The 286,345-nt window shown below is 45.7% G+C and overlaps 6 protein-coding genes and 1 long non-coding RNA gene across 14 annotated transcripts; 3 read left to right on the forward strand and 4 right to left on the reverse strand.

Moving 5' to 3' along the window:
• Positions 1-5,323: 5,323 nt before the first annotated feature.
• On the reverse strand, positions 5,324-70,409 carry MACO1 (macoilin 1). The gene is made up of 11 exons (XM_047872696.1): positions 70,151-70,409; positions 54,724-54,865; positions 52,849-52,975; positions 48,060-48,183; positions 46,524-46,702; positions 44,636-45,137; positions 20,865-21,023; positions 19,421-19,603; positions 17,127-17,247; positions 13,008-13,182; positions 5,324-7,325 (listed from the first exon to the last, which is right to left on the reverse strand). Exons 1-11 carry the CDS (start codon positions 70,228-70,230, stop codon positions 7,123-7,125), a joined length of 1,995 nt encoding a protein of 664 aa, XP_047728652.1. The 5' UTR covers positions 70,231-70,409; the 3' UTR covers positions 5,324-7,122.
• An 8,904-nt stretch (positions 70,410-79,313) lies between these two features.
• LOC125173940 (RH-like protein) lies at positions 79,314-136,068 on the forward strand. 6 transcript variants are annotated; one of them, XM_047873601.1, is made up of 10 exons: positions 79,324-79,613; positions 89,530-89,716; positions 93,397-93,547; positions 97,611-97,758; positions 98,523-98,692; positions 100,382-100,519; positions 102,690-102,823; positions 107,881-107,960; positions 111,894-111,967; positions 135,724-136,068. In XM_047873601.1, exons 1-10 carry the CDS (start codon positions 79,427-79,429, stop codon positions 135,754-135,756), a joined length of 1,302 nt encoding a protein of 433 aa, XP_047729557.1. In that variant the 5' UTR covers positions 79,324-79,426; the 3' UTR covers positions 135,757-136,068. The 6 variants fall into 6 exon arrangements, with proteins under 6 accessions (XP_047729560.1, XP_047729555.1, XP_047729556.1 ...); XM_047873603.1 differs by lacking the exon at positions 135,724-136,068 and adding an exon at positions 134,590-134,756 and having other exon boundaries at positions 79,325-79,613; XM_047873602.1 differs by lacking the exon at positions 135,724-136,068 and adding an exon at positions 116,468-116,698 and having other exon boundaries at positions 79,327-79,613.
• TMEM50A (transmembrane protein 50A) lies at positions 118,443-136,798 on the reverse strand. 2 transcript variants are annotated; one of them, XM_047873609.1, is made up of 7 exons: positions 136,640-136,798; positions 134,988-135,092; positions 132,913-133,025; positions 130,192-130,259; positions 128,323-128,415; positions 124,612-124,672; positions 118,443-118,911 (listed from the first exon to the last, which is right to left on the reverse strand). In XM_047873609.1, exons 2-7 carry the CDS (start codon positions 135,078-135,080, stop codon positions 118,866-118,868), a joined length of 474 nt encoding a protein of 157 aa, XP_047729565.1. In that variant the 5' UTR covers positions 135,081-135,092; positions 136,640-136,798; the 3' UTR covers positions 118,443-118,865. The 2 variants fall into 2 exon arrangements, with proteins under 2 accessions (XP_047729565.1, XP_047729566.1); XM_047873610.1 differs by lacking the exon at positions 136,640-136,798 and adding an exon at positions 136,137-136,247.
• A 21,627-nt stretch (positions 136,799-158,425) lies between these two features.
• On the reverse strand, positions 158,426-159,079 carry LOC125173945 (uncharacterized). The gene is made up of 2 exons (XR_007155200.1): positions 158,933-159,079; positions 158,426-158,647 (listed from the first exon to the last, which is right to left on the reverse strand). It is a non-coding gene; the product is annotated as an uncharacterized LOC125173945 (long non-coding RNA).
• A 99-nt stretch (positions 159,080-159,178) lies between these two features.
• RSRP1 (arginine and serine rich protein 1) lies at positions 159,179-164,115 on the forward strand. 2 transcript variants are annotated; one of them, XM_047873606.1, is made up of 5 exons: positions 159,179-159,318; positions 159,539-160,138; positions 161,443-161,594; positions 162,847-162,930; positions 163,672-164,115. In XM_047873606.1, the coding sequence occupies exons 2-5, from the start codon at positions 159,610-159,612 to the stop codon at positions 163,786-163,788; spliced, it is 882 nt and encodes a 293-aa protein (XP_047729562.1). In that variant the 5' UTR covers positions 159,179-159,318; positions 159,539-159,609; the 3' UTR covers positions 163,789-164,115. The 2 variants fall into 2 exon arrangements, with proteins under 2 accessions (XP_047729562.1, XP_047729561.1); XM_047873605.1 differs by having other exon boundaries at positions 159,183-159,342.
• Positions 164,116-168,396: 4,281 nt separating this feature from the next.
• Positions 168,397-174,840, reverse strand: LOC125173943 (pre-mRNA-splicing factor SYF2). Its single transcript, XM_047873607.1, has 7 exons — positions 174,736-174,840; positions 174,458-174,571; positions 171,471-171,596; positions 170,644-170,761; positions 170,465-170,555; positions 169,249-169,347; positions 168,397-168,735 (listed from the first exon to the last, which is right to left on the reverse strand). Exons 1-7 carry the CDS (start codon positions 174,757-174,759, stop codon positions 168,570-168,572), a joined length of 738 nt encoding a protein of 245 aa, XP_047729563.1. The 5' UTR covers positions 174,760-174,840; the 3' UTR covers positions 168,397-168,569.
• A 7,867-nt stretch (positions 174,841-182,707) lies between these two features.
• On the forward strand, positions 182,708-189,773 carry LOC125173907 (pre-mRNA-splicing factor SYF2-like). The gene is made up of 7 exons (XM_047873565.1): positions 182,708-182,787; positions 183,017-183,130; positions 185,294-185,419; positions 186,086-186,203; positions 186,548-186,638; positions 187,419-187,517; positions 188,528-189,773. Exons 1-7 carry the CDS (start codon positions 182,761-182,763, stop codon positions 188,691-188,693), a joined length of 741 nt encoding a protein of 246 aa, XP_047729521.1. The 5' UTR covers positions 182,708-182,760; the 3' UTR covers positions 188,694-189,773.
• The last annotated feature ends 96,572 nt before the right edge of the window (positions 189,774-286,345 follow it).

Below are 286,345 nucleotides of genomic sequence, written 5' to 3' on the forward strand. Positions count from 1 at the left end.
AAAATAACAACAAATTCCAGATGAGGCTAGCAGGGTTTCTTTTTGGAAACCGGAGGGCCAACACTTTAAATTGGTGACGATCGGTGGGATAAATGTGGTTGGCAAGGGGACTCAGGACACGATCTGGGAGGGAAGCCCAGGGGTCACGAGGAAGGAGGGAGCTGACAAGGGTCTGCACAGGGAAGGCAGGAAGACAGACCCCCTTCCCTCACATCTCAACTTGGCCAGCTAAACACTCAAAGACCTGGCCCCAGCTCCTGGCCCCCAGATGCCCAGAACATATCCGCTGAGGCCCTGGCCAGGACAGAGGCTTCCTCTTATACTCAAGTTCATTTCTCAACCTTGGCTGCATAGGAGACATCTCTGGGGAATTAACAACAACAACAACAACAACAACAACAACAGCAACAACAACAACAACGTTGCTCCTCCCCAGATTCCTCCACAGCCTATTAAATCAGGTTTTTTGGGGACCCTGGAGACCAGGGTGTGCAAAGAGCTCCCCGGGTGACTCTAATGAGCAACCAGGGTGGGGACCCGAGGCCCCCTCCAAGCTCCATTGTGCCTGGAGAGGGATGTCAGCCCCTGCGATTTCAGATCTATGGGTATTTCCGCAGAAAAGAAAAAAAAATCTGGATAGTGTGAAACCTTGCCATTTTTATTTTTTTATATAATTTGTTTTAATGTTTATTTATTTTTGAGACAGAGAGAGAGCATGAACGAAGGAGGGTCAGAGAGAGAGGGAGACACAGAATCGGAAGCAGACTCCAGGCTCTGAGCTGTCAGCACAGAGCCCGACGCAGGGCTTGAACTCACGAACCGTGAGATCATGACCTGAGCCGAAGTCGGCCGCTTAACCGACTGAGCCGCCCAGGCGCCCCTCGCCATTTTTAAATGTTAGCTCCAAGTTACTCAACTCTATGCAGGTCAGACAAAATGCGTCTGCAGGCCACTAATTCGGAACCTCTGGGCCATAAACCAAGTGTTAACAGCTCTGGGCTGCTCCCATCTGCTTGGCCGGCAGGAAGCGCTGATGCGTGAGATCAGCAGCACTGGACGTGACCTAGGGCTGTGCTGAGATTGGGCATCAGGCCATGAGCTCTAGCGACAGGTGAATTACAGAGGTGACCGAGCCCTCACACGTCATCATCTACCCCTCGGTCCCCGCTGGGCCTTCCTGAGCATGCGGCCTGCTGTGTTTCCCCCTCAGGTAGCTACCTGGGCAGAACCAACAAGCCGCAGAGTGGGGGGCAAGTTCTGGCTGGGAGTTCTCTTTACCCCAACCCTGTGTTCCCCCTTGGGTTGTTGTTGGCTTTTTTTTTTTTGGTCCTGTTTTTGTTTTTTGAGTTGATGTTTTTTTAGCTTTTAATTACACTTAAACTGTGTTTTTAAAACAATTACTGTTTTTTACCATAAAAGTATTATTACGTTTATTGTAGAACGTTTGGAATATGAAGTAGACAGAAGAAAATGAAAATCATCTATAATCTTAACTGCCCCTTGGGTTCTGAATATGGAATGACTTCAGGACGTTCTGCAAGAAAGTTCTGCAAGAAAGTCCTTCGGGGTGTGGAGGAGGGGGGGGCCAGGAAGTCGTCTTCTTTCCTGGGAACACACTTCCGTTTCCCGAAACCTGGGATATTCAATACCTTCAAAAGGCTTGTCCATCCGAAATCTTCAGGGAAAACTATCTGCTGTCCCGCCGAGCGGCCGGGGGAGGTGAAAAGACTCCCATGTGCCCTCTGGTGGCAGCTGGAGGGGATGGCGTCAGGCCGGGCCGGGGCCCCAGGGCCAGCCCTTGCTCTCAAGTCCGTGGTTCTCAGAGTGGGGTTCCAGGACCCAGCCTCGCTTGGGACCTTGTTAGAAACACACCGTTCCAGGTCCGTTTCCCCGGACCTCCGGAATCAGAACCGCTGGGGGTGGGACCCTGCAATTTGGGTTTTAACAAGCCATTTGGGGGGTTCTGATGAACCCTGAAGTGTGAGAACCACTGTTCTAGGTAAGTACAGGCCTGGGACCGGAGGGCGTGTCAAACAGCGTCGGCCTGTGAGGACAAGCGGGAGGGCAATGCTGACGACGTGCTGGTGCTGCAGGGGCGGGCGCCAGGCCAAACCAGCTCCTAAAGGTCCCTGGCCGCAGGCCGCGTGGCCTCCCTCTCCATCCTAAGGTGCCTGGGGGCAGGCGGGGCTCCCAGAGTGAACAAACCCGTCCAGGCTTCCCCAGTGGGGCTTAAAAGGCCACAACGCACTGTGTGGAACTAGGCCCGGGATTCTTAGGCCAGAGCTCAGAGGTACACTGGCAGGGGTCATTCCAGAAGCTGAGGGAACGTAAGTGCTCCCTCAGGTAAAGGCGGAGGAATGAAAAGCAAGCATTGAGACAGGAACAGAGCAGGGACAAAGGAGCCCGAGAGGAAAGGAGGCCAGCAGCGAAGTGTGGCCTCCTTAGACAGATCGAAGAAGCCCCTCAAAAGTCCTTTTAACCTTCCTGGAGGAAACGCTTTATAGTCCGATCACTGCCAAAATGAAAAACCCACACTGACTCAAGACGCAGCTGTGCCAGAACTGGGGGAAATCGGTCTAAGGCTCCAACTGGGTGACGGATGGATGGGTGGCTGGACGGATGGATGGGCCCAGCAGGTTCCCTGCGGCAAGGTTTCCCTGACGGAGAAGTGAGCGTCCTCTGCGCACTCGGCTGTTTAGGAAATCCCTGCCCCTGGCGAAGTCAAGCAGGCGTTTGTCGAGAAAATCTGACAAGAAAACAAGGATTCGGCAGAAACGAGACACGGGCAGATGTAAGATGTCATGGTAAATTGTCCCATCTTCTAGAAACCGTTCCGTGCACGCTGACATTCTCACGGTACTGTTACAGGGACGCTGTTAAGAGGCGGTCTTTCAGGTTAACACGTCTAACCCATTGATTAGCCTTATTCATTCAACACGCATTTACTGAGCACCTACTATGTAGCAGTCATTGTTCTCGGTCACAGCAGTAAATAAACGGATGAAAACCCTTGCCCGCACAGAGCTTACATCCCGATGGGGGAGGGGAATAATAAACAAAATAAGCAAAATGTATAAAGCTCAGGGCCCATCATCTCCAGCTTACTCATCGACTAGGCTCTTTTCTTTTATATATGTTTATTTTTGATAGCGCGAGAGGGGGAGGGACAGAGAGACAGAGGGACAGAGGATCTGAAGCAGGCGCTGACGGCAGCGAGCCCCATGTGGGGCTCGAACTCACGAACCGCGAGATCATGACTTGAGCCACCCAGGCGCCCCCCCCCCCCATTCCCCGCGCATCTACTAAGCCCTTGACTGAATTTTCAAAGCCTGAGAGTTGGCTTTTTCTGAACTAGAAGAGACAGTGCTTTGGTCTTCAGGTTAGGCTTCTAAACAATTAACACTGCAAAGCGACCAAATCACCTGGAGATTTGTTAAAATGCAGATTCGGCTGGGTGGGGTGGGGTGGGGTGGGGGCTGGGGAGAGCTCCCAGGGTGCTGTGGGGGACGCAGCTGGCCCCAGGAACAGGAATTCTGCCAGCTCCCTGCCCCACCACGACTCCTTGCTGCAGTTCTGGACTTGCAGGGGGAGGCCCTGGGTAGTTCGCAGTTCCCATAGCAACTCCTTCCAGCCAGCAGGGCCAGCAGGGCGACCAGGAACAATACTCCTTCTTAAAGGTGAGGACACCGCACCCACCCCAGAGAGGTTGCGGGAGGTCACGGAACTGGATCCCAGTCTAGAGGGCTTGCCTAAGCCACCGGGCTTTGCGTGGCCTGGGGCAGACGGGGGCCTTTAGAGGGCTTTGCGTGGCCTGGGGCAGACGGGGGCCTTTAGAGAGCGGTGCCCTCGGGCAGGTGCAGCAAGCCTGGGAGGAGGCCAGCTCAGCGGCAAAGAGAGCAACTAGACCAGGCACTTACCGGCTCAGAGGTCCTTGTAGCTGCCACGGGCCGCCTGGAAAACAGTTTACTATGCCCTTCACTGGACTGGCTCCCGGGGGGCTTCCGGTTTACCTCTTCGGCTCCCTCTAGCGTGCTGTGAATTTCGCAAGCAGCAGCCGGATAGCAGCTGTTAGACATGTTCGGCCCTCCCAGGTGGCTTTCGCCACGGCCCCATGAGTACAGCCAGGTGAGGCTGGCGAGCTGGGATGGGAGGAGGAAGGACGATTCCCTCCCCTCAGGCCCCGAGCCCCGAGGAACTGTTCCTTCTCACTTTATAGGATCCCCTGGAAAGACTGTCACAGAGAATGGACGCACGGTGGCTATTTCCTGGTCAGGTTGGAGGATGGCAATAAAGAGAGGTTATTCGGCCAGTCAAAACACACTCAGCCCTGCCCCTTCTGTAAATATTTAACCATCCAGAATGGCAAACACGGCTTTATGGCACGTAACGAATGTTTAGTGTATTCAGAAGCGGAACCCCTTTGTCATGGGCCTAAAACAACAAAGACAACAACTGGAGACTTTCTTGGTGTAAAAGAACGTGCCGGTGAGAATGCCGTGGGCAGACACGTTCCTGCGGGAAGGCGAAGGCCAAGGCCAGGCCAAGGTGCTTCCCCCGAGGAGCTCTGCTCACGGTATGAAGTGTGGTGTATCGGCAAGAGCCTAAGTGGCTGAGACTCAGGAAGGCCATGCAGCAACGGGGACAGAGGGTGAGGTGCCAAGAGCAGAATTTTCCAAAACTGGAGCCAAGATCAGTTGTAACAATGGCCAAGAGAGGAAAGCAGGGACCAAGAGAGGAGGCTGGCTTGTCAGAAGATGAAAACAAAGCTTCTAGAAACAAGGGAGGGTTTAGAAGTGGCTACCTTGGAGGTCAGCGCAGGATCTAGAGCAGATAGGAAACCCAACAGGCTGTCGGTCACAAAGCGGCCCCAAAGATTCTGGAAAACGGGAAGGAAATTTGCTCTCGGTATTTCCTTGCCAACTCCCTTCCAACCCCACCCCTGACTTGCCTTTTCAGGAGAGGAGGGTTGTACCAGAAAACAGGTCAGCCTTGGTTCTCATAGGAAGCCAGGGAGAAAGAAAGTGGGCAGGGATGGACCAGGAAGGAGGGAGGGAGGGAAGGAGGGAGGGAGGGAGGAGGGTGGGAGGGAGAATGAGTATGGATACGTCTTAAATTGGACTAGAACTAAAACCAACTTGAGACCCTGGATGGATTCATCCCAAATCCTGTTTCTGCCCCACCACACGGGGGGCGGGGGGGGGGGGGGGCACTGCCCCCTGACAGGGCCCGGGATGGGGAGAGAGCAAGGGCGACCATCGAAGGCCCATTCAGAACAATCTACCTTGTGGTCCCTCCTGCAAAGTTTACAAAGGCAGAAAACTAGTTTTATCTGTAAGAAAATGTTTTTATTCTTTTGAACCCCACAGGAAAGAAAAAAAAAAAAAAAAGAATGCAGCCAAGACCAAGTGTTTAACGAAAATAGTGTCCCAAAAGGCAGCAAAGTGGGGGAAACCTCAACACAAAGTCAGTGACAATTTTCCATGTTTTTGCACAAGGACGAAAAAAACCTATGACAGTTCTGAGTTAACACTTCCATGGTGACAATTACACAAGATGATTCAAAAATGCAAAGTGGCAGCAACATGCACACCTGGCTAAAGCTAGAAGTTTTTTTTATTTTTTCTTACCCCCAAATAAGATCTGTGATTAAAAGGATGATTCTTTTTAATACTTCGATTTTGCTGACTTGCGCGTCCCACTTAATCTGCTTTAAATATGACGTACATGCCAATTGACAGGAAATTTGAGAAGAACGGTGTCCTTCCAGAATCCATGGCAAGGAAGCAAAACCAATCTATTTGGTTCCTTAATTTTCCTAGTTTCCCAATACAATTTTGCCTCGGCCCTCCCTCTCCCCGGCCCTCCCCCCTCCCCCCTCCCCGGATTCTTAAACACTTCCAAAAGTGGCCAGTGCAAACACTTTTCTACCAGTGTCTAATATACACTTGAAACCGAAATCTTTGTGCAGAGTTTTGAGTTTAAAACTCTTAAAAACAAAAACAAAAACAACAAACCCTCCTTGGCACAAGAGCTGAGGAATAGTCAAGTTTCTTTTAAATCATCCAACACAAGATGATGAAGAGAGGAAAAGCACAGTTAAACGAAAGGAGATTAAAAAACGAAACCCAACAAACCCGAACCCGGAACTGCAGCTTTCCTTGGCTGTCTTTGCAGGTCTGTGGCACACACACACACACGGCCCGGCTCCCCGCCCCCAGGTGCTTGCCTCGAGAAGTCCAGAACACCCGGGTGCTTTCTCTGAGAGGACACGGGATGCAGCCGGGGTGGCGTCCAAGAGCCCAGCTACACGCCAGTTGTACGGCAGGATCCGCAGTGAGCTCGACACAGAGAGAAGACAGATGGCGGGGAAGGGGGAAGATAGTTTACTAAGTCATCAAGTTTCCTCTTGAAATGTCTTTTCCCAAGGCACTGCTAGCGATTTTCTAGGACTGCACACCCGAGGGGGATAGGAGCATTTCAGACTCAACCCCAGGGACGCTCGAGAGCTAAGTCCCATCACCTGGCTCCCCTGGGCTTACGGGACACTCCTGGGGTCGGTCTGCTCCTCGGAGGGGTAATCACCTTTTGTTTTCTGTCATGTCAATAATCATCTTGGGTAATGCAGCTATGAGAGCAAAGCTGTGTGAGGTTATTAACCCTTCCACTCTAAAAAAGAAACGTTTCTGTTAGCATCCCACGTGAATCCAACGTGCAGGTTTTGTTGCTTATTTAAGAACAAAACCGAACAAAAATAAAGGATTGGGAAGCAAAAACCCTGCTTTTGTTTGTTTGTCTGTTTTCTTCAAGAGGAAACTGTAAGAATACATAAAAGGCAAAACGGGCTACTTGAAATCCAAGAATGGTTTTAATGTGTTGGCCGAGAAAAATAAACTGCAAAGTTCTGTGAGGTCTTCTAAAAATTTACAAGAAAAACTGATGGGCAGTTCTAATCAGACTTGGATGTTATCTTTCCCCCCTTTTTAAAAACGACAACATATACAGTCCCACAAAATACAATATAAACTTTTTTTTTTTTTTTTTTTTTTTATCTTGACTGCCAGAGACGCTCCTTTGTGATGCCTTCTGGTAACCAAATGGCTGGGCAAAAGCCACAGCTGGCCTTCATTTCTTCAGGGGCTGGTAAACAGAGGCATTGGGATCAAGTCCAGAGGGGCTGGTCTCCACAAATTTGGAAGAGTAGTGGGGGGAAACGGGGCTCAGGGGGCTGGTCGTGGCGCTGTACGTTATGCTGGGCATGACGGCCATGACTTCGGCTATCTTCTGTTTAAGGTCCTTGATTTCCTGGTCTTTCTGAAGAATTTGTCCTGAAAGAGCAAAGACCCACCGTGAGTGAGAAGGGAGGGTCCCTCTAACACAATGCCCTCGAGGAGGCCCAATCCCAAGTGAGTTCGCCTCCAGCTCTGATGGCTTCTAAGGGTAGGAACTTTTCCTGTTAAGGGCCAAACAGTAAATATTTTAGGCATTGCGAGCCACACACTTTGTTTTGTGTTTTTTTTTTAAGTTGATTTATTTTGAGAGAGAGACAGGGAGCACAGTGGGGGAGGGACAGAGACAGGGAGAGAGAGAATCCGAAGCAGGCTCCGTGCTGTCAGTGTGGAGCCCGACTCGGGACTCGATCTCATGACCTGAGCCGAGTCAAGAGTCAGATGCTCAACTGAGTCACCCAGGCGCTCCCCCCGCCTTTTTCTAACATGCAAAAACCATTCTCAGCCCATGGGGAATACAAGAACAGGTGGCAGGCCAGTCTGGCCTGTGGGCCGTGGTTTTACAGGTGTTTAAAAAGGGATTCTGTTTATGGAGGGGTGACAAGTGACACGTTGAGCCACGTGTGGAGCACGGCAGTCACCCACGGCAGCCGAGAGGGTGCACCACGGCTGCACCTCTTGAGCGGGAATATTTTTCTGGGAGGCTGGACATCTGAGTGTCAGACCGAGGGATACAGAACACCTGAGGCCTGAGAATCCATCACCGCACGCTGGGCCTCCGGGTTCCCCTACAGAAGGCACACGAAGCCCGGCAGCGGCTGCACTGGGGGGGGGTCTAGAGTGACACAGTGTGCTCGTCCCCACCTCTTGGCACTGTGCCGCTCGGCCTGTCGGCCCACTTTGCACCTGCTGGACACTTTCACGTTACCTGACTCGGCCGCCCAGCATCCCCCCTCCCCCCGCTATGCTTAGCTTCTTGACCCAACCAACTCCTGCCTTGGGCCGCTTCCTCTTCTGTGCTTCTCCTGCTCTGTGTTCACTCCTGAGGTTTCACTTCCTCACCAGACTTTCCCTGACCCTCCCCTTAAAATCAGACCCGACCCTGCACGCACCCCCCCAATCCCTGGCTTCTCAACACATCCCATGCTTTCCCTTTTGTCCTTTTCTTCTAATAAGGATAATAATTACAACAGCTAACACACAAGCGCCAGGCACTGTTCTAAGTGCTTACATAGACAAACTCACTTATCACAATGACTCTAGGATGTGGGAATTACCATCATCATCATCATCATCATCCATTTTATAGATGAGGAAACTGAGGCAGAGAGAGGCCGAATGACAGAGCCAGGATTCAACTCTGTGCGGTCTGGCTCCAGTCTGCACTCCCACGTACCACATTCTTTTACCTCCTGTAACTACTCATTTGGGTGATGCTCTGTGCCCGTCATCTCCAGTGGCCTCTGCTCCATGAGGGCAGAAGCTGGGTTTGTCCCTTTGTTCGCTGCCACATCCCTAGTGCCCAGCCCCCCAGAAAGCTCAGGCTCTGCAAGTTATGTCTCCTGCCCAAAGTCATTCCGTGATTAAGAGGTAGAGCGGGATTTTGGGGTGCCTGGGTGGCGCAGTCGGTTAAGCGTCCGACTTCAGCCAGGTCACGATCTCGCGGTGAGTTCGAGCCCCGCATCGGGCTCTGGGCTGATGGCTCGGAGCCTGGAGCCTGTTTCCGATTCTGTGTCTCCCTCTCTCTCTGCCCCTCCCCCGTTCATGCTCTGTCTCTCTCTGTCCCCAAAATAAATAAACGTTGAAAAAAAAAAATTAAAAAAAAAAAAAAAAAGAGGTAGAGCAGGATTTAAACCTGGCACCACTGTTCCAGAGCCCACGCAATTTGCATCACGCTTTGAAGCTCCCTGGTCTACTGCGGGAAGAACGCTCAGGAGTAGCCCTTCAGAACTTCAGAAATTTAAATGCTTTCAAAAAAAAAAAAAGAGGTTGCATTTGAGTTGCACTCATTTTGAGTCCTGCAGAAGGTGGTAATGTATTTGAAATGCAAGAGGGCGCAGTGACATATCTTTAAAAAGCATGTAGTAGAGATGAAAGTCATTTTGGAACTGGGATGAATCAAATGATACAGAAAGTAGGAAGCAGGAAAGCAACAAGGGGTTTGATTTGAATTACAAAGTTGGATCTTATTAGAATATTCTCAGCTTGACAAGGGAGGGAAGTAGTGGGAAGGCCCAGCAAAGAGCAGTAGAAAGGAACTGCTCTGACTTCCTTCGTGGCCCCTCAGCTTCAAGTTCGCATCAAATATCCTCCTTCCCTTTGAACAAAATAAGCCTCAGATGAATAAAATACCTAACGGCATCTGTGAGCTGCTGTATCCTTTTTTTTTCCCCACGCAGATGCAAGTTTGATTTTTTTAATCAGTAACATGCAAACATTCCCAGAGCTTTGAAAAAGGCAGTTCTCTTTGCTTTTTTGTCTCCTTGCAAGAATTCCTGGGCTGACACCGAAGCCCAGTCTGTGCTGGGAAGCCAAACTCCCCTTGGCCATTCAGAGACCAGGTGCTCCCGCACTCCAGGGGGCTGTCCTCCCACAGTGCAAATCAGAGCAACTGAAATGAGGTGGCCCCTTTCGCAGCCAGCTGAGCCAGGAGGGCAAAGGAACCGGTGCGTGGCCAGAAGTTCAGCTTTATTTATTTAAACCAAAAAAAATTTTTTAAGTTTAAGTAATCTCTACAACCCAACGTGGGGCTTGAACACATGACCCGAGATGAAAAGCGGTGTGCTCTTCCAACTGAGCCAGCCAGGCGCCCCAGAAGGTCAGCTTTAGAACAGAATTCCCAGGAACCTTCTTCCTAAATGCTTTTCTCTGAGTCCACAGATTAATAAGCCCGACTCCCAACCTGCCATTCTTCTTGCTCTATCATCTGGGCCATCCCAAGCCCCTCCTACGGCTCCATTAACTTTTCACAACTTGTATATTCCCCCCTGCTCCCGGGGTTTGGGCCCTCTCGCTGGAGATGAGACCCCAAATGCCCCGACTGACGACGATCTCTCACCTGGGTGTCCAGGAAACGACTCCAACTCAGAGCATCTCCAACCAAAGTCACTCTCTCTTCTCGTTCCCTGATTCTGTTCAGTTCTTCTTCTCTGCTCCCAGCAACTTTATCCTCCCACATCCCCCCAGGTGCCTCCACTTTCCTTCCCTCCCTGTCTGGACCACCCTCCCTCCCCCACACTCCCCACCTCTGAGACAAAAGACAGTCACAGCCTCCTAGGGAGTCTACCTGCCTCTCCTCAATCTCACCTTCCAGATCCATCTTTCACATTGCTATTGGAAAGACGTTTCCAAAATAATGGCCAGAACACGTCACCCCGTCCCTCCTGAAGAATCTAGGGAAGACACAGTCTGGTTTGGCTTCATTCACGGTCCCCCTCATCTCCCAAGTCCTCCAGCCTGAGGCCACCGCTCATCTGGACGTTTCTTTCCTTTGCTTGCACGAGCCCCCCAGGTAACAATGTCTTTCCCCTGCCATTCTCTGCCCTCAGAATCCATCCTTCAAAGCCCACTCAATGTCCTCTCCCTCGTGAAGCCACCCCTGATCACTGCTCTGGCCCTTCAAGTCCCCCACCTCTACCCACTGGCAACAGGCCTTTCTGCTGTACACAGGGCCCACAGGGTCCAACCATCTTTGTGATCATACTAATACATCGTTGGCCTTCTGCACATTCATTCCCTCCTGGGGGTAAGTGGAGTCTTCTAGAAACCACATGCAAGTAAAATTACAACAGACTGAAGGTAGAAACAGGGATGAGAACCGAACTATCTTCTACTGAACCAGAAACTAAAGAGATTGGCTCAGAGTAAAACAATGCCATTTTTCCTCATTAAATTTTCTCTGGGGTTTTGGGCAAATATAGTTCTTTCTCATACAAATAAGTTATATGGGGCGCCTGGGTGGCGCCGTCGGTTAAGCGTCTGACTTCAGCCAAGTCACGATCTCGCGGTCCGGGAGTTCGAGCCCTGCGTCAGGCTCTGGGCTGATGGCTCAGAGCCTGGAGCCTGTTTCCGATTCTGTGTCTCCCTCTCTCTCTGCCCCTCCCCCGTTCATGCTCTGTCTCTCTCTGTCCCCAAAATAAATAAACGTTGAAAAAAAAAATTAAAAAAAAACAAATAAGTTATATGTTTATTATGCTATTTGAAAATGAATTAATACATGTTTTAAGTTTTAATTTCTTTTAAACAAATTTTTTTTTAATGTTTATTTATTTTTGAGAGACAGAGACAGAGCACGAGCCGGGAAGGGCAGAGAAAGAGGGAGACACAGAATCCGAAGCAGCCTCCAGGCTCTGAGCTATCGGCACAGGGCCCGAGATGGGGCTTGAGCTCACAGACTGCGAGATCATGACCTGAGCCAAAGTCGGATGCTTCACCGACTGAGCCACCCAGGTGCCCCCAAGTTTCAGTTTCTAATAAGTAAATACTGATTGACATAACCCACTTGAGAAAAATCTCCTTGGGTTACTCAATAATTTTAAGAGTGTCAAGGGGTCCCCAAGACCAAAAAGTTTGAACACCCTAGTAGATCCCCCACCACACCGTGTCTTATCTGTACTCTCTCTCCTTCAGCGTCTCGTACGCATGCTTTGAATGTTCTTTAAGTGCCTGTTGAAATAACCTTCTTCTACTAAGTCAGCTGTTTGATTTTTTTTTTTTTTTCAGTAATCTATGCTGGCTAATTAGTTTCTTGGACAAAATCTAAATTTCTTTTCATCAGGTTGTATCAGGCCTCTGTTCAGAAGCCTTCCAAAGCTCCCCGTGTTACTCAGAGCAAAGTCCCAAGTTCTTTCCAAGGGCTACAAATGTGGCCCGGCCACTCTGACGCCAGCAACCATACCCGCCCCTCAGGCTGTGGCCTATGCTCCTGAGGCCTGAAGTGCTTTTTCCCCGGAGATTTTAGACTTACGTGGTTCCCTCACTCTCTTACTTTCAGCCTCTGCCCAAATGCTACCTCTTCAAAGGATTTTCCACGACCACCGTGTCAAACTAGTGGCCCCACACAGACACACACACTTCTTGCCTGGATACCGCCTCATTTTTATCCCTGCATCCATCAGCACCTGATACGCTCTATGCCTGCTTGTTATTGCCTGTCCCCTTGGGGCGTCTTGCAGTGCCCAGCACACAGTAGGGCCTCAGGAAGTAGCTGTGGAGTGCACGGCCTACTCTCCAGAAGCCGCTCCCAGTGCTCCCTCGTTCGTAACCATGTACAGCCGGCTGCGGCCTGGAACGCGTCAGGCCTTCCTAGCTTCCCTGGCCTCCCTCAAGCTGTTTCTTCTGTTCAGATGCCTCTCTGCCCCTCGCCCTCCTACACTGCTTCGTCACTGAGCTAACCCCTGCTCATCATTCAAAACCCAACTCAGACATCAGCTCCCCTGAGAAACAGCCCTCTAACTCCCAGACTGGCTCAGTCCCTGCCCCTCGGTATGTTCCTACACCACCACCTTTGGGTGACTCCGCAGTTGTCTCTTTCTTCAACAACACCGTGAACTCCTTGAGCACAGAAACTCATCCTCTTCTCTGTGTGCCCTGCACTTGACATACTCTCACCTCAAAATACGTCTGCGGAATGAATTAGTGTGATAATTCCTAGATGTCAAGGTCGGGCACTTACAAACCAAGAAAACTGAATGTCTTTGGTTCTGAGCTCTAAGGGACGTGTGCTGTGTTCCTGTGCATTGTTCGTCACACCACCTCCTCTGGGGCCCGCTGCTCTCCTACCTTGGGCGATCTCGAGCTGTCGCTTGGCGTCCCCCAGTGCAGAGAACAGGTCCAGCTTGATTCTCGTCTCTGCGCTCAGACTGTTCTCCAGGTGCTGTGTTTTGTCTTGCATGGCCGAGAGGGCTGACATTAACACCTCAGTGTCCTTCTCATTTTCCTTATACTTCCGAAGCTCCTATCAACATCATCAAAGCAGCAAGATGTTACAAGATAGTTTTGGCATCGATGTCTACAAATTAGCCTGAAATCACAAATAAAATCCCACTATTACTGACCTGGCCCCTAGAATACAGAATCCGGGTGTTTCATGGGTTAAGAATCTTACCACTTAGAGGGAGTGAAAAGTGTATTTATATGACGATATGACATACAAAACTATCTTAGTAGATGAATTTGATGGCGTTGGGCTGTTTCTAGTAACAGTGGACTCTGTTTCCAAATAAAACACTTTCTTACAAGCCTAACTCAGAACGTACAAAGAACTTTTTCCTTGCCGCCAGTTGCAAATGCTGCTGTAATGCTGTCATCAATTTGCCAAAGTCTACTCTCAATCTGCACTAAAAAGTTATAAAAAATGTTCATTATTTTGATAGGACATACTGCAGAGTAAGCCCACTTAAAACAACTGGTAACGTAGCCAATAAATACATATATTTAAATATAAGTATAAATATACACACATACAGATATTTTAATTTTTTCATTTTAAGAGAAATCCAAACTTCTTACGGAGAATTAGAAATATGTTAAAGTTCAAAGGAGAAAATGAAAATTACTCAAACTCCTGACAGCATAAGAAACTTTATATATTTTTAGTCTTTTAGAAGCATATGTATATCTTTTAGCATAAATGAGATCACACCATATGTAGTTTTGTATAGTTTTTTAAATCAACTGGTTTTTGAAAATGTAATTTTTAACGGCTATATAATACTCTTGTATATGTACCATAATTTATTAAATGAATCTCCCTTTGTTAAGATTTTGTTTTCATTTATATACCACTATGATGAACATCTTTGTTTATCAATCAATGATGAGATTTTAAAATGTTTATCTTAGGCAAGGGTTCTGAAGAGGGAAATACTTAAAAAGTATATGAACTTTTCCAGAAAGTTACACTTCTGCCAGCAATTATGAGGCCTGTTTCTATTACCCTCACCCAGGCTGATATTATCATTTAAAAATTCTTTGCTAATTTCACAAGGGATAAAGAAAATAAAAGCAAAAATGAGCTATTGAGACTACACCAAAATACTTTTGCGAAATGAAAAGGCAACCTACTACATGGAGAAGATATGTGCAAAAGAGATATTAAGGGGTTAATATCCAAAATATATAAAGAACTTCCAGAACTCAAAACCAAAAAAAACCCAATCTGATTAAAAATGGGCAGAGGATCTGAGTAGACATTTTTCCACAGAAGACATAACTACGAAAAGATGTTCAACATCACTAATCGTCAGAAAAAGGCAAAATAACAAAATCACCTTATACCTGTCAGAGAGGCTAGTATCAAAAAGACCAGAAATAACAAATGTCGGTGAGGATGTGGAGAAAAAGGAACCCTTGTGCACTGCTGGTGGGAATGTAAACTGGTTCAGCCAGTATGGAGGTTCCGCAAAATATTAAAAGTAGAAATACCATATGATCCAGTAATTCTACTCCTGGGTGTTTACCCACAGAAAACAAAAACACCAAACATGCACCCCTATGTGTTTTTGTAGCATTATTTACAAGAGCAAAGACATGGAAGCAACCCAAGGGTCCATCAAGAGCTGAGTGGATAAATAAAATGTGATATGTATTTGTACACACACACACAGAGAAGAATATTACTCAGCCATAAAAAAGAACAAGATCTTGCCATTTGGGACAACATGGATGGACCTAGAAGACACTATGCTAAGTGAAATAAGGCAGAGACATACAAGTATCACGTGACGGCACTGATGCAAGGAATCTGAAAAACAAAACAAATGAACAAAGAAACAAACGAAAGCAGAAACAGACCCAAAGATACAGAGAGCTGGTGGTTGCCAGAGTGTAAGGGGATTGTGAGGTGGGCAAAATGGGTGAGGGGTGAAGTGAGAGGTATAGGCTTCTAGTTCAGAATAAATAAGTCACAAGGATAAAAAGGTACAGAATAGGGAATACAGTCGAGGTACTGCAACTACACCCTAGTGTTGTATGGGGACACTTGCATTGAACACAGCATGATGTACAGAGTTGTGTGCAATCACTACGTTGTACACCTGCAACTAAAGTCACATTGTATGCCAAATATAATGCCATTAAAAAAAAAAAAAAAAAAAGAAAGAAACGGGGGCACCCGGGTGGCTCTGTCGGTTCAGCGTCCGACTTTGGCTCAGGTCATGATCTCGCGGTTCGTGAGTTCGAGCCCCGTGTCGGGCTCTGTGCTGACGGCTCGGAGCCTGGAGCCTGTTTCAGATTCTGTGTCTCCCTCTCTCTCTCCCCCTCTCCTGCTCATGCTGTCTCTCTCGCTCTCTCTCAAAAGTAAATAAACATAAAAAAATTAAAAAAATAAAAAGAAATTTCTACAGGAAAGAAATGATATCTAATTTTAATCTATAGGTCTTTGGTGATTGATGAGGCTATATCCTTATGTTCTTTTCAGCCATTTCTTTTTCTTCTGTAAATTATTTGTTCACATCTTTCGCCTATTTTTCCAACTGAGCTTCACTTAACCAATTTTATGAGCTACTTACATATCAAGAGTATTAATTCCTTATATTTGTTGCAATACCTGTACCCCCCTCAATGGATTTTTTTGATTTGTTTTTTTTTGTTTTGTGATTTTTTCCCCATTATTTTCGTTTAGAACATTTTTCCCGGTTTCAAGATCAAATAAATTCTAGTATATTTTCACTCAGTTTAAAACAAAATGCTTCTTTTCACCCCGAATTCAACCCTTCATCTGGAATTTCTTTTTGTGTAGTAGGAGATGAGCTTCTAATTTTTTTTCCTGGTCACTTAACTGTCCCAAAGCCTTTTTCTGACTGATCCTCACTGTCCCATCCATTTGTGCTGCCACTTTTATTACACACTTTGGGCTTGGTCTCCAAGTTGTGTCACCTACTCTAGCGACTTCCCTTTTTTTTTTTTAATTTAAGTTTATTTATTTGAGAGAGAGAGAGAGAGTGTATGCATGTGCAAGTAGGGGAGGGGCAGAGAGAGAGAGAGAGAGAGAGAGAGAGAGAGAATCTCGAGCAGGCTCCTCGCTGTCAGCGCAGAGCTCGATGTGGGGCTCGATCTCACAAACTGTGAAATCACAACCTGAGCTGAAATCAAGAATCGGATGCTTAACCGACTGAGCCACCCAGGGACCCTAACGTTACTTTTTTTTTCTTTAATGTACATTCATTTTTGACAGAGAGAGAGAGAGAGAGAGAGAGAGAGAGAGAGAGAGAGAGACAGCATGAGCGGGGGAGGGGCAGAGAGAGAGGGAGACACAGAATGGGAAGCAGGCTCCAGGCTCTGAGCAGTCAGCACAGAGCCCGACGTGGGGCTCGAACCCACAGACCGCGAGATCGTGACCTGAGCCGAAGTCGGACGCTCCACCGACTGAGCCACCTAGGCGCCCCCAACACTACTTTTAAATGTCCCTTTGCAGAACCGATGCCAAATACTTGGCTAAAGTCCACATGGGTCAGAAAACTGGTTGTGTCCATAGCACTGGCAGCTTTTCCTCTCATGCACTGCTCAGAACTGCAATCTGCAAGGTGCAGAGCCATCCAGTACGGTGAATTCCCTGGTGATGGACAGAGGTTTAGGGCTAAGAAGAGGCAGACACGTTCCAAAGATCACTAGTCTGGCCTATAACCTGAAAGAATGAGATGAATCTACAGGAAGTCAAATTCTGGTATAAACCGTGTCAAAGGACCATCAGCATTCCTGGTTGTGTTAGAATCCAGCTAATTAAATATGACTTGAACGAGCTGCATGAGGCTAGAGCTTCTTTTTGGCCTTCAGAGATTTTCCGAGGTGGTGGGATTTGGCCTTTTATCAAAAGGCACCATCTCCACACTGCAGCAGTGAGCACACAGCTAACGCAGAAGAGGAACCCAAGTACGAGAAAGTCCTCTGTGCCCCCCGTACCTGAACTTTCAGTTCTAGTTCTCTGATCTGGTCTTCTTTCACCTTCATGTCCATCGTGAGCTTCTTGCCCTCTGCTTCTAATTCTCTGATCCGATTCCGTAAGGTTTCGGTGCACTCCCCCCTTTTGAAAAAAAAGAGAAGGAAAGAAAGGGATTTAAAAGACTATCTGGTTTACTTACACTGCAGGACTGATACTTCTCTTCTACTCCGGAGTTTGTCAGGTTTTAGTTTTTGGCTCAGTCTGCTCATTCTCTGTTCCTTGATTGTTTCAACAATGATCTAAAATAATTATCATTAATTGGGTATCTAATATAAGCCAGGCATAAAGTGAGGTACTTTACCCATTCTGCCTTCTTTGCAAGGGCAGGACATATTGTCCCATTTTCCAGATAAGAAAACTGAGACCACACAGATATAATACTAGTCCAACACCACCTCGCTGGTAGCTCTCAGAACTGGGATGAGAAGTGAGGTTTTCCAGCTTCCTAACGCAGCCAGCTTCCACCAGACCACGTGACCTGAGGCGGTGCCCAGGAGCTGAGTAAGAGAGCCCCGGGCAAGTGCTGTCTCCAGCAGGGGGCAGTGAGCTAAAAAGTTTTCACTTTTGAGGGTCTATGCATTGGCAAGTTCACCTTCCTGGAATCATGAAGTTGCCACAGCATCAGGCTGCTTCTCAGGGCCGTAATAAGGACAAACTAAAAAAGGTGATGGCAATGGCCACTCTGAAGCTGATTAAGCATTTACATCACAGACACAGCCAGATGGAGAAAGCAGGTGTCCTGTGCCTACCAAAAAGGAAGGTCCAGCGAGAGACTTACACCTGGAGATTTACTCGGGAATACAGACGGCCTCTACGGAAGGGATGGCAGACAAGGGCCATCTAAGGGGAAGACCAAAGCAAACAGGCTTGACTGGAAGCGAAAGGGAGTCAGGGAAGAGACTGAAACCAAGGTCCTGAGTCTCAGGCATCAGGCACTGAGCAACTTGGTTAAGGGACTGTCATATCCTCCTCAGTGGACTTTTTTTTCAGGGTAGGTGCTGGACGAATTAAGGACAGCACAAGCCACACCAGGTGACTGTTCAGAAAAATCTCCTGCCAGTGTCAGTGCTTCAGAAACTTGGGCTTTTTTCAGAAGTCTGTGCTTACAAATCTTTAAACAAATGAATAAACAAAACCCCCACGTGCTAGGCAGGCTCGTAAAGTGTCTTGTGAGTCTGTATAGACGCTGATGGGCCAAGTGAGCTCAGCTACGTGCACTAGAGAGTCTACTGGGGGTGGCGGGCTCACACAGGAGGAAAGAGTTCTCTCTGGCTATTATTTCCTTAAATGCGAAACGATGGTCCATCAGTTATTCTACAGAGCCCAAGAGAAGGCTTTTAACATGTGTAAGGCAAAGAGCAAAACTTAAGGAAGAACGACAGTAGAGATGTATCACGTAGACACAAATTAGGGTCAAGACTTAAAATGAAATAAATAATAGTTTACCCTCGCTCTGCAACTGTAAACCCATAACTGACCCCTACACACAGATGGAATTCACTAGTCAAAACAGACACAGAAGGGAAAAAGTGATAAAGTGAAGCAGAGCACCCCCTCCCCTCCGCTGCCAGCGCTCTACCCCCGCCCAAGAGTTCTCTAAACGATCTTCTCTCCTTGCTGGAATTCAGGTGGCAATTACATATCAGTTTCTGGAATCCTTACGTCCTTTTCAATGGTGTAGAAGTAGTCCCCAGTTCTCCTCACTCCACAAATTCAATGATATCTAATAGTGACCTAAGTTTCCTTTCATCTTTTCCAGTTCATTTGACAGTTTGCTGATATCCAACAAAGACAGGAGCGATCAGTACAAAGTACTTGGGCAAGCAACATTTTCCCTATCTTCTATTTTAAGATAAAAACTCCAGAAACACACACACCTGAGAGTAGAGAGTAGCGACAGCTCTATAAAGGGAATAAAATCCCAGACTGGAATCTCTCCAAGCGTTTAGTAGTTACTGGCCACACACAAAGTGACTGGAAACCCATTTACAAGCAGCACTTTGCTCCCGGGTGCGGGAACCATGGTGAGTCCCTCCTCCCACTCCATCGATGAGGTCGCCAAAGGACGAAGCTGTTACAAGCCAGTGCGAGTTGCACAGACGGGGCTTGGCCAGTTCATGCAACAGTGCTCGGTGGCCACCTATCCCTGCACGATCGCTCTATTCCAGTCCTGCCCAAGGCCTCAAATCCCCATGCCTGTCTTGCTGCAAGGCAGGCCAACCTCGGAGGAAGCGCTCGGGTGACACAGACATACCTCGACGCAGCAGCAAATGCAACGGCCCGGGCAGCAGTGGCTTCTTCTAACTTCTTCCTTTTTTTCTCCTCCATTAACTGCTTTTCTACAAAACTCCGGGCTTCCTGCTCAGCTTTTAGCTTTTTCTCCAGCTGGCTGATATTCTGCTTGTCTTTTTGCTTCATTTGCACAGCATTATGTAATCTATATGGAAATGATTATCATAGAGTTTTGTAATTAGAAATGCCCACTCGGAACCCTGGAGAAACATGGCTCCTCTTTTGAACAGCAAATCATAAGAGTCAGCTCCCAGAGATCCCAGGAAAAACATAATGTTGTTATTATTTAACAATTCCAAAACATCAACAGAGAGGTTGCCTACCAAGATACAGAGTAAGACCTAGCCTGTTAAGGTAAGTGATCTACAGAAGGTAATCCAGAAAAGAAGCATAAAACAAGTTTCCATCAGAGGGAAAGATAGTTGTAGAACTAAGTCTAGTGCCCCAAAGCACCTTGAAGAAACTTTATCCAGCCCCACTGAAACTGAGGTCAAGGGTGGAAAGGGGAGGTTTTTCTTTGCCTGAATACAGCCTTTCCTTTCCAGCTGTGAGATGTTTTCTGAGGATCCCAAAATAGATCCTGGAGTTAGAGTCACACGGTGCTTCATTTCAGACAGAAATTTTAGCCATAGTCCCTTCCCTGCCTCCCACCACCCCCAGCTTTACCTATCAATATAAGGTGAGTTTATCTCAGTATATCAGTGTAAGGTGAGATGTTCTCCATCCCACATGTGAGCCAGAAGCAATGGAGAAGTTATTTGCTTATAACAAGCTGTAACGCTTGAGTTATGCTGTTCAAAAATGCCGAAGGACTTCTCTTTCAATGGGGAAAGCCCACAGCCTAGAATAGTAATCACTACCCCAGGCACACACTGCAGAGACTGAAGAAAATAAAAAAAAATGACATATTCATATTGAGTCAAGAAGAAGTTCCAGGATGAATCAATGGGAAGCATAAACAAATTCACACAGAAGAGCTGGCTTTTTGCTTGCCTCTTCAAATAAAATCAAGGTTCCATGTCATTTTTGAGTTCCAGAGATGAAGGTAAATAGAGTGCATTATTCCCCTGGAAACTTTCATTCAAAGGAGCAAGATTTTCACATTGTAGCAGAACTACTTCTCGTCACTTTTACTGATATTATCACAAAGGCGCAATAACTATTTTAAACTAAGCGAAGAAGTTATTAAATGAGCAAAAAATAGTAATATTAATAAACTGGTTGCAATGTAGTAAGTTTTTATAGATTTTATACTATGTTGGCTACCTAATACTAAATCGAGCATTTTAAACATTTCATCGAAAACCCCCCTTGCCAGGTCCCTCCGTCATCACAAATCCTGTGCTCCAAGCCACAGACGGTGCGGCCGCCTGGCTCCCGACCGAAGGCCCGCGCGGCGCACGTACTTGTTCTGCAGCAGCTCGTTCTCCTGCCGGAGCTGGCCCATCTCTGAGCGGATCCCTCGCTCGGTGCTGGAGAGGGAGCTGATCTGGCTGCGGAGCTCCTGTTCCACTTGTCTGCTGGCCTGCAGATCAGCCTTTAACTTTTTAATATCTTGTTCCAGCCTAGGAGAGGGAGAAATGTGGCATTTTCATCGCGGAAAGGACACACACGGGCCTCTGCGGGAGAGCCTGGCTCAAGTCCCAGACCGCCGGGCACAGGGCAGAAGACCCCTCCCTTCGGTGGCTCCTGCCAGCACCGGGATGCCTGCCTGCGACAGGCTTTCTATGGAGTGCTTCTTTCTGCCTGGGCCCCCGCCTCTTCCCACCACCAGAGAGTAACTGTGGGTTTCCTCCAAACGTTTGTGAACACGGACAGGTGAGGTGCTTGTGAGTTCCTGAGCTGCTAACGAAGGAGGAAGGAAAGACAGAGGGAGGGTGGCTGAAGGCTTGGGTTCCCCCGCAACCCTTCCCCCTGCAACACCCACACACCCTGGTGAATTTCCTTTGCCCCTCAGCAAGGGGGATGTATTAGTAACAACCAGCTTATGACCCACCTGCCCTGGTATATTCTGATAGAGCAGAATTTACCGTCTGAGACTCCCTCCCACCACGGGCCTAGAGGAGTGTCTAAGACAACCTCTGAAATTACTCGCGTCTTTGCTAAATGATGTTCACACTTCCGGTGACTATGACAGCAGGACTCACAAGACTCAACAACAACGAAAAAAAGAACAAATGACATGCTCTGAGAATCATAAGCAAACTCCATCAGTGAACTGAAGCCTATCTTCTCTCTTCAGTTTCTTACGTTGGCTCCATCTGTTTTCTTTAATACAGTAATAGCTTCGCTTTAAGCGATACGTCTTGGGGAACTCTTATATGCACACGTAGGACTGAAAAGCGTCAACAGAAAGTATAAAATCAGGATTCTTTCTTCATGAGAGGGCTTTATAATTTCACTAGGGGCCAATAAGCAGCTACTTAAAGTGATTAAACACTTAACGCAAGGAAGGCCGTGATTAAATATATGCGAGAAGGAATGATAACTAAAATTTAATGAGAACTTACGCGCCAGGCATTGTTCTACAGGCTTTAATGCTACGAACTCATTTAGTACACACAACTGTGGGCTAAGGGTAGATTATGACTCCCATTTTTACGGATGAAGAAGTCTAGATTCAGGAAAGGTTCCAGCCCACGGTTATGCAGGCTCCAGAGCCCATTCTCTCCTTCAGCAGGCTGAGCTGTGGCTCTGTCATCTCCCCGTGGTATGGGTGCAAGTGCCACAGGAGCGCTGACAAGAGAAGATGAGAACCAGGTTGGGCCTCGAAGGCTGGGCAGGATCTAGAGAAGTAGAAGAGGGGAAGGGGGCATTCTAAACAAGGGGAAAACATACTCAAAAGTAAGGACGGTCACAGATGCTTGGGGACGGAACGAGCCTGACCTCTGAGGAAAGCCTGGACTCTGGGAAGAAGTGAGAAAGGGCAGAAAGGGTCTGGTGGATGGGACTGTGGAGGGTGGCACTGAAGGTCAGGCCGAGGTTGGCCGCCATGTGGGACTGAGAGGGTATCCTTTCTGACAAACAGGCGGGCAAAAGTCAGTCTGCTACGATGAGACCCTTGTGCATTTCACTGATCTGATATTCCAACAGAACCGAGATTTCCGGATGGCAGTGGTGATCTCTCCCCGGAACGGCTGGCCCCACAGACGAAGTCCTTACAGCCATGTTTTGTTAAGCACTAAGTCCCCAGGGCCCGCCACAGTGATCAGCACGTACTAAACATATGTTGCCTGGCCTCCCTTAGAAAACCAAAGAGCAGCTTTATTTACCGATCTACCTTTCGTCACCTGAAACAAAATCTCAAAAGCAAAAAAGTCGTAAGCCATCGATGGCCACTGCCCAGGAACAGTAGCCTGTCCCCCTGCCCTGTGTCCCGGAAGAGACTTGAGACCCAGTATTCCAGAACACTGCTGGATCTCCTGACACAGCTCACTCCCCAGGGAAGGGGTCACAAGTCGACATCACGCCATACTTTCCCTACTGCCAGGGTTATTCCAGATGAATGTCCTCCCAGAACTGCTCTAAACAATTACAGACTGGCATTTGTATCAACCCGACACCATCCTTCATTCACCCGAAGCAACCCAAAGCAGGTCAATGCTGTCAGGTTATCCCCATTAAGAAGTTTGGCTGAAAAACATGCTAGGTTATTCATCTTTCCGGAGAAGTCCATTTCAAAGTCTGAGGACTGCATTTTTAGTAGAAAGGGTGAGTTTTAAGAGAAGCATAGAGGCTTAGCGTGGTTTACTAATGGGGTTGAGGATCAGGATTCTAGATTCAGCGCTGGTACCAACTCCGCAACCCTGGGCAAGGCATGTAACCTTCCAGGACTCAGTTTCCCTATCTTGGGCTAATGACCTCTAAAGTCCCTCCCAGCTTGGTCTAGGATTTCTAGGCCTGACACACTTACCGCTGGCTGCTGATCTGCTTCTTCAGATTAGCAACCTGAGCTGTATCATATGCAGAGGCACAGGAATCAAGTTCCACACAACCAGCCGCAGTTGGGAATGAAAGAAAAATTAAATCTGCTGAGCCTAGCTGTCAATAATTTTGCAGTTTTCACTTTTTTGCATCTTTAATCTCTGAAGGCCAATTTCCCTATCCTGAACTAAGAATAACGACAATATTCTGAATGGAAATTTAGAGTTCCTTGAAATATGTAAAAACTCGGAGAGTTAATGTAATCACGAGAACAAAAAAGCAAAATATCTTAAGCGTAACTTCCGGAGACCATAGAACCCTGAACAACAATATATTTTCTTATGTATAATTATGAAATTTTGTCAAAGACAATGCAATAAAAATAGAACAGTGTGGCTACGAGGGTTACGAAAATTCATAAATAGTATACTTGGGATTTGTGCACGTTTGCAGATGTGTGTTGTACTTCAATAAAGTTTATTTATTTTTAAAATAAAATCACCTAATATTACAAGACAGAGAAGTGAAATTAAAATGCTTCAGGATTTTCAGGGCGCCTAGGTGGCTCAGTCAGTTAAGTGTCCGACTCTGGATTTCAGCTCAGGTCATGATCTTACAGTTTGTGAATTCAAGCCCCACATTGGACTCCACGCTGACAGCACAGAGCCTGCTTGGGATTCTCTCTCCCCCTCTCTTTCTGCCCCTCCTCTGCTTCTGCTCTCTCAAAATAAATAAATAAACTTAAAAAAATGCTTCAGGGGGCTCCTGGGTGGCTCAGTCGGTTAAGCGGCCGACTTTGGCTCAGGTCATGATCTCGCGGTCCGTGAGTTCGAGCCCCGCGTCGGGCTCTGTGCTGACAGCTCAGAGCCTGGAGCCTGCTTCAGATTCTGTGTCTCCCTCTCTCTCTGCCCCTCCCCCACTCATGCTCTGTCTCCCTCTGTCTCAAAAATCAATAAACATTAAAAAAAAATTCTTTTAATAAAAAAAAATGCCTCAGGATTTTCATAACTGCCCTTAATTTTGTAAAATTCTGAACTGCTATTCTCCAAACAGCTACAGCAAACCTGTGAGCTGACACCAGCATTCCCAGTTTAAGAAACGCCGATCTGTATGAACACCGCGTGATGCGCAAGATACCTTAAAGTGCTAAATGGAAAACTCTCAGGAATTTTTAAAACTTACGAGGGGAAATTTTTCATTGTCTCTCAGAGAAAGCGTTAATCTAACCTTGAATGTTATACATATATAGTGAACATTCAAGGTTAAATTAACGCTTTCTTGGGGTGCCTTGGTGGCTCAGTCGGTTAAGTGACCGGCTCTTGGTTTCGGCTCAAGTCATGATCTTGGGGTTTCGTGGGTTCGAGCCCCATGTTGGGCTGTGCACTGGCAGCACAGAGACCTCTTGGGATTCTCTCCCCCTCCCTCTCTCTGCATGTCCCCCACTCATGCAATCTCTCTCTCAAACTAAATAAATAAACTTAAAAAAAAAAACCGATGCTTTTCCTGAGAGACAATTACATATATGTGTATATATAAAAATATATATAAATATAAAAATATATATATACATATGTGTGTATATATATATGTGTATATATGTGTGTGTGTATATATATGTATATATGTATATATACACATATACGTATATATATGTATATATGTATATATACACATATACGTATATATATGTATATATGTATATATACACATATACGTATATATATGTATATATGTATGTGTGTGTGTATATATATATATATATATATATATATATATATATATGTATGTATTTTCTTAAGTAGGCTTTACACCCAGTGCAGAGTCCAATGCAGGGCTTGAACTCATGACTCAGAGATCAAGACTTGAGCTGTGATCAAGAGTCAGATGCTTAACCTACTGAGCCACCCAGGTGCCCCAAATGTTCACTGTATTTTATTTCATTTTTAAATATTCACTATATTTCATTTATTTATTTAAATGTTAATTTATTTTTGAGAGACAGAGAGCATGCACACGCGCACAAGCAGGGGAGGGAGGGGCAGAAAGAGGCGGGGACAGAGGGTCAAAAGCGGGTTCCATGCTGTCAGCACAGAGCCCAACACCGGGCTCAAACTCACGAACTGCAAGATCATGACCTGAGCTAAAGTCAGATGTTTAACCGACTGAGCCACCCAGGTGCCCCTAAATGTTCACTATATTTTAAATCTTTACTGAGGTAGGTGGTAATTTACAATCCCTTATTAGGTTTATTTTTTATTGCAAAAGTGACACCCAGGCAATAGTAAGAACCGCATATAAGAGAAAAGCACAAATCTAGAATAAAAAGGTAAATAATCTTAGTTCTCTCGTCCAGACGGAACCATTCACTGTTCACATTTGGTTTACTTCCGTTCTGTGTGTTTCTCTTTTCTCTTTCTTCATGCACGTTGATATTGTTTCATGCTGGTGAGAGAGTACCACACACATATCTTAAGTGCCTTCCCACACCATTAGGAATTTTGCATAAACAATTTACCTGCTGCATAATGTACCATTGTATGGATGCACTAAACGTTCCTATTTTCTAAGATATATCTCAATTTTTGAGAACTAGTAAACTGTGAACTAGAACTAGTTTCTGTGAACTGGTAAACTGAACTGAATCAAGCCAGTCAAAGCGCCAGGGACATTCAGCAGACAAATACCTGCTACTTGCCTTAATGGTATGCTTAACCCTTTGGTGCTGAAGGCCAAAAGTTCCTGGGTAAAATGCAGATATGTAATTTATTGGTGTGAAGTCCAAGAGGTACTGATTAAATGGGGTTAGAGGTTAATGCTAAATCTTCAAATGCATTCATGGGATTTTACGAAAATGTCAATAGCTGCCACCTGAATTAGAAGCAAGTGGTCAGGAGGAAAATGAGGCAGAAGTAACAGTTTGTAACCCTTAAAACGGATTTCTGTAAATAGGGATCGAAAGAAAGCTGGAAAAAGAAACAATGCATCCAAAAACTCAGGCCGTTTTATCAGAGCTAAATTCTACTCTCTTCCCTATACGACAAGACGATTAAGATATAAAAGGGAACTTTACTCTAGACCTGCAATCTCACCCCCCCACCCCAAAAAAAAACCAAAAAGAAAAAAAAAATTGGGCCAGACAGATCTTAACAAAACTTTGGTAAATGCTCAGGCAGGAAATAAACGCACTTCCTGCTTGCCCAACTCCTGTGGCCCCACTTGCCACCCTTGCGAGGTCTGCCCAGTGAGGTCCCCACGTGGGAGACAGACTGCAGCATGGCAAAGGTCTAGAGTCTATGCGTCTAGAGTCTAGAGCCTAACTATGTCCACTTGTGCCCAATTAGCCAAGCCAGGGTTCGAATCAACTCAAAATGTTACCTATCAGGTCCAGACACCTTTCCAGGCCACTTTTACCGATGATTTAAAAAAAAAAAATTTTTTTTAACGTTTATTTATTTTTGAGAAGAGAGAGACAGAGCATGAGCGGGGGAGGAGAGAGAAAGAGGGAGACAACAGAATCTGAAACAGGCTCCAGGCTCTGAGCGGTCAGCACAGAGCCCGACGCGGGGCTCGAACTCCCGGACCGCGAGATCATGGCCTGAGCCGAGGTCGGCCGCTTAACCGACTGAGCCACCCAGGCGTCCCACGGATGATTCTAAAAGATGGCACCCAACCTGTAACCTGTGAAGCCACCTCTGACCTCCGGCAGCTACCTCCCTCCCAGCCACAGCGGGGGTTGTTCAGAGCAGCGCCCCTTCAGGACGTCACTCCGATGGGCAGGCCGCCTTCAAAGCACAGCTGCCGGGTAAGGATCCCTCTTACCCACTCCAGACCCTAACTCGATCGATTTTCTCTCTCGTCCCACTCAACTAAGGTAAGCCGTAATATAAATGGCTGGTAGTTATTAAGAGGAAAGATTTACATTTTAATAAGGGGTAATCTTCTAGCCGACCAAAAGAATGAGGCTCAAACATGAGTCTGTCAGGCAGGCTAAGTAGGAAAAATATCTCTGAGGATCTTGAAGTACATCTGGTAGTAAAACAAAGTATGGGATTCAAGTGTCAGCTTTTAGTTGAAAGCGGTTTTGTGTTTAAGTATGTGAAAAGGTAGGGAGATATTTGTGTCTAAATGTGTATAATCCTTAGCTTCTGTGAACTACTTGAATTACCGCCCACAGTACTATGACTTCATTGAAGGTTTAAAAGTCTCCAGTGGGCACTGACAAGAACTTCAGGGTTTTTATAAACCCAGAGGCGTTATGAGACCTAACGGAGAGCTCAGAGAAACTTAAGGCTTTGGGGCGGTAAATTTCCCTAGGAAGTAAGTCCTGCAAAAAAAGGAGATCTTTTCTCAGCCAGGATTTCACCCAGGGATGAGTAGCTATATCCACTATGAGTCACAGTCTATACCCACTCCAGAAAACTACCTGAGTGTATACTTCTAGGGCTGCTGGTTTGACCCCATGAGCCCATCAGGAAGGTGAGAGGCTCTCTCAGCTCTGTTGGTTAGCCCTGAACGCTAAAGAGCTGGTGACAGAGAGGCTACAGGCTCTGCAACACAACACAGAACTAGAAATAACAAGTGTCAACAGGGATGTGGAGAGAAGGGAGTCCTCCTGCACTGGTGCTGGGAATGTAAATTGGGGCAGCCACTCTGGAAAGTAGTATGGAGCCTCCTCAAAAAGCTAATAATAGAAGTGCCATACAATCAGGGTGCCTGGGTGGCTCAGTCGGTTAAGCGTCCGACTTCGGCTCAGGTCACGATCTCACAGTTCGTGCGTTCGAGCCCCGCGTCGGGCTCTGTGCTGACAGCTCAGAGCCGGGAACCTGCTTCGGATTCTATCTCCCTCTCTCGCTGCCCCTTCCCTGCTCACGCTCTGTGTCTTTCTCTCTCAAAAAAAAATAAATAAAAGATCGAAAAAAAATTTTTTAAGGAAAAAAAAAAGTACCAGTAATTCCACTTCTGGGTATTCACCCAAAGAAAACGAAAATCTAATCTGAAAAATATATGCACCCTATGTTTCCTGCAGTGTTATTTACAATAGCCAAGACATGAAAGCAACCTAAATGTCCATCCGTAGATGAATGGATAAAGATGTGGTATATACACACAATGGAATATTACTCAGCCATAAAAAAGAATGAGATGGGATCTTGCCATTCATGGCAACATGGATGGACCTAGTTACGTTAAGTGGAATAAGCCAGAAAAAGACAACTACCGTATGATTTCACTTATACGTGGGATCTAAAAAAACAAATGAACAACAACAAAAAAGAGAGAAACGGACTCATAATCCAGAGAACAAACTGGTGGTTGCCAAAGGGAAGAGGGAGAGGTGAAATGGGTGAAGGGGATGAAGAGGTTCACTCTTCCAGTTACGAAATAAGTAAGTCATGGGGATAAAAAGTACAGCATAGGGAATACAGTCAATAATATAATACACTTATCATGGTGAGCATTTCATAATGTATATAATTGTTGAATCACTTACATTGTATGCCTGAGACTCTAATTCAATATTATGTCAACCACACTTCAAAAAAAACCCCACTTACAACATGGCTTGCTCTGTAAGAAAAGGGGCTTCAGAAGATTGTCTCCAAATCATGCAGCCGAGTGGCTGAGAGATAGGTGCTTCTAACAACCTCATGGCACCAGCCAAAATTACCCACTCCTGGTTTCCAGACATCTTCTGCCTTTAATTATACCAGCCCTTGGGGAGGAATGGCCTCCAATTTTCAAATCTCACTCTTCAAGGCCCAGTTAAAAAATAAAGACAAAACAAAGCAAGCTCTCCAGCACAAGGTGCAGATCTCCAGGGCCCAAAGTCCTCTCTCTCCCCCCGATATGTGAAAGCCTTTACTGTGGGTGATCCTTGTTGGGCACTAAGCTGTTGCCCTGTGCTGTTTTTTAATTTGTTCTGGTGTTTAATATTTTCCTGTGTATGTATCTTTTTCTCCAAAGACTATATATTCTTTGAAGCCAGGGGCTGAACGTGCTATAAAATTAGAAGCCGGAACTGTAGTTCTTTTTTTTATTAACTTTTTTTTAATCCTTATTTATTTTTGAGGGAGAGAGACAGTGTAAGCAGGGGAGGGGCAGAGAGAGGAGACACAGAATCCACAAAGCAGGCTCCAGGCTCTGAGCTGTCAGCATGGAGCCCAACACGGGGCTCGAACCCACAAGCTGTGAGATCATGACCTGAACCGAAATCGGACGCTTAACTGACCGAGCCACCCAGGCACCCGTGGAACTGTATTTCTATTTTTTAACAATTAAAAAAATATTTCTTATTTTTGAGAGGGAGAGAGAGAGACGGCGAGAGCAGGGGAGGGGCAGAGAGAGGGAGACACAGAATTCAAAGCAGGCTCCAGGCTCTGAGCTGACAGCAGCGTGCCCGATGTGGGGCTTGAACTCACGAACTGTGAGATCATGACCTGAGCCAAAGTCAGATGGATGCTCAACCGACTGAGCCACCCAGGCACCCCTGGAACTGTATTTCTAAAGTTTCTTCCAGTCCTTATAGGCCACTGTCTCTAACCCTCACAGTGCTTAGAACAGGGTCAGCCCTGGCAACATTCTACCTACAGCAGGCCGTCAGAGTTTTCGGTTAATAGTGGCTGAAGGAGACAGGGGTAAATGGGCGTTTGCTTATGAAGAAGGCAGGTGTACATGAAAAGAATAAATGAAGGCCAACTGCTTCATCTTGTTAAGGACCTAATTCCATTAGGAGATCCCCTGTTACACATTAATCATACAAGACAAGACTTGTTTAGGACCATACAGCTGTCTATGAGGAACACTGAGCTCATACGTTAAAGCTCTGTCTCCAGAAGAACCAGTACTCACCCTCTCCACCATCTCCTTCCCTTCCCCCTTTCCAGGTCATTCTCGCTGACAGGACGGGCAGCACGGGACAGGCACACACAAGCCTGAATGCACTTCATCTTCAGTAAGGCCTACGATGCTGACTTGAAGTTGCTCCCACATGTCCTGTAGATCACAGCTTTGGATACAGTGACCTGAAGCTGCCTCGGGTCTCACGGTGGTTACTACCATTGCTTACCAGGCACAGATATCCCAAAACACGCAACAGACTGATGATTACTAAGTAAAACCGTTATTACAAAGTACTTAACGTCTCTGCTCCCTAATCTGTCAAATGCAAAAGGTAAACACATTCATTGTCCTCAAGAATGCAAAGAGAGAAAAGGAATCCTAGAGGCATTCACGGAACTGGTCCTATAGGGAAACAGGGGAACTGACTTCTTGAAACACTTCAAGAATAAAGCTGTGAGTGCTACAACTAGTATTTTGAATAAGGTCCTTCAAGGATGTGGTCAGATTTGATAGTTTGTATCAAAAGCCTTTAAAATGTTCATCTCATTCTCTGACATTTATCCGGAGGAGAACCGGAGATCCACACGAAGACTTCCATAAAAGTGTGTTTGTTGCAGCATTACTTCGAACAAGAAAAAAAAAACAAAAAACAGAAACACTTAAATATTCAACAGAAGACTGACTAAATAAATTGTATATTCATGTGTCTGACTGACATGCAGCCAGTAAGAAACCGTTAAGGAAGAATATTTGAGGACGCAGTAGAATGCTCACGATGTAGTCAGTGAAAAAGACAAGTTACAAAATATTTTACATAGGGGCACCTGGGCGGCTCAGTCGGTTAAGCGTCCAACTTTGGCTCAGGTCATGATCTCACGGTTCGTGGGTTCGAGCCCCGCATCGGGCTCTGTGCTGACAGCTCGGAGCCTGGAGCCTGCTTCGGATTCTATGTCTCCCTCTCTCTCTGCCCCTCCCCTGCTCATACTTTGTCTCTCTCTCTGAAGAATAAACAAATATTAAAAAAAAATTAAACAGAACAAAATATTACACATAGTATGAGCTCTGTTTGTAAAAATAATATGTATGCACTAACATATATGCATGCAAGAGAAAAAAGACTGACAGGATATTATATGAAGATAGTGGCTATCTCTTCTTGATCTTCAAAGTTAGATACAATCAACATACAGAACTTATTTTTATTTTAAGTTTATTTATTTTTGAGAGAGAGAGAGAGAGAGGGAGTGAGCGGGGGAGGGGCAGAGAGAGAGGGAGACCCAGAATCCAAAGCAGGCCCCAGACTCCGAGCTGTCAGCACAGAGCCCGACGCGGGCCGGAACCCACGAACCGTGGAGAGCATGACCTGAGCCGAAGTTGGACACTCATCTGACTGAGCCACCCAGGAGGCCCCGGAACTTACTTTTAACATTTTAATTATTATTTTATGATTGGGCGAAACTTATTTTAAAAGAGGAGGCTACGATGAGATTGTCACCTCACACCTTTTAGAATGGCTAAAATCCACACAGGAGACAACAGGTGGCGGCGAGGATGTGGAGAAACCCTCTTGCACTGTTGGTGTAGTGCAGCCGCTCTGGAAATCAGTACGGATTCCTCACAAAGTTAAAAACAGAACTCCCCTACGTTCCAGCAATTGTATTACTAGGTATTTACCCAAAGGATACAAAAATACTAATTCAAAGGGATACGCGCGCCCTGATGCTTCCAGCAGCATTATCTACAATAGCCACACTATGGAAACAGTCCACGTGTCCGTCAATTGATGAATCGGTAAAGAAGATGAGGTGTGTATGTGGCAGACCACTCAGCCATAAAAAAGACTGACATCTTGCCACGTGCAACGCCATGGATGGAGCGAGAGAGTATTCTGCTAAGTAAAACCAGTCAGAGAAAGACAAATACCATGTGACTTCACTCACGTGGAATTTAAAAAATGAAACAAATGGGGGCGCCTGGGTGGCGCAGTCGGTTAAGCGTCCGACTTCAGCCAGGTCACGATCTCGCGGTCCGTGAGTTCGAGCCCCGCGTCGGGCTCTGGGCTGATGGCTCAGAGCCTGGAGCCTGTTTCCGATTCTGTGTCTCCTTCTCTCTCTGCCCTTCCCCCGTTCATGCTCTGTCTCTCTCTGTCTCAAAAATAAATAAACGTTGAAAAAAAAAAAAATTAAAAAAAAAAAAAATTAAAAAAAAAAATGAAACAAATGGGCAAAGGACGGGGGAAAGAGAGGTAAACCAGGAAAGAGACTCTTGACTATAACAGAACAAACTGATGGTTACAAGAAGGAAGGGGGACAGGGGACAGGTTGAACAGGCGATGGGGATTAAGGAGTCTACTGGTCATGGTGAGCACTGGGTCTTGTACGGGAGTGTTGAGTCTATACAGTATACCTAAAACTAACATTATGGTGTATGTTAACTAAATGGAATTTAAATGAAAACTTAAAAAAAAAAAAAAGAGGAGGCTATTAATCTGCTTTCCACGGCTTTTCAATGTTCACTGTTACTCTTAGATTTGTCCATGTCACAGGCCAGTTTCAGAATAATCTGAAAGCCTTAGGGAAAGTCCAACTCTTCTACTTTATAAACTTTTTAGGTCACTCCCAAAAAAGGGGAATTTAAGCTTCTGGAGTAGAGAATGCCTCACTTCCTGAATCGACATCAACTACTTCCCATTCATCAATTGCTATCAAAACAATAGTTTTTCTAAATCTAGACTCTGGAACTGCAGTTTATTGCCCTGGTCTGGCTCCCTCTAGAAAGGCAAGAGCAGACATCGTTCTGACATCAGGCTTCAAAGTATACACACATCATAAGGGATGGTGCTGGGAGGCCAGATTCTAAACCAGCTGGCCCGTGAAGTCTGAATAACCAGCATCCCCGTCCCAAATTTTGATGTATTTTATGCTCTAAGGACATGGGAGAGAAACATGTTGGCGTGGGAGAAGTCACCAGTTCTAGGCCCAGGAGGGCTAAGCAGCTCTCTGTACCGTATGGTTGGAGGAACACCGGACACCCAAACCACCCTCATCACAAGGCCGGCTGTCCCTTCTCCTTCTAAGTGCTCCGAAAGCCTCACAGTCAGCTGTGGGCATTTGACTGTGAAGGGGATGGTCTCTGGGGTGGAGGGAGACACTGTCAACAGGTGCATGTTTTCCAAGAATGCCAAGAACTGAAGGAGAGGATAAAGCAAAAAGTTCCCATTCATACGTGGCAAATGAGTTCATGGGATTTACCAGATACTCCGTAACAGAAAAATCCTTCCTATAGGAGTCAAGTTTTGATTGGTAGGGCCAGAGGGGTGGGAGGGAACAAAATACAAGAATAACAGGAAGGGTCAGGTGCAGAGGCTGCAAACTGGTAAGCCAATCTGGCCCATAAACATGTTTTGTTTGACCCTCCCTGACTTCAAAACTGGGAGATTTGACATAGATATCTATCTTTGGCATCTCTTCAAAATCTCAGAAGATTTAGCAACACCCGCCCTGCAATCCCCCACAGCAACAATCGGCTGTCCCGCAGGAAGGGAACGTGCAGTCCCCCATGGTGACAATCAGCTGTCCCGCAGGAAGGGTACGTGCATCCTGACTCCCAGGGGCCAGGCGCAGTAGTGAATGCAAATGGTGCCAACCCCAGCCTGTGCTGTGCCCTGTCCTGCTCCCAGCTCTAGGGCCAGGGGGAGAGTAAGGGCAACGGTCTTTTCCAATTCATTACTCTGTTTCTTTTGCAAGCCTGGAACAACACTGGGCCAAGGGAGTTGTGAAATGCACCTTATGAGAGAGAAGAGCTGTCATTCTTCCCATAAAAGAGAAACCAAAACTTATTCTAACCCCGAGAGCCCCAGCTGGCTGGAAAAAAGGTCTCAGACATTTGCAAAGATTGAAGTATGCCCACACTGGCTGTCAAAGGACTCAAATAGCTAGTTTCTAAATGATGGCGTGAGTAACATTTAAAGAATATAGTTCCTTTTCCTTGGAGTACGTCCCCTTCAGGGAATCCACCACTAATCCCCTTAGCTGGAAATCTCAATTCATTATGTGCCAGCAGGGGTACTGACTCAGAATTTAACACAAAGTTTAATAGTAGTTCCTTCTGAATTCTAGGGAGGGAAACTTTCCAATTGTCTAACTAGAAATCCCTGTTTTGTTAGAATAAACTCTTAGTACTCAACAGAAAAATATTTCCAGTGTGGACTCCCTACAGCAAATAATTTGTGTCATTTCGTAATTTATTTATCTGTACAACATAATTATCTTCTTTGGTTACCTGGATGTGAAGGCAGTAGGCAAATTGGTGGCGTAAAGTCACTGATGCCTAGTTTCTCCCGAGCTACATGGTTTTCAAGTCATACGCTAGCCCTGTTTAAGTATAAAATTATCATGCTCCTATTACTACATTCGTATCTCAGAATATGATAGTTTTAAATAACTGCAGTGGTTAAAATCAACTCAAACTATACTGTGGATTAATGCAAACAGAGCCAACCAAATAAAACCTGTAGGTACCGTAAATATTATGAGCATGGCAGAAAGTGGAAATCAGTCACGTCTGCTCAGAGGCAATGCTACAGAAACATGAATCAAAAACATTTTCCCACAGAGACAGAAAACACACACACCAAATTTACTAAATAGAACTATGGCTCTACTACTTATTTTTTCCACTTAATCATTTCCAAATAATTCGGCAGCCGCTGAATTCGACATATTTAATCTAGTTGGAACCTCTAACTGCCCAGTTTGCATCATCTTTATTCTAAAATTTCACACAGTTTTACCAAATTCTACCTCTGGGCTAGAAATAATACTGTTACAAATAAATTACTCTGTGTACCTATAGAAGCAGAAAGGTCTGCTTTGGTAGCCAGCACTCCCTGGGGAGGGTAGCAAGCAAGTCATTTTGCAGCCACGGTTTGTTAGCTCTGCGGTGTGCAGGGGCCACCCGTAGGGGATGCAGCCGGGGTAAAGTCCCAGGGCCCAAGCCCCAGATTTTCTTCCGCAAACTGTTTCTGGCACCCAGCAAAATGTATTCAGATGCAAAAGAGAACAAATGTTATCATTCTCCCTCTAGCACCAGAGATGATATATAAACAGTCAACACATTTTCTTTTTTAATGTTTATTTATTTTGTGGGTGGGGGAAAGAGAGAGAGAGAGAAGGAGAGACAGAGAGAGACAGAGAGAGAGAGAGAATACTCCAAGCAGGTTCCAAGCTGTCAGGGCAAAGCCCAACACGGGGCTCAAATGCACAAACCGTGAGATCATGACCTGAGCTGAAATCGAGAGTCAAACGCTTAACCGACTGAGCCACCCAGGTGCCTCGAGTCAACACATTTTCTAACCTGGGGGATTTCCTTGGAGCAGAAACGTGGGATCTGAGCTCCCTATCCAGCTACCACACAGACAAAGAGCATGGCCAGGGCTGGCAGGGGAGAGGGCAAGACTCACCAGGAGAGATGAATAAGCAGCAAACTGAGATCTCCTCCAAGTTCTTGGCCGAGGCGTGGCTTGTGCCTAGATTCCCTGGCCCTGAAGCACAACCGACCCGCTGCCAGAGCAAATGGCTTTTTCGAGAGGAGTCCCTTGGATGAGTTTTCTCCCCTTGTCCCTGGTAACTTCCAGAAATTCTTGAACCTCCTGAATATCCTTAGAAAATAGTACTGACAGAGTACTAAATTGCAAAACTTCCTAGGAAATACCAAGGAAAGGGGCTTAGAGTGGAAAGTATTTCTATTTTTTAGAAATAAGCTTGTTAACAACCTACTCACGAGCAACAAATAGTGGGACACTGAATGTTCGGTGCTTGGCCTGTCTAATGTAATATGTAACTTTTCTTACTTCAAAAGCCTCTCTGAGCCACACTGCCACTCAACTTTGAACTGCACTGCACTGCGATGACTGAGGCTCATCTTCCTCCCCGCCTCTTTCTAGCATTTTCTCTGCACGAAGGGAACGCTCATTCAACAGGTATTTGTTGAGTATCTACTCTGTGTACCATGGCAGGTAAGAGAAAAGGAGGTCCCCGGCCTCACTGAGCTTAGGTTCTATCCTGGGTATTAACAAGCCCGTGTAAAAATTCAAACTCCACAGAAATAGACAATGTAAATAGAAAGTAAATATCCCCTACAATCAACTACAATTGACCATCTGGTATGTGTTATTTCAAGTAATTTTCTGTGTATCTGAGAACCATATCCACCCATATTTTATAATGGCCTCATAAATGCAATGTTTTGCTACTTCCTCCCCTTTAACAATCAATCTTGGAGGCTTTCCATTACTCGCTTTGAAGATGGGTTTCCACCTTTCAAGAGAACCCTCTGTAACCTATCTCACCCAAACCCCTGTGATTCCCCACTGAGGACTCTTCAGGCCTTGGGGGGAGGGCTAGATTAGTCCATACAAGTGCCATCCCCCCCTGGGGCACCTGTCCAAGGGGATGCTCATAGGCTCTACCTCCTGAATCCACTGCTCTTAGTCCTTCCCCACGGTCAGGTCTCAGCTTTGGACTGTATTATGGCTTTGTGCCTACAATCTTGGCTTCAATGCACTGAATCTTCTTCCTCACTTTCTGTTACAACTTGGAACCATCCACCAAGTTCCTTGTCTTTCCTGGCCTCTGGAGCTAGGAGCCAGCCCCACCCACTTCTAACCCTGAGATGGGCAAACACCCGGACAGCTTCCTACAAGGGATGGGAAAGACGGACAGTTGTAAGAAGAACTGGCGTCTCTCTGTTCTTCTGGGACATGGCATCTGCCCTTGTCCCTAACTTTCCTTGTTGCTTTGAAAAGCTTCTCTGAGACGACAAAATACGAGTTTCTTGGAGTCTCTCTTCGCTTAGCTCTTTTTCAGTTATTCACACCAGGTCATACTGAACCCACTGATGATTAAAAACCAGAATCTAAAAACATGGCCCTTTCTTTTCAAAGGATATGTAATTTTTAGTTGTGCACGGACATCTCAAAATGTGGGGTAATGCAAAATGGGAAGTCCTGTAAACCGGTCTCCTGTCGTTTTTCCCCACAGAGCAAGACCACACTAAGAAGGCTTATGTAAGTCAGAGGTTCTACAACAATCTCAAATGCTGGTATTTGGAAGACAAGATTAAATTCAGAAGTACAGAGGCACGTGGGTGGCTCTGTCAGTTGAGCGTCTGACTCTTGATTTCAGCTCAGGTCATGATTCCAGGGTCACGGGATCAAGCCCCACGTCAGGCTCCACACTGAGCATGGAACCTGCTTATTATTCTCTTTCTCTCTCCCTCTGCCCCCACCCCCCGGCCCCACACACTCTCTCTCTGAAATAAAAAGAAAAAAAATGTTTTAAAGTACAACAGATTGTAAACTGCTAGTCACAAGTCACATCTGGGCAATCTGTGCCACCAGCAAGTCCGGTCAAGGGGGAAAGCTGGCTGTTTTAGCTTTGGCCACCTTCGTCCCCCTTTCTAAGAGAAACCTAAAATCATAAATACAAATACAAGGCTTATAGGGGCTAGAAAGTGGAATGAAGAACAATGACATTCTGCCCCCCCCCCCTCGCCCCCCGCTTAAACCAGAAAGAGAGGAGTCACAAACACATCACAGCCTGCTAAAACATAATACTAATCGATACACTCATTGACAGACTAGAACATTATATAGCCTATTTAATAAAACATGTTGTCATCAATCTATATGTTCCAAAAATATTTCTCTAAGGTCCAGATCTGGTAATATAAGTCAGTCCTTGGGCTGAGTGTTAAATACTCCTCAGTGTAAGTCAATGAGTTAAAATTTCTTTTTTTTTTTTTTAATTTTTTTTAAGATTTATTTTTGAGACAGCACAAGCAGGGAAGGGGTGGAGAGAGAAGGAGACACAGAAGCCAAAGAAGGCTCCAGGCTCCAAACTGTCAGCACAGAGCCGGATGCGGGGCTTGAACCCACAAATTGTGAGATCATGATCTGAGCTGAAGTCGGACACTTAACCAATGGAGCTACCCAGGCGCCCCAGTGAACAAGTTAAAGTTTCTTAAAGGGGGCGCCTGGGTGGCTCCGTCGGTTGAGCGTCTGACTTCAGCTCAGGTCATGATCTCTCGGTTTGTGGATTCAAGCCCCACGCTGGGCTCTCTGCTATCAGTGCAGAGCCCGCTTCAGATCCTCAGGTCCTCTCTTTCAGCCGTTCACACCCTCTTAAAACTAAGTAAACATTAAAAAAAATTTTTTTTTTAATTTCTTAAAGTACTTCTCTATCCATCCCCTTCCCTACTTTCCCTCTGAGGCGGGGTCCTGACAAAGTTTTCCCCTCCCCACCACTACCCCCAGGATCTCAAGCCTCCTAACAAGCAGAATTATGTGAACAAATTAAGTTATAAGTAACTACGTTTTGGTGTGCCTAAAGTAACCAAATAAATTTAGAGAGGAATAAAAGAGTGAGAATTGAATAGAGTATAACTTTCCCCAGATTCCATTTTTCCCTAAAGAGAAGGCTCTCCCCGGCTCCCTGGCTTCAAACTTTCTCCAGAACGTACTATCATGGCAGTGTCCCAACCCCAGGATCCCAGGCCTTCCAGGAAGTCACTCGCTAGTGGCCTCTCCTCAGGGTAAGTTGATGGTTCCATCCCTGGGCTTAAGTCTTCCAGTTCAGGGCTCTTGGCTGTCCAGGTGACCAGTTAAGCCTACTCCAGAATTCTCCCTCCCAAAAGGGCAAATTCCATGCTGGGTGGTTCTGGGCTGTCTGAACCAAGCTAGCCCTAAGCAGAGTTGAATTCTCAGAGACCTCGTAAGCTTTCAAGGGTATGAGTGGCTGGCCCTGCTACACTCAGAGATTAAGTACACCCTTGTGTCTTTGGCAAGAGTAAGAATTTGAAAAACACTTCGAACAGCGTCTCTCTACAAAAAAGGAAATGAATGAATTCTGAGTAACTCATGAATTAATAAAAAATGAATTCTGAAGTTCTAAGCATTTCTTCCATGGATTTTAGCCACGAGAGCCTAAAATCTAGGTCTGGTGCCAGTCACCGAGCCAGCTTTACTTGTGTGTATACTTAAAATGAATGACAGCACAGAAAGAAAAATATAAAGCAGAAAAATAAAGCAGGTTGACAAACCTTTTTTTTTTTAATTTTTTTTTTAACGTTTATTCATTTTTGAGACAGAGAGAGACAGAGCATGAACGGGGGAAGGTCAGAGAGAGAGGGAGACACAGAATCCGAAACAGGCTCCAGGCTCTGAGCTGTCAGCACAGAGCCCGACACAGGGCTGGAACTCTCGGACCTCGAAATCATGACCTGAGCCGAAGTTGGCCGCTTAACCGACTGAGCCACCCAGGCGCCCCTGATAAACCTTTTTAAAGCAGCATGGTTAGAACCAAAAAGGCAGAAGTCAAGAAGCATGGGTTCCAGCCCTGGCACCACCACTCTAGCTTGGTCACTCAGACTAGCCGTCTACTCTCCCAGGGCTCATCTACTTCACAGACGAAAAGACAGGGTTGGGGAGGCTGGTCTAGACGCCCGAGAACGCTTCCAGCTCCAACAGATAAACACCATCCTAAATCCGACTTGGTTTTGTTAAATGCAGCTCTGAGAGGCAAACCCCGGAGACTTTTCCTTCATGACTCTTTGTACCAGATACGACTCAACTACATTAGAGACAAAGTTGATATCTTATTAAGAACAAGCACTAAAAAATAGAAGGGATGAATCTTCTGTCTTGGGTACCAAAGGAAAAAAAAATAGACTGGAAGTGAACCGAGGAGCCTTTTTTTTGTTTCAGCATTTCAACAGAATAGCGATCACTTTACATTTTGTAGTCAGAGTTTTACATTCTCTCCCTTGACCTGGGAACAAGGGAGAGTGGCGAAGAAGAACCCTCCAGTCTGGGGCTGTATCTGAGCGGGAGCTTCGTGTCGAGCGCACACACGGCTGCCGGCTCTCCCGCTCCCAGGCCCTGAAACTGCAGGAGAGCCACTCCACTGTCACCCTGACCTGCCCCATCTTAGAGCAGCTGCCGAGTGATCTCACAGACTGCCATGGAATATTCCACATCAAGGGAAAAAGAGGGTTCGGCTGCACTGGCAAAATGATTTAGATATAATTTAAGAGAAAGAAGCCGGACACGAAAACTACACAAACACTATGGCCACAACTAGGTAAGTTTAGTTGATGAAAAGAATATACGACAAAATTTTAACAGTGATTTGTGTCACATGGCGCGACTATTTCTCCCTTTTCTCTAAATCTTCTGTAATTTTTTCACATTTAAAATGTTTTAAAATTGACCAGATTTTAGAAGAAATGTAGCAGATCTCATTCTAATTTCCATCATTCCTTTTAACCCAGCTCTTAGTTAAAATAACCCATCTTCGGGGCACCTGGGTGGCTCAGTTGGTTAAGTGTCTGACTTAGGCTCAGGTCATGATCTCATGGTTTGTGGGTTCAAGCACTGCGTCGGGCTCTGTACCAACAGCTCAGAGCCTAGAGCTTGCTTGGGATTCTGGGTCTCTGTCTTTCCCTGTCCTCCCCCCCACCCCCACCCCCCCACGCTTTGTCTCTCTCTCTCTCTCTCTCTCTCTCTCTCTCTCTCTCAAAAATAAACATTTTTAAAAATTAGAAAAACAAATAACTGATCTTCCTTCTTGTATTTTCTGTTTTTATCTAGAATTTTTCTCAGGTCAGAATTTAAATATTTTGGCTACCAACAATATAAGACTGTTTCTAAATATCCTGGGTAAAGGATTCAGAAATCAAGCTGGCAGAAGTCAGGTCATTTTGTAAGATGTATTTTTCAAATGAGAAGAGAAACTTTGGGCTGGCTTTCGCACGTTCCCAAACTTTTCCTGGGAAGGATCCTACAGGCAACGCTTCTTCCCAAGTCCCCACCTTCCCGCACATTCTTTAACCGTAGCCATCTATCAGCATATTTTTTCTGCAAAGGGCCGGACCGTTAATATCTTTGTCTTTGTAGGCCACACGGTCTCTGTCTCTCTGTCGCAGCTACTCAACTGCCACTGTGGCACAAAAGCAGCCACAGACGCTACGTAAATGAATGAGCAGGCATGGCTGTGTTCCAATAAAACTATTTTTTACAAAAACAGGCAGTGGGCCAGATTTGGCCTGGGCGCAGTCATTTGCCAACCTGTGGAATACAGCGCACGGCGGGGGGAGCGTGCGTGGGGCTGAGAGGGACAGAGAAAAGACCCGAAGGACTACTTGCTCCTTCCAACAAGGAGTGGCCGTCAACCCTTTTCACAGCCACAAGGACCTACAAGAATTCTCTTTGAAAGTGGTGTCCTAATGAATTTTTCCCCCAAGTCACAGTACCGATTCCTCAAATAGAACAGCTCTCAATCATGATGCTGAGACAGACGAGCTGTGGAATGTTTTGCAATTAACTTACCATTATATTACAGTACTGGTTTTTCAAATGATTTAAAAAAAATTTTTTTTTTTAAACAGGAAGCGGGAGATCAGTCTTCTCCCTCCAGCCAGCCTGGCTTGTGCACAACCAGAAGCCTGTCTGCTGTAGCCCAGGGCTCCCATATAGGCTGTCAGCCCAGTACGTTTGCATCAGAAGGAGCCTTACGGGCCCCTGAATCCAATCCCTCTCCATCTTAAGACACAACCCCACTCTCTAGCTAACAACTCGAGCACGTCAGGTTTGGGTCAGTTATAGTCTTACTAATATTCACCAAAGCATACATGAAGTCAAACAAGAGGAAATGGGAGATGGCCAAGAAGGACGAGAGGAAATGTGATAAGGCCTCCTACAACCAAGCTGAGTAATGTGCTCAGATAGCTTCTGTTTATAAACTTCTATTGTTGTTCGTCTTGGAAAATTTGAAAATCCATGAAAGTAAAAAGAAAAACTAAAGCCCCAATACGATCATGAGGCAGTAATTATTGCTATCATTTTAGTTCCTTCCCCTTCGAATCATTTTTGTGTATATTAGAAAAAAAGATGTTTTTCATAAAACTGTTTTCCACTTTCTTCATTAAATATTGTGTCACGAGCACTTCCCTATATTGTTTAATATGGCTCAAAAATATGATTTTGTAATGTCTATATTAAAAATTCATCAGAAAGGGTGACTCGGTCTGACTCTTGGTTTCAGCTCGGGTCACGATCTCATGGTCCATGAGTTCGAGCCCCGTGTCAGGCTCTGCCCTGGCAGTGTAGAGTCGGCTTGGGATTCTCTCTCCCCTCTCTCTCTGCTCTCTTTCTCAAAGACAAATAAACATTAAAAAAAGAAAGTCCATCAAATGGATGGACCATAATTTATTTAGGTTTCTCCCCTGTTGATATTTACAAAGTGTCCTTATTCTTTGTAATACATTAGACGTTGAAAATAATCCTACAGAAGCTTATAAAACATTTTAAATATAGTATTTCCTATTTATGTATTTGACAGCAGGTATTCCCTAAAACAGGGTAATAATATTCTGGGGCCCTTCAGATCAAGGCACATCAGAGTACACATTAGTGACCACAGGAAGAGCCATACCACCCAGGACGAGGCATGGGGGCACTGGACCCACAGAAGGAAGACTGGCCATCTGAGTCCTTGAACTTCTTTACTAGAGGCAGATTAGGTGGCAGAGTCAATCAACATTACAGCTGGGGCCCAAGTGAGATGGTATCACAAGACTGAGTCTTATCTGCTGTTTCTGTAATACCCAACAGCGGAAAACTGTTTTGACTTGACTGCTATTCTTTAAAGTGAATAGGAGGGGCGCCTGGGTGGCTCAGTCGGTAAGAGTCTGACTTCAGCTTGCGTCATGATCTCATTGTTCGTGAGTTTGGGCCCCGTGTCGGGCTCTGTGCTGACAGCTCAGAGCCTGGAGCCTGCTTTGGATTCTGTGTCTCCCTCTCTCTCTGCCCCTCTCCTGCCTATGCTCTCTCTAGCTCTCAAAAATAAACAAACATTAAAACACACAAAAAAACTTAAGTGGATAGGAGAAAGGATGTTAAAAAGCTTGTGGCACATATTTCATTTACAGCATATAATAAATTTGTGGGACATTTGGTTTGAAATAGAAGGTTAACTAATTGGTCTTTCTCCCATGGGCCCCTGGAAGAGGGTTCTCTGCTGAGTGTTTTCTCTGCAGGGCATCATGGGCAGAACGTTGCAACAAACAGATGTGGATGCTGGCCTGACATCATCAACAGCATGGTACGCTTCTAAAGGTGGCTGGGGGCTAGGAAACCTCTAGAGCCTTTAGCAGCAGAACCCACATATATTTCTCTTAACCTAACTGCCAGTCAGAAAAGTAAGACAAATTAATAATCTATTTTATATAATTTATAACACTGGAAACCTTCCCCCGTAGAAGACATTGTCTGCTCTTAATGAAGCCAAAGGAAGAGGAATGGAAGATGACTTAGTGGAGGCAGGGAGTTATAACCGTCCTCTTGAGTTACACGTGAAAAAAGCTCCAGTTCAGGAGCGCCTGGGTGGCTCAGTCAGTTGAGCGACCGGCTTCGGCTCAGGTCATGATCTCACGGTTTGTGGGTTCGAGCTCTGCGTCAGGCTCTGTGCTGACAGCTCGGAGCCTGGAGCCTGCTTCGGATTCTGTGTCTCCCTCTCTCTCTGCCCCCCCTCTGCTTGCAGTCTGTCTGTCTGTCTCTCTCAAATATAAATGATAAACATTTTTTTAAAATCTTAAAAAAAAGGTCCCGTTCAGATCCCAGTTTCCAAATCAAAAAGATACGAGGTAAAAAGAACATATGTGTATTTTAGAAAATATATAAAACACAGCAGACTTAAGGCTGAGCCAGTCAAGGTAAATACAACGATGTTATTCTCTTACTTAAAGATGGGAAAAGGAACATTTGTGATTAAAATTGAAGTTTAACATTGTATTTACCTGTGGGATGTTTAGAGATTACCTTTCAAACTTGATTTCCCCAGAGTTATCTGGGGACATAATCCACGTTTTAAGTGGAATTAACCAAAACAAGCAAAAACAAGCACAAGGGGGTAAGGTCAACTTTCTCCGCACCCACCCCACCCCGCCTTTTGGATCCAGTCTGACGGAGGGACATGTGCGAACAGGACACAAACTCTTCGTCTTGTATCTATGCCACAAGAACTTTGGATATGCAAACAGAGCAAGACCAGGACCACAGATCTGTCTCTCAAAACCACTGCAAGAATCGAGTTACGTGTAAATTTGGTCACATGTGCAAAGAGAACACTGTCACCTCTTACTCAGAACACTCAAAAGGGCCCGAATCAATGCTTCAGGACAACGGCACTAGGTGACCAGCAAACTCATGTGAAATAAACACTTCAAATACCGCCGGCTTAAAAGCCACAGTACCTGGTCACCAATTCCCACAGGCCCGTATGGAAAGGGTCTGTTTTTCCAGACTTAAGTTGGGTTTCCTGGAAAAGTGGTCGAAGGACACAGCCCGCACACTTACCTCACCAGTGCGTCTGGCTTGCTTAGCTGGTTATTAGGAATACAGTTTTCCATTAAGTCCTTGTGAGCACTTGGGCTCTTGCTAGTGCATTTTTGCTTCTTCTCGTTTTTACTAGATGAGGAAGGAATGCTCCCATTTGTGGCGCTATGACTGCGAGGTGAGGAGTTCGCAACTCCACTGGCATTTTTGTAATTTTTTGAGGAAGCAGTGCATGAGTCCTCTTTCAAGAGATTTTCTGTACTTCCCACAAGATCGTTATTTAACCTTTTACTATTGATATGGTTTTCCATATACTCAATTTCTTGTATTTTCGAGTCTACAGGCTGTAGAATATTGTTGTTATTTATTCCGAGGTTGTGTTTTTTGGCATCCTTGTCCTTTTCTTTCCCTTTTTCTCGGTATTCTATCTCTGGCAAAGTTGTGGAGAGTTTTTTGTTGGCTGGAATACCTCCGTTGTGGTGTATAAGGATCGAGGAATCCATATCAGGCAATCCTTTGGCTGCTACAATACCAAAAACAAACCAACAAACAAAAAAACCCACACCGGAACATTCAGTTGTATAAAGACACAGCACAGACGGAGTCAACAAACTGCATTATCTATGCTTAGAAACTTACTCCATCAGTTTACAAACTCATTTAGAAGCAATAATAACCACACCACATCATGCTAACTTGCGCAAGCAAATCCATGGGGTGCCTAGGGTTAAGGTTAAGCATCCAACTCTTGATTTCAGCTTGGGCCATGATCTCATGGTTCATGGGTTTGAGCCCCACGTCGGGCTCTGTGCTGACAGCATGGAGTCTGCTTGGGATTCTCTCCCTCTCTCGCTCTAAATAAATAAATAAACTTAAAAACCTATCGTTTATGGAAAATCACTATCATTTATAAACACCAAGCCGTTCTAGTTTGGGCCTTGAAAAGAAGATGAGGATTTTACAGTTAAGTCATACTTAATTTATCAGTCAAATCAAACTTGTCTGTCACTGGGATGAGAGGACACAGGCAGGTCAGACTCTTAAAAGACCATCTTTTAAAACAGGCTAAGCAAACTGTTAATAGCTTTACTGAAAAGAAAGTGATTAAATGAAACAAAAGGAGAGGTATGAGGTCAGGATGTGGGGCATCTATGTTTTCCTTGACTCTAGCAATGAGGTAATAAGTCTATGACATTTAGTAGGGCACTCGAAAAGCATTTTCCGTATGAGGTCTACACATTCCAGTCTGTCCAAGTCTACTTGAAGAGATCCTTCTGCACTGTAGCAGAGAGTAAGATTGGTATATTTCAACTAAAAACATGACTCCAAACTTCCAGCCTTCAAAGAAAACTAGTATTGTTGTCAATTCATCTACTGAATTAGATATGTGCTCATTAGAGTGGTCTTACTAGAAACCGCTCACTTTCAGAGCCGCACTGCATTATAGGAACCATTTAGAATGGGGCCGAACCACTTTTGCTCTATTCAGAAGAATTTTAACTTAAAAAACAACTATTTATGTCCACATCACGATCTTGCTTATACTTTGGTTCTTGGCTTGCTTCAATTATAAACTCCCATAGTTATATATGCTATGTTGCTACTGAGAATAAACATTTTCAAATATTTGTAACAAAAGGTTGAAATGGAAAATACGCTATAAAAATAATAAAATAAAATAAACATATTTGAAGCACATGGTCTTCAGCTACCAGCTAGAAAACATCCACGCCCTGTATTTCATGATCAAACAAAGCAATGGCCCTGAAGGGGAACACCAGAAAACAGGAAAATCCTTGGTAATCTTCCAAAGTCCTACCAACTTTTCCAGGGCCAAAAAAGAAATCTACTGATAGACAAAATAATGACTAATCTACTGAGCCAACACAGCTTTAGGGTAAAGACCTACCTTCCTCGGCTTCTTTTTCTTGCTTCTGGAGCATCTGTTGCTCCGGGGGGAGGGCTTGTTGAAGAAGCTGCATGTAAAATTCGTTCTCTTTCTGCACTTCCTTTTGCTTCCTTAACCGCATTTTGTAGCTTACGTAACTTTTGAAGCCAAAGCCCAAAGTCACCACGGGGTACCCAATGCTAGAAAGAAGAAAACCTAGCCAGTAATTGCCAGTTAAAAACAAACCACACATGCATCAAGCACACGAGGACACCTACGACTGAAATTAAGAAATACATTCTAGATGATGATGGCAGTGGAGCATTTAGTACACATAAATATACGTCATGTCTGCTGTGGAAGTGACAGGCAGCGGGCACGTGGAGCAAACCCCCAGGGAACAGAGGGACTGCTAGACCATAAGAGGCTGCTCACCAGACTCTGACATTCTTCAAACCAACTCAAGAACTTTACCCCAGTGACTGCTGGATACAGTTGCTAATGTCTTTGATTAACACTGAACTCCCTTGTGCATTTTTAGAACTTAGGCATCTGGGGGCGCCTGAGTGAGGGGCTCAGTCAGTTAAGCGCTGACTCTTGATTTCGGCTCAGGTCATGATCCCACGGTTCGTGGGATCGAGCCCCGCGCTGGGCTGCGTGCTGACAGCGTGGAGCCTGCTTGAGATTCTCTCTCTCCCTCTCTCTCTCTGCCCCTCCCCCTCTTGCACTCTCTCCCTCTCAAAATAAATAAATAAACATTTAAAAAATAAATACATAAACAAGTATTGATATTATCAGGGCCAACATTTGGTTTGTACCACCAAATTAAACCAGCTGTACTTACAACCTCTGGGATAAAAAGTTGAAATATTTTCATTTGACTCATCAGTCTGTCTAATATCATTTCAAAGCTTCTGCAAACACTGTCAAAACTCATATTAAGTCTCATTAACATTCAAACTTATAAATTATAATTAGTCTAAATGTGCTCTCACTACAAATTTAAAGTGACAAGTTTTATTGACCAAGTTTGTTTAATGCACTTGCTTGTGAAAAGACTTTAAAATATTGGGAACGGTATCTTCTTAGTTGATTCCTGTCTATTTTGGTTTGTCATAAATACTAGCAAAAATTAAGTCAGTTCATTTAAATTTCATGAGAGAGCCATCTATTTCATCAAGACATTTTGGAATCACTATCTGATTAAGATAAAAATAGGTGACATTTATCGGACACCTATGTGCTTGAAATTCAATTAGATACATATATCCCCTCATTTCATCTTTCCCATGACCCCACAAGATAGGTCGCCAATATACAGGTGAGAGGGCTAAGGCTTAGAGCCGGTGACATGTCCAAGGGGACGATGCTATCAGGGGAAAGAAGTGGGGCTCGAATACTCATCTGCCTGAAAGGAGGGCCCACGCTCTGTACTGCCATATTACGTTGTCTTCGGGTTCGTGTAAAATCTCTAAGAAAAAATTTACAACGGCACTTACCATTCTCCACTGAAAACACTGAACTGAATTAGAGACTAAGAATACACATAATACTCACCAGTGAGCAGCAAAGGGACGACAAAGGTCTACATGAAAATTTTTGAGATCTTTAAATCTAATCGCTGCTTCAATGTAAACAAAGAGTATCCAGAGGGACACCGTGGGCAAACACACTCCCCTTTCTGTGGGAAACAGCAGAGAGGCAAGCATCAGCGATACATTAAACTAACATAACAGATGGGTTGTTTGGGACACGAGTTCAATTACAGTAACTTTCTTTTTCTTTTTCTTTTTCCTTTTTTGAGCTTAGCTGACATACAACGTTACATTGGTTTCATGGGTACGACATAGCGATTCGATTTCTCTATATGTAATGTTATGCTTACCACAAGTGTAGCTACCATTTGTCACCACACAACGTTATTATGATGTCATTGGCTGTATTCCCTAAGCTGTGCCTTTTATGCCCATGACTTAGTCACTCCAAAACTGTAACCCTGTGCCTTCCACTTCCCTTCATCCATTTCGCCCATCCCCCTATGCTCCTTTCCTCCGGCAACCATCACTTTGCTCTCTTAACTACAGTAACTTTCATTAAAACTTTCAAACTAATTAGGGGTGTCTGGGTGGCTCAGTCAGTGGAGCGCCCGACTTACACTCAGATGATGATCTCGTGGTTCCTGGGTTCAGGCCCTGAGTCAGGCTCTGTGCTGACAGCTCAGAGCCTGGAGCCTGCTTTGGATTCTGTGTCTCCCTCTATCTCTGCCCCTCCCCTGCTCACACTTTGTCTCTCTCTCTCTCTTTTTCAAAAATAAACAAACATTAAAAACTTTTTAAAAAGACTTTCAAACTAATTAAAAAGAAGTCTGACCCAAACTGAAAGCTTTTATATGACAAAAGACGCAATGGAATCATAGACAAAAATAAAAGACAAACATTCTGGCAAAAAATATTTACGATACGTAAAAGAAAAGAGTCACAACCCTACTTTACAAAGAGCTCCTACAAATCAATAGAAAGGCAACTGAAGAAAAGAATTTGCAACTTATAAAAGAAAAATATAGATGGCTAAAAAACATATGAAAAGATGCTCAACTTCACTACTACTGATTAGGGAGATACAAATGTTTTAAAAATTAGATTCCATTTTTCACTCTACTAGACAAGCAAAAATTTTAAAGACAAGTAATAATATAGGGAGGGTAAGCCAAAGGGTTCATTCTCATACTTGACAAAAATATAAATTGGGGCAACAAGTTTTAGAAAGCCGTTTGGTTAGTATAATTAAACTTAAAATATTATACCTTTGACCCAGAAATTCCAATTCTGGGAATCTACCCTACAGAAATATTTTAAAACTCCCCGGAATAAATATATAAGAATATAAACTATCTTATTCACAATACCAAAAATGTAGAATTTAAATGCCTATCAACAGAGAATTGTTTATAATAAATGTGTACAATGTATATGATATAGCTTTTCAAAAGAATGAAGATCTGTACTAACATGAAATGATACGTAAAAAATAAATTCTTAAGAATGAGTTATAACATAAAGAAATGTTTCTGACATTTAAGGGGCACCTGGGAGGCTCAGTTGGTTAAGCCTCTGACTCTTGATTTCAGCTCGGGTCATGATCTCACGGTTTGTGGGTTTGAGCCCCGCATCTGGCTCTGTGCTGACAGTATGGAGCCTGCTTGGGATTCTGTCTCCCTCTCTCTCTGCCCCTCCCTCGCTTGCTCTGTCTCTCTCTCAAAAATAAATAAATAAACTTAAAAAAAAAAAAAAAAACTAAAAGAAATGTTTCTGACATTTAAGTTCTGTTCTACAAATTGTTTTTCTTGACTATAAGCTTATATTCCTTTTGTAACTAAAAACAAGTTTCAAGGGAGGAAAAAGCAGCTTGCAGTAGAATAAGTAAGATACAAATAATGGGGTAATTTTCACTGATTTTTACAATCAAAATGTGCAAGCTGGGACTATCTAATGTGAAGACATGATTAATAATGGGATTTTTTAAATGAAGATGGACTACACAGGCATGAGGTCCAATAACTCTGGAAAAGAGCTCCTTTGAGACTGTATAAGACAAGTGAGTGACAGAAGACGGAATGGGTGGGGGGAGGGAAATCAGTAACCTAAGGTCTTCTTACTAAGGATCTTGGGATGAAATAAAAGAAAAATCATAGCATCTTGAAACTACACAGAAGATCATTTAGTCCAAGCTCTTTATTATACTGAAGAAGAAAGTAAGGCCCAGAGTTTATAGAAATTGGGTCCAAGATCACCGAGATGATGCGGAGTCTGTTCCTAAGGAGAACCTAAATCCCCTGAGACCTAGTGTGTGAGGCAAGAGACACTCAAGGTCCTGTCAAGGCAGCTAATGGCCTCAACCATTCTTATAGATTTAACCTATAAAAAATGGGGCATTTTCACAAGTTCTTTTCAAAATACATTTTCAAAAATTTATATTCCTGGGGCGCCTGGGTGGCTCAGTTGGTTGAGCGTCAGACTTCGGCGCAGGTCGTGATCTCACGGTTGGTGAGTTTGAGCCACGGTTGGTGTTGTGCTTGCTGCTGTCAGCACAGAGCCCCCTTCTGACCCTCTGTCCCCCCTCTCTCTGCCCCTCCCCCACTGCACTCTCTCAAAAATAAATAAGCTTTTTAAAAAATTTATATTTCTTAATTTCTTATATTAATTTCTAAAGTTATCATACACATAATATGCACATTATAGAAAAAAATGGAACCTTTTGGACAAAATATCTGTATTTCTATACTTGTCAAATAATAAAATCATGAAAATATTTTTGAGCAAGTGAAAGAGTCATATTGTACACACAGTTTTGTATCGTGTTTTTTCCCTCTTAATAGCAAGGAAAAGAAGTTCATGATCTAATATTATCATTCTTTTGTGGCAATATATAATTTCATCAACTATTCCTAATAAAGTTAAGAAAGAATTTTAAATTTTAACAAGTGGCAAGAGAAATGTATCCTGTGTTATAAAAACTGTACTCGTATTTGTCTGGCCCAATAAGAATACAAAGTTTGCTTTTTTGTTTATTTGAGCACTAATCATTCCAAATTAAAACCTACTTCACAACTTAGCTATTCCAACATGCATTTCTGAGCCTAAGGCTAAAGGGAGCCACCTTATGATCCTAGCTTCACTGCTGCCCTGTGGTCCCCCACCAAACGCGTTCCCAATAGGTTCTATTAACTGTTACAGGGGTAGTTTTCTCCCCGACTACTAAGACATTATTAAAGTAATTTAGAAAATCACTATAGTTCATCACAGTCACAGATTACTGAGCTGGAAGGCCCCCCTAGATATTATCCAGATTACTTCACCTTCATATGACAAAGAAAAAACTGCAACCCAGACACAATGACGAGTGTAAATGGCAACTCACTTGAACCAAGACCCGGGACCAGGAAATACAAGCAAAAACTAAAGTATGAAGAAAATCACTTTAATTAGAGGAAAGCAGACTAAGGAACTGTCATGTGAGCTTATAAATCAAGTCAGTTATGAGAGAGTGCTAAAAGATGGAGAAAACCGTGCTCACGGCGGATACTTCAAATATCAGAGCTGACCCATGCCTTCTACACGGGCCAACATCATCCCCTTGGCACCTCTGAGAAGAGGATGAACAATGCTCCAGGGAGCTTTTAGGAGCTGGCACTCCCTCCAGGATCAAAATCCTAACAGGTTCCGCAGCTGGGCCTAAGAATCAAGCTTCGTGCAGCTTTGCTGAAAGCGTAGCACGCTGAGAGCCAGTCCTCACGTCCCCATGCCCCCAACTCAGGCTGCCACGGTGGCCTGGAAGAATGTGAGAATGTCTGGTCTCATCTTAGTTTGAGACAGCAGAAGTACAGCTGTAAGGACGGAGGTGACTGTGTGGCTCCACTCCAGTCAGAACACACCTGAAACAGCACGTTTCGGTTAAGAGAACCGCTAAGAGCTAAGAAGGTCAGGATGGTGAAAGTGGTTCAGATGACATACAAGGAAAGCTGATGAAACTAGAGACGTTCTGCCTACACAAAAGAAGACTTGAGAGAGAAGACGTTAAATCTCTGAAGAAATGTTAACTGTGGATGGGAGACCACACTCTCATTCGGTGTGGCTCTCATGTAGGGATGCAATGCTTGGGCTCAAGGGGATGGTCTGTAGACCCCTCGAATCTGAAGAAAAAGTTCTGTGCACTTCCCTTTATTTGTGGGGGAAAGCCTCTTTATTCCTCTGTGAGATAAGCAAGCCCCCAAACAGTCAAGATGTGCTGGGTCAAAAATATCAGGAGGAAAATTCTGGGCCAGTATCAGGAAGAACTTTCTATTACAGCTGCCCCAAAAGCTGAGTTCCTTGTCACTGTAGGCTTTCAATCAGCGATTAAACCACCAACTGTCAGTGATGCTGTGGGGATTCTTAGACCGAACAAGGGTTCAACTAAATGACCTCAGACATTCCTTTCAAAGCTGAAACTCTGGGAACATTTTTCCTATGTGGAACATGGCTGTCTTCGAGTCTACCTAAAGAGAAATCATTTCAACACACACACACACACACACACACACACACACACACACACACACAAAGAATATCTTCATAATGAGGATTGGTCGTTGAAATGCCTACAACTGAGATGTCAAATCATAAAGGCTTAAACTTTTCATTCAATAATGAAAAAACAGACGAAATAAACTTTAAAGATGTAATCTATTAGGAAAAGGCCACTTAAAAATGTCCACATTAAATCCAACCCTAAGTAATGTATTCAAAGAAATCATTTAAAAAGTTGAATCTAAGATTTCTATCCATGTTAAGAAGCCATTAAGACTTACCTGTGTGCCATACGTACTGAACCCACACATAGGTGCTAGCAGCAAAAAAAAGCCATTGTATGGGGATGAACAGCAGACATATTATATTTGACGTGAATGCTACACAAACAAAAAATACTGAGAAGGCCTAAAGGAAACAAAACAAAGCAAAATTAAAAACACGTCTTAGAACTTCTTTTTTAAACAGAGGTTATTAAAAGCATGTTGGACAAAGATCTCTGAAACTGCCATGCTATAGAGCAAGTGACAACAGGACATTTTAAACACTGAAAACCCACCATATAAAAGGAGAGGTTAATTGAACATTAAAGAGTAATCTTATTTATGGCCTCAAATCATGAAGAACAACCGGACCAGACCACACTGAGGCTGGATCACAGTGAGTTCATTTGGACTCCACAGGTGGGTCACCTAAAAGAGTCAGAATTTTAACACAGAAAAGGCTCCTCTCCTCATCAAACATTCCTAAAGAGCCTCATTCTTAAAGAAGAGGCTGTTGGAGCACAAATGAACCACAGTAGTAAGAATTATGCTGATGTTCAGGGTTTTAATAATGCAACCTTTCTCTGGATACACCACTATTATGTATTACCAACAGGACATGAGCTCAAAGCCATCTCTTCTAGGCTCTGGATTTTGAAGTCGAAGAGTTACAGGTTTAAGGTGTGGTCATGGAACACAAGAGAACTGCAGGTCAACCAAGGGAACAAGCCCAGGTCTTTGCCCTCGTTCTAAACCTGTAGTCTTCAAACCACAGCCTGGGGCTGTGTGGGGAGGATGCCTCGGCGACCCAATCAGTTAAGCGTCTGACACTTGGTAAGGGCTCAGGTTATGATCTCATGGTTCCTGAAATAGAGCCCATATCAAGCCCCGAATCAGGCTCCACGGAGCTTGGGATATTCTCTCTCTCTCTCTCTCTCTCTCTCTCTCTCTCTGCCTCTCCCTCCTTCTCAGCCTCTATCCAGCTCAAGGGTGTGCGCACGCGTGCGCACACTCTCCAAAAATAAATAAACGTAAAAAAACAAAGCAAAACAAAACAAACCTAGTTTGGGGATTCCTGGATCCTTTCAGTGGGTCTCGCAAGTCAGTATCATTTTCATAACAATACCAAGATGTCATCTGCCTGTTACACGCTCATTCACTCAGGCCTAAGGTTTTTTTCTAGAAGCTACGTGATATGTAATATTGCAATCGAGTGAGTTCAGAAACAGATATGAAAATGCAGCTGTCTTCCATTAAGCCAGACATTAAAGAGATTTGCAAAAATGTAGTCAATCTTCGCGTTTTTTTGTTTTGGAAAATATAGTTATTTTTCATTTAAAAAATGTAATTTGCATTAACATGTGATGGGCTTGTTACTATTTTCAAGTGAATTACCAAATATCTAAATTTGCTTTCAAAGTTTTAATTTCTAATATAGTAAATATGGACAGATCTAGCCCACATAAATAAAAGTTGCTTGGAATCCTCAGCAATTTAAGAGTGTAATGGGGCCCTGAGACCCCCAGAAAGTTTGAGAACCGCTGTTCTAACTCTAACCCAATCACTAACACAGTGATTGGGGCCCCAGAAATACTTCGGAGTAGGACTAGGTAATTATTGTTTCCTTCACTACTTTGTTTCCCTCCCCAGGTCTTCCCTTCTCTTCTTGTCTCTAGAATGGTAGAGGAGGCAGGGAATGTGACGATTTGATCTGTGGGTTTAGACAAAATTGCCTTAAGAGGCCAGTTTCAGTCCATAGGTCCTATTAGCTCAGTACAGTCACCTAAGGACTGCTAATAAGATGTACTTTAGACAGTTTTATCATCAGTTACTGAAGATTTTCTTAGAAAATTACATCGCTTATACTTGAAATACACGTATTAATAAACATACCAGCCCCTGGTATCTGAAGGAATCATAGACGCTCCTGATGAAAAGCCAAAATGGCCACAGGTATTCAAATCTGAACTCCAGGACAAAATCGGCCAGGAGGACAAGTGCCCACACTACCAGGAATTTCAGGTACAAAAATGTACTGCAAAGTAATAAAAGTAAAGAATTAATTCAAGGTCATCTGGGAAGCACAGAAAAAGAAAACACACTTTTTTTTAAGAGACAAAAAAAAAAAATATCTTCACATACCATGAAAACAATGGAGAAAAAGGACAAAAAAGAGTTGTCGCTGGAACCCATTTAATTTTTAACAGCTCTGGCGTTCACTCTGATACCCACAACCCTCAAAGAAAGGTGATGACCAAAAATGCTTAATTCCATTTAAGATAAAAAAATTTTTTTAATCTCACCACTATTTAAAAATGTGCTAACAAAATACTGCAACACTCTCAAAATTACAGCTTTCAGGCTATTCTTCATTAGAAGAAAATGTCACGGTTGAAAGGCTTCAAATTTGCTGTTTCCCCACCCCTCTACAGCTGCTTGAAGAGTCTTTGAAATTCGTGATGTACATCCCTACATGCTTGAAGGGTTCTGTCTTTTTCCCTCTTTTCTCCTCTTGCCTCTCTATGTATTATTCACCTGCATTAACCAAACAAAACTCAAATGACTTCCCTAAACAGAAAGAAATGAACTTCAGGAGCAGATGCCAATCACTGCTAAGGATGTAAAATGTACTTTAAAGAGAGGTGCCTGGATGGCTCAGTCGGTGATGTGGCCGACGTGGGCTCAGGTCATCATCTCATGGTTCGTGGGTTCGAGCCCCATGTCAGGCTCTGCACCGATGGTGCTGAGCCTGCTTGGGATTCTCTTCTCTTCCCCTGCCCCTCCCCCACTTGCTTGGGCTCGCTCTCTCTCTCTCTCAAAATTAATAACTAAACTTAAAAAAATCCTGAAGCATCTTAGCCTTGCTCTAGTTAAGATACAAATATGCGCTTCCATTTCCCTCTGGATATAGGTTAAATAGAAACACACTTTGATAAACTGGGCAGAACACATATTTAACCACTCCAATAGCTCAAAACACGGAAATGGATTAAAATCTCAAAGTCCATTCTTCCAGTTCATGAGTTGTATAGTAGATAAGAGTAGCCTTCAGATTAATAAGCCCCTTATTATTTAATAAGCGCCTAATTCTATGTCCCTAACCTAGTCAATTCTGGAGCAGGTTAAGGCTAGGCATTAAAAAAAAAAAAAAAAAAAAAAATGGGGCGCCTGGGTGGCTTGGTCGGTTAAGCATCCGACTTCGGCTCAGGTCATGATGTCACAGCCCGTGAGTTCGAGCCCCACATCGGGCTTTGTGCTGACAGCTCAGAGCCTGGAGCCTGTTTCAGATTCTGTGTCTCCCTCTCTCTCTGACCCTCCCCTGTTCATGCTCTCTCTCTGTCTCAAAAATAAATAAAAACATTTAAAAAATTAAAAAAAAAAAAGGTTTTGTAAGATAGATTGAAAATACCTAACACTCACTTTGACTTGGGCTAGAACTTGAGTGCTGCTTTGTGATACAAATATTCCAATATTGATATGATTACATTAGCTGTTTGAATATATACCACCAACACCAAAATCAAGACTTCAATAAATCATTTTGAAATATATTAAAATAAGCTGCAAAAAAACTTAGAAACTTGGGGGCGGGGGACAACAAAAACAGGATCCAGCACTGAGGATTGTTTCTGTGCCCTCTCAAGTCACAAGGGTAAAAAGATGTCAAGAACAGACATGTATGACCCTCAATGATACAGGAGCAAAATGATGCATAATTTGCAACTAGGGGCAATTTCTAATACTAACTCTTGATAGAACCTCTTAGGGCTCTGATAATAGGTTTCGATCAAGAGGTCTGCAATAGAATCAAGGAACCCAAGGCAAACCAGAAAACAGGCTTGTATTCTAAGTCCCACCTTTTAGTTTCATCTCCCTAGACTCAGTATTAGCCGGGTGACGATGGGGGCCCCATTCCCACTCAACAAATCTATCACTGATCCAGTGGAGAGCAAGACATATTTTATTAGAAGAGACAACTGAGTCCTGAATAGGCAATCGGGAACACAAATCTAGTTTCAAACCAGCTTTCCAAGCTGCTTGGCTTTCAAACGGAACGGTTTTTTCCTTGTGTCTAGAATTGTTTCTAGATTTTAAAGAAGTATGATAATAGCCTCTCGGCCATGTTTCTGAGGCATTTAAGAAATGGCATGCATGGAGATGTTTTTTACTTCTCCTGTGAACACTTTTTCCCATGGGGCTGCCTCCAGACTGCAGCTGAAGGAGACGTGGCGAGTAGGTCAACTTGTGGAGTTGACACCGCTCCCAGGTAAAGGTGGAGTACCACTCTCTGCCCCAAATGCTCCCCAGGTGTGGCACCCCCCTGTCCGGCCAGCAACATCCTACTGCACTAGTTAGACAGCCATTATCCAAAGACTGACAGCCTGTTGAATACTTTTTCATGACCTAATCATCTAAACCTAAGGCAATACAGAAGTTATCATCTTTGTAACAGTGACTACTCGTTTTCAAGTCTGACTTCACAAGAGTTCCTTTTCATATATTCCGTCTTTTCAAAAAACTGCTTTCATGCTTTTCGTGTTCCTTGGCACCCAGTTCTTAGTCACAGTTTAGAAGTGTAGATATCTAAGGAAACTTGATCTTTCACTAACATATGCTGTACCCTCAACTTTCGTCAGGCTCCCCTTTTAGGAGCACCTGCCTCTAAAAATCAAGAGGCGATCTAATTAACAAAGTAGATTTTATGAGTTTTACAAGAAGAGTTCTAGAGTTTAGTTGCACAATCGTGTGAATACACGTGTGGTTACTGACCTGGACATTAAAAATGGTTAAGATGCTAAATTTTACATTATGTATTTGGCCACACTTTTCAATATATGGAAATAAATAATTTACTCATCTTAAAAAGAAGTGGATTTTACTTTAGGACTAGTACTGAATTGATTCATTTCCGTCTTCAGGGTTTTAGAAAGTTTAAGACAATTGCCTGATTCAGTATTCACTTAGTTCTTTCTATCAGTAAATTATGCTTATTATCCTTCTATAGGTACCTGTAAAAAAAAAAAAAAAAAAAAAAAAAGCCAAAAGACGAGCAATCTAAAATGACTACTCTCCGTGTAGACACCCTAACTAATTCCTTTCCTTCCATGTTTTGAAGGTCGTAAGATTTTGCCAAATCCAAAGAGATGGCATTCTAAAGGGACAGAAAATAAGGTTTCAAGCCATTATAGCATTCCACAATATTTCTTTTAAACCATGAAGAAAATATGATTAAATACAAAAGATTTTTACGCATACAGTCCATAACATGGTTCATAGCTTGATGTTACTTTCTCTGATCCAAATACATTTACGAATAACTATAAAATGTCTTGAACGAAAATATAAAGCGTAACTGCAACAAAAAGATAGTTTTCATAATAATATAATGAAACAAAGGCAGACCAATAATGTCTTTTGATGGCCTTACGTGCTTCTGTTCTAGATGCCAGTGAAATAAAGAAGTGACGTGTGTAATTATTAGGCCTAATGGCGGTGACTCTTTCAAAGGGGTTGTTAGCTCTAAGTCCCCCCCCACCCCCCCCCACACACATTCTATTCCTGCCCTTGCCATTTACAACCATTTTTTACCTGAACCTGATATTCAGCAATACTCTCCACCTATGGATTAATCATTTATGATTAATGAGAAGTAGTATTGAACATTTTTCTTTTTCCAAGTAAAGTGCACCTTCTCTCTGCTACCACTAGCTGCTTGTCACTCAGATCATTTTCTGGAGCCCACATAATTACCATAGTGTGGCCATCAATCCTCAGTACCTGACCTTTTCCCTCGGCAGACTAATGGCCATTTAGTTCACTTGGTCCTCACCACAGAAATGACTCTCTAGAACACTTCACTGGCTGTGCTAGTGGCCATCTATCTCAATTCCTAGCTTTCCCGTCCTCTCAGACAGCAACTGTGAACTGCTTTTAGCTTTCAGTACGTAGCACGATACTTCTTACACCAGACTGCTGTCTCGTCTGTTATCAAATACCTCTCCCTACTCGACATCACCTCTAGAGTATTCCTCCAGTCTTGTCCAGCTGATATTCCTGCTGAAATCTTATCATGTATGATTTTAGTCCTGCTACTCCAAGTGTGGTCCACGGACCAGCACCATCAGCATTAAGGACGAGGTTTTCAGAAGAGCGGTATTTCAGGGCCCGCCTCAGACCTATTTAATCGAAGCGTGCGTGCTCACCAGATCCCTAGACCGTGTGTGTGTACATTAAAACTTGAGAAGTACTGTCCCGTCATATAAACTTCTCGCTGTTATGGTACCGGTACCGAACTCCACAATGTCTCAGAAAGAAAACAACCATCTCCTCGGATTATCAGTTCTTCTCTCCAAACTATGAGCTCTCCTTCCCTCAACTAGGAACACTGTTTAAGGTTAATTCGTCCATTTTCTTACCTTTCTTTCTGAGTTACAGACAAGATCCCTACCAAAGTACAACGTAACCACATGACGCACTTCTAATTACTTCTCGCCCTTCAGCGCACAGCATGAGCGTCACTTCCTTAAAAAAGGTCTCTGTGATCCCAAACTGAAGACTGGTACCCCGTGATATGCTCACACAGCATCCTGGACCCTAAGAACGTTTACTCGCAATTATAAATAAATAGTATTTTATTTCATTCACTGTTTAAAAGTAAAGTCCACCAGAACAAAAGAGCTGCCTATTTTGTTCCCTGCTTTAGCCTCAGTGCCCAGCAGAGCGCCCGCACACTGCAGAAGCTTAACAAATATTTGTCGAATGAATGACCTACAATGCACAAGAGTGTTCAGAATCGACAGTAAGGCCTTTACCAAAGCACACACTTAAAATGAAGGTAGATGGAGAGATCGTGCACAGATGACTGGGAAGGGTATTTAAACAAAGCAACATCAACCAACAAAACAAACACAGCTTCTGCTCCAAAGATTACCATGCACATGCTCCCAATCTGTTTTCTCCTCCACTAGGAACAAACGAATCTAATCACTAATCAGTCTTGCTCTGGGTGCCGGACTATCATTCCATTTGGCCTACCTGCCACTGGCTCTGCCTACAGCGGGAGTTCTCAAAGTGTCTTCTGTTAAGCCTAACATTACAGAAATCTGCAAAAATGTAGAGCCACACCCCCCTTCTCATGGGTTTATTACTATTTTCATATGAACTAGTAATTCTTAAAATGTGTCTGTCTGGGGAGCCTGGGTGGCTTAGTCAGTTAAGCTTCCGACTCTTGGTTTCGGCTCCGGTCATGATCTCACGGTTTCAGGAGTTCAAGCCCCGCATCAGGCTCTGTGCTGGCAGCACGGAGCCTGCTTGGGATCCTCCCTCTCCTCTCTCTCTGCCCCTCCCCAACTTGCACCGTCCCTCTCGCAAAATAAATAAATAAACTTAAAAAAAAGTTTCTGTCTTAATTTCTAACATAGCAAATACTGATAGCTATAACCCATACAAACCAAGAGCGGAAAGAGGTCCTGAGACAAAAACAACTGAGAAATGGTGGACTATAGAAAGTTGTGCGCAAGCATCAAGATCAAATGGTCTAGACCCACTGCTATGTTCTGCACCTGCATCCCGGTGTGCAATCCAGAGAGGAGGGACAGTCTGAGAAGACCTAAGCTGTTCCTTACTTGTCTTTTCTATTCTAGTCCTCCTGCAGACCGCAAAGAGAACTTTTCCAGAGTCAATTACACACACACACACGCACACACACACTCATACATATATATACATACACAGGCACCGCAGTGACAAATCTACTGTAAAATACAACCAGTTTAAAAAGAAAAAAGAAAAACTAGGATAGAAATCACTTAAAAAAGCTTTTAAGAATTTTTTAAGAATTGTGTGGTGTAGTATTTTACGAAGGACTCTATCGACTACACAGATATCAAGGACAGGTACTGGAACCTAAAGCTGCTGGAGAATTTAGAGTTTTAGAAATTCTGTTTCAAAAACACTTTCATCTACAACACACACACACACACACACCTCTGACAGTGTGGACTCTATGAGGTTTGGGATGGGGAGGGGGCACAGGCACATGAGGAGAAAGAGAACAAGCCACAGTATCTTGTGTCGAAGACACTTCGTATCTTCAACGGTAGTAATCACGCACCTAATCACACCTTACACTTACACCACACGTGTAATTTTTCCAAATGCTTTCATGTTAATTATCTCATTTTAGCCTTACAACTGTGAAATAGGCAGGGTAGTTATTACCATTTCACAAGAAAGAGACCTGAGGAACCAGGAACCTAGAGGCTGCAGGGCACTGTTGAAAGAGCACAGGAATAGGGGTTTGGAGACCACAGAGAACAGAGTGAGTTCTATGTGGAATGCTGTACGGCTGCTAAAAAAAAGAAATAAAGACATTTCTTTTTTTCTTTTTTTTTTTTAGTTTTTAATGTTTATTTTTGACAGAGAGGGAGAGAGAGAGAGAGAGAGAGAGAGAGAGAGGCAGAGCATGAGTGGGGGAGGAGCAGAGGGAGAGGAAGACACAGAATCTGAAGGAGGCTCCAGGCTCTGAGCTGTCAGCACAGAGCCCAACGCGGGGCTCGAACGCATGGGCTGTGAGATCATGACCTGAGCCGAGGTCGGACGCTCAACCTACTGAGCCACCCAGGCGTCCCTAAATACATTTCTTTTTTTTTTTTTTTTTTTAATTTTTTTTTCAACGTTTATTTATTTTTGGGACAGAGAGAGACAGAGCATGAACGGGGGAGGGGCAGAGAGAGAGGGAGACACAGAATCGGAAACAGGCTCCAGGCTCCGAGCCGTCAGCCCAGAGCCTGACGCGGGGCTCGAACTCACAGACCGCGAGATCGTGACCTGGCTGAAGTCGGACGCTTAACCGACTGCGCCACCCAGGCGCCCCTAAATACATTTCTATGGTAAGAAATGGAGAAGAGATTAAGTGAGGAGAAAAGCCAAGAAACTTTGAGGTAAAATGGAATCCTACTTCTGTTAAGGAAGAAATATACCCATTTGCTTATATAGAAAGAAGAACAATAATTAAAAACTAGGTAATGGCGATTATCCCAGAGCAGGAGCACTAAGGTCTGTTGCATTGTGCTAATACATTGTCATATTAAGTTTTACTTTTATTTATTTTATTTTTCAGTAGACTTCATGCCCAGTGCAGAGCCCAACACGGGCTTGAACTCACAGCCCTGAGATCAAGACCTGAGCTGAGATAAAGAGTCAGATGCTTAACCAGCTGAGCCACCCAGGTACCCCCTCACTACTGTTATTTTTTTAACTCTTCATTTTGAAATGACTTTAGACTTACAGAAAAGGTGCATGAATTGTATAAAGAATTCCCTCCTATCTTTCGCCTAGATTCCATAAATGATAAAATAAGTTATCAAGTTTCTGTTACCATGCTCCCCCTGTTACCATGCCCACATATTGGTTATTTTTTTTTAATCAGTCAGGAAATTAACATTGATATGTTACTATTACCTGATCTAGAGACCTTGTTCAAATTTCAGTAATTATCTCACTAATGTCCTTTGAAGCAACAGATGAATAAATAGAGATCGAGCCATCGACATATCCTGGTCCAGAATCACATTTTGCATTGTTGTCATACCTATACTGATTTTTTTTTTTTTAATTTAACAGATATTCTCATTTTGAGAAGAAAAAAGGCTCCTGGTAACTGTTGCTTCACCTGAAGAATGAGGACAATGACACTTGCCCTACGTGTAGTAGAGAGTTGAGAGCTCCGTATGAATTATTACACATGCATGACACTCAGAAGTGAGGAAGCAGCACCATACTGTGCGACAAAAAAGAGAACAGACTTTGGGGTTACACAGATATGGGCCTCTATCAAAGGAACTAAACTTGGGGCAAAACTTGGTTTCCTCACATATGAAACTAAAGCTAATACCCTTACTGGAACAAAATAAAAGAATGAAGAGAAAAAAATATATAGTAACAGCAAATAACTTTCCGAGCAACTCTCTGTGTCAGGCATTATGCTAAGTTCTTTATGTGACTTATCTCAATTGTCCTTATGTCAGTCCTGTAAAGTAGGTGGTCTTATTTACTATTCTCATTTTATAGATGAGAAAACAGAGAGAGAAAGCAAGTAAATGACTTGTTCAAGATCACACAACTAGGGTCGGGGACATTCCTTGAACTCAAGTTCATATGACTTAAAGCCCATACGATTATCCCTCATACTGGACTTTCTCATCTCACATTAGATATTCAGTAAATATCATTTTCCTTCTTTATATCCTTTCCTATGTGTATATTCAAATTATATAATTCTTTAATTTTTCCAACAGTACCAAGTTTTTAAAAAATGAGCAGATGTACTTTAGGAAAGAATACATCCTCAGTGTCTCATTCATCAACTATGAATTTATAAACTTAATTTGTAAACACACTATGAAGCTCTGCAGAAAAAACAAATTAAGTCAAATGTTCTTTACAGAAATAACTATGGCACAAAAGATGGGACAACTCAAGACTGCTTTCCAGCAAAATTCACACTCTTAGAACAGTCATTGTAATAAGGAAACATGTAATTCAAAAATAAAAAGACAACTCATTTAAAAAAAAAATCATAAATACAATGAACCATGACGTATACGGCTTGTCAAGCCTAGAGCAAGACAAGAAAATAATGCTTATTACCCCTGAGAAAGAAGACTCCAACCTTAGTATTTCTCTCATCTGAGACAGGAGTTTTTGTTTGACCATGAACGTGGCACTCACCTCTCTAGAACTCAAGTGTCCTCACTACAAGATAGGCAAAATACTGAATTTAGTACTGAGTAGCTTATTTGGCTTTTAGAAGTGTTTTGAAGATGAAAAAAGTAATAATATAATTTGAAAACAGAGCTAAACTGTTTCCAGCCACCTCCGCCGTACTAGGTAAGGAAACAGATCTCAAGCAGCGCAAATCAATCAGTGATGTCTACAGGTACACCTAAAGTGGACTCGCTGCACTGTTTCAATCCACTAAATGCAAAGCCTCTAAAAAAGAAAAGGCAACAGAAGACATGGACGAGGGATAAATTATTTCTGACGTCACAATCCCATGACTCAATGTGAGTCCATCACCCTTAAAAGAAGCAGGCAGAAACAAAGGAATGAAGGTCAGAGTTATGAAGGGGCTTCAAAGTCTTGGGATGATAAGCATTTTTGGAAGGCTGATGAGCAGAGGCCAACTTGACATCAGTTAAATGTCAGAGTAAAGATATAAAGCCTCAAAGAATACATTCAAACAGTTGATTGCGTTTGTTTTTTTTTTAAAGTCTCCATTACTGGGATCCATGTGCCTAAAGGTGAGAGACCTTGAGGCAACAGTCACTCCTTAGGTACTTGAAGAAATTCATGATGGGAAAAAAAATGTGTAGCAAAGGAGATGTGTTTCTACTGTTGGTATGTGCCACTATGCTTAAGTAGCTTGTTGATTGAGTACACAACTTTTTTCTTCTGGACCTATTTCTTGAAAATGGTCCAAGTAAGATAATTACACCCAAATCTATAAGCCTAGAAAATAAAAGTAATATATTGAAGAGCATACTAAATTTCATCAAGAAAAGTAACCCAGGGGCACCTGGCTGGCTTAGTTGGTAGAGCCTGCAATTCTTGATCTCAGGGTTGTGAGTTTGAGCCCCACATTGGGTGTAGAGACAGAAATAAATAAAGGAAGAGAGGAGAGGAGAGGAGGAGAGGAGAAGAGAGGAGAAGAGGAAAGGAAGAAAGAAAAGTAAGCCAATTATAGTATTTCACGTTGAGGTCTTAACCATGTTTATTAAGTTTCTATCTGACTCTCCAGGCTCCATGAGGTATGTTATATCTTGTTATATCTCCTGAAGTATCACCTGGATCACGGCCTAGAAAATGACAAAACAAACAAAACACATACACATACACACACACACACACACACACACACACACAAAACCCCAAAGGGTTAATATCAATGGGCAGATCTGGGAGAAACGGCCAAAGAAAAAGCCTCTGGAAATATAAGTGCTTATAGAACAAGGATTGGCTCCATGATATTTGGCAAACAACTAACAAGAAAGTGAAAATAATAGGTTATTAAGTCTCCCATTAAAATCAATCTCCAAATCTAGTGAGGTTCAAGAAAGGCCATGAGAAATCAAAGAAAAAGGAAAATATCACTAATAAAACAGGAAGCTTTAAAGCAAATAATATGAGGGGCGCCTGGGTGGCTCAGTCGGTTGAGCATCCAACTTCGGCTGAGGTCATGATCTCGCGTTCATGAGTTCGAGCCCAGCGTTGGGCTCTGTGCTGACAGCTCAGAGCCTGAAGCCTGCTTCAGATTCTGTGTCTCCATCTCTCTCTGCCCCTCCCCTGCTTGCGCTCTCTGTCTCTCAAAAATTAAAATAAAAAAAGTTAAAAAAATTTTAAAGCGAATAATCTGAAATAGATCACATTCCCTCCTTCCCCTGCTTCAACTTGTAGCAGGAATTTAAAGGGATTTTCAAAGCATCTAATGAAACTAAACTGCCAAGAGCACTCAGGCAAGAAAAATCATAAATGAAACTTAGAGGAAAGTACCTTTTTTTTTTTTTTTAAAGGTAGTACACTACTAGCAAAAACGAAGTACAAAACTCCAGTATGGCAGATTTGTTTAAACGTATTTCATGAAAACTGCAAACATAAGGATTAGGTAAACACGTCACTGGAAAGGTTAGAACGTTTCCATTTCTACATTGTCCTCACCCCCTCCCCCAACACCGCTCTAAAACCATACCGAATTTATCACTTTCACGTCAGGTCCTGCGTTGCTGCCGTTAAAGCCTACCAAGATTACCAAAATGCTTTTAGGCTGTGAGGTTGCAACATTGGTATCTGGGGTTTCGGTTGCAGAACACATGTACAATCAAGGCAGCCAAGGGTCATACCAGCCTCTAGTGGCTTTAATAAGCATAGCCCAGAGGAGGCTAAAACTAGACTTAGGAAACATCATTAATTAAAGAGGCAGGAAAAGCAGGAAAGTGAAATCTCTGGAGATCAGATTATTCAGACTGGGATCCAAAAAAGGAAATTAGGAAGCTGAGAAGGATGCAAATGTTGATCATTTGAAAAAGTCAAAGGTCAGGCAACTCTGGTCTGAAATAAAGATGGGACAAGGTATTGTATCTGCCAGGGAAGTCCTGAGTCCTTGGTTCTGGTTTTAAGGCACTAAGATATCCAAATCTAAGAGCCGGCTACGGTCCTGCACTGCCCACGCTTCAGGCAGCGTGCTACGCAGAGCCCGGCACACGATGACAGGAAGTATTCATAAATTCACAAGTGATGGGGCACTTCCTTCAACCAACAGTAACGAAGATCTAAAATAGCTTCCCGAAGCTTAACACAGGTGCCTTACTTAAAATTCTTATTACACTTACTTGGGTCAGTAACAATTTTGACTGCAGAGACTTCAAACCTCAGCGTTTCTGCCTCTGGCTTCCACATAGCACACCTCGTCTCGCCCTCCTATTATAAAGTCAGTAATTCTCAGGGGGAAGGAAGTGGGGAGTGTGGCGGAGTGACAGGTGGGTAAACCACACAGAATCCCCTTAAGGCTTTTCAAAACTACATAGCACTCCAACCCCACCCGGCCTGGAGAAATCACTGCATGTAATTAGATGTTACCGTGGGGAGCGTCTGGTGCATGTGTGAAGGCAGACGCGGGCAGAGGACCACGGCCGTAAAACCCGAGGACCTCTGAAATGTCGCAGTTAAGTGGACTCATTTACTTTACTTTCTCTTATGAATGACCTTTCTTTACAATTTCCAAAGCACTTTCACATCTATCTCATCTGTGTTAGAAAATACTCCCTCACTAAGTGGCGACCGTCTACTTCATCATAAAATAGCACCGGGCAAAATTAAGCTGTTAGTGCATCCGGTGAACAACTAAAATAGCAAGTTAAAATGTAATGCAACAAAAATATTTTCACATAAAGTTCTTTGGAACCCCCACACCACCGGGCACACTTAAGAGGGCATTGTGATGGTCTGCTGTAAACTCCCTGAAGACAAGAAACTATGCCTTATCCTACATCCTTCACAATTCCCTGAACAACGCAGGTCCTTAACCAAGTAGGATAAATTCGTTTATATTCATTTGTTTATTAATGCACACGCGCAACATTTATCGAGCACTAAATTCCTACTCTGGCTCTGTGCTGGCTTGGATTGTTTATAAGTGACATTGGATTTTAGTCCTTAGTAATATAAAAGAAATCCATCACCATTTCTGTTTCTTTTCTCCTCTTCTTGATTGTTAATATGACCAGAATAACATATTTCTATACATTTCAATTTTCAAACAAAGGGCACATGTATAAATGGAGATCATGTTGATAGGTCTACAATCCATTTTCCTTGCCCCTGAAACAAACCTTGCCCCTGAAACAATTCTACCACAGCCATTATACAGACAATAATCCTATCATTTGACAATCACCTCAGTCACAGTTGCTGGATTGGAGCCCATGATTAAAAGCGTCTCAGCAACAGGATTTTTTTCAGCAAGACCAAGAAGCAACTCACCCTCTGTTTTGACTACTCAACTTCTGTTTATAGCTGTACCAAATCTTCTAGTCTCTCTTGCCTCCTTACAGGATAAACCAAACATGTTAAACTGTGATAACAACAACATGGTAAACAATATTTGTGTTGCGTGCTAGAATTTACAGAGTGTCACAAACTGAACGTGATCTCCTTTGGTCCTCAAGACTCATTTGACAGATGAGCGAACTGGGACTCAAAGTGGGAGAGCTGGGATTGGGAGTCCAAACCCAGGTCTCCTGAGGCCCGCAGTCCAGGGCTCTCTTCATCACAGCTGCCTCCTTGCCGTCCCAGGTTCAAAACACTGTGCAGACTGAGAACGTGAAAATAATGTTCATGAAAGGTTATGCTGTGAAACAGTAGATAGTGGTTATCAAAACTGTCCACAGAGACTCAGAAAAAAACCAAACTTCTCTGTTTAATGAGACCAAAATTGGCCACATGTTGAGAAACAAAATGGGTAAATAGATGGTAGGAAACACAGTTCAGTATAGTTAAATTGGATGATCACAGAAATGTGATACTCACAAATCCTCAAACACCATAATTCATAACGAGCCCACTCATTCTGTTTGCTTTAGAAATAAAGGAGAACTTCCTAAACTTTTTTTAAAAAACAGAATTGGAAAAAACCAAAACTATGATCTTGTGCTTCGGGCCAATACACCATATTATAAACTGAGAAACAGGTAAGTGAATGAAAACATTCATTTGATATATGATGCTCCAAAAGGAAAGACCAGTAAATATATGTGTAGGTCTTTTATTAACATTTAACTTAAAAAAAATGCCAAACAGAGAAGGGTAAACAGATTTGAGAGCTACCGGGGTTTTAAAATTTTATAGCGAAACTCTGAATAACTTGCATAGGGTATTTACTATCAACCTTTAGCGTAAGAACATTCGAATTCCAAGAGATCATCACTAAAATAAATAGATCTTCATTAAGAATGAATTCACTTCACACTGTTCATGTTGATTGAGTGGTTACTACCAGGTAGGTACTAAATTGGGCATCATTTGTCCAAATATAAAGAGACGGGGAAATACAACAGAAGACATGTAAACAATATGGGATCCCCAATCTTCTTTCTATAAATAAAGGTACCTCCTCATATGTTACTGTAAATAGCAGCCATTCAAAGCCACACTTGTCTTTGGTCTACAATTCTGTTTAATACGCTTTTTCTATTCTTGTGTCACTATTAAGTTGTTCAAATCTTTTTTCAATGGGCAGAAAAAAAATCCTTTATTCAAGAAGCATAGCGTGTGTAACTTGAAGAGACATTTCCCCCACCCATTAACTTGGTAGGAAAATGGTTTTTACTTTTTCAGTTTAAATGGTCAGGTTTGATTGATTCAGCATGAATTTTGGCTGGTTTTACTGACTGCTGTACTCTCCTAGCTAGAACAGGGCCTGCCATATAATATATATAATTATTATATATAATAACATATATATATTACTGAATGAATGAATTATTCCTAGGATCTACGGCTCATTACATAAGGATATATCTATATGTAAGGACAGATACACAGAAGAACTTTATACTTTGACTTCTCAATGATTTTAAACTTGAAATAAAGAAAACCCCTCCTGTTTACATCACTCAGCTGCTTGTGAAAAGCAATCTTCCACGTATGTAAACAACAGCATGTGCAAAATGTACAGTTATGCTAACACTTGGTCATTAGCTTGGTGACAACCTGGGTGTCATCAGCTACCTCTCTCTAAGTCCCACAGCTAGGAGAGCTAAATTGTAAAATGCCACAAAGACTCAATTAAACCAATATGCACATGCTGAGCATTCTCCTTTGTAAACTAATTATTTCTCCACTAAAATCATTGCTTTATCAAGGCCAGTACCGTTTAGAATGAACATTCTAAGAAGAACCAGAAAATAAGTCATATACAAGTTCTGCCTAGGAAGCTGTGATTGTCACTAAGTTGCCCCATGAACCTGTTGTCGTCCTTCCCCCCTTCTCAGAACAGTGAATTCAATTTCTATTTAAAGAAACATTGCTGTTTTTCGCTAGAAAAATAAAACTGAGTTTGGAGAAAATCTCCTGTGAAAGGTTCAAAGAAAACTATCTGCCTGGAATTATCAAAATAATGTTTGCTGGGAAAAATGACCATCAGCTCCTTCGGAGTCTGGAGCGGGGCCACAGGGCATGATTAGGGGGTATCGGCTTCAGCCCTCGGTGCCAAGTCTGAGATCCCGTAAGAGAAGTAGAGGGCAAAAGAAGGGGCAACGTGGCCACCTGCCCAGTCTGCCGGGGACCGTGGGGCCACCGTCTGCTCCCAACTTTGTCAGCCTTTCCCCCTAGTGCATATGGTCCACGCGTCTCCCGGCTCAGGCCGGCGACTCCCAGGCCAGAGCGGAACTGGGGGACCAGCGGAGGCCCGGCGGCCCCGGGAGCGGCGCCCGGCGCCCCGCGCCGCGGGCTGGGGGCGCAGGAGGGGAGGGGGCTCGCCGCCCCTCCCCCCTGCGGGGCCGGGGCGCTCCCAACGGCGGCGCGGCGGCTTCCTCGACCGGCGCCCGCCGCGCCCTCCCCGCCCGGCCGGCGGCCCTCGCCACGCCCCGCGCCCCCGGGGCGCACCCCTGCGGGCCGGCCGGAGCCCCCCGGGCCGCGCTCCTCCGAAGAGCCCCCGGCGCGGGCGTGCGGCCTAGTCGGGGTTACATAACGGGGCCGGGCCCCTCCGGAGTCGGCTGGGGGCCGCGGGGCCCGCGCGGGCGGAGGCGGGGGCGCCGCCGCTCACCTGCCGTAGATGCCCTCGGTGATCCGATTCCGCTTTAGGGGGCGGCGGAGCTTACTGCAGTCGGCGTTCCGCCGCTTCATCCTCCCGCTGGGGGGCCGGGTGCCCGCGCCGCCTCCGCCGCCGTCTCTCACCTCAGCCGCCGCCGCCGCCGCCGCCGCCGCCGCCGGCCCGCCCCGCGTCGGGCCTGGACTCTACCCCTGGGGCCGGTCACACAGACATGGAGCCAGCACCCGGGGGGAGGGGGTGGGACGGGGAGGGGGGGGGGGCTCAGAGCCTCCTCCGCCTTCGGAAACAAAGAAATGACAATTCCGGGGCCCGCCCGCCCCAGCACCAGCCAGCCGTCTGCCCCGCCTCCTCGGCTCCGACGGACGGCCCTCGGGACCAATCGAAGGCGCCGGTACGCCTCTGCCGGCCAATCCAAGGGCCCGCTGAGGCAAAACGGACTCTAGAACCCGCCTCTTTGAAGGACAGAAGAATGCGCCAATCATTATAGTGTCTGAGTCCGTGCTTGGGCCTATCAGAAAAGATTTAAATAGAGGCTTATAAATAGGCCCTATAAATATAACATCCTATATTCTGCCTTATTGCGAAGGTACACTTCATGACTGTTGGATTGCGTTTCATTGTATTATAATCCACGCTAGAGCATACCGTGCTATATTCATTGCAGGCTATCACTAGCACCGTATGAAACCGGGAGGCCTGGGTTTGCGGCATGTGCCGTTTCTGCGCTGACATGTGCTCCAGTCAGTCGCGTCATTATGTAAGGGGCTCGCAGCATCCTCCCCCTCGAGGAGCCTCCGGGGTCAGCGCCAGGGGCCCTTTCTGCGGATCCTGGAGGGTTCGGCCAGGCCCGCCGCGTCAGCGCGCGACAGGGGTACGAATGACAAAGCAAACCCCACACACACGGACACACACACACACCCTGCCAGCTCCCCGCGACGTGGTGACAGCGCGGCGGCCAATCGGAGGAGGCGTGGGGCGGGGCCGCTGCGGTCCCGCCCCCTGGGCGCGCGTCACAGGGGGCGGGGCCGTGGGTGCGCGCGACGTCGCGCTGGGCTGCCGGGGGTGTGTGAGGCGGTGCGACCCCGTCTCCACGTCCGCAGGGTTGACTGTGCGGCTGGCCCCGTGGGCACCGCGCCTGCTGGACTGGGGGAGCGTCGGCGACATGTCTGTCGGGGACTTCTCTGCCCGGGTGAGGGGCCGGGGCCGTGGGGACTGAGGGCCAGGCGAGAGGCTGCTCAGAGGTTGGGACGCCGGGCCAGTGACCCGTCTCACCCAACCCTCCTAGAACCCCGATTTTATGCCAGGCCCAAAATTTGTGCCGAGTGCTTTGCGTCGATTTGTTCATATACTCATTACTCCCTTGCAACGTAGGTAGGGCAAAATCACTATGAGAAATGACAGCAGAGATTCTTTTGAAAAAGAATGTCATTAAAGAAAACTGGGAAGATGTCGAAAAGTAGCTGGAGGGAGAAGAAACACGCATGGATCTCATCACCTTCACACGATCACTGTTAGCATTCTAAATTTTTTCCCCCTATTTCCCCCCATGGCTGATATTATTATTACTATTACTGTTATTATTGAACAGAGTAATGACCATACTAGATAATTCAGCTTTGTATTCTGTTTTCCCATGTTATCATGCGTCCTTCCTAAGTATTTTTGATGGTTGCCAAATCTCCTATCAAGGGCCTGTACCAGCTTAACCACACAGTAACAGTGGGACTGTGAGGTGGTCTTCAGCACATTTCAAAAACTTCCAGGAAGTAGATGGCCTCTGGTTTCGTCCTGAGTTGGGTGGACCTCTTCCTGCTCTATATAATCACCCCCTTAATCAACACCCACCCCAAGGAGGGACTTTAATTTACATCAAATTCATCATGCTTATCTGCTCTGTGTTACTTTATCCTGCGCACAAATCTTTAAAAGATCCTCTGATGCCTGAAAAAGAAAACGCATTCTCTTTATTATGGCATCCAGAGCCATCACACCAGGGACCCAGTCTCCTCTTCCAAGCCTACCCAGGCCAGCCAGCCTCAACCCACTGCAACCTCCTCTTCCCTCCTTCCTGCCTTTGCTCCACTCACAGAGCATCTCGAGCAGTGCTGCTCCTAATTTCACGGTTTCTTGGGTGAGGCTTGTTCACCCACCAAGGATGAAAGCTTCTTTAGAAAGCTTTTTTTTTTTTTTTTTTAGAAAAATGGCAGGAGTACCTGCTTTTTCAGAGTGGGATTGAAATTCCAGCTTGGCCACTTACTAGCTTGGGCAAGTTACAGGATCTTAGAGCCTCTGTTTCCACTCAGGTATGTTTTAAGGCTTACAGGATAATGAACTTTCAGGGCCAGGCATGCAGCAGGTAGCAGCAAGCAATTACTGTTAATAGTATACTTGTTTTTCATCCCTTACCTCTCTCCAGCATGCTGATAAAGCGGCACTGGTGGCCAAGGATAACACACTTCTGTGAGCTCAAACTTTCACCACGGCTGCCCATCATTGTGAAAGGGTCTGAATGGAATGCTCTGTTTGGAGCGGCAGGAAAAGGCCTCGGCTGCCAAGGTGAATTGTTTCATGGAAGTGGATACAAGCAGGCCTAAATCAATACGCTGGAGGCTTGAATGCATTAGGGGAAGGACAGTTACGTGGTGAGATCCTGGTTCCAGGATCCACGAGTTCAAGGTTCCAGATTACCTGGGCCAGAGACCAACGACCCACTCGGAAGGTGATAACAGGGCCATATCCGTGGTCTTTTCCACTCCTCCTTGTGTCCCTGTTATCCAGGACAGTGCCAAGGCACACCGTGGAACCAATAGGTGAGTAATCCAGGGAAAAGATGACAGAGGCACTAGGAGAGTCGTGCCATTGTTCTGAAACTCACTGCCTAGCCTACCATCCCGACAAGGGCATTCCATGCTGTGGCAAACGTGTGGAGTGCCTGGAAGTTACTGTTGGGCATAGGGCTACGTGGGAGAAAGAAAAAGGACAGAGATCTCAGGGAGATGGGCTGAGAAGAAGCAATCTGGAGGTCTGGGTTCCAGTCTCAACTCGCTGGTGTTGAGTTCCTGCACGTCCTGTGCCAAGATCCCCTCCGGAGACTCTTCAAGCCCTATGTTTAAAGGCAGGTCATGTTAGCTCCATTTTACAGATGAGAAAACTGAGGCTCAGAGAAAATAAAGTTATGCAATTGGCTTGGTGGAACAGTTTAGCTCAAGGAACAGCTGAATGAGAGCAAGCTTTGATGCTAGAGGCACATGCTCTGGTGCTTGTAGATAGTTATTGATGATGAGGGTTGTTGATCTGGCGATTACCTGCAGAGGGATGATGGGAATGGTCCTCTTGCCAAGAGCCCAAGCACAGGCCATCATAAGACTGTCCTTCTCCATTCTCTTCTCTTTTACTCCTCCTGCCTCAGCCAGACGATCTCTTTTTCTGGCCCACCTTAGCCCAAGCCCCTTTGGGCTTTAGTCAAGTGCCAGCCTTTCCCCTCCAAGCCATCAAATGGCTCTTTGGGACCCTAAGGGCACAGACCTGGGCAGAGATGAGGCAGGCCGTCTGCCTACCACAGAGCCCCCAGCTCCCCATGCCTCCACCACCAGTCAGGAACCAGGGGACATCAGCAGTGGCCATTTTACAGATGAGTAAGACAGGGAAGGGAAATCATTTGCTCTCATTAAAAGTTTGTTTACTGAGAGCGAGAGTGAGAGAGAGAGAGAGAGAGAGAGAGAGAGAGAGAATCCCAAGCAGACTCCTCACTGTCAGCACAGAGCCAGATGTGGGGCTTGAACTCACAAGCTATAAGATCATGACCTGAGCCGAAACCGAGAGACGGACGCTTAACTGACTGAGCCACCCAGGCACCTCACATTTGGTCTCATTCAAAAGACCAAGGCCCGAACAAGAATTCAGGTCTGTCCCTCCTCTTCTCCTGGGACTCTTGATGGGCAAGGGATTGGGATTTGCACTTGAGCTTCACCTGAGCTCAGAGTAACTCAGAATAGCCTGGAGAGTAACCATCACACCCTGATTCACAAATAAGAAAATGACATTCCCACCTCTTTCAATAGCATTGATCTTCTCAAGTCCATCGGGCAGGCCTGGCCCAGCTGCCTTTAATGTTTTTCCTGTCCCACAGGAGTCACAGAAAAGTCCAGACGTTGGGGTGGCCACCTCTTTTTTTTTTTTTTTTTGAAGTTTATTCGTTTTTGAGAGAGAGAGAGAGAGCGCACAAGCAGGGGAGGGGCAGAAAGAGGGAGACACAGAATCAGAAGCAGGCTCCAGGCTCTGAGCCGTCAGCACAGAGTCCGATGCAGGGCTCGAACCCACAAACCTTGAGATCATGACCTGAGCTGAAGTCAGTAGCTCAACTGACTGAGCCACCCAGGCGCCCCGGGATGGTCACCTCTTATACATGTGTCTGTGTCCCCCAGAGAACCCTGTAAATGGAGGATATTCATTGTGGTGTTTAGAATAACCCAGAAAATCCCATAAATGGGACTGGCCAAACAAATGATCACACATCCTTACTATGGAAGTCAGTGTGGCCTGGAGAATGGTGACACACAGCACTTACCATGTACATATGTACTGGGTACCATACGCACTCTGATCTAATCCTTGCAGCAACCCTATGAAGTAGAGATTATTACTGGAGTCATATTACAAATGAGAAAACTGTGGCACAGAGCAATTCAGTTCTTTGCCTAAGGTCACACAGTAAGTGATAGAGCCCGGATTCAAACTCAGAAATTCTGGTATCAGAGCCTGAGTTCTTAGCCATCATGATTTAGTGTTATAGAAAGACATTCCTGGCTTGGAAATTACTTATGATACACTCTTTGTGAAAAGAGCAAGTTAGCACACAGTATGTGCTATATAATCCCACTTTTGTAGGGGAAAAAACAAGGCATACGTTCACATGAGTAGAAAAAAAATCAGACAAATATACAAAAAGAAGGAGAACTGGTTTTAGGAGATATTAAAAATCACGGGTGCTTTATGTAAACTTTGTGCATGTCTGCATTTTCAAAGTTTTCTATGGTAAATCTGCCCACCCCATGCAATAATAATAATTACTAACATTTATGAAGCATTTTCTATGCTTCTGACACTTACATGAACTTCCTCACTCAATCCTCACAACTGCCCTATCAGGTTGAGACTGATTCTCCCTGCTTTACCGATGAGGAAACAGACTCAGAGATACCCATCATCATACCCAAGTTCACACAGCCGATCATTTGCAGAGCCAGGATTTGAAGCCAGCTTGGCCGACTCCAGAGCTCACGTTTGTGGAATGAATGAATGATGGACTTAGCCACACTTCAAACGGGCATGGCCAGAGCAGGATCACACCCTTGGCGTGGACAAACTTCCAGAGAGGGAACGGAGGACCCACCTACTTCCTCGGTCACTGCCCGTGACTGAGCTTTACAATGCTTGACTCAGATAAGGACAGCATGGTGAGTATTCTCACGGAGTCCTGTTTTTCAGAAAACGCATGATTACATGGGAACTCTGCAGACTCTCTGCCTTGATTCATTGCACCTAGAGGGAGGCTGGTCGCTCGGATCAGATTGCCGCAGGCATGGCCTCCCTTGCCCACCTTCATTTCAATAACCCGGTTGCCGCTCACGCTTACGTAGCTTCACATTTGTAATCACCCCGTGAGGAAAGCAGAGCAGCTCGTCTTCTTTGACTCATAAGGAAATTGAGACTGTGAGTGGGTTACTAAATGGAAAGCAGAATTGCAGAGGAGTCACCAGCATAAGCCGTGGCGTCACATGGCTGTGGGATGAGTCCCAACCCTACCATTTATTGGCTGTGTGACTTTGAGCACTCCCAACCCTTTTCTGAGCAACAGTTCCTTCATCCATAAGAGACGGTGCCTGTACTCGGAGGCTTGAGGGGAAAAGAAAACGAGATGACGTATGCGGAATGCTGGGTCCAGTGCTTGGCATTCTGGAAATGGCAGCTGTTATTTATTCAACAAATATTTATGGATCACCTACTACGGACCGAACACTAGGTGCTGAGCTGCGATAGTCAAAAGTCCCTGTTCTCACGTTGCTCGGATCTGAGCTGCTGAGACCGGGAGGGGTTATCTGGCAGGAAGAGGGTTTCAGGCAGGAGGAACAGCAGGTGCGCACCGTGCTTTTTCCCCAACATTTTCTTAGGAAAAATTTCTAACGTACGCCAAAAAGGTTTGAAAGAATTCAACGACGGAAAGCCATTTACAACCCGCCTCGATTTGGCAAGTAACATTGAACTGTGTTGGGGTTTTTAAATTTTGTTTTATTATTTACTTATTTTTGAGACTGCGTGTGCCTGCGTGAGCAAGTGGGGGAGGGGCAGAGGGCGAGAGAGAATCTTAACCAGGCTCCACACCCAGGATCGTGAGATCATGACCTGAGCCAAAATCAAGAGTCGGACACTTAGCCGACTGAGCCACCCACTGTATTTGTTTTGGGACATAGCTGCCCTCGAATCCCTGTGCTTTCTTGTACCAGGTGAGCTGCCTTGGTGATTTGGGGACAGAGTGTCTGGAACAGTAGTCAGAAAACAGGGACCTTTTGCAAGCGTTAGAGAGGCAGAAAGAAAATGGTGCTTTTGACAAATCTGCTGGGAGAGGTCCAGGGTGGGGGACACCTCCCTTCATTAAAGAAAGCCTGTTTGGCAAGGAGCTTGGTCCTCTCGTGGAGCAGTCAGTCCCTCACTGGGGCACAGGCAGGACCCACGGGGGTTTCAGGTGCTGTGGAACCGGCTTCTGCCCACATTGAGTCTGCCAGCCCGTAAACAACCATGGGGGGGAGGGGGCTCCAGGCACGGGGGCTGGCAGTGACTGAAAATCTTTAGTGTTCATCTGGCTGACCTTTGGTGCCCCTGGGCAGGTGGGTCGAGCTGCCTGGTTTACAAGCTGCTGGTACAGGACCCAGGCCAGCCAGGGCCTTATTTATCCCCCACACCAGGGAGTTCCTCCTTAAGGAAGGCCAGAAATCAGAACCAGGGGGCTATCATGAGGGAATGGAGACTTCTGTCCCTGATCTCTAGGGGTCAGGGCACCTTCTCTCTGTTGCTACTGTTCAGGTGGCAGAGGGCTGGGAAGCCTCCTTTCCTAGACTTCTAGAATTGGAAGAGGGCTTAGCTAAAGCAAAAGAAACCAGTGTCAGTGGTTTACAGGCTGAATTCATTAATATATTGGTTTGGTTTTTTTTTTTTTTAACAAAAATGGGAACATACCTTACATACTGTATTATTACTTGCTTTTTCTACCAAATAGTGTATCCTCTGTGTCACTTTTGATACACCTTAAAAGCAATTCTTCTCGACTTTTCCACATACGTTCAGAACCACGGCTTTAGTGGCAAGATGTGTGGCCCGTAGTTTATTTACCTGTCCCTTACTATTAGACATTCAGCTTATTTTTGATTTTTTTCTTCTACAAATAAGCCACACTGAGCAAGAATGAACTGATTTCCACTGACTGTACGACCTTGGGTATGGCCTTCTGAGTGTGAGTCTATTCATCGAAAAACAAAATGACAAGATTCTACTGGGTGATTAAAACCCCCTGTGGGGCGCCTGGGTGGTGCAGTCGGTTAAGCGTCCGACTTCAGCCAGGTCACGATCTCGCGGTCCGTGAGTTCGAGCCCCGCGTCGGGCTCTGGGCTGATGGCTCAGAGCCTGGAGCCTGTTTCCGATTCTGTGTCTCCCTCTCTCTCTGCCCCTCCCCCGTTCATGCTCTGTCTCTCTCTGTCCCAAAAATAAATAAATGTTGAAAAAAAAAATCCCCTGCAAATCACATATGAGTCACTTATGAGACATCACTGCCAAATAACCGTCAGCTTCTGTTTACATTCCTCTAGTGACAGGGTGCTTACTACCTCATGAGCAGCCTGTTTCACTGGACAGCTGTAATGGTCAATACGGGATGCACTCATGTTGGGCCCAAACGTGCCTCCCTGCAATTCCTAGTCTGGTTTCATTATCTGAGGCCTCACAAATTCAGTCTATACTCAGTGGCCAGTGGCTGGGGCCAGTGTCGAAAGCAAGAAAACTTCAATCCCTCCCTCCCTGCCTCCCTCCCTCTCTTTCTTTATGCTTGTTATACGTCCGAACTTCTGCTAGCCTCAGGGATGTGAGCTACCAAATTAGCTTCAGGGTCAGAACTGGATCCCAGGCGCTCTAAATCCCATGTCAAGGGACTATTGAAGGCTGTGGGACAGGGGTGCTGAGGCTGGTGGCCTGCCTCCAATGAGCTCCAACCACTCATGCCCCAGGCAGGATCCTGGGTCGCTCTGTGAGGAGGTGAGTAGGGCTGGAGACAACCACAGCCTAGGGCTGGGGCAGGACCCTGCCAGGTTTTTACTAGAGCTGGACCCAAGTCTCCTTTTTTATTCCCCCATCTACCCTTAAAAGATTTACAAACAAGTAGATTTAAATACAGATTCAAATACAAATAATTTCAACTGTGTAACTCTGAGAAGTTAGTTCCCCTTGGGCCCTGTCTGTATCCTCCTCAGGGCTTAGTATTGTTCTTTGCTTCCATTCATTCATTCATTCATTCCTTCTTGTTCAATACGTCCTTGTGAAGCACTCACTGGGTGCCCTTTCTGAGGTGGTAAGGTATTAAAGAGAAATTTTGTGAATCCAAATCCCCCTCTGAGCCTTAGTTTCCCCATCTGTAAAAGAGGAGTGTTGACCCGTTCTCTACCTGTCTGGTGAGGGAAACTGAAGGAATGACCAAAGGAGGGTTCTTATGTTTGGGTGCTGAGTGAATGAACGCCCTCTCTCTCTCTTTTTTTTTTTTTTTTTAACATTTATTTATTTGTGAGGGGCGGGGCACGAGCAGAGGAGGGGCAGAGAGAGGGGGAGACACAGAATCCGACGCAGGCTCCCGGCTCTGAGCTGTCAGCACAGACCCCGACGCGGGGCTCGAACTCCCGGACCGCGAGATCGTGACCTGAGCCGAAGTCAGACGCCCAGCCGACTGAGCCACCCAGGCGCCCCATGAATGCCGTCTTCTAAACTGAGCACAGTGCCTGCCGTAGAGTAGGAGCGCAGCAACTACTTGTGGAATGAATAAATAAATAGCGAATGAATGAGTTCATGTTGGAATAAATGCATTTCTTCCCCCTCCCTGTCATAGTCCCTCTGCTCCTGTGTTAACTCCATAGACAGGCCAGCAGAGCCAGTCTTGCAGCCTGAGATAAGGCTGTTGGAGGGTGTCTCCCCTATGACTCCCTTGAGGGGGGGACGAGGGCAGACGGCTGATGCATGGAGCTGGTGAAAGTGCCACACGGAGCCGGACCCAGAATGGGCTCTAAGTACCCACGATCTATGCAGTGCTTCCTGCCCCTGTGGACCCTCGTGCTGGAGGTGGCTCTCATTGTCATCTTCTTCTTTTTCACCTCCTATGACACTTCCTCACAGGATCCAAAGAAGCTCATGGAGGCCTATCGAGGTGAGTGTCCAGAGGGGAGGTGGTCACAGAGGCAAGCAGCAGGGACAAGGGAAGAGGAGGTCCGTGATCCTCCGGGGACCTAGAGGTTCCTTTCCACGAAGTCGTTGAGTAAACAGGTTCCCACACCTTCTTCCGTGGGTTGTGCAAAGACCCAGCCAACAATGTAGGCTCTCCTTTAGGACCAGCGTGGACAACCCCTCTTCCATGAAGCCTTCCTTGATTTGTCAGGGCAGTCCGGGCCCCTCCTAGTCTGTATTTACAGAATTCCCTTTGCCAAATGGTCTTTGTAAGTCTCTGCTTCTCTGTCCCCTCCTCCCCTGTCTCCTTAACAGCAAGGAATTTCACGTTGTTCGGCTTTTAGTTTTTGTTTCCTGTTTGGGGGTCTCTCTTGTTCATTTCTGCGCCACCCTCCTTTCCGGAGCTTTGGTCTGTTGCCCCTCCTCCACCCCCAGCCTTCTCCTCACTTATTGGCCGGAAGTCTACATTCTGTCTGCAAACCCAGAGGCATAAGGTATGGCTGAAGAGGAGTGTAGAATGGTTGTTAATCTACATGCAGCTAAAAATAGTCACAGACTGTGACGAGGACAACTGTCAACAAGACGGGGGTGTCGCTTTTGCTTTTTTAATTTTTTAAAAATTATTTTTTAAATGTTGTATTTATTTTTGAGAGAGAGAGCATGAGCAGGGAAGGGGCAGAGAGCGAGGGGGCAGAAGATCCTAAGGGGCTCCGCACTGACAGCAGCGAGCCCGATGCGGGGCTCGAACTCACAAACTGTGAGATCATGACCTGACCTGAAGTCAGACGCTTAACCGACTGAGTCAGCCAGGTGCCCCCTGGCTTTTTGCTTTTTTAAAAAAAAATTGAGATGAGTTTCAAGTGATCTCAGGGGGACGATATCTTATCTATGATAATGGATGGGCCTCCTTGAGTGACCTCCCTGAGACAAAGCTGAACCTGGAGTCTGGTTGAGTGCCTGCTTCTTCCTAAGAGATGTGAACTGGCTAGTTAGTTAAAGCAAAGGTAAGGCATCCCGGGGCCTCAGCGGCAGGAGTGGGACAAAGATATGGGGGGGGAGGGGGCGGGAGGGGGCAGGCAGGGAGGTAGGTGGGGGGAGGGAAGCATCTACACTTCAGGGGCTGCCTAGGGAGGGGCCCTAGGCTTGTTGTACCTAACAAGCAAGGCCTGGGCACAATTTAAATTCATTTCGGTTTACCTTAATTCTTTTCAATCCAATACAGTGTAATTCAATGCATGCATGCATTCATTCATTCAACCCTGTTATCATATCCCTAAATGTGGGATTTAGACACATGCCAATCAGAGCTAGTATTTCTTGAACTCTCACTATGTACCAGGCACTATTTAAACGCTTTATGTTGAACCCTCACAACAACCCCATGAGGTAGGTATGATTATGATCTCTGTTTTTCATATAAGGAAAGTAGGCACATAGATGTTGAAGAGAGGTCACTCAGTAGCGACAGCATAGCAAATTTAAATTTATACAGCCTGGTTTTAGTTTCCATGTATTTAACCATTTGGCTTCACTGCCCCATTTCACAACGAGGTCGAGTCACTTGTCGTATAACCATTGGGTGTAGGAGCCAGTATTTAAACTCTCTAGAGTGGCTCCAGGGTCCATGTTCTTCAGCCTTGTGCTGTGCGGCTAGCATAAAGTGTCCTCAGACACTCACTTTCCATAGAAGCACAGAGAAGAGCCCATAACCTGGGCAAGGGAGTGGATAGTGTCAGGGAAGGCTTCTGGAAGGAAGTGACTGCCCAGCCAGGTCTTGGAGGCTCGGTAGGAGGCAACCATGTGAAAATGGATCATCATCCAGAGTGAGAGGACAGCAGGAGCCACTGTGTGTGCACTCATTGGAGTGGACCAGGTGAAGGCTTAACATTGCAACATTGGAGCACCAAGATGGGGGTAGGACATGGTAGACCGACTAGATTGAGTCTGGAGTTTGACCCTCACGCTGCTGACCGAACAGGACGAGTTTGGGTTCAGGTTATGGCGACATGCACCATATTTACATGTTACAGGCAAAGTACTGCTACGTTAATATCTTTTATACATTATAATAATGCATACACACAAATTAGAAAATTTGAAAGAGGTCAAATGAAATACATAATATTTTCAAATTACGGGTTGTGAGGGTACCAGGACCAGTCAATCTCGAGGCAAGGTCCATTGTTCCCATTACCGAGAAAGAATGTAAATCCATTCCTCCTAGGGTCTTCTTGATAATTTCAAATTCTCTTGGTTGACTTCCTGTCAGATCTAATTAGACTGACTTCTTTCTAACTTTGTGACCAGTAAAGAGTTTGCACAACTCTTTGCCCTTTTTTTTTTTCATACACTTGGCTGCCATTACGGTTTTGCCTTCATTCGGTGGTTTTAGGCAGGCGTCCATTCCGTGAAGGTTAGTTGAACTAGAACTAGGTAACCTAATCTGTCAACTCACTTAATCTAATCCAGTCCGGGGGAACAACAATGTTATTCAAACCTGCCAATTCCAAAAAGACATTTTTGAGACAATCAGCAAGAATCCTGTACGATACCCAGGAATTGTTGTTAGTTTTGTTAAGTCTGAGAGCAGCATGCTGGGGTTTTTTTTAAAGGCCCTATCTGCTAGAGAGATATACTGAAATGAGGCAATGTCTGGGGCTTGCTTTATGCCAAAAAAAAAAAAAAAAAAAAAAAAAGAATAAAAAAGAAAAAGAAAAGAAAGAAAGAAAAAGAAAACAGTGGAAAAGGATAATAAAATAAGATTGGCCCCGTGTGACAGTCATCAAAACTGGGATGGGCACATGACATTCATCAAGTGACTCTCTGCTCTTGTATATGCTTAAACTTTTCCATAATCCATAATCAAATTTAAAACAAAAACAAAACGAAATCCTGCCATCCGTTGCAACATGATGAATACAGAGAAACAGATGTCCCCTCTTCCCTGTGGCCCAATACTCCCCTCAGGCCACCTTCCAAAGCTAGGAGACTGGAAGCTGTCTGACATCCTGAGCAGGCAGAGGAGGCTCCTGGGGTAACGTGGATCTTAAATGCTCTCAGAAATGCAAACTTCACCCAGGGCCTTTGGAGGAAGAGGTGCCTAGATCAGTGGTTCTCAAAGGGTGGTCCCCAGAGCAGCCACCTCAGCCACGGACACCTCAGGAATTTGTTAGAAATGCAGATTCCCAAGCCCAGTCCATACCTATCCATCAGAAATGTTCGGGGTGGGGCCCGGCAACCTGAATTTTCCCAAGCAAGCCCTCAAAGTGACTCTTATGCACGTGAAAAGTTTGACGAATGTTGGAGCCAGACGGATTCAAACCCCGCCTCTGCCTCTCCTTAGCTGTGAGACCTTGGGCAAATTATTCACCATCTCTCTGCTTCATTGCTATCACATGACAATAGTACTTTCTCCATACGTTGTTGAAAGGATTGGAAGAAGAAACACATATAAAGACTGATTAAACGTATTTGCTGTTATTATTAATAGACTTTAATTTCTTCTATTTTTTAAATACCATTTTTTAATGTTTACTTATTCTTGAGAGAGGGAGAGAGATTGACCAAGCATGAGTGGGGGAGGGGCAGAGAGAGAGGGAGACACAGAGTCCGAAGCAGGCTCCAGGCTCTGGCTGTCAGCACAGAGCCCGACGCAGGGCTCGAACTCCCGAACTGTGAGATCATGACCTGAGCCGAAGTCGGCCGCTTAACCGACTGAGCCACCCAGGCGCCCCAGTTCCTGATACTTTTATAAAAACAAACAAAACTGGAAGGGCTAATATGTTCCTCCGGGAGCCCCTGTGGATCTTCTGGAGCGTCTTCTGAGGTGTGCGTCCCCTACACTGGCGACCACCGTCCACACGGCCGGCGATGAGACCAAATGGGCAGGGACCATGAGGGAGAAGCAAAGAGTCACAACATCCAAGAGACAGCTAGGAGATCAAATGAGCTGTACCCGGTGAAAGTGAAAGGAACTCAGGATGGCTTTAGACGTGTGGTTGGGTATATGGACGTGCCACTTCCTGAGGTGAGAAGCAGGTTCGCGAAATGAACGACGATGTATTCACTCTAGGCTTGGGGTTGAGGTGCCTCTGAGATGCTTAGGGGAAGCAGAGTGTATCAGCTATCCATTGCTGCATAACGGACCACCCCCAAACGTAGTGACTTCAAATGGCCATTTTGATTTGTTAATGGCCATTCGATTTGTTCCCCATTGTGATGAAGTGGTTCAGCGATACGGGTTGGGCCCAGCCGGGTGGTTCTTCTGTCGGTTTCCTAGGCTCTCTCGTGCATGTGCAGCCTGGAGGTTTGACTGGGGTGGGACGGCCTCATTCGCATGTTTGGCGGGTGATGCTGGCTCGTGGTGCATGTGATGTGGCTCCATCACCCTAGCCCAGACTTCTTCACACGGTAGCAGAATAGTTACTCCCGCAAAAGAGGGCAAGCCCCGATGAGTGGGTGCTTTTCAAACCTCTGCTTGTATCGTGTTGACTCAGGTCTCATTGGCCAAAGCAAATCACAAGGCCCAACCCAGGGGGGAGGGGCCTATACTGGAAGGCATGATTCCTTCATTGGAACCCATTACTGTAATGATCTATACACAGAGCCTCTTCTAGGACTGCCAGACTGGGGGAGCATCCTGGGCCCTGCACTGTGGATACTACCCAACTCCCCCCTTACTCCCCAAAGGGAGGAGAGCTACTAAAAGACACGAGGGGCTTTCCCACTGACATATAAATATGGTACCCCCAAATCCTAGAACGTCCCATGTCTTAGCCTTGGCTGTCCCCTTTGATGGGGAAATCTCTTTTTCTATTCCCAGAATGCTGTAGGGGTGAAGGTAGGGTGGGAGTAGAGGCTATTGGGGAGCAGAAATCAGCATGGGGCACTATGGGTGGTCCCAGTCTGGGGCTGCCGAGATCTTCTCAGTCAGCAGTGGGGAGAATAGTGCGGAAGTTGAGCCTCCTAAGGGACAGAAGCTGGGTCTGGCTTCAGAGCTGTTGGTGCTGGAGTGCCTGCAGGCCAGAGGAAGGAGCAAAGGCGGGTGGGAACACAGAGCCAGGATCACAGGGGCAGCCAGGCCAGAGGAGGGGGGGAAGAGTCTTGCCCAAAGTCACACAGCTAATGAGTGGTAGGCACAGGATCCGTGATTTGCGCGAACCGGCGAAAATGTTCGTGACAATCCTCTGAGCAGGCACCATTGTTTCATACCCATTTTACAGATTAGGCAGCCGGGACACAGAGGTAGAGCCAGCCTCTGGACCCTGACAACCCGACTCAGTCCATACTCTTCACCATTATATTATGTGTGCTATACGGAGAGGCACGATGTGTGGTGGTTAAACCCAGATGGTCCAGATTCAGATTGCTCACCATTTGCTAGCTGTGTGACCTGGGCTAGTTACAGCACCTCTCTGTGCCTCCCTTTCCCTATATGTAAAATGTGGATAACAAATAGGACGTACTGCGCCAAGTTGCTGTCGGTTAAAGCTGTCAGGCACTTAGAAGGGGGCCTGGTGTGTGGGGGGGGGGGCGCACCACATACGTGGCCGCTGTCACAATGCTGGTAACAAGTGCCTCGTCTCAACACTGGCCTCTCAGGCTAGACCCTTTCTGCAAGTCATGGGGCTTTCATAAAATTCTCCGGAGGCCTGTCTTAGACTGTAAAATTCCCCTCTGGGGCCCGGTCACGGGGGCCCCTGTCGCACATCCACTCATCACCCCTGAACACCTTAGAGGCCATTAGCCTATCAGCCCAGCAGCCGACGTGGGGTGCAGCGCCGGCTCTGAGAGGTGGAGGCTGGCACCACTGGGGGTGCTCTGAGCTGGGACCTGGCCCTGAAGTGGGGGTCCGGATAATGAGACCTAGGAAGAATCAGAGAGGGGCCTGGGAGACCAGGAGAAGAAGCAGGAGAGTGCAGGGAGCGGAAAGGCCTGAATTCTAACGTCATGGACGGATTCATTTAGGGTGAATGGGCTCTGTCGACAGCTCCCAGAAACTGCCACCCTGACTTTATCCCGCTGGGTGGAGTACAGCTCCTCCCTTAGGGACAGTGTGGGGCCTTGGGGAGGAAGGCCCTGAGCTCCTACACCGGGCAGCGGTGGGGACGGTAGCTGTGCCTGATAAAGCTCCCCCACCCAAGATCCTCTGACTTCCTCCTCCTTAGGGCCCCGCCTCTGCCCTATCCCGGTCACCCTCCTCTCCCCACCCATCGATCCTCTCCTCAGAATATGCCAGAGTTGGGGCGCCTGGGTGGCTCAGTCGGTTAAGCGTCCGACTTCAGCTCAGGTTGTGATCTCACGGCTCGTGGTTTCGAGCCCCTCGTCGGGCTCTGTGCTGACAGCTCAGAGCCTGGAGCCTGCTTCGGGTTCTTGTGTCCCTCTCTCGCTCTGCCCCTCCCCCACTCATGCTCTCTCTCTCTTTCTCTCTCTCTCTCTCAAAAATAAATAAACATTAAATATTTAAAAAAAAAAGAATATGCCAGAGTTATAAGGGCCTTAGAGAGTACCAAGTCCGACACCTACATGTTTACAGAGAGAGAAATTGAGGCCCAAAAGAGGACAAGGTCCTTGCCTGAGGTCCCTTAGTGAGGTGGGGGCAGACAAGAGCGAGAAACAGCCCAGCCCGGTTAAAGAGCACCATACCTGGGGGTCAGAGCTTGGTTCTGCTGCCAGCATGCTCTGTGGCCTTGAGGAGGTCACAGGCTCTCTCTGGTCTGCTTCTACACAACGGGAGGAAAATGAAAGGGTCTCCCGACTCATGGAATCTTCAGTAAGTCTGGACCCTATGCATTTATTTTTTTTTTTAATTTTTTTTTAACGTTCATTTATTTTTGAGACAGAGAGACAGAGCATGAAGGGGGGAGGGGCAGAGAGAGAAGAAGACACAGAATCAGAAGCAGGCTCCAGGCTTTGAGCCATCAGCCCAGAGTCTGACGCGGGGCTCGAACTCACGGACTACAAGATCGTGACCTGAGCTGAAGTTGGATGCCCAACTGACTGTGCCACCCAGGCGCCCCTGGACCCTATGCGTTTAGAGTTGCTGCTCAATGGCACACGGGTTGGGCTTAACAGCAGTCTTTAAGACAAGATTGAATTTGAATGCTGAAAGCGGGGTGTCCGATCTCTAGTTGGCCACAGGCCCTTTCATCCATACGGTTTCCTGCTTGGGTCCTGAAGGAATTTGAGCGCTCCCAAGAGGAACGCCCTGTACAACATGTGCCAAGAGGGTGCCAACACGAGACTGAAATGTTGCCTGCACCTTTCTCTCCCCCCATGTCAGGGGAGAAGGGGCAAAAAGTTGAATCTGTGCCCTTTCTCACCTACTCCCCAAGCTCCCAGAGCCTTTGGGGTCCTCAGGGGTCTCCAACATCCTGGTGTGATCAGATTGTTTGGGGACACGTTAACAGCCACCCAAGTTTGATGTGTACGACCCTAGGTCTACGCATTTCTCACTGAAAGTGGGTTTAAATGTAACTCGAAGGGGCTTTCTGAGACTCTGGAGAGTTCTGGAAACGAGTGCTTCCTCGTTGTCATCAGGGCCAGGGCTCGAGGCCCGCGGAGAGCAGGTGGGTTCTGGTAACCGTGACGGTGAAGAGAATGACAGCGGTGTTGGTGAATTGCCGCCACTTACGGAGTGCCAAGCACTTGAACAAAATATCACTTCCTTCAGCTCTCCCGCCCCCTCGGAGGTGGGTATAATGGCCCTTATTTAGCTGACGAGGAAGGTACGGCACCTCCGAGGGCACACAGCTATGAGGTTGAAGCATATATAAAATGCCATTTTTATAGGTCAAAAATGGCCAAATGTTGGCAATTTTAATACGGTTTAACCTAACGGGGAATGACGGAACTGGGACCAAACAGAAGTGTCTAAACTTGAAGGCTGTGCTTTCTTTGGTGCGTGTGCGTGTGTTGTTTTGTTTTTGTTCACTGTCTAAGTGCTGGTTGTAGAAAATTTAAACACAGAAAAAGAAAAGAAAAAAAACAAAAAAAAGTAAAACTCTCTCCAAACCAGAGGATAATATTCATCGGGGGAAAAGTTCTTGCAAGTTCTCTCCCTGGGTATTTATACATGTGAAATAGTCGGTGTTTGTTGATCAAACGTCTTTCTGTCCCGAGTGATGGTGGGCATTATAGCATCGGACTCTGGGGACCCGATGAGGGGTGTGATCGTTTTTCCCATTGAGCGGGTGAGAAAACTGAGGACAGACAGTGTGGTGGGTGAAGGCACAGGCTTCGCGGCAGATCATCTAGGTTTAACTCTGGCTGTACGAGCTGGGGTGAGTTACTTCACTCCTCCGTGGCTCAGCCTTCACATCTGTGACGGGGTGATAAGAACAGCACCCGCCTTGGAAGGTGGTTGTACGAAATAAGTGAGATGGTCTGTGTGAGGTGATTAAAATCCTGGCTGGCTCAGTCCGGAGAGCGTGGGATTCTTGATCTCAGGGTCACGAGTTCGAGCCCCGCGTTGGGCAGAGAGATTACTAAGAAAAATAAAGTAAATAAAAGAGTGTTGCCATATGGGAAACACTTAATACATGTAGGCTGCTACTAAAGTTCAGAGACATTACACAACTAGCTTAAGCCGCACAGCTGGAAACTGCTAGAGCCCTGATTTGAACCCACGTTTGTCAAGCTGCGAACCAGTTTTCAAGCTTGGAAGTAAATACAAGGGTCCAGGCTTTTCCTTTTGCTGGACCTCTCCCTGCCATTAGGCAAGTCTCTTGCGCTCACCTGCCACAGCAGCCCTTGAGCAGGGTCCAAGGCTGGAAAAAGGTGAGGGTCACTCAGAAGGCCCCGGTGCTTTCTGCCCGAACACTGGGTCCCTCCCAGCAAGGGACAAAGGGAGAGAGCTGTTTTCTGCAAGGATAATCTGGTTCTTATCAACAGAACTTCGGGACCTGCTTCTGCCCCCTCTCTTCTGGGCCAAGTCACTGGCTTCTGTGGCCTTATTTTCTTTCTTTTTAAAAAAAATATTTTGGGGCGCCTGGGTGGCGCAGTCGGTTAAGCGTCCGACTTCAGCCAGGTCACGATCTCACGGTCCGTGAGTTCGAGCCCCGCGTCAGGCTCTGGGCTGATGGCTCAGGGCCTGGAGCCTGTTTCCGATTCTGTGTCTCCCTCTCTCTCTGCCCCTCCCCCGTTCATGCTCTGTCTCTCTCTGTCCCAAAAATAAATAAATGTTGAAAAAAAAAATTTTTTTTTAAAAATATTTTAATGTTTATTTATTTTTGAGAGAGAGAGAAAGAGACACAGAGCACAACTGGGGGAGCGGCAGAGAGAGAGGGGGAAACACAGAATCCGAAGCAGGTTCCAGGCTCTGAGCTGTCAGCGGATGAGCTGTCAGAGCCCAATGCAGGGCTGGAACCCATGAACCGTGAGATCATGACCTGAGCCAAAGTCAGATGCTTAACCAACTGAGCCACCCAGGTGCCCCATGTGGCCTTATTTTCTCACGTACATGATCAGGAGGTTGAATCTGATCCTCCATAGCAGCGGTAATTACCTTCATTGAGTGTCAACTGTGTGCCAAGCATCGATCCAGATGTTTTACACATGTTCATTCCATCGAGTTTAGTAATAATAATTGCTACATTTACTGAGCACTTACTATGGCCCAGGCCCTGCCTTTGTGCCTACCCAGCATTAGCTCATCGAATCTTTGCCTCAGCCCTGCCTGCTATGTATTTTCCCCATGATTCAGATGAGAAGACTGAGGCTCAAAGAGCCAAAGCAACTTGCCCAAGCACTCTCTAATGGTCCCTTCCAGCTGCCACCCCCGCAAATTCACACGGAATGTAGGTACATTCTAATTCTGTAAGTTCTGTAAATTCCAATTTCATACAACTTTCCGTCTCGTCTGCCTCCCTTTCTCCTTCTCCATATCTGCTCCTGGGCAGTCCTGCAGGATGTTACCATCATGGTGGCCCTTGGCTTTGGCTTCATCAACTCGTCTTTGCGGAGATACGGCTGGAGCAGCGTGGCCTTCAACCTCTTCTTGCTGGCCCTGGCGGTGCAGTGGGCAGTCCTACTGGATGGGTTCCTGGAGCAGCTCTCCCCTAAGAAGGTGGTCATCAAACTGTCCAGGTAAGCAGACAGTGGCTGGATCGTTTTGTGGATCCTTGAGGTATGGGGCCCAAGAGGGCTGGTTCTAGAATAGCTGGGATGTCCCCTTGAAGCCATGCGATATTGGGATATACCCTCTCAAATTACCCACTCTTTATCTAAAATTCACATTGAACTGGGAATCCTGTATTTTCTCTGACAACCCCGGGCTCAGATCTACAGCCCTCCCCAAGTCCTTTCTTTATTATCGACTGTGATTTTGTAAAGTTACACAAGCAGCATGGGTTCAAAGAAAAATGAATAGGGATTACAGAAAAAAGAAAAAGAAATATCACAGTCTCTTGAAAATAAAAAAGTACTGCTAGTCCTCAAATGTTGGTGAGCAAGAAATAGCCACGCCTTTCAATTAAGGTTGATCCATTTGGCTGTATTTATATGAAACTCTTAGAAGTAGCAAAATGACCCATGTTGCTAGGAGTCAGAATAATGGTTACATGGGGAATGCGATGATTACTGAGTAGGAAGGAGCAGTCCGTAGAGCATGCAAACCTTCATCTCGGCGGCATGAGTTCAAGGTCCACGTTGGGCATGGTGCCGAGCCCCCCGCCAAAAAAAAGACAAAAAATTTTTTAAAATTAAAAAAGCTGTTAGCCCATGACAGGAGAAACTAGGTAGAATTTACCTTGAAAATTGGTTTTTGGTTTTCTCCACCTCTGAATCTCTGTCCTGCCCAGATGATGATGGTAAATCCCATCTTGGGGGACCTGTCAGCTCTCCAGGCCACTCCATCCTCCCCTCTGAAGCCCTGCATCTCTGAGCACCGCTGTTGAACATCTCCCCGGGAGCCAAACACTGTACCAGGCAGTGCACAAACATGGCTTCGTTTAACCCTTCCAGCAGCGGGCTAACTGGTGTACAGGCTCCGAGAGCGTAAGGCATTTACCAAGGGTCACACAGTTAAGGGGTGGAAAATGGCCTTAGCTTTTAACTATCCGTATGCAGCCCTTCCCACACACTCCAGGGTGGTCAGAACGTGAAACATACAGAGCCCGGTCGGTTCTCTACTGACCCTGATAAAAACCTCCACATTTTTTTCTTCTAACAAGTTTTAGGCTAATCCCCACGGGGATTCAATCTGTCCCCACCCCATCCCCCCAAGAAACACCTGGGAAGAGGCAAAGGGCACTCTCCGGAGGAGCTCTGACAGCGGTGGCCCTGGTCTGGCGTTTCTGCTGCCTTGGCTTAAGGTCGCACAAACCTTCAGCCTCCTGCACCTACTGTCCAGAAATCTCTGGGCTGCTCCTTCTAAGGTCCCCCGCCCACAGGGACCAACTTGCTCTTGACTCAATCCAGGAAGACAAGAAGAGGCCCTTTGCAGCCTGAGTGAACTCCCCTGCCCAGCCTCTGACCACTTGGATCCTCCCAGCTGTGACCCCCTCCCCCCCCTCCCGCCACTGGGACTGGCTTCCCAGATTGGAACAGAGAGCTTCTTCCCGACCTTTCCAGGGGCTGGGCTGGTGCAGGGGACGGGGCCAGGCTTGCCTCCGGTACAGCGCCCTCCCCTTCCCCCTGAGCTGAGCCTCCCCTGAGCTGTGCAGACTGACTTGGCACTGAGTTGCTTTGAGTCACCGATGACCAGTCCCTTCAGGGCAGGGGCCTGTCCCACTCAGCTTTGTCCTTTGTTTTCCTCACGTAGTGAAGACTTAGTAAATGGTTACTGGAACAAAATGAAAATAAAAAGAACCCTGAAAGTTGTGATATTTTTAATGCTGTAGTTTGAAAGGTTCAGGAGGCCTCCAGCGGAGGAGAGTGGCGATAACCAACCCTCTTATTGTGCTTGAAATATATCAACTCAGTTTACCCTTAGAATAGCCTCATAGGCCTTGCCTCCACCTTATAGGCGAGGACACAGAAGCACAGAGTGGTTCAGTGATTTGCCCAAGGTCACACAGCCAGGATTCCAACCTAAGCTGGCTGGACTGGAGACGGCACTCCTAAATACTATACTTCCCAGTCTCGACACCTCCCCAGTGCCAACTGGCCCCTGGGGTCTGGAATCCTACCACTGGCACATGTCCTCTTGAATCAGGCCCTTGCCAGTTAAATGAGTGCTCACCCAAAAGACATAACACGGCCAGTCGTGGCGAAACTTTGAGTAACTCCGGTTCTAAATAATTCCTGATCCCTGTGAGACTCCTTCCCAGGCCCTTGGTCCTCTCCTGATCTTCCCTCTGAAGTCCTTGAGCCTTAAGCAAGACACTATGTTGGCAGCAAATGCCAAGGAGGCTGTGTCCAGACTTCAGAGCACAGGCTTTGGATCCAGGCCAGCTGGGTTTGAGCCTCAACTTTTGTTGTTAACTAGCTTTATGGCCCAAAGAGTCACCTCTTCTAGTCTCAGTGTCCTGTTCTGTAACGTGAAGGTACTGACTGGTACCCTAGCATAGTTTACCGAAGGCCACTTAGAAGATTAAAACTTATTTACTTACTTATTTTAAAGGTTTATTTGAGAGCGAGCGAGTAGGGGAGGGGCAGAGAGAGGGAGAGAGAGAATCCCAAGTAGGCTCCACACTGCCAGCACAGATCATGACCTGAGTTGAAATAAAAAATTGGACGCTTACCTGACTGAGCCATCCAGGTACACCAGAAGATTAAAATTTAAACGAGGGGGTGTAGTCGCAAGGCTGTTATACATAATGCTTAACAAATTATGTTATTTTGTACTGACGGTGGTTGGTGGTAGCATTAGGGAGGGGAGGGAGTCTCTGAGCAAGGTGCCCAGAGGAGGGTGGGTTGGTTTAACCACCATGGATTGTTCTGCTTAGTGCCGCCTCTCCCTGGAAGCCCTCCCTGATGAACCCAGTCCACACTGCTCTCTCCCTCCAGTGAGCCACCCCCCTAGCCACATGATATCATGGATAGTCTTTGTGGACAGACTCACAGTGTCAGCCCCATCTCCTCAGCTGGATCATAAGTACCTTGAAAACAAGTTGTTTTCTCCTCTTGAATCCCCACACTGAGCTTGCTCATTTGTCAAGGCAAGGAAGGAATCAGCAACAGTGCTAACAATGCAGGCTTCTACTCCCGAGTTAGTCCTTTGTGCCAATCGCGGTGCTAGACACACATGCACAAATTTCCTTCTAATCCCCACAGCACCACCATGAGATAAATATCATCATCGGTCGTATTTTACAGAGGAAGGAACAGGCTCAGTGAGATTAAAGAGCTGCTCAAGTGGAAAAGCTGGGACAAGGAGAGGGTGGCGGGTGCTTGAATGACAGGCAGGCCAACAGGTGAAGAGCGCCCTCTATTGAGCATCTTTGCGAGATGAAGGCAGAAGAGAAGCTGGGGGAGCAGCACCCCAGTTGTCAGACCCCAGAAGGGGGCCCTGAGGGAACAATCAGCCCCTGTAACTCACGACGACATTCCTACAAGAAATTCCTACACCGTGAATTGGAGTGTCCTCAGCAGGGATGAGTATGTGTGGATCAATTTCTCAGATATTGATGCCCCCCTGATGGGGGAAGGAGCCCAAGGAGACCCTAGATGGGGCATCATCAGTCCTCGTGTGGGTGGAATCTTGTCTTCTTGTTCTCCTATTGCGTCCTCAGCTTCTTAAACAGCACCAGGCTGGTTGAACGAGGGAATAAGTGAATGCATGAATGAGAGGATTCTTTTCAGTCATCTCTCTCTCTCTCCCCCAGTATTAAGCTGGCCACCATGAGCGCCATGTCTGTGCTCATTTCAGCGGGTGCCGTTCTAGGCAAGACCAACCTGGTGCAGCTGGTGCTGATGGCACTGGTGGAGGTGACAGCCTTTGATGTCATGAGGATGATCCAAAGGAAGTACTTCATTGTGAGTAACAGCGCTGCCAGGAGGGGACTTCAGGGAGGAGGGGTCAGGAGGTGTGGGGGGTGCGGAACACCACCTCCATTTGGTGGGTTTTCTGGGATTAAAACAAAATACAGGCCCAGATGGGGGTCCAAAGTGTGGTCTATGCTAAACGTTTAAACATAGCAACCTAAAGGCTTTAACCAGAGGTGGTACAGTTGCTGGTGATGACAGGTCTAAGGTTTGACAGGGGACGTGGGTGACGGAAGTGTAATGCAGGAGGAGAAAGAGATTAGAAGAAAAAGGATCAAGGAACAGATAGAGGGAGTTGGATGGACCAAGATGATGACCTGGGGGAGTGATGGAGAGAAAGACTGTAAGGCAGGTGCTGAAATCCTCAGCGACCAAGAGGCAGGTAGATAATCAGCAAGGAGCATAGCGTCTGCTGGCAGGTCTTTTCAAGGGAGCTGGAGACATTTGGGGAGGGAAAAGGAACAGTTTAGAGTGGAAATTTAGATAGGAAGTTCTTGCCATTTATTAATTTTTGGTTCTCCCCATCTGTCTATAGGACTTCATTTTAACCCCTACCTCAGTGTATATTTCCTATAAATAAGGGCATTCTATTACATAACGGTTGTTCAATGAACAAACTTTGGAAATTTACATTAACACAATATTATCTTATTCAAATTTCACCAATTTTCCCAATAACATCCTGTTACAGCAAAGTTTAAAAATATAAATATGTATATATATAAAGTTTACATATATATAAAGTTTATATAAATATATATATTTAGTTTATATATAAAGTTTTATATATATATAAAATATATATAAAGTTTAGTTTATATAAATATATAAATATTTATAAATATATAATATATATAAAATTTGAAAAGTTTATATACATGAAGTTAAAAATATATAAATATAAATATTATATATTTTTTCTTTTTGGTCCATGATCACACTTTCCATTCATTTCTCATGTCTCCTTAAACTTCTTTGATCTGGAACAGCTTCTCAGTCTTTATCTCTCATGAACTGGACATATTTCGAGGTTATAAGCCATTTATTTTGGAAGGCGGCTATGTTCACCACTATATCACCAATACTGCACCTAAGCCAGTTATTTTGTCGAATGTGGCTTTGTGTAGTGTTTCCTCATGATTAGTTGAAGAATATGCATTTTTGGCAGAAATTACACGGGAGCGATGTTATGTCCTACTCAGTGCGAAGAATCAAGAGGCACATGCTGTCAATTTGTCCCATTACTGAGGATGTTAACTCTGATCACCTGTTAAGATGATGTCTGCCGGGCTCTTCCACTGCAAAGTTACTGTTTTCCCCTTTATAATTAATAAACATCTTGTGGGAAGATAATACCCTGTTTCTTATCATGTTTTTCACACACTGATTTTAGCATGTTGATTTTTTTTTTGCCTGAAACAGTACGATGATTGCCAGTATTTTTTTCTTTTTTTAAAAGACTTTATTTTTAAGTAATCTGTTTACTTAAATTATGTATTAAATAATCTCTATTTAGAGTTCTCTAATCTCTAAACCCCAAGGTGGGGCTCATACTTATAACCCCAAAATCAAGAATCACATACTCTACCAACTGAGCCAGCCAGGCGCCCCCCCTCCCCATATTGTTTTTTCTGATTCCATCTTCCCTTCCACATTCATTAGTTACCGTTCTGCTGTAAGAAAGAACTTTCTCTTCTTCTCCATTCATGCTTTTATTTATTTGCTTGTTTGTTTATTTATTTAGATTACTATGGGCTCAGGGATTCACCCAGGCATACTTCCATTTTCTGCCGCTTCTCTCTGCTTACTACAAGGATTAATTCCCACCCCTTACTTTCAAGGAAGAAAACTGCACTGGAGCTTTTTTACACAAAAAGAGGAGAATTTAACATAAGGACCACCAAAGGCAAGGGATAGCAGCCAGTCTCAGGACTGGAAGTGGATCTGAGGAGTCTTTAAGACCCCAGGCAGTTCACGCTCTCCATCTTTGGGTTCTGTTCCTCCCTGTACATCCAACTTCTGTGCACATCAGCTTTCTCTTTGGTGGAGACCACGTATCTCTCCTACTGTTCTTGTTCACGCGCCTCTAAGTCCCAGATCCTACGGGAAACAGCTCTCTTTGCTCTCAGCTAGTCCCAGGTCTATGGTCCAGTAAGATAGAATCTGATTGGCTCCCGCGGCCACGTGTCCACTCTGGGCCAATCAGCTGCAGCCAGCGTAGGCGGTCACGGAGTGAACACGTGGCTAGTCAAGAGAAGGGGTAAATTCCCAGAGCTGCAACGCACGCGTTGTGTGCCGTTCTTTGTAAACCTGTGCCTGCTTTGCCAGGGTCCTCGTAATGATTGTTTTAAAAGGCCGCAGTTTTTCAAAGCCATCTCCTCTCCTCTCTTCTCTGCGGCTTTGAATCGCTAGTTGCGATGGTGCACAGGAGGATTTAGTACTGATTTTGAGAGGTGGCCGCTTCACCTGGGAACTTCAGTTCAGCCTGGGTTCTTGAGTGGAAAGACTCAGGAGGAAACCAGAGGCAGCAACCAGAGCTGTTTCAGTGGAAGCAACTCGAGAAATGGGTACAGTATTCCACGCCAACAATCCCCTCTTGTGGTTCCTGGATTCCTGGGGGACCTCACACAGTTTTTACAAGGGACTATCACAGACTTTCGTTTTCATGTGTAAGTGAAATGTGTGAAGGTATCCTTCCCGTTCACTTGTTCATTTCACATGTCTATTCCATGTCTATTATGTACCGGGCGTCTTTTAGGCAATGCAACTGTTGGGGACCTTCCATTCCAGAGGGAAAGGCTGCCAATAAACCATCAAATAGGCAAACGGTATCGCGTGTTAGAGAGTGTTAAGTACCACAGAGAAAAAATGGGAAAGATATGAAGAGTTGAAAGAGGGGTAAAATGTTAAGGTGGCCAGGGAAAGCTTCCCTGAGTAAAAAAAAAAAAAAATTGAGTAGAGACATGAAGGCAGCAAGTGTACAAGCCACGTGGGTGTCTGCGTATAAGGGCAGGTCAAGGGCAGGGCGGTGGGAGTGGCCTGCCTCTTCCAGGAGTATTTTATTGCCCACGCTGTTTAGAATTGTTGGCGCGTGGTGATAATAAAAAGACAGGCTTTTAATTGCTTTTATTATTGTTTTAAATTCTCTCCAGACAATGCACCCCCTGCCTGCCTGCACCCATGGTGGCTCACTCCTTTCACCTGGCATTCCAGGCATTGGAAAAGCCAGTGTGAAGTGGGACTGACATGGGAGCATATCTGTGGGTTTGAGAAAGAGTGAGAGTGTGTCAGGAGTGGAGCAGGAGGTGAAGCCGGGGAGGTTAGGGAGCGAGCAAGTCACAGAGGGTTCTATAGGTCAGAGCAAGAACGTGGACGTGGACATTGAGCGAGACAGGAACCATTGGAAGATGCTGAACAGAGATGGCCATGCGCTGACTGAGATGTTCACAGGGTCGCTCTGGCTGCCATGTGGAGAGGAGTCAGTAGGGGGACGGTGATTATTGCAATAACTGGGGGTAGCGGTGATGGTGGGGCCAGTGAGGCATGGTGGTAAAAACTCTGCCAGTTCTGGATATTTCTTTGAAGGCACAGTTGACAGGACTTACGAGTGGTCCACTAAGTGAGTTATTAAGGATGACTAACTTGGATGTTCATAAAGCGAACTTAGCGTATGTCTAGCATTTACTAAAGACTTTTAGTTCAGCATTATAAAGTCTGCCTGCTTTATGCTGCAAAATTTATATTGCTCACCTCTCCATCAATTCTGCCAAAAGTAGGAAGCAGTGGGGGCGCATGTCCATGTGGCTTTTTGCCTCACCTAAGTGGATCCCAGCCAAAAGCATGTAAGAGCTACTGATAAGGCCAACCAGCAATTTCCCTGGAATAAGTACATGGTTACTCCCAGGTCTCCTCTGAGAGGGGAGCTGCTGGGCTGGCTAAGCGCCAAACGCTGGTCTCATGACTCCCAAGTCACACCTTAGGGTGAAGCTCAGAACTGTCTCCCGGGGATGGGCCCATGGGCGGAGGCTGTGGGCATTCACTGCCTTTGTTGCAGAAGGACAACCACGTCAACATGATGCACATCCACGTGTTTGCAGCCCATTTTGGGCTGATGGTGGCCTGGAGCTTCCGGAGGCCTCTGCATGAGAGAGTGATGGAGAAAGATCAGACAGCAAAGAGCTCCAGTTTGTTTGGCATGCTGGGTGAGGACAAGGTGGGGTGGGGTGTGAGTGGGTGGGGGGGGGGGTCTCACCCCTGGAGTGAGCCAGAGGTTCCCAGATGGCTCTGGGGAAAAATCTCTCTCTCCTTTGCCAACCCACTCAGGGTCCTCGGAGCCCCTCCATGATGACTCATTTCCCTGAGTGGTGTTGAATGGATTCACAATCCCTTCTAGGGCAACGCCCTTCATTAATATCCAGAGGAGAGGGAAGACTCACGTACTTGAGTTTAAATCAGTTTGCCCAATCCTTTTGTCCTCAAGTTAAGGGAAGGAAGTGGATTAGTGGAGAAAGCGGAGGCCAGCAGTGGAGAGAGGGACAGGGAGGGGAAGAGGACGGTCATACTGGTGTATCCTGCAAAGCTGCAGCGGAAATGCTGAACCCTGACTCCCGGGAGAGGCTGGGAGGAAATCAGGCAGTGAGCTGGGCAGCAGGTGACCCAACAGCCAGCTATGAGGCCAAATGAAATTGGCACATTACGTTCTCAAAATAAGCATTGGGCCATCACAAGTTGGACTCAGGAGACCTGGGGGTTGGTGATCTCAACTCTCTGGGCCTTAGGTTTTTTGCCTGTAAAGTGTGTTAGTTGGGCCCTATCAACCTGAGAATTCAGAGGAGACATGACTTGCCCAAAGTCACATAGCTAGAAAGTGACCAGGCTGAGACTTGCCCACTCCAGGAAACCCCCACAGGCTCAGGCTTTGGAGTAGGAGTGCTGGTTCTGGGAAGTGACCCTTTCTGGCCCCCAGGAACCCTCTTCTTATGGATATTCTGGCCGAGTTTCAACTCTGCTCTGCTGCTGGACTCTCCAAATGAAAGGAAGAATGCCATGTTCAACACCTACTATGCTCTTGCGGTCAGCGCGGTGACAGCCATCTCGGTGTCGTCCTTGGCTCACCCCCAAGAGAAGATCAACATGGTGAGGAGGGGGCTGTCCCTTGGGGAGCAGTTGGGTCTTGCAGGCTGGACACATCTTCACGCTTCCTGTCCCAGAGCTAGCCCCACTGGGTGACAGAGTCTTATCTGCAGTATCACGGAGCATCGGAGCATTGGGGAAGGGCACTGGCTTATCAAAGGGAACTACAGTGTAGAGACCATGAAATGATCAAAGGCTGTCTTCGGGGAGTGATTAAATCTATCAGTGTTGACATCAAACAGACATAAGTTTGAAACCTGTTTCTGCTAGTTACTAAAGCCAGCCACCATGAGGAAGAGTCAGCAGAGAAGAGCTAGAATAGAATCGGTCAGTCTCTCCCCTTCCCCTAAGAAATTTCTAGAATGGAATGAATAGAATCAGAGGTAAAGGAGTATGTTACTTTAGCCATGTGATCTTGGCTAAGCCACTTAAACCTTTGGAGCTACACTGGCTCATATGTGAAGAGGGACTTACAAGAACATGCTCATAAAGTGCTCCATGGCAAACATCACTGGCTATTACCAATGTGGCCAAGGAGTCTGTGTGTGTGAGTTTGGGGGGGAAGAGACGTGTGAAAAGGTAGAGCTAAAGACAAAACGGTTTCCCATGAAGATCAGGTGTGTCCCCAACCAGCCAGGGGACATGGGAAAAAGTCTAGAGAGACAGCAAGGCCTGGAGTGGACAGAATGTGGCCATCCATGACAGGTTAAACACTAAGAGGCATGAGTGTCCTTCTAGGGGAGCCCCATGGTGACAGGGAGTCTAGGCTCAGACAAGGGGGGGACATCTAGGGAGGCAAGTGTGGCCGGAAGGTCAGAGAAGCCAGAAGCTGGTCCCAGGACCCAGATCTCCCAAGACCTGGTTTGAGTGGAGGGGAGCAGAGGGAAGTAGCAAGAACCCCCCCCTGTTCTAGAAGAACAAAGGACATAGCCGAAATGTGACCCAGGAACAAGGGCTAGCTTATTATTATTATTATTATTTTATTTCTTTTGAGAGAGAGAGAGTGCGTGCGTGGGGGACAGAGAGGGAAAGAGAGAATCCCTAGCAGGCTCCACACCAGCAGCGTGGAGCCCAACATGGGATTCGTACTCATGAACCGTAAGGTCATGACCTGAGCCGAAATCGAGAGTCGGATGCTTCACTGAGCCACCCAGGCGCCCCACAAGGGCGAGCTTACTGACGTTAGGTCCAGTGGTACAGAGTGGCAGAATCACTAAAAAGCCAATAATAATGATAAAAATAGTAAAAGCAATAATGATGGGTTATATTTCTTGAGCCTTTACTCACGGTCCCTGCTAGCTAGGCCCTGGGCTCAGAGTTGTACGTGTGGTAACTCATTTAATCTTACCGTAACCGTATTAAGTAGGTACTGCTAAAACTCCATTCTTCTGGCGGAAAAGCTGAAGCACGAATGCTTAGGTGGCCAAAGACACATCACTAACAAGCGCGAGGGTGACTGGGATGTGCTTTGAAGTTCAATGCCTCCCAGTCAGGTTGCCTGCCCCCTGAGCCTGAGAAGTGGAGTAAGATTAAGACAATTGATGAAGGTCATGGACTCTCAATGGAGAGGAGGGGGTGTGAAGCAGGGAAGATATTACGGTGTTGCTTGCTACCAGCTTACCAAGCAACCCTGGGCGAGATGTTGTCCTCTCTGTGCCTCGCTTCACTCGCCCACGAGCTGTTTCTTTGCAGAATCATATCCACAATGCGGTACTGGCCGGAGGTGTGGCTGTGGGTGCCTCGTGTTATCTGATCAGCTCGCCTTGGCTTGCCATGGTGCTGGGCCTTACGGCTGGACTGATCTCCACCGGAGGAGCCCTGTGCCTGCCGGTAAGAACTGGGCAACCAACACCCTGATGTGCCTTAGACCAGCAGGGCCCCGGGAGCATGGTGGGGCCATGCAGTGCCATGGGCTGCATTAGGCAGGCACTGGCACCTTCTCAGGCTGGCTTCAAAGCTTGGGTGAGATACCCACCCAGGTTGGATGGGACATTTGTTAGGATCTGGGGAGCAACTAACAGAATCCACTCAAGTTTGCTCAGGCATGGCGGGGGGATATTAGAATATGCTGCTGGGACCCAAGAATGACTGACACCAGGGACAGGAGTGTCGTAAGGAACCCAAGAAGTCCCAGTTCTTCTGCTTTCTTTGCTTCTCCTGAATATCCGCTCTAACCTCACTCTGTAGACTTCCTTCCCCCTCTTCTTCTCCTACCCACATGGGGGAATGTAGTCTTGCTCTTCGGGAAAGCAGCCAGGTAGAATCTCTCGGCCCTATACCCAAGTGTTCTGGAGAAGGGACTCCTTGGTTTAGCTTGGACAGCGTGCTTATCTTGGGCTGGGGTGTAGGGGGGGTGCTGGAGCATAACATACATACGTGGCCACTGCCCATGAGCCACATGAATGAGGGGGGGAGGGCAGCAGCCAGAAGAGGGACGCTGGGCCAATCCAGGCCATGTCCACTTCTGATTGTTTAGTTCTTCTGAGCAGATGGACTTTTCTTCCTTCCGTACTCAGCAGTTACTAATAATGCCCAAATACCCCATAATAGCCACTTTGTTCTAATACGCTTCTAAGAGAAATATTTAGGAGCAACAACCCTTCATGGGTTTGAAGGCTTGGGAGGAGAAAAAGGAGTAGATTTTTAAGAAGCTGAACTTGGATGAACAGCGGATATTCCGGGAGGCAGTTTCAATCCAAGATAGGGGAAAATGTACCGACAATTTGATCTGACCAGCCGTGAGTAGTCTGCTCTTCACCTTTGGAACTGGAATAAATGTCTTGTAGCTCTTCTGCTCTGAGGCCCGATTCTGAGAGGAGGAGCATACAGCCAAAAACTGCGTAACGAGTTCTCATCAGGCTGGGTGTCCATTGCTTCCTCTAGGCCTGTTTCCTTGACTCTGTCACTGGGGGAATGATTCAGAGATGATTCACTCCTTCGTTCGTTCGTTCGTTCATTCATTCAGCATGTATGTTTTCACATTGATCCTGCTTCCCGGGCTGTAGGGCAGTGAGGGAAATGGACAAATGAACACACAACCACGTGGCAGCTGCTGCAAAGCCCATCTAAGCCAGCCTGGGACGGATCAGGAAATGCCTCCTGGAGCAGAGGGTGTCTCAGCCACATGTTGACAGATGACTAATATTAGCCAGGCAAAGCGAGGGGCAACGTATTCCAGACAGAAGGCACAGTGTGTTCAAAGGCTCAATGGTGAGAAGAGACACCAAAGCATTGAGCTCACCTGGGAGTGTGGTGGCACCACAGTCTTGAGAGACGAGAGATACTCAGGTATATCCCCTGGGCAGGTTGAGGAGTCTGGGTTTTTATTCTGACGGCAGAGGGGATCCTCAGGAGGGAACTGGCCTGTCTAATTTGCATTTGTATCCACATATGTTGGCTCATGGCCCCCTGGAAGGCTTAAGGGGCAGAGGGGAAGGAGTGGTGAGGATAAGTCTGGAGGGGTGGTCACATTCTTTTCTTCTCATTAGCCATGCTGTCTTTGGGGTGGCAGTTAAGTTTGGACTAGACCAGTGGGTCTCAGTCACCCACCATTGTCCCCTCCAGGGACGCTTGACAGTATGTGCGGACATTTTTTGGTTGACACACTGTGCGGGGATGCTCCTGGCATCTAGAGGGAGAGCCCAGGGATGCTGCTACACGTGCTACGACACACAGGACGGACTTTTCACAACACAGGGTCATCAGGCCTGCGCTAGACCCTTGCTTCCCAGAGGCTGGTCAGTGGGCCCGTAGCCTTGGCATCACCCGCAACTTTGTTAGAAATGCAGAATCTCAGGCCCCAGGCTCACCGTATCTACCTCTGCGGTCTAACAAGCTCCCCGCGTGATGCCCGGGCACGTGCAGGTCTGAGATGCGCTTCCGTAGGGGAGCCCCAATGCCTACCCTCTTTGGGTGGCCCTGGAGGCCAAGGATCTGTGGAAAACCCGGGGGGAGAGTCCCAGTCTTGCACGTACATCTGCTTATGTGACGCTTGTTCTAGATGTATTTTAACCACGTGCTGGGGATCCACGACACCGGTGGCGTGTACTACACCTTCGGCTTGCCGGGGCTCCTCGGAGAGATCGCCCACATCGTGCTGATCACGTATCAAGCCGACCAGACCAAGAGTGCCATGTGAGTCACTCAGCTCATCCCCTTCACGCCCCCATTCAGCTCAGGGGTGAAACACGCCCCCCGCCAGCGCCCTTCGCTGAAGCACACGTGTTCAGAGCCGGGCACTCAGCAGGCCTTAGCAAATATTTGTCGGCAGATGGATTAGTAAACCCTGCAGAGCCTCTACCTCTCCAGGCCGTGGCTGCTTTCCAGGAAGGACAGCTTAGGGGCGGGGCAAAGGCAGACAGGTGTGAGGCTCCCCCAGATGACCTGACAGAGCAGGTCAATCAGGCCAAGCCAGCCGAGTCTGTTTTAGCTGGTGGTTTGGGTCCCGGGGAAGATTGTGTTGTGCAGTCGGACTTGCTCTGACCTTGTACCAGCAGGCACGCTACCTGATCTCTCTAAGCCTCATTGCCTGATTATGAATGCAGACACTGATGGCGCATTCCCTCCTAGGGTTGTTGGAGGCGACTTGAGGCCAGGCGCCTTGTGGTTAAAAGGATTGAATACTTTTTTCTTTTTTTTTTTTTTAATTTTTTTTTTTAAATATTTATTTATTTTTGAGACAGGGAGAGACAGCATGAATGGGGGAGGGTCAGAGAGAGAGGGAGACACAGAATCCGAAACAGGCTCCAGGCTCTGAGCGGTCAGCACAGAGCCTGACGCGGGGCTCGAACTCACGGGCCACGAGATCATGACCCGAGCTGAAGTCGGCGGCCCAACTGACTGAGCCACCCAGGTGCCCCGAATACTTTTTTTCTTAAACATTTTTTTTATGTTTATTATTTTTGAGAGAGAGAGAGAGAGCGTGCACACGCACGCACAAGCTAGGGAGGGGCAGAGAGAGGGGTAGATACAGAATCCAAAGCAGACTCCAGGCTCTGAGCTGTGAGCACAGAGCCCGACGCAGGGCTCGAACCCATGAACCGCGAGATCATGAGCTGAAGTCGGACGCTCGACCGACTGAGCCACCCAGGCGCCCCAGGATGTAATACTTTCATGTAAGAAAACACTAAGCACAACCCTCCCTGAGGCCTGGGGAGAGGAGGAGCTTGGCCAAGGTCTCACTGTGAGGCAGGAACGTGGGCCTCCGGACTCGGCTCAGATCCTATGTCCTCCAGACAACGGATGGCGGCGACTGGTTTCACATACCCGAGCCCTGGCCATCACCTCCCGGGGCTTGCGTGACTATCTTCCAGGCGTGGCGCACATAAAATGAAAAAGTGACTTGGGCATGATACGGGGATAGGTTTTTCCGGATGAACTGATATAGTGATCGCAGTAATAGTACTGATAACAATCGCTGCTGTTGATTGACGGCTTTCTAGATGCCAGGCACTCACTACGCGAAAATCCTCGTATGCATCATCTCATGGAATCCTCACGACCACCCTGTGAGGTATTATCATATTCCAAGAAATGATACGTGTGGGGTAGTGATCTGCCCTAAGTCACTTGGCTGGAGCCCATCTCCAGGTGGGGAGACACCTCAGTGGGGCTCCGATGGTGTGTCTGCCACCATTTTAACAGCTGTGCAACTCAGCAAATCCTTTCCCCTCTCTGGGCCCCTGAGTCCCCTCTGTAAAGCTCAGGTGCCTGCTGGGGCCGGGCCGGTAAGGTCAAAAAATGGGAGCAGCGAGGGGAGGCTGGAAAACTGTGGGAAGTTGCTCCTCAGCACCAGGCAACCGTAACTACGCGGGGACCAAGGCTCAGTGTCCCCAGATGTGACTTTTCAAGAGAAGCCAAAACTCCAGAGCTATGCACCTACACTCCCAAGCATGGGCAAAAGATTCAAAATCGTCAAGACACATCGTGTGGGCCAAATTCTGCTCCGGGGCGGCCAATCTGTGACTTCAGAGCCGCCGGCCCTTCTAGCTTCCTAAGTCTGTGATTCTGTGGCTCTCCTAGAGCAGTAAATCCTACCCTACCCCAGACCTGCATGGTTAGAAATCTGGTGATGAGGTAGGCGCCTGGGTGGCTGTTGCTTTTAAGTGCTCAACTCCTGATTTCAGCTCAGGTCATGATCCCGGGGTCATGGGATCCAGCCCGGCGTGGGGCTCCCCGCTCAGCACAGAGCCGGCTTGAGAGTCTCTCCCCCACCCCCATCTGTCTTCACCCCGCAAAATTTAAAGAGATCTGGCGATGGGAGCCCAGCAATCTGTCTTCCAGCCAGCCCTCTAGGTGATTCTCCCATAAACCAGTTGGAGACCGCTGGCCTATAGCAAAGAACAGGAAAACAAAGGCCGGTTGACCAATGGGGTGCTGCTAAAGGATTAACAAACAAAGCCCTGACTGCAGTGCAAATACTCCCTTCTGTGGCCAATTGCAAGCCATCAAGGGGCTGTCACTGAGCGGGTACACTTAGGAAGGGTTGAGAACACGGCCTGTGCACCCACCAGGTGAGCGGGCTCTAGCACACCTCTGTGAGTCAACTCTGACTGCAAAACCTTATCACACGCAGGGACCGGGCAGAAGAGAGAGGGAGAGGGGGTCTGGAACTGAGACTGTGTCTTTGGGTTTGTAGTGGTGGGGTAATGAATGGGGGGAGGTCTCCGGCTGGGCAGGAAGAGAAAGCATATATTAGAGTTTGTGCTTGGGCAGGTTATAATATGAATTTTGCACTCCTTGAAAGTTGACTGGTGGAGAGAGAGGAGTAAACAATTTCGGCTGTTAGTTGGGCCCAGTGATAAATGAGTGCCAAGTAGACAAATACTGAATCCAAGAAACACAGTTAAAATCAGTGTTCTATTGTATGAATGCAGCACAATTTATGTATCCACTACTGATGAGCATTTGGGTTCTTTCCAGTTTGGAGCTATTACGAATATTCTAGTGTTGCCACCATGAACATTCTAGCACTTTTTTTTTTTTTTTTTTTTTTTAGAACATACAAATGCACTTCTGTTGAGCAAATGCCTAGAAGCAGAATTGTTGGATCACAAGCAGAATTGTTGGATCACAGTATTCCCATGATCCCTTTTAGAGGAAACTTCCAGTTTTCCACCATAGTCTGTGCCGGTTTCTTCACCTGTGGCACCCAAGAGTTCCCCTTACCCTATATATTCTCTAACACCTCATGTTTTTCTTCTTTTTAATTTTCTCCATTTAGGCATCAAACTTCTCTTTTTTTTCTTTTAAAGTAGGCTCCACACATGGTGTGGAGCCCGACGCAGGGCTTGAGCTCACAACCCTGAGATGAAGACCTGAATTGAGATCAAGAGTCAAACGCTTAACCAACTGAGCCACCCAGGTGTTCCTAGGCATCAGACTTTCTCATTTTATTATTATTATTTTAAAAATGTTTTTAATTTTTAAATGTTTATTTATTTTTGAGAGAGAGAGAGAGAGACAGAGCACACATGGGGGAAGGGCAGAGATAAAGGGAGACACAGAATCCAAAGCAGGCTCCAGGCTCTGAGCTGTCAGCACAGAGCCTGATGTGGGGCTTGAACCCATGAACGAAGAGATCATGACGTGAGCCAAAGTCGGGCACTCAACAGACTGAGCCACCCAGGCACCCCATTTATTATTATTACTTTTTTTTTTAATGTTTATTTTTGAGAGAGAGACAGAGAGCGTGAGCAGGGGAGGGGCAGAGAAAGAGGGAGACACAGGATCCGAAGCAGGCTCCAGGCTCCGAGCTGTCCGCACAGAGCCCGACGTGGGGCTCGAACCCACGAAGTGTGAGATCATGACCTGGGCCGAAGTCAGACGCTCAACCGACCGAGCCACCCAGGCGCCCCTATTATTATCACTTTTTAATGTTTATTTATTTTTGAGAGAAGGAGACAGAGTGTGAGTGGGGGAGGGGCAGAGAGAGGGAGACACAGAATCAGAAGCAGGCTCCAGGCTCTGAGCTGTCAGCACAGAGCCCGACGCAGGGCCTGAACCCATGAACTGTGAGATCATGACCTGAGCCGAAGTCAGATGCTCAGAAGTCAGATGCTCAGCCGACTGAGCCCCCTGGGTGCTCCTAGGCATCAAATTTATCATTTTCTTATTATTTTCTTACTGTTTATTTTTCAGAAAGAGAGATCACACGTGTGTGAGCACTAGTGGGTGAGGGACAGAGAGAGGAGACAGAGGATCCAAAGCAGGCTCTGTGCTGACAACAGACAACCCTATGTCGGGCTCGAACTCAAGAGCCGTGAGATTGTGACCTGAGCTGAAGTTGGATGCTTAATTGAGCCACCCACTCAAACTTATCATTTTAATTTTAATTTCCCTGATAACTGATTAAATAGAGCACGTTTCATATGCTTTTTGGACATTTGATTATCTTTTTTTGTGAAATGTCTCTCCGAGTTCTTTAGTTCTTTTGCCCATTTTTTGTTGTTGTGCTGTTCTGTCTTTTTCTTATAGATTTGTAGGAATTCTGGTTATAGAGTCTTTGTCACATACATGTGTCATGAATATCTTCTCGCATTTTGTAGGTTATCTTTTGCCTTCTTAATGGTGTCTTTTGATGAACAGAAGTTCTCCATTTTAATACAGTTCAATTTATCATTGTTCCCTTTACATTTGCATGTTCTGTTTAAGAAATGTTTCTCTATTGTAAGGTCATATAGATGTCCTGCTAGGCCACTTAGTAGTTTAAAGTGAGGTCTCGGGGTTGTCTTGAAGGAGGGAGGACAGGGAAGTATGTTCAACAGGGGTGGGCAGGGGAGATGAGCCTTATAGCCAAGCTATGCTCCGCGTTGCCCTGATGGAAAGAGAACTCATCTTTAATTGCCTGTGAGGAAACTTGGGGCTCAGAAAGGTTAAGTGACTTGCCTAGGATTATGCAGCTAGTGACAGTCCTTGAACATGAACCTGGGCTTTCTGCCTCCTGATCAAGTTCATCACCCATGGGTTCTGAGAATTGAAGTAAGCCGAAGAGGATCTTAGAATCCCCCCTTCCCTTCTTACATGTCTGTGTGGCTTTGCGGGAACGTGACAGGGGAATGTGTTGCCAGGGGAGAGGACGTTTGTTCTTCTGGTAGCCCTTCCTGACAGCATCGTTACTGATGCAGACAGTCTTCTTTGATCTCTGCAGTCTGATGCCTGAATGTGACTATATTCTGCTTTGTCATTTCTAGGATTAACTACCAGTTGCTCTTGGACATTGGGGCACTGAGCTTGGCCATGGCTATGGGTCTGCTAATTGGTCTTTTGACAGGTAAGTATGAGACCACCCTTCTTCCCCATGGTGCAGGGCACAGGCCCCAGGGCCAGAGTGCACCTGCCCCATGGCTGGATGTGTATACCCATCCCCTTCTCTGTGAACCCCCTCAGCTCCAGCCAAATGAGGCAAACCACTAAGACCTTGATTAACAACAACAAGAGAATCACATCATTTCAGCATTGGAAAGGCCCTCAGAGGCCGCTTGCTGTAGGTGTGGACTCTGAGAGCCAGAGAAAGTTAAGAGACTTTCCTGAGGTTGTAAGTAGGGGTGAGTGGCGACACTGCAACCTTGTGAACCCAGGGCTGGTGGCTTCACCCAATTTTGTGCATAAAGCCAAGGAAACCCTTATGCCAAAAAGCTTACCTTTATTCCCTGAGAATACTCAAAGTATTATTTCATTCAGCAAATATTTATTCAGTATCTACTATGAGCCAGACACTATTCTTAGGCACTAGGGACACAACAGTGAACAAAACAAGTTCCCTCATCCCATGGGGTTGATATTCTATTGGAGAGGGTGGCAATAAATAAACGAAGAAGTAGAGTATTTGCTATGTCGGAGACTCAGGGTAGAGGAGCATAGAGTCAGTGTGAGGGTGGGGTACTCTTTTAGAAGGGGAGGAAGGGTGAGGCCCCTGGGTGGCTCAGTGGGTTAAGTGTCTGACTCTTGATATCTGCTTAGGTCCTGATTTCATGGTTGTAGGATCCAGCCCTGGGTCAGGCTCTGTGCTAAACGTGGAGCCCGCTTGGGGATTCCCTCTTTTCCCCTTTCTCTCTCTGCCCCTCTCCTGCTCGCACTCTCTCTCTTTCTCAAAATAAATAAACATAAAAAAAAAAAAGCATGGGAAGGAAAGGTCTATCTAATAAGTTGACCTTTAAGCAGAAACCTGAACAGAGAGAGGGAACAAGACCTACCACGTGTTTATTTGGCAGAAGAGCATTCCATGAAAAGGGATAGCAAGTGCAAAGGCCCTGAGGCAGGAGCAAAGAATGCTCGGGGTGGCTGATATGGATATAGTGAAAGGGAGAGTGGCAGGGGTTGAGAACAGAGTGGTAATAAGGAGCGAGATAATTCTGAGATGGGAAGCCATTAGAAATCTTTAAACAGAGGATTGAAGTATGCTTTTGCTCCTGCAATATGACAGAATAGCGAAGAACCTCAGGGAGTTACTAATTTGCCAGTCTTGTTTATGTGCTAGGTGAAAAGATGCTTTCTGTCCAGAACTGCTCACCTTTATTCAACAAGCAAACAGCTTTATTGGTTGGACATTCATATATTGTTTCCCTAAGCAGGGAATGAATGCCAACTAAGAGAGAAAATAGCATTAACAGATGTAAAAGAGTTGTATGGCCTTGGGCATATCGGTTTACTCTCTCTGAGCCTGGGCTTTGGGAGGCTTTTCTGGAAAATGAAAGGACCGTGGTAGCTGATCATTGGGCTTCTTTTATGCTCCAAAACAAATATGAAGGTACTTTTTGGAATTGCCTGGGTGATTTTAGACAGCAAGACTGACTAGAGTCACTTTAATATACCAACTGGCCTCAACTTTCATCAGAGTCGAGGAGATTAAATACAGATGAGAAAAATGCCTCCCTCTGTAAGTTTGCATTCCATCTGTGGTGGCAGTCCAATCCTGAGTAGGGCTACCAGATTTAGCGAGTGAAAATACAAGGCACCTGTTTTTTAAATTCAAAATTAACTGAGCATCCTAGATTACTTTATCTGGTAACCTTCACCCGGACTATGACACCATTCACCATCGTCACTAGTATTCACAAAATGACACTGATGTGCACTGTCTTGTAAAACCCCTGGGAGGGCCTTTTTTTTTTTTTTTTAATTTTTTTTTCAACGTTTATTTATTTTTGGGACAGAGAGAGACAGAGCATGAACGGGGGAAGGTCAGAGAGAGAGGGAGACACAGAATCCGAAACAGGCTCCAGGCTCTGAGCCATCAGCCCAGAGCCCGACGCGGGGCTCGAACTCACGGACCGCGAGATCGTGACCTGGCTGAAGTCGGACGCTTAACCGACTGCGCCACCCAGGCGCCCCGGGAGGGCCTTTTTTTAATGCTTCACTGGAGTCAAAAAAGAAAATGGAGGAAAAGACACTCACAGTGTTCCTTTAGGAGTCAAGACCAATGAGCGTCTGTCTTTCCATGTAGCTTTGAACATAAGAAAGCTGGTGAATAAGAAAAACATGAACAATGGAAGGGGAAAGAGGCCACTAAGCAGCCAAGATAGCACCTGACTCCCTAAAGGCAAGCATTTCACTTGTCAAGAGGCCCCTGATTTGGGGCCTGTCTACATTTACTTAAGAAACAATCCTATGGGGGCACCTGGGTGGCTCAGTTGGTTAAGCGTCCAACTTCAGCTCAGGCCATGATCTCACCATTCATGAGTTCAAGCCCCGCATTGGTCTCTGTGCTGACAGCTCAGAGCCTGGAGCCCGCTTTGGATTCTGTGTCTCCCTCTCTCTCTGCCTCTTCCCTGCTTATACTCTCTCTCTCTCACTCTCAAAAATAAATAAACAGTAAAAATTTTTTTTAATAATAATAAAAAAAAAAAGATCCTATCAAGCATGGTTATTGGGTTTCTGAATTCAGGCAGATTAGAAATGGCAGGTTAGAGGTGGGATAGTTTTCTTGAAGTAAGGCACACTGGTAGAAGTTAGAGGTCAAAGTAGACAGCCTAACAGAAGAAAAGAAATTCTTTAAGCCAGACACTAGAACATGTAAAGCTTGGGCTGCTGAGAGAAGAAGCCAACAACCCCAACAGCTATATACTTTCTCTGCATTATATAGTGCATTTCATAAACGGATGTTCCTAGCAATATTTCCGATTAAAAAAAAAGTCTAGATGTGTTTAGTGTTGTCTCATAAGACACAAAAATATAGCATATTTTGAATGGATTTTCATCAGCTATCTGGAAAGTTCATGTAGGTGTTAGAGATCGTTTCTGAGTAATTCTAGCTAAATGAAGGGTGCTGGTTGCCTCCTACATGCCAATATCAGCTAAAGGTGTGCCCTACAAAAGGAAAATGTGACTAAGTACATGCCTACTCTTGTTAATCTTAATATTTAATGCATGAGGGCCGATCATCATTAAAAACACATAGATAAGGGGCACCTGGGTGGCTCAGACAGTTAAGCATCTGACTTCGGCTCAGGTCATGATCTCACAGTTCGTGAGTTTGAGCCCTGTGTCAGGCTTTGTGCTGACAGCCTGGAGCCTGCTTCAGGTTCTGTGTCTTCTTCTCTCTCTCTGCCCCTCCCCGGCTCATATTCTGTCTGTCTCTCAAAAATAAACAAACATTAAAAAAAAAAAAAAAAAGAAAGAAAAAAGGTGAGCAATCACTTCATGTATCCTGGGAAATTCGGCCAACTTTGTGCAGCTGGAGGAAGGCACAGGGCCAAGCTCTCTGGGCAGGGGCGGGATGGGTGGAGAGAAGAGTAGGCACAAAAGCAAGTTGGTATAAACTACTTTCCTAACTAACAAGTGGAATCTTGAGCTGAGGTCATGGAGAGTTTATTGGAGCTGGTGACGCAGGACCTCCAGGGGCACCTAATTGGAGTTGCTGTCCATGGTAGTTCCTGTGTTCTAAATGGATCCACTTTTAGGGAGGGGCACCATGTTCTATTCCATCTTGGGAAGCATGTCAGATCCGTGGCTGTTGCATACCTCTCACTGTCATCTTAATCCTTTGGAGATATAATTGCACTTGCCAGTTTCCTTTAAAAGGTGTTTATAGAATTAACTAAGCTGGTCCAGGAAGGACAGCACTCCAATTCGTCTGTCTCCTGGTTGTAGAAGAAAAAGGGATTTTTGTGGAGATAACCATACCTGGCATAGGATATTTTTATTAATTTTGAGATAACAAATGCTGTGCCCTAAATGTTTAACATGTAATTTTGAATTTTAACAGGTTTGGTCTTAAACCTCAAAATATGGAGAGGACCTCATGTATCTAAATATTTTGATGACCAAGCTTTCTGGGAGGTAAGATTTTTAACCTAATGTCATAGATTTTGAGTGAGTGAACTCAAAAAGATATCTGGTATATCTGTTTATAGGTCGACGTGGTGTTTGGAGAACAAAATAAAAACAAAATGTGCGTGCGCGTGTGTATACATGTGTTGGTGAGGGCTGGGGAGGTGGTAAAGGTTACCATTTCCCTGATGCCTCAAGGGCACTGAAGGTCAGAGATGTGAGAATGGCCGCTGGCCACACTTCTCCCATCTGGAGTCATCAGAGTGGGCAAATAGTTTGACATGAAGGTGACAGGATCCTGCAAGGCAAGGCCGGAAGGCCTGCAGGGGCCAACAAATCTACTCCCCTCATTTGACAGACACACTGAGTGGAACCATGACTGTTCAAGTTCTCGAGTGAGTGTGTGGCACAGCTTGATCTAGAACACAACTCTTGATAAATTATAGCCAGTGGACACAAGAAAACTTATACTATAGGAGTCTGGGATCATTTAGCCAAAGAACAGAGAGCTCAAGCAATGCAGCTGCTGCTGTGGGTCTCTGTGTTCTGTGTCGCATTTGTTCTCATGACTAGGCTAGAAAGAGGGTCAGGGCTCATTTCCTGTCATCCTCCCTTTGACCTACACTCTCACATTTCACTAGGAACTCTGATATGTGTAGGACGTCTGGGTGGCTCGGTTGGTTAAGAACTTTGATATGTGTCACCTTAGGTAACTTCCATTTGATGCTGAGGTTGAGTGGGCAAACATTGCAAAACTATAAATGGGAGGTTGGGGCTGACAGAGGTCAGGCTAACGCCCAACATCATACCATTGTGAGTGGCAGAGACAGGAACCAGGCCTCCTGAGTCCCAGGCCGATCCTTTCTCCACCTGCCATGCCAAGATACTGATCACGAAAGGGACAGAGAACCAGCCTTATAATGGATGGGCCTTGGCATTAGCATTTGTAGAGGCAAAAAGGAGAACCGGCCTCTTGTCCTTTTCCTCCCTTCTTCATCGCTTCTCTTTCCTTCTCTTCCTCTTCAAACAGCTTTATGGAGGTGTAACTGACAGCAAACACATATTTAAAGTAATATAATTTGATACATTTAAACATATTTATATGCCCATAAAACCGTCACCACCAGGTTTCCTCATGCCTCTTTGAAACTACTCCCTCCCCACTCCACCCCATTCCGGCCCCAGGCAAACACCTAACTGCCTTCTGTCCAATAGATTGGCTTACATTTTCTACAGTTTTATAAAAACGAATCACACGGAACATTCTTTGGCATCTTTTCGCCAGCGTAATTATTCTGAGAGTCACCCATTACGTGGGTGCTTGTAAAGCGTCTCATCTCGTACCAGCTTTTCCCTCCAGCTGGTCTCTCCCAGTCCCTGCAAGGGTTCCTGCCCCTCTGGCGGCAGCAGGGTGATCTAGTGAAAGAGTTACTCAGAAAACTGGTTTAATCCAGCCATTCATCGGGCAAGTATTTATTGAGCAACTACTATACGCCAAGCATTCTGCTGATTAACCAGATATGCCGCAAACAGGACAAATGTCCAGCTCAATTATCTGAGTTGCAATAAATATTTGCTAACTAAATGGGGGAAATCTGAGGAACCCCGCCTCACACTGGCCACTGCGGCAGTGGGCGAGATGGAACAATGAATGGAGACCAGTCCTGCAGGGTGTCACATAGGCCAGTTTGTCAACCTCTCTTACTGGTAAAATAAGGATGGTAATCTTTGTTCTACCTCACCGGGTTGTTTGGGAGACCAAACGAGAGGTAATAATGTCCGTAACTACATTCGGTAAAATGCAAAGCAGCACATGAACGTGAAACGGGGGGTTAACCAACCACAAAGGAATGCGTAAGCCTAATACTTATCGTTTATCGTAAGCCTCCGGTGTCCGATTTTGTGCTAGATGCTTTTCAACATTATCTGACTTTTATCCTTGCAATAACCATGCCCAAGAGTAAGGATCCCAGTCTCGAAGATGAGCAGTAACTTGTCCAAAATGATAGAGCTAGTAAGTAAATGGAAAAGGAGGAATTGAACTGGTGTCTGGCTCCGAAGACGCAGCACGTGTGTGTGTGTGTGTGTGTGTGTGTGTGTTGTGGGCAGTTGCTGGAGGACAGTCACTTCTTGCCCCACTATTCTGATTTAGTTTCTTACAGCTGAGTAGAGCCATTTACTCAGCAGTGTAACACAGCTTTCATTTGAAAAGCCAAATATCCATTAAAGAGGCAAGAATTCAAACTTCCAAAGCTGATAAATCCAGGGGTGATTTTTTTTTTTTTTTTTGTAAACCATCCAAAAAGGATTTTAAACATTATTGAATCTCCTAATGCACTTCAGGGAACCAGACTCCTGGGGGTTGGAAGGGACATTCCTCTGCTGGTTGCCCAGACCATGCCTGGAGGTTTGGGGGTTGGGGTACTCGCTATTCCCCAGAGGTCCCCCATCTCATCCTCGGATGGTTCTATTACTAATTGATCATTTATTCACTAATTAATTCCATTTAAAGTATTACCCGATCTATGACAGAGCTCTTGGGTGGAGAGCCAGGGAGACGAATCTAAACAAAATACAGTTCTAAGTCTCAAGAAACTGCATATACTAATCCCGTCTTCCTGTAGATGACAATAATCCTAACTCAGATACTGATTTACAAAAATTCAGTTCATAACACAAGATTTCATGTGGCTTGTGCCTTCACTAAGAGAGTAAATTCCTTCCTTCAACTTTTAATTTCAATAGCCCATGGATTTTATTTTGTGCTTTCCAAAGCACAAGGACTCACTGACATCCACTTACTCAAATTAATCCCACAGTTAACCTTTCTGCAGAAAATAGCTTTGTTGGGAGTCTGCCGCAGGCAAGCCCCTGTTCTGGGTACCGTGGGGGAGGAGGGCATCTCAGAGAAACTAGGGCTTTCACCCCTTGGAGGGACTGGGTCTTTCTAGGTGCATAGCTCTGTTCAGAACGGAGTACGTGATCCTGGCAGTAGCTGCTGGAAGGAGAGGAGGGTAGGATCCTGAGTCTGGGGAGGTCAGGGAAAATGGAGCTTGGAGTTGTGTTGGATTTGGGTAAGTGACAGGAAGTGAAAGACATTGCAAGCAAGGGGAACAGGAGAAGCGTGAGGCCATCTGGCTCAGCAGAGAGTTGGTGAAGGGAAGGATGAAAGGTAGGCTAGAGCCACTTGACTTACCCTTCAGGCAGCTGGAAGCTCCCGGAAGTTTCAGTGGGGAAATGGTACAGATAATGTTTGAGAGTCAAGTAAAGTAAGTTTAAGCTTGTAGAATGGATTCTGAAACGAGTGCAAGTATGCTGAAGATCATCCACTGGCTTCTGAACAAGTATTTGCGGCTTATTTTTAACATGATTTCCTTGCCAAGAAATACAAACACCACCACTGATTTAGCATGAAAATACCTCAGAATGTGTTACGAGTTCCTCCTGCTGTTTTGTAAAATTCTCGAAACCTAGCCTTGTCGCACGGGTATCACCCCAGCTTCCGATTAAAATAAATGTTCTAGACACACAGTAAGGATCCAACAAATGCTTGTTCAACAAAAATGAGGAGAGACGGTTTTTAGAGCAAAGTAGGAAAACAGATTAGGAGCCTGCCAACTGACTCCTCTCCTCCTGGAGAGGCCCCTGAAAAAGAGCACTGTTCTGGAAGGTGGATCTGAATTCAAGTCCTAGCTCCCCCAGTGGCAGGCTAGTGCCTTCAGGCAAGTCACTTTCCTTTTCTGGGGCTGTTTCTTCGTTTGTAAAATGGGCTCAAATTCCACATTCTGGAGGCAGATCTGGGTTCCACCACCTCTTGTCCTGGGGTCTCTCCGAGCTTCAGTGCCCCCATCTCTGAAATGGACAGAGTGATAGCAGTATCTCACTAGGTTGTTGTAGGATTTAAAGGAGATACTGTGTGTGAAACGACAGCACACGGATCCATAAAAAAACGCCCCATAAATGTTAGCTCCTCGGATTTCCAGTTCTAGAATTCTGTGATCCAGGTTACTCAACACGCAGTGATGTCTGGTGGGCGTGACACAGCACAACCAAACAACTTGGTATTTTCAGCTTGCAGAAGAGAACACCCAAAGGGGACCTAAAGACAATCTTCAAATACTTCAAAGACTGTCATGGAGAAAAAGAAAACGATGTTCTTCTATGCTTCTCCAAAGAATTTAAGTAGGCCCAGTGGGCAATGCTGTGTAAATGCCGAACAAGTTGAACTTGTCTGCAAAACGGAACGAACTGCTTTGTACGGTAGTGTGTCCTCCATCACTGGAGACATTTAAACAAAAGCCGATCACCGTGTATCCACGACTTGTGCAAAGAGCTCTGAGAATGAAGGTCTATCGAAGAGCTCTTCCAGTTCAGATTTTATGAAAGACCTTCTAAGATCTTTGTGATGAGACAGCATTTTGGTCCAAATAGAAGTTTCCAAAGACCAGACTCAGTATGTGTCCACATTTCAAAAGTCTAAGGGCTCATCTGTTTGCTTTGCTTTTACAGTTTCCTCATTTGGCTGTTGGATTTTAAGCAAAAGCATCCAAGAAGCAGAAGTCCTGTCTGAAATCGAGACCACCTCCTTTCATGGTTATTCACCCTTTTTGTGTGTACAACAGACACTCTTTACAGTGAAGTCTCCCTAATTACATACAATGAGACAAGGTCAGAGATAAATGCGATATTTAAAAAAAGATTAAACGTTTGTTTAAATGGTCATTTCGTAATAGCTTAAAATAGATGTTTGGTTTCCTTTTTTTTTTTTTTAATTTAACGTTTATTTATTTTTGAGAGAGAGTGAGACAGAGTGTGAGTGGGGGGAGGGCCAGAGAGAGGGAGACACAGAATCGGAAGCAGGCTCCAGGCTCTGAGCTGTCCGCACAGAGCCCGACGCGGGGCTCGAACTCATGGACCACGAGATCATGACCTGAGCTGAAGTCAGACGCCCAACCGACTGAGCCACCCAGGCGCCCCTAAATATTTGGTTTCCTTAAAGATGATGCTGTCAATATTTTCTTGGGTGCAGACACATAATTAAGATATCGGTTCAACTTTTTGTTTTAAACATACACATTTAACTTTATTTCTTTGGTTTAATTTTTTAGTGTTTATTTATTTTGAAAAAGAGAGCGTGTGCACATGTGCGAGGTGGGGAGGGGCAGAGTGAGAGGGAATGAGAATCCCAAGCAAGCAGGCTCTGCGCTGTCAGCATAGAGCCTGACACAGGGCTTTATCTCATGAGCTATGAGCTCATGACCCAAGTCAAAAATCAAGAGTCGGACGCTCAACTGACTGAAGCACCCAGGCGTCCCAGTATTGGGTTCAATTTTGTTGACAATTCTTAAGATTCTTTCTCATGCTCAACAAAGTGTGTTGTGCTACCCAGTGAACTCTTGTCTATATCAGCAGAGCAGATGATATAAAACAGGGAAAAATTAAGAATTCACTTATATTTAGTCCTATAACGTGGACACTGTGTTTCTATTGCAGCAGTTTCACAAAGTAGTTCTTATTCCCCGAGCACAGGGGAAGATGTTGTGGTCCATTGTGGAGGTACACCGACTCAAGATTTCAAAACTAGTTCTATGTACGACCTTGAGAAATTTAAGTTTCCACCGTCTGGTTCCTCCATCTGTAAAAAGAGAAGGTGGACCTTCAACCTCTAAGGTGCCCTCCAGTTCTCTAAAAACCCACCGTGAATGATTGGCTGTGGGATGGCAACAACACGGCCATTTCTTTGAGTGTGTGTGGATGCCCAGGCAATATTCCAGAGCATATGTGCTAGAAGACCACATGGCTGGTAGGGAAAAGAGTACCACAAATTTAAATCATCTAAGAGGTATTTTGTGTTCCACGAAGGGCTAACTGTAGCAAGTTCTATGAAAGAAAACATTTCGAGCTGTAGTTCTGAAGAACACGGACCCCATAGTTATCTTTAGATTTATCCCATAGTAAATCTTTAAAAAAAGATTCCCATTTTGCCAAGATTCAGGAAGAGCCTGACAGATAATAGGGTTCCAAAGAGAAACAGACTACGAGAATTCGCGGTAGTTAATGTTTGTAATTATAATTGACCTTGCTGGGTCTATCTTGAGGTTGGTGGTTCAGTACAGAGATACGATGAAACTTGGAATCCAAATGACTGTCAAGCCAACAACATAAAATCCTGTCGCCAGAGTAAAGCCTAGTGTCAAGTCTCTATCCTCTTCCTCTTTCCTTCGATGGTGGATGCGAACTGACTGTCGGCGTCCCGCCAGGACCATGTGTCATCGCTGAGTGACTGCCAACCCCTGCCTCCCCCATCAGTGGTACTGAAGGGACACTTCTGAGCAGCCTCGTGGCTGAAATCAGGAGCTTCTCTTCCGACAGGTTCACTCCCCCTTGGGAGACCCTCAGTGGCTACTGACACTGAAATGTTTGCAGAATTTTTGGCAAAACTGTAGAAACCAAAGTATAGCAAGAAAGAATTCTGGCCACCGTGTAGATTTAAAAACATGAAAATGTTTATATCTTATTTAACATCTGACACAGAAGAAGCCACATTTACACAGACACATTAAATCTTCAGAGCACTTGAATCACAGTTTTGGACCTTAGATATGACAAATGCTCATATGAGATGCATCCGTAATTTCTTCTGTAATTGATTTTTACAAGTTATACCATGATAAGACTTAATTAAAGTTACTCATGTGGCATATTTTCAACATTTTATAAGTAAATCCAATGCTTACCACAATCGATTTTTGTTGCTTACACAGGAAGTTCTCATGATTTTAGTAGTACACAAATTGAAGCTGAGACCACACTCAAAAATGAGCTTAGAAAATGGCATTACAAAAAACTGGGAGTGAAAAGTAAAAAACCCATGCAGGGCTGCTGCGCAGAAGTAAGTCGGAGGTTTTCACTGCCATAAGTCTTCAGTGCGGCCAAACTTAAAAACCAGTCCCCTGCAAATGAAATCAGAAACATCACACCTAGTTGAGTTTGGGGCTAAAATGAGTATGTGAGATTTGGAAAATGGTGGGAAACTGGCAACAAAGACTTGCCGAGTTGTATGAAAAAAGCCATGGAACGTATCAGAATAGACACCGATCGTGTGCAGTCACCCACCAACTCCACCACTGCCTTAGCCTCCAGGGGCTGAAGACGTATGTCACCCTTAAAAAGTTAACCAGAGTTTGGTAGGTAACCATACTATCATATTCATTCCACAAACCTTTCTTGAGTGTAGACGTGCTGGATGCTAGGGCTACAAAGATGAGTAAGATACAGGGTCCCTGCCCTCAAGTTGTTCACGTTCTTGATGACACAGCGTGGTAATGGCGAGAGAGGTGAGGAAGGGGGAGGAGGTATTTATACCACATGTTGAGGCAGCACAGAAGCCTATAGAATTTATTCGGCCTGAATGTGTTAGAAAAGGAGTTACAGGGGCAGTAATATTTGAGATGGGCTTTGAGGGGCAAGCAGGAGTCTGAATGGGAGATTTGCAGGGACAGAAGCTAGTTTGACGAAGGAAGAGGTTTCAGGAGAGGAAACAGTAGATCAAAAGGCAAAGAGGAAGAAAAGACCACGGGGCCTCGGGAAGAGCCCAGGAGGAAAAGCCCAGGAGACTGTGGCGTCAGGAACACGCACACACAGAACGTACAATCCCGGGTTTGGGGGGCGGAGCTATCTACAGCTCTCTTCAAGGTTTCAACTTAAGAGGGGCAAGAGGGCAATTACACACATAAGAAGGTACCTGTCTAGGTCTAGATCTGCAGATACACATAAAGGTGTCTGAGGTGCAGAACAGGAAGAGTCCAGTACAGCTAGATTAGAGCTCCAGGGGTAAGAAAGGGAGGGAATGGAGGTGGCCAGGATTTGGTAAGCCAATTGACCAGGGTGGCAAACTGCCCACAGGGGCTTTCCGAGTCTTAAGTGAGTCAAGAGGGCAGTGCCAGCCTGCGCACTCTACTCCAGGGGGCAACCGACCCCCCTCTCGGCCGGTTTCTGAAATGGGGTTCTGCTGAGCTGCGTCCCCTACTTGAAAGGAACAACTATTCGCCTCCAGCTGATGGTTGCCATGCGAGGCTCAGGATCGTCAGATCTTCCAGTTTTTGAAGAAAAGCCAAAAATTCAGATTTTGATGTAAAAATCTCTTGATTCTGAACCGTCGGCTCAATAAAACAGAAAATACCGTACAGGATAAACAAGACAGAACTGTGGACAGAATCTTGCGGGATGGCCGCTAGTGTTGAGTTCTTCTGGAGACAGCTCCAAGTTTTGAAAAATTTTAACAAGGGGGGCGCCTGGGTGGCGCAGTCGGTTGAGCGTCCGACTTCAGCCAGGTCACGATCTCGCGGTCCGTGAGTTCGAGCCCCGCGTCGGGCTCTGGGCTGATGGCTCAGAGCCTGGAGCCTGTTTCCGATTCTGTGTCTCCCTCTCTCTCTGCCCCTCCCCCGTTCATGCTCTGTCTCTCTCTGTCCCAAAAATAAATAAACGTTGAAAAATTTTAACAAGGGAAATGACAGGATTAGAGCCATGTTTTTAGATGGAAAAGTGACACAGGAAAACTGGATTCAAGGGAGGAACCAATCAGGGATGTGAACTGCTCAGGACGGGATGGTGGTGACCGAACAGGAGAAATGGACAACAAGGGAACAAGTGTAAGACAATTCAGAGGCAGGTTCGCTGGGCCTTGGATGGGGGGGGGGCAGCGTGAGGGCGAAACTGAAGACGGAAGCAGACGCCAGTGGCATATGGAGGTTTTCATTTTGTTTTCTCATCTGTTTCCCAGTTAGCAGTGTATACTTAAGGTTAAGCCTACAATCCTAATGATCAGTTTACCCTTAGAAAAATAAACACTTGAGCGTCTTTTGATGAAAACAAAAATGCAACCAGGGAACGGTCTATACACTCTCGCAAGTATGTTAATTTCTCTTTATAAAGGATTTCCTAAATGCTCCAAAAAGTGATCTGGTCTCTATCTTCTGGTTAGGATGAGGGAGGCCTCCACCCTCCAGAGAGCCTGAATGCGACACGCTTCAGAATACTGCCCAACAGATGTAAACTGTAATCTGAAGAGTTTCTTGGGCAAAAGCCAGTCCCTCCTACACTGTCAGATGGTCACCTTTGGTACTGACATCTGTGTCTGATTTCTGAAACCGTAATTTCTCAGCTGTTGCTGAGTATTGTTCTGTTACGAATCAGAATGGTAGGCAATCAGCTACAACTACCCTAGTAGCAGTGCCTATTTGCTGAATTTGACTTCACTTTGCTTATAGTATTTTCAAAAACCCGAATTCCTTTTTAGACTTAACAGGGACAACAGGACCAAATGAGAAACTAACCAAACTTGTTGCATATAAAAGGAATTTATCGTAATTTGGGACAAGTCCATGACTGGTTTCCGAGGTTTTGTGACATATGAAAACTGCTGTATGAACTTAGTGTTTCTTCTCTCATTGGAAGAGATACACATTTCCCGAAAATCTTCCCCCTCAATCCTCTGTTCCTCCGTGCTGTGACAGAGTGACTTCTCTGCCACAAGCAGCGTCTCAGCGTGGAACCTGTTTCATCCTTTATCACTGCCAGAGTAAATAATGATAAAGAAGGCTGCCGTTTCCCCTTCCTGGCTGGTTCTCAGTAAATCCCCTCCCTAGGAAGCTTTTCGTACGCACCCTTATGCTACCTTCCTTTGGCTGAAGTTGTGGGGTACTTAGTTCTCGGGGCACCTCTACCGCTGGGGACATACGGGAGTAGCGAGCTCAGGGTGCTTGCTCCTTCCTTACAGATGCCCAAGCCTCAGCACCGCAGCTTGAAATGACAAGAAATCCTAACTGTCAACGCTGTCTTTCTCATAAGCATGCTACACTACCCTACAAAATAACAAACGTCCTCAAATTTTATTTCATACGTTGAGGAACGAGGTTTACTCATGCTGCATTTTTGAAGTCTAGTGTTACACTCTAAAAAAAGGACGGGGGAGGAGGGAAACAGAACTAACACTAAACAACCGGTGGCGGACAGCAAAAGGAGAAAACGCCAACTGAATTCACCCCAGATTTCAAATGTCATCATCCCAGTAGCTGGAGCCTGAACTCGAGTCAGCCTCAGTTCTAGCCGGACGATCTCAGACAAGGAGCCTACCTTCTCTGTGCTTGTTCTCACATATAACATGGGGATGACGGGGTGTCCTCCAGAGCTGTGCCGGGGATTGGCTGAGAGCATACAGGTAAAACACTAAGAAAGGTGCCTCATGGGGCACCTGGGTGGCTCAGTCGGTTGAGCGACCGACTTCGCCTCAGGTCATGATCTCACAGTCTGGGAGTTTGAGCCCCGCGTCGGGCTCTGTGCCGACAGCTCAGAGCCGGGAGCCTGCTTCAGATTCTGTGTCTCCCTCTCTCTCTCTTCCTCCCCCGCTCATGCTCTCTGTCTCAGAAATAAACATTAAAAAAAAAGAAAAAAAAAAAAGAAAGGTGCCTCGTGCATAATAATTGCTCAATGAACTTTGGTCATTATTATTTTCCACATAAAATCAGTGGCTTAACTTTTTGTTATTGTTGTTTATTATTTGTTTATTTTGTTATTGTTGTTATTATTGTATTGTTTTGTTATTGTTGTTGTTCTTTGGGTTTTCTCCACTAGTTTTATAAGAATGACCCAAAGATGTTGTGCCTCTTGCCACTCCTAAGTTCACACTTTTTTTTTTTAAGGTTAATTTATTGAGGAGGGGGAAGGAGGGAGAACCAGCAGGGGAGGGGCAGGGAGAGGGGGACAGAGGATCCGAAGTGGGCTCTATGATGACAGCAGAGAGGGGCTCCAATCATGAACTGCGAGATCATGACCTGAGCTGAAGTCTGATTCTCAATGAACTGAGCCATTCAGGCGTCCCCAAGTTCACATTTGTCTTATTTCCAAACTGATTTTATAAAATTCCAAGAATTCCTGGTGAAGGAAGAAGTCTGAATATCACGGCTGAATGTTACTGAATGGCAACAAGTGGATACGGGGCTTCGATTTCCCCTTTTGGGGGGGTGGGTAGGAAGGAGCAGAGAAGGAAAGTCTGACCATGGATTGTCCTACAACATACAGTAGTGTTTGAACCTTTTTTGGATTAGGGACTTCTTGGAATATCTGGTGAAAGCCATAGATCTCTTCCCAGAAACAAGCTGAAACACCAGTGTCTTGCATACACAAATGTCTGGTGGTTCCCCATCTTCAGATCCCTACTCATGGTATGATGGTTAAGAATCCCTGATGCAGAAGATAAAGAGAAGCTGTGGTGAGGCTGGGGTTGGGGAGGCTAAGGCCAGGGAAAAGGGCAGACCCTTAGTTTCCCTAAAGAGTGAACACTGAAGAAGATTATTGATAAACGTATTAAGGTTTTTAGGGGATTTTTAAAAAAATTTATTAATGTTTATTTATTTTTGAGAGAGACAGAGACAGAATGTGAGTGGGTTAGGGGCAGAGAGAGAGGGAGACATAGAATCCAAAGCAGGCTCCAGACTCCGAGCAGTCAGCACAGAACCCGACACAGGGCTCGAGCTCATGAGCAGTGAGATCATGACCTGAGCCGAAGTCAGTCACTCAACCGACTGAGCCACCCAGGTGTCCCTTTTCAGGGGATTTTTTAATCTTTTCATTTGTCATTGCATCAGAAGGATAAAGAATGTTAGGACTTCTCCACACCTCAAATCTCATGCATAAGTTCTAGTAATGCCAAGGATAGAAAGAACTATAAAATGCACTCGGAAACAAAATTGTAAGGAGAAAGGGTTTTAAGCAGGCTTTCACTGAAAGCAACTGTTAGAGATACAGATTTAACATGAACATTGTCCTGATGAATGGATAAAGAAGATGTGCTATATATGCATATACAATGGAGTATTACTCAGCAATCAGAAAGAATGAAATTTTGCCATTGGCAACTACGCGGATGGAACTGGAGGGTATTATGCTAAGCGAAATGAGTCAGAGAAAGACAAATATCATGACTTCACTCACATGAGGACTTTAAGATACAAAACAGATAAACATAAGGTAAGGGAAGCAAAAATAATGTAAGAACAGAGAGGGAGACAAACCATAAGAGACTCTTAAATACAGAGAACAAACTGAGGGTTGCTGGAGGGGTGTTGGGTGGGGGGATGGGCTAAATGGGTGATGGGTTATTAAGGAGGGCACCTGTCAGGATGAGCACTGGGTGTTATATGGAAGTGATGAATCACTAAATTCTATTCTAAATTCTATTCTAAATTTTATTCTAAATTCTATTATATATATATATATATATTTTTTTTTTTTTATTGGAAAAAAAGAATGTAAACTCTCTTTTTAAAGAAAAGAAACATAGGCAAATGATAAAGAATAAAATAAAATGAACATAGTCAGTGTTACATAACTAAATCTACACAAATCATAGTTCTTCATTAAAGGGGACATGGTTGCAGTTTAAAAAACCAGTGTATGTTCCCAAGGTTGGCAACGAACCAACTCATGTATTAAAATATCTTTCTCAGCCTCATTCTTTACATGTTATGACACAGCATGGGGGAGGGGCACTGGACAGGGTAAATTTAAGCAACTAAATATAGTAAGTGACTTAAAAGAAACAATTATAAAAAAAGAATTAAGAAAATAGGATGAAGAATGCAAAAGAAACTTACCCAAAAAAGATGAAGGCATTTTGGAAAAATACAGCAATTCCAGGATATACGATGGCTTTTTCTGTAAAAATAGTTGCGAACGTTTAGTTTCTGATATACTGGTGAACAGCGGTTTTCCTGCCTTACATAATTAAATTTTCTAGTAACCATGGTTGGTTTGAATATTTATTAAATGATGTAATACGCGTGACAGAGTCTAGCACTGGTTTAGTAAGTGATTCCTTCAATTAACAAATATTTAGCAAGTGCATATTATGTTCAGCATCGTTATGTGCTGAGAATATGGCAGTGAATAAAACAGGCAAAATATTTTTCATCTTCATGAAGCTAAACAATGTAGAAAAGAAGGAGAAACAAATGAAGTGGGAAAAGGTAAGAGAAGTGTAGTGAATGATGCCATTTAAAAAAAATGTTTATTTTTTTTATCTTGAGAGGGAGAGAGCACGTGAGTGGGGGAGGGGCAGAGGGAGAGGGAGAGAGAGAATCCCAAGCAGGCTCCCTGCTGTCCACACAGAGCCCGATGTGGGGCTTGATCCCACAAACTGTGAGATCACGAGTAGAGCCGAAATCAAGAGTTGGACACTTAGCCAACTGAGCCACCCAGGTGCCCCCAGCTGCCCCTTGAATGATGTATTTTCTACAGGTGGCCAGGAAGAGCTCACAAGAAGGTGACACTGGCATAAGGTCAGGGAGGATGTGAGGGTAGGGGCCATGCAGAAGCAGCAGAACAGAGGGCACAAACACCTGGAGGTGGGAACATACGGGCACCTGAGAGGAATGGTCATGTGTGCAAAAGAGAGAAAAGCAGGAGACAGATCAGGAAAGTACGAGGGGCCAACTGGGCGTGCGTGTGTGCGTGTGTGCGTGTGCGTGCGTGCGTGTGCGTGCGTGTGCGTGTGTGTGTGTGCGTGTGTGTGTGTGTATGTGTGTGAAGATCCTATAGAGCTCTGCAGTCATGGTGAGGGCTCTGGTTTTCGTTCTGAGGGAGATGAGAAGCCAATGGAGGGTCTGAGCAGAAAAGTAAGATGAGCTGACATATTTTAAGAGGATTCCTCTGGCTGCTGTGCTGAGGGGACGGGAGAGTAAAAGGGTAAGGGGAGAAACAGAGACCAAAGAGGAAGCTATTTCAGGAAGTCGGACGAGAGACTACAAGGGACGGAATGAGGGTGGCAGTAATGGAGATGGTAAAAAGTGGTGGGATTCGGGGGGCTCCTGGCCGGCTCAGTCAGTAGAGTGTGCAACTCTTCTTCTCGGGGTGGTGGGTTCAAGCCCTACACTGGGTGTAGAGATTACTTAAAAATAAAGTGGTGGGATTCAGGATATATTTTAACAGCAGAATCAATAGGATTTGCTGATGGACTGATGTGGGGTGAGAGAGAACAAGAGGTATCACCTTTGACAGGCCTTAATCACCCAGTTTTTGGCCTAAACATTTGGAGGGACAGAGTGGCCACTAGTGACTGCCAGGGGAACATTTGTTCCAATGTATCCCAGACTGAAGTTGAAATTCTCCTAAGTTTCTACTACTGGAGCCAAGGTGTGATGAATAGATAAATTATCCACTTTTTCTCAGAATAGTTTTAACTTGGGGCGCCTGGGTGGCGCAGTCGGTTGGGCGTCCGACTTCAGCCGGGTCACGATCTCGCGGTCCGGGAGTTCAAGCCCCGCGTCGGGCTCTGGGCTGATGGCTCAGAGCCTGGAGCCTGTTTCTGATTCTGTGTCTCCCTCTCTCTCTGCCCCTCCCCCATTCATGCTCTGTCTCTCTCTGTCCCAAGAATGAATGAACGTTGAAAAAAAAAAAAAAAGAATAGTTTTAACTTAATCTGATTACCGTAACAGCTGGTTTGCACAGGCCTTCACTACTACAAGGCCACATTAAATATTCCGTATTAGTGGTAACAATGGCTCATAAAGATCCTACAGAAAGGCAACTTATAAAATTACACATCTCCTGATAATAATTCTCAAAGCATAACTTGACTCCAGAAACCTTTAGGAAAAAAAAATCACTAAAAACTCTAGGAGATAAACACTCTCCAAAAAAAGGGGCTCTGTATTAATAACAGCTATATCCAGGAAAGAAGAATTACAAATAATATTATTTACTTCTTTAGGCTCTTTTATGTTTTCAGTATTCTACAATAAACAAGTATTATGGAATTCAGATAAAAAAGTAACATTTTTGTTTTTAAAATATGGTGATAAAAGATTTTGTAGCAGCAAGAGAACTACTTAAGGTATCATGTAAAATGCAGACGCCTGTGTTTGAAACTTTATTTACAGTATGATTATAACTACACAAAAACACAAAAGAAGAGACCAAAGGAAATACACCAAAACATTTCAGAGCAGGACGTTATTATAGTCTGCTATAGTTGTTTTTTTTCTTTTCTACATTTTTGGTAGCATGGTTTGAGTAATAACTTACATGAGCAACAAAAAACATACCTATTTAAAAAAGACTATCATTCCTGTCTATAAGACTTAAAAGAGCTTCCTAAAAATTCAGGAAACCCACGATTTTAATCCAAGAATTACATTCTGTTCAAAGAAATAAAGGGTTAAAATATGGGCTAGTTTAGATCTCTGCTGGTCCAGTTTTTGCAAATCATTAACACCATATTTTTACTGTGAGAAGCATAGTCAATTTTACCTGGAACATTAAGGGATTTTTGTATTTTTCCGGGGTCCCTCAAGGTGAAATTTCAACCAGGGATCTAAGAGCAGGCCTTTTCCTGTAGGCCTTGCTTTAAAGTGGCCTGATACTTGCACATTAAGTGCTCATTTACTTTCTATCTAGAAGGAGATGATGTCATAGTACCAGGGAGGCTAACCTCAATAAATTTTAATTATAGGATGTTAGAGCTTTGCATAGATATCATTCATCAAGTCAAAACTTGCCAAATAGCTTGAGAACATATATATTCTGCTTTTGAGGTTTTTGGAAGCCAATGAGAAGCAAGGTTTGGAGCTGTGTCCCATTACTTCTAGGCTCTATTCGAAGGAAAAAAAAAAAAAAAAAACCAGAAGAAAGGAATACCAAAAACATACCAAACGAACAAAATACTGATAGGGTGAAGGGAGTTCCCAGGCATAAATGCTAGTAGCTGACCCATCTAGATAAAAAAAAAAAAAAAAAAAAGCTTTATTCTAAAATAACCTGGAGTGCCGGGGTGGCTCAGCAGGTTAAGCCTCCAACTTCGGCCAGGTCATGATCTTCTGGTTCATGAGTTCGAGCCCCACATTGGCCTCTCTGTTGTCAGGACAGAGCCCGCTTTGGATCCTCTGTATTTCTCTCTCTCTGCCCCTCCCGAGCTTGTTCTGTGTCTCTCTGTCTCTCTCTGTCTCTCTCTGTCTCTCTCTGTCTCTCTCTCTCTCTCTCGGAATAAATAAACTTACAAAAAAATAAATAAATAAAAATAAAAATAAAAAAACCAACTTTTGAGGCGCCTAGGTGGCTCAGTCGGTTAAGCGTCCAACTCTTGGTTTCGACACTCAGGTCACGATCTTCCATCTCATGGTCTGTGAGACTGAGCCCTGGGTCCGGCTCCAAGCTGACAACACAGAGCCTGCTTGGGATTCTCTCTCCCTTGCTCTCTGCCCCTCCCCCGTGCACGCTCACTCTCTCTCAAAATAAACAAATAAAATAACCAACTTTAATGCACAACTTCAGTAATCCACTGAGGTAAAATGTAAACTATTTTCTCTTACCTTTAGCAACATAACCTCCAAAGAGAATCCACATAGATGCAATCAGAGATCCAAAGGCCAGCATGAAACCAATGAACAGCCAGATGCGAGCACCTTAAAAGAAATAACATTTTACCAGAATTGTTTCTCATGTGGCAGCAGTCAGTTCAATCAACTTTTCAAAAGGAAAGCAAAAACCAAAACAGAAAAAATGTATCATTGCCATTTAAAATCTAAAATAAGAATGAAAGATGTGCTGAGTATCTTTCATCAGTGCAGACGTTGGCCTTCTTCCTGTTGGCTGGTCTGTATTCTAAGTGCCTATAATTAATCTCCTTAAATATGAATACTGAGAAAAACTCCTCAACCATCCTATAAAAATCTCACAAAATATGTTTCATATTTACAGGCTCATTCTCCATATATTTTTAGAAATTGTACTCCAAAATTTAGACTCCTCCAGGAGAACTTTGAGGCAATAACATGTGTATACTGAGCAAAAAATTCATATTCAGTGATAGATGAATAGGTAAGTCAGGCAGCAAAATAAATTCAAACTTACTGTGACTGGCGCTTAGGAAAGCTACATTAAAATTATGTTAATAGAGGAGGACAAACAAGGTTTAAATCACATTTATATAATATTTATGAAGATTTGCTACAAAATAAACAGCCCTTAGATGAACTGACATGACTTTAATTGGCACGAATACATTTTAATAAAAACACTGCCCTCTTCCATACAGCAAAGCAAATAGAATGCTGTATTTAATTTCTGATTTCATCTCCAAAACATAAGAGCATTATGAAAATAATAAGCTGACACTTTTAGATATGGTATTAAATACAACGGACTCTGGCCCCCCGAGCTGTGCTAGCTAACCAATGTTAGTCAGAGATGCGAGGGCCACATTCTAGTCCTGGCTCTAGCTATCACTGGCTTAGCAGTATCAGCGCTGGCCGCTAACATCTGTCTGTTCGTTTACAGTTCACGGTTATGGCAGGTCAGGGCTCCTGTATCTCTGCTACTTAAGTTCATCTGCAGAGACAGTGAACCAGAGAGTCAGAGTGTAGATCGGAGCTGACTCCTGCAGCTTCTCCTGTTTCATTAAAAAAAGAAAAAGAAAAAAAGTCACCTGAATTTTGCCTAAATGTATTTATTTGTAGGTTTCCTTTTTGTATGGATGTAATATTTTGTTTACCATTTAAATTGCTTACTAAATGTGCCCCCCATGTCTTTGCGTATACTGGACTCTCGAGGAAGCCGACCCACACGCATGCTGAATTTGGCCTCCCTTGGGTGCGCAGCCCAGGAGTCTCAGTGGAGAGGGAAGGGAGTGGGTGAACCTAAGCACCAAAATTCTATTACTCTACTCCGTTTTGCAAGATGCAAAGAGTTCTGGACGTTGGTTACACAATGATGTGAATGCATTTACGACTACTGAACTGTATACTTAAAAACGGTTAAGATGGTACAATTTATGTTGTGTATTTCAAAACACACCCCAAATACTGTGATTCTAAACTATTTCAAAAATGCCAATCCAATCAAGTAAGGCTGGCAAAAAAGAGAAGAAAATAATTTATATGGTATAGCTTAAAGTACTAGAAGTTCTATTTTGCACATGGATTCTTTTATTAGCTATTGTCTTTTACCGTCCGTGGTACATATTATTGCATGGGGTTATATACTCAAGACTGTGTACACTATACTATACAGCCGACTTCGATTAAATGTGACTTGTACCTTATGCCTTGAAATCTATAGCCTCTGTTCTAGACAGACCTCCATCCTATTTCTGATGTGAAGGGGTTAGACGAGTGGTCCTTCCATGTAGAATTCTCACTTTTAAGGATGTATACGGTAAGATGTCGTTTACACCTATTTACCTGTTTGACCCAGGCAACCTTCACTGTAACTATCACCTCGGACTTGTCCATTTGATACTGCATTAATCCTGTGTGAATAAAATAAAGCCAAGATATCACGGTCTTTGACTCCAAGAGGAAACTACCCACGACATCAAATCACCAGAGCCGATAAGCTAGAGTGCCTCAAATGCAAGGTGAGGCCTCATGAGTCTTGAGTAATGGGCTCACGTAAACTTAAGCAAGTCCCTTGAAGCAGATAGCGTCTAAGCAGTGGTGACAGCCGCCAGACCAGCAGAATTAACATCACCCGGGAACTGATTACAGAGAAAATTCCCCAGCCCCACCCTAGACTTACTGAGGCAGAAACTCTGGGCAAGGGGCCCAGCAATTTGAGTTTTCACAAGTCCTTCAGGTGATTCTGACGCTCACTAACATTGAGAGTGAAATTTTCAAAATTATGTCTCATTTGTTAAAGTTTGAGAGTGAAATCCTCAAAATGATCTTGCTAAGATGGAACCATCGTTAGCTTTGGATCTATCTAGCTTTCCATTTGTGCAAACGCCACCTGTAACATGCATGCTGACAAAACAGAGAGGGCGTGGTCCCTAGACAACCCCAAAGTACTTAAAATTGGCTTAGGAATGAGGGTTTTTTGGGGGGATAATTCTGTACTAAGGTCCAATGTTTGGAGAAATAATTATACTTCAAGCAAAACAAAAGCTTTTTGCTCTGAAGACATCATCAAAGGGATTCAAGTGGTAAAATGTTGGGTTTTTTTTTTAGCCCCTGATACACGTTCCAAACAGGAAATCTTTCGTTAACTTTCACAGAGAACCACTCTAAATCGAGATAACCTGGCTTTCTTTAGAAGTAATTGTTCAAAAATTTAAACATCACAGGACAATGTTAACAATATATTAAGTTAAGAAGTTATAAAATTTTATACACACTATTATCTGTGTGTATATCTATATATCTCCACTCGTGCGTGCGTGCGTGCGTGTGTGTGTGTGTCTACCAGTAGAATGTAAGCTTCATGAGGGCAAGGACTGTGTCTACCTTGTTTCCCATTTTTATTCTCAGTGCCTGGCACAGGCTTGGCACATAGCAGGTGCCCAATAAATGTGCTGACTATGTGAACCCTAATTTTTTAAATAGTAATATGAAGTCATAATTATTCATTCAAATCTAAGTTTTAGAATGATCAGAATACTCATAATTATGTTCAGTGATCTCTATTATCAACCACATTATCTGGTACACAAAATAAATACATTTTAAAACAAGCATAGGATTTTTTTTAATAAAAATTTTTTAAAATGTTTTACTTATTTTTTAGAGAGGAAAAGAGAGAGAGAGAGATAACGCACAAGCAGGTGAGGGACACAAAGAGAGAGGGAGAATCTGAAGCAGGCTCCAGGCTCTGAGCTGTCAGCACAGAGCCCAACGGGGGGCTCGAACCTACCAACCATGAGATCGTGACCTGAGCCAAAGTTGGACGCTTAACCTATTGAGACACCCAGGCGCCCCAAACAAGCTTAGTGTTTTTTAAAAATGCAGATGTTCTTGGGTTAGTGGTACTTTGCTCTTGTTTTTCTCCTTGCTGAGCCATCTCAATAAACTTTCTAGCCCTCTGTCAAACAGTCACGCCCCTGCCATGTCAGTCTCCACGATCAGGCACATTCTGAAATGAACAATCTCCATTTGCTCTCTGGCATTACTAATTTCACATATAATCTCAAACTTACACAAAAGATGTCAAGTACAGTTCAAGTAAATTTTGAAAGTTGCCAACCTGATGCTCCATCACCCTAGAAATGTGTATGTGTTTCCTACAAACAAGACAGTTTCAGAGAACAATACAAGCCTCGAAACTGGGATACTAACAATGATGCATTACCACCATCTAATCTTCAGACGTCATTCAAGTTCCCCAGTTGGCCCAATAATGCTCTTAACAGCAAAAGAGCAGAATCATGAAACACATTTTGTTCTCATGCCTCTTCAGTCTCCTCAGTTTTCTCTGGCTTTTATGACCTTGACCCTTTACTCCAGCCGTCCTGGTCTCCTTGCCATGGAGCCTCTTTCCTTGCTATTCCATAGGACTGGAATGATCCTCTCTCATATAGCCCCACAATCACCTCCTTCATTTCTTCAAGTCTTTCCTATGAAAGCACCTTCTTCAGAAGGCCTTCCTTGACTCTACTGAAAATTTCTGTACCCTTGCTGACATCTATCTGCCTTCTCTGTAGCACTTCCTGGTATCTCACAGGCTATATATACAATTTATTTCTCCTTGGTTACTCTCTGCCTCGCTCATTTGAGTATAAATTCCATAAGTGCATGGATTTCCTCCTGTTTTATTCACTGCTGCATTTCCTATACCTAGAGCAGAGCCTAGAACACAAAAGCTTAAAGAATATTTGTTGGCTGAGTGAATAAACAAACGCTTAGGCAAAGGACACAGTTTCTGACCTGAATGTAAAGTTACAAACATCAGCAGTACAGAAGGAAGAGGAGAGAGGAGAGAAGCTGGGGGTGGGAGTGGAAGAGGAGAGGTGGAAGGGAGAAGAGGAAAGAGAACGGTTGCTTTTCTTTGTAAGTCCTCCTCTGCGAGTTGACTTTTAATCCATGTCCAATACGTTGATGACATTTAAAAATATGAACTCTACTCGACTACATGTAAGACATTTTTATTTTGTGGCAATCTACGTAAGTAGTGTGGACAGTGACACTTACATGAGGAAGGCTATGGTTGCTATGACACCACAGGCATGGTATGAGTGGTTGAATTCTTCCATGGTGGGGTAAATGACAGCTGCATCTATGATAATCCACCAGCCTGTAAAAAACTAAAGCAGACACACACCAAAAATGTGACACTAGTGAGAAATTACAGTAACTTCCTATCTTACTAGCTAAAAAGAAAGCAAAGTATCTAAGAGACCCCTTCGGATGAATTTCAAAATTTTCTTAAATGTTCCGGCAGTTTCTCGCATATAATGTGTATGTGGCTTAACCCCTGAGGAAATATTTGATACCCTTAAGTCGGCCAGCAATTACCACGTAACACGAACTTCTTTTCTAAGCCCACTTTGGTCATTATTTTATATTGTTGTAATAAAGTCTGTCATCTTATTGTGTGAACTGGAAATAAGTTGTAATAATCTCATGGCAGGAGAAAGGAAAAAAGTGATTCACATGCCAGTCGACAGAAGGAGTGGCTTGTGGCTGATGTTATAAGCTTCCAGAAAGATGTTATCACTGAAGACAAAAAAAAATTATTCAAAACAATATGGGGAATAGTGATTGTTGGCAGCATTTGAGCTGTCCTCTTGGTGTCGTGAGATAGGTAAGGGCCCCGCAGTTGGCTTTTCCTTTTGATGCATTATAGTGCGGTGTATGGATGCTTTTACGTGTGAGGTTAAATTCAATTTAAACACGATGTTATCATTTATCTTAATTGAATTTGGTTCTGGATATTATCCAGGGCCAATACATAAGGAAAAACATTAAAACTACACAAATATTAGCTAACCACAAACTTAGGAGTAAAATATTAACCAAATTCTGCTAAGTAACTGAGAAGGTTTTGAAAATAACACCGTACCCTACCCCCATTCCCAATCATGACCCAGTTAGCTCTGAGAACTGCCATCTTCTGGCAATTCTTTAAAAATAACTAATTTAGGCTAATCAAATTATTTTTATCAGGTTACAGACAGCTCCATACTCTATTAATGACATTTTTACAGGCTAGCCCGAGTACCTCTTTCATTTTTCTACCCTCACCTCAATGCTTTTATTCAAGATATTTTCTTCGTAAACTAAAATGTAAAGTTTTTTTTTTTTTTTTGGATGTTTGTAAGAGCAGAATTTCTACAGTAGTTTTTTTTTTTTTTTTTTAAGATTTTATTTTTAAGTAATCTCTATGCCCAATGTGGGGCTTGAACTCACAACCCCGAGATCAAGAATCCCATGCTCTACGGACTAAGCCAGCCAGGTGCCCCTCTACAGTCGTTTTATACTTTACTGTTACTTTGGAAAAATATAGGGTAATCATTTTTCATAAATTATAAATGTCAGAGACGAGGCAAAGAGGAGATATTTGAACTCGGATTTTCTTTTTTCAAGATTTATTTTTAAGTAATTTTAACACCCAGTGTGCGGCCTGAACTTAAACCCTGAGACCAACAGTCACATGCTCCACTGACTGAGCCAGCCAGGAGTCCCTAAACTTAAGATTTTTGTTTGTTTATTTAAAATCCATTATTTAGAGCACATGACCACATAAGAGCATAAAACACAAATATCAGATGCCTTGAGGGATTTGCAACGTCAATAAAAATTTTACACTATAGATTACTTCTCGGCAATACACTTTAATGAGTTTCCTGTTTGGTTTTTGTTTTTCAGTGAGATTGAGAAGAAAGTTAACTCTGGATTATGAAAAAGTGCAACCATCTCTCTCCACTGGTTCTGACTTGTTTCTTTCTTAAACACTTTCTGGTTACTTAATGTACTGACAAAAAGGAGGCATTATTCATATAATGAATAAATGTAGAAACCTTTACTGTCTTATATACCATGCATTTAAAGAAAACCAACCATTGTACTAATCACTATCAAACCATAAGGTCAACTCTTAAAATGGAATAACTCAACCCCCGCATAAACAAAACATCAACATTTGTTAAAACAAATTTAGTGGTCAAAGATAAAATAAATAGTACATATTTAAAAACCTCATACAGAATTCAAAACACATAAAAACAAACAAAATAACGAATGGCCAAATTACCAATGACACTTACTAGAACACCAGCAGCAATGGAAGCAATAGTATTGCGCTTTTCCCCCCAGTCAATGCATTCTGAGCATCTCAAGCCTTCTAGAAATCCAGACATTTTTTCAAGTCACTTAAAGAAACAAACAGAAAAATCAACTAAATAAGGTACTTCTATTTACTTGCTTCAAACATGACTTCTGTTCCTAGAAGATAATTAACAGTTCAGGGGTAACTGAATAAAAGTGAAAGACTTTATTTTGGCTACATATACTTCTTCGGAATATTTACTTTTTGATGAATTTCCACATCAAAACTTTGGAAAACAAAATTTAGATTCATTTAGCTTATTATTTGTTTAACTTAAAAGACGGTTTTGGTATATTTAAGAACTAGGAACAAAGGTGGGTATCCAAATATTGAAAAAATTTATAACGATGATTAATTTTAATTCCAAACTAAGTTATTATGTGATTTTAACATTTACAATCCAGGGGCACTAACATAATGGAGAGACAACGATAGACTTTGGCTGAGGTAAAGCATGCAGTTAGATGAAAAAATACTTGTATTAGTAATTTTCACATTTTATCATAGGACATGTGTTTCTGCTCAGATTAAGAAGTTAAACACTGCCCTACGGGTCTTCGACTCACATCCCGTCCTTTCACTTCATTATTTTTTTCCTTCTCCAACCCTTTGTGTTAGTGTCACTTCCAGTAAAGAACACCAATTTCATATTAATATGTTTCTGATTCTAACAGATGTTTTCCAGCCAAAAGAAAGCACAAAATTGAAGTTAATACTAATTCGGACACGAAAACATCCGCTGTGATGAATCCCGACCTAACAAATTACATAAAACCATTCCTGCGAGCAGACCTAGGCAGACCTGGCCTAAAACCCATCCGGATTATCTCTATTTCAGAGCATGAAAAAGCCTGAATTACGTATAACTTGCTAATTATCAAGACACACCCAAACTCCTACCAGCGACTCTGAACCCGTCTGTTCAACTACTCTTGTAGCCAGCAATCCTGATTGTCCAAAAACATGACATTCTAAAAAAGAGCAATGAGTCCAATCGTAACATCCCTTTTAAGCATTAAATATTAAAAACTGAGATTGTAACCAATACTGATATGTTTTTAAGACAAGCCCAGTTTTGACCATTCACCTTTGTTTTTCCCTGGGAGGAAGAGCAATCCAGTTTGTGTTAGTTTCGGTTCGTCTCAATGTCCCCGCCCCGAGCCCATCCGAGTGCACTTTTCTCAAGTTTATTACCGTCACACTGCCGCACAAACCCCGCCCCCAAGCTCGGGATTCTCGGTCCGCAGTGGACACGGGCTGGGAGGAGGTGGGAACTCGTTCCAGCTCGGCCACCCCCTGCCGCGTGAACCCGCCGGTGACACTCCCTCTCGGGGGCTGTTTCTCCAACCCTAAAGGAGGGGACCGCGGAGACGCCGGAGGGACCCCGCGACGTCCCGGGGAGGGGCGCGGTCCGGCAGCCGGACGGAGGAAGCGTCCGGGAAGGGTCCAGGGAGGCACAACCCGAGCCCGCAGCCTCCCAGAGGGTGGAGGCGATGACTCGGTCGGCACCGGCCGGGCAGACGGGCCCGGGCCCGAGCCCTCTCCGGCCTGTGGCGGCGACCCCCTCCCCCACTCCCGCCCGGCACTTACGGCCAGCCCCGCCAGTGCAGTGAGTCCCGAGCCAGGTGTCACGCCGCGCGCGGCCGCCTCACTTTCCCCCAGTTTGCAGCCAAGAAAACAAAACAGCCACCCGCCGCCGGGTACCCGGATGAAGCAGCACCGCCCCCCGGGGCTCGGTCGCGCATGCGGAGACCGGGGCGGAGGGGGCGGCGCGGAGAGGGAGGGGAAAGGGCAGACGGAGGGCCGGCGGGAACGGGTGCCCCGCGCCAAAGTGGGCTGGTGCTCCGGGCGCTCGTGGCGTTTCGAAGATGGGCGGGCTAGCCTGAGTACGCCTTCCCGGCAGAGGTGTGAAAAGTCGCCCTTGGTCTTCAGCTTTCCGAAAAGGGAGGCGTCTGTTGGGCCCTGGATCTGTCCTGTGTGAGGTGGTAAATTTTCGAGGGCTGCGGAGGGCCCTGCAGTTATCTCAGGCCTGCGGTGGCGGGAAGAAGTGCCGGTCCGCGTGGGGCAAAGAGTGGCTCTGGGTTTGCAGCCCTCGCCCCAGCTTTAAGTTGTTGAGGGTGTTTGTTTCATTCTTTTTATTTGGTTATTTTAGAGAGAGAGTGGGGGAAGGGCCAAACAGAGAGAGAGAGAGAGAGAGAGAGAGAATCCCAAGCAGGTGTCATGCTCAGCACCGAGCCGGATGGGGGACTTGAACCCACAACCCAAGAATCAAGACCTGAGACGAAATCAAGAAGAGGGTCAACCCAGTGAGCTACCCAGGAATGCCCGAGTTCTAGGTTTTTAAGTCTTATTTTCTCAGTGCCTGGCCCGGCCCTCATTGTAGCTCCGCCTCCAGAAGGGGCGGGCTCAGTCCCAGGAGGCAGGGACTACCCAGGTGAGGGCGTGGTGTACTGTGCAGTCCAAATCCCCGTGCTGACCCTCTTCTGGGGCTTGGCCTCCACCCCCCCTCCCCGCCCCCACCCTTTGCTTTAAGGCCGGGTTTCTCAGCCAAGCCACTGCTGACATTTGGGGCCTGATAATTTTGTATATGGGGGCTTGTCCTGTGTACTGTAGGGTGTTTATCTGCATCCCTGACCTCTGCCCACAGGATGCCGGGGTTATTCCTGCTGTTGTGACAGCCAAAAATGTCTCAAGACTGCCAAATGTCCCGTTGGGGGGAGGGGAGTCATCTAGGTTAGAGCCGCTGTTAATACCGGTTTGGGGGAAGTGACCCTTTTCAAAAGCAGGAAGCAATGAAGTCTTGATTACAAGAACCACTTGTGGCCTGGCTCGCCTGCTCTTCTCCCAAGAAGCTCTTGGTCTTGCTCCATCGGCTCTAGCCAGAGGTTCTCCCGGAGTCGGAGCCGCCCCAGAGGAGGAGCAGGTCCAGGTCCAGAAGGCGCCACCAGAAAAAGCACGGGCGCCACTTGTGGTCTTACTCGCTGAGCGGGTGGAGTTCTCGCAGCAGGTCCGGTCCTGCGGGAGGGTTGTGTTACTACGGGATCACTCGGGGGCAACAGTAGTATGGCTTAGGGTATAATACGATAGCCTAGGGTGTACCCGAGAGAATGCAGTGGTTGGAGGAAGAAATCCAGCAAGAGGTCGCAGAGCAGAACCCCGTTTTGCTTAAGTTAAAGGTTGCGCGGGTCATTTGTCGTCAAGAGGGGCGCAAAGTTCACCTTTTTTACATGTGGGGCTACAGTGTATGAGGAAGCTGGGAACCAAGGTCGTTGTGTCCTTTAATTTCTTTGATTTCCTTTGATGCATACAATGTAGCTTTGTGTTTTGCGGGGGGTGGGGGTGGGGGCATTAGCTGATTAGTAGGCAAAACTGTACAATACAATCCATAGCGTATTTTTAAAGGACATTGCTCTTACCCCTTAGGACTAAAGATTAATTGTGACTGTTAAATGGCTCCGAGTGGAGGATTCTACTGCAGGCAGTTCTTAATAGAAACTTTTTTGGTAATGTTTATTTATTTTTGAGAGAGAGAGACAGAGCATGAGCAGGGGAGGGGCAGAGGGAGAGGGAGAGGCAGAATCTGAAGCAGGCTCCAGGCTCTGAGTTGTCAGTGCAGAGACCCATGTGGGGCTGGAACTCACAGACCTCAAGGTCACAACCTGGGCCGAAGTCGGAAGCTTAACCAACTGAGCCACCTTGGCACCCCCATAGGAGCTTTTTAATCAACTTTTCCTTTCTCGATGTTTTCTCTCTCCACCCTTTTTTACATTTACTGGGGTTAACATGATTGTCAAATATTTTATAAACATAAGTAAGCATCTTTATATGGCTTTTACAATAAAGCACATGCTTAATTTGTCATTCTTAGCCTTTTTTTGGATACGTTGTAGAATGAGTGCTTGTTTTTGTCCTTTGTAGGTACAATGGAGCTATTCGAAATAGGAAAAGCCAGTGCAGCTGGATGTTGGCCTTGCCAACCAGTCTCAGAACGGGTCCTGTAGTTAAAGAAACTTAGGAACAGCTGTAACAAATAATGCAAAGTGCAAGACAATCCAGATTAACCTAAACAAAACTTTGCAAAAAACGATTGCCTGAAAGACCTGGTTAACCATTTTTATTTGATTCGCCTTAGACTACACTTCCAGAAACTCTAGCTAACTATAATTTGCTAATGTCAAAATAGCAGATCTGAAAATACTAGACAAGCCGTCACTCATGAAAATGGGAGAGTAATCAACTTTATATTTGGTGACCAACCATACCAGATTGGGACTGTTCTTGAAAATCCCACGTTCCAAGAAACCCTTCCTGGATGTAACAAGCCCGGGTTTTCAGCAAAGAGTGACAGAGATTGGGGGATAGGAAGAGATACAAAACCCATATTATGTCCCCTCCCCCCCAAAAGGAAGACAACATCATTTTTAGTGACAAATGAATAGGGTGATTATCTGCCTTATGTTGACCACTGACACTGGCAGCCATGATTTGTGGTTGACCATAATGTATCTATTGTGGCATTTTCTCAGAGCAACTTAAATTCTAATCATGTGCCTTCATAGTCCACGTAACCGTTGCTCTTTGGGTGCAATTAATGCTAGTTTAATTTTTAACTTTGTGAATATTGTGACCATGTTTTCTAAGAGTTGAGATGATGAAAATGCAAGAGTACAATACCAATGCCAGCAGGACCCAACCAATAGCGAAAAAGAAGACTAAACATCTGTGTTGTTTTAATGACAGGTGGAAGGACACAGGCGGAAGGACACAGGCAACTGCATTTGGATAAATGATCCAAAGAGAGCATACTGCACAACTTGCAGAAAAGAATTTGGGGTTGGGTATGGTGGAGGGGGGTGTGAAAAAACATGCGGAGACTGAGTACCACAAGTGTGGGATGAGACAAGCAGTACTTTTGAATCAATGACAAGTGTCTTCCTCTCCTAAAAAGACACCAGTGCTTGAGGAAAGATAGCAGTCGCTGAATTAGCGTGGGCATACCCCCCCAAATGAACATGTGTTACGTTATTGCTTCCTTGATTGCTCTATGAAGCTGAGTGAAGTTACATTTCCTGATTCAGAGGTTGCAACTAAAATGTCCTGTGGACGAACAAAAGGGGAACTTTTGATTAGGATGTATTGGTCCCTTCCAGCATGGAGCCGATTCTGTCAGATCTCACCAATAATCGTGCCTTCTGCAGTATGTCAAGTGATGTGTTGTATCATGGCAATAAAAAAGAGTTCCCCCTACCTCTTTGGTTCTTTGATTTGAAAAATGGGGTTTCAAATAGGCTGCTTGGTTTCTGTGAAGATTGTAATGACACCTTAGGAAACATTAAACAAAAGAGCATTGATAATCCTGTCCAAATACAATCTAGACGTGGCTCACTTATTTGCATATTCAGCAGATAGTACGGACGTAAATGTCAGAAACTTCCATTCAGTCTAAAAAATGGAAACCTCTTACCTGTTAAATGTCCTGCACACCTTGTACACAGGCTGCTAAACAGGGATGTGATTTACTTTCTTGTGACATTGACTCTTACGTAATGAAAGTTTTTGGTGACACTTCAGTTTCAGAGGAGCAGTTAATGAGACTTCTGACTTCGTAGAAATGGAAAGAGATAGACTCCTTAGACATATGCCTACAAGATGGTTGTCATTGTTGCCAGGCTTAGAAAAGATGTTAAAATGTTGCCCTACCATAAAATCCTATTTTCAAAGTGTGGGAAAAGACGAATGCCCTTCTCTAGTTGGGAAACACACTGAAGATGAAAATGGAGAAAAGGATTACAATACAACAGAAATTTATATGCTGTTACTCCACAACTGCTTGGTGGTCTTTGAAAACAAACCGGTTCATGGGGTGGAGCCCCACATTGGGCTCTCGCTCGCTCTCTCTCTGCCCCTCCCCTGCTCTTTCTCTCTCCCTCTCTCTCTCTCTCTCTCTCTCTCTCTCAAAAATGAATAAATTAACATTTTTTTTTAAAAAATGACAGACATTTTAGACATGGATAACCTCTATGATGAATTTATGGATGCAAAGAACCTGATTGACAAATAGCTGGTCTACCAAAAGAAGCCTATAGATAAATATGGATGGACATTTTGGGAGAGCTGGAAACAAACTCCTACAAGCCTAAAAACCTGCTGTTGCTAGTAAGTAAGATTCTAAGTGTACCATGCTCAAATATGTTTGTTGAGAAGCTGTTTCAGTTGATGCAATCACATTGGACTGACACCAGGAATCAGTGTAATGTGGGTTTGATAAGAGCACAGTTGCAAGTCAAGATGATTTTACGTGTCATTGTATTCAGTTTTACCACTACATAAAAGAAAAGGAGGACGTTCTAAAGGCTGCAGGCAGTTTAAGAAGTATTATTGGAAAAGGAAACTGAAAGAATAAAAATATCCTGAATTACGAGATAGAAAGAAATATGCCATTGCATATTTTATTTTTTAATAAAAATAGCAACGTCTGGTGCACCCAGGTGGCTCAGTTGGTTAAGCGTCTGACTCTCGATTTCACCCCAGGTCATGATCTCCTTATTCGTGAGATCGAGCCCCACATTGAGCTCTGCACTAACAGCGTGGAGCCTGCTTAGGATTCTTTCTCTTGACCTCTCTCTCTTTCCCTTCCCTGCTCATGCTTGCTCTCTCTCTCTCTCTCTCTCAAAATAAATAAACACTAAAAAATGAAAAGAATAGCAATGTCTGTTTAGTTAATCCTATTGTATTTAGTTTCTCCTTTTAAAAAGTCACATATTTTTGCATCTTAAGAATAAAGATTAGGGGCATCTGGGTGGCTTTGTTAGTTAAGTATCCCAACTCTTGATTTTGGCTCAGGTCATGATCTGAAGGTTCATGAGTTCAAACCCTGTATAGGGCTCCACACTGACAATGTGGAGCCTGCTTGGGATTCTCTCTCTAAAAATAAATAAATAAACTTAAAAAATGTTTAAAAAAAGAATAAAGATCAATATAACCTTCAAAATTTAAATATTCAAATTGTTTTAAAATTTTTTTTTCAACGTTTATTTATTTTTGGGACAGAGAGAGACAGAGCATGAACGGGGGAGGGGCAGAGAGAGAGGGAGACACAGAATCAGAAACAGGCTCCAGGCTCTGAGCCATCAGCCCAGAGCCTGACGCGGGGCTCGAACTCCCGGACCGTGAGATCGTGACCTGGCTGAAGTCAGATGCTTAATCGACTGCGCCACCCAGGCGCCCCTCAAAAATTTTTAAAAAGTTAATTAACTATTGTATTAGAGGACACAATAAAAATATTGTTATATGTTTTTCATATGTTATTTGTTTAATTAGTCCTATTATTACTAATTGTCTCTGTTAACTATTCCTATTTAAATAATAGCATTTATGTAACTGAAAGATAAAGAATGGAACATATATTTTCAAGTCTTTCATATTTTTATGTTAAAGTTATAATACTTGTGTATAATTATTTTCTATTATGGTGTGTGTGTGTGTGTCTGTTTTGGTTTGTTTTAGTTTTGTCCAACATTGGCTGTCCCTAAATCAGACCTTTTATCCTTCTTAATTATGGAATTTTGGTCCTTGTTTTAAGTGGATTCTCTTTGGGATTTTACCCCCTCAGTACCAATTATCTTTTGCTAAAGAGAACCACCAAATAATTACTTTTGGTTGAGGAGATAAGGAAGGGCCTTGTAGCTAAATTGGTCTGTTGAAATAAAATGGATACTAGGCTTGTGAATTTTAATTTAGGCTGTGTCTTATAAATGCCTCTGATAATCATAAACAAAACTTAAATTGTTCTTTTAAAATGGTGTAAGATAATCACTCTTAACCAATCCCCTGCTGTCAGGAAACCCCCATTGTAATAATCCATCATTGCAAAGTTAAATAACTTCCCCAGTCTCATATTATAAGCATCCTGTAATAACATACCTTTGAAGTTCTTGCCATTTTTTGTTTGAAGTCTCCCACTTTGTGAACTTTTTTCTTGTATGTATGATAAAGTCAACATTTTAATTTGATCTGATTTTATTTTTGACAGTTTCTGGTGTCAGAAGTGGGATCTGAACTAGTCCCCTGAAGAGCCCCAAGGGTGGTAAGTAACCGGGTGCCAGTACCTACAGAGCCCATTGTTCTCACTGCTTTCTCACCAACCACGGAGTTCCAGGTAAGTCTCTCCTGGATCAGAGCTCCATTCTCTTTGTGTTTTCAGCTCTCTGACTTTATTGTGCATATCTATGTTTTGTTCCAGTTTCTTGGTTACCCTTCTGTCTGTAAGGGGGGAAAACCCATGATTCCTTGAGTTTCTAGACAGGAGTAAAATTCTTGAGATCCCTATAGATACAGCCATTTTAGAGATTCTATGGCAAAGATTCATTCCAGTTGGCCTAAAACTCTTTCCCTACTTCTTTCAAAAACTCCTACTTCCTATATATATATATTCACTTAATAACCAGGATCTTGTCCCTTTTGGAAAAATGGGTGTGTTCTATATAGGATAACTTGGAGTTACAGTGGCCACTTTGGGGGACCTTTAACTTAAGTAAGATAGTCAATAAAATAGTCCACCTATCTTAAGGATACTCCTGAAAGAGATGATCCTGAACCTTGCAACAACAATAGAATGTATTCCTTGTTTGGTATGGAGGCCTCCAAAAGACAAAATGACTCTAAAATAGACTCCCTAGGGGGGCCTGGCTTACTTAGTGCATAGAGCATATGACTCTTGATCTTGGACTTGTGCACTGAAGCCCCATGTTGGGCATAGAGCTTACTTAAAAAAGAATAGAGAGGTGCCTGGGTAGCTCAGTTGGTTGATTGTCCGACTTTGGCTCAGGTCATGATCTCACAGTTTGTGAATCTGAGCCCCACATTGGGCTCTGTGCTGAGAGCTCGGAGCCTAGTGCCTGCTTTAGATTCTGTGTCTACCTCTCTCTCTCTGCCCCTCCCCTGAGCGTGCTCTGTCTCTCTGTGTCTTTCAAAAATAAATAAACACTAAAAAATGTTTAAATAATAAAAAAGAATAGAATAGGGGCGCCTGGGTGGTGCAGTCGGTTAAGCGTCCGACTTCAGCCAGGTCACGATCTCGCGGTCCGGGAGTTCGAGCCCCGCGTCAGGCTCTGGGCTGATGGCTCAGAGCCTGGAGCCTGTTTCCAATTCTGTGTCTCCCTCTCTCTCTGCCCCTCCCCCGTTCATGCTCTGTCTCTCTCTGTCCCAAAAAATAAATAAACGTTGGAAAAAAAAAATTAAAAAAAAAAAAAGAATAGAATAGAATAGAATTAAATTTAAAAATATAAACTCTAGAGGAATCATTACAACAAGCCAATGAAAACCTTAAGGGCAAACCTCTGACATGAGAGACTTGAGCAACCTCCAGCTAATCCCTCTGCTCCTCTTTATCCTCCTTTACCTGATTATTCTGAACCCACTAACCACTTTTATCTTTTACCCTTTCCCTCCAAGCCCCTTAAATATCAGACGTCCTAAGATAAGACCTTCTAATGAACCAGGGATCTTTAGCCTCAGCAGAAGTTAAACTGTCGTCTCAAACCAAACTTTGAGCCATTGTAAATGATTTTCCAGAATCTAAAAAGGACAACACTAAAAAGACAGAAGAATTGAAACATTTTCTTGGTGCCTGTGATCCTAGACTACCTGATTTTTACTAGTTCGTTAGCATGATAGTGAGTCCAAAAGATGCTTAAAAATGGCTTCAAGAACTATATTGGAAAGTCCCTACCTAAGAGTTTGAGGATCCCACCAAACATGCTTCCAGAGATAAATAAAAAGAGGAAAAAAACGAGTCAACTGCTTCAAGAAGCAGTTCTCAAAGTTTTTCCTATGAGAACATACTGGGCCGCATACAACCCTGTAAACAGAAAAAGGATGAGCCAGTGGCAGACTTATGAATTTATTTAGAGTTAGTATTTAGACAACACCCTGGCCACAAAAGACTCTGGGGCTAGTTTTGCCCTGTGTGCCCATTTTGTTAATGGGCTTCACGCAGACCTCAATGATTTGTGGAACGTGTCCCATTTCCAATGGGACATCACTCCTCTCCCAGAGCTTCAACCTCTTGTGGAATATTTTGAAAGAATAATAGAACAGAAAAAAGGTTATCAAACAAATAAAGTCATGGTCCTACAGCTGCAACAATTATGAGGACCCTGACCTAACTTCAAGGGATCTTGCCTCAAGTTGACAGAGATTCCTGTCAATACTGTAATCAAAAGAGACATTGGAAAAAGAATTGCCCACTTTTAAATAGAGCGCCTGTTAAACAATCCAGTTGCCCTGTAAGAGAGTGCCCTCAGCTCCCAGATTCTGGTGATAACTGTCAACACTGATAGAGCTCTGAGAAGTTGCCTGGTAAGCTACTTCAATAATTCCTTAAATCATCAGGGAAAATTAACCTAAACTTAAATGGAGAAATTTCTACCTTGTTGATAGATACCGGAGCAACTCTATTTCCTTTAAACCCTACCATTATGCATGAAGAACTACCTTGGAGTAATAAAAATATCTTTGTGGTGGGAGTTTCTAGTCAAGTTCAAAGAGTTCCCTTACTGGAACCCATAGCTGTTACCCTTGGCCCTCTCTCTGAGTCATACCTTTCTATTATGTGATACTGCCCTTGTGAATTTCCTAGGTAGAGACCTGCTTTCTATATTAGGAGGCCACATAAAATTTTCCTCAGGAGAGATAGAGTTTCCAGACTCATCAGACACTGAAGCATGATGTGTTCTCCAAGTCCAAATTGATTGTCCTGAGGAGACTATTAAATTCGATGGAAGTGTAGATGCTATAGATCTCTCTGAAATCCCTGCTACTCTGTGGGCCTTTTTCACAGATGTGGGGGAAAAAATCAGAAGTGTCAAGCCCATTAAAATTCAGATTGATCCTTCTAAACCGCTTCCACAGTACCCCTGAAAACCCGAGGCCATAAAAGTCTCACCCTTATAATAGAAGATTGAATAAGTCAGAGGCTTCTTATTGCCTTAGTCCCTGCAAACCAATTCTTGCCTATGAAGAAACCTCATAGTTGGGGATGGAGATGTGTATAAGACCTTAGAGCCAGAAGTGAGGTTGTGATATTGAAGCTTCCAGGGGTAGTGTCGTGTAGTTGAGCTATGTCCGCATATGCTGACCTACAAGAAGACGGTGTAGAAAAAAGAACAATCTACAAGCTGTACCACCTGCCCTTCCCTTCATTACTTTATTGCTAGCTAGATCCTATTACTCACCAGGCTTGTCTTTTATAATGTAAATAATAATTATATTTTTTTAAACTTTTGATAACGGAAAACTCCAGACATACACAGAAGTACATATTGTAGGATAATAGACCCTCATCTATTCATCATGTAGCTTTAACAACTATCAACGCTTGGCCAATCTTGTTTCATCTATACACGTATCCAACCCTCCTCACTGGATTCTTCTGAAGCAAATCTTGGATGTTATATTATTTTATAGGCAACAGAGAACTCCTGAAGAAAACCGCATGCACAAAGACTTAGCCAAATACTGCCAGTTAGCATGAGCGCCTATGGGACAGCAGAACCCACAAAACCCTGCACCTCTATCCAGAAACAACTAATAACTTGCTAAAGTTTAAGTTTCCAACTTTGCAGTTAAACTTATACTATGGGTTATCACCCATGCCCGTGAGATACCAAAGCCAACTTCTACAATGATGCTGTCTGGAAAATTCTCAGTATCTTACTGAAGTTCAAGTTTACAATGTTTTAAAGTTCAATCCATATGGATAATGGAATGAGAATTGAAATGGAAGTAGATGTGGGTTAGCCCCAGTTCTCCTAGTAACTTTCGCCTGTCCGAAAGCGAATCACGAAAAACTTGGAGACTGTTCCCTCGGAGGATGACTGCGATAGCTCAGTTTTCTTCAATCTCTGTGTCTCTAAGTCTTTAACAGATTGACTTTGAGTAGCACTACCTCTTGTTGGGGTTAGAAGAGGAAGCTAAAGTGCTCTTCACAGAGTTACTGTAGTTGAAACTGCCCTAAGAATAAGGTTAATATGTAGTAGCTGTGACAGTTTCTCAGACTTCCCTTGTTTTTGATGGACAGGTTTGAGGAGTACCGGTCATGAATATTGTAGGTGTTGATGATTTCTTATGTGTAACATTTTGTGATTAAAAGTTACCAATCAGGGGGCGCCTGGGTGGCTCAGTTGGCTAAGCGTCCAACTTTGCCTCAGGTCATGATCTCGCAGTCTGTGAGTTCGAGCCCTGCGTCAGGCTCTGTGCTGACACCTCAGAGCCTGGAGCCTGCTTTGGAATTTGTGACTCCCTCTCTCTCTGTCCTTCCCCCGCTCATGCTCTGTCTCTCAAAAAATAAATAAACGTTAAAAAAAATTACCAGTTATAGTAACACCTGCTGTGAGTACCTTAAATGCGCATGCGCACACGCACACACACGCATACCACCTCCATGCTATCATTTTAGTGCAAGCCACCATCATTTCTCACTCTAACCACTCAGTGGTCTCCCTGCTTTATCTTAGGCCTCCACTCCCCCATCTTTTCTCCATAGAGCAGCCAGAGAGGCTTTAAAATATAAGTCAGATGTTATGACTTCTGTTCTCCAATGCTTCAATGGCTTCTCGTCTTGGAGAATAAAATCCTACAAGAGCATTCGTGCCCTAGCTCCTGGCCACCTCAGCAGTACCATCACTTAACTACTTTACCCCCTGGCTCGGTTGCACTGGCTGCAGACCCTGAAATACCCCGTGCTCCTGCCCTAGAGTCTTTGCACTTGGCCTCTCTACTGGGAACGTTCATCCCCCACGCACAGTGAGCTCCTTCACTCCTTTCAAGTCTCTGCTCAGATGTTTCCTGTTAAGAGGGGCAGTCCTCACACCCTATCTTGCAGAGCAGTCTCCCCCACAAGTCATCTTTTCACCTTCGCTTTGTTTCAAAATACTTATCACTACCTGACATTATATTCTTTATTTGCTTATTGTCTGTCTCTTCCATGAAAACACAAGTTTCATCACACCAGATACTTTATCCAATTTGTTTATTGCTATACCTTAGACTCAAAGTTAACACTCAATAAACATTGGCTGAATAGTTAATTAATGAATAAAATACTTTTTTTTTTAAACAAGCAAGTTGAGTTGTTAAATAAGGTAGCTCAGGGGTGCCTGGGTGGCTCAGTCAGGTAAGCGTCCAGCTTTGGCTAAGGTCATGATCTTGCTGTTTGTAAGTACGAGCCCCATGTCACGCTCTGTGCTGACAGCTCAGAGCCTGGAGCCTGCTTTGGATTCTGTGTCTCCCTCTCTCTTTGTCCCCCCCCCCACCCCCCCCCCATAAACATTAAAAAAATAATTTAAAAAGTTCACAATCTGGGACTCCTGAACTGCTAGATGTCTTTGAAGGTAGCAATTTTCTGAATTTCTAAAGGTCTGGTCACATTATGAGCTAAGAACAGGGGCATTGGTTCTTTCATGGATATGTCCCAGAATCTGGGGCAGTTCCTGGAATACACTGAGCACTGAATAGACCTATCTTTATTATAATAAACTGGGATGGAATGGCAATGTGGGAAATAAGGAATCACATTTCCTCAGTCTTTATGATAGCATATTTGAAAGGCAGAGAAATACTGAGAAGTTTATATACAAAGACAATAACCACAAATTAAAATGATCTTTCTACCAAATCCGTTATGGACTAAATTGTGTCCCCCTCTCCCAATTCATATGTTGGAGCCCCAACCTGAATATTTGAAGATAAGACCTTTAAAGGAGTCATTAAGGTTCAATGAGGTCACATGTGTGGGGCCCCCATCCAAAGGACTTGGTGTCCTTATAAGAAGAGGAAGAGACACCCGGGGCACACATGCTCACAGAAAAGGCCACGTGAGCACGCAGTGACAAGCTAACCATCTGCAAGCTAGGAAAGAGAGGCCTCACCAGAAACTAACCCTGCCAGCACCTTGCACTTGAAATTCCAGCCTCCAAAGCTGTGGAAGAAAATAAATTTCTGTTGTTTACACTACCTAGTCTGAAATCAATCACCATGAGTGAAGATATTAATCACTTTAGAATGTGAAGGATAATAAGGAAGGCACACCCCCCCCCCCATGTTTTGGGGAGTGGCATCAAATTCATTATTTTATGTACTATATGAGGAAAAAAATCCATAAAATAAAACTGTATTTCAGTTTTAAACAATAGAGGGACGACTGGGTGGCTCAGTCAGTTGAGCATCTGACTCTTGATCTCAGCATCTCAGTTCAGGTCTTGATCTCAGGGTCCTGAGTTCAACCCCGCATTGGACTCTGCACTGGGCGTGAAGACAAAAAAAAAATCAATAAATTGGTTCTCTTTCATTCAAATAATGCTCATAATTTAAAAGTCCCAGAAAAATAAATTCACAAATTTTTTAATCTATAATTCTTAGTTATAAAAGTGAAACTTTGATAATTCGATAGCATGTTCATTTTTATTTTTATTTTTATTTTTTAAGGATCATTGGAAAAAAGAATCTTGATCTTTCAGAATTTTCAATGAAAATAATACTTGGGTACTAATACCAGGGCTCCCCCACAGTAACAACCTATATCCAGGCATGTTCGGGGACTAAATTGTGTTTATGCTTTTCTTAAGCAATGGAGTTCATTTTGACCGTTTATTAAGAATTGTGCAAGAAAACTGCCTATTCATTTTCCATGTCCTGTTTGGCAAACACACTGTGACAGAGCAAGAGAAAAATATCGTGGGATGCATTTGCAGTGTGGAACTGTGGCATCAGCATTTAAACACTGCCACACACCGTCCATCTGTGTGTCCTGCGGCCAAATGATTATGGGCTTCTGCCCTTGGACTCCACGAAAGTCTGAAACACAGACACTACTAGGTTCACAAAACTGTCGATTCTTTGAAAGTCTCTTCAAAAAGGAAAGTATAAAAATCTTAAGACCGTAATAGTATATTCTCATTAAGATTCCATGAAGCACGTGATTGTGGTTGTGACAAAGCAGTCTTTAGGAGTACACTGTTGACAGTTAAACAAGTAGAGATCCTCCCAGAAAGATTTAAAATATAAAGGAAGTAAACTTATTGATGTCTTTGAAATTTTTACTTTATAAATTTCATGACATTCTTTATCAGTGCTAATTTTCTGTGATGCTACATAGAACCGAGTTCTCTAAAAGAATTGGTTGAAATAAAAGTGTATCTGCCTTTTCTAAAAACAGTGTAATATCCAGATGCCTGTGATGTACTTCATGGTAGGAATCATATTTAATTTAGTTTCATTTTGGGGGTGCCTGGGTGGCTCAGTTGGTCAAGCATCCGACTTCACCTCAGGTAATGATCTCACGGCTCATGGGTTCAAACCCCCCGTCAGCTGTGCTGACAGCTCAGAGCCTGGAGCCTGCTTTGAATTCTGTGTCTCCCTCTCTCTACCCTTCCTTCCCTCTCAAAAATAAATAAACATTAAAAAAATTAGTTAATTTAGTTTCATTTTTCTTGTAACTGGTAAAAGAGGAAATACTGAGAAACGTCTTTTGACTGAATAAATGAATGGATGATGAAGCATAATTCAGAATTCTAGGAATTTCTAGAGAATCCCAGATCCTTAAAGAAGCTACCATTTACTTCTCTTCTCCTTTTCTGAAAAAAATATGTAGATGGAAAGATTCAAAACTAGTCAGTTTCACATTCTTATTTTTTTTAATTCAGCAACATTACCCTCAAGAGAAATAACAGCACGAAAATAAAATCTTTGCTTATTCTAATTACCTTGAACAGAAAAACTGAACCAGGGTGTGCTACTCTTTGCTATTATCTTAAGTCGTTAATTTTAATAAAATCTAGCAGGAACCAGTTCCAATTAACAGAGAAGTAGCAAATTAAAAAGTGTATTTTGTGCATGTAATATAAACTCAATATTAACTCTATTTATTCATTCATTTAAATACTGAAAACTTCTAATATGGTAAAAGAAGATCAGATGCTGGGGAAAATACTGACTGGTCCCATTTTAAACTCATGATCACAAACTCAAGTGGGTTTGAATGATGCCTCACTGTCCTATTATGTCTAGTCAGTGTCATCCTAGATGATTGCTGGTCCTTCTCCTTTCTCTTCAGACCCTAGTATCTCCTGCCTCTCTTCAATCTCAGCTACGGGGGTAAATTCTCAAGGGGATTTCCACAAGTGTTCACCACTGAGCTATCCTACCTCCAGCTGTAGTCATGCTCTGCCTTCCCACCTGTCCTAGGTCATACAGACTGGGTGGCTTACAATAACAAAAATTTTCTTCCCATTGTTCTGACGGCTGGAAGTCCAAGATCATGTGCCCATATGGTCAGGTTCTGGTGAAGACCTATGGGTTATAGACTGCTGACTTCTCACTGTGTCCTCACTTGATGGAGGGGTGAGGGATCTCTCTGGGGTCTCTGTTAGAAGGGCACTAATCCCAATCATGAGGGCTCTACTCTCATGACCTAATAGCCTCCCAAAGGCCCCACCTCCTAATTCAATCACTTTGGGGGGTAGATTTCAACACATGAATGGAGAGGGCACAAACATTTAGACCATAGCACTACCTTTTATGTTGGATAAACTGTCTGTGTTCCCATGTAAGGCCAGATCCTCCACTTGTTCACCAGACCTATCCTCACTCCTTCTCAATGATGTCCCCACAACTGTCCAGTCTCTCTCCCACATCATCCATTTTCTCCTTTCTACTAGATTATTTCCATCAGTATATGAATACACTATAATATGGCCCCTCTTAAAACAAATGAACAAACAAACAAACAAAAGCTTGATTCAACCACCTTCCCTAGCCACCACCCCAATTCTTTTTTTCTCTTTACAGTAAAACTCCTCTAAATTCATACCCCCTGTAATTAAAAAGAGAAAATATAAGGTGTTGGCAAGGATGTAGAGAAATTGGAACCCTCATACAATACTGGTGGGAATGTAAAATGGAGCAGCCATTGTAGAAAACAGTCTGACAATCCCACAAAAAGGTAAACATAGCATTCTCAAGTGACCCAGCAATTCCACTCCTAGGTATTTACCCAAGAGAACTGTAGACATATGTTCATACAAAAATTTGTACATGGATGCTCATAGCAGCTTTATTCAAAATAGCCCCAAAGTAGAAACAACCCAATGTCCATCAACTGATGAATGGATAAACAAAATGTGAAAAAAATATAATAAAAACCCTCCACAAAATGTGGTATATCCCTACAATGGAATATTAGTCAGCCATAATAGGGAATGGAGTATGGACACATGCTACAACATGCTAAACTGAAAGAAGCCAGACACAAAAGACCACACGTCACGTGATTCCTTTTATATGAAATGTCCATAATAGGTAAATCCATACAAACAGAAAGTAAATTAGTGGTTGCAGGGGACTGGGGAAGGAGGGGGATGAGGTACAATTACCAATGGGTAGGGGATTTCTTTTGGGGGTGACAAAAATTTTCTTGAATTAGTGGTGATGATTGCACAACATTGTAGATATACTAAAAGCCACTGGATTGTATACTTTAAAAGGATGAGTGTTCTGGTAAGTACATTGCATTTCAATTTCAAGAGTTGTCTAATTTATCTAAACCTATCTTGACACCTCTTTTCCCACATTTTTTATTGAGCCTACTGGTTTTCATTACCACCATGCCATAGAAATTACTATCGTCAGTGTCCTTTATGCCCTGTTGTTTCCTGTAGTGTGTGTATGTGTGTGTGTGTGTGTGTGTGTGTGTGTGTGTGTGTGTGTGTGTTTAAAGTAGGCTCCACACCCAGCGTGGAGCCCAATGCAGGGCTCGAACTCATGACCCCGAGATCAAGACCTGAGTCGACATCAAGAGTTGGACACCTAACCTACTGAGCCATGCAGGTGCCCCTCATGTAGTTTTAATCAAGATCTTTTCAGAATGTCAAGGAAAAATAAAGAGTTTAACATTCCGCTAGTAAATTAATTTGTCATGACAGAGGATTCTGGAAGTTGTAGAAAGGAAGCTAAATGTGTTCATTAAAGACAGTATTTTATCGTTGTATTCTATAGTGCATAATAAGATGTGGGATTATGCTTTTTGTAGTATAGCTGACTGTTTTAAGTATTTGTTTAAGGAGAGCATATGTAACTAAAAGCCTTTTGATTTTTATTCCTCAAATCCTGCAAGTATTTCTTCTTTCCAATCCAATTAGGTACAGCTATTTACCTATTTACTCTCCAGTTTTATCTTCTCAAAACTCCCCACCACAAACTCTGTGCTCTAGCCAAGGTCACTTACTTTGTCCCCAAATAATGGACATTTCCATTTCTGAGATTTTGCTAAGACCTTTGTTCTTCTCTAGAATAGTCCCTTTCTTTCCCTCTGCATATCCTTCAAGACTTACTTGAGATTCTGTTTCATTTGTGTATTCAGTAAACACTGAGCGCCTACTATATGCAGTGCACTGTCTGGAATGCTGGAGTTCAATAAAAACAAGCCTGTCCTTATGTAATTTATGTTCTAGCAGGAAAATGATACAAAATGAATTAAAACTAATTATTACAATGTGATAAATCCTAATAATAACGAGGCACAGGAAAATAGGATAACCTCTAATGGGGAAAATGAACTTGGTCTGGGGTGTCAGAATGGCTTTCTCTCCTACGTTGTTGTGACAACTTCTTGGGAAATTATATGGCAATATATTAAATCACATAGACCCTTTAACCCCAAAATTCACTCTTTTTGCTTATTCGAGTATAATTAACATACAGTGTGATATTCGTTTCAGGTATACAATATAATGACCCAGCAATTCTATACATTGAAGGGTCAGCAATTCCACTTTTGGGATTTTATCATATAACGGTAAAAGTGCCAGTACTTAAAGTGGCATGTGACTTTGGTTTAAAATCCTACCCAGCCAAGCTGTCCATGAGGTCAATTTCCCAAGCCAGGCTTGTGGACAGAAGAAAGGAAATTAAGGTAATCTAATGTGCCAAAAAGTACTATTGAAGTGGGTGCACTGATCATGAGATGCATGGAATATTCCAGAGAAATCGGCTTTAGGTCCAATTGCATAATACAATGGATCCAGCACATGAGACCTTACTATAAGATCCTGATGGATGTCTCCCAGTAAAAACTTACCCATTAATGTGCTTTGATGAAATGGTTGTTGAAAACGGGGGCAATGGCTGGGGTGACTACCCCAAGAACATGTGTTTTATTGGCCAGACTGCTTGATATGTGTCATCCTTTGTCTCTGGAAGGCAAAGCGCTGTAAAAGATCCTGTTCCACTGGTAAAGCATCATGGCTTCACTGCATTGTACCTTGAAGTAAAGGTCAGTTGTTGTTGGGTTGAAGACAGAATAGTTCATCTTTACACAGGGCCAGACAAGTGCTGAGTCTCCTGAGACAGTAGCTGGGATTGGTTGTTGAGCCAAGGTCGCAAAAATCGAGCATGGTCACGTAAAGGCTGTGAAAGGATTTGGGGGAGCAGGCATACAGTAGACTGCGTGATATGTAACCTTTGAAAAGGAAGTCTTTTACAGCATGGATAGTGTAGCCTTGTGCAGTACTTTGCCTCTTTCCATTCTGGACCAGTTGACATTCTCTAGTTAATTTGCCTCCCATGATGTGCCATTATTGAAGTCAAATTCCTTGTGAAGGTCATGTAACATAATCCACATATGGTTAATTATGGTTCCTCTGACATTCAGGGCAGAATGGCTGAGACAGCTTGTCTGATTAAGTAGCAGCACCCTGGTGAGCAAGGTGTGCACTGAAGAGTTATATTGCTGTGTGGAATGGAGTCATTCTCAACCGAGTGATATCGGCGGCCATTAGGCATGGACACAAATGTTACATTCTTAGCTAGGCAGAGGCACCCATCAGTCCTTATACTGTAATAACACCACCAGTAATTGCACCTTTGTGGGTTATCGGGAATGATATTGGCAGATACACATCTGGATCTGTGTGCTGTTCACTTGCTTTCCTGGCTTCTTCAAAGCCAAATGACAGTACAGAATCCCTAACACCTCTCTATGGCGGCTGCCATGGGGACAGAGGCAGAAGCTTCCGTGGTGATGTCACAGATAACATCCTCGTGTGGTAAGTCTTCGTGGCAGGAAACAGATATAAGCTGGATATATCGAGGGGTGCCTCTTAAACAGCATTATAAGTGTGATATTTCCAGGCCAGAGCTACCAAGCTGAGACATGTCATCAGGAGGAGCTGTAGGAGTAACAGCTCAGCCATAGCGTGGCTCAGTAATTGTAGGCAGTGGAGGCATGAGCCCACATGGGTGATGGCTGAACCAATGGCAGGAGTTCCTTGGGACATACTAGAAGACAGGAATGTCACATCAGACTGGAGTTTATTGATCTTCATGTTACTTACCTTGAATACTGCACTGGTGACTTTTCGCAACCATTCTACAGCAGCTCTAGCAACAGAGATGTCTGATGTCAACTCGTCTGTGATGTAAGGTCAATGGATAGGTCTTCTTCTGTGTCACAATCACTCTGCACTTTTTCCTCTTTGCAGCTCACTCTTTAGATGAGCCTCCTTGGTTGAAAGCTCCTCTGATCCTCTCGGTCGGAGAGAGCTGAGTTTACACCTGAGCTATGATGTCATGTATCTCGGAAGTGACTCCTCAGATAGAGCTGGGGTCTTCATTGCAATCAGCTGCTCCAGGCTGTATCCTGAACATAGCTCTGTTGACCTTAAAAGCATGGAGTAGGAGCATTCAGAGGAGCTCTGCTACCACCGCTGTTTTCAGAATCCAACATTGGTTCCAAGGCGTAGTGTTCAGTGGTGGAGAAACTGGATACCACATGGCGGTCCGTGAATAAGCAATAGGGGATAGAATATTAATTTCTGGTATTTCCAGACTCTGGAATATTATACAGCTGATAAATAGAAAAAAATTAGACCTATATGATTTATCTTAAAGACTATTGGTTATAAAAGCAAGTTTTAAATAAATTTGTTTAGAATGAGCCCAGACTCCTAAAAATCCACAAGGGTGCTTGCTAACTGTTAACATTGGTTACCTCTAATTTATGGGCAAAATAATGGGGACCTCTTTTGGAGGATTCCATATCTCCAAGGAATGGATTATTAGCTTTTATTTTGTATATCTTTGGATTTTCTCATTTGTTACAAAATTAGCCGTCATGAAAATTCATGAAAGGGGCACCTGGGTGGCTCACTTGGTCAAGCGTCCGACTGTGGCTCAGGTCATGATCTCACGTTGTGACTTCAAGCCCCGTGTCGTGTCTGTGCTGCCAGCTGAGAGCCTGGAGCCTGCTTCAGATTCTGTGTCTCCTTCTCTCTCTGCCCCTCCCAGCTGGTGCTCTCTCTCTCTCTCAAAAGTAAATACACATTAAAAAAATTTTTTTTAAATAATGAAAAAAATTTAATTTTAGTAGGAGAAAGAGCCACTAAATTTTTCTTAACCTACCTAACTGCATCTAATACAATAAACATTCTATAAATATTTGTGGAAGGAGACAGGAGGGGAGGAGGAACAGGTTTAAATGTTTGGTAGAGATTAAAAAAAAAAAAAGGTAGCCAGGAAACCAGTAATGGCATGGTAAAGCATTGCAGAACCTCTAAGTGAATAGTGGGAGGGAGGAAAAAGAAGAAATTTGATCAGGCTGGCAAAATAAAATGGGAAAAAGTGAGAAAAAAAAAAGCAAAGTAAAATAAATAAGATACACTACTGAAGTGATAAGGTCATATTGCAGCTACTCTAATAAGTGTAAATGAGTGGAATTTACCTATCAAGTGAAAAAAATCTTTCATATTGGGTGTAAAAATTTGGTTAGGGGTTATGTACATGAAACAAAATGAACCTGTAAAGAAGGGATCCTATTCACAATCTGCAAATACCATTAAAATATTCCAGAATACACCTAGCAAGACAAGAGCAAGATGTGGATGAAAAAAGCTATAAAATTTCAGTGGAAGTATTAGTTTTCTATTGCTTCAGTAACAAGTAACCACAGGCTCAGTGGCTTAGATCAAACCAAGTTTATTATCTTACAGTTCTGGAGGCGAGAAGTCTCACCGGGCAAAAGTCAAGATGTCAGCAGGGCTATGTTCCTTTTGGAGACCAGGGGAAAATCTCCAACACCCTGCTCATTCAGGTGTTGGCAGAATTCAATTCCATGAGGTTGTGGGACTGAGACCTCTGTTACCTTGGTGACAGTCAGCTAGGAGCCGACCTTAGCTCCTAGAGGCTTCTCAGGACCTTGCAGATAGCCCTCAACATTTCAGATGCAGCAAAAGGGTGTGGCATCCTCAGGCTTTGAATCTTTCCTGTGATTGGATTGGGCTGACTTCACCCAGCCCTGTATGTAATTCAGGATAATGTCATCACCAGGTCCTTAGTTTTAATCACATCTGCAAAAATCCTTTTGTAAGGTAACCAATTCACAAGTTCTGGGAAACAGGGTGTGGACATCTCTGGGGGCTATTCATCTGCCTACCACAGGGAAGGACCTAAAAATTTTTAAACAAATGTATTAAAGTGTCACATTCTTGGATGGCAAGATGTGCTATTGTCAAGAGATGTCATTTCTGCCTGCATTAGCCTACAAAGTCTCTGCAAGATTCTTTACTGATAACCAAAACTGGATTTTGAATCACGTGAGGGGATAGATGATCAGAAAAGACTATATTGCTTAGAAAAATAAACACTGACATTCTTTGCAGACTTTAACTCAGGTAGACTACACATGTCCTAGATACAAATATACCAGTATTATGCTCAAGGGCAAGGTAATGCTTTCCATTGTGTTTCCAATATTCTTACTGTTAACATCTAGGATTTTTCTGGTCCCCTTATTTTGGGCACACATTTGACTGATATTTTGAATCGTTTACAGAGACTCCTACACCCCTGTCCTTTTCAATAACCAAAAGCTTAAGATGCCATCATCTTATATGTAAGGTTTCACATTATTTCCCCGAACACATCCTTTTTACACTTGTCGAATCTGAAACTCATTTAATTTTTCCATCCACTCACACAGCTTCATGACAACTTTCAGCAAAAGTTCCTGGCAGATGGGCACTGTGTCTTCTCAGTTTACTTGTGATGCCATTTAGAAAAATGTTTCTAAACATTTCCTTAAGAATGATTTCCATCGTGATGCTGCCTTGGAGATGTTTATGATACTGTGGACAGTGCCAAGGCAGATCGCGTGGGTGGGTGCAGATTCTGTAATAAGGTTTTTATTCCCTCCATTTCTTTGCCTGTTTGGGAATGTGGGGTGAAGATGAACAAGGGAAAAGTGAATTTGTATCTCCCTCCAAAGAAAGTAACTTTTGTAAAACTGCCACTCTTTTAACTTGCAAAGAAACTCATAGAATGACTCTATTTACAGATGTGATTAGTTTATTCAATGAAAAGTTATTTTAAGGCAATTGTCATGCTTTATTAACCTTAAGTATGTTTGGATGTATCCTGGAAATAAATGTCACAGTTGTTTAATCCCCAACACCAAGCCTCGGAACTGACTTCTCGGACGTCATTCTGACTTCTCAGGTTTTAGGTCAACTGTGGGTGTCTCCCATTGTCTGTCTCCATCTTTCTTAAACTCTAGTAGGGAAAACGTGGGCGCGAGCAACCTTTTCTAAGTTAATACTGCATTGACAGAGATCACGCGACGTCCGCTGAAGGGCGCTGTCCCGAAGCCTGGCGGAACCCCACGCGGTCGCCCTCTCCAGCCTCTGGACACAGGTCAGGAAGGAGTCGCGAAGGGTCCAGGAAGGCTCAGCCCGAGTCTACAACTTCCCAGGGGGTGGAGGCAATGACCCTGACCCTGCCTGCACCGGCCCGGCATGAGGCCCGAGCCAGATGCCCCGCCGCGAGAAGATCCCTCACCTTACTGCTTTCAATGAAGAGAACATAAGCCTCCTCACCGCGCAGCATAGGCTCCCGAGTACCCGGATGCAGCAGTTCCGCCTCCCGGGCCATGGTAACGCATGCGCGTCTAAGACTTTGCGCTAGTGGGCGGGGCGCGGGAAGAGAGGAGGAAGGGCGGCGGTTGGGCCAGAGGGGAACCACACCCACCGCGCCAACGTCTTTGCGCATGCTCAGCGCGTAGGCTTCTGGTACTTCTGTTGCGTCTGCCGACACCCACCTTAGTTCGCGTCCGGAGGTCGGAGGTGGAGGTCTTGGGTTCGGCTTTCGAGCGTGCTTTGGAAAAACCTCTTTTCGTGTTCAGCTTCGAAAGGAAGGCTTCCGCTGGTCCTTTCTTTTCGTCTTCGGTGAGGCGTCGACTTCCTGGGGTGGTAAGTTTCCTGGTGGCGGGGGTCGGTCTTAGATGCCTGGGGCGCGGGGGCGCAGAGTGGGGGCCGCTGGTGGGGCGGGCAAGCCAGACTTTGGGGTCGCCACCGCCTGTAGTCGGAGTTTTTTGCTTTGCGGCCCGGCCGCCCGCGCGACTGACTTCCGTTCCCCACCTCCCCCCCCCCCCCCCCCCCCCCCCAGTTTCCAGGAGCCGAGTTTCCGGGCGGGGAAACTTGTAGTCTTGGGTCGTCACGTCCCACTACGTGAACGCCATGTGGCCCGGCTCGCAGCAGGACGAGTCCCCCTCGACGTCCCGGTCGGGGCAGTCCAGCCGCCTGTCTTCGGCGTCCAGGAGCCGATCTTCTTCCCGAAGCTCTCAGTCCGGCTCCAGCGTCTCGAGCCGGGCGTCGTCGCGGAGTCGGCCCCGGCCGAGGAGCAGGTCCCGGTCCCGGAGGCGCCACCAGAGGAAGTACAGGCGCTACTCGCGCTCCTACTCGCGCAGCCGGTCGCGCTCTCGCGGCCGCCGCTACCGGGACAGGCGCTACGGAGCGCCCGGGAGGTCCCGCCGCTCGCCGCCGCGGCCCCGCTCCCGCAGCCGGTCCCGCTCGCGGGGACGCTCGTATTACCGACGGGCCTACGCGCTGGCGCCGGGGCGGCGCTACTACGGCTTCGGCCGCACCTTGTACCCGGAGGATCGCCGCAGTCGGAGGGGCTGGTCCAGGTCCAGGTCCAGGTCCAGGTCCAGGTCCAGGTCCAGGTCCAGGTCGCGAAGCCCCACCCCTTTTCGCCTGAGCGAGAAAGGTGAGTCATCTGCCGGGAACTTGGCCTTCGCACGCGTCTACGTGGCTGGCGACTGCTCGCGCCCGCAGCCGCGGTGGCTGTGTACTTTGGATACTTTTATTGCTTTCGGTGGCTGTAATCCTAGTTGCTTTGGGAGGAAAGAGTGAGGTTAGCAGCTTAGTGGTTAAAAGCGCTCTATTTGGCACCCAGTTTTATTTTGTTTTCAATTTTTAATGTTTATTTTTGAGAGGGACCGAGCGTGAGCGGTGGAGGGGTCGGGAGAGAGACAGACAGACAGACAGACACACAGAATCCGAAGCAGGCTCCAGGCTCCGAGCTGTCAGCACAGAGCCCGCCGCGGGGCTCGAACTCAGCATCCAGCGAGATCCTGATCTGGACCTGAGCCACCTAGCCCGCCCCAGGCTCCCGGTTTTGAAGTGAACGCTCTTTGCTCCTTGAGATTAGAAGTCAGCAGTGGTGTCCAGTGGGTCGGGGTGGAGGAAATCCTTTTTCCTAGGGGCTGGCCCTTAGTGAGGCCTTTTAAATGTTAAGGGTGACTCAGTAGTTTATCCATTTTAAGCTTTTGTTACCTATTGAGCGGAAGAAGAGTTCAAAACTTTTTTTTTTTTTTTTAAACAAAACCGGATTTTGTCCCAGTATTTTTTTATTTTTATTTTTATTTTTTCAACATTTTTTTATTTATTTTTGGGACAGAGAGAGACAGAGCATGAACGGGGGAGGGTCAGAGAGAGAGGGAGACACAGAATCGGAAACAGGCTCCAGGCTCTGAGCCATCAGCCCAGAGCCTGACGCGGGGCTCGAACTCACGGACCGCGAGATCGTGACCTGGCTGAAGTCGGACGCTTAACCGACTGCGCCACCCAGGCGCCCCTGTCCCAGTATTTTAAAACAAATGATTTGTTTTGCTGTTAGATAGGATCACAGAAAAAGACAAACAAAAACTTACAGATAGGAGTCTGAAAATGGATTTAAGCAATGTATCTGTATTGACTCATTAGCTGTCACAATTGTGGTATCTGTAAAATGTACAAAGGAACTTGTTCAGGATACACAGTTGAAGAGAAAGCAAAAACAACCATGAAATAAAGGCCTTTAGTAGGTGAAATTATTTAGGAATTTTTTGCTTTTCTCAGCAAAAAATGAGGTAGAGAATTTTTAGTGCTCAGAGCTGTATTTTATGCTCTAAAATAAAAGATTGAAACCTCTTTCTATTCATCTAAATAAAACACAACTTTATTTTGCGATTCGGAGTTCTTCAGGGAAATGTACTACAGATTAATGAATGTCTTGTTTTGTTTTTGTAGATCGAATGGAGCTGTTAGAAATAGCAAAAGCCAATGCAGCAAAAGCTTTAGGAACAGTCAACTTTGACTTACCGGCCAGTCTCAGAACTGTCCTTGCACCTAAAGAAACAAACCGCAGAACAGCCGTACCAAACAATGGTGCAAAGTCTGAGGTGAGTATTCTAGGCTTAGCCAAACAAGATCTTCAGAAAGCTGCTGCTAGAAAGATCTAATGAGCCGTTTTTTACTTTTTACTTGACAAAGCCTAAATACAATTTGTTAGCATAATAGCAGCTCTAGACAGGGTTTCTCCCCCATGAAAATGGGAGATTAGTGAACTTTATTTTCATGTGACACAGCAGTAATTACTTTCATAGTTAGTTGTAGGAGGTATTTTTGGCAGTTTTTATGCAGCTATCAAATTTTTCTATCCAGCTTTTGCAGAGTATTTTATCTGTAGCTTTCTTTCATTTGCAGCGCTGTGTTCCCGCAAATTCTATATTCAACATACAGTATAGTTTATCTGCTTTATTTCTGTCTTATAGAAATCATGAATGTGGTCTCCAGACATTGATGAAGAAAATCTGTTGGTAATTGATACATGGGCAAAAGCATCAGAGGTTTAACTAATTTGAAGTTTATGTTCACAGACTGAAAGTTTAGTTTTTTGTTGGTAGATCCATTATGCATGCTAGAATTTGGGACAGGTAACTGTTTTGATAAGATACCGAAGACAATTTTTTAAAAGTGAACACTTTGTCATGGTGGGGCATCTGTCCCTTTCATAATATATGCAATATATTCCAGATGTTTTGAGAGATTACAGAAGAAGAGGCCTGCTTCACTTGCAGATAAGTTTATTATAATTCTCCAGAAATGTGCAGGATGTGCATTGGCAAATTGCACTGTGGTCTTAAGTTAATGATATGAGATCCAAAGTAGAAAACTCATAGCCTTTGCAGTTTAAGGTAGTTAGGAGTTTGATAGAATCATTTAACACAGGAAAGATGTTCTCTAGGTGAACCTATCATTCAGACCCAGATGTGGGTTTGCTTAAGTGTTTAGTAGTGAACAAGATCTTAGGTGAGTTGCTTTTTCAAATGATTAGGTAACCAACGGCAAATGCCTTGGTTCTTTGAACTAGGTATTTTCTGGTATGACTTTACTTGCAGAGTTAACTTGAATTTGCACTTGGGGAAATCTAATCCTGCTTTATGGGGAAGAGTATCTTAAGCTGATTATTAATTGATTTTGTTATGGGGAAAGCTGGAGTACTATGTCGTTTCTACTGTTAACTGTATGATTAGATCCAGCTCCATTTGTGTCTCTATAACTAAATTTATATACAGTTGGGCTGCATTTTATGTGGTATCATAAACCAAGGGTATGGTTTTTTAAAAATAACACTTTCTCTTACATGTCAAGCTGTCGGAAAAGCTAACAGAAGATGGAACTAAAAATCTCAATGAAAAGTATTGCCAGCAAAAGAGCATAGCTTTTAGCTCTAATGTAAGTATATCTAAGCATTGACCCCTCAAAAATTGGATTTAGAATATAATTATATGGGCTTTTATTTTTGTTGGAAGGCTCATTGTTTTTGTCCACATGGTAATAATTTGGGATCTACTAAGCCACTTTCGATAGAACTTTTCATAATTTTTTGTACCATTACAAATGGCTAATATAATGGCTGCTTCTGTATCTGATATTCACGTTTTTTTTGAGAGCGTGTGCGCTTATGTGCAGGCAGGGAGGGGCAGAGAGGGAGAGAGAGAATCCCAAGCAGGCCCTTTGCATTGTCAGTGCAGAGCCCAATGCAGGGCTCAGACCCACACACTGAGATCACGACCTGAGCTGAAATTAAGAGTTAACCAACTGAGCCACCCAGGTGCCCCAGTATTCACGTTTTTGATATCAGCATTTACTTTTCAAATACTCCTCTTACACTTGTTGGACAATTTAAAAAGTAAATCTCAGAAAACCCTGTAATCAGAATATTTTAAAAATCAGCTAAGAGCTTAAAAAAACTAAGAACTATTTTAACATTATTTTGTAATATACTTTGTATCAATGTCTGATTTTCCCCAGCAGTTTTCTTGGCTTTACAGTTTGAATTGAGTGATGAATATGGGGTCTTTGCTTTGCGTTTTAATTTTTAATGAAATTATTTAGTGTGTTTTGTAAAATGCAAGTCTTTTGAATACAATGTATGTGTTTGCATAACTGACTTAAGAATTTGTTTTCTTCCAGAATTCTGTAGCAAAGCCAATGCTTCAGAAATCAGCTAAAGCTACTGAAGAGACCTCTACAGGATCTCCCAAAATAAATGAGAAAAAAAGTCCATATGGATTGTGGGTACCTGTCTAAGAAAACTGATTTATAAGGTTGGCTGAAATACACTTTGTTGCAAGTTTTTTTCCAAGCATTATTCCATCTCTGAGAGTCATTTATGGTTGTTGCAATTGCAAGTGATACAGTAATATGTAAATCCCTAATATTTAAATATTAACATTTGAGATTTCTCTTGTAGATAAGAGATAACACACATGGACCAGAGGATTCGTACAGGTGGGAGTTTTGTACATAATACTTGTAAATGTTTTGTATAATACCAATGTAATGTAAAAGTGAAATTTATAAGAGAAACAGTAATTGAACTGTTTATATTTGTTAATAAATTTTTTGTTTTTTTAATTATTTGTGTCACTTTGTTTTGTATGTATATATTACATAATGAGTGTTTATTTAAAGAAGCGGAACGTGTCTTTTGTTTAAAGCCTTGCTAATCCCAAATCCAAATCCATGGACTGACAGCATAGGGTTCACTGACCCTTACCTGGTGTTTGTGAGAAATGGTGAATCTGTCTCCACCCTAGACCTGAATTTGAACCTGAATCTTAATACTACCAGTTGGTATGGGTCTTCATTAAAATTTGAGAAGTTAGGCCTAATATTTATGGAATTCTGGCACAGTGTTGTGCTGGACAAGTTAAAATGCAGTCTTTAGGGCAGGAAACTCAGCAGGAGAGGGAGAAGTGGAAATGCCTCATTGAGCTCTAAAATCTGAGGTTTTGTTTATAATGCTTTTCTAGTTAAAAAATAAAGTTTTTTAGTATTCGTTTATTTTGAGAGCAAGGGGGGAGGGGCAAAGAGAGAGAATCCCAAGCAGGCTCTGTGCTGACAGCTCATCTAGTTTCTTTTTTCTTTTTTTTTTTTTTTTTAAATGCCTTATTTATTTTTGAGAGAGAGTACAAATGGAGGAGGGCAGAGGGAGAGAGGGAGACACAGAATCCAAAGCAGGCTTCTAGCCTCTGGGCTGTCTGCACAGAGCCTGACGTGGGGTTCAAACCCATGAACCATGAGATCATGACCTGGCCCGAAGTCGGACGCTTAACGGACTGAGCCACCCGATTGCTCCTAGTTTCTCAGTCATACTAACCACTTCTGAAGTTAAGGCTAGTGGCTGTATTATTGGAGAGAACAGATAGAATGCTTCTGTCATAGAACGTTGTATAGGAAAGAGCTGCTCTAAAATTTTTTTAAGTGTGTTTATTTTGAGAGAGAGAATAACTCAGCAGGGGAGGTAGAGGGAGAGATCAGATCTCAGGCAGGCTCCCTGTGCTGTCGGTGTGGAGCCTGACTAGGGCTCAATCCGTCAAACCGAGAGCTCATGATGAGCTGAAATCCAGAGTTGGACATGAGCCACCCAGGCGCACCCCTGACCTTACGAAAAATTTAAACAGTGACCTAGATACATTCCTAGACATGTAATTCCTATTATTTATGATGCCTTAGTTGCATTCTCATCCTTAAAGCCAGTAGCACTCCTGTGTGTGTGAACACATCTAGTTTATATCTAGGTTAACCATAGTTATTGGGAGGGTGACCTGTGTTCATAAAGGAGTAAGAGTTTGTGGTGGGTTTGTTATTCTAAGGAAACTCGAGAGAGAATATCGGTAGACTGGCCTGGTTATAGCAAAGTCCAGTAAAACATTAGGATTTGAGTTGTAACTGAAAATGTTAACATGATCACCTGGTTAGTGTATTTAGTTGGTATCCTTAGCCCAGTTGCAGAACTCAAAAGGATTTCTTTGCGAGGGAGACTTTGGGAAAGAATGATGTGGTAACAACATTTTTTACCTTCATTTCACTGGTAGCCACACTTACCGTGATTATGACCTGTATTCAAATATACTAGCCCTTAGGAGCTAAGTCACTGGACATGTCCTATAATTCTTCAGCCAAACCCCTTCACATATAAGAACGGTCTGCACCTACACCTTCTGACATTTGCTTCTACAGTGATCCTTCCTCCTTAACCATTAGCTTTTCCTTCAACCTTGTTAGCATGCTTGAATGGCTTTGCTATTTCCTCTTTGATTTCTTAGTCTGTTGGCTCATTTTCTCTTTATTTCTAATGCCCTGAAGAGAGTATAGTTTATATCCTTTTTTCTTTTTCTTTTTTATAATTGTCAGGTGTACTATTACTGTTGTCTAAATTGACCTTGTCTGTTGGGCATGGTCAGGTCTATGGTGGTGTCAGTTTTTGGGCTTTGTAACACAGAAGATAACTTAACAATGTGTGTGTGTGTGTGTGTGTGTGTGTGTGTGTGTGTGTGTGTGTAAACCGACTGGCCATCATTAGTGGGATGCAGTTGCCCAGGTGTGATAGATACCCTATCACTGTATAACTGGTGAGCAGCATAGATGGTCCTGATGGTGAAAAATTGTACCAAGAGACAAATTCAGTGCTATCCAGGAGAAATAAGAACCACATTGCAAAAGGTAAAACAGGGGGGCTTGGGTGGCTCAACTGGTTAAATGTCCAACTTCAGCTCAGGTTCGTGGGTTTGAGTCCTGCATCGGGTTCTGTGTTGACAGCTCAGAGCCCCAGAGCCTGCTTCAGATTCTGTGTCTCCCTCTCTCTGCCCCTCCCCTGCTCACACTGTCTCTCTCTCAAAAATAAACATTAAAAAAAAGGTAAAAAAAAGTAGTGTAATTTTTTTACCCCGGTGTATCTAAGATAGCATTTCAATGTTACAATAAATAGTGCTCTTTTGCTTTTTTTTGTACCAAGTATCGGGATCCGGCATGTACTTTAGACCTAAAGCACACCTGAATTTGTCCTGGCCACTTTTTCAGGGGATCAGTAGATGATCATATGGTGGGTGACCACCATTTTGGAAAGCACATCCCTGTGTATAGGTTCAGGTGTTAACGCTTTGTTTTTTTCTTAAGGCGTAAACTAGAGAAATCGTGTTAACTCACAGTAGCATGCTGTTCTTTCGCCTTGTTTGCCGTAAACCTCTATTAAGTTTAGTAAAATGTCATCTTTAAGAGTGCTTACTTTTAATGCTTTCTTTATAAAAGTCCTCAAAATTGCCTTCAGGGATTTACACGCATTTGTTATTTTGACCTCTTCCATTTTCTACACTGGCCCTTTGTCCTTCGCCCTGCCCGTTGTTAGGATTCATCCTTGGCCTGCTTCTCCCTCTACAGGCTCTCTTGGCAACTTCCTCCACTGTCTGCCTTTAACTACCATCTACTAACCGAAGATCAATTTCCTGAGCTCTTTTCCAGTGCCTACCCCATCAGCTCTTCAAGATGAACTTTTCTTACTCTGAACTTATTACTGTGTATATTAATTGTTATGATTGCTATTGCCTGTTAGAATGGGTGACTTTGAACATCCAGTCACCTTCAGAGTAGTCCTCAAATCACACATCTCTTGCTTAAAGCAGCAGTGGCTGTTGGGAGTGCTTTTCTCCTTTAGAGAAATCTATTTTTCCTTTAAATCCAGGTTGTTAGGACTTCTCTGAAACCTATCCCGACTAATCTTTCCTTCCTCTTTTCCCCTTAGTACTATGGTATATGTTTTCTTTGAAAATACTGGAGAACCTCATACAACTGGCAGATTATTACCTTTTTGAGAAGATTGGGCCGCATGAGTATTTGTCTTGAATTGTTTTGAAAAGGAAGTCAAAGTTACTGTTTCTGTTTGCATTCTGCAGAGGCAAGTGTAAATAGTATGTACATGCTGGATTTTTTTCTCTGCCTTCTACAAGCCTCTCTAGATGGGAACATCTTTTCATGTTCATAAATACTGGTTCACTAAATAAATACTGGTGTGCCCAACTTACTGATCCCAGTCCTAGTCTTTTTAGTCACGTAAACTGACATGATCTCTACTTTTATGGGATACTCCAGACGTTCAGGTTTTCTGTCCCATATTTCCCATAATTACTACTGAAACTACATGTCCTAATTAACAGTTGAAATAAGGTTAACGTTTCAACTAGGCTTTAAAAAAAGATTGTATTGGGGCGCCTGGGTGGCGCAGTCGGTTAAGCGTCCGACTTCAGCCAGGTCACGATCTCGTGGTCCGTGAGTTCGAGCCCCGCGTCGGGCTCTGGGCTGATGGCTCAGAGCCTGGAGCCTGTTTCCGATTCTGTGTCTCCCTCTCTCTCTGCCCCTCCCCCGTTCATGCTCTCTCTCTGTCCCAAAAATAAATAAAAAACGTTGAAAAAAAAAATTAAAAAAAAAAAAAAAGATTGTATTATGTAAGTTTTACTAATACTTTGACCAAATGTTTTAATTTACCTTCTTCCAAGGAAATTTGCTTTTTGAAAATGGTGTATTTACAAAATGTCATTAGAGAATCAGGTTCCTACCTTCTGTGCTTGCCCTATAAATGTACGTGGGCCATGGGGTAGAGCATGGTATAGGCAAGCACCTGTTAAATGTGACTGCTGCTGGGTAGGGGGGCTGAAGGTGAATTTCCAGGAGCCACTGTCCCTTTCCTTTCACCGCCTACCATAGCTTACAAGAAGAGTTAGTACCAATTTACATTCTATCTCTGAAGCTCCCAAGTTCAAGTGTAGGTCAAGTCCAACAAGATGAATCTAAGGATGATGATTCTATTCACGTTTGTAACTAGGAATAAAGCCCAGCAGGATGCACACACGAAGCACACACTTTGAATACAGAAAACACAAGACATATTTTTTTCTGAAACAAGTGAATAATAAATATATATATGAGTGAAAATGAATAGTCATAGCACACATCTTCACAAATTATAAAAAGAGAGCTAACAGAGCCCTGATTTACTGTTATAATTTGACAGTCAAAACAATTCCTGAAGGAGATTAGACTGCTGTTCCTCTTTCCAAATTCTGTTTAATTTCAGCTGTATATTTCCCATAGAATCTTTCTGCTTTCTTGTTGAATTTAGCGTTCCTTTCATTAATGTAGTCGATGTCTGCATCGTCGTTATAAGGACGTCTCCGGCTATATTTGTCTCGTTTTTCAATTCTAGAGGAAGAAAAATTTATAACATTCAAAATTACTTTCTTTTTTGATATTAATAAAACCTGCTCAAATAGTTAATATAAAATTCAGTAATGGAAACAGATATACAAAATTCCAAGCTGCTTTTTTTGTTCTCATAGTTAAGATGGAAGGCAGTATTGTTAGGAAATTCTGTATAAAGAAATGGGTTCAGTGAGCTTTCCTGAATTTGTAAGTCAATAGTACTTTACTTCAGATCTAGTCTTCAGATTGGGAAATAACCCAGGGTCATGTTGAAATACAAGGGCAGTGATATATTACACTACTTTCAGAGTTTATAGTATACTGCTGGTTCTGCCTAATAATTATCCTATTCAAAACAAATACACAAGTGATGGTCAATGGGACCACTCTTCAAACTAGTAATTCAAGTCCTCCTTACTCTCTACCCCATTGCTACACTTGAAGACCATGGAGTTATTTTTGTCACAAGGCATGAAATCAGTACAAAGCTGAAGGCTGCATTATAGTACTTACTGCTTTTCCAAGTCTATGACCATCCTATCAATTTCTTCTGTGGAAGGCACGTGTGTTCCGTGAAGAAGACTGTTGGATGTTGGGTAGAACTCCTCTCCACTGAGAAAGAGCGGGGTGTAAGTAACACCATAGATTCTATGCCATCAGAACTGGACAATGTTTAGTGGGCAAAAATGGAAATCTTTGTGATCAGAGTTGATTTCAAAGAACTAGAAATCAGACCTAAGAGAAGATATTTAAGAAATTATATATTCCAGTACCCAAATGAGGTGCCAGCTGAGGACCAGAGGCTAATGGACACAAAGGGAGGCTGAGTTCATACAAATGAAAGAGCTTGAATGAAAACACGGTGTCCTCTGCCCAACTTAGTGCTCTCTCCACACTGAAACAGTCTTGACCTTAAGCACACTACCTGTCTTAGGGAAAGAAAGTGTAGCTTAGCAATGCTTACTGCACAAGTGCACAGGTAAGGGACATAGAATAGCAACAGTAATCATGAGGATGATGACACAGTACTATGTGTCAAACATTAAGTACGTCGTATGAATACATTTCATCTTCACAATAATCCTAGGAGATAAACACTACTATTATTTCCTGTATACAGATGAGGAAACAAGGAGAAAAACTGTATGACAGGTCTAGTAAGTGGTGGAACCAGAACTCAAGGCCAGGAAGCAAAGCTCCAGAATCAGCACTCTTAAATTCAAGCCCTTCCAGTAGCATATAACGAATACGCTATTGGGATGCTTGGGTGACTCAGTCGGTTGAGCATCCAACTCTTGATTTTGGCTCAGGTCATGATCTCAGGATCGTGGGGATCCCAGGGTGATGGGATTGAGCCCCATGTTGGGCTCCATGCTGGGCATGGAGACTACTTAAGAAAATTTCTCTCTTGGGGTGCCTGGGTGGCGCAGTCGGTTAAGCGTCCGACTTCAGCCAGGTCACGATCTCGCGGTCCGTGGGTTCGAGCCCCGCGTCGGGCTCTGGGGCTCGGAGCCTGGAGCCTGTTTCCGATTCTGTGTCTCCCTCTCTCTCTGCCCCTCCCCCGTTCATGCTCTGTCTCTCTCTGTCCCAAAAAATAAATAAATGTTAAAAAAAAAAAAAAAAGTTTAAAAAAAAGAAAATTTCTCTCTCTCTGCCCTGCTCACACTCTTTCTAAAAAAAAACAAAAAAACAAAACAACAAAAAACACTATTAAGTCACACTGACTTACTGTTTTTCTCTCAGTCTTTCATATGTCTCCATGTCAGGTTTGATCTGCTTGGTCAGCCGATGATACTGGCGTAACTGGGCAGCAGCATAATCTAAAATGAGAGCCCAGACTGTTTTAGATGGGGCATTAGTAGCCCTGTTATTAAGAGGCACATTCAATGAAATAAAAGCCAGCTTTACCTGAGAATCCCAGGTCAGGGTTTTTCCTCTTCTTTTTCCTCTCCCATCTTTCCGCATCTTCCGCACTGATCTCCAGCAGCTTCACTTTCTCATAGTCTTCCCCTCTTGCGGCACATTCCTAAAAAGGGGGAAAAACATGACTGCTATCAAGACTGTAAGTTGATTAGCCTGAAAAGAAAACTGTGGAATTGGCTACGATCTCTAAAAAGTAATACATCTGTAACGACACCAAAAACAGCTGTGGTGGACACATTAGGTGTCTACTGAAATGCTTTCTCCTCTCCTTCCTGGGCTCAGGGCTGCCCATTTCCCAACCTCCCCTGCAGCTGGATCAGGCCAGGTCACTTGGGCTGCTCAACCAGGAACTGACACAGGGGAGACGCATGAGCTTTACGGTTTCTTAAAAAATTTTTTTTCTTAACGTTTATTTATTATTGAGAGACAGAGAGAGACAGAGCATGAGCATGGGAGGGGCAGAGAGAGGGGGAGACACAGAATCCGAAACAGACTCCAGGCTCCGAGCTGTCAGCACAGAGCCTGACGCGGGGCTCGAATTCACAAACCTTGAGATCATGACCTGAGCCGAAGTCGGACGCTCAACCGACTGAGCCCCCCAGGCGCCCCTACAGTTTCTTATTGTTGGAGCTTTTGTTACTGTAGCTCACAGACACGTTGTTAGGTGTTCCACGTATTTTATTCTCACAGCTCTCTAAGGGGCAGCTGAGGAGACCGGAGCCAGAATGCTTACCTCCCGTGCCCTACGCTGTCGTGACAAAACACAACACGCCCTGGAATCCACAGCTTGTTGAGGAGCGGATTGTACTTACTTTTTTCTTTTCTTCTTCCTGTAACTCCCATTCGAGACGAGCTTTTTTAGCTTCCCAGTTTGCAGGCAATTTAAGTCTTTTGTCTTCCTCCACAACTTCTTGGTGGTTTAACTTTCGAGCTTCATTCTGCCACCAGGACACAAAACTTGTCAGCCCAGGTACGGAAACAAATCTAAATAGACATGACCTGTCTCCTAGTATGGCAGGCGTCCAAAGCAAACTTTCTGGATTTTATCCTGAAAGGAAGAGAGTCACTAGAGAATTTTACGCGGGGATCCGTGGTGGGGAATTTTAGGGAGCGGGAGATTAGGAGGTAAACACCTCTATCTATAGCTTTAAATATTCTTTTCCTACCTTCAAGGAACCGTGTGGTAGGGATGGAAAGAACGACGGTTTGGGAGTAAGAAGCCTGAGGGACATACCGACTTGACTCTCTCTGGCCGTGAGACGTAAGCAAGTTTTTTAGGACCGGATGAAACTGGGCTTCCCACAGTATTGAGTTCCATGGTACAGAGTTACTCGAGAGGATGCTACATGCTACTGAATGCCACCAAATCACATACTGAGAGTCACATGCTATTTTCATCTCTAGTTCAAACTGGGTCCAAGACAAATTCTCAGTGACTAATGAGTTTAACACCTCTGAAAACACTTAAAACATATTTTTTATTTAAATGTTTATTTCTGAGACAGAGAGAGAGAGAGAGAGAGAGTGAGTAGGGGAGGGGCAAGGAGAGAGGGGACAGAATCTCAAGCAGGCTCCGCGCTGTCAGCACAGAGCCCGACGCAAAGCTCGAACGCATGAACTGTAAGATCGTGACCTGAGCCGAAACCAAGAGTCAGATGTTTAACCAACTGAGCCACCCAGGTGCCCCACGAAAACACCTTTCTTAACACCTTTTAAAAACAAGTGGGGCAGGAGACATCATCAGAATGCAACCACAAAATCTTGACTGGAAAACTACAAAAAAGCCAATCTTTTTACCAACCAAATTAAACAGAATGACTTCCCAGAACTGAAAACAAACAAAACACAAAACTCAAAGACAAAACAAAACCTAGTAACAGAAAAGATGAAAAGCAAACCTAAAGATTAAAAAGACATAAAAATTTTAAATTACCATTGAAATAGTAATATTAAATTTAAATAGCAATTTAAAGAAAAACACTGGACAAGCAGACAGGTGGTCACATGTATAAACCATGAAGGTGATATGAGGACTCCAACCTAATTCCCCTATTGTTTATGAAGCTGAGAAAGTTTTTAGCTCAGAGTTAGTGGCAGAGTTAGGCCAAGACTCAAATTTCTTGATTTCTGACGCTTTCCCCTCCCCCCCCCACCTGTAAGTATTTTAATACCTCTTTAACAACAATACCATCATCACATTCCCCAAATCATTAATACCTTAATATCAAATATCCTGTAAAGTTCATATTTCCCTGATGGTCTCAAGGCTTCATTATTTTGACAGTTTGAATTCAGACAAGTTCCATATATTGGGATTAGTCAATACATCTCCTAACGTTTATTTTATCTATACTTTCCTTCTCCATCTTTTTTTGCCCCCTGCTTTTTTGGGGACTGTGAAACTGATCAGGTTGACCGTCCTCTGTTTCTCAAAGTGCTAGTTGCCTTCCTATGATGTCCTTTCGCATACTCCGTGGACCCCTGTATTGGCTGTAAATTTTAGGTCTGGTGGTTTCATTCAATTCAGGTTATTTTTAACAACTCTATTATATGGAACTAGTGTTCTATACTTCTATCAAGACACAAGCAATCTCTGATTTGCTCCCTTTTTGTGATGTTTGCAGTTACTGATTACCTACATCCAGTGATTCGTGAAAGACTGCAAAAGGGTGAGGTTCAAATTGTATTATTCTTCAAGCGTCATCCACCCTATTCTCTACAGAGGGTTTCAAATGAAGTATGTGTGTTTGACTAGTTTTCAGATGGAGTTCTTCTGGACAAATACGGGTAACTACGTTCCTGACACATACCCTGTCTCCAGCTGCCTGCGGGCCCCCCCCCCCCCCACCCTAATGAGGACTCTGCCTTTCCACTAGTTGCTACTGCTTGGATACCTCTCCCTCCCATCTCCTTGTCTGATAATATCCTACTCATCTTTCAAGCAGCTTAGTTGTCCCACCAGTCTTTAGTTGTTTTTTTTCCTTCTCTGTATTTGAGACACTTTGTTCCTCCCTCTAAAATGGCATTTACAAGTCGTGGAGTCATTATTGGTTATGGACCTGCCTCCATAACCAGGCAGAAGACTTCTCCTATTTGCCAAAGTACCCGCACTATCTTGTTGGCTATGGCACATTAGAAGCTGGGGGGACGGTGGGGGTGGTGGGCACTTTTTGTACAAATGAATGAGTAGCCAACTTGCTGTGTGACAACAAACAAACTCCTTGGACCATTTCTGGTCCGCGGTATCCCCCCTCCATAAAAAGAAGGGTTTGACAGAATCACGGGCTGAGAGGAGGCTCCAGGGAGAGGTCGATTAAAAAGAAGAATACCAGGGGCACCTGGGTGGCTCAGTCAGTTGAGCATCTGACTTCGGCTCAGGTCATGATCTCATGGTTTGTGAGTTCGAGCCCCGCGTCGGGCTCTGTGCTGACCGCTCAGAGCCTGGAGCCGGCTTCAGATTCTGTCTCCCTCTCTCTCTGCCCCTCCCCCGCTCATGCTCTGTCTCTCTGTCTCTCTCTGTCAAAAGTAAGCAAACATTAAAAAAAATTAAAAAGAAGAATACCAATGTCTGGGTCGAGAAACTGATTAAATAGGACACTGGAAGTGAGGCCTAAGCATGAACATTTTTTAAAAGTTCTCCAAGTGATTCCAGTGTGCTCCCGGGGTTGCGGTCCGCCGGGAAAGATCTTCCTCTGCCCTGCGGGTCTGTCAGGCGCGCTGGTGCGGCTTCCCCGTCCCTCCGCAAACGCGCACAGGCCTGCCTGGGTGACAGGTCTCGGATGCCTCCGGGGCCACTCACCCGCTTCAGGTGCAGCTCCCGGAATTTGCGCAGCCTCTGTTCGCGCTTCTGGGCGGCCAGCTCCGTGGCCGCAGCTGGGGGCAGCTCCCCTTCTTCCGCGCAGTCCACCGGCACCTGCGGCGAGGAGGACCCGCTGGAGCCGGGGCGGCCCAGGCCGATTCCCCCCGCCGCCCCCACGGTGTGTGCGCCTCCCTCTCTGGCATCGCCTCGATGTCTAGGCCAAACCTCTACCCGCAGACGCTCCTATCCCAGACCCCCGGACAAAGCCTGCCACCCACCTTATCCTCAGCCTCCGCAGCCATCACCCGACAGCGCCTTATCCTCCACACTTCCGGCGACAACAAACAACTTTTCAGACTCTCTGGCTCACTTCCGGCGGCCAGGCGCCACAGGTTTCCGGAGAAACCCCGCCCCTTTCTGCTGCTTTGGGCCATGAGGAACCAATCCCCGCCCGCCGCAGCCCTGGGTGGTGTCCGATTGGGCCAGGCCTGTGCGCAGGCGCCTTGAGTGGAGCCACCAGGTCGACGTGGGTAAAACCGGAGACTGGGCGTCAACGGCGTTGGGGAAGGTAAAGAGGAGGAAAAGGGGAAAAAAGGGAATAAGCCACCAAATGTATGAGAAAGCGACCTAGAGCACAGGTTGTGCCCGTCAACTGGCCAGCCTTGTAGTTCAAATTTCTGAGTAACGAATCGAAAAGAAGGAACAAATTGGGGGTTATTTGGGATCTCGAGCATCTTCATGATGCGGTAAGATTTCCTGGATTAATTTGAGGCTTTGACTTTCTTCGGAAAATTCTGCACAGAACGCCGTTCTTTGTACATCTGTCCATTCATTCAATAATGAACTGTATAATCGCTCTTATTTATTGACAAATTAGTCTATTCTTTGGTTCATCATCTATGAAAAATAATACAGCAATACCCATGTCAACATAGCAGCTTGAGGACAAATTAGATAATATGGATGAAGTATCTGTGACTAGTCACCTGACCCGCAGCCAATGATGAGAACTGCTGATTTTTAATCAGTTGGCATTAGATGTGTCCCCTCCTGTCTGAGATTTTCTTAAGTGTCTTTCTTCAGGAAAGCCCTAACCACCACCACCTGAAGGGTCAGTGTCCCTCTTGTAGCTCTTCATACTTTCTGCTTTGTTGCGTTTACTTAAGTGTAATTAAATAAGTGTGGAATTACTTGTTTGATGCTGTTGATTTAAATGAAACAGGTTTCTTAACTAGTTATAAAGCAGCAAATGTAGGCCTTTGTTTTTTTCTGTATCATGAATGAATTGACAGAGGAGTCTTACAAGTATTTCTATTCTTTAGGAACACAGAAATGTCAGTGGCAAAATTATTTTCAGTAAGATCACAGCAGAATTACAGGTTTTGCAGAATATTTTGTCAGAGCCCTAGAAACCAAAACCAAGTACTTAAGGAGAGTTTAATGAAAGGGCTGTTGGCAAAGCTGTAGACTGGGTTAAGAGAAACCAGCGAAAGAAAGTGAAGCATTCTGGGGCTAGAAGCAGAGGGAAGCCATTCCTACCCCTAATCCTAAAGAGGCAAGGGAAGGACGGGATGGGGGAGGGTCTCCAGACAGAGGCTGTGAGTAAAGAAATGCAACCATAGGGGCGCCTGGGTGGCTCAGTCGGTTAAGCGTCCGACTTCAGCTCAGGTCACGATCTCACGGTCTGTGGGTTCGAGCCCCACATTGGGCTCTGGGCTGATGGCTCAGAGCCTGGAGCCTGCTTCCGATTCTGTGTCTCCTTCTCTCTCTGCCCCTCCCCCATTCACGCTCTGTCTCTCTCTGTCTCAAAAATAAATAAAAATGTTAAAAAAGAAAAAAAAATTTTAAAAAGAAATGCAACCATAATCCAGGCAGGGAATAAGTATCCTGACCTCATTTCTCCCAGACTTCTCTTTTGTAGATGCCACTCATTGGCAAGACCCAATGAGAAGAGAACAATAAACAAGAGGGCTTATTGATGTAGTCCATTCAGGCCAGCATTTGTGGGTGCAGAACACCCACAAATGGGTGGGTGGACACTGGAGGAGGGTGGTTGTAAAGGAGCAAAAAAAATACCCAGCACAGTTCTTTTCACGGGCCATGGTAACAATTTCATAGTCTTTTGAAGTCTTCAAAAAAAAATTTTTTTTTTTAACATTTACTTATTTTTGAGAGACAGAGACAGAGCATGAGGGGGGAGGGGCAGAAAGAGAGGGAGACACAGAATCCAAAGCAGGCTCTGGGCTCTGACCTGTCAGCCCAGAGTTGATGTGGGGCTCGAACCCACAAACTGTGAGATCATGACCTGAACTGAAGTCAGATGCTCAACCGACTGAGCCACCCAGGTGCCCCTATAGTGTTTTGAAGTCTTAAAGAATTCTTTGTTCAAGTTGTATTTACATGGATTTAGTAAAAAGAGAGAGTTGCGTGGGCAATTGAAAATTTCCAGGATGGGGCGCCTGGGTGGCGCAGTCGGTTAAGCGTCCGACTTCAGCCAGGTCACGATCTCGCGGTCCGTGAGTTCGAGCCCCGCGTCAGGCTGTGGGCTGATGGCTCAGAGCCTGGAGCCTGTTTCCAATTCTGTGTCTCCCTCTCTCTCTGCCCCTCCCCCGTTCATGCTGTGTCTCTCTCTGTCCCAAAAATAAATAAACATTGAAAAAAAAAATTAAAAAAAAAAAAAAAAAAGAAAATTTCCAGGATGATAGAAGATCTTCCACTCTATGTGCTATTCTTACAATGTGACATTGACACGCCTCAAGAAAAGGCATGATCTATGTCCCTATCCTTGAATATGTGACTATGGAGGAAATGACACTATGTGACTTCTGAGGCAAAGTCATAAAAGGTGAAACAGATTCCACCTGGTTCTCTTGGGATCCATTTTTTCCCCCTGAGTTTCTATTTATTTCTTTAGTGATCTCTACACCCAACGTGGGGCTCAAGCTCACAACCCTGAGATCAAGAATTGCAGGCCCTTCCAACTGAGCCAGCCAAGTGCCCTGAGATGCTTGTTTCTTTGAACCCAGCCACCATTCTTTGAGGAAGCCCAGGCCAAATGGAGAGGTCATGTAGGACTGGGGTAACTCTTAGGGAGTGCAATTTGGCAATATCTATACAAATTACAATGGCATTTACTCTTTGGCCCAGCTATTACATTATTGCAGTTGTCGTACAGACCCGTGTTGGTCTCCGTGTCTCTATGTCAAAATTCCTAAAGCGTTACCTTCACGTTGGTGAACAAAGAGGAAGAAGGACAGTGGATCATTGGGGTGCCCCAGAGCAGGGATGGAGTGAGCTGTTTCACCTCCTCAAAAGCCTGTGGTTGGTTTTTGAGGAAACCAGTGGAAGGGCTCTAGGTTGGAGTGCCTTAAGCAAGACATTTAAAGATTGAGCAATAGCAGAGAAATTAGGAATCCCACTTCAGCAATATCCAGCTGGTCCCAGGAATCCCCACAACTGTTGTTTGGTTTGAGGAAGGGGAAAGGAGCTAATGCTTCCTATTTCAGGATTGAAGAGAAAATCCTTGTCTGCTAATGACATATCCCAAATGTTTAACTTGGGGCATTTTATTTATTTATTTTTACATTTTTTCCCAGTGTTTATTCTTTTTTGAGAGAGAGAGAGAGAGAGAGAGAGAGAGAGAGAGAGAGAGAGAGAGAGAGAGAGAATGAGCAGGGGAGGGGCAGAGAGAGAAGGAGACCCAGCATCCAAAGCAGACTCCAGGCTCTTAGCTGTCAGCCCAGAGCCTGATGCGGGGCTCGAGCTCATGAACCGTGAGATCATGACCTGAGCTGAAGTCGGATGCTTAACCGGCTGAGCCACCCAGGCGCCCCTATTTTTTTTCTAATTTATTTTTTTCTCCACCTCCACCCCCATCCTCCGGTTTGGGGCATTTAAAATTTTTATTTTTGAGAGAGAGAGAGACAGAGTGCAAGTTGGGGAGGGAATTTAGGGCATTTTAACTTGTAATTTTTTCTTTTGGTACCTTCGTCCTTTTTTAGCTATTTTAACAGGTGGATACTGTCAATTGGACCCACTCTTTATGGAGGGGAGCAAAGAAGAGGTGCACATCTTAGAATAAGTAGAATTTTGCGGGAAGGTTACATCAGTGACATCTGCTTTTAAGATTTGGGGAAAATAAGTAGGGCTCTCAGTGTAACCTCGAGATCCGACTGTCCAGGTATAGTTTTTTTCCTTCCCAGCTGATGGCAAACAAAAATTGGCTCTCTGCGTGCATAGGTGTACTGAAGAGGGCACTACACCAATCCACTACTGTGATTTGCTGTCTGGGGGGATAGCGGAGAGTAAAGGGTGAGGGCGAGGCACGAGTGTGTGGTGTGAACAACAATGTTATTTAGTGCTCCGAGGTCCTGTACAAACCTCCATCCTCCACCACGAGGTTTTGGTATGGGAAGAATTGGCATTTTATAAGGACTCGTGCATGGAATAATCAAACCTATATATATATTCCTCAATTATAGGCTTAATCCCTTCAATGACTTCAGACTGTGTAATGTCTGGGAGTGGTTTGGAATGCTCAATCTGATCATCCAGATGGAAGGGGCAGAGTGTATATGCGTCTGATGTCAGCAGGACTTGGACCAAAGGGTGTCAGGGACAGTGTCTGGGGTGGTGGGGGGGGGAGGGGGGTGGTGCTATACGTTTTGAATTACAGAAAAGCAAGGTATTGATGGAGGCTCCTCTTGTGTAGAATTTTTTGTGTGCTATTTTGCTATTTCCAAAAATACCCTCCGTCCCCTCTCCCCAACTTTTTAAGAAATCTCTACACCCAACATGGGCCTTGAACTCATGACCTTGAGATCAAGAGTTGGGTGCTCCGCTAAGCCAACCAGGCACCCACTTTTGACTTATTTATTTATTTATTTATTTATTTATTTATTTATTTCACTTTAAAAAAGTATTTATTTTGAGAGAGAGGAAGAGAATCCCAAGCAGGCTCTGCCCTGATGCAAGGCTCCTTCTCACAAATGGTGAGGTCATGTCCTGAGCTGAAATCAAGAGTCAGGAGCTCAACATACTGGGCCACCCAGGCTCCCCAAACTTTTTTTTAAAAAGGATTTACCCTTTTTGAGAGAAGGAAATGTGTGCCTGATAAGTCTCAAGAAAATTGTGGCCTAACAGGTGAATTCCTATTCAGGGACCAGAAGGAACCCATGAGTGCCTTGTAAAGGCCCCAGCTGAAAAAGGGATAGGTTAGGATTTAAAACTGTCCCGGGGTATTAGCCACTCCCACCATTTGTAGTGTTTCTGTACTCCGAGGAAGCAGGACAGAGAGGCTGGTGGGTTTGAAAACTGATGGTGTTGCTCCCATGACCATAAGAGCTCCTGTCACCTCATTCCCAATAATAAGATTTATTTCCCCTAAGGTGTGAGTTTGAAGTCATGGGAAGACCCCCCTCCTGTCTTCAGAGCCACCCTGTTCTGCCATATGATCATTCTTCCCCAGGTGCTAGTATCCTTAGAGGGGAAAGTGCTCTGAGGCTCTTGCCACTGACTTTGTCTTGACGTTTTGCAGCAAGCCTCTTCCAACAGCCAGGTTCTTCTGCAGTAATTGCAAATACCTTTGACATGACAAAGACCCTGAAGACTTTGGGAATTTCTGGGGATTGTTAATTGTTGTAATTGGAGACACATGATCTGAGAAGCTTGGACTTGTGTGTCCTTTCTTTTTCGCTGCTCATTCTGTGGTGCGAGATAACTGATCAGCCAAATTAACCAGATCATGAGGCTCCATAGTGGCCCGGCTGAGTTGCTGTCATTTAACTAAAGTACTGAGTTCACCTTCTAACCTGTTAGCAATGATGGAGTTAAATTAAAAGGAGATTTCATGGTTAATTTTGTCAATATCAGAGTATTGTTTAAAAGTGTTTTCCTGTCTATCATAACAATCAAAATCAGGTTCATCTGTCCGTGGAGTACATTGCTGAATTTTTCTCTAATCTGTATCTCTAATCTGTATCTCTGTATCTCTAATCTGTATCTCTAATCTAATCTGGGTTTTGGAAAAACCCAGGAATAGTTTTATTTAATTCTTCAGTTGGCTTAAAAGCTTCTGTGTTTTTTTTTTCCTGTAGCCTTTTCACTTAGAAAAATCATCCAAATACTATGTGTAGCCTAGTTTTCCCATCCACTCTCTTGCATGGCCACCATTCACAAGCATATAGATAAATCAATAAAGGTTAGAATAACCAGGTTCACAGATCTAAATAACTAAGTTGAATTCCTTAGCAAATCCTGGAGGGTCTTCAAAGGCATTGGCAAGCCCTTGGAAATGGCTTGTAATTCTGCCTTAGTCCAAGGAGAGTAACTAACTGATGACGTTTCAGAGCCTCCTTCATTAGGTTTAACTTTAGAAGGAGTTTTGGATGACAGGAGGATCCCATTATAGAATGGGAGTTCAGCTAGGCTGGGATTTCGTATGGGTGGAGAGCGGAGGGAGAAGGTTGAAGACGAGCAACAAGGGTTAGCTCAGAAGACTCCACAAGCTTTCCTAGTTTAGATCCTCTTTGGAAGCGGTTACAGTTAGCTTTAGAAAGTTTAGCGTTATTATAAGGAAGGAAGTTTAGAATTATTTAATTCTTGGACACTCCAAATACCAATTTAAATAATGCTTCCCACCCTAGATGCTTGGTTTTGCTTTCATTTTCCAGTTGTGCAGGCAAATACATTAATTTTGGAATCTCCAAAGATGCCCAAAGTGGCCATTGTAACAAGTCATTTTCAGTCAGATTGGGCCAACGAGCCAGAAACTTACAAGAAATGGACCCACAAGACTTGAACATAAACAGCTGGGCTTCCAGACAGGGGCTGCTCTCCAGCAGTCATCTTTGAAACCAAACACCCCATTGAGTAATGAATCACCAGAGAAGAGAGCGTATCTCTGTAAATCAAAGAGATAGAAACTGGCACCAGAAAGACACCTTAACCAAAAATGGGAGGTTGGGAGCCAAGAAGATTTGCCACCAGAACTCAGAGCCGGTTGGGGAGAAGGCAGAGCACAATTTGCTCAGGAGGGTACCCTTCCTGAAATCCAACTGCGTTGGTGGTGCAGGAGTCAGAGTGGTTTGTTGCTTCCATCCCACACCATTCTGACACCAGAAATGTTAACTGAGAGGGGCGCCTGGGTGGCTCAGTGGGTTAAGTGTCTGACTTCAGCTCAGGTCATGATCACGGCTCCTGAGTTCAGGCTCTGTGCTGACAGCTCAGGACCTGGATCCTGCTTCAGATTCTGTGTCTCCCTCTCTGCCCTCCCGGGTGCTTACATACAAAAAAAAAAAAAAAAAAAAAAAAAAAAAAAGTTGACCGAGGAAAATGAGGCAAAATTTAAAAGTACAAAGGCCTTTATTTGGGGTCTCAGAATTGCAATTCGGGCAGCACAGAAAAATGTGTCCCTTGTGTGGGGAAAGCAAGGGATTTTTATGAGAAAGGGGAAGGGGGACAATCACATGACTTGGATAAAAGAAAAAAAAAAAGTCAATTGGTACTAACAGGCTGAACGGCTTTTGGTTACATTTTGATGGACTGATTTATTGCTGTTCATGAACGAAAACTACTCCTAGTATGCGTTAATTACTCTGTCTTCGTAAAGTCCACACTGACAGTTTTATGGGGCAGACGCCAGTACCCCTGTTGTCTTTAGGAACGACTTGCTCCTAAGACAGTTGCTGTTTCTGGCCCACTCCAAGGGTCTTTCTGCTCAGTTCCAGAGTTCATTAGCTGTTTGTTTTATAAAGGAAAATGGAACTTCTCTCAAAATGGAGTCTCTCATGTCCAGAAACATTATACAATTCTACAGTGGGGGAAAAGGAGAAGGCACAGAAGAGAAAAATATCTCACACTACCCAAGAGAATTAAAATGCTGCCACGTGACAGTACCAAGGGCCTACGTGAGCCAAGGTAGTCAGGGGACGCCTGCCTCGCAGGAGGTGACACTGAGGCTAAGCGCCGAATGGGAAACACGTTTCATTCGAGGGAGTAGCACGCAATCGGGGCGACCTTCTGCCAGGAACCCTTCGCAGCTACTCGCTTCTGAGAGCTTCCGGGCCTCTTCTTCCCACCTCACCCCTCCCCGCCCTCGCCTCTGCGGCCTTTTGCGGCTGCGCAAGCCCCTACCCAATCGAAAGCTTCCTACTGCTAAAAGGGGCAGGGATTGGTCCCAAGTTCCAGAGACGGCCAGGAAGGGGCGGGGCTAATGGTTGATTTTAATATGTATCGGCGGGGCGGGACAAAGGCAGACGGAAGTGTTGTGTGTTGTTGCCGGAAGTGGCGAGGGAAAGTTTGTGATGGCGGCTGCAATTTTAGCCGAAAAGGTAAGTTCCGCCGGCTCTGCCCAAGGATTTTTGTGTGGGGAGGCTCTGGGGGACGGCAAAGGCCAGAGGCTGAGGAGATGTCTGGGTGCCGGGCCAGGGAGGCGCAAACACCGAGGTCGGGGTTGGAGTGAGGGCCTGGCCCGGCCGCTCGGGACCGGCGGGGAATCGGCCAGGGTAGTACGGGAAAAGCCGAGCCGACCCCTCCCGCAGCGGGTCTTTCTTGCCGCAGGTGCCGGTGGACAGCGCGGAGGAGGGGGAGCAGCCCCTGGCGACGGCGGCGGAGCTGGCCGCGCAGAAGCGCGAACAGAGGCTTCGCAAATTCCGGGAGCTGCACCTGAAGCGGGTGAGTAGCCCGGGAGGCAGCTGAGGCTGGTCACCCCGTGCCCGTTCGTGGACGTACCGGAAACTGCAAAAGCGTGCTTGGCAGATCGTCTCAGTGGAATGAAATATCTATCCCGGTGCTTCTCAACCCTGGCAACAGATTGAAGTCACTTTTGAAAATACACACAACCCTCCTCCCACCCACTTCTGATTTAACTCATCTGGGCTGGGTTTGGGAGTCTCTATTACTAACGGCCTCCCTGCTGTATAACAAACAATTCGTTTTACCTAGGGGGTATGTAGAGCTGGGGACCGGAAGAAAAACTCCTCCAGTGTTAGTAAGAGAGCTGGTTGCCTGTTCCTTCAAAGATAATCAGCAAATCTCTGCAAGCCTGTAATGTCAGTGGCTCAGCTAGTTGGTGGGGAACTAGATGATTCAGATACGGCTTTTGTTCTTAAGGAGAGGAGACAGCTTTATAGCCAGGGCGTGCTAACGTGAGGAGCAGAGTGCCCTGGGAGTGCAGAGGAGAGATGGATACAGTTTGAGGGGTTCCTGGGAGTGCCTCCCATAAGAGGTGACACCTAAACTGCCGTTGGAAAGATGTGTAAGGTATTACCAGACAAAGAAGCTGGAGGAACAAATGCAAATAAGGCGATTCATAGCAGAGCTAAGAGTCCAGCAAACAACTGGCTGCAGTGGGAGCTGAGGAAGGAAAAAGCAGCTCCAGCCTATTTCAACTTAGGGAGCCTGACTGCCAGCTTGGCTGTGGTCTCACAAACGTCCCACATCACTCTGACTGGTGGCGTGAGACAGAAACAAGACCGGTCAAACCACAGAAGTGACCCCACATTCCCCTCTTCTGCTCACACCAGTGACTGTTAGGACCAGTGACAGCATTAGTCACCCCCCGTTAATCCTGTAGAAGAACCTACAACACCTGGTGGTCGAATGCCCTGCCTAATCCAGAGCACAACCACACTCTCCTGAGCCTTATGCCCCCGCCCCAGTCACCTGACACAAACCTAAATCCTGTAGCTAGCCCCTCTTTAACACCCCTCACTGGAATACCCACAGCGCCCGTGGTTTGCCGTCTCCTTCAGTGCAGCGCACACAACTTTGGCTGCAGGGTGTGCTCTTGGTGTCTTCAACCGGAGGGCGTTGCCAGAGCCAAGGGTACGAGGATGTAAGAGGGATGGTAGTTCCGAGCAGTGCCTCTCTTTGTCCAGAGAACATTAATAAAGGATTAAACGCACAGAAGTGTTTACTCGGAGGGACTATGTAAAATATATGTGGTTGGAAATTAGGAGACCTGGCTTCCTGGACTAACGGCCACCAACCTGTGACCTGAGAAACATCTAGCTTACGTTGTCCTTAAGATGATATGCTTATTATGCCTTGTGCAGTTAGGTTCATTTTTTTTTCTAAGTCTGTTTTTTAAGAGCGCACACGCATGGGCGAGGTGGGGAGGGGCAGAGAGGGAACGCCAAGCAGGCTCCATACTGTGAGTGCAGAGTCTCATGCGGGGCTCGATCCTACGAACCTTGAGATCGAAACTAAGAGTCAGCTGCTCAACTGACTAAGCCACCCAGGGACCCCAGTTAAGTTCATTTTAAATCACACTCTTCATACAGTAATTAAAATGGAAAATACCTTTCCTTTGCCATAATGTAAACTATTAAAATATTTAAAAAAGAGGAGGGGCTTGGAAAAGGTTAGAGATATTAAGATCGGTGCTAAAGCCCTCAGCCCCAAGTTGAGGCTTTTTCCTTGAGTTAATCAGGATTAAAAGAGAATTGAAAGTAGAATATCTTTCTCCTCATATGATGTAATATTATTTCTTGCCATCTAACGTCTCCTTAAGTACGCCTTCTTCACGTTTTGAACCTTGTCCGATCCAACCCTACGTGCAAAGGGGTCACGTGGCTAAATGGAGGCACAGCTGACCTTAAACTCCAGGCCTCTGGAAAAGCAAACCCAGTGCAGCCCAACACATTTCTTGACTGTGCACATACAGACCTAATTAGGCTGTCCCCTTGCTTAAAATCCTTTGGCCGTCTCTTGCTTTTAGGATAACACGGCGTCCCCTTGTTAATGTGACTTACTTGACCTTCTCAAAGTGCGCAAGATTTTGTTTGGATTTATTTTTGTGTCTCAGCTGACGGACTTTTTGTGTCGCGGTTTTAGAATGAGGCTCGCAAATTGAATCACCAAGAAGTTGTTGAAGAAGATAAAAGACTCAAGTTACCTGCTAACTGGGAAGCCAGAAAGGCCCGTCTGGAATGGGAACTGCAGGAAGAAGAAAAGAAGAAGGTTAGGATCTACTCTGCTGTCTCCATAAGTTGTTCCTTCAGTTATTCTGTTGAATCAAGACAGTAAGAGCCAGCCTGCTGGAGTCCACGTGGTGGTTCTGCTTTTTACTAGTAGCAACACTTTGGGGAGTTGTTGAACCTCTCTGTGCCTCTGTTTTCTGAACTATAAAATGGGGACTGTAATAATTATTTGAGTTAATTACGAATTAAATGAGTCAGTAGGGGCGCCTGGTGGCTCCATCGGTTCAGTGTCCCACTTCGACTCAGGTCACGATCTTGGGGTCTGTGAGTTCGAGCCCCACGTCGGGCTATGTGCTAACAGCTCAGAGCCTGGAGCCTGATTCGGATTCTGTGTCTCCCTCTCTCTCTGCCCCTCCCCCACTCATTCTCTCTCTCTCTCTCTCTCTCTCTCAAATAAAGATTAAAAATAAAAATAAAAAAATGATTCAGTGCGTGTAAAACATTTAAAAGGGGGTCTGACACCTGAGAAACGTTGAATATGTATTTTAAATTGGTGCACTCCTTACATACCATAGTAGATGCCCAGATTTGCTTCAAGTATTAATCATTATTTTTTGCTTGATATCTTTATTCCATGTTGATTTAAAGTTGATCAAGTAATTGCTTTTGTCATAATTGCAGGATTTAACATTTTCTTTCTTTTTAGGAATGTGCCGCAAGAGGGGAAGACTATGAGAAAGTGAAGCTGCTGGAGATCAGTGCGGAAGATGCGGAAAGATGGGAGAGGAAAAAGAAGAGGAAAAACCCTGACCTGGGATTCTCAGGTAAAGCTGTTATTTTCTTGAATGGCCCTGTCAGGTAAGCATTACCTTTAGTGTTTCTGGTTTTAAGAAAGGATACGCCCCTTCACGGAATATTCTCTAAGGGGCTTGAACCCGAGAAAAATACAAATGGGTCTCATTAGGGCAGAAGTAAAAAAGGCTGTACTTTAATCACCTGAATTTTTTTTTTATTCTTTGTGGTAAGATAAAAGCCTGTATTATCAGCACCTTCAGGACAGAAGCTCTGCTTAGTGTCTTGTGCAAATATTACTAATAATTTTGATATTCTCTGGATCGTAATGACGAAACAGGGAAATAGATTTCTCTGACTCTCCTTTTATCTTTAGATTATGCTGCTGCCCAGTTACGTCAATATCATCGGCTGACCAAACAGATCAAACCTGACATGGAATCTTATGAGAGACTGAGAGAAAAACAGTAAGTTGACAGGAACGATGCAAGCCCTGTTTTCATTCTGAAGGGACATAGGGGTGTGTGTGTGTGTGTGTGTGTGTGTGTGTGTGTGTGTGTGTGTTGTGTATACATACACAGACGCATAAAGACAAACACACGTGAATGTTTGGGTACCGGTTATCAACATCTGCCTCAGAATGCTTTCTGGCCTTCACAGTACCATTTATTGCTCACTCCACAGCAGGTAAACTTACCACCTTGTTATTTTTCCAGCTGGGCGTTGAGTTTAACAACCAGATTATCATAGTTACTCAGATATTTTAGGAGGCCGAATGCCCGGCTGGGTGAACTTTTTCTGCAGATACTTTAGGCTTTGTGGACGCTCCGGTCTCTGTCACAACCACTCCGCCCCGCTGGTGTGATGTGAAGGCAGCCGTGGAGGAGTCATGAACAAATGGGCGTGGCTGGGGCCCAGTGAAATGTGTGGCAGACCAGGTGGTATAGTTTGCTGAACCCTTCCCATTAGTGGGAAGAGAAATAACCTGAACCGAGAAGCGAGTCCTTTAACCTCTGGCCCTTGGCTCTTTCATCTGTAGAATGAAGGTGTTGGAGGAGGTGGGTGATGTCTTAGGTCCCTTCCAATTCTAAATTTTCTTTAAAAAAAAAAAAAAAAAAAAAAAAAAGTTGGGATCCCACAGTAAATCTATGTATGCATTGTATCGCTCACCATGAATGGTGGCTCAGTTTGAAATTTGAAAATGTGGAACCGTGTAGTGTCACTCTAAAACTATTCTGTCTTTTCAGTGGAGAAGAGTTTTTCCCAACATCCAACAGTCTTCTTCACGGAACACACGTGCCTTCCACAGAGGAGGTTGATAGGATGGTCACAGATCTGGAAAAGCAGTGAGTACTCAGTACAGCGGCCGGAAGTTTTAAACGTTTAATGACAAAATGGACAGAGGGTGCAGAGAGAGAATTGAAAGGGCGGATACCGTGCTTGCTCGTTCTGACTCAGCATCTGTAGTGATTTTGGGGACAGATGGCAAGTGTGAGTTGAGTCCGTGCGATTTGGGATGGAGATGCCAACTGTTGCTGAAATTGAGTTGTTATAATCAGGAAAGCAGGAAAAGGTCCAAAGAAAATTATTCTTCTTTAAGGGCTTTTATCTTCATAACCAGTTCATTATTCGAAGACGTACAAATGTTCTAGTAAATGTACCTTTGTTATATTTGTGTTTCTTAATACTGATATGGGTGAATATTAGGCAGAGCAGAATGAATTTATATTTTAGGAGTTAATACATGTAACATGTTACATATGTGATATATATATTAAAATTCGGGGCACCTGGGTGGCTCAGTTGGTTAAGCATCCGGCTTTGGCTCAGGTCGTGATCTCATAGTTAGTGAGTTCGAGCCCCGCATCGAGCTCTGTGCCGACAGCTCGGAGCCTGGAGCCTGCTTCGAATTCTGTGTCTCCCTCTCTCTCTGCCTCTCCCCTACTCACACTGTGTCTCTGTCTCTTGCTCGCAAAAATAAACGTTAAAAAGAATAGTACATAGTACATATGTATAGTATCTGGTACATTTGTGCTCCATGTTAGCTGTGGTTATTAGTAATATAAATACTGTAATTATTTTTTAAAGTAGAATTTCATGTGTCCCGTTGCTGACAATGTATCGCTGCTCTTTTAGAAGAATTCCGAAGACGAGTTTGTATTTCTTGAATTTCAGGGTTCATACCCAGGGCTGTGCCGTCAACTAGCAATTTCAGCCTGATGTTGACGAAAACTGCCCCCAACCCCAAGTGGGCTATTCTAAGTGTACTGGTTCTCTTTATAACTATCTGGCCGTGTTTTATTAGGATAAAAAAAGAAGGCAATTTTGAATCCTGTAAATTTTCTTCTTCCACCAGAATCGAAAAACGAGACAAATACAGCCGGAGACGTCCTTATAACGACGATGCAGACATCGACTACATTAATGAAAGGAACGCTAAATTCAACAAGAAAGCAGAAAGATTCTATGGGAAGTATACGGCTGAAATTAAACAGAATTTGGAAAGAGGAACAGCGGTCTAATCCCTTCAGGAACTGTTAGGAACTGTTTTTAAAAGCTTGACAATGCTGGCAAATTGAAGTTCTCTTCAAAGTTTTATCAGGAAACCAGCAGTCATTCTACGATGCCTTCCTCATCAGCATTTGGAAATAAATGTTTTTCTTAAACATATACTTCCATGTATATTCCCCTATTTCTGTGCTTGGATAGAAGATGCATTTTAAGATGTAGTGTACTTGGTCTGTAAAAATCTACTTTGTATAAATACTAATTATTTTTCTATGTATTTTAAACGTATATGACTAATCTTTGAAGCGTTTGGGCCTCAGACGATCGGCAGCATACGTAAATGCAGTCATTGTTGCTTTGAATATTGTTAAGAATTTGACAAAATCTAGAGCTGGACTCGGCAACCTTTTGAGCTTGTAGACTCCGAAGCTAAGTACAGCGAGGAGGAAGGAAGGTGGCCATGGCTACTGGAGGGCTCTGTCTACCCACGGCTGCTTAGGACCAAGTTCGGGAAGCAGCAGAACTGTCTTCTATGAATATTGACATATACAGTTCCTTTTATAAAAAGCAAATATCCTGTGGAATAGAATCCCTACTAAACACTAAAACATTTAAAACAAGAAAGTGTATATATATATATATATGTATATATATACACACATATACATACTCGTGTGTACGTATATATATATATATATATATATGCTGAAGTCTGTGCTTTCGCTGTATAAACATTAAAAAATTTTTCATTTATGGGGAATTCAAGACAGTCAATAGAAGACAGAATAATACAATGAATCCCGTATACCCAGTGTCTCTCTTCAGGAATCCTCAACTAGCCAGCCTGTTTCCTCTTCACTTCTATCTACTTTCTCCTCCATGAGTCCCATGTGACTTTGAAGCAAATATTAGATGTATAATTTTGTCTGTAAATATTTTAGTACCTGAAAGATAAAGACTGTTATTATCACAACAATAGTTTTAAGAAAAGTCCAGAGAGACAGATTGGTATGGCTTTTTCTATGTGTTGAATAAAATGCTGAATACCTAATGGGGGGCATTCCAAATCTGAAAGAGAAAATTTCATAAATATATCAGCATTTGTTTTTAAAGACAATTTAATACCACTGGTGATCATTCCCTTCTAACATGTATGTAGCCGTTGGGATCCCTGGGTGGCTCAGTTGGTTAAGCGTTCAACTCTTGATTTTGGCTCAGGTCATGATCTCATGGTCATGGGATCAAGTCCTGCATCCGGCCCTGGGCTAAGCCTGCCTAAGATTCTCTGCCCTCCCCTGTGCGTGGGGGGCGCACATATGCTCTCTTAAAAAAAAAAAAATCATGTAGCACATTCTATTTTTGTACTCGTTTCTGCTTCTAGCATTTGTGCAGTTAATCAGGTCTGATCACAGGGCCTTGATATTGCCTCTGGGAATATATTGAATATGTTTCTACTTCCATTTAAACTATCTTGTTTAAGTTTTTGGTCCTGAATATTACAATAGCCAAAAAAAAAAAAAAAAAAAAGTCAAAACATTGTCAAATGTATTTAAAAGCATAGTTCACTATAAGCCAGCAAAGTTTATTCTAAGAATGCAAGAATAGCTTTGTAGACCTATTAGTTGCTTTTCCAATATCAATTACCTGTTCTTTGTTACCGACCAGAACCCTGATTTTTTTGGTGAATTTGTGGTGAGATTTCTAGCTAACCGTTAGCTTCTCCAGATGGAACTACTGACGGTCAAATGTTAGAGTTCTGGCTAATAAGACGTCATCTAACTTATTCTGAGAAACCTTTTGCTTTCTTGGTAAGGGAGTTGCCACTCCCTGCTTCCTCCTCCTTTCTTCCTGCTTGGAACGGAGACATGAGGCCTGGAGTTGTAGCAGCCATCTTGTGCCATGAGGTAACCCGCAGGAGCACAAAAGTGCTGGAATGTGGAGCAGAGCTTGAGTCCCTGGTGGCGTTGCCGAGTAGCCCTAGGTGCCTACATCTCGTCTTCCTGTTTCTCACCACTGAATAAATTGATGACCGATGCATGGTTCAATTTCCGGACACCTGTTGATGGATATTACATATACAAAAATCAATATGCATATATAAACATATAAATACCTAGGGATGGAGATGAGAGGCGATAGAATAACCATAAAAGTTAGATATTCAGACAGGAACTTAATGAGAAGGAACAAGACCTACTGAAGAAAATAAAATCCAATTGAAGGAGTGAACAGGAGACTTCTCCTTGCAACCCAGATGGAGTGACAAGAAACGGATTTACCTTGCCACTTGAAACAAATAAAAGGATAGTGGGTATGAAACAAGTTTTCAAAGTAGTGGGAATCAGGCAAGGAAGGCCAGTGGTCCCTAAGAGGACATAAGGGTAGCCTTATGATCACCCCAGCCCTACTGTCTTTAGATACTTCCAGGCTGTGGTGTGGGAAGGGAGAACCCCGGTGGAGCCCAGAGACTCCCTTGGTTGAGGAGATTGAGCTGGAAGTCTGGGGAGACCTCAGTGGCGAGAGCTCACAGTACCGAGTACGGGAGAGGAGGGAGCCACACACAGAACTCTGCCCCCTCAAGTGTGAGGCTGAGCACGATCCGCATGTGTGTGAGCTGATGATGGGGGAGAAAAAAGAACCACCTGAAAGGAGTGGTGGGAATGGTAACTGGCACTCACGTGTGGCCAGGAACAGTGTTTATCCACCAGCTGGAATGGAAAATTTCATAATTCAGGGAGTAGGAGACTAAGGAGGTTTTGTGTCCGTAGCGGAGAATAATTAGCTGTAGACTAACTGCTGCTTGGGTCTTGTCTAAAAAACAATCTTAAAAATCAAGACATGAAGGAATCAAATGGTTTCCAAATAATTTAAATGCGTTCAGAACAAGGATCAAGAACAACCAGTTATAGGGGTGCCTGGATGGCTCAGTTGGTTGAGTGTCTGACTCTTGATTTTGGCTCAGGATTGAGCCCCCCAAGGGCTCCATGCTGAGTGTGGAGGCTGCTTAAGATTCTCTCTCTCCCTCTGCCTCTCTCCTGCTTGTGCTCTCTCTCTCTCTAAAATAAATAAAAAATGAAAAAAATATTAAAAAAGAATAACTTGTTATAAAAAACATAGAAACTCCCAGTACCCCAAAATATCAAATTCACAATGTTTAGCATCTAATCAGAGAAACTAGAAAATTTGACTCAATGAATGAGGTGATATAGACGTTTGGATTAGAACACAGATCAAAGCAGTTATTATAACTACTACCGCACATGATAAAAAAAATTAAGTAGAGACATGAATAAAGATGAAAAGTACATGTCCAAGGTGAAAAATACACTGTGGGTTTTACCACAGATCAGACATCGCAGAAGAAGAGATTTGTGAACTTGAAGACAAAGCAGCAGGAACTGTCAAAAATGCGACGTAGAGTGAAAAGGTATTAAAAAGCATGAACGGGGCACCTGGGTGGCTCAGACGGTTGAGCATCTGACTTCGGCTCAGACCATGATCTCGTGGTTCAAGAGTTCGAGCCCCACATCGGGCTCACTGCCATCAACCTGTCAGCGCAGAGCCCGCTTCAGATCCTCTGTCCCCCTCTCTCTGCCTCTCCCCTATTGTGTTCTCCCAGAAGAAAAAAAAAACCTTAAAAAAGCGTGAACAGGGCATCAGTGAGTTGTGTGCCCTGTACATGGAATTTGGAGTTTCCAAAAGGTGGAAACACTGCCGCCCATGAAGACTCTGGATCTGAAGTTTGTCTCTCTTCGTTCAAATCTGAGTGAACACGAAAGGAGTTCTAAAAGACATGTTAGCACCGTGCTGAGGCTTTCCCCTCGACATGGTCACCAGGTTGCGAAAGGATTGAAAAGGGCCCGTGTCACCCGTGCTCACCTGTGGGACACATCTCCCCCTTTGGGGAATGCTCTGCTAGCAGACAGAGCCATGAGAAACTGGGAGATACTGGCAACATCTCACCTGGCTGAAACCTGTGTGTACACGTGTGTGTGTATATGTGTGTGTGATAGGTTGGGAGGGGCAGGTGTGTGTTTCTTCAGCTGGAAGTGGCCCCTTGGGGAGAGATGCGTCAAATACCCAACAATCTCAGAAATACAGTCTGGAATGTACGGAATCTTTCATACATCATTTATCACATACGTGTGATGGTTAAATGTAAAACCTGTAATCTGTGCCAGAAGTTTTACAAACTCCTGTCTTGACATTTCTCATTCTTTTAATACGACAGAGGCCCTGGAATAAGGGCTGGTCTAGACCTCTCTGGTTGCTTAGAGGCCGGTGTGCACAGGGACAGCCTGAAAGTCTAAAGGGGGCCGGGACGGAAAGCAGGGACAGTTAAACAGAGCCTCTGAGATCACAGCGGCTGTTTAGTGCGCCCCCTTGTGAGGTTTGAGGAGCATAGCTTCGAGTCAGTTGTGTATTAACAAAAAACTTTTCAAAAAGTTTATTTATTTATTTTGATCTGTTTCAGATTCTGTGCCTCCCTCTCTCTCTGACCCTCCCCCGTTCATGCCTTGTCTCTCTCGGTCTCAAAAATAAATGTGTGTGAGCTGGGTGGCTCAGTCGGTTAAGTGTCCGACTTCGGCTCAGGTCATGATCTCACGGTTTGTGAGTTCGAGCCCCGCGTCCGGCTCTGTGCTGACAGCTCAGAGCCTGGAGCCTGTTTCAGATTCTGTGTCTCCCTCTCTCTCTGACCCTCCCCCATTCATGCTTTGTCTATCTCTGTTTCAAAAATAAATAAATGTTTAAAAAAATAAAAAATAAATAAAAAGTTTATTTATTTATTTTGAGAGAGACAGAGACAGTGCAAGTGGGGGAGGGGCAGAGAGAGAGAGAGGGAGAGAAAGAGAATCCCAAGCAGGCTCCGAACTGCCAGCGCAGAGGCCGATGCCAGGCTTGGACCCACGAAGCTGGGAGATCATGACCTGAGCTGAAACCAAGAGTTGGACGCTTAACCGACAGCCACCCGGGCACCCCCAGTTGTGTGTTTTTTTAAACCCAAGAAGCAAGCGTTCTGTTTCTTCCTAGTTACGTCAATCCATAGTCACTGTAGAAAATTACTTCTTCTGATTGAGGGGTGTGTGTGTGTGAGTGTGTGTGTGTGTGTGATTTGATTGGTTCATTAAATCCCTAAGTATGGGAACCACAGGACAATCTTCAACTTCTTTTTAAAAAACTGATGTATAACTTACATACAGCAAAGTGCACAATCTTAAGTGCATATATATACACGAGGCTTTTTATATTTACAAACGTTGTGCAGCCACCAACCATGTTGAGCCATAGAGGGGTCCCTCATTCATCATACATCCCCCAAGGGTAACAATTATTCTGACTCTCTCACTTCAGATTAGTTTTCCAGCTTTGGATCTTCCTATAAATGGCATCATACAGCAGCTACTCTTTTAGGTCTGACTTTCCTCAGCCAGCATCGTGTCTAGAGCAAGATCTCTCCAGATTGTGTGCGGGGCCTAGCTTAAACTTTACCTTGCTTTCCAACTTCAACATCATCTAATGCTATGAGGGAGGGGATGAGGGGAGAATAAGTTCGAAAGAGATCCTCTGCCGTAATCAAGTAGACACACTGAGGGGCTTAAACAACACTTACCGTCTCACTGTTCTGGAGGCTGGATGTCTGCGATCAAAGGGCCGGCCGGGTTGGCTCCTGCTGAAGGCTCTGAAGGAGAATCTGTTCCAGGCCTCTTCTCTAGCTTTGGGCGCCTTCCTGGCAATCTTTGACATTTCTTGGCATGTAGAAGCATCACCCGGATCTCTGCCTTCCTAGTCACGTGGTGTTTTCCTGCTTAACATTTCTGTCTCCAAATTTCCCCATTTTATGAGGATACCACTTATATTGAATTAGAGTCTACCCTAATGACCTCATTTTAACTTGATTAGTTCTGTAAACGCCCTGTTTCCAAATGAGGTTCCCCGTCCGAGGGGTAGAGGTTAGGACTTCAACACATGAACACGTATTAGAGAAAAGGAACCAACATACACGCTTTATGTATGTATGTATGTATGTATGTATATATGTATGTATGTATGTGTGTGTATATAATCTACATATATATGTGCGTGTATGTGATCTACATATAAATCTTTTGCTTGCAAGCTGGAGACACAGGACAGCCAGTGGTGTAATTCAGTCTGAGTCCGTAGGCCTGAGAACTAGGGGAGCCGTGGTGTAAATCCCAGTTCAAGGGCAGGGAAGACTAATGTGCAGGTTCAATAGGCAGGGAGGAAGAGGATGAATCCTCCCTTTCTGTACTTTGGGTTCTATTCAGGCCCTCAGTGGATTGCAAGATGCCTCCCACAAGGGGGCGGGCAATGTACTTCACTGAGCCCACTGATCCAAACGCTAATCTCATCTAGAAACACCCTTCCAGACACGCCCAGAGATAATGTTTGATCTGGGCCTCCTGTGGCCCAGTCAAATTCACCATACAATTAACCATCCCAGTGCATAATGCACTCCATGGCAGGGAGGGCCCATGTTTTCTTTCCTTGAACTTGGGTGGGCCTCTGTAACTGTGATGAAAGTGATCCTGGCTCTTCCTTAGATGTTTGGTATGGAATCCAGCCGCCATGTTGTGAAGAACATGAAATAGGCCGTATGAAGGTCTCAGTCACTAGCCAGAATCAACTGCCAGATGTTTGAGTGATATTTGATATTTCATTCCTCACCTTTGAGTCTTGCCATGGAGGCACCAAATTTGTGTAGCAGAGTCAAACCATCCCTCCTGTGTCTTACCCAAATTTTTGACCCACGGAAGCTATGTGGGGTAATGAATTATGGTTATTGTTTTAAGCCGCTAAATTTTGGGATGATTTGTTACACAGCATAGATAACTAATATATGCCGCATACCTCACAGGGTTCTTGTGAAGTTTAAATGAATTCATAGTTGGAATTAACCTAGTATAATGCTTGGCACATAGCAACTCAAGAGAACTAACATTAGTAGATACATAAAAAAGTTGTAATTTTTTTTTTTTAAGTAATCTCTACACCCAATGTGGGGCTTGAACTCACAACCCTGAGATCAAAAGTCACCTGCTCCATTGACTGAGCCAGTCAGATGCCCTGAAAAGTTGTAATTTTAAAGTATGCAGTAAGCTGTTCTACGTACTATGTGTAATTAGAAGAAAAGGGGATTCCTTTTTTTAACATTTTTAAAAATCTTTATTTATTTATTTAAAAAAATTTTTTTTCAACGTTTTTTATTTATTTTTGAGACAGAGAGAGACAGAGCATGAACGGGGGAGGGGCAGAGAGAGAGGGAGACACAGAATCGGAAACAGGCTCCAGGCTCCAAGCCATCAGCCCAGAGCCCGACGCGGGGCTCGAACTCATGGACCACGAGATCGTGACCTGGCTGAAGTCGGACGCTTAACCAACTGCGCCACCCAAGCGCCCCAAATCTTTATTTATTTTTGAGAGAGAAAGAGACAGAGCATGAGCAGGGGAGAAACAGAGAGAGAAGGAGACACAGAATCCGAAACAGGCTCCAGGCTCTGAGCTGTCAGCACAGAGCCCGACGCGGGGCTCGAACCCACGAACTGCGAGATCATGACCTGAGCTGAAGTTGGACGCTCAACCAACTGAGCCACCCAGGCGCCCCGAAAAAGGGATTCTAAAAGCCATTTAGAATTTAAACTTTTCATTAATTCTATTTGCACTTTTGCTCAAGTAGACCTATTTTTTTTTTTCCTGCCAGACATATGTAGTGATGGGACCTTAGTGGCTGAGAAAATAGAATCATCTTTTCACTTATCGTGGATACAGGCAATCAGTAGCGTGTGAGTTAATCTGGTTTTAATTATCCTTTGTAAAAAGAATTTCGGTTTCATAATGTAGCCTCACTAAAGTTTTCAGAAAAATTAGCCTATACAAATATGCTTAAATTTATGACTCTCTGTGTATAAATATATATGCATATATATATATGTGTATATATATATGCATATATATATATGTGTGTGTGTATATACATATATATATATGTTTATTTATTTATTTTTAGAGAGAGTGTGGGCAAGGGAGGGGCAGAGAGAGAGGAAGAGAGAATTTTTAAGCAGGTTCCACATTGCCAGCACAGAGCTCAGTGCGGGGCTCAAACTCATGAACCGCAAGATCATGACCTGAGCTGAAATTAAGAGCTGGATGCTCAACTGACTGAGCCACCCTGACACCCCTATGTCTCTCTCTCTTTTTTAAAGAAGATATACAAAGAGCCAGAAAGCACATGAAAAGATGCTTAAGACCATTAGCCCTCAGGGAAACGCAAAGTGAAAGGATAACCAGATATCACTTCACACTCACTAGGATACCTCTAACCAGAGAGACAGATAATAACAAACGTAGGCGAGGATGGGGAGAAATTGTAACCCTTCACACACTGCTGGTGAGAATATGAAATGATGCAGTCGGTGGCTTTGGGAACGGGTCTGGCAGTTCCTCAAAACGTTAGGAAAAAAAGCTACCGTATGACCCCGCAATTCCACTGGTGGGTATATACCCAGGAGAAATGAAGGCACATCGCCACACAAAAGCTTTAAGAAAACGTTCATAGCGGCGTTCTTTGTAAGAGCCAGAGAGTGGGAGCAATTCACACGTTCATCAACACAATGAATGGACAAGTAAAATGTGGTATATCCATATAATAGAATATTAGTCAGCAGTGAAAAAGGGATAGGGGCTACACGAATGCCACAATATGGATGAACCTTGACAACATTTTGTTGAGTGACAGAAGTTAGATGCGGAAGACCACAACATTGTATGATCCCATTTAGATGATATGTCCAGAGGAGGCAAATCCATAGCGACAGAAAGTGGATTAGTGGTTGTCAGGGCTGGGTGGGATGGGGGAGGGAGTGATGGAGAATGACTCTTAATGGGTATGAGGTTTCCTTTTGGGGTGATGAAAATGTTCTAAAGTTATATTGTGGTGATGGCTGCCCAACCCTGTGAATACGCTAAAAACCACTGAACTGTGTAGTGTAAAAAGCGAATTTTGTGGTATGAGAATTATATCTCAGTAAAGCTGTTACGGTTTCTGTTTGTAACCATCTCATGAGAAGGCTGCCATACCTGTTTGAGAGGCAGGCTTCACAAACTTCACTTGGGTGCGACTTCCAGGAGTCCCCTTGAGAAGACAAAGAGCCAAAACAGATTCCCATGAGGCATGTGTGATTATCCATTGAGAGAAATATCGATCACACTGTCCACTAGGCAAGGTATATTGAGCACCTATTATATGCTAGGAAATGTTCTGGAAATGTGATCACATCAATGAACAAAAATCAAGGGTTGATTTTAGTTAAGCTAAAGTTTGTTTCTCAAATCGATAGCTAAACTAATAGCTCCAGGGTGAGTAGAAACAGGTATTGGTTGACTGATATTAGCAAGGATTTGTGACTTCCCCTCCGACTATTCTGGAAAGACCAGCCAACTTAAAGAAAAAAGAAGAGGGAGATGTGAAGATACAGCCTTTTTTTTCTTTTCTAGAATAAGAGAAAAGGAGAGAGATTGAGAATGAGTGGGGGAGAGGAGCAGAGGGGGAGAGAGAGAGAATCTCAAGCAGGCTCCGTGATTAGCATGGAGCCTGATGTGGGGCTCGATCCCACAACCCTGGCATCATGACCTGAGCCAAAATCAAGAATCAGATACTCCACTGACTGAGCCACCAGGTACCCTAGATGATAGAGCTTTTGTAAGTTTTTTGGCCATACTTTAGAAAATCAATAGACTTAGGAGAGGCTTTGGCTGTGAATAATAGAAATCCCAACTAATACTGGCTTGAACAAAGAGGAGATTGCTTTTCTCACAAAAATGTGGAGGTGGGCGATTGCTCAATGGCTTGATATGCTCATCAAGGACCTAGGATTAATCCTTCTTTCTGCTTAGGCATCCTCAGCATATTGGCCTTTTGTCTTTGTGCTTGTTGCCTGTGGTCCCCAGACGATCCCCAGCACAATGTCCCCATTCCAGTGTCCAGGGAGGGGGAGGGAGGCAAGGTCAAAGAATGTTTCTTTTCTGGAGGCTTCATTTATTCTGGAAAGCTTTCCCGGTGTATCGTTGACTAGGGCACGATCATGATCAATATTGGCACCCTGGGTTGGCAGGAGCTTGCTGATTAAGGCTGGATTCAGTTTTGTCTGGCTTTGGGCTGGCTCCGTGAACCTCATTCTGGGGCCCATTAGGACAAGGGACTATGCCAACGGCACAAGCACATCACAAGCCCCTGCTTGAATCACACGACGAAACGTCCCATTGGTCAAAGCAAGTCACATGGCCAAGCCCAAAGTCAGAGCGCAGGGAAATCCACTCAGTCCACTACGGAATCGTGGTGAGGGTTGAGGTGTAATTCTACCACAGGGGAGGGAAGGCCACACGTGTTTTTCCCTAGACCACTCAGTAGGGTGTGGATGGCCATGGGTGACTTCGAGCAAGCCCGATGCACGAAGTCTTCTGGGGTAGTGGTGGAGAGCATGATCTTTGCAGAAGAACTTCTAGGATCAAATGCCAGCTTGTCTCCCTACTGTTTGACCCCGGGGCAATCAGTTTCCTGTCTCAGATTCCTGGTCCCCACAATAAAGGTCCTAATCTCACTTGCCTTGTTGGGTTGTTGTGTTGATTACAGCTCCTTCTAAGGCTGCCTAGCACCCAGGAGGACCCCATTAGCGTTGGCTCTGGTCCTCTGGGGCCAGAGGAGAGGAGGGACTCGATGCCCCTGCTGTCCCCGGCAGCTGCGACCTTCGAGTCTGGTCCCAAAGAAGGCAGGGACTGCGTCCGTGTTGTTACCTCTGTGTCAGCCAGGGCGTCCGTCTCGCTCTGCGCCTTTCGCATTCTTCCCGAACAGCTCACCCGCTCAAGTACGACAATTGCTTTTTCATTAGTAGCCACAGAATTCACATCAGTAGCTCTTGACCACGGAGCCTTGCAGTTAACGGTGGCCTCGTTCAAAGGAACACGAAGCCGAACCATTTGCTCCAGCTTGTGAGGCTGCAACCAGCCACTCGAGTAAAGAATGCCACCGCATTACCTGCTGTCCGGCCAGGCGGCAGGGAAAAAGCCTGTCTCGCCAGATGCTCCACGTGCGGGGCTCCAGCGTTCTCAGGGGTTCCAAGTGTGTACATTCCAGAGAATTCTCAATCAAAGCGCAACCCCAGGCAGACACATTTTCACACTCGCATGCCCACAGCATGTGTGGAAAAAGAAGGGGAGATCCGTGTAGATCTAAGTCAAACTAATTAGCTGTCAGCTGCATCACATCTGGAGATCAAATGTAAACTGTTGGCACCAAAGACTGTTCTGGTCCCTGTCATTTCCGTACTCCTGGTGCCACGCCATCCTTTGTAGCACAGCCCTAATATGTTTCTCCACGCTGACAAGACCCCAGCAGCTCGCCAAGCCTGGAATCCCAAGTCATCTGCCGTTGGCGACCGCAGTTCCCTTTATTTTGTGCCAGGTGGGGTCAGAGACGCAGGTCTTTTGCTCGCATGGCTGGGTGGGAGTGGGTCATTGCCTTTTGGGTATGTTGGCGTGCAAATATCTACACAGTTGTCCATTACCAGGGCCCTTTACCATCGCTACTGTTCTGTGCGTGCAAAGATCACAAAGTCCAGGGTCGGAAACAGGCTCATTTTGGCCCATCTCCTGCCGAGTTTTATCACTTGCACCGGGTCGACGTGGTTCATCAAGTAGCGGATTGGAAGGCTGGGGTGTGGATTGTGCCCTTCAGGAAAAGTGTGTGCATCTGGAAATGAGAGAGTGGCCAGAGAACAGAGCCAGCGGCGGCTTTATTCTATTTAGATATTTAAAGTGTTTTTCCCTGGTGGAAAATAATCTGTTTCTGGTTTAAGTTGATTTAAAATTGCCGCCATGTTGCTTTAAGTAATGTGACACCTTATGTCTTTAAAGAAGCTTGGAATATGGCTGTGGAATGCCAGTATACAAATGACAGATTGACTTCATGAATCTGACTCTTCTCCACAACAAAAGATTAATTTTTAGTACACTTCGAAATCAAAGGAAGAGATGGCATGGGGTGCTTCTAATAACTATCCACTAGGTGGCAGTATGCCTTCAGGATTTTGACACCTAGCGCAGCATTGCCTTGGGAGGTTTGTTAGATCCGTGAATTCTTTGGTTCCGCCCCAGAGCTTCTGCATCAGAAACTCTGGGACTGGAGCTTAGTAATCTGCGTTTTAACAAAGCCCTCTGGGTGATTATGTTGCACTCTCAAGCTTGAGATCTTTCTGCAATCTGAAAATGCCAGCGTTATAGGCAACAAGGTGTGGTGGGCTTTAGACTCATGTGCTGTTACTGAAAGGCACTAAAAGGTACCGTGTCTTAGGGATCTTTTGTACTGGACTTTGCCAGTGTCTAAAATGTCTCCCGCTGATCATGACTTAAAGTATGAAAAGCCCCAACCAGGAAATAAGTAAGCCCCTAGATCCAACGTATTAACCATTATAATCCATAAACACCTAAGAACTTTTAGATTCTTGGGCCAAATTCGGCCCCTCAACTGTTCTTGTAAGTAAAGTTTTATTGGGACACAGCCACACTCATTGGCATATGGTCTGTGGCTGCTTTCACACCGCAAAGGTAGAGTTGAGTAGTTGTGATGCAGACTATACGGCCTGCAAAGGCGAAAATATTTACTATCTGGTCTTTACATGAGGAGTTGTCTAGCAAGACCTTGAGGGATTGGGTCTCCAGCCCCAGGACAGTTAAGGGACCCAAGGTGGGAGACCTTGAGTAGTGATATGGCCAAGAGTGTGGGGGATAGGGGGAGGGCAGAAAGGACAGTATGGGTAAGGTACCGAGAGAGGCACTGAGATGTTTCTGGACCACTCCGTAATATGCTAATGCCCACAAATGCAATACTAACCACCAAATCTACTAGCTAGAATAACCTTTACTCAACTGTAAGTAACAAGTGTTTATTCATCTGTAATCAACTAAGATGCTTCTTAAAAATTTTTTTTAAAAAATCTTTAGTTGTTTTTGAGAGAAAGAGAGAGAGAGAGCTAGCAGGGGAGGAAGAGAGAGAGAGAGAGAGAGAGAGAGAGAGAGAGAGACAGAATCCAAAGCAGGCTCCAGGCTCTGAGCTGTCAGCACAGAGCCCAACACGAGTCTTGAACTCATGAACCGCGAGATCAGGACCTGAGCTGAAGTTGGATGCTTACCCCCACTGAGCTACCCAGGCTCCCCCAACTAAGCTGCTTCTTGTTGGGACTTTTCATCCACTTACTTTTTAAGGCCTAGAGGTGAATGTGCAGATTAAAAGGGCAATGAAAAAGAAGATGCTTGCTGATAAAGCAGAAAGGACCATATTTGACAGTCCTCGTTCCACGTATTTCCATCCTTCGTACCAGCTAGCTATTGTGCCGGAATTTCCTGAGCGATATTTTCCATGTATTTTAAGCCTGTTTCATCCTGGGCAATTTTCATAACAATTTTCATTCATCCATTGGATTTCCGCAGCAGCCCTGACAAATATACCTCAATCCTTCCATTCATCTGACGGAGGAAACAGCTCGGAGAAGGCCGGCAACTCTTAGGTTGAACGCTGGACCCTGAGTTTGATCCCCCCTGAACTAAGCCCGGCATGAGTCAGAGCTGGGTCCACTGCTTCATGCTCCCTTTTCTTGAATGTCTTTGTAATCGTGCTATTCTGGGGATTCTTTTTATAAACCGGCTGCTAGGCCTTGCAGTCTTATTTAAGTTATTATATTATTATCCTTCCTAGTAGGACCCTAATTAATTAATCATCTAGAAATGGTTCCCTGTTTAGTCCATTAAGTGATATCGAGGTCTTTACCAAGAGGAGCCAGAAGCCTTGTCTGAGGCGTGGCGGTCCCGGGCCGTGGCTCTGACTGAACATCTGAGAGACACAGGGCAGACGATCAAAGGCGAGAGGCCGATATTCAGAACAGATGTACCTGCGACTTGCCATCTTTGGGAGACGGGAAGGAAATCAGACAAAAACAAGCTTCGTGGGTCAGGGTAATTTGTTAGAGCCTGCTCTGAGTCTTAACCTTTAATGTTGGCCTGTGGAAGAACAAATTACCCCAGCCCAGGAGTGGGCTCAAAATCCCCATCCCGAGACTGATTTGGGCAGCTGGAAAAGGTCCCTTTGGTGAACAGAGGATTGTACAAGGGCATCTGGAAATAAATGAGCAGGGAGCACATGGCTGTTTTATTCCTTGGAATTTTGTTTGTTGTCTCGCGAAGTGTTGACAGGTGTACAAATTAGAAATAATAGGAAAAGTGTGAGTGAATGTTCTCGGGGAAGAAACACTTTCCCTGAAGGTCTCAACACCCCCCAGCCTCATTTTGTGCAGGAGGTGCTGAAGGCAGAGTAGGGTCCTTGAGTAGGTGGCTTAAGATGTTGACTTTTGGACCCTTTTTATGGCCTAAAATCTTCCCCTCTCCTTCCCAATCAAGGGTGGAAAACAGAGCGTTTAAAACCACGTTGCCTGGAGGGAAGGCAGGTTCAAAGGACACATTCTCCGGGGATTTGTTTACCTGTTGAATTGACCTCTTGGAAGGGTCTGGAAAACTTGTCCCCAACAGGTGACCTCCAGCTTGTGTGGCGAAGGGTGAACACGGAAGCTGATGGCCTTGAGTGGCTGCGAGCTGCGGGGTTATCTACTGGATGGGCAGGTTCCTGGGTGAGGGAGGCACGAGAGAGCAGCAGGCCCGAAGCAGGTGTAACAGAGGGTGGAAAAAAAGGGAGGGGGGCGAAGGAAGATGGCAAAACTTAAAAAAGATAGAGAGGGTGTAAGAAGGGCCTAAAGGTCCATGATCCGGACACAGAGAGAACTTCCCATGCAGGGGCCCCGCGAGTGGGTGGTGTGGTTGAGTGCTCGACCACACGTCTTCTCCACTTGGCCTGCAGCTGACGCTTCTCTTACCCTGTGTCTGCGCTCCCGTCATCTGTCCCGAGCCCGTCAGAGCGAGGGTCCCTCACGGCACTGCCTTCAAACGGGCAGGACTTTGCTGCCCGCCTGGGCCCCGCCCGGGAGAGCTCGGACTTGCCGCATCCTGTGTGCGTGCTGCTCCTTGGCACCGTTCTGGAAGCCTCTGGAACATGCAGAGAGCCGGCCGGGGTCCTTGGGGGCTCAGACTGGAGCTGAGGCCCTCGCATTCCTGCCGCCTGCCAGAGCCGTCTCCAAATGCCTGTCAGATCGTGAAGGCGAGGCATTGCATGTAACAGCTGCAGAAATCAGGCTGGGTCAGAAGAGCTTAGCTCGCAGATAGGAGAAGATTGCTTCGGAAAGAAACAAGCTGCAAATAACCTGTCATGGCCAGAGCCGGGCCCTGCTGGCTTCGCTCTGAGTTTGGTGAAATGTCTCAAGATATATTTCCAAAGGCCCAGATCTGGCCAAACCTGAAATGTCCCTTGCCAAACGCTTTCCTTTCCTCCGTTTTTAAAGTCAAGCGTGTTTTGAAGCAATCTCCTTTGCTGTCTCCGAGTCATTTACTCTTGACACATCACGAGGCTGTCTGGTGAGCGAGGGCTGTTTACATGAGCAGCTATTAGGAATCAGAGGCCAAAGCAGGAAAGATGTGGTCCATCCTATTAGCATGTCCCCTCTGTAGAAAGAAATACATATTCCCCCCTAAGATATATTCCTCCAGAAATACATATTCCTCCATACTCCTCCACTGAGGAAGAACGTTCTGGAAACAAGCCATTCGGTTTGGGCGCCCTCATGGATGAGTATTCCTCAGTCCGTCCTGGGGCACCTTAGTGACCCAAAAGACCCTCTCTGGTGCCCCAAAGCTTTCTCACTTGGCTCTTCTCTTGGTTTCTAGAAATGTCCCAGAACCCAAACCACAGATTCCCAGAAGCCTATCATGCAGTGAGCAGCTGGATCCCGGTTTCACATCAGCCGGGGTCTCTCCCTCCTCCCAGAAATTCTTTCAACGTGGCCCCTCAGGGCTTGGGGTGGGGGGAGCTTTGTGAGTGGCTTCCACTGGGCTGACCCAAAGCCCCAAGTTCTGTAGTTACCTCCGGAGCCCCGGGTCCACCAGGACCCAGAAATAGGATCCTGAAGCCTTCGGCTCCTGGTTTCCGGCGTGCCCCCTGGGATCCCTGCCTTGCTTTCCCCCTCATTCCGAATCTGTGGCGGAGGAAGTGTTCGCTGCTCTGCTCACCGGGATGGCTTGGAGTCTGGGCTGCACTTGGGGTCAGTGCTGCCCGGTTTGCTCCTTAATAGCAAGGCAGAGCTGGAGACGGTGAAAAGCAGCATTTCCGACACCCCTCTCCCCCGCCCCCCTGCTTCCTTTTGGCCTCACACTGGGAAAATCTGCAACAATGCCTTCTGAGTCAGGTCCACTGGGTGCTGGTGACAAACCACTTTGGCCGTGTCTGGTGGGTTACGGTCACCAGAGCCCTTTGATAGGATTATAGTGGTGGCTCTGTGCTGTCGCTGTCTCCCTGCCTCTGTCCCTCTCGGCCCCTGCTTTTTCCTCTCAACACAGAAAGAGCTGGAACCAAGCTGGAATGGGCAGCCTCTATCCTCAGTGCCCATGTGCTGGTGTTTCTTGGCAACGGGGACACAGAGGTGCCCTGGCCGGTGCCAAACAGATGAATGGGTAATTAAACGGAGTGTTTCTTTACTGATGCTCAGTTCTCTGGTTCCAAATTTATTACTTAATTAAAGGGCATTCACAGCCTGCCAAGAGATGCTAGATCTTTCTTTCCTTGTGCCAACGGATCGTTCGTATAACACTCCCTTTTGCCCTTAATTTCTCTGTCTCTGACACACACACACACACACACACACACGCACACGCACACGCACACACACACACACACACACACACAGAGTCAGATCAAATAAGACCTTTTGCTTCTGGTAATATGAGATTACTCCCTGGTTAAGAGTGCAATAGTTTTTGCCTCAGCGCAAGGCAAGAGGACTGGTGTAGCAATTGCTTTCAGTGGCCATTTGATGGGCTTGAGGTTGGGGTCCAGGGGGAGAGGAATCAAGGGTCTGTGGCTCAGACCACACTGTGGTTGGCAGGGCCGGTGGAGATAAGAAGAACCCCACCTTCCTGGTGGTGGCCTCCTGATGGGCACTGCCCCCTGGCTTGCCTCCTGTGGCTGCCTCAGCTGTCCCCCTCCTCGCCCCCTCCTTCCTCACGCGTTGCCCCATCGGAGATGAGTCCCAGTGCTTTGGAACACAGCAAACTATTGTTCCAAAGACAGTTTTGAAAAAGATTGGGAAATGCAGGGGCTGTCACTTCCCTGCGTCCCCAAGTTAGAATTCAGTGCGTGAGTTGAGGGTGCCGTGGCCATCTTGCAGACCGAGGTAGAACCGACAAGAAGGAACAAGACAGAAAAATGAAAAGGCTGGGATCAGGCACCCCGAAAAGAAGATGAACAGAGGCGGCTCCTTCCTTAAACCTCCTGTGACAGATTTAGAGCTTCAGTAGTGGCCCACCCGGGGTTCTCAAACAGCGACTGCCTCATCATTGTGGCCATTAAGCAGAGCGCAAATGACCCGCCAGGGCCTTCGACCCGTCACGCGGCTGTCACCAGCGTGGTTTATGGCTTCTGAGCACCAGGTCCCTGATGGGCAACACTATCCCTTTCTTCCCTCGCCAGTGAAGCTGGACTTTGGAGCTCGTAAATTCAGCAGCGTTTCCCAGGGGCTGGCTGACGGCCTGGAGGTGCGGGTGACGATTTACGGCCGAGTTCCCGGGAGCCACAGGTCACCGGTGGAGGCCCCGGAGGATGCCGAGTTGGCCAACACGGCAGGAGGTGCCCACGCTGGTGGCTCAGAAAGAGTGGCACTTTGTCGGCATGAGTGGGGACGTGTGATTCCCTAACGAGCCCAGGGGCAGCTGACTTCTGCCGAGGTGCTGGGCTTTCGATGCACTGTCTGCTTTCCTGCCCTCAACGCTTCCGCTCAGGGGCCCGGAGCAGGCTTCAGATCTCAGCCTGGCCCCCTGGCCCATTCTCCCCAGGAGCATGGAGCAGGCTCTGCTCACGCCAGGCCCTTTCCCTGTTGTTCCAGCCCCTGGCGTGCCTCCACTCTCCCATGGGCTGGCTTTGGCCAGCTAGAGTCACCAGTTAGATGAGTCGTATCCACAAAGAGAGGGGTACTTAGCGTTCCTGAAGGGCGGGTCACAGGGCAGGGGCAGAGCCACGGTCTCCTGTCCACCCAGATTCCCCCTGCTCTGTACGGACATCTCCAGTGACCCCTGACTGGTCCCTGCCTCAGTCCTCTGAATCTTCAACCTTGACCATATTCATCTTCGATAACCAGGCAATTGGGCTCAAAGCCTTGTTCTGTCACTTACCGGCTGTGTGATCTTGGACATGTTAGTTAACCGCGCTGGGCCTCAGTTTCTCATCTGTAAAGTGGGGGCTTTTACCGATTGCCTGTATCATAGGGTTGTTGGGAGGATGACAGGAGATAACCCACGTATGTGTCCGGCCACAGTAAATGGTCGCTAAATGTTACCTTTTATTGGTATTAGTGTCATCATCATGCTTACTCATCAAACACACACCTTCTGGGCTCCGTCGCACTTTGTGTGTGTGTGTATGTGTGTGTGTGTGTGTGTGTGTGTGTGTGTGGCTCATTCCCGGAAGCCCCTTGCAGACTGGCTCCCACCTCTGTATCCTCTCGACAGGTATCCCATCAGGGGGAGCCTACGGCTGAGAGGCACAGGCCGGGTTTCAGGGTGGGTTGATCTGGGTTTCTCGGGGGATTTAAGGCCCCCTAGCAAATGTTTTTTCTGATCGTCTTTCAGGTCATTCACAGGCGGGAGGGGCGTGGTGACCTAAAAGGCTTCCCTCCAGCCCTGGTGTCCTCCCCAGTGCCAGCCGCCCACGGTTGTCACGCTGCCCGCTCCCCACCTCCATGACTTTGCCCGCGGGACCCTGCCCTGCCTCCGCCCCCTGTTTGCTCCCCAGGCCAGGGGGTGCCCGCTGGGCCGGGTGCACCAAGCTCTCCTGCCAGGGCGGGGTGGCTGGCCTGTGCTTCCTGCCCGCCTTGCACCCATGCTGTTTGTGTAGACATAGGAGGATCGAGTTTTGGTTTCAAGGTGTGACCCAGCCGGGCACATCCATCAGGCTCTGCTGTCATCGTCTTTTCTTTTTGTCCCCTTCTCATTTCCGCTTCAGGCTCTGGAGGGGAAATTGCAATTGTGAAAGGGCCACCTGTCAAGATAAAAATCACACCGCTCCATAATGCTGTTGTGCCACCCCGGATAGCCCAGGGATGTGCCGGGAGGGGGGTGCAGCACCAAGGCCACTGCCCAGGGAGCGGAGGAGCTGCCTTAGCCACACCCCCTGCGGCGGTGCTACCTCGTCACTCTGTGCCTCGATTTCCTCCTCCGTGTAATGGGCTGCAAGGGAGGGTTCAGCGAGTCCATTTGTGCAAAGTGTCTGGAACAGTGCGAGTGCCTGGCCCAGAGTCAGCTTTCCACACGTGATGGTTATTTTATCAGGAATCAGGAAGAGGGTAGATTTGGGGGGGGGGGGAATCCAGCGTCCACTGGAATTTTGGGTGGGAACACTGGCCATCTGGGATGGATATATTCAAATCCAGCTGTCCACCAGAATCACTCAGGGAACTTTAAAAATTCACCGCACCCACGCCGAGTGTCCACCGTTTCATTCATCGGCTTGGCCTTGGGGGTCGGCTTGTCTGGGTTCCACTCTGGGCGCCACCACTTAGAGGCTGATCACTGGATAAGTCGTCTGACCTCACCTCACCGGCCACAGCTCTGTTCCCTGCTAACTTCGCTTTGTTCCCCAGCCAGGCCAGACGCTGGCGAATGATTACAAGCATCAGATCGTCCTCCGGGTTCGTGTTCCGCAAGCCGGGTCTGTCCCTGAGTGACAGGAGGGCCAGCCCCCCAGTCCGGAGTAGGCGGGGGCGCGGTGGGCCGGGGCCCGGCCTGCGTCGCGCGGTGTGTGGCCCGATGCAGGGAAGGTGGTTCCCGGGGCCCCACCTGTGGGGTGGGATGTGAGAGTGTGTGTGAGTGTGCACGTGTGAGGGTGTGAGAGGAAGGTTGGGGATTCAGCCAGGGCCTGAAGTCAGGGGAGACAAAAAGGCCCCTGTGTGGATTTTGTCTGCGATTTCCACAGGCCCCGGCGTTGTCCCCTTGGCCCCTTGCCGGGTCACGCCCGGGGTTCTGGCGGCAGGGCTCCCTTTCGTCCCTTCCCCTGCCCCTTGTCCCGAGCGCTGGGCATAGAGGCTCCCAGGCCGAGCTCTCAGGGTCACCCCCGTCTTGCCTCCTTCCAGGGCTGAAGGCTTATATCTGCTCTCAGAGGCAGGGGCCCCTCCCGGCCAGCCTGTCCCCTCTGCCCTTACCCTACGCCTGAGGAGCAAGGGTTCGTCCTGGCGAGTGGGTGAAGGGCCCAGATCATTTTTGCAAGTGGACCGGGAGGTGGCTGGGGCGAGGGTGGTTCTTTCTGGAACTCTTGGGGAAGCCGCTCCGAAGTCAATCCAGAAAAGGCAGGTGTCCTCCATGAGGTCAGCCCGCTGGGGTGGAGCCGGGAGAGAAGGGGGGGGGGGCTCAGGACTCGAGGGGCCTGCAGGGAGGGTCTGGCCGAAGGGGGACAGCCAAGTCCCCCCGCCTTCGGGCTTTCAACGACTGGCGAAGTCTACCTGTCTCAATCTTGGGACCACCTGGTGGGGGGACAAAAGTTTTATTTTGTCCGTTGAGGATATTAAAACTAGGGCCCAAAATAGACCGCCACTGTATCACACAAGGAAGGACAGTTAAGAAAAGGGAAGTGACATAGTCTCAGTGTTTTCCAAGAAAAGATACTTAGTAACTTTACTAGAACATGGTTTGCCTTGGACCAGAGGGAGCCCGAGAGGATGGAGAGTGGGAAGGCAGCGTTCCGGGGCCCTGGGGTTGGGAGCCGCTGGTGGGGTGAGTGTGGAGACGGGCCAGGACCACCAGCCCTGGGTGGTGGGACCTGGTGGGAAGCAGGGAGTCCAGTTCTGGGGAGGGCTCTGGGAGGTGGGGGGAAGCCAGGGGGCATGATACCTGAAACCACCTCAGAAGATGCTTCCTCCGCTCCAGTCCTGGCGCCATGACTTACTAGCTGTGTGACTCAGAGAAGTTACTCAACTTCTCTGGGCCTCCCTTTTGCACTGTACATAGTGACAGTATCCTCAGAATAATCCCCGAGGCACAAAATTCGGTCTGTGGTATCACCATCATCATCATTATCATTAAGAGGCCTGCTCCCATTTTGGGGGAAGAATCTCATGCGCAGAAGACATCGGACTTTCTCTCTCCGAGGCTTTGGAGGTCAGAGCCAAGCTCACCCGAGCGCTTGCTGTGAGCCAGGCCCCATCGCAGATGATTTTCAATATTACCTCGCAGGGGGGGTTATCAGGCCCATTTTACAGGTGAGGAAACTGAGGCTCAGAGGTCGCATGGCTAGGGTGATGCAGAGCTGAGAGAAGGCCTGGGTTGGTCCGGCTCCAAGGCCCTGGTGTCATTTTGTCACAGGTGGAGTGGACTTTAATCTTCCCGATCACTGCCGTCCTGTGCGGTGTTCTCTGGGCAGCACCCCCCACAGTGCTTGGCATCGGGTGGGCACTCGGCGAGTCTGCGGTGGGTGAACGACCGGGGGTAATGGGCTAGCTGCCAAGGCTGCTATGCGTGTGTTAGGGACCCTTTGGGCTTCTACCCCCGAGCTCTGTGAGTCTGTGGCCAGCCACCCAGGGGATGAGGGCGCTTCTGAGAGTGTGTGCACAGCTCGAAGCCCACGCACTTAGTACTCAGAGGTGCTGGTGTGTCCCTCCCTGAGGCCTCCCGGGAGCCACCGACTGGTTCCTCGTCACTGCAAAGGCGGGGGACCCCTGCCTTGCTGCTGCCCGCGTTGTCACCCACATCTGTGTCTGACAGGTGGCTTCAGTCACTGCCTCCCGCCACCGCTTCCAACCACAGGATTTGGGGACACTGGGGACTTTGGTTTCAGCCACGCCCCCTAGCTGCGGCCCCGTGGCCGTGCCGGTGGATCCCGACATCTAATTCTAGAGGAATTTTATGGGCAAGCCATCAGTAAAAATTAAATTGTATCAGCCAACAATGACATCGCATCAAAAACAAGCACATTCTGTCTCAAGACTCGCCGCTTCCTGACTATTCTCCTCCTGTCGGCTGTTTTCTGCGCTTTCGAGGCGATTGACGAGGGTCGTGGGGGGGGGCAGCGCCCCGATGCTGCTCTCCCCAGCGTCTCTTCTCGGGTCTGCGCTCCTCGACTCGACTCGGGTAGCCTGACATCGGCTGCGGTGGGGAGTGTTTATACCACAGACATCGGGGAGCGTTACACACCGGGCCTGCCCTCCCCAAGCGGCGGTTGTGAAACACGCAACAGCACACGGCCGACTTTGAGGAATCTCAGCACTAATGTGCGTGCATAGGTACGTTTCAGGGAAGTCGTGAGCCCGGCCGCCGCTCGCGCTCAGGACTGGGAAACTGCCGGGCTTTTCCCCAACAGTGGCTTCGTGGATATTGTTTTATTGTGTGCAAATCATTTCCTCCCTTTTTTTTTCTTTCACTCCTAGCGATCGAAAACTTAAGAAATAAATTCGGGGCGTGCCTCACATCGGACGTTCTGCACGCTAACTTTATTTCTAGCACCTCATTTTCCGACTTCTGTTTCCTCTTTGCCTGGTCCCCCCTTCTCCTTTGTACATTAATTTTTTTTTTTTTTTTACAGCTTTATGGATGCACAACTGGCCTAGGATAAGCGACACATATTTAAAGTGTCCAGTTTGATGAGTTTGGCCGTATGAGTACATCTGTTAAGCGGTCCCCACAGCGGAGATTCCCATCCCCTTTGAAAGTTTCTTCCTGCCCTCTGGAATCCGTCCCTCTTCTCCCTGGGCCACCTCTGATTTGCTTTCTAGCCCTGTTGATTAGTTTGCATTTTCTAGAATTTTGTATAAATGGAGACTCTAGTATGTACTGTTTTTTTTTTTTTTTTTCTTCTTTCTGAGTCTGGCTTCTTTCACTTAGTATAATGTTTTTGAGATTCATCCACGTTGCTCATGGATCAGTAGGTTGTTTCTTTTTATTGCGAAGCAGTATTCCACTGTAGGCACGCACCACGATTTGTTTATCCGTTCACCTGCTGATGGGCGTTTGAGTTGTTTCTAGTGTTCGGCTGTTACGAATAAAGTCGTTCTAAATATTTAGGCTCAAGGCTTGACGCTTTCATCTTTCTTGGATAAATACCTAGGAGCGGAATGGCTGGGTTGCATGTTAGATACCTGTTTAACTTTTAAGAAATTGTCAATTTCAGTTTGTTTGTTTACCGTGCTGTGTGATCTTGGACCAATGACTTAACCTCTCTGGGCCTCAACTTTGTTATAAAACTCAATGACACAATTCCTATCAATTTCTACCTTTATAGAACTGTTTAGGAGAGGACAGGCTTTGTGAAGATGTTTAGGGCTCTCAGGGAGAAAAGTGACCTTGGAAGAGCCTGGATAGTATTATTACCACCGTAATCAAACCTTCAGAACTCTTTGAGTAGATTGCTTATCTCCCCTGTAGACCTGAGGAGGATGCTGGGGTGGGGTGGGGGGCACTTTAGATTCCCACCAGCTTTTACTCCCCTCCACCCTCCCCCCAGCCTCTGAACGGTGCTGATGCTGTCACAGATGACAGGTCCGTGAACTGCCAACTGACCAGGCCCTGGTCAACGGGATGAGTTCCTCTTATGTGTGAAATATCCTAATCAAGTTTCTTTCTTTCTTTTCTTTTCTTTTTTTTTTTAATGTTTATTTGTTCTTAAGAGAGAGAGGGAGAGACAGTGCCAGCAGGGGAGAGGTGGAGAGAGAGAGAGGGAGTCACAGAATCCCAAGCAGGCTCCAGGCTCCCAGCTGTCAGCACAGAGCCCAACGTGGGGCTTGAACCCATGAACCGCGAGATCATGACCTGAGCCGAAGTCAGATGCTTAACCGACTGAGCCCCCCAGGCACCCCTCCTAATCAGGTTTCTATACCCCTCAAATCAGTTGACGACCCTGTCCCCAGACGCAAAAGCAGTGTTAAGCTACCAAATACCTCCTTCCGGCCCCCCCCCCCCCGCCAAACTCCAACATCCAAAAATTTGGTTAGAGGGAGAACACTTTCGCAAAGGATCTGGTAGGCTTCTGTGGCCCTCTGAGGCCTGAGGTCTTGCTGTGCCGTGGATGGAGGTGGCATTGTCCTCAGCAGGTCTGTGTGAACAGGAGGGGAGGTGGTCAGGGAGACTCTCCTACCTGGTGTGACCAAACGTGTCTGACTTGGTCCGGTGGGGTTTCGGGAGAATGGGGCAGGGAGGAACTGGGAGAAGGGAGGGAATCAGCCGGCAGACTGGTTAAAAGAGACACCCCTGTACGACTCCAGCCCCTCAGGATGATGGGTACAGAGGCTACGGATTCCCCAGTTTGGCCAAACCTTACAGTGGGCGGTCCCTCTGGGTCCCCAGCAAAGACAAATCAGGGGCCAGGGAATGCCTCCTCCTGGCCCTGACACATGATAACAGATGTGCGCTCCCGAGACGATGCAGATTCAGAAGGAAAATGATTTTCTAGATGAGTCATTTTGTCCGATCTCCCTGCCTCCTCATTTATCTGCAACCTTTCATTTTATGTACGAGTGACTGGGGCGGAGGTGGGAGGTGAGGGAGGGCACTGGGGAGGGAGGAATAATGGAAAAAAAGAAAAACAGACAGAAAAAGATTCGTGTCAGCAAATGAAATTGCCAAGTTTTTCATGTGTTTCTGGGGAAATAAAATAGAATTCGCAGTGCTTACGCTTGACTGTAAATCAAGGCGGCTGCTTTGGGCGGCTTTTGGCCCGGTGTTTGCTCTGGGGGGTGGGGATGTGGGTGGGGTGCAGAGCCAGGCAGGGTGCGTCCTGGCACTGGGCTGTCGATGTGAAAGCGGCCTCAGGTATGGGGTCTGAGAGAAGACAGAAGCTGGAGAAGAAAATCAGTGGGCAGTGGGGGGGGGGGGGTGAGGGACAAGGACGTCTGCTAACCCAAGGTGGTTCCCTATTTATTCCCTCTCCCACGACGTCCAAGCCGAACTTCAAGTTCTTTGCTGTAGGCAGCCGATGCTTGAGCCTTCCTTCTGCCAGGTGATGTGGGAAGAGGTTGGGGAGATCCTGGGGGATGGATGGAATGAAAGAGGGAACCATTTTAGAGAGCGCTGGTAGGGCCAGGGGGAAATTTTGCAAGCCAGATTGGACTTCTGCGGGGCTAATGAGTTTGGAAAAGGTTTTGTAGAGCTGCTCCAGCTTGAAAGGCTCTCCCGGAGGTGCTGAGCATCTTGCTGAGTTTTCCAATTTGCTGAGTTATTTTGTAAAGTGGAACTGGCTGGAACCGGCAGCCCCCTCCCACCTGGAGAACCTCCTCTTGCCTGATCAAACCCCGGCCCACTCTACCCTTCCATGTGCCCCCGCCCCCCCCCCCCCCCCATCTCGAGGATGTTTGGGGACTGTGTTAGTACCTGCTTACTCGTGTTTCTCTTTGGCTCTCTTATCTGGGTTGGAAGCACTCTGGGAAGAGCCCAAGCCCTCACTTAACCTGCATGAAGTCAATGGTCCGCTTCCCTCTCCCCTGCTTGCTTTGCGGGGGGGAGGGGGGGGAAGCAGGTGGTTTCAGCTTTGGGGTCTCTCTGGTGCTTCTGGACCCTTCCAGCCACAATATGGAGAAGCAGGAGCCCCTGCTCGTCCCCCCTTCATCTCAAATTCCTGAGTGCAGCACCAGGAGGCCTCGGGAAAGACAAATACACACTCACATATACTCACACCTGCCCTCACACACTCTGTATACTCACACGCATTCACTCACACACATGCTCTCACAAACTCGAATTCACATTACACACACTCCCATACACTCACGTATTCACCACACACACACACACACACACACACACACACACACACACACACAACTTCCCCCGCCTTCCCGGTCTCCGCGAAACACATCTCCACCAGCGTGGTCGGCCGATGGGAGTGGTTCCTGCCTGCCTCTCTGTAAGTGAACCTGACAGGTGAGGGAAGGCCGCTCGTCCACCTTCCCCGTGGCTGAGAGGCCCAGAGAGGCTGATTGAGAGATAGCTTTTCATTTGCTGGTCAGTTCTGAGACGACGGCGGCATGTTTGGGGGGGGAATAATTAGTAGTCGTGTTATGGGAGAGGAGAGGCCCAGAGAGAGAGGCAGAACCCTGCATGGGCCGGGGCAGGAGGCCGGGGGGCCGACGGGCAGGGGGCTGGCCTGGGGACGAGGCCGTGGCTGAGGCCCACACCAAGACCCCTCATGGAGGGCCCCGGATAGAGCTGCTTTCGTGTTAAGGTAAATGAGACTGATCTCAGGAGACGACCACCCTCTGTGGAAAGAAGGTGATGGAGAAAAGAAAGGGGGCTGGGCGGGGGGTGGGGGGGAAGGCCTTTGCATGTCGGTGGGGGCAGGAGGATGGTGGGGGGTGCATCGTGCCCGCGGGTGGTGACCCTTAGGGGCTGCAGAACTGTGGCCGAAGCCACATCACCTCATGGGCCTTCAGTTTCTTCCCCTATAAAACGGGAAAAAGCCCCCACCTCATGTGGTATTGTGAGCGTTTGATGAAACGGTGAAGGCAAGACCCGGCATCGTGCCCGGATCAGGTGAATATACTAGAGATGAATCTTGTGTGGACCCTTCGGCAGGCTCCCAGCACCCCCACGGGGAACCCAAGCTGGGTAACCGGGTTAGGTCCTCACAAGCGCCCAGGGTGCAAGGTGCAATGATCATCACCTGGGTTTTACACGTGAGGAAAGTGAGGCCCAGGTAGCTCGCCCAGGGTCGTCCGAGGCCAGAGCACGCCCTCCTGACCGTCGCGCTGAGTCACCGAGCAATTTCCGCCTTCCTCGGAAGAGGTGAGGGGTGAAAACAATTACTGTTGTTTTTAGGAAGGCAGAGACGGAGAATCAGCTGGAATTGGCTCTTTGGCTTAAGTAGGTGTTCATATATCTTCCTCGTGTCACATTCTCATTAGATGGCGTGTTCTACCGCCTTCCGGAAATGCGGTGAGGGCCTGAGGGCCTGCTTCCTTTTGCCAGTGAGCTCGGCTCGCGGAGGGAGGGATGGGCAGCCGACCGTATTTTGCACCAAGAGATTGTGGGTTGATCTCACTTGTGCTTAAAAATTTATAATGTTTCCATCCAGACCTTTCCACACATGGCACATTCCCTCAATAGATGCTCCACTGTGGTTCATAAAAATGACTCATCTTTAGACTGCTTTCATGTCACAGATGGGGGGAAAAAAAAAATCTTTCCTAGAACTTCCCAAGACCAGTAAGGAAGCTGCTGGAATGCCGCGGTGGGTCCAGATCCGAACAGCCCAGAATTCATGCCGCTGAGGGTGACTCAGCTCCCAGGAACAGGCTCCCAACTTGTACCAAGTTTGTATCATGCTATTGGGAGCCCGTGGTCCCTGCAGATATCAGTGATACGTCACCACCTTCTTCCTGCACACTGACCAAAGGGCAGAAGTGACACAGTACAGTCTTTCTTTCCTTTCCCTTTTTAATTTTCTTAATGTTTATTTTTGAGAGAGACACAGACAGAGCATGAGCGGGGGAGGAGCAGAGAGAGAGAGAGACACAGAATCCAAAGCAGGCTCCGAGCTGTCAGCACAGGCCCCGACGCGGGGCTCGAACCCACGAACCTTGAGATCATGACCTGAGCCGAAGTCGCACACTTAACCGACTAAGCAACCCAGGCACCCCTACAGTCTTTCTTTTCTAAAATGATATTGTGGGGGTCAAGTGGGACCCTCAAATGATTTGATGTTATATGCTAAATATAATTTAGAGAGCTAGGTTTTCTAAATATTTCTAAAATTTGTTTCTAAGGCTTCTAAATATTTCCAAAAAGTCTAAATTCCCTTTCCAAAGTCAGTCAGGATATCCCAGGCTGAATAGGACCGATTCTTGATGTTTGAGTATTGTTTTGATTCCTGATTCAGATGGAACCCTTGGTGACGGCAGCATGCACCCGGGTGGGTCTTATGTCATGCCAGTGATTAGCCTTGGAAGTTGCTTTCATAAAGCGAGTGATTAGTAACATTGTTCTCCTGAAAGCAGAGAGAAGGATTACTGTTTGAGCCACGAAACATTATCGCCTTTTGGTGGATGGCACCACTAAGCCCGAAGAAAAGCTACACCTTGCTTGGCTGTTTGGCCATCCTCCTGAAAATCTCATTTCTCCCTATTAGAGACTTTTTTTAAAGATTATTTATTTTGAGAGAGAGGGAAAGAGTGAGAGAGAGCGAGCGCAGAAGGGGCAGAGAGAGAATCCCAAGAAGGCTCCGCACCATCAGCACAGAGCCTGATGCGGGGCTCGAACCCACAAACCGCGAGATCATGACCTGAGCCGAAGTCAGTTGCTTAACTGAGCCACCCAGGAGTCCCTGCATTAGAGCCTTTTGATTTTCCTGACTTTCCATAGGTCCCCATTATCGTCCTATCACCAGCCCCCCCAAACCCCTTCATCTTCCTTTGTCGACCCCAGCCGTCTCCTTTATGTTTCTGGAAGGGTGGGGGGGGGTACAGAGCGGAGAAGTAAGTCTCACCGCAGTGTCCATCAGGGACCGGCTTCCCAGCAGACACAAAGCCAGACCACCATTTCCCCTGGGTTGGGAACAGATTTTGGCTCTCAGCTGAATTTAGAGATTAAAAAATCCCGTCTGGTGAAGACTGGAGGTGATGTACATAAATCACACCTGGCACCTAACAGTGGAGCTATCATCGATATTATTCCTAGGCACATAGATGTTCAGGACAGATTTCCACCCCCCCCCCTGCCCCCACACTTCTATTGAGATGGAATTGGTACACAGCACTGTGTAAGTTCAAGGCATACAGCACAACGACTTGACTTCCATGTGTTGCCAAATGATCACCAAAGTTTGGGTAACCTCCATCATCTCATGTGGATACCCATAATAGCATTTATGTGTCTATATTAGTGCAACTGAAAGTCCTAGAAAGTGCCTGCATGACAGAATCGCTTTTCTTGAAAGATCCAAGAGCTTCTGTTAAAAAAAAAAGTTTTTACTTGGAGACAATTACAGACTTAGGCAGAGTTGTAGGAAATAATGCAGAAGGAATCCATATGGCCCTCACCCAGTTTCCCCCAAGGTCACATCACGCTTAATTGTAGCACCGTATCTCGGCCACGAAACTCACGTAGACACAATCCACTGACAGTTAACGTGAATACGGTTCATCCACCTTACTCAGATGCCACTGGGTTTACATGCCCTCATTTGTGTATGTGCCTATTTAATTGGAATAGCATTTTATATCGTAAAGGATGCCGAGACCTTGTAGTTTGGTCAGGGAGGCACTTTCTCATTTTCGAAAGAATGAGTGGGTCGTGATGGTTGATCGGTCTCTCCTGCGAGCCAGCAGGCTCCTTCGGGGAACGTCTGTCTTCTGGAGCTTTCCGTTCCCAACGCCCATCCAAGGCCTGCTTCACATGGACGACCATACAATAAGCACTCACCGAGCCCCTATTGTGTGCCGGGCTGTGTTCCATGAGCCTTATCCCGCAAGACACGTCCTAGTGTTACTATTCTCACTTTGCAGACGAGGAAACAGAGTGTTAGGGGCTCGGTACATACTTGACAAATGAATGACAGAGTCTGCGAGGGGTTTGCCAGCCCAGCCATACCAGCCCCGGTTATCTGGCATGGCCCCTTTTTCTCATGATGGGCTCCCAAACGCCACAGTGTCAGAAAAGAAATGCTACGCGTGAATTCCACGTTTCCCCCTCTTCTGGAAGCATCATGTAGGAATTAAGCGCACAGTTTCCAGAGTCACACTGTGTGAGTCCAATCCCGTCTCTGTGACTTCGCTGGGCGCTTACTGACACACCTCTGGGCCTCAGTCCTCTCATCTCTAAAATGGGGTGAATAGTAGAACCTGCCTCAGAATAGTAGAACCTGCACGCTAAGGTCTGAGAGGGGGGGCTGGGGGCGTTCAGGGTCGCACCCTTCAGCGGTTACGCTTTCTGTGATTTGGACACCACCTAAGCCGCTAAACTCCAGGAGGCCGAAACAGAGCCATGTGGTACCAATGTGTGGGTCATTCCCCTTATCATAGTTAAAATTCTTATTTCTCCCCAGTGCCTCCAGGCCCAGGACCTGAAGACTCTGGGTTTAGGGTGTAACAATAACATTTATCTTGGGAGGGCTGTTCTGGCCCACGCCAGTGGTTCCTTCCTCCTTCCCTCCCTCTCCTCGTCCCTCTTCTTTTCTTCCGTTCGTAAATATTTATTGAGAGCTGGTGAGGCCCTGTGCCAGGCAGATGGGGACGCGGTGGTAAGCAGAAACGGGCCCGGTCCTGCCCCGATGGAGCTCGCGTTCCAGTGGAGGGAGAGCCATCGCTTCAGTAATCACACAGCGGCAATGACCTCACGGATTCAGGAAGTGCGGCGGCAAAGGACAGGTGTGGGAGCGTGCAGAGAGGCCCCACCCTGTTCTCCACTGACCAGGGGGTGCGGTGCCCGGCCTGGAAGCCGGCAGAAGCAGCCATGCTGTCAACCACCAGGCCGCTCGCAAGGCCAAGCCGGGGAGAAGGCCCCGGTCTGCATCGTAAGGATCATGGCTGACATTTGGGTGATTTCCACCTTGGCTGCTGTGAACGTTCACGTCCGACTTTTGTGTCAACGGACGTTTTGATTTCTCCCGGGCACGTATGCCAGGAGGGGACCCGCTAGGTCACCGTGTTGAACCTCTGTGTTGAACTTGCTGAGGACATGCCAAATTGTGGCAGGGTCCAGCCTTTCCTGTCTCTTCCGTAAACACTTCTACTGAGGCATCATTTATAGTCCATAAAGCATACCCATTCTAAGTACACGGTTTGATGCTTTTTAGTAGATTTACGGAGTCGTGCAATCGTCACCACAATCAAGCTTCAGAACACTTTCACCACCTCAGTAAGATCCCCAGTGCCCACTTACAGTTAATGCCTGTTCCCATTTGAGCCCCAGGCAACCACTAATCTAATTTCTGTCTCTATAGATTTTCCTTTTCTGGACATTTCAGACACGTGGAGTTTTACACTTAACTCCTGTCAGCCGGCATGACGGTGTTGCAAATCATCCATGTGGCGGTCGCTGTCAGTAATGCATTCCTTTTTCTTGCTAAATAATATTCCATCACGCGGCTATGCCATACCCGATTTATCCATTCCCCTGTTGATGGACATCTGCGTTGTTTCCGGTTTGGGGGCATTGCGAACAAATCTGCTCTGAACATTCGTGTCCAAGTCTCTGTGTGGACACATGCTTTCGTTTCTCTTGGGTAAATCCCCGGGACTGGGGCTCAGAGATGTGAGGTGAAGTGCTCAGGCCGCCCGGGGAGGGGACCGCACGGCAGGATGGAAACCCCGGGAGGCAGGTCGGGCCCAAGGAGAGCAAAACGGAGAGACGGTGGGGAAAAGAAAGTGGGGTCTGAGTTGGGGGCACCAGGCCCTATCCCTGTGGGGCCCGAGGTCCGGAAAAGCCTGGATTGTAAGGCTGGGAATGTTCCCTGCACAGCAGTGTGGAGAGTCGCCCTCCCCCAGGGAACAGGCACGACCTGGATGTCCAGCAGCACTGAGGCCGGTTCCAGAAGCCCAGCCCTCCTGAGTCTCAGTTCCAGTTCCACGGAACGAAGAGACCCTCGTCCCCTGTGCCCCCACCCCCCAGGCTTGGGGCAACCACGGAGTGGGTGTCCGAAAGAAGCAGCATCCTGTTCTCCCCGGGGTTTGGCCCTTCCCTTCCCCCCCCCCTCCCCCCCGCCCCCCGCCACCGTTAATCAGGACAAGATTCAGGGAAGAAAGTTCCCGTCCGGCGGGCAGCAGGTAGGAGGCCCGCCTGGGCCCCACGGCCCTCAGTAAATCACCCTGTTCCGTTGGCGTCTCGCTGGATTGCAATTACAATCCTTCAGGCCCGACACAAAATCATTGGGCTGGAGAGAGGAGAGAACCTGGCTAATGTGTTTAACAAAAACTAACCTGGTTAAGCCCTGACTCTATTGAAAATGAGAAAGTGCGGATGGGCCTAATGGATTTGGCCACAGCCCCATTTGCTCCACAGCTGGCTTTGGGTTTCAGTTAAGTGGGCCGATCCGAAAACAGGGATACTCATTCTATTCAATTACCCCTTTGATCACCGGGTTCAGATGATGCAGAGTAGTTTTGTGTGGGGGCTGGTGGATGGAGGGGACAGGACTGTGGGACACGCGTGTGCCTCCGTGCACTTGTCCCTGTGCACACCGCCCCCCCCCCCCCCCCCCCCGCCTTGCCCACACACATGGGCACACAAGCCTGCAGAGGGAGAAGGGTCAGCAAATATTTACCGCCCCTCCCCCCGCCCCCACCCAGGGACTTGAAAATATGGGTTTGATCAAATACTCATTTATTTCCCACCCACTATCACTCCCCACCCCCTTGGCCTCTTGACAGATAAATGATGTTATTTGAAGGTATTCTTGAAATTTCTGACGGAGACTGTTTCTTAAGTGCTTTTAGAGCAGGCCTATACTTTGCAATACTTGTCATATTCTGGCTAGTAAACTCCTGGCCTTTAAAAGCCGGAACCTTACTCTGTTTCCTGAATACGAGGGAATAGGTCATTAACTGTGAATTTCAAATGAAGCAGATTTACAGTATATATCACAGAAATACGTTTATGAGAGACAGTGAATACCAAGGAATCCATGGGACAGAAAAAAACCAAGAACCCAGAGAAAGATCAGCTGATCTGGGGAGCAGGCTTTCCCCCCAGCCCAGGTTTTTGTGGCTGATTTAGCCAGGTCTGGGTCTCTTCTTCCAGGTTCCTGATAGAAACACCTTTCTGGTTCCATTCCACTCCCACCCCAGAGTGGAACCCTACTGTGTGAGGCCCCTGGAGATCTTAATTGTGGCAGTGCTGTTGTCTGGAGATTAATTCTGGGTCTATATGAGCTCCAATAAGGATGGGGAGCTGAGGGGCGCCTGGGTGGCTCGGTCTGTTAAGCGGCCTACTTCGGCTCAGGTCATGATCTCACCGTTTGTGAGTTCGAGCCCCGCATCAGGCCCTGTGCTGACAGCTGAGTCTGAAGCCTGCTTTGGATTCTGTGTCTCCCTCTCTCTCGGCCCCTCCCCTGCTCACACACACACACACACACACACTCTCTCTCTCTCTCTCAAAAATAAATAAACATTAAAAATTAAAAAAAGAAGGGTGGGGAGTTGGGGTGGATTGGGGACTGGGAGAGAGGGTAAAGGAAACACAACTGAGGTTGGGTCAGCTGGGTCGGGGGTCAGTGTTACATGTCAGCTGGGCTACAATATCTAATTATTTATTTTTTATTTTTTAATGTTTACTGTTTATTTTTGAGACAGAAACAGAGCATGAGCAGGGGAGGGGCAGAGAGAGAAGGGAGACACAGAATCCGAAACAGGCTCCAGGCTCCGAGCTGCCAGCCCAGAGCCCGACGCGGGGCTCGAACTCACCAACCGTGAGATCATGACCTGAGCCGAAGTCGGTCGGTCACTTAATGACTGAGCCAGCCAAGCGCCTCTCCAGTTATTTAACCAAGCTCGAATCTAGGTGTTGCCGTGGAGGGATTTTGTAGATGTGGTTTGGTATCTACAATCAGTTACCTATAGGTAAAGGAGATTGCCCTTGGTGGTGTGGGTGGGCCTTATCCAATCCATTGAAAGCCTTGAGAGCAAAAACCGGAGGTTTCCCAGAGAAGAAATGCTACCTCAGCTCCTGCCCGAATGTTCAGCCGGCTGCCCGATAGATTTGGGACTTCCTGGCCCCCCTCGTTGTGTGAGCCAGTCCCTTAAGGTGAAGCCAGCCCCCCAGCCACCCAGCTACTCATGCTATCCTGTTTCTCTGGAGAATCCTGACGGACCTCGCTGGCTTCTGGCAATGATCTTTGGACCTTTTCCCGCATGATTTCTGCATATCCTGCTTCACTTGCTGCCGTCTCGAAGGGCAGGAGAGCCCACGAGAGCCCACGGAAATGCTTCGCCCCACACATGCACGTGTCCCGTGAGGAGAAGCTAGTTCCACTTTTATGACCCCCCCCCCAATTTGACTTTCGTTTTCGGGGGTCTTCTGCAGTCGTGGCAGACGCCTTTGGTCATGCAATAGCCCTCACCCATCTCCTGTAACTGAACCCCGGTTCTGTTCTGTTCCTGCCCCAGGGCCTTGGTCATGGTCTGCCTTGGCCAGTCATGGTACTTCCAGCCCTCTTTGGCAGGTGGTGGGTATTGGGGTGCACATGTGACCCCATTCTGAGCCAGAAGACATTTGGGGAAGGCTGCTGGGGGCCTCTGGGAAAGTATTCCCCCCTCAGCTAGAGAGGCTTTTGTAATGGTCCCTTTTTCTCTTAAAAATTTTTTCTCTCTGTCCCAAAAATAAATAAACGTTGAAAAAAAAAAAATTAAAAAAAAAAAAAAAAAAAGAGGGGCGCCTGGGTGGCGCAGTCGGTTAAGCATCCGACTTCAGCCAGGTCACGATCTTGCGGTCCGTGAGTTCGAGCCCCGCGTCAGGCTCTGGGCTGATGGCTCAGAGCCTGGAGCCTGTTTCCGATTCTGTGTCTCCCTCTCTCTCTGCCCCTCCCCCGTTCATGCTCTGTCTCTCTCTGTCCCAAAAATAAATAAACGTTGAAAAAAAAAAAAAATTTAAAAAAAAAAAAATTTTTTTTTATGTTTATTTATTTTTGAGAGAGACAGAGCATGAGTGGGGGAGGGGCAGAGAGAGAGGGAGACACAGAATCTGAAGCAGGCTCTAAGCTCCGAGCTGTCAGCACAGAGTCCCATGATGGGCTTGAAACTCACGAACCCCAAGATCCTGACCTGAGCTGAGGTCAGACGCTTAACTGAGCCACCCAGGCGCCTCATCTTTTCCTCTCTTTCGAGGCTTTGATTAAAAAAAAAAAAAAAACGATAAACACATGCACCGTGAAGGGCACACATCTTGATGAATTCTTGCATACGTACTCAGGTAACTGCTACTCAGATCAAAATATAAAACATTGCCAGCATCCTAGAAGGTTCCCTCATGCCCTATCCAGCCCATGGACCCTAGCAGCCCGTTCTCCTGACTTGTATCACCATGGTCCATTTCGTCTGCTTTGTGCTTCCTATAAATGGAATCATTCGGTGTGTCTTCTTTTGTGTTTGGCTTCTTTTTAAAAAAAGACATGTGAAAGATACATGTATTTAATGTGTATATTTAACATATGTTTTAATTTATAAAAATTTATAAATAAAAATATTTTTTAGAGTACTTTTAGGTTAACAGCAAAGGTGAGAGGACAGTACGGATTCCCATAGACCCACCGCTCCCACGCATCCATGGCTACTCCATTAGCAATAACCCAAGTCTGGCTTCTTTTGCTGAACAACATTATCCATGCTATTACTTGTAGTAATACTTCATTCTTTCATTCTTTTCATTGCTGCGGGCTTTCCATTGATGGACGCATCAAGATTTATCCATGATGTACATTTGGGCCTCCTCTCCTGCCTTGGACAGTGTTGCGGGAAGAGGCAATGCCTGGAGCTGTGGCAGCCACGTTGCTACCGTGAAACAATAAATGCTCAGATAAAAGCTGAAAGCTGATTGGCTGAAGATGGCAGAAAGGAAGGGGGAAAAGGGGCATAGGTCTTCTTGGAGCCCTTAAACCAACCCTGGGACTGCCCCTTTCTTTGAACTTAACTTGTTGAGCTAACATAAACATCCTCAAGGCTTGAGCCACTTTTACCAAGGTTTTTTATTGTTTCCACCCAAAACACTCTGACGTGGAATGCAGACTGTCCTTCCAGACCCAGGCCACATGACATCTTTGTCCACGGAGCCTTCCTTAAGCACTCGAGCCCCACTGGGCCCCTCTCTCTCTTCGGCCTTCGGTACCCTATGCGTCCCACCATCAGTCGTGAGTTCTCTTGTACTACCCAGTCTCCTTTTCCTCCTCCTAGGGCATCACTGGAATTCCTCCCAGGGCCCAGAGCAACAGAGCTGAGACTTTGCAGGTTCGACATTTATGGCTTTGACTCTTCATGGGCATCCAAGTAGGTCCACCATATAGAGTTATTTGCAGTATGCCTGAAGGCTACAGGAATTTTTATTCTCAGCCAGGAAGAGCACGGCCGAGACCCCCAGCCTTTGCTGCCCACCTTGACTTTGATCCCTACATGTGATGGTGCCGGCATTTGTGCGGCTGGGCTCAAATCTCTCAGCAATGCCAGCTGGCCCAATTCAGAGCCCAACTTCTCCAGGAAGCCTTCCTAGACCCTTCCTCCAAGCACGTGATGTTCCCATGCCCAGCTACCACGGATCCCCCAGCCCTGAACTCCCATAGGACTGTACTTGTACTTGGATGAGCTTCATTTAGTTAGGTTCGTTGGGTTATTCGGTGCATATTTATTAAGCACCTCCTGTAAGGGGCTATTTTGAGCCCAGGGGACAGATACAGCAGTGCATGAAAGAAGCCTGGGTCCTGCCCTCACGGTGGGTGTTGTCTAGAGAGGAGAGAGACGGCAGATGGGCCATAGGTCAGAAGACGCACAGGCTATAATGGGATGGCGTGCCGTCAGGGGGACAGGAAGAGTGGGGGCAGTGGGGGTGGTTGGTATTTTCAATAGGGTTTTGGGGGGAGACTTCCCTGGTAAGTGGTGGCATGAGCCCTGGGGGTAACAGGAAGGGTGTTCCAGGCAGAGGGGGTGGTGAGCAAGGAGGCCAGTGTGGCTGGTGTGCGGGGAGAGAGCAGGAGGGGGGCACGTCGGGTCCAATCAGCAGCGCCCCACAGGTTATAGTGAGTGTTTCAGCTTTGGCTCTGAGTGACATGGGAGGCACTGGAGGCTTTGGACTTGACCCGACTCTCCTTTAAAAGAGCTCTCAGCAGGGGCGCCTGGGTGGCACAGTCTGACGCTTGATTTCGGCTCAGGTCATGGTCTCACAGTTCACGAGACTGAGCCCCGTGTTGGGCTCTGCGTTGACCGCACGGTGCCTGCTTGGGATTCTCTCTCCCTCTCTCTCTGCCCCTCCCCTGCTCGAGTTCCCTCTCTCTCAACATAAATAAATAAACTTAAAAAGATTAAAAAGAGCTCTCAGCAGGGTGTCCGATGGTGACAGAGGCAGGAGCTGTGGCCATGGGGGCGATTAGAAGTCCTCGGAGGGCAGGGTGGTGTGGCTGCAAGGCACAGGGGCACTGATGCTGCATAACCTGCCTTTGAATCTTGGTCCCATCATTTCGTGGTTACTTCACCTCTCTGTGCCTTAGTTTCCTCACATGTAAAGTGGGTGGGGATGAGAGGACCACAGAGTCAGTGTGAAGGTTAGATGGCTTAATATGGAAGGTGTTTAGGATAGTGCCTGGGACGCAGCGTGTGTGATACGTGTGACCTGTTATGTAAAGGTGAACCGGCCAGACCTGCTACGTTAGTCAGGATCTCCGGAGAAACAGAACCAAGATGGGGGACACACACACACACACACACACACACACAGAAACTGTTATGTATATAAAAGGAAACTTATTTTGAGCAGTTGGCTCATGTGACTACAGACGGCTGAGAATTCCCACGGTCTGCTGTCTGCCAGGGACCCAGGAAAGCCAGTGATGTGACTCTGTCCGCGTCTGAAAGTTCTGAGGGCGGAAGAGAGGACATGGGAGGTCCAAGATCAAGCAGGGAGGAAGGAAAAAAGGGACAAATTCCTCCTTTCTCTGCCTTTTGTTCTTTTTTTTTAAAGTTTATTTATTTATTTTGGGAGAAAGAGAGCGTGTGCACGAGCAAGGGAGGGACAGAGAGAGAGGGAGAGAGAATCCCAAGCAGGCTCTACGCTCAGCATGGAGCCTGACACGGGGCTCGATCCCTCAAACTGCGAGATCATGACTAACTGAGCCACCCAGGCGCCCCTCTCCACCTTTTGCTCTATTTGGTCCCTCAATAGTTTGGATGCTGCCACTCCCAGAAAGAATGCTGAATCTGGACACCCTGTGGCCGGTCAAGTGGACACATAACATGGACCAGCACACTTGCTAATAATTCAGTGGGATTCAAAAAAGGGTCAAGGACGAGCCCAAAGGTTTAGTCTTTTCAGCTGGAAGAATGGCAAAGGTCACGTATGGCGGTGGGAAGGCTGTGCGAGGTGAGCTGCAGACAGGTCTGGGGTGTCTGTTGTGCGTCAGGCGAAGGGGAGATGCCCGGGGGGCAGCATCTGAGTCGGCGGCTCACAGGAGAGGTTCGACACCGCCTGGGGATGGTCCGTGGCTCATTTAGCCCGTGGCACCGTTTCCCGAGGTGGTTGCCCTATGTCACCAGTCTTACCAGTCTTACCTGCATCTTATAAACCGAGCGGGCTCTTCCAGCAGTGAGAAGTGTGACTCGATCTCAGTCTACTCCTCTCCTGGCTGTAACAAGAGGGGTTTCCAAGAGCTTCCGGTCCAAGCACAGCCCAAGGCCGGGTTCCCAGACAGATGCTGGACTGCCTGTGGCTTGGCAGCAAGAGACAGGGAGGGGCTTGCCCTTGTGGGGAGGGGCCCAGAGACAGACCTTGCTTCTGTTCCTCTTTGAGGCCTGAGTCTCTGAGCTTTATCCTGATTCCTGGAACGCCAGCCCCTTGGGAAGCCCCAGGGGTCTTACCTTTCAGCATCTGGTCCCTGGATGCTCCAAATGATAATCTCCCTCCCTTCTTTCCTTCCCTTCCCTTTCCTTTCCTTTCCTTTCCTCTCCTCTCCTGTCCTCTCCTCTCCTCTCCTCCTTCCCTCCTTTCTCTTTCTTTCTTTCTTTCTTTCTCTCTGTCTGTCTCTCTCTGTCTGTCTCTCTCTCTTTCTTTCTTTCTTCTGGAATCAGCCTTAAAAGAGGACAATAAGCAGTTTTTAATTTATCATCTCTCCATCTGTCCATCCAGCCACCCATCCATCCATCTATCTTTATCTGCCTAGCTGTTCATTTGAGGGAGAATTTGGGTATAAAATACATTATAGGACCTTAGTTTTGGGGAGACCTTCAGGTTCATGAAATGCACACTATTTTGCTGATGAAAGACACGAGGCGCAGCAAGGAAATGACTCACGTAGGGTAACATGGCTCATTATAATCAGTGCGGGTCCTCGACCTCTGGTCTCCTGGCTCCCACTGCCTCTTTTGTGGCTCCGATCGCATTAATCCCAGCCATGCTGGCGAGCCTGGGGTGGGGCTGGGGTCCATCCCAGAGGGTCCTTCTGAGGCCCGAGGGAGCCCACCACAACTGAGCCTGCCCTGGGGGTGCTGTGCCCTCTGCTGCCCTCACACCTCCTCCGGTTTCAGCCCACGCAATGCTCCTTGCCATGGGTGAGTTGGCTGTTGAGCAACAGCTCTCCGGTGGCTTGATTCTAGGGTGTCATGGTAAGAAGAGCTACCACCTGTGGACTATTTACCACGTGCCAGACATTGCACTTGGCAGTCTTGGTCAAGGTCGGGAGGCCGTTGTCTGCCCAAAGGTCTCAGCTACCAAGTGGTGCAGTTGGGAGATCTGTCCCTGGTGTCTCCACTGGTCTAACCGGGGTGGAAGCCTCCCTGTGTGGCTGGGAAGGGCACCGGATAAGGGTCTCGAGGGTCTGAGCCCTCTGGCCAGCCGTGTGACCTTGGCCCACTCTGATTGCACTTCCTTGCCTGTTGTGGATGTATCAGTACTGACCCTTCCTTCCTCGTGGTGCACCGTGTGCTTTAAAGTGCCGCGTGCGTGGGAAATGATGCCACCCCGTAGCTAGGTGCTTCTCTCGATGGGTGTGCAGCTGGTGTCCTGCCTCCACCTCCCTCCTCACCGCCGAGGGAGACATGTGCCAAGGAGCCATTCCAGGTCCAGGGCTGGGCTGTGTGCTGTGTGTGTGGATGGCTGTTGGGAGCTTTGAGATCCTCTTTGATGTGAAGGCTGGAGGACCAGACGAGGATCCTGCTCTCCTGAGCCAGGACCGGTGTCCCAGACAGTCGTGTCTTTGTGAGCTCTGCCCTGGGGGATCCACCCACAGAAACCTGTCAACTCAGGACTGCCTCTTGAGGGGAAGGCAGCCTTCAGGAGAAGGAGAACAATGAGCTTGTCATGTTCAGGATAGAGCAAAGTCTGGGCCAGGCTGGCACTGGGTGATCTGGAGGCAGACTGAGGAGCCCTGTTAGTGCTTGAGAAAGTAACAGCCTCCAGGCTGGCAGGGGTGGGAGCCTCTGGAATGTGCGGGAAGGGTGTTGTCTTCGGTGACTGTGTGATCAAGTCCCCACCTACTTCTCTCATTCTGTGCCACCTTGTCCTTTGCCCCCCGCTTTCCAGCCCACACTGGCTGTGCTTCATCCTGCCTCAGGGCCTTTGCACACGCACAATCTCTTGCCTGAGATTTTAGTTTTTCAAATACGCAGAAAGACATAGAACACAATTATTTGATCGATTGGGTTCCCATCTCTGAACAAATATTAACATTTTGTTACTTGTGCTTCAGAACCCTTTCTTTTTTTATTGCGGTAAAAAAAAACCATAACAAATTTGTCGTCTTAACCATTTTTCAGGGTACAGATAAGGAGTGTTAAGTATATTTACAGTGTTGTACAACAGACCTCGAGAACTTTTTTGGCTTCTAAAGCTAAAACTCTATACCCACTAAACTTAAAAAAAAAGTGGAACGCTTCACAAATTTGCGTTTATTCTCTGCCGATCTTCTCCATATCTTTACAATTTTAGTATAGGTGCTGCCGAAGCCAGCACGAACCACTTGCTTTTTAACCATTCATGTTGAAAATTCAAAAGGCAGGGAAGGGTGTGCAATGACCTCTTCTGTCCTTCGAGCACCTTGACCCTGTGAGAGACCTCTGGTGTTATGGTTTCTGGAGTGTGCTTTCTGAGCTGTTCTGTGCATAGGTAAGCGTGCATGTATCACACATGTGTATGTATATGCTAGCATTAAATATTTATTCATTAAAGTTCTGCCCCTTGCCTTTTGTATAAAAAACCCCCACCTTTTTATTTTATAACAGTGTCAGATTTACAGCAAAGTTGCAAGGACAGCACAGAGTTCCTGTATAGCCTTCACCCAGTTTTTCCTGTTGTTAACGTCTCAACATGAGCAGGATCCGTTTCCCACCACTAAGGAACCGGCACTGGTACACCACTGTTTCCTCAAGTCCACGGTTTATCCTAACTCACTAGTTCTCCCCTGAAGTCCATTTCCTGTCTTCACAGGCCATCCAGCGTGCCACCTTATGTTCAGTGTGTCATGTCTCCCTGCCCTCCGCTGGTCTGTGACAGTTTCTCGGATTTTCCCTGTCTTTGATGACCTTGACAGTCTTGAAGAGTATCGGTTAGCTATTTCGTAGACTGTCCTCAATTTGGGATTGTCTGATTTTTTTTCCATAGCTAGACGGGGGTTATGGGTTTGGGGGAGGAAGACCACAGAGGTGAAGTGTGCTTCTTGTCACCTATGACACACCTATGACACCTATGACAGGCATGTGTTAGCAACGTGACTTTTCACTGTGATGCTGCCCTTGACCATTTGGTTAAGGTCGTGTTTCTAGGCTCTCCACTGTATGGTTACTTCCTCTGACCCCTTTTAATGTCCTTTGGAAAGAAGTTGAGATGTGCAACCCACACTTAAGGAAGGCACTGTTAATAAACTTCACCTCTTTGAGGTGGGGGAGTATCTCTGTAAATTCTTTGGAATTCTTTTGCATGGGAAGTTTGTCTCTTTTCCCCTATTTATTATTTGTTAAATTCAATCATTTATTTGTATCCGTATAGACACATGGATATTTATTTTATACTTTGGGTTATAATCCAAAAAATTGTAGGGGTGTGTGTGTGTGTGTGTGTGTGTGTGTGGAGAAGACGAGGTTTAGGGAAGGAAACTAGTAGTTTCTTTCTCTTTTTTTTAATTAAGATGAAATTCATATAATATAAAAGGAATCATTTAAAAGTGAGCAATTCTGGGGCGCCTGGGTGGCGCAGTCGGTTAAGCGTCCGACTTCAGCCAGGTCACGATCTCGCGGTCCGTGAGTTCGAGCCCCGCGTCGGGCTCTGGGCTCATGGCTCAGAGCCTGGAGCCTGTTTCTGATTCTGTGTCTCCCTCTCTCTCTGCCCCTCGCCCGTTCATGCTCTGTCTCTCTCTGTCCCAAAAATAAATAAACGTTGAAAAAAAAAGTTAAAAAAAAAAAATAAAAGTGAGCAATTCAGTGGCATTTAGTATATTTATAATGTTACGCAATGTTTGTCTAGTTGCAAAAGTATTTTCCTCATCCCCCAAGGAAACCTCTTGCCCGGTAAGCATTTACTTTTCATGCCCCCTCCCCCCTCCCCTGGCAACCACCCAGCTTTCTGTCTCTATGGACTTACTTTTTCTGGATATTTCATATAAATTGAGCCACACACTGTGAGTATGTGGCTTTTTGTGTCCTGTTTTTTTTCCCACCTCATATATTTGAGGTTCACCCATGCTATAACGTGCTTCATTTCCCTTTTATGTCTGAATAATATTCCATTGTATGTATACAGTACAATTTGTTTATCTATTCACCCATTGCTGGACATTTGGGCTGTTTTCCAAATGGCCTTTGGCTATTTTGAGTACTGTTGCTATGAACATGCATGTGCATTTATTTATTTGCAATTCTTTGGGGTACCTACTTAGTGGAAGTGGAATTGTTGGGCTCTATGCTACCATTTTAAAGACTGCCAGGCTGTTTTCCGAAATGGCTGCACCACTTTACGTTCCCATCAGCCGTGCACGAGTGTCCCAATTTCCCCACATCCTTGCCCAAACTTGTTATTTTCCAGCAGAAAGAATTATAGCCGTTCTAGAGGGTGCAAAGTGGTATCTCCCCGTGGTTTTGATTTGCATTTCCCTAATTGTTTATGACGTTGAGCATCTTTTCATGTGTTTGTTGGCCATTTACATATCTTCTTTTTTTTTCCCAGACACACGTGAGGAGGTAAGGAAAATTTTGTTTATGTATTTCAGTTTTGTTAAGGTATTTTATATATACACACCCACATATATTACATACATAATTGTCAGGTATTTAGCATGTATATCATGGTGATTTGTTATATGTATACACTGTGAAAGGATCACCTCCCCCCCGTCTAGTTCATTAATACGTCTATCACTTCATATATATATATATGTATATATGTATGTATATATACATATGTGTATATATACATATGTGTATATATGTATACATACACATATATGTATATACATATATGTGTATATAGATATGTATACATATGTATACATATACATATATGTGTATATATATATATATACACATATATATATATATATGAGAACATTTAAATTCTCTCTCAGCAACTTCAATTATACAATACGGTGTTACCAACTATACTCACTACACTTTACATTAGATCTTCAGAACTTATTTATCTTATAGCTGAAAGTTTGTACCCTTTTACCAACCTCTCCCTATTTCCCCTACCCCCCAGCCCCTGGTAACCATTTTTCTCCTCTGTTTCTATGAGTTTAACATTTTTGCGGGGGGATTCCACTGATAAATGATACCATATAGTATCTGTATTTCTCTGGCTTCTTTCTCCTAGCATAATGTCCTCAAGGTAAATCCATATTGTCCAAAATGGGTAAGATTTCTTTCTTTCCCATGGCTGACTAACATTCCATGGTTTGTGTTTGTATGTATGTATGTATCTCTATCTCCATATCACATCTTTATTCATTTATTCATTGGTGAACACTTAGGTTGTTTCCATACCTTGGCTATTGTGACTAATACTGCAATGAACATGGAGGTACACATATCTCTTTGATTTCCTGTTTTCATTTTCTTTGAATATATACCCGAAGCAGGATTGCTGGACCATAGGTTGTTCTATTTGTAATTTTTTAAGGAACCTCCATAATGTTTTCCATGGTGGCTGCACCAATTTATATTCCTACCAACAGGTGCATAAGGGTTCCTTTTTCTCTGCATCCTCACCAACATGTGTTATCACTTGTTTTTTTGATGATAGCCATTGTAACAGCTGTGAAGTGATAAATTATTGTGGTTTTGATTCACATTTCCCTGATGATCAGTGATCCTAACCACCTTTTCATATGTGCTTCATGGCCATTTGTATGTCTTCTTTGGAAAAATATTTGTTGTGTATCTTCTCTTTATAAATGTCTACTCAAGTACTTTGCCCATTTTTAAATTGGGTTGTCTTTTTGTTGTTGGTTTGCAAGAGTTCTCCCTTCCTTCCTTCTTTTCTTTCTTCCTTCCTTCCTTTCTTTCTTTCTTTCTTTCTTTCTTTCTTTCTTTCTTTCTTTCTTTCTTTCTTTCTTTCTTTCTTTCTTTCTTCCGAGAGTGTGCACGCATGAATTGGGTAGGGGCAGAGAGAGTGGGGAGAGAGAGAATCCCAAGCAGGCTCTGCATTGTCAGCATGGAGCCTGATGCGGGGCTTGAACTCATGAATTGCAAGATCATGACCTGAGCCAAGATCAAGAGTTCCTTAACTGACTGAGCCACCCAGGCACCCTCCAAGAGTTCTCTATATATTCTGGATACTAGATCCTTAACAGGTATCTAATTTGCAATTATTTTATCCCATTCTATTGGTTGTCTTTTCACTCTTGATAATGTCCTTTGATGCACAAAAGTTTTTAATTTGATGAAGTCCAATTTATTTATTTTATTTTTGCTGCATATACTTTCAGTCTCTAAGAATCCATTGTCAAATCCAAGATCCTGAAAATTTACCTCTACGTTTTCTTTTAAGAGTTTTATGATTTTAGCTCTTATATTCAAATTATTGATCCATTTTGAGTTAAGTTTTGTGTATGGTGTGAGGTAGGGTCCAACTTCATTCTACAGCGTGCAGATAACCTATAAATAAACTTGAATTAAAAAAATTTTTTTTAAGACCTCAAAGTTTGAAGAATAGTACAAAATAATTTTTCTTGTATCATTTGAGAGTAAATTGCCAACATGGTACCCTATTATACCTCTGATACTTCAGTGTGTATTTCCTACAAAATAAGTTCCTATAAGATGGTTCTATAGAACCACAATACGACCATCAAAATCAGTACGTTAACATTGATCTGTTACTACGGCCTGATCTTTAGACTCCATTAAAGTTTTTCTGGTTGTCATCATAATATCCTTTGTAGTAAAGGAGACAATTCAGAGTCACTAGATGCCCAGTGTCTTTAGTCTCCTTCAGTCTGGAACAATTCCATAGTGTTTATTTAGCTTTCATAATCTTGACACTTTTGAAGATTACAGGCCAGTGATGTCATAGCTTAGTTTTGTCTGATGTCTCCTCAAGATTAGATTCAGGTTTGCATCTTTGGCAGGAATATCACAGAAGTCACTCCGTGGCTCTTCTCAGTGCGTCCTATCAGGTGGTGTGAGTTCAAGTTGTCTCATACCCAATGAAATGGGCCCTTGATTAAGATGGTGTCTGTTAGCCTTCTCCACTGCCAAGTTGTTCTTTTTCTCCTCGTAATTAATAAGTATTTTGTGGGGAGGTACTAGAATAACATACATATCATAATTATCATCAAAATTTCAATTTATTTATTTATTAATTTAATATAACAATTTCCCATTTTATTAATGGGTCAGAATCTGTTTTTATTATTTTTATAGACTTTAATTTTTAGAGCCATTTTAGATTCACAGCAAAGTTGAATGGGAGGTATAGAGAATACCCATATATCCCTGCCCCTACATACGCATATACTGCCTCCCTGACTAAAATCAAAACCACACTGGTACGTTTGTTACAACTGATGAACCTACACTGACATCATTATCACCCTTTATTATTTTGGAAGTTTTGCCTTTTCTAGTATGTCATTTGATTGGAATCATACGGCATGTAGCCATTTTAAAAGGCTTTTTAATGATTATTATTTATTTTTGAAAGAGAGAGAGAGACACAGAGAGAGACAGAGTACAGGAAGGGGAAGGTTAGAGAGAGGAAGACAAAGAATTCAAAGCAGGCTCCAGGTCCCAAGATGTCAGCACAGAGCCTGACGCGGGGCTCAAACCCACGAGCTGTGAGATCATGACCTGAGCCAAAGTCAGATGCTTAACTGACTGAGCCACCCGGGCGCCCTTGTTGCCTTTTTAGATCGGCTTATTTCACTTAGTGGAATGCATTTAAGATTCCTCCATGACTTTTCATGGCTTCATAGCTCATGTATTTTTAGTGCCAAATAATAGCTCATTGTCTGGATATACCACAGTTTGTTTATCCATTCACTTACTGAAGTATATCTTGGTTGCTTCCACGTTTTGGCAATTATGGATAAAGTTGCTATAAACATCTATGTTCAGGTTTTTGTGTAGACAAAATTAAATTAAATTCATTTGAGCAAATACTAGGAAGGCTGATTTCTGGATCCCATGGTAGAAGTGTGTTTACTTTTGTAGGAAACTGCCCAAGTGTCTTCCAAAGTGGCTGTACCACTTTGCATTCCCACCAGTAACGAATGAGAGTTCCTGTTGCTTCACGTCCTTGTCAGCATTTGCTGGTGTTAGTATTTTGGATTTTGGCTGTTTGAATAGATGTGTTGTGGTATTTTCTTTTAATTTATATTTTTCTAATGATGTGTGATGTTGGGCATCTTTTCATGTGCTTATTTGTCATCTGTATATCTTTTTTTTTTTTGTCTGTTCAGGTCTTTTGTCTATTTTGTCATCAGTTTTTTTTTTTTTCTCTTCTTCTTGTTGGGTTTCAAGAGTTCTTTGTATATATATTTTGGGTACTGGGCCTTTATCAGATAGGTCTTTTGCAAGTATTTTCTCCCAGTGTGTAGCTTGCCTTCTTGTTTTCTTGCTGGTGTGTCCTCCAGAGCAGAAGTTTTAATGCTAATGAAATTCACTTGTCAACTCTTTCTTTTATGGAATCATGCCGGAACCTAAGGTCAACTAGATTTAATCCTATGTTATCTTCCAGAAGTTTTATAGTTTTGAATTTTACATTTAAGTGTGTGATACATTTTAAGTTAACTTTTGTGAAGGATGTAAAGTCTGTGTCTAGATTGGTTTTTTTTTTTTGCATGTGAATGTACAGTTGTTCCATCATCATTTGTTGAAAAGACCGTATTTGCTCCATCATATTGCTCTTGCTTTTGTGTCAAACAGCAGCTGGCTGTATTTATGTGGGTATATATCTGGGCTCTATATTCTGTTCCATTGATTTATTCTTTCGCCAATACCATACTGTCTAGATCACTGTAGTTTTATAGTAAGTCTTGAAGTTGGGTGGTTTCAGTCCTCTAGCTTTATTCTTCTCCTTCAATATTATTCTCTTTCTCATAGCCACAAAATAACTTGCTGAGATTTTAATTGGGATTGCATTGACTCTAAAGATCAATAAAAGTTGGAAATAACTGAGATCTTGATAATATGAGTCTTCCTATCCATGAACATGGAATACCTACCTCTCTTAGTATTAGTTCTTTGATTTCTTTCATCAGCATTTTGTAGTTATCCCTCATATAGATATTGTATACTTTGTTAGATTCAACCTAAGTATTTCATTTTTGGGGGATGCTAATGTAAATTATATATTACTTTTAATTTCAAATTCCATTTGTTCATTGCTGGTATATAGGAAATGAGTGACTTTTGTATATTCAGCTTGTATCTTGCATCTTGCATCCTTACTGTGATTGCTTCTTAATTCCAAGAGTTTTTTTTTAAGACTTTATATTTTAGAGCAGTTTAGGTTTATAATACAATTGAGAAAAACGTACAGAGATCTCTCATATCCTCCCTGACCGTTTGCATGCACAGCCTCTCGCATTATCAACATCACCAGAATGGTACTTTAAAAAATGTTTTTAGTGCTTATTTATTTTTGAGAGAGAGAGAGAGACAGAGACAGAGACAGAGACAGAGCATGAGCAGGGGAGGGGCAGAGAGAGAGGGAGACATCACATCTGAAGCAGGCTCCCGTCTCTGAGCTGTCAGCACAGAGCTTTATGTGAGACTTGAACTAACCAACAGTGAGATCAGACCCGAGTTGAAGTTCGATGCTTAACCTACTGAGCCACCCAGGTGCCCCGGTAGTTTTTTTTTTTTTTAAACCGAGGATGAACCTATATTGACATCATAATCACTCAGAGTCCATAGTTTATTTTAGGGTTTGCTCTTGGTGTTATACACTCTATGGGTTTGGACAACTGTCCAATGGCACATATTCATCATTATAATATCATACCGAGTAGTTTCATTGCCCTAAATATCCTCTGTGTTTTGCCTATTCACCCCACCCCCACCTCAGCAATCACTGATCTTTTTGTTGTCTCCATAGTTTTGCCTTTTCCAGGATATCATATAGTTGGAACCATAGAGTATGTAGCCTTTTCAGATTGGCTTCTTTCACGTAGTAATATACATTTAAAGTTTCTCCATGTCTTCTCATGGCTCGATAGCTTATTGCTTTTTAGTGCAGAATAATAGTCCATTGTCTGGATGTACCACAGTTTGTTTATCCACTCACCTACTGAAGGATACCTTGGCTACTTCCAAATTGCAGTAGTAATTAATAAAGCTGCAGTTCCAGGAGTTTTTCCTTTTTTTCCTTTAGATTTTCTACATAGACAATGATGTTGTTTGCGAACAGAGACAGATTTATTTCTTCCTTCCCAATCTTTATGCCTTTTTCTTTCTTCTTCTTGGTTTACTGCATTCACTAATACTTCCAGTATAATGCTGAAAATTTGTATCAGTGGGGACATCCTCGTCTTTACATGATGTTAGTGGGAAAATTTCTCACTATTAAGTATAATGTAAGCTGTAGGTTTTTTGTAGATGTTATTTATCAAGTTGAAGAAATTCCTCTCTATTCCTAGTTTGCTGAGGCTTTTTATCATGATTAGGTGTTGGATTTTGTCAAATGCTTTCCCACCATCTATTGGTAGATCATGTGATTTTTCTTCTTTAGCTTGTTTATGAGATATTAATGTTATTATTTATTTTGATACTCAACTTGTCCTTAATTTATCAGGCGGGAGCCCCTTCATACTTCTTTCTGTTCTTATGATATATCCTCATTTATCTTTGAGTGATTCTTTAAAGTCTAACACAACAAGATGTTCCGGGCTCATCTCGTACTTTCCCTACCCCGGTCCTGGAAACAGCCACTTCCCCAAGGATCTCTAGTAATTTTTAGTGTGGAATGTATCTAGAAACCCAAGATCTGGGCTCTAGGTGTGTTCTTGTTATGCCGGGTGGGGTGGTGGCAGGTGCTCCCACACATATTGTTATATTTCTGTTTCTTTCACTCTAGTCAGGACTGTCCTGCTGTGCAGACATCCTTTTCATTTTACCACTCTGCCTTTGGCCACACTCCTGTGGGAATGTTGTCTCTAACACCCTGGTGCTGGACCATTCCCACCCCCATGTGACCAGCCCCTTACCTTGCTGGGGCTTCAACATCTGTTCAGGATCACCTCTTTAGGCTCTGACACCCCACATTAGACCACTCTCTACCTGTTGTGACTCTCCAACTCCACTCTTGCCTGGCCTCGCCTTACCTAGTGGCTCTTGGCTAAAGTGTTCAGAAAGGAAAGAGAAAGGTAGAGAACAGAGAGAGGAAGAAGAGGAGGTAATGGGTGAATTTTTTAATTAAAGCATAAAATGCCTACAGAACAGTGCACAAATGATAGGCCTGAAGTTCAGTGATTATTTACAGAGTGAACACATCCTTGTAACCACCACCCAGATGGTTTACATACTAAGGGATCATTCCAGCTTCTGTGTGGAGAACAGATGTAAAGGGAGTCAAGAGTGGACACAGGAAGATTTGTTGCATGTTGATTTCCAGGTGAGAGATCACAGGATCTTAGACCAGGGAGGATGTGGTGAAGGGTGAGAAGTGGCTGGATTCAAGATTTGTTTTGAAGGAAGAGCTCACAGAATTTGCTCCTAGATTAAATGTGGAGCATGGAGGAGGACAGGAGTCCAGGATGGCTCAAGGATTTTGACCTGAGACCTACGTGAATGGATACCACCATTTGCCAAGAGGGGGAAATCCCAGGGAAGTCCTCCCTTATCCTGAGAAATATCAAATGTTCTCATTTGGACACATTATAGTTGAGATGCCAATTAGACATCCAAGTGTGGGGGTTCGACAGGCTGCTGGGGTTTCCAGACAGTAGTTCTGGTTGGAGATATCAATATGAAGATCTTCAGTAGACAGATGACATTTAAAGGTGTGGATTGGTGGCTCAGTTGATTGAGTATCCAACTCTTGATTTCAGCTCAGGTTGTGATCATTCACGAGATTGAGCCCTATCCCCATTTTGTGCTCCCCCCCTCCTCCGTCCCTGCGTGCTGGGCGTGGAGCTTGCTTGGGATTCTTTCTCTCTCTCCCTCTGCCCTTCCCCTACTCACACCCGCACTATCTCTGTCTCTTAAAAAAAAAAAAAGTGTAGATTGGGTGAGATCACCCAGAAATGAGCACAGGTGGAAAAGAGATCTAAGAGATCGCTTAGCCTTGGAGCATTTGAGAGTTGGCAGAAGAGTCACCAGAGTAGCCTGAGGATGTCAGATGCCTCATCTATAAAATGAGTATAATACCTCTTTGGCGGGATCATTAAGGATTGACTGATCATTAAGGATTATGTTAAAGACCCTAATGGGTAGCTAATATTGACCTTTCCATTCCCTGCTCTCCCAAAACTAGCCTTCTCCTCTTACCATTGTCCTGAGACTCTCCTATCTCCTTACTTCCTTTTTGTGTCTCTCCCAATTTCTCTTATCTCAGCCTCCCAACACACTCAGTGAAGGGAACTTGACCCCTCTTTCCTCCTTTCAGTGAGGACTGACTTGCAAAACTCCTCTCTGTGAGCTAATATCACTTTCTGCCTTTTCCCCCATCACCTGTCATCCTGTTTAAGAAAAGTAAATTTTTACCATTATTTTTGAAATTCTTTGTGTGCCACCCTCACTTCTCAGAGGTAGTTTAACCAGATGATTGTGTTTCTAAGAATAAATACTATCTCCTTTTTGAATTTTTAAGCTTTATAAAAATGGAATCTTCTGTTCTTCTGTCACTTGCTTTGAGTATTCAGCATTTTACTCCTAAAATACAGCTGGGTAGCTGCAGGTAGTTGTAATTCATTTACTAATTCATTAAATAAGCAGTTTATTTATGCATTCTACAGTTCATCGGCTTTCTGGTTGTCTCCAGATTTTGCCATTACAAGCAGTGCTGCTAAGAGCATTTTGTCTGTCCTCTGTGGTGCAGGTACAAAAGTTTTTTAGAGCAGGGATATTCTAGGTATACTCTAGGAGTGGAGTTGCTGCTTCAAGGGAATGCACATTGTCAACTTTTCTATAGATGGAACCTTGTTTTTCAAAGGGCTTGTACCAATTTACACTACCAACAGTTGTATATGTGTTTGCTTCATGATCAGGAATCAAACAGAGGTGTTTTATGACCATCTGTATTCAGTGTGGTGGTGTTTCACAATCTTTGTTTAGTATGAGTAGGTTTTTTGATTTTGAAAATGTGGTAACACATTATAGTTTTAATTTGAATTTCCTGAATACTAACGAGGATGGATGCATTACATGTTTCATTAGTCATCTGGTTTCCTCTTCTGTGAAGTGCTTTTTTAAATCTTTTGTCTGTTGGATTGTTTCATCTTTTACTTCTTAGTTTGTAGAAGTTCTTTATGTAAATTCTGACTATGGATGGCAAATGTCTTTTCCTAGTTCATGCCTTGTTTGTTCATTGTCTTTATGATGCGCTTTGATGAAAGCTCTTATTTTAATGTAATTAAATTTACTATTCTTTTCCTTTATGGTGAGTTCTTTTTTTGTCTTAAGAAGTCTTTCGCCTGTCACAAAGTTCTTAACATTAATTTCTTTTGTCTACTAAAAAGTTTTATACATCTTTAATCTACCTGAAGCTAGTTTCAGTGTATGGTGTGATGTAAGGATTCATTCCCCTGTCCCATATGTATAACCAAGTGTCCCAGCAGCAACTATTGAAGAGCCCACCCTTTTCTCATTGATCTACAATGCCAAGTTGGCCATAACTCATATGTTGATATATGCGTGGGTCTATTTCTAGGCTGTCTATTTCCATCGATTTCCCATTCATTTTGTCTATCCTCATGCCAATATTTCATTGTCTTAATAACAAATAGCTTTAAAATGATTTTGAATATCTTTAAAGATAAGCCTTCATTTTGTTCTTCTCTTGAATGAAATAAGTTGGGAAATGTTCCTTCTTTTCCATTATTCTGGAATAGTTTGTGTGATTTTGGAAATACTTAAAGATTTTGTTGATAAAACCATCTGTGTTGATCTTCCCTTTCTGGGAGTTTTTATTGAAGCGAAATTCCTTAGTGGTTTTAGAGTTATTCAGAGTTTCTATTTCTTCCCAAGTCAGTTTTGGTAAGCTAGATTTTTTTTTTTCCCTTGGAATTTGTCTGACTCATGTAAGCATTCACATTTTTTGGCATATAATTGTTTATAGTATCTGCTTATTATCATTTTAAACCTCCACAGCATCGGTAGCTACACCCGCCTTTCTATTATTCTTTGTGCTTTTCTTCTTTTTGATTTTTATAAATTTTATCAGAATTTCTTTCAATTTTTTAATCTTGTTTCTCTTTCAACATTAGTTTTGTCACAAGTTTGAATTTTAAATAATCTCAAACTTACCCAAAGTTGTAAGAATAGTACAGTGAATTCATACTTTCTTTACTTAGCGTCACAAAGTATTAACAGTTTGCCACATCTAAACTCTCTCTCTCTCTCTCATTGTGGTTTTCAGAACAATTTTAGAGTAAGTTAGAGACATCATGACACTTTACCCTGAAACAATTAAGCACATATTTCTTGAGAACGAGGACATTCTCCTATGTAATCTCAATACAATGATCACACTCAGAAGAGTCAACATTGATAAAATACTTTTATTAATCTACAGCCATAATCAAATTTCCCCATTGTCACAATAATTAAATTTATAGCTGTTTTATCTCTTTTAAGTATAAGATTCAATAAACTATTGTGCATTGCACTAGAAAGGACATTTAGTTGTCCCATCTCTTTACTTTAATCTGTAACGGTTCACCAGCCTTTAAAGAAAAACCCTTTTATAACATTGTCATTTTTGAAGGGTTTATAACAATTATGGAATATTCCTTGGCAGGCAGAATAAGGTCTCCCAAAGATGTCCATATCCTAATCTCTGAGAGCTGTGACTATGTTACCTTATACGGCCAAAGAGACTTTGGAGATGTGATTAAGGGATCTTGAGATGGTCAGAGTATCCTAGATTATCAAGTGGGCCCAAACTAATTACATTTGTCCTTAAAAGTCGGAGAACCTTTACTGGCTGAGTCCGAATGACATGAGGTGGAAGAAGAAGGAGGAGAGATGCAAAGTGTGAGAGAGATTTGACCTGCGATTGTTGGCTTCCAAGATGGAGGCAGGGGGTATGGGTCAAGGAATGTGGGAAGTGGTCCTAAACTGCAAACGATCGTAAGGTGACAGCTAGCAAGGAAATAGGGATCTCAGTCTTACAACCACAAGGAACTGAGTTCTACCAACAGACTGAGCAAGGAGGTGGACCTGTCCAGGAGCTTCTGAAAAGGAATGCAGTCTTGCCGAACCGTGTTTCAGTCCAGTGAGACCCAGGTCAGATTACTGACCTGCTGAACTACAAAATAAGAAATCTGTGTTGTGTTAAGCCATAGCAAACTTAATTTGGGGGCACCTGGGTGGCTCAGTCAGTTAAGTGTCAGATCTTGACTTCAGCTCAGGTCACCATCTCACGGTTCGTGAGTTCAAGCCCCACGTCGGGTTCTGAGCTGCCTGCTTGGGATTCTCTCTCTCTCTTCCTCTGTCTGTCCCTCCTCTGCTCATTCATTCTCTCTCTCTCTCAAAATAGATAAATAAACTTTAAAAAAAGACAACTTAATTTGGATTTGTTTGATTGCTTCTTCATGATTAGATTCAAGTTTATTCGTCTTTTCAAATAATCAACTTTTGGGTTTATTGATCTTCTAAAATGTATGTTCTCTATTTCATTAATCTCTATTTTTATTGTTTCCTTCATTGTACTGTCTTGGAAGTTACTTAAGTAGAATATTTAACTCCTTCATTCTTTGCAATATAACCATTTAAGGCTATAGATTTCCTTCTCGAAATCCTTATAGCTGTATCCCACAAGTTAAAACAAATTTTTTTTAATGTTTATTTTTGAGAGAGAGAGACAGAATGTGAGCGGGAGAGGGACAGAGAGAGGGAGACACAGGATCCGAAGCAGGCTCCAGGCTCTGAGCTGTCAACACAGAGACTGACGTGGGGCTTAAACTCACGAACCGTGAGATCACAACCTGAGCTGAAGTTGGCGTTTAACTGACTGAACCACCCAGGCTCCCCTATCCCACAAGTTTTGATATGAAATATTTTCATTATCATTCAATTCTAAATATTTTCTAATTTCCATTGTGATTCCTGTTTTGCTCCATGAGTCATTTAGAAATGGTTTTACAATCAACAAAACTAAAAGGCCGCCTATGGAATGGAAGAAGATACTTGCAAATGACATATCTGATAGAGGGTTAGTATCCAAAATCTATAAAGAACTTATCAAACTCAATACCCAAAAGCCAAATAATCCAGTTAAGAAATGCACAGAAGACATGAATAGACATTTTTCTTTCAAAAATTTTTTTAACATTTTAATCATTTTTAAGAGACAGAGAGAGACAGAACACGAGTGGGGGGGGGCAGAGACAGAGGGAGACGCACAACCTGAAAGAGGCTCCAGGCTCCGAGCTGTCAGCACAGAGCCTGATGTGGGGCTTGAACCCACGAACCGTGAGATCATGACATGAGTTGAGTCGGATGCTCAACCGATTGAACCACCCAGGTGCTCCGAATAGACATTTTTTCCAAAAAATACATCCAGATGGCTAATAAACACATGAAAATATGCTTCATCAAGGAAATACAAATGAAAACCATGATGAAATACCACCTCACACCTGTCAGGATAGCCAAAATTAACCAACAAGAAACAGCAAGTGTTGGCAAGGATGCAGAGAAAGGGGAATCCTTTTGCATTGTTGGTGGGAATGCAAACTGGTGCAGCCCTCTGGAAAAGACTATGGAGGTTCCTCAAAAAGTTAAAAATAGGGCTACCATATGATCCAGCAATTGCACTGCAAGATATTTACCCAAAGGATACAAAAATATAGCTTCAAAGGGGTACATGCACCCCAATGTTTATAGCAGCATTATCAACGATAGCCAAGCTATGGAAAGAGCCCACATGCCCATTGAATGATGAATGGATAAAGAATATTTCAACACAATGAAATATTACTCAGCTATCAAAAAGAATGAAATCTTGGGGCACCTGAGTGGCTCAATCAGTTAAGCATCCGACTTCAGCTCAGGTCATGATCTTGTGGTTCATAAGTTTGAGCCCCCCATCAGGCCCTGTGCTGACAGCTCAGAGCCTGGAGCCTGCTTCGGATTCTGTGTCTCCCTCTCTCTCTGCCCCTCCCCCAATCACATTCTGTCTCTCTCTCTCTCTCACAAAAATAAATAAAACATTAAAAAAAAAAAAGAATGAAATCTTGTCATTTGCAATGATGTGGATGGAGCTAGAGGGTGTTATGCTAAGTGAAATAAGTCAGTCAGAGAAAGACAAATACCATATGATTTCACTTGTATGTGGAATTTAAGAAACAAAACAGATGAACACATGGGACGGGGGAAAAATAGAGAGAGAGGGAAACAAACCATAAGAGACTTTTAATGATAGAGAATGAACTGAAGGTTGATGGGGTGGCAGTAGGGGGCGGGGAAAATGGGTGATGGGCATGGGGGAGGGCACTTGTTATGATGAGCACTGGGTGTTGTATGTAAGCAATGAATCACCGAATTCTACCCCTGAAGCCAATATTGCACATATGTTAACTAACTAGAATTTAAATACAAATTTAAAAAGAAAAAAAAAAGAAATGCTTTTAAATTTGGAAATACATGGAGTTTCTCTATTATTGTTATTGATTTAAATTTTTTTTTTGCATTATGCTTAAAGAATGTGGTCCTCCAAAATCTTTGAAGTGTTCATGAGAATTGATTCATGTATGCTTGAGAATATATTGACTGCGTTGTTCTACATATGATCATCAGATCAAGCTTATTAATTGTGTCAAATTTTCTGTATGCTTACTGACATTTTGGTCTGTGATATCTATCAGTTACTGAGAAAAGTGTGTTAAAACCCCTACTATACAGTGGATTTATCAATTTCTCCTATAGTTCTGTCAGTTTTTCCTCAAGAGTCTTACATTTATGTTATCGATTGCATACAGGTTTAGAATGTTTTATCTCTTTGGTGAAATGGACCTTTTATCATTATTTAGTGACCTTCTTCATTCCTAATAATACTTTTTGCATTAAAGTATATTTTTCTGCCTTTTCACCAAGATGGTACCAAAGGTGAAGAAGGAAGACCCTCCCCCTCCCAAAGCCGAAGCCAAAGCCAAAACCGAAGCAAAGGTTTTGAAGGCCAAGAAAGCGGTGCTGGAAGGCATCCACAGTCACTTTTTTAAAAAAGATCCTGAGGTCACCTACATTCTGACGGCCCAAGACACCGCATCTCCAAAGGCGGCCCAATATCCTCCAAAGAGCACCCCCAGGAGAATCAAGCTTGACCCCTATGCCATCAAGTTCCCCCCCGACTACCGAGTCAGCCGTGAAGAAAATAGAAGACCACAACACACTTGTGTTCATTGTGGATGTCTAAACCAACAAGCACCAGATCAAACAGTCTGTGAAGAAGCTCTAAGACATTGACATGGCCAAGGTCAACACTCTGATCAGGCCTGGTGGAGAAAAGAAGGGATGTGTTGGACTGGATCCTGACTATGATCCTTTGGATGTTGCCACCAAAATTGGGATCATCTAAACTGAGTCCAGCTGGCTAAATCTAAATACAAAATTTTCACCATTAAAAAAAGTATATTTTTCTGATGTTAATATGTTTGCTACATCTTTCTCATTCACTTCTTATTTGCTTATCTTTTTTCCATTCTTTTACTTTAAATCCTTGTGGGTAGTTATGTAACTAACAAATGGTACTTACCTGGTGGTTTTTTAAGTCTTCCCTAATTATTGGGATTTTAGGTAATTAATGATTTATTTGGATTTTTCTCTTTTTATTAGTTTTGCCTTTGTGTTCTTCCCCCCCCCCCACCTTTGTCTTTTCTAGTCATTTTGGGGAGATGGATTAATTTTCTCATTTTATCCTAATTGTCTCTTTGAAAGTTATATACTTTATTGCTATGGTTTTAGTCATTACTCTGGAAATTGTTAACATACTCACTTAATTAGGCAAATGTAGTAATTAATGATCATTATCCTTTTTCCTCAAGAGAAGGCTAAAACATCATCATTCTTCTTCTAGTCTATTGTTGTGATATATTTTAATTCCACTTTGGTTTTTTAATACCATATGGTATTGATGATTTGGCCATATTGGTTGCTTAGATTTACCCACATATTCACTGTCTTTCTTGCTTTTCATTCCTTCTTGCTTCCATGACCTTCCATCTGGGATTTCTTTTCTCCTGCCTGAAGGAGTGCTTTAGCATTAAAAAAAAATTTTTTTTTCATGTTTATTTTTGGGAGAGAAAGAGAGAGCATGAGCAGGGGAGGGGCAGAGAGAGAGGGAGACAGAATCCTAAGCGGGCTCCAGGCTCCGAGCCATCAGCACAGAGCCCGACGTAGTGCTCGAACTCACGGACTGTGAGATCATGACCTGAGCTGAAGTCAGATGCTTAACCCACTGAGCCACCCAGGCACCCCAGGAGTGCTTTAGCATTTTTTAAATGAGGCTCTGTTTCTGGAAAAGTTGTTCAGTTTTTGTTTGAAAACGTCTTCGCTCTAGTCTTATTTTAAAAGATTTTCCCTATGGTTCTAGTTATGTTTTTCCATCACATCAAAGATATTATTCCACTGACTGCTGACATCTCTTTTTGAGAAGTCAGCTGTCAGTCCCACTGCTGTTGACTTAGAGGCCATCTGCCTTCTCTCTTTGGCTTTTTTAATGAACTCTTTTTCCTTGGGGTTTTGCAGTTTCATTATGTGTCTAGGTGTTAGAGTTGCCAGAAGAAATACAGGCTAGCCAGTTAAATTTAAATTTCAGGTAAACAACAAATAGACTAAAACTTTTTTTTAATGTTTATTTATTTTTGAAAGAGAGATAGAGAGAGACAGAGCACAGGCAGGGGAGGGGCAACGAAGGGGTGGCGGGGTGGGGGGGACACAGAATCTGAAGCAGGCTCCAGGCTCCAGGATGTTAGCACAGAGCCGGATGCAGGGCTCAAACCCTCAAACCATGAGATCATGACCAGAGCTGAAGTCAGATGCTTAACCGACTGAGCCACCCAAGTGCCCCTAAATACATTTTTAGTATAAGTAGTTTCCAAATGTTACATGGGACATACACTGAAAAAAATGCTTCCTTGTTTATCTGACATTCAAATTAGCTAGGAGTCTTGTATTTTTATGTGCCAAATCTAGTAACACGAGAAGGTGTTAATTTCTTTTTCTTTATCCTGCTTGGGCTTTGTTAGGTTCTTAAATATGTAGCTATTTATTTTCATTATTTATGGAAATTTCTCAGATATAATGACTGATTCAATGACTACTATCTCTTCAAATAGGGTCTCTGCCCATTCTTTCTCACTCCTCCTTCTGTGACCATGATTAGGTATGTGTTATAATGTTTCACACTCATCTCCATGGTTCTTAATCTCTCTTTGATATTTTCTACCTCTGTGATTTCTGTTCCATTCTTCTTCAACAGTATCTAATTTGCTGTTAAACTCATCTACTGAATTTTAAAGTTTAGTCATTATATTTTTCTTTTTTTAAAAAAAATATTTTATTTTTAACTAATCTCTACACCCGACGTGGGGCTCGAACTCACAACCCCGAGATCGAGAGTTGCATGCTCTACCGACTGAGCCAGCCAGGTGCCCCTATAATTGTCATTTTTATCTCTATTTTAAATGCGTGCCGTCAGTGTTATAGACACTCTTTCCTTAAATTTTCACTACCCTTTAAAAATGTTATTAAATATACACGATTATTTTGAATTCTGTATCTGATAATTCCAGTGTTTGAAGCCTTTGTGGGTCTGAATCTGCTCCCTGGTATTTCTTCTTACTCAGGATGCTTGCTTTCTATGTATGTCTTGAGCTCATCTATCAGAGTTTACCTTTGGGTGATCTGAGAGTCTGTGTCGGAGGTGGATTCCCACAGAGAGGATTTGCATTGACTTCTGCCAGGAGCCCGTGGTCATTACCAACTTGAGACCACTTTAACCTACATTCTTGGCTTTAGTAGTTTGGGGCCACCCAAGGAGAGTAAGTTCAGGCTGCAAGCCCTCTTAATAGAGTTGGCTTGTAGCTACAAAGCCAACCCTATGTTATTCCCCTTCCGCTTTTTGCCAATGTTCAGTATAAGCAACTTGCCTTGCAGTCCCCAGGGAGTAGGGTGTAGGGCAGTTTTGTCCTCCTTCATCCTGACACCAATGCGTGACTTTTTGGGGGTCTCGGCTTTATGTGGAGAGGGTTTTCTCTTAAATCCTCACCTTGGGGGGCATTCTGGGTTTTGTCTCTGATCTTCATTTCATGTAGCTTCAGAGCATCATTAACATCTCTGAGTTCTGGTGTTCACTTAGTTGTTGTTATGAATACGCCTTGCCTTTTTGAGAGTTAATCGATGCAATTAAACTATGTTTTTTTCCTGGCTAGCATCGTTGGTCGCTTTTGGTTGGAGGGTCTAAAGAGTGTTTCGTATAGCATCGTGCTGGAAACACAACATCCCCTTTCCCAAGCTAGCAATTCCTTAGTGAAAACCTGCGAAACCAGCCTCTGGGTGGTTTTCTCTTAATGTTATTATTTTTGGATGTGCGATTTGGGGACACTATCAGATAGAATTATCATAGCATTGCATCTTTAATTTGGGCTGAATTTCATTCATTCATTCACTCATCACTTGTTCATCAAATTTTATCGAGCCTCTGTTTAAAGGCCAAGCTTGTTAGGTCCTGGGGATTCAGGGTGGGCAAGGCAGACCCAGCCCCTGCCTGCCTTCCGCAGGCTCACGGTCCAGCGACTTGAATTTACAGTACAGTGCCAAACACTTTACGTACGTTATTTAATGTAATCCTCATAACAACCCCGTGGGTTGTGTAGAATCATTTTATAGATTAGGAAAAGAAGGCACAGAAAAATGTAGATAAATTACCTAAGGCTAGACAGCTAATTAAGAGGTGGATCAGGAACTCGAACCCAGGTCCGTCAGCCTACAAAGCCTTTGTCCTTAACCATTTTTATGCTCTTTGTTATGCCAAGAGAGGGCGCTGTCAGGAAGAGAGGACCCTTTGTGCTTACACCTATGGAGGGATACGCAGGTAGAGCCAATGTTCTTTTTCTTAGGATGCATTTAAATCAAGCCCCCCCCCCCCCCCCCCCCAAGATCAGAGTTTGGAGCTCCGAGGGACAAGGGCGAGACAGATAAAAGTTCATTTTCAGGACCTCTGTAGCTATCTGTGTCACGCTATAAGACTGTTGCAGGATGCAGAAGACAACCAGGAAGAAGGAATTAATAGCATCTCAGAGCGGTATCATGGGGCTCTGAGGCTGCTGTTGTCACTATCTTCTGGAAAATACGCCCTGCATCGCAACGGTGTCAGAAGCCAAGTCTTCCCTGGAATGTGAGGCTAGCTGGTTCCCTGGATAAAAAAAAAAAATCAGGAGACCTTGAGGGCAAGACCCTTCCCCTCACTGGACCTCAATCCTCTCGTACATACAATGAGGACGTTCAACCTTTCCCCCTGTGTACCCTATAGTCCTGTGATTCTGTGAGATGCCCAGAGAGGGACCCTTTTCTTTTCTTTTTTCTTTTCTTTTCTTTTCTTTTCTTTTCTTTTCTTTTCTTTTCTTTTCTTTTCTTTTCTTTTCTTTTCTTTCCTTTTCTCTTCTTTTCTTTTCTTTTCTCTTCTTTTCTTTTTTAAATGTTTATTTATTTTTGAGAGAAAGAAACAGAATGTGAGTGGGAGAGGGGCAGACACAAAATCGGAAGCTGGCTCCAGCCTCCAAGCTGTCAGCACAGAGTCCGACACGGGGCTCGAACTCACGAGCGGTGAGATCATGACCTGAGCTTAAGTCGGACACCCAACTGACTGAGCCACCCAGGCGCCCCCCTCCACTGAAAAATCTTAAAGATAGGTAGCTTGTCTATATTATATATAACGTCAAAACATTTTTATAGCATATAAACATAAAATAGTATTTCTCTGGGTTTTAGATGTTTGTGGTAGAAATTTCATACATGTCGGAAGTGTGATGATGAAAAGAACCATCCCTGCGGCCCCGTCCGTCCCCATCGTCCCATCACCCAGGGAAAGCCATTGTCAATGTCCTGGTGGGTTTCATTCCAGTCTTACTTCTACCTGTGACGATGCATCTTGCTGCATATGTAGTCTGCCGTTCCGTGTTTATCGCTAGAGGGTCTTTGGGAGACTTTCCTTGAATCCTTAACTGTTCTTGAAAACATGACATTGAATGACTGTTGGGTGTTTCAAATCTATTGCGGTCTGAGCTATGAAGAGCTGAGCTTCACAGAGGATCTGCTAAGAGGCTTCTGGGCCTGGGAAATTGGGACTAGACCGTCTTTATCACCTCCCTGGCCGCCATTCATGGGGTATCTCCTCCGGCCCCAGGCACCAGAAGGCTGCTCCTCTCCCCCCTGCCCCCCCCCCCCCCGCCCCTGATAACTCAGTGAAAGGTTCTATGGAGACAGAAGCTCTGGAAGGCTCAGAGAGGCAAGCCAATGGTCGATGAAGATGCCTATTTGCCGACCTCCTGCAGTGATTTGGACACCGCTGCTGGCACACCGGGAAGAAGCAAATAGTGACATCTTGAAGCATACCCTGTGGTTGGGCTGTTGCTGGGGCCGAGCTGGCCACCCGAGGAGGGAGAATTGGAACCCCACTCAGTCTGGAGCTTCAGCTTCCTGCCCGACCACTCCTGGGGCCACCGCCTCCCCGCCCAGCACGTTCGCTGTGAAGTTAACTGGCTTCGGATCACAAGCTCGCAGCACTGTGCTCGGGGTGGCAGACGAGCCGTCTAGTGGGAGTGAGGGGGAAAAGGGGACGGAGGCTGGGGGGCCCCCGAGCAGTGAAACGACTCTGCCTACTCCTCTCCGTTGAAGAGTCTTGGGTGATTCATGAGCACGGAGGAGAGGATGATTAGTTGGCCAACTATGAAGGGGGAAGGAACCCCCCCTCCCCACTACCCAGTATACCCAGGGACACAGAGAGCCGCTGTCCCCCCCAAGATCTTTCCCACTGCTGTTCTTCTTCAGAGACTCGGGGCTCCTCTCCTGTGTGATAAAGACGCCTATCTGTGCCGGTGGGGACACGATTGGTCCCCCTCAAAAACTGGGCCAAGAATGTGTGTGGGGGGGTTTATTGTGTGGAGTAATGGCTATTACACGAATTGGCATTCCTTTCCACCCACAGGCTTAAAAACTTCCTGGTTATAATTAGAACCATTTCTAACTGTTTTGCCATGTATGGGGGGCTGCCCACCCTCAGCTGAGTTGCTGGGGGCAGAGCCAGAAAGCTGGGTTCTAATCCCACCCTCAGCCACGGTGGCTATTAGCTATGCTTAATTGAGAATCTCACGGTTGGAAGTCCTTGGACCATGAAGGAGAGAGCTGCTCCCCTCTCCACTCCCCCTCCTCATGTCCCGATTCTCTTTCAGGATTTCCTCTTCCTTTCTGCTGGGGAGACTGGACAGGAGTGTTAGAGGGGGGTCCTTCTAGCCCACATCCGTAAGATGTTTGGAGTAGGATGTATGTTCACATGGAAATGGTAAATTTTTACGTGACGGGACTTTAGAGGTCATTTGATTGTGTGGTCTTCAACTCTTGGGAAGACTTTCAAAAAAAACCCAAAAAATTCCTGGGCCTCATCCCCGCCCATGGGCTCAGTCTCCCAACTCAGGTGGGTGCTTTGAAAAGGGCTCTCAGGCATTTGGGTTTTTTAATTGAAATTTTAATTTTTGAGTCATAGATTCACATTCAACTGTAAGATATAATACAGAGAGACCCCCTGTACTGTTCACCCACTTACCCCCCAGTGGTAACATCTTGCAAACTCTAGCTCAGTATCACTACCAGAACACTGGCATTGACACAGTCAGGACGAGGAATATTTCTTTCCATCCCCACAAGGATCGTTCATGCTACCTGTTTCCAGTCACACTTCCTTTCCTCCTGCCCCCTCCCTCTCCTTTACCCCTGCCAACCACTAATCTGTTCGCCATGCCTATAATTTTGTCACTTCAAGAATATCATTTACACGGAATCGTGAAGTATTTAACCTTTGGGGATTGACTTGTTTCGATTAGCACAATTGTCTGGAGATGGACTGAAGTTGTTATGTGTATCGATAGTTTGTATCAATCAATAGCTGCGCATCCAGTTGTAGATCCGTAGGCCTCTTTTACTGCTGTGTGGTACTCCACAGTATGGATATACCACCGTTTGTTTAAAATTTCCCTGTTAGGGGCGCCTGGGTGGCGCAGTCGGTTAAGCGTCCGGCTTCAGCCAGGTCACGATCTCGCGGTCCGTGAGTTCGAGCCCCGCGTCGGGCTCTGGGCTGATGGCTCAGAGCCTGGAGCCTGTTTCCGATGCTGTGTCTCCCTCTCTCTCTGCCCCTCCCCCGTTCATGCTCTGTCTCTCTGTCCCAAAAATAAATAAACGTTGAAAGAAAGAAATTAAAAAAAAAAAAATTTCCCTGTTAAAGGACAGGGGTGCCTGGGTGGCTCCGTCCGTTAAGTGTCTGACTTTGTCTGGCTCGGGTCATGATCTTTGCATCCTCATCAGCATGTCACGTTGTCACTTTTTTTTTTCTTTTTTTTTTTTTTTAATTTTAGAGAGAGTGCTAGAGAGCACACGAGTTGGGGGAGAGGGGTCGGGGGAGCAAAGGGGGAGAGAAAGAGAATGCCCAGCAGGCTCTATGCCCAATGCAGAGCCTGACACGGGGCTCGATCCCACGACCCTGGGATCATGACGTGAGCCGAAATCAAGAGGCAGGCGCTCAACCGAACCACCCAGGTGCCCCTGTTGTCATGGTTTCTGATTTCAGCCGTTCTAACAGGTCTGCAGTGATATATCTCACTGTGGTTTGTGAGTTGTATTTCCCTAGTGGTTAATGATCTTTTCATGTGCTGATTTGCTATCTGTGTGTACTCTCTGGTGAAACCCCAGGCAGTTCTTTTTTTTTTTTTTTCCTTAATATAATTTATTGTCAGATTGGTTTCCGTACAACGCCCAGTGCTCATCTCCACAAGTGCCCTCCTCAAAGCCCATCACCCACTTTCCCCTCTCTCTACCCCCCATCAATCCTCAGTTTGTTCTCTGTATTTAAGAGTCTCTTGTGGTTTGCCTCCCTTCCTCTCTGTTTGTAACTTTTTTCCCCCTTCCCCCCCCCCCCCCCCAACCCCGGTCTTCAGTCAAGTTTCTCAAGATCCACCTATGAGTGAAAACAGGTAGTATCTGTCTTTCTCCAAATTCTGCCTTTGGGGGTCTTGTTTTTAGGAGCACTCCTGGATCAGTTACCTCCGGTCAGGAGGCAGAAAACACATCAGTTATTTAAACAGACAAACTTGTGGGGCGCCTGGGTGGCGCAGTCGGTTAAGCGTCCGACTTCAGCCAGGTCACGATCTCGCGGTCCGGGGGTTCGAGCCCCGCGTCAGGCTCTGGGCTGATGGCTGGAGCCTGTTTCCGATTCTGTGTCTCCCTCTCTCTCTGCCCCTCCCCCGTTCATGCTCTGTCTCTCTCTGTCCCCAAAATAAATAAAAACGCTGGGGAAAAGAAAAATTTTAAACAGACAAACTTGAACAGAAAAGTTGTTAACTGGATACAACCTTTTTAAGCTAAGTAACTACAAGGGTCAAACCTAAGTACTGAAATCTCACAGGAGTCATGACCCCCAGAGCCGGGACAGCGAAGGGAAGAAGTTGGGATTATTAAGATTTAGGAACTCAGAGGAGGCCCCGTTGACCTGGAATTCAGACGGCAGCTGGGGCTGAGGTCAGAGGCGGGGCCCCTAAGGCCCGGGACCCAACTTTTAAGTAACAGGTGCAGTAAGGCTGTTCTGGGTGTGATGTATCAGAGGAACAGGAAGCGAACAGGGAGGAAGGAGTCCTTCCTTCTCCAGCCTCGGAGTGTCCCGTAGGCTTTCCAGGCCAAGAGCCTGGCCTTCAGAGTCCTTGCCCCACATCACAGATAGAACTAGAAGGGCAGGGTTTGAGGTGAGAGACATTATTAGCTCCATGCCTGGCCTAAGAGCCGAGAGTCCGGATTCTGGAAACACACAGGCCTGGACTGCCATCCCGACTTTTCCGGCTGAATGGCTTTGAGCAGGCCACCGTACCTCGCTGAGCCTCAGTTGTCCTAGAGGTGACATGAGGATCATGAGGCCCCCGATGAAGGATGCTCATGAGATTTAAATGAGAGAACGTATGTAAAGCAGTTAGCACGATGCCTGCGGGTGCACAGTAGTCAAGAAATAAAACTTCGGAGCTCATAAGCTCATAATTGGCACAAAAATGTGTGGCCCTGTGGTGTCCGGAACGGCAGATTGTCACGGGGGAAAGAAAGGGCCCTGGCTAGCCGGCCAGAGACTTAAGCTGTAGTCTCCACTGTGATTTCCTGCTGGGTGACCTTGCACAAATCATACATCCTCTCTGGGCCTCCGTTTCTGTAGCTGTAGAAAGAGAGGTCAGAAGCTCTAAGGCATCTTTCTGACAGCTCGGATACGGTCCCCGCGGTCCAGTTCCCTTTGTAACAAACCTTAATTTGCACAGGGGAGGGCAAACAAACAGCTCAGGCACGTTCCGTGGGTGGAAAACAAGACTTAGCCAACTCGGGGGTCCTCAGGGCCCACAGGGTCAGGAGAAGGTCTGCCGGGAGTTCTTCTGGAGAAACCGCTGCAGAGAAAAACTCGAGATGCTGACCCCGCCCCATGTTGGAATCACAGCGGAGCCCACGCCTCTGTCTGCTCCAGAAACAGCTCAGCTAGCCCAGTGGGTCCCAAATCTGGCTGATCATTGAAATCACCCGGACAGGGTGTAAGGGTACACATTCCTGGGTTCCATCTCACAGACCCAGAGTCCGTAGGTCCAGTTGCGGGGCCTGGGAATCTGTCGCTAACAGACGCCCCAGGAAGACCTCCTCACGGAGGCTGTTTCACGCACCAGTGTTTGGGGACCTCAGCTTGATATTGTAAAAGGCATCATCCCCTGTCATTGTACGTGACGTCCCTCCCTGGCATATTACCATATATACAGACATTAACACAGACATTAATAAGACATTAATCATACAGACATTAATAAGAACAAGTGGTGTTTATTAAGCACTTACTGTATGCCAAGAATTATTCCAAGCATTTACACACCCATACAATTACCTTCGGTCGTGTGTGTGAGTCATCTATGTGAGCGTACAAACACATATACTCTTTCCAAGAGCCCCGTGGGGTAGAGGCTATGAACATCCCCATTATATAGATGAAGTAGGTGAGTACCTGAGAGGTTAGGTGAGTGGCAGGGGTGCTTGTGGCCGGGCCAGGGGGTGCCCACGGGTCAGGGCAGGGCCATAGTGCAGGGGCCAGCAGAAGGCTCTGAGGACTCCAGCGACACTGACAAGTCACAAGTGTGGAATCAAGAAAGACTGCATGGAGGAGGCAGCCTTGGCTAGTCCCTGTTGTCCTTGGACAGGAGACACCTAACCTGTGATGACAACCCGCCTGCCACTGGCTTCCTCCCCTCTGCTTTACCAACACGAGGGCGCGGCAGCCGGGGCCAGGTGGCACTTTCGGACCCAGGAGACTAAGCCCCCTTGGTGCCAGCTGTCACTTCCTCCTGCCCTCTGTCCATGGGGGTTCCACGTTTCTAGGGCTCTGCTGGGCTCCGTCTGTAAGACAGGGGATGCGATAAGCGTCAGAGCCCCTCCGGGCTCGAACTGTGGGAAGAGGAGATGTGCCCACTGCTGCCGGCACGGTTTTGGGTTACACTCCGGGGGGCTTCCTGAGGCTGGTTTCAGCGGGGGAGAGGCCGGCGCCTTAGCAACAGCTTGGGCTCCAGGACCAGCCAGGCCCACAGTCAAGTCAAGGCTCTGTGATCTCTGGCCGCTTGCTCAGCCTCTCTGATCTTCATTTTGCCACCCTGGAGATGGGGATAATGACAGCAGCCGCTGGCTCGTGAGGTTTCGTGCACTTGACTGAAGCAGGAGTGTGAAACATCTAGCATGGGGCCGCACGTTAGAAGCACTTAATAAATGTCTGTTTTATTATTATTACTATTATTTTCTTTGCTTTTTCATTACTTAGAGACCTTTCAGGGCACATTAGATACCCATGTATTGTTTCCAGCCTCAAAAATGGAAGCAGTGGGCCACGTTATGGGAAGTTAGCATTTATTTCTTTTTTTATCCACCAAATATTTATGAAGCTCTCCTGCTCCAGGCCCAGTGCCGGGACTAGAGCTGTGGCAAGGAGGCGGCTGGAGGCTCCAGCCTAGTGGGGGCACCAGTGACTTGTGCCGGGCTGCGGTGGGAGGGCACGGGGAGCTCCCTAGGCACTCAGCAGAAGGAGCCCATGTGTTTTTTTGGGGGTGGGGGTGGGGGTGGTGAGTGGCTTCCCAGGACCAGCCCAGACCTAGAAAGGTAGGCACTGGTGAGCCGGGATCAGGGGCGGGAAGCCAGGGGAGGGAATGGTGTTCCAGGCCAAGGGAACCGCAGTTGCAAAGGCCGACAAGGGGGAGGGGAGTGCGGTGTGTTCCAGGACCTGAAAGCCCGCGGGGAGGGCCATGAGGCTGGAGAGACCTCTGACAGAGACTTCTGGGAGGTCACCGGGCTGTCCCTCATGAACCGTTGCTGGAGGGAGACCAGCGGCCTGGCTGAGAAGCGGAGGGGCCCAGGCCAAAGCTCTCTGGGCCGCGTGGGGCTCCGACCCTCCATCCTCCCCATCAGTCTCTGGCTGGGAACAAGCCCCTACCTGTGTCCCGGCCTCCTTTGTGTGTGCTTAAGTAATTCCTGGGCCTCACCACTGTTTTCTCTGGACTGAGTTTCTGTTCCAATTATCCTTGGCACCCTTCTCCCCACTCCCTGCCCCCCCCCCCCCATTCCCCATTATTTAATTTAAAACCATTCATCTAATTAGCATCTGTCGGGATGGTTTTGGTGTGGTTTTGCCTGGAAGGACTGGGCTGCGTTGGGCGACATCTTGGATTTTCTTCCAGCTCCAAGACTCCACCATGGGGTTCCCACATTTATTTTGGCCTCAGAATGTTCTGTGGCAGAGATCGGAGACCAGGAATTAGGGAGCTTTGTTGTCTCTGGGGCCGACCATTTCTGGCAGCGGGGCTGGGTCCTTTGCCTCGGTAGTCAGCCCTTTCGCCATCCAGAAAGGGGCCAGCCCTGGGTGCCCACCTGGCTTAGGGAGCATCGAGGGGGCCAGGAAATTTGTGACGTGTTTGGCATTTACTTTTCCAGTTCCCTTCCTCAGACGCTGAGGCTCTTCTCCTTCTATGCTGTCCCCTGCTCCCCCCTTGTCTTTGTTCCCTAAAACCCTTCTGCATTTGTTGTGTTTCTTGACATCAACAAGGAAGAAGCGGCCGGAATCAGCAGAGATCTCCCTCTTCACCTGGGTCCTTTGTGCTGTTCTCCTCTGCCTCTTACTTGATCTTCCTGGGTCAAATCTCCTCTAAAGGCTGAACTCAGCAGGATTGCTGAATTAAAAAAGCCCTCTCCCCCCAAAGGTCCAGAATGTAGAATCAGAGAGATGAGTTTGCCTCCTGTACCTCTCACGCATCTGTCACTGGGGAAGTCTTCTGTGCCTCAGTTTCCTCATATGTACAATGGAAAAAAAAAAAAGTCTAACGTTCATTATACTCACTCTCTGCCAGGCACGATGGTGGTTCTTTTGCGTATTGGTCTCAGCCAGTCCTTACAATAAACCAGCTGGCATTATCACTCCCATCTCGTGGACACAGAAACTGAGGCTTAGAGGTTACATGAGTTGCCCAAGGTCATAGAGTGGCGGGGTCAGGACTTGAACTCAGGTCCGCCGCGGTGCGAAAGCCCATATGCTATTCTGCACTAAGGTCGTTGTGAGGATGAAGGGGTCACAAGTGACGGCGCCCGCTTTGGGAACTCTGCAGCTGAAGATCAGTGAAAGGGATCCGGAAGATTGGACAAAGCGGTTCTGAGTCACGGGTCTCTGGCACTGAAGTGCTTTGTGTCCTACAGCAGAGTGCCGTGTAGACGGATATTAATTAAGAGTATGAATGAGAGACCAGAAGAAGGAAGCAGGGAAGTCTGAAAGGTCGTACCCTGTGGTTGTTTTGCTGCAAGCTGTTGGGTTCGCCACATTTGACATCATCGGTAATGTGGCAGCAGGGTTTTCTCTGCAAGCTAATGCAAAGGTTGGATTTATTCCATCTCAGGCTTAGACTAATGGCTGTTGGTGAAAACATTTTCTGGGAATCAGTTATTTGGATTCCTTCTTCTTTTTAGGGTCTCCGGAAAGGGGAGGTCAGGGATAAACAGTCACTGGGAAAGCACTGTGGCTAGCCGTTCTTCAGGTCCCAAGCTGTGGAGACCCTGCCCTTGGGTCAGGAAGGCAAAAGGATGTGACTTAGAGACACCAGAGAGAAGTTCTATTGAGTAAAAAGGACCATTGAGACCCAGTCATTTCTCCGACCACAATTCTCTTTAAGAACAGTGTGGCTCTTTCTTAAGAGCAGACGATGCGTGGAGCCTCACCCAGGCCACATTCTCTGGGGCCGACCCAGGGGGGCACCACAGCTCCTGTCCTCTGTGGGAGGAGGGGAGTCATGCGGGGCCTCCTTGGATGTGTCTGTTGGGCAGGAAATGTTTGCTCAGGAGGAAAGAACGCCTCGTGTTAACTTGCTTACTCAGAGGGAGCAAGAAGCCAACCTTCTGGGCGGATGAAGGTTGGGAACAAAAGCAGAGACTCTAGAGCTGTGTGATCTTGGTTGGGGCTCAGGCTCCTCACCTTTAAAGGGGGGAAGGTGGGCCCCAGTCCGCGAGCTCCCTTTGCCCCAACCGTGTCTCTCAAGGGATGACCACTCAGATCTTTGATTGAGAGCCTGGCCCAGGCTTGCTTTTGAGAAGATCCATTTCTGGGCTCCATTCACTCCATCCAGGGCACTTTATAAAACTAAGGGCCGGCTCCGGATCCCCACGGCACCCCTAATATGTAAAGATCAAGGCAAGTCAGAAGCAGCAAGGACCAGGGCACCTGCTGGTTCTCCAATCCAGGGAATAAGGGCCACAGGAGGCCAGGAAAGGGGAGCCCGTGGAGGGCTGGTGTACTTGGCCAAAGATTTTCTAGAGGAGGCAAGACTTGACCGACTAGGTCAGGAAAGATGGGCAGATACCAGGATCTCCAAAAAGCACATGCCTTTAAAAACGTTCAAAGCAAATACTGCCTCTGTGTGCCCTCAATAAAGAACACAAAAGTAGTTTCAGTGAAACGGAAGTTTCTGGAAGCAGCTCACCATATCAGACAGGAGTTCTCCAAGGACTTTGGGACTGGCAGCCATAGGTCCTGTCCTCTAAGACCCTGAGGAAAGAAAGGGAATCGGCCACCGGTGCCGAGCTTTTTAGCATTAAGTCAGCCCAGGGGAACTGGAATCTTCGTCTGCAAATTTCTTCTTCTGAAATTTGGGTGTTATGGATCCACGTCAGATTCGAAGTATTCCAAAGGATCCCCAGAGACACCAGGCCAGGAGCCCAAACCTGGCTACACCTGAGAATCGCTCTGGGGAGATTCAAATTGGACCAGGGGACCTCTGTGCAGACACGAAGGATCAGAATCTCTGGGAGTGGGACCCTGGAATCTCCAGCTGGATGATTCTGAAGCGGGGCCAGGGTGGGGTCTGTATTTGAGGATCCCCCTTCTGGGCCACTCACCACGTGTAGCATTTGGCCTGGAACTTCTAAATTTCCCCGGCGGCCTCCCTGTCCCGGTGTGAGCCTCTGATTTGGGCCTGTGGCTGTGATATTGTAGGAAACACGGGCGGCCCTCTCCCCACATTTGTGTGGGGTCCCCGAGACTGCATCTCGGCGGCGCTGGCCCACAGGGAAGCGGGCCACTGGACCCTCCCCAAGCTCTTCTCTGAAGCAAGAACCGTTTGGCCTCCACAGCCACCCTTTGTCCCGTGGGGAGACACTAGGACATGGGTAAATGTGATTGTGAAAGCAATTTTTCTCAGATCAGGATCCTATAAGACAATTCCTTGGCATGCCAATTATTATAACGAGTCGAGTTCCACTTCAAAGGGGGCTAATTTAATAATAGGAAGAGCTGGGGCTCCGAGGGATTCTAATTAGATTTCTTTCCACACCCCCTTGCGCTTTTTTTGTGAAGAGCAGCCAGGGCTGCTCGATTGTGTTATGTTTGGGTCCAGCATGAAGAAACTTGGAAGCCAGGCCTGGCTGGGGAAGGCCATCCGTCTGACTCGAGCCTGACAGCCCAGATCCTGCTCCCAGCAGGAGAGGGGCCTGGCCACCATGAAAATTAACAAGATTTAGGATGGCAGTGGTGGGGAGGGGTGAGGGAGGGGGGGCAGGGGTGGCATAGGGCTTCCTGTGCCCGTCGTGTGAGGTGGGGGGCGCTGGGGGGGGGGGGTTAGGAGAGTGCGATCTAGAGCTGTACTGTGTGTGTCTGATCCTAGCCCTTCCCTTCCCCGGCTGTGTGACCCTGGGTATGTGAAACTACCTCTCTGCGTTTCAATCTCCTCGTCTGTGAAGCAGGGCTAACGATAAAACCCATCCCATAAGGGGGTTGGGAACGTTGAATGTACTAGGACACATACAGCAGCTAGAATAGCACTGACACAGAGGCCTATTACTACTTCCTAAAGTGGGGACATCAAGAGACGGCTTCCTGAGGTCAGGACTGACTGAATTTTGCATGAACACCCTGGGGTCAGAAACCAGTGTGGAGGGAACACTCAGGAGAGGGTCTATTCTCTGCTGTTAGGACAAGATCAAAGAGACCACGGTTCAAATCCTGGCTTTGCCACTTACTAGCTGTGTGGCCTTGGACAAATTGCTTTACCTCTCTGAGCTTCAGTGTCTTTGTCAATAAAGGAACGTTACGAATAAACTCGCGCGAAAGACAGGTGAAATTAAAGGAAGATGGCTGTCCGAGCACCCAGCAGGGGTGAAAGGCAAACATTTTCACACATCACATCTCTGGGATCCGGATGCATCTTAAGGTTGCCGCTGTCTGAGCGAACGCCGAAAAGCTTCAGTGTCCAGACTTGCAGAACGGGGAGCAAGTGTCTCGGTAGATGGTCCAGGCGGATGTTAAGAACGAGCTGGTTGTCGGAGGGGGCTGGGGACACGGCAAACCCTATGCGCTCGGTGACATTGCCCACAAGGGTCAGGGTGTGCCAGTGCTTTGTAATGGTGAAGCCAGCCCAGGCACCCGGCACCTGTGCCTTGCGTTTCTGTCGTGGATTCTTTCAGACAAATGCCACGGCGCCCGAGGCAAGACGACAATATGCGCGAAAACGTGCCCCCCGAGGACGCCACGCTGCGAGGAATTCAGAAGAGGCGGGCCGCGAAGGTGAAGTTTTAGGGATGCTGTAGCCAATTTACGTTCTTTATTTTTTTCATTGCCGGGTGACAGGCGACTCAGATCCATAGCTCAGTGGAAAAAGCCCTTTCTCTAAGCCTAAGATCAAAAATTCCAAGTGATACGAAAGCAGCGGGTCACAGACTGGTCGGCAGTATTTTGCGTCCTTTGTGGTGCGCAAGTTCACAGTGTGTTTTTTGATGGATGTTGTCTTAGATTTGATGGATTTTGATCCGGTTTCCCATTTCCTCACACAGACTTTACTGTGTCGGGACCAAGATCGTCTTTGCTGAGCTCTTCCTAAGCCTGGCACCGGGCTCCACGCTTCACGTGCTGCTTCGCTGATTCCTCCCAACCAGCCCATAAAGGCAGGGCTGCTGGGCAACCACCCCGTTCATTTTACTTGGTACTGTGCTGCCTCCTCAATGACCAGGTCTGCTATTTTTCTCAGGTGACAAGTCTTGGGGAAGAGCCTGGGAGGCCATGTCCCCAGAGAGCCCACTGAGAGAGTGGGTGACAGTGTAGCAGAATGGTGAAGGGTAGAGGATCTGGAGTCGGCCCGCCAGCCTAACGCTCCCTGGATGTGTGACTTTGGTCAAGTGACTTAGCCTCTCAGGGCCTCTGTTTCTTTATTGGGAAAATGAGAATGATGCCGCTCATGAGAACGAGATCTATTAAGAAACGTGACGCGCTCAACATCGGACCTCCCTGTGCGTCCGGAGTTCAGTGTTAGAGTTCCCTGGGCGCAGCCGGCTGTTTTTTGCGCTGATCATTCCCCCACCCTGGGGCAGCCGTCTACCTGAAGGTGCTCCCTAGGCAGCCTTCAGAGCCGGAGAGCAGCCTAGCAGGGCCTTCAGGGGCATGAGGACTTTCAGACAGTGGCAGAGCTGTTGTCTCCATTTCTCTGGCCAGGGCAGGGGTCCAGGAGGGCTGGCCAGCGGCCCCAGCTGCCAGGGCTAGGTTGGAGTTTCATCAGTAGGAGAGGGCGGATCCTGGCACCTGCACGCTTGCAGGAGGGAGCTCTGGACGCCCATCTGGGAACACTGCATTGAAGGATTCCACTTCAAAGGCTCAATGTCAGCTGCCCGGCCCTCCCCCAGCCTCGACCACAAGCCATAGGCTCTGGGCTGCAGCCTCGGGGCTCTCCAGTGACTCTCTTCTCTGGGGAGGAAGAAGCAAGGGATTTCCGAGCTGAGACAGAACCCAGGGTGGCTCGGGGCAAACCGGTGCCCCGTATACTCGAGGCTGAAGATGGCAGGCAGCAAACGAGAAGCATGTTGAGGCTCTCTGCCTGATTTCTTGGAGGCAGGGGCGTAAGAATATGCTTCCCCACTCCTTCCTTGTGGCTCTAGATGTAAAAAGAGCATTTGGACGATGCAGCTTAGTAAAAAGAAGACAATAAAAGCCCCCCATAAACTTACAGCCTGGGGATGATGTCTGTTAATGTTTTGGTGCCCATTTTTCCTGTCTTTTTCTCACTGGCAAGTATATGTACAGACTTAAGAAAAAAACCCGGGAAAATAGAATCCAGGTGTTAGAACAGTACCTGGCACATAGTGACGTTATTGTTGCTTCCATTTTATAGACTGGTTTTCCCTCTTGAGCAGAGCTTTACCTCCATGTGAATCAGGTGCGTGCCTTATCCACCTCTGTAGTCTAGTGCTTAGCACACAGTAGGTGCTCAGGAAATATTTCTCGAACAAACGGATGAACAAACATTTCCTTGATTAGCTTTTCATCTGCAATATTCAACGGCGGCATAACCATGTGTGGTTGACTTTGTTTTTAATTTTTTTTTTCAACGTTTTTATTTATTTTTGGGACAGAGAGAGAGACAGAGCATGAACGGGGGAGGGGCAGAGAGAGAGGGAGACACAGAATCGGAAACAGGCTCCAGGCTCCGAGCCATCAGCCCAGAGCCTGACGCGGGGCTCGAACTCCCGGACCGCGAGATCGTGACCTGGCTGAAGTTGGACGCTTAACTGACTGCGCCACCCAGGCGCCCCGCGACTTTGTTTTTATTTTTTATTTATTTTTTATTTTTTTATTTTTTTTAAATTTTAATGTTTATTTATTTATTTATTTATTTTTAATTTTTTTTTTTCAACGTTTATTTATTTTTGGGACAGAGAGAGACAGAGCGTGAACGGGGGAGGGGCAGAGAGAGAGGGAGACACAGAATCGGAAACAGGCTCCAGGCTCCGAGCCATCAGCCCAGAGCCTGACGCGGGGCTCGAACTCACGGAGCGCAAGATCGTGACCTGGCTGAAGTCGGATGCTTAACCGACTGCGCCACCCAGGCGCCCCGCGACTTTGTTTTTAAACTTGCGGCTGGTGCTGTCTTACCAAATCACCCCCGACTTCCGAAGTCCCCACCTCATTTAGCATGTCATCCCAGACTTGTCCCCACCGGTAGGAGATGGGGGGGTGCTGGGTTCCCTGGAGCCTGGGGACCCAGCCTCACTTCAGAGAAGCCAGTAGCCAGCTTGCGGGCTCCCAGCGCCCTCCTGGGCTCACAGAAACCACCAATCATCGACTTAAACTGTCTAGGTAGGGCGCAGACGAGTAAAACCCCAACTCCTGCATTTTTGATGAAGTCGACATTATCCAAACGCTCAGGGCTTATTTGGTCAGACCCGGCAGCGAGCGGCTGAATCAATAACGAGACACGGCGAGGGATAGAGCATTAAACAGGGTGTTCTGCAAGGCAAGCAGCTGGGCGGGTCAAGTCCGGTGACCGAGCACGGCCCGCGGTCAGGGGTCCCCTTCCCCTGACTGCTAGGCAGGGGGGTGGCGGGGTGTGCGGACGACCATCTTCAGTGCCTCCGAGTCGGGTAGGCGGTGTGGAAAACCTCTCGGCCAGAAGCCCAGAAACCTGGAAACGGTATTCACTTTGTGGCCTCAGGTAGGCTATTTTTTTCCCATCTGCCTCAGTTGGGAAAACAGATCCTTGACAAGGATACCGAGGTCCTTCCCCGCCGCGGGATTCAGTGCATGAACCCGGGGATACGTCTGGTCCAGCAGCAAGGCTGTGTAGAGCCACAAACGGGCAGGACTTGGGAAACTCATCACCTGGGTCACGCTTAGTTTTCGTTCCAAGCCGGCACTCTCTGCTTTGAGATCCTTGGCCTCGGGGTCATTGAGAAAAGCCTTCCTCTCGCCTCTGCTCCAGCCAAAGGATGTTTGAAGATAATGGTCTGAAGCGAAGGAGACCTAAGCCCCAGATTTCACCTTCTACCCTAGGTCACATCTTTGGCCCCTGCCGTAATAGGTCTGACTTCAGGACAGGACGCTTTCCCCTCCCAGGAGAGGGAGAGGCTGGCAAAGGGAGGAAGGTGGAAGCAAACTGTTGAGTGCAGCGGCCAGGCAGGGGTCTCTGCGTTCACCCTAACAAGTCCTAACCTTTGCTGCTCATTTGCAAAGAGCTTGCGTCCTCGAAGCCTGGCGTATGGGGTAGGGACCCTGGCAATGCCTGAGAATTGATGGAAACGCAGCACGCTGGTCCTACACGCACCTGCTGACGTGGAATCCTCCCCAGTGAGCAGAAGGGAGGCTCCAGGGCCCTGTCCGTGGGGGCGGTGGGTGGAGGGACATCTTGCTCCCAGAGCCAGTGCAGACGGCAGTGGCATGGCTCCGAGGAGGGCTGCCGGCCTCCCAGTTACGGCTTCGCTTCGTGGGAGGGGATGCTTGGGAAACACCTGTTCTCTGAGGTGGTTTATCTGTGCTTATTTCTGAAACCAGACTGAGTCACAGGACACTTCCGTCTGTTGGTTTAGAGGCATTTCAAAGGACTTCCTCACTCGACTCTTTCTGCCGTGAGAGTAAAAACAATAAATTCGACAAATACTCACTTAGTGCCTACTGTGGGCCAGAATCCGGGCCTAGGACGTCGGGTCTGGGGACGGGATCCCAGGCCTGAGAAGGATGTGGTCAGGAAGCGATGTGAGGATGCCAACAGCACCCAGGCCGACCCCTTGCCCCCCATGGCTTCTAAGCATAGGAAGGGCTTCCTTAGACGACAGGTCTGTCTCTTACCCGAATTCACAGTGGATTTTAATCAGAAGAATGGCCTGGGGGATTTTTTTCAGAATGTATTCGCCTGGGTCCCCCCCTCAGAGTGTCTGACTCAGTAAGGCTGGGTCAGAGAAAGCTTCCGTGGGTACCTCTGACTCTCAATCTTGGCCCGCTAAGAACTATTGGTTTGTAAGGTAGCACAATTATTTCTGGTTTCTCAGAAGCCGAGATGGGCTTACCTCCCACCTATCAAAGGATCAAGTCGTTCCCTGGTGTGGAGACTGCCTGCTGGGCACCGAAATTCATTCTCTCCTTTCTGGGCACCGCGACTCGCAGTGTCCTGTGAAGTTCAGTGGGGTCATGTGACTGAGGTCTCGCTAATAGAATGTGACACACGCCTGTTGGAACTAAGCCTAGAGAAAGTGGCCGTGTCTTCTCTACGGGCTCCCCCGTTCCGGCCAGCTGAGGCCTCGACCTGCAGAGGACAGTGAGTCCCCACAGGATGGAAGGAACCTGGGCCCTGAGTCACCACGTGGAGCCACCCCCTGTGGGCATTCGCCGTGGGCACGCGCGAGAGACAGATATGCTTTTGTTATTGTTTTTAAAGCCAGAGAATCTGGGAGTTTGCTTACGCTATGGCCGCCTGCCTTACCCTAACGAATACAGCCCTCCCTGCTCCACGTTTTGTCCCCAACGCATTTTTACCTCGATGTTCAAATTCAAAACTTAGCCTTATGCTGCTGCACTGCTGTCCTTATTTGGGAGTAGGATACGGCTCTTGCATAGTACGGCCTAACCGTCAGGATATCATCAGGACCTTTTGCATCTGATTCTAATTTAACTTCTTTTTTGAGCAGTTGTATCTGTGAGGCTTGCTATTCCACAACTTTTATTCTTCCTTACAAGCCTGCCAAAGGATAAACAGAAATCGTACTTCTTATTTTTAAATAGAAAAATATTGCCCTATCTTTCAATCACCACACAGATCCCCTGGATGTGTTTGTAAATGTAAGATATATTTTGGGATTTCCGTGATCTTATTTTTCCTAGCCCTCGAAAAATTTTGCTATGTTTTACACACCAACTATTCTCAGTTATGCTAAAAAAGCGGAACAATGATGGAATTATCTAGAACGATGACGTAATAGTGACATAAATCATCACTGTTGTCTCATCTAGTTTTCTTATCGTGCTGCTGTGGCAGAATAATGGCCCCTCCCCCCCCCCCCCCCCCCCCAAGATGTCCACATCCTAATTCCTGGAGCCTGGACCACGTAACCTTATATGGCAAAAGAGACTTCGAAGATGTGATTAAGACTTTGAGATGGAAGGTTATTCTGGATTATCTGGGCCCAATATAATCATAAGGCTCTCTGAAAGAGTCCGAGGAGACATGACTACAAAAGCAGAGAAGCACGGTGACACAGCCTGAAAAAACCTGTAGCCATTGCTGACTTTGAAGTTGGGGGACCAGGCCGCGAGCCAGGGAACGCGGGCAGCCTGGAAAAGACAAGGAGACGATCTCCACCCTTGCCCATCGAGTCTCCGGGGGAACATGGCCCTGTTGACAACTTGGTTTTAGCCCAGTGAGACCCATTCTGGACTTCTGACCTCCACAACCATAAGGTAATATATTTGTGTTGTTTTAAGTCACCAAATTTGTGGTGACTTTTTTTACAGCGGCGATGGAAAATGAATACACTTGACCAAAATACTGCATCATCAGAAGATAAAAAGGAAGACCGTCCTCTCTTTATATAGATATAAAAAGACGCCATCTTGTTTTTTTTTTTAATGTTTCTTTATTTTGAGAGAAAGCAAGAGTGCAAGTGGGGAGAGGGCAGAGAGAGAGAGGGAGAGAGAGAGTCCGAAGCGGGCTTCTGTACTGTCAGCACAGAGCCCAATGCAGGGCTTGAACTCACAACCTGTGAGATCATGACCTGAGCCAAAATCAAGAGTTGGACACTTAACCGACGGAGCCACCCCAGTGCCCTTGGAGGCACTATCTTATAGTCTGACTTTCATTTTCATTGAACACGACTGAGAAGTCAGAAAAACTTCCTTTTCCATCCACGATGACCAAGAAAATTTGCAGAGAAAGATGTTTCAAAATAATGATAAGACTCAGAAGATGACCGCGGAGAGACAGACGGCATCCCTCTAGACTCAAGTTAATGAGGATGGTGAAATTGATCTCATAAGTGAAATCTCAGATTCTGAGTCTTCACATGACAATGTCCTAGATGGATTTTCTCAAACTCAAGAATCAATAAATAAACTATCTGTTTTCTAGGTACAAAAAAGGAAATGCGGCATTCTCATCTAGTTAGGCACTCAACAGGAAGGAAAAGAACCTGGATGATACTGTTTTGCTAAAAGTTTGGGTCACAACACTCCTTCATGTTTCTTGATGCTCGTGCACCAATACCTACCGGATACGGTTCACAAAGGCAGGGGTCAGCGAGCAGTGGCTGGATGGAAATACTTGGTGTTGAAATTAAAAAAAAAAATCATTGGATGGCTTCTTCTGATGGGTGCCTCTAAACCTAAAAGTAGAAATCTCCGGCAATCATGGCACAAAGAAGTTGACTGCCCTCTCTTCACCGAAATTGTGAGCCGTCCAAAGTTTCAAAAACTTCCTCAAGTATTGCATTTTCAGTTTGCACGTGCAAGAAGGGAAATCGGAAATGATGAGAGGCCAGGATCCAGTGGGGATATATTTTGAATCTGAAATCTGTATTAACAAGACGTGTGTGTACCTGGTCCATGCATGATACGACAGTGGAGGATAGTTAATAAGACACCAGTTGTGTTTGGAGGATGTTACCCATTTCAGATAACTTCAAAACCGGGAGGATATGGAACAAAAATTCAGGTCTGCCATATTTAAATTCTTAGTAGACTATCTCATAAAGCTGTCCTTCGCCCTTTGTTCTTAATTCTGTGAATTTCTCACAAAAAGACTTAAAATTATTGAACAGTGGTTCATTAGGCCCAGATGGCAAATAACAACAACTGTTTTTCCTTACACTTTGGGGACTAAAGCAATATTTCTCTCCAGTCTTTTTTTTCTTAATAATGCCACCAAGACCATGGGGCTCTTTGAACCAGGGTGCTTTGGGATGTGGACTTAAGGCATATATCACCGAGCCCCTCCAAAGACACGACTCAACAGCAACACTCATGCTCAGAATTGTCTGCCAGTCTTGGCGCAAACCTACCACAGAGCCCTCCTCATTAGCTGTCTTCAGCTGAAAAGTCCAGTTCCATAGGGCCCAGGTTTCCATATGACACAGAAAGCAGGAGCAAATTAGGCCCTCCTTCTTTCCTCTCTTTCTCTCACCCTCGTTTGCTCCATCTGTTCATTTAATCATTCCTTCCACAAAGATCTGTGTGCCTGTTATCACTATGCTTGATGTAGAACAGCGGCTCTCCAAGTGTGGTGGGGTCTCTGAGACCCTTTCGGAAGGTCTGAGAGGCCAACGCTATTTCAGTGATAATACCTAAGACTTTGTGGCCTCTTCCACTGTGGTGGCACTTGCCCCGATGGCGGCTGAAACCGATGGTGTCCTGACACGTGTCGAGGCAGTGGTACCAATGGAGTAGGTCATTGTGTTCTTCCTGGCCACGCACTCACATTACAAATGAAACAAAACAAAATTAGTGTCATTAAATATCGATCCTGGAGTATACATCTCATTAGTGTTCTTCTTTTTTTTTTTTGTCCTTTCTTTCTTCTCAGGTTAGTGAAGATACAGTGTAGTCTTGGCTTCAGGAGTAGAACCCAGTGATTCATCTCTGACACAGGACGCCCAGTGCTCATCCCAACAAGTGCCCTCCTTAATGCTTGTCACCCATTTAACCCACCCCGATACCCCTCACCCCAGTCAACCCTCAGTTCGTTCTCTGTATTCCAGAGTCTCTTATGATTTGCCTCCCTCTCTGCTTTTATCTTCTTTTTCCTTTCCTTCCCCTATGTTCATTTGTTAAGTTTTTCAAATTCCACATATGAGTGACATCATGTGATATCTGTCTTTCTCTGACTGACTTATTTCTCTTAGCTTAATATCCTCCGGTTTCATCCACGTTGTTGGACATGGCAAGATTTCATTCTTTTTCATTGCGGAGTAGTATTCCATTGTGTATACATACATCTTCTTAATCGATTCATCAGTTGATGGAAATTTGGGGTCTTTCCATACTTTGGCTATTGTTGATAGTGCGGCTATAAACATCGGGGTGCATGTGTCCCTTCAAAACATCACACCTGTATCCTTTGGATAAATTCCTAGTAGTGCAGTTGCTGGGTCGTAGGATTAATTCCGTGTGAGGAAACGGGGAGACGCATCCAGAGGTCTGCATTCGAAGGCTGAAGGTTTCCTTGAGAACGAACAGTTTTGTGATTATCTGAGTGGTGGGTGAACTAGCTGCTTCTTTCATGGATCACCATATTTATGTGGAAGAAGGGCTGACTGACTATGGTTATTCAGACTTGGATATGGTAGATGGTTTCTTGAATATGAACCAAATGAACCTTTCCCTTCAAGGGAAACGACTGACAGTATTTGTTGTCAATGATAACATTTGGGCTTTTGGGTGGAAAATAGAATTTTGGAAAGCTTGTATCTGCCACTATGAGCTTGACATCATCTTAATACATACAGACTCTACTGCTGAGATCTGTGATGGTATTAACGAATGTGATTTTTGGTATTTTATAACAAAATGCATCAGCATGTGATCAGCAGAATTCAGTGAACCACTGTTTTCAAAATGACCAGTGCATGATGTGTTAGTTTCCTAGGGCTCCCTTAACAAAGTACCACAAACTGGTTCTTTGGCTTAAATTAAAAAAGTTGATTCTCTTACAGCTAGAAGTCCAAGATCAAGGTGTCAGCAGGGCCCCTTTCAAGGGCTCTGAGGAAGAGCCTGTTTCATGCCTCTTTCCAAACTTCTGGTGGTTCGCCGACAATCTTTGGCATTCCTTGGCTTGTAGACACATCACCCAATCTCTGCCTTCATCTTATATGGTAATCTCTCTGTATGTGTCCGTGTCAAAATTTCCCTGTTTTATCAGGACACCAGTCATTGTTTTTAAGTTTATTTATTTATTTTCAGGGGGGAGGGGCAGAGAGAGAGAATCCCAAGAAGGCTGTGTACTGTCGGCATCAAGCCTGCTGTAGGGCTTGAACTCACAAACTGAGATCATGACCTGAGCTGATATTAAGAGTTGGAAGCTTAATGGACTGAGCCACCCAGACACCCCAGGACCAGTCAGTTGGATTAGGGTCCATCCTACTCCAGTATGACCTTATCTTTTTCTTCTTCTTTTCTTAATGTTTATTTATTTATGAGAGAAAGAGAGAGAGAGAGAGAGAGAGAATTCCAAGCAGACTCCACTCTGTCAGTGCAGAGCTGGACATGGGGCTCGATCCCAAGAACCAGGAGATCATGACTTGAGCTGAAACAGAGTTGGGATGCTTAACTGACTGAGCCACCCAGGCGCCCCTGACCTCATCTTTTCTTTCTTTCTTTCTTTCTTTCTTTCTTTCTTTCTTTCTCTCGTTCTTTCTCTTCCTTCCTCCATCCCTTCAGTCCTTTATTTCTCTTCCTTTCTTCTTTCTTTCTTTCTTTCTTTCTTTCTTTCTTTTCCTTCCTTCCTTCCTTCCTTCCCTTGTCTTTCTTTCTTTGCTTCTTTCTTTCTTTCTTTTTTGAAAGGGAGAGAGAGAGAGAGAGAGAGCATGCACACACAGAGCAGGGGAGGGGCAGAGGGAGAGGGAGAATCTTATGCAGGCTCCACGCCCAGTGGCTCCATCTCATGATGGTGAGATCAGGACCTAAGCTGAAATCAAGAGTCAGGCGCTTAAGCAACTGAGCTACCGAGGCACCCTGACTTCATCTTAACTAATAACATCTACAAAAACCCTGTTTCGAAATAAGGCCACATTCTGAAGTCTGGGGTTGGGGATATAATTCAATTCATAACAGATGATGTCACAATATCATGCATGGTCCAAGATTCATTCAAAGTTCGAAACAGACCAGTGGATTTTAAAACAACCGAATATAAAAAAATCCATAAATGTGGTTTCAGATTCTTTAAGAATCCATCATTGTTGAGTTTTGGTGTAGTAACAAAGAAGAATATGTATAGTTATCTGAAAGGGCTTTGAAGACCACGTATTGTGTGAGGCCAGATTTTCTTCATGCATTTCAGCAAAAACTACACATTGTAACGGACTGAATGCAGAAACATATATGGAAATTCAGCTGTCTTCTAGTAAGCGGGACAATAAAGAAATTTACAGAAGAATACAATGCTTTCTTCACACTAATGTTTTATCTTGAAAAAATATACTTGTTTAAGAAGCTTATTTTTGGTAACATATGATGGGTTTATTATTATTTTAAATGGATGAATAAATATTTTAATTTCCCTCCGTTTTATTTTCTAATAATATGGTTAAGACCTATAGCAAGATTTCTCAACCTTGGTACTATTGACATTTTAGGCTGAAAATTCTTCGTCACGGGGGCTGACCTGTGCAGTGTGGGATTCTAGCAGCTTCTCTGGCCTTCACCCACGGGATACCAGTATCACTCCTCCCCCATCCCACAAGTTGTGACAGTCAAAACTGGCTCCAGACATAGCCAAGTGGCCCTCAATGGAGAACCTCTGATCTGTCCTTATAACCAGCATCAACGAAAGCTCTTTGGAGACCTCAATAATTTTTAAGAGTGGAAGAGGGTCCTGACACTGAAAAAGTTGAGCACCACTGATGTAGGCAATGCCCTGGTGAACAAATCATTTATACAGCACCTGCCCTCATGGAACTTACAGTCGTGCGGAGGGGACAAACATGAAGCAAATAGCAGAGTAAAACGGCAGCCTTGGCAAGTATTTTGAAGGTCATGTATATGACGCCAGGAGGCTCCCTCTTCCTCTCTGCCCACCTGTGTGTCCACTGCCTCCCCACCTGCCTTCTGTACTTGGATCTGTCTGCTCAACCCCAAGACCTCCCCTACCCCTGTGGCGGCTGGTGTCGGTGAAGGTCACTTGGTGTTCACTCGGCATGAATCACAGATCTGGAGAGAGAAGACATAAACCTTTTAAATTAATTCCCTCACTTTACATCTGAGAAACTGAGGCACAGAGAGGGAGAGTGAGGCATAGAAAGCTCGGGTCACACAGACTTCACAAATGCCCTCCTTCCTGTGGATGTCCTAAAGACTGGAACAGTAGAGAGTGGGGGTGGGGGGAGCCTAGCCTTGAACTGAACATTGAGTGAGTTCGAGCTGGGTGGCCCTTACGTGTCAGTGCCGCGATTTGAGGATAGTCATTCTTCATTTACTCAATAAATGCTTATTTGAACACGTGCTGTGTACCAGACGAATAATGATGAACAAGAGGGACAAAGTCCCTGCCTTCATGGAGTTCGGATTTGTGGTGTGTGTGTGTGTGTGTGTGTGTGCATACACACAAGCATGTGTTTTGAGAGGGGTAGATAATTGACACAGATATAAGTAATCAAGTTCATTCCTAGCAGGATAAAGTGCTGTGAGGTATGCAGATAGGGTATCAGGGTGTTGACAGAGGCTTGTGTGTCTGGAAGGCCCCTCTGAGGAGACGCTGAGAAGAATTGGAACTAGAAGGCTGAGGAGGCAGGCACACAGAATGCCAAAGAAAGGCATTCTCCAGGCAGACAGAAAGGCATGTGCCAAGGCCCTGGGGCAGAAAAGAAGTTGAAGTGCCCAAGAAACAGAAAAAAATGTCAGTAAGGCCACCCAAAATTAGCATAAGGTGAGATCAGAGATGCTGGTGAGGGCAAATAACTTAAAAACTTGGGGTCCAAGTGTTTGTAACATGGGAAGCCATTGGAGGGTTTAAGCATCGTTTGATTTGTATTTAAAAAATATGTTTAGGGACGCCTGGGTGGCTCAGTCAGTTTAGCATCCGACTCTTTATTTCAGTTCAAGTCATGATCCCAGGGTCATGGGATCAAACTCTGTATTGGCTCCATGCTGAGCATGGAATCTGCTTAAGATTCTCTCCCTCTCTCTCTCTTTCTCTCTCCCTCCCTCCCTCCCTCTGCCCCTCTCCCCTGCTTGTGCGCTTTCTCTCCCTCTCAAAAAAGAAAAAACAATGTATGTACGCAACATTCTGTCTGCTGGGTGGAAATGGATTGTGGGAAGGGCCGGGGGAAACTGAGGCTGGCTGGGAAAGGGGCAGAGAGTCCAGGTGAGAGGATGCAGTGGTGACTAGAGCAGAGGACATGGCAGGGGAAAGGGGAGGCAGACAGTGTCACTTACATATTAGGGGTCATGTCAAGAGAGCTGTGAGGCGCCTGGGTGGCTCAGTCTGTTAAGCGTCCCACTTCGGTTCAGGTCATGATCTCACGGTTCGTGGGTTCGAGCCCCACGCCGGGCTCTGCTCTGACAGCTCAGAGCCAGGAGCCTGCTTCGGATTTCTGTGTCTCCCTCTCTCTCTCTGCCCCTCCCCTGCTCACGCTCTGTCTCTGTCTCTCAAAACCAAAATAAACATTAAAAAATTCAAAACAAAAGAGAGCTGTGAATGGATTGCCCGTGGAGGATGAGGGAAAGAAAAGAATTAGAGGTAACTTCAAAGCCTCGACTTGAGCCGCCGGCGGGGCTGGAGCTGACACGGAACACCGGGGGGAGCAGATCCGGGGAGGAAAATCAAGAGTTCTTTGTTGAACGTCTGACGTGTGAGCCCAAGCGCAGCGGACAAGAAGACCACTGCGCGTTAAGTGTCTGAAACTCAGAGAGAAGGTCAAGGGGCCGAGACACTGGGGGTCATCAGTGTACAGATGGCATTGGAAGCTGAGGGTCTGGGGGAGCCCAGCCGAGGTGAGAACCTCCAAGGGGCAGACGGCGTGGGCATGAACGCTGAGTTGTCGGGGTCCGGGGGCTGCTGCAGCCAAGAGCCACAAGCCGGCTGGCTTACCCCAAAGAAATTCGGGTTCCCCCAGTCCTGGGAGTTAGAAGTCCCAACTCAAGGTGTTCACAAGTGAAGTTTGCAGGGAGACAGTGGTCTGAGGAATGCTGGGACTTCTCCTTTATTTTTATTTATTAAAAAAATTTTTTGGGGGGCGCCTGGGTGGCGCAGTCGGTTAAGCGTCCGACTTCAGCCAGGTCACAATCTCGCGGTCCGTGAGTTTGAGTCCCGCGTCAGGCTCTGTCTGGGCTGATGGTTCAGAGCCTGGAGCCTGTTTCCGATTCTGTGTCTCCCTCTCTCTCTGCCCCTCCCCGGTTCATGCTCTGTCTCTCTCTGTCCCAAAAATAAATAAACGTTGAAAAAAAAAAATTTTTTTTAAATAAAAAAAAAAATTTTTTTTTAAACATGTATTTATTTTTGAGAGACAGAGCGAGACAGAGCATGAGTGGGGGAGGGGCAGAAGGAAAGAGAGACCCAGAATCCGAAGCAGGCTCCAGGCTCCGAGCTGTCAGCACAGAGCCCGACGCGGGGCTCGAACTCCCGGACCGCGAGACCATGACCTGAGCCGAAATTGGACGCTCAGATTGAGCCACCCAGGCACCCCCCGGGACCTCTACTTTATAAATTTTTTTTTTCAACGTTTATTTATTTTGGGGACAGAGAGAGACAGAGCATGAACGGGGGAGGGGCAGAGAGAGAGGGAGACACAGAATCGGAAACAGGCTCCAGGCTCTGAGCCATCAGCCCAGAGCCCGATGCGGGGCTCGAACTCACGGACCGCGAGATCGTGGCCTGGCTGAAGTCGGATGCTTAACCGACTGCGCCACCCAGGCGCCCCAGGACCTCTACTTTAAAGGACAACTGTTGTGCCTTAGGCACCTTACCGCTAAGAAACAGACATGACGTTGGCGTGCTCCTTTGCATTTGGGAGGCAGTGTCCCCCACCCTTGCTAATATTGCTCTGACTCATTTACTAGATGACCCAGGAGGCTGCCAGTGTCGAGAGGGCTCTGCAGCGGGTCCAGGCCGAGGAGCAAGCGGGGCCAGCTTATCCATTAGGCACAGTGCCCACGGCCCACAATACGTTTCGGGATTCACAAAAATGTTTTAATTTTACTTTCTTTCAATGGCAAAAGAAAAACAATGAATATAATAACAATGAATGTTAGATTCTCTCCCTCTTCCTACCAGTGGGGTCATAAAATATCGTCCTTTATTTTTTATTTTTATTTTTTTTAACGAAAGAAAGGGGCCGCGAAGGCAAAAATGCCTGGCGCCTGTGTCAGCCGTAACGCGGCTCTAGGTAGCAGCTTAAGCCATAGGATCCAAACGTTTTGATGGTGGTAGAAATACCCATCGTAGACCAGGGTTCCACGCAGAGGCTCTGGTCAGTCCCATTTGGAGAGTCGGAGCGCAGACCCCTAGGGTTCTGGATCAAGGCCATACCCTCTTTGGCCGCCAGCTAAGGCCAGCGCAGGCCCAAGAGGCACGAATAAATCACACGGACAGAGAACACGGCGGAACCCCACGTAATTACCTTTTTCGAACTGACGCCTCTTCCTGCGCGGACGAGCGTGGCCTCGGGTGGCGTCATTTACGATCAACTGAAGGACTTGGCTGGGTTCGCAGGTGAGCTGAAGCGATGTATGGTCTGGCCAAACACGGAGGGTGCCACCCCACTCGGCGGTGGCCCTAAAAGACGATGGTGGAGGGCGGTCCTCCTGGACGGGCAGAGCGCTGAGAGATACCCTCTGTGGTCCACACTGCAGAGAAGGGCCCCGCCCGAGACAGGGGGAAACCCGGCTTCCAGCTGCCGAAGGCTTGGCTCTGCTTTGTGGGGACACCGGAACGCAAACCCGGGGCTCACTTTCCTCCAGGCGCTCCCTGAATCCTTTACGCCAATCTCAGCCGGTGAGTAACTGTGTGTCCCCATTTTACAGATAAAGCAACTGAGGTACAGAGGAGTTTGGTAACTTGCCTAAGGGCTTACAGCCGATAGCAGGTGTGGTGGGATCGGGATTCAGGTGGCCCGACTTTAGACTGATTCTCAGAGCGAACAGGGCCACCCTGGAAGTCAGGACGTCTGGGGTCAAATCCCAGCAACGACGTGTCGGCCTGTGGCCGTTTGGACACGTCTCCTCTGTGCGCTCGGACTGTTTCCTCTTCTAAAATGTGTGTGGTGCTTGGCCTCTATTCTCGACCGCACCTCGTCTTGCTGTAAGTTGCTTGATTCTTCTGGGCCTTCCCGGGGTTCGGCGCGGCCTAGGTGCAGGGGGATGCAAATGTGAATAAGGCATAGTTCCCCAGGAATACCCTGGCCCCCTCTGTAAGCTCTGTCCATAAAGACTGCATTCTTCACCTACCTGAGCAATTATGGGTTTGGAGGTTTTTAAATAATGATTTCAGCATGTGCTTTGTATAAACAAAGGTTGGGGCAGGGGAGAGGAGGGGAATGTGGGCCTGGCTCGTTTGTGCAGCTAAAAATAGAAACGTGAAAGTCCTATAATGATGAGGCAGAAACTTAAAACAAATTTCTTGGAAAATTCCCTCCCCATGCCACACTGCCCAGGTATTTCCCCCCTTTCTGCCTCGTGCAGATGAAGCAAGGGAAATTGGGGTGAGGGGCGGGTATCACAACACACACTTCCTTCCTGGCACTGAGGAGGAGGGGCCGAGGAGACTGCACTGGGAACAAAACGTCTGTTGAGGGGCCTGATTCAGGCTGACATGGGCCTTTGAGCTCCCTGAGTGGCATTTATGGCCACAGATATGGAAAAGAAAATAAATCTCCCAGGCCCGGCATCTTGCTTTAATTAATAACATAATCAAGTTTCTGGCCTCGTGGAATGGAAGCATTTCAACACTCAAGGCTCCTCTGGCAGCAGGCAAGAAGTGGGCCTCCTGACCAGGCAGCCCCCAAGGCAATGCGCCGGCCAGGCAGGGCAGGGGGATCGGGGAGGGTCTGCCCAGGGCCGCCGGGGCAGGACGGCAGGACGCTGGCTTCCAGGTATGAGGCGGGGGCTCAGAAGCAGGGCATCAGGGAGGAAGAGCCACACCGATTGTCGTAGTCCTTGGTGTTTATTGTGCAGTTAGTATGTCCTGGTCCTTTACCTTTCTTTTCCCATTCGGTCCCTACAGAAAAATCGGACAGGCTATGCTCCCCATTTCCCTGATCAGGAAACCGAAACCCAGAGAAATCAGGGTGATTTGCTCAGAATCACAGCTGGAAGGCGTCCGACCCAAACCCAGGCCTGCTGAGTCGAGCAAGCCAGAGAGGAGGGCCACATGATGCTCACCATGGGACCCGGGCGCCGCGCCTTCTGTCTCTCCCCAAGGTCGTGGGTGGGAGGTGGGGGTGATGTCTCTTTTAAGCAGGATGGCCCCCCGTCTCTGTGTGAGCCGCTGTAGTATCTCTAAGGGTGAAGGAAGGTATTGAGCAATAACGGTTAGATTTTAAAAGTGGATCTAGAGGGAGAGAAGTGGTACGTGCTGAAAAAGGTAGGGAGTATCAGGAGCCTTGGGATCTGGATCAGACACCCAGCACTCCCTCCACCCAGTGCGCACTCTCCAGGGTTCCATGAGCCAGGAACACAGAGGAGAGTGGCCTCTGCCTGGCTGGGAACCTCGTGATCCTCTGGGTGCTGAGTCAGGCCAGGTCCCGATTCCTGCTGTTCCCTCCCCGACATGCGGAGCTGCTTTAGACAGCCTCCCTGAATGACAGGCTTGGCTCTTTGGAGCCTCCCATAAACACAGGAAGTGGTCACATCATGATCTGACCCCACTCTACCTTTGTGTGCACTCCCATACTCTACGTTCATCAATGTGCCGGTTGCTTGGTGGCCTGGGTTGGCACAGGTCCCACCAGCTGGCAGGGCTACTCCCCCATCACTGGTGCTAACGTTCTCTCTGCTTCTCACTGGTTGACTTAAAAGCCACCTCCTCCAGGAAGCCTTCCCTGAGCATTTCAGCCAATAGTTTTCCCATCCTGGAGCACCCACGACACTTTATCTCCCCTCTCTCATTGCTGGGATACTTTTTATCTTGTAGATGAGTCACTCATTCATTCAAAAACACTTACGGATACTTGCTTTATTTCTGGAATGTTCTTCTGCCCATGTCCTGCCTCTGCTCTAGGTTCCTCAAAGGCAGAAGCTGGTTGCAATTACACCAATAATCATAATAGTATTTTCCAGTTGCTGAATGCGTACTCGGTGACTAGGCACATCACATTTTGGGTGTTGCTTCATTTAATCCTCACAAAACCCTGTGAGGCTGGTGTTAGTACCGTCCGTATTTTATAGATGAAGGAATTGAGGCAAACAGAGATTAAGCTAATTGTCTAAAGTCATCATGTAGTAAAATAGTAAAGCCAGAAGTTGAATCCAAGCAGTTTAATAGCAGAGTCCAAGCTCATAACTACTAGCTTAAATAACATGTGTGGAAGTCCCTGGCACGGGGCCAGATTCTCAAATGTTACTTGAATGTGAACGCTCCACAGGGCCCGATCCGGGACTTTGACTTCTTTATTTCCAAAGTTTGTGGGCTGAATCAAATAAAAAAAAAAAGGCTGGTGGAATGAACTCACGGTAGGTTTGGGGAGGTTTTCCAGTGACCTACTACCGTGTAACCAACCACCTTGAACCCTAGCGGCTTCGACTGTTATCATCTCTCACGGTTCTGTGGATTTGATGGGGCCTCAGCTGAGTGGTTCTGGCTCGAGGTCTCTCCTGGGGGCCGCAGTCAGATGGCAACAATGCCGGAGTCCTCTAAAGGCTCGTGGCTTCTTCCCTCATGAGGCCGGCGCCTTGGCTGGAGGGCCACAACAGCCGGATGGTCTCTCTTGCCACGTGACCACGTGACCACGCGACCACGTGACCAGCACTCTCCACACGACCAGTTCTCACGGCATGGCGGACTCAAGCTAGCGCGACTTCTTGCGTGGTGTCTGCTTTCATCCGGGGCGATCATTCCGAGAGGCCCAGGCTGAAGCTCTGGAAGTCACATGACCTCATTTTGGTGCAGCGGGTGCTGGGAGGCCTGGTTCACTGGTTCAGGGAGAGGACGTTAGATGGAGTGCTACTGGGGTAGGACTGGATCGTGAAGGTCCCGAAGGCTCCAGTCACTCTGGCGTGGCTGTGCATCAGGCTCTGCTCAGGAGCCTAGGGTCAAGTGTTAACACGTAGGTAATCTTGTGAATGAGGAGAGCTGACCTATCTGTGATCCGGAATGCCTCAGGCTTCCTGAAACTCGTCCAAAGAGCCGAAGCGGGTGGACACGTGGGCCCTGGAAATTTTGACGCCTGGTCGTTCCGGAGCTACAGCCCCCAAATTTTACTCGAGTCAAATGGACAGGTCTTTACCGAGCATCTACTATGTGACCTGCCCCGTGTAATAAGAATCACTAACACTTTTGAGTGTTTGTTCCTGACCTTCTTGTAAGTGCTTACGTGTCACTGTTGGATCTAATTCTCAGAATGATCCTATGTGGTAGGCCCTTCCATTATCTCCATTTTACGGGCAAGAAACATGAGTCACGGAGAGTTTAAGCAACGTGCCTAAGTTCCTGTAAGTAGCAGGTAAAATCGGGACTCGAACCCAGGCCTGACTCCAGAGTCATTGCTCTTAAGCCCCATGCCATCCACGCCCTGCCCTGCCCTGTCAGAAAGACCTGAGTCCAAAAGAGAAAAGAAGGCTTGAAATACTTTGTAAAATTTTGCTAAACCTTCGTTTAGGAAGCAATTCGGGTATATGTTGCCAGTTAGTGGAAGAGGGTCTGCCTCTCTGAAATAATGGTAGGATATGAATTCCAGTCCGCAAGAATTTCTCAGGAGAAATGATCCGTCGGAACCAGGAGACATGTGTGAAGTGACGTGTCATAACTGAAAAGCTTTTATCTGGTCGGACAAAAGCGGGTCACCAGTTGGATCGGTTAGTCTTTGCCGCGTAAAGGTAGTGGCTTAAAACAGACGTGTGGGGGCGCCTGGGTGGCGCAGTCGGTTGAGCGTCCGACTTCAGCCAGGTCACGATCTCGCGGTCCGTGAGTTCGAGCCCCGCGTCGGGCTCTGGGCTGATGGCTCAGAGCCTGGAGCCTGTTTCCGATTCTGTGTCTCCCTCTCTCTCTGCCCCTCCCCTGTTCATGCTCTGTCTCTCTCTGTCCCAAAAATAAATAAACGTTGGAAAAAAACAAAACAAAACAAAAAAAACAAAAACCAGACGTGTGTTTGCTCAGGAGTCTATGGCTTAGCAGTCTGAACTGAGATTAGCCGGGCTGTTCTTCTGTTGGTCTCGGCTGAGCTCACTCATGTGTTCATAGTCAGCTGATAGGCGACAGTCTCACTCGTCTGGGGTGGGGTGACAGAGGTGACGGACTACGTTCATCATCCCGCAGGCAACATGGGGCTTGTTCACATAGGCTTGGTCACGGGGGTCCCCAGAGTAGCAAGAGAAGGCAATCCCTATTGCCTTTACTTGGGCCACATTTGTCCGTGTTCCATTGACCAAAGAAAGTCACATGATGAAACCCAAACTCAGAAAGTAGAGAAGATGGAAGAAGTTGTAAAGTCATATTGAGAAGGGGCGTGAGTATAGAGATGAGGGAAATCGGTGGCTCCTTGGGTACCTATCATTGGTTTTCCTAAAGTCAAAAGACACCTTACAGGGAAGCAGAATAATGGCCGCCCTCCAAAGAGGTCCACACTCTAGTCCCATAATCTATGAATATGAGGTTTACCTTACGTGGCAAAAGGGAACTTACAGATCAATTAAAGAGCATCGCTAACTTAAATAGCAAATAATTAACTATGTGATCATTGAGAATTAAAATTATTTTGCTAAAATTAATTAAATCATCAATTTAAATATCTTTAGATGGACAGACTATTCTGGGTTGTCCGGGTGGACGTGACGTAACAACGAAGTTTGTTCTAAGTGACCCATGGAGGCAGGAGAGTCATCTTAGAGAAGGAGATGTGAATACAGAGGCAGAGGCAGAGCGATGGGATTGCTGGCTTTGAAGATGCAAAGAGACCATGAAGCAAGTGATGCCCGCAGCCTCTAGAAGCTGGAAAAGGCAAAGAACGGGTCTCCCCTGCAGCCTCCGGCAGGAGCCCGGTCCTGCCAACACCTGGATTTTTTAGTTCGGTGAGACTTCTGAGCTTCGGAACTATCACATAGTAAATCTGTGTCACTTAGGGCCACAAATGTGCAGTAATTTGTCCCAGCCTCAATAGGATGCAAACGCAACACCTAATTCCCAAGATCAGTGTCTGTTTGGGGATTAGTCAATGGCAGATCTCATCCCTTTTAGCAGAACAAAGACAGGTCTTTTAAACACCCACTTCTTAAAGTCCTCAGATCCTACACCAGAAACACGCCCTAGGAATGTTTTCTTCTTAAAACCCATTCAAGGGGACGTTGGAAGAAGTGTTTTGACAAATCTGCGAATGAAACCAGAGTTAGGATGAGCAGAGTAGAGTTAGTATTTTGAGAAAGGTAACGTATTACGTTTACGGGCTGCTTTCCTTAGAGATTTTGACCTTTTAGGACTATTTTACTATTTATGTGATAATTATAATAACCGTTTTTTCGGGAGAATAATGGAGTCTAGAAGGCTTAGACCATTTTGATGTTTCCATCCCTCACCTGCTGGCTACACATCTTAATTGCCGGCAAAGTCCCTGAGAGGAAATAAGGAGCTTCTCTCTCAATAATGCTGAATCAATAGTGACAGCCACGTCACCCACAATAAACAGAGAACAAAGTGAGATGGCCCATCCTCCCGAATGAAAGTGCTTGGAAGGATCCCTCTCACTGGTGGGAATGCACTGGTAATTCATCACAGTGAAAATCACAAGTCAGTCGCAGAGGCGGCCTCTCCAGTGGGGATGAGTACCGGGCCGTCCCCGTCGGTGTGACTTCTTACAATGCACCCCATTTTCTGGCTGAGACCTCACAGCAGGTCAGAAAGGGAAAGATGCTTTTGTATCTTTTGCAAGATGCTTTTGTTTCAGCTGCGAGTCAAGGTGGCGGAAAGGTGTAGCTCTATCGGGCTCTCTGAACCGGAAGGAATTGTGAAGCGATTGACTGAAGCCCAGAGAGAAACGACTTGTCCCAGATCAGCCAGCAAGCTGGAAGCAGCACAGGAACCAGAACTCCTATTTCTTGGGCCAGTCTCCTGGACTGCCCCTTAAGAAAAAAAGTGGAGAGGGGGAGGGAGAAGAAAAAGGTAGATGTGGGGGAGAAAGAAGAGGCTGAGGGAGAAAAAGGAAGAGGCAAAGGGGGAAACGCACAATGCAAGTCAAAGCAGCAAGAATTCTCTAGAATGGAAGATCCCGGATGCCACCTGAGGACTAGATATAACAGTGTCATCTGGTGAGATAAAAAGAATAATAATAAAATATTTCCTTCTGCCCTCCTCTCTCCCCTCCCCTCCCCTCCCCTCTCCCCTCCCCTTTCCTTTCCTCTCCTCTCTCCTTTCTCCTCCTCTCTCTTTCTCTCTCCCTCTCCCCTGCTCGTGCTCTCTCTAAAATAAAAATTAAGTGAATTAAAAAAATAATAATAAAGTGTTTCCTAAAAGAAAATGTTTTGTCTTCCTTGTCCAGATGCTCTTGCCCGTTTTGTCTTCCTTGTCCAGATGCTCTTGAGTGGGAAGCAGCCGGACACACTCTGCCTCTGCCGTGGTCCGCTGGGCCTTGTCCGCTGGGCCCTGCCCGCCACACCAGGCCAGGGTTCCCGACTCACAAGATGGCACCTTCTGTCGGACCGCTCAGCAGCCTTAGGCCAGCAGGGCCAGGCCAGGCAGGCCAGCTCCATTTCTGGCCCATCAGCGACTCATTTTCAGAAGTCATCCCTCGGGGAGCTTGTTAAAAGGCCGTTGGCATCCCCAGGAGTGGGGCTCAATTTGCCTTTATGAATGAACCGCTCCAGAAAAATCAATGAACATATCATTCAGGTCAAGTAAACAAATGCGTTTTCTCTTTGGGGCCCGGTGCAGGGGCGGCTGAGGCCCCCCATGGGCAGGGGAGGGGGTTCCGAGAAGCTGCTCTGTCTGGGCCGAACCCCGGCTTCAGGTCAGCACTCTGTGCGGGGCCTTGGCTCCCACAGAGCTCCCGTCCACCCCACCCCCACTTCCTGGTCCCCAACTCACTCTCAGGGGTCCATTCCCAAAGACACAGGGGTAGAAGCAGCTTCTTGGTATTTTATGACTGGGAAAGATCCTACAGAAAACCCTCTCTCGCCTTTTAAACTCCCATTTTTCCTCTTCCTCCCTCATTGATGCAGTGGACATTTATTAAGCACCTATGATGTGATTCCGCAGACATTTATTAAGCACCTACTCTGTGCCGGTCGTGTATATGCTAGAGGCCGGGACTTGACACACAAGACACGGGCCCTGTCTTCAAGGGTCCCACATTCTGTGCAGTGGCTCCTTCTGCCACGGAATCACCAGACAAGCTTTGAAACACACAAATCCTCGAACCATCCAGTGGATGAAGGACATCCATTCACGGCTGCCTAACTTCTAGGTCACGTTTCACATCAGGTTGTGCTATCCTTGTAGAATTTGTCTTTTTCAAAAGAACAGATCTTTTGCTTCTAAACATGTAATCAGTAGACTATAGGGGCACCTGGGGGGCTCAGTCAGTTGAGCATCGGACTCTTGATTCCAGCTCAGGTCATGATCCCAGGGTCAGGGGATCGAGCCCAGCGTAGGGCTCTGAGCTGGCAGTGAGGAGCCTGCTTGGGATTCTCGCTCTCCCCTCTCCCTCTGCCCCATCCCCTGCCTGAGTGCGTGCACCCACAGTTTCTCTCTCAGCATAAATAACTGAACATTAAAAAAAAATTTTTTTTAAGGTACACTTCATAGAAATTTCTTTTTACTGATACTAGACTCAAAATGTGTTTCTAGATTCATGAAGTTCCCATGACACTGAACGTTCTTCCTGCACTGGCATCTGACAGGATTTAGAACAAAATATTGAGCTCATTTTAGCAAAGTGAACCAGCAGTTTCTCTGGGGAGAGGTTTCCACTTCTCAGAAGACGATGTCCCCCCTCCAAAGGAAGGGGGCCTCACTAGCGTCTGAGGCGCTCGCTTCCTGACACAGACTTTGGTGATGGAGCTCTTTCTGCCACGTTATCATCAGAAAAAGGTTGCTCACTGTCAGCCATACTCAATGCACCCAGCGAGCGAACGTTCAAAAAGGGAAAAGTATTTTTCCAGATCACGGAGGCCTTCTGAGCACACATTTACTGCTCCAGAGATGAATTACTGACAACATGAATTCGTTATAAGACAAAGTCCTTCTGCAATATAAAGTTTTAAAGCTAAAGAAATGTATTCGTCTTTTTCGTTCCCTCGGGGCAAATCAAAATTAAATGAAAAAATAATCAATTCTGGACAACCCGACTTTTTTTTTTGTGTGACAAATTCCCGAGGATTTATTAACCTCAAAATGGAGAGACACAATGAGGGAGTCAGAGAGAAAATCCCGACGGTCTTAGAGTCCCTGGTTCCAGCTGTTCTGAGAGCCGGTCAGATTTCTGCTGAGTTTCACAAAACACCCATGGATACGAATTGTAAAAATTGCCCTGTTTGGCTAAGCACGTTGAAGTTGGATTCCTGTGGCTACCTACAACCAAAAGAGCCCCGACTAACAGAGACCCGGAAGGATTCTGACACATTCTCTCGGCGTAAGCTGGGCTGCTTTGGGCGGCAAGGAACTGCACGAAAGCTTAATAAGGCTTCACGCTAGGAGGACACTCCTCCCTCACCTCAAGTGACAAGAAGTCTGGGGGGGGGGATCGTACAAGGCACAATGACATCATCTGGGACCCACGTGCTTTCCATTTCCTCTCTGTCCATTTCAAGGGTCACCTTTTGTCCCGAGGCCGGTCCTTTTGCACAAGATGGCCGCCACAGCCACAGCCCTTACACACCCACACCCGCCACGAGTGGGAGGGAGGCTTTCTCCGCACCTATCATTTGGCTTTCCCCGAAATGCCCTGTTGGGTCCCACTGGCCAGAATTGGGTCACATGACCATGGATAGGCCAGAAAAGTGAGCCACTGGGAGAAGCGGGTTACCTGTCGAGGGAAGCAGGAAGGGTGGCCCCGGAGAGACTTCCTTTGGCGTCGGCCATGCTCTCCCTCTCTCTCACCTGTTAATCACCACTGCAAGGTAAGAGGAAGATACACACCGGACAAATAACAGTCCTCGTGAGTCACACCTTCATTCAAGGAAAATATGCCGCACAAGAAGATGGCTACCTCCGCATGCCTAGTGGCTGTGTTTTTGGAACTACCCATGAGTGCCTCTGGGGTGAAGCGAGATACTGTCTGTGAACTGCTAACTGAGAGGTTTCTGTTTCTGGTGTTTCTTTCCACCCCTTGACCCTTCCCTGCAGTTGGCTGGACTTTTCTGTTCGTTGCCTCAGGGCAGGGGTGACACAGCAGAAATGCAGAGAGAAAAAGAATGGATCCTTAGCTTTGAATTTCAAAAACTTAGGCTAGAAATGACTCCCGGGGCTGGGAAAAAATTCGAGGTTGGTGGTGAAGGGGGCAAGGGGCAGGCCCTGGAGCGACCATGCGGATGTGAGAGGATTCAGGTCCAGCCTCCACTCCCAGGGGGACTGTCCTCAGCGGGTACCCGGGAGTTGAGTGGAGCTGAGCTCACACCTGCTGGTGGCCCAGTGTCCTGGAGCCCGCGGTGGCTGGAGTGGTGGCCTAGATCTTCCCATGGACGACAGCAGGAGCCTTGCCCACTGACCAGCCGGCTGGCAGGGCGCCCAGCTGTGTCCTTGGGGACTGCCCCTTTTGACATTGCGGGACATTCAAGCCCCCAGACATAGGGCTTGGTGGGGGCACAGTGGGGTGAAAGGCAGGCCCCAGGCCCGGTCCTTGTCCCCAGACTTGACCGGCAC

The sequence above is a fragment of the Prionailurus viverrinus genome, chromosome C1 (genome assembly GCF_022837055.1).
Source record: "Prionailurus viverrinus isolate Anna chromosome C1, UM_Priviv_1.0, whole genome shotgun sequence".
Taxonomy (NCBI): Eukaryota; Metazoa; Chordata; class Mammalia; order Carnivora; family Felidae; genus Prionailurus; species Prionailurus viverrinus.

Bases quoted from the DNA above. Each gene is read 5' to 3' on its own strand.
- LOC125173943 (XM_047873607.1), bottom strand. From the start codon at position 174,759: ATGGCTGCGGAGGCTGAGGATAAG. The intron at 170,556-170,643 runs GTAAAGCTGGCT...CTCTCATTTTAG, and splicing joins CCCTGACCTGGGATTCTCAG to ATTATGCTGCTGCCCAGTTA. The intron at 169,348-170,464 runs GTAAGTCAGTGT...GCTCTTTCTCAG, and splicing joins GAAAGACTGAGAGAAAAACA to TGGAGAGGAGTTCTACCCAA.
- MACO1 (XM_047872696.1), bottom strand. From the start codon at position 70,230: ATGAAGCGGCGGAACGCCGACTGCAGTAAGCTCCGCCGCCCCCTAAAG. The intron at 19,604-20,864 runs GTACGTGCGCCG...ATTTCCATATAG, and splicing joins AACGAGCTGCTGCAGAACAA to ATTACATAATGCTGTGCAAA. The intron at 7,326-13,007 runs GTAGGAGAGCAG...TTGCTCTTTCAG, and splicing joins ACAGCTCGAGATCGCCCAAG to GACAAATTCTTCAGAAAGAC.
- LOC125173940 (XM_047873599.1), top strand. From the start codon at position 79,427: ATGGAGCTGGTGAAAGTGCCACACGGAGCCGGACCCAGAATGGGCTCT. The intron at 97,759-98,522 runs GTGAGGACAAGG...TCTGGCCCCCAG, and splicing joins CAGTTTGTTTGGCATGCTGG to GAACCCTCTTCTTATGGATA. The intron at 102,824-107,880 runs GTGAGTCACTCA...TGTCATTTCTAG, and splicing joins GACCAGACCAAGAGTGCCAT to GATTAACTACCAGTTGCTCT.
- RSRP1 (XM_047873606.1), top strand. From the start codon at position 159,610: ATGTGGCCCGGCTCGCAGCAGGACGAGTCCCCCTCGACGTCCCGGTCG. The intron at 160,139-161,442 runs GTGAGTCATCTG...TTGTTTTTGTAG, and splicing joins TTTTCGCCTGAGCGAGAAAG to ATCGAATGGAGCTGTTAGAA. The intron at 162,931-163,671 runs GTAAGTATATCT...GTTTTCTTCCAG, and splicing joins GCATAGCTTTTAGCTCTAAT to AATTCTGTAGCAAAGCCAAT.
- LOC125173907 (XM_047873565.1), top strand. From the start codon at position 182,761: ATGGCGGCTGCAATTTTAGCCGAAAAG. The intron at 186,204-186,547 runs GTAAAGCTGTTA...TTTTATCTTTAG, and splicing joins CCCTGACCTGGGATTCTCAG to ATTATGCTGCTGCCCAGTTA. The intron at 186,639-187,418 runs GTAAGTTGACAG...CTGTCTTTTCAG, and splicing joins GAGAGACTGAGAGAAAAACA to TGGAGAAGAGTTTTTCCCAA.
- TMEM50A (XM_047873609.1), bottom strand. From the start codon at position 135,080: ATGTCTGGATTTCTAGAAGGCTTGAGATGCTCAGAATGCATTGACTGG. The intron at 128,416-130,191 runs GTAAATAGGTGT...ATTTCTTTTAAG, and splicing joins AGGTTGCCTGGGTCAAACAG to GTGCTCGCATCTGGCTGTTC. The intron at 124,673-128,322 runs GTAAGAGAAAAT...CTATTTTTACAG, and splicing joins TGGAGGTTATGTTGCTAAAG to AAAAAGCCATCGTATATCCT.